The 226,802-nt window shown below is 26.3% G+C and overlaps 11 protein-coding genes across 17 annotated transcripts; 7 read left to right on the top strand and 4 right to left on the bottom strand.

Annotated features, from left to right (window-relative positions):
* The first annotated feature begins 42,376 nt into the window (after positions 1-42,376).
* Positions 42,377-105,139, top strand: LOC113556591. Of its 2 annotated transcripts, XM_026961636.2 has the most exons (15): positions 42,377-42,531; positions 42,835-42,943; positions 51,632-52,000; positions 82,579-82,846; positions 84,027-84,331; positions 85,794-85,919; positions 87,770-88,027; positions 88,627-88,883; positions 89,126-89,267; positions 89,828-89,973; positions 90,048-90,240; positions 91,522-91,944; positions 96,167-96,422; positions 99,904-100,259; positions 104,244-105,139. In XM_026961636.2, the coding sequence occupies exons 3-15, from the start codon at positions 51,712-51,714 to the stop codon at positions 104,699-104,701; spliced, it is 3,477 nt and encodes a 1,158-aa protein (XP_026817437.1). In that variant the 5' UTR covers positions 42,377-42,531; positions 42,835-42,943; positions 51,632-51,711; the 3' UTR covers positions 104,702-105,139. The 2 variants fall into 2 exon arrangements, with proteins under 2 accessions (XP_026817437.1, XP_026817438.1); XM_026961637.2 differs by lacking the exon at positions 42,377-42,531 and having other exon boundaries at positions 42,799-42,943.
* A 6,887-nt stretch (positions 105,140-112,026) lies between these two features.
* On the top strand, positions 112,027-118,205 carry LOC113556371 (protein O-mannosyl-transferase 2). 2 transcript variants are annotated; one of them, XM_026961263.1, is made up of 17 exons: positions 112,027-112,289; positions 113,261-113,350; positions 113,408-113,492; positions 113,556-113,660; positions 113,736-113,844; positions 113,933-114,041; positions 114,106-114,265; positions 114,341-114,530; positions 114,601-114,710; positions 116,088-116,300; positions 116,445-116,596; positions 117,019-117,107; positions 117,187-117,335; positions 117,405-117,558; positions 117,617-117,763; positions 117,819-117,930; positions 117,992-118,205. In XM_026961263.1, the coding sequence occupies exons 1-17, from the start codon at positions 112,231-112,233 to the stop codon at positions 118,095-118,097; spliced, it is 2,139 nt and encodes a 712-aa protein (XP_026817064.1). In that variant the 5' UTR covers positions 112,027-112,230; the 3' UTR covers positions 118,098-118,205. The 2 variants fall into 2 exon arrangements, with proteins under 2 accessions (XP_026817064.1, XP_026817065.1); XM_026961264.1 differs by having other exon boundaries at positions 117,623-117,763.
* Positions 118,206-120,427: 2,222 nt separating this feature from the next.
* Positions 120,428-129,916, bottom strand: LOC113555621 (glycosaminoglycan xylosylkinase). Its single transcript, XM_026960085.1, has 8 exons — positions 129,212-129,916; positions 128,527-128,724; positions 127,446-127,618; positions 126,597-126,790; positions 125,155-125,332; positions 123,802-123,978; positions 122,854-122,913; positions 120,428-122,701 (listed from the first exon to the last, which is right to left on the bottom strand). Exons 1-8 carry the CDS (start codon positions 129,329-129,331, stop codon positions 122,500-122,502), a joined length of 1,302 nt encoding a protein of 433 aa, XP_026815886.1. The 5' UTR covers positions 129,332-129,916; the 3' UTR covers positions 120,428-122,499.
* Positions 129,917-136,678: 6,762 nt separating this feature from the next.
* Positions 136,679-138,182, bottom strand: LOC113555622. The gene is made up of 2 exons (XM_026960086.1): positions 137,055-138,182; positions 136,679-136,978 (listed from the first exon to the last, which is right to left on the bottom strand). Exon 1 carries the CDS (start codon positions 138,041-138,043, stop codon positions 137,102-137,104), a length of 942 nt encoding a protein of 313 aa, XP_026815887.1. The 5' UTR covers positions 138,044-138,182; the 3' UTR covers positions 136,679-136,978; positions 137,055-137,101.
* Positions 138,183-139,110: 928 nt separating this feature from the next.
* Positions 139,111-142,319, bottom strand: LOC113558695 (protein TRC8 homolog). Its single transcript, XM_026964205.1, has 8 exons — positions 142,136-142,319; positions 141,739-142,055; positions 141,487-141,677; positions 141,105-141,357; positions 140,811-141,040; positions 140,507-140,753; positions 140,126-140,446; positions 139,111-139,262 (listed from the first exon to the last, which is right to left on the bottom strand). Exons 1-8 carry the CDS (start codon positions 142,317-142,319, stop codon positions 139,212-139,214), a joined length of 1,794 nt encoding a protein of 597 aa, XP_026820006.1. The 3' UTR covers positions 139,111-139,211.
* A 10,131-nt stretch (positions 142,320-152,450) lies between these two features.
* LOC113557158 (dehydrogenase/reductase SDR family member 4) lies at positions 152,451-158,231 on the bottom strand. Of its 5 annotated transcripts, none has more exons than XM_026962501.2 (8): positions 158,062-158,231; positions 157,725-157,834; positions 157,469-157,652; positions 153,811-153,888; positions 153,575-153,721; positions 153,340-153,474; positions 152,947-153,002; positions 152,451-152,885 (listed from the first exon to the last, which is right to left on the bottom strand). In XM_026962501.2, the coding sequence occupies exons 2-8, from the start codon at positions 157,787-157,789 to the stop codon at positions 152,771-152,773; spliced, it is 780 nt and encodes a 259-aa protein (XP_026818302.1). In that variant the 5' UTR covers positions 157,790-157,834; positions 158,062-158,231; the 3' UTR covers positions 152,451-152,770. The 5 variants fall into 5 exon arrangements, with proteins under 5 accessions (XP_026818302.1, XP_026818301.1, XP_026818299.1 ...); XM_026962500.2 differs by having other exon boundaries at positions 157,725-157,829; positions 158,062-158,213; XM_026962498.2 differs by having other exon boundaries at positions 157,725-157,829; positions 157,948-158,183.
* Positions 158,232-158,562: 331 nt separating this feature from the next.
* LOC113557157 (putative inositol monophosphatase 3) lies at positions 158,563-161,187 on the top strand. The gene is made up of 4 exons (XM_026962495.2): positions 158,563-159,982; positions 160,201-160,363; positions 160,434-160,579; positions 160,739-161,187. The coding sequence occupies exons 1-4, from the start codon at positions 159,632-159,634 to the stop codon at positions 161,093-161,095; spliced, it is 1,017 nt and encodes a 338-aa protein (XP_026818296.1). The 5' UTR covers positions 158,563-159,631; the 3' UTR covers positions 161,096-161,187.
* Positions 161,188-164,831: 3,644 nt separating this feature from the next.
* Positions 164,832-166,058, top strand: LOC113557159 (enkurin-like). Its single transcript, XM_026962502.1, has 4 exons — positions 164,832-165,070; positions 165,287-165,507; positions 165,643-165,783; positions 165,879-166,058. The coding sequence occupies exons 1-4, from the start codon at positions 164,851-164,853 to the stop codon at positions 166,056-166,058; spliced, it is 762 nt and encodes a 253-aa protein (XP_026818303.1). The 5' UTR covers positions 164,832-164,850.
* Positions 166,059-169,107: 3,049 nt separating this feature from the next.
* Positions 169,108-184,009, top strand: LOC113555961 (putative serine protease K12H4.7). Its single transcript, XM_026960616.2, has 10 exons — positions 169,108-169,393; positions 170,940-171,162; positions 171,241-171,422; positions 172,009-172,244; positions 172,878-173,013; positions 173,094-173,280; positions 174,514-174,643; positions 176,025-176,157; positions 183,447-183,616; positions 183,758-184,009. The coding sequence occupies exons 2-10, from the start codon at positions 170,971-170,973 to the stop codon at positions 183,913-183,915; spliced, it is 1,524 nt and encodes a 507-aa protein (XP_026816417.1). The 5' UTR covers positions 169,108-169,393; positions 170,940-170,970; the 3' UTR covers positions 183,916-184,009.
* Positions 184,010-186,516: 2,507 nt separating this feature from the next.
* On the top strand, positions 186,517-210,816 carry LOC113558127 (dihydroxyacetone phosphate acyltransferase). The gene is made up of 15 exons (XM_026963636.1): positions 186,517-186,648; positions 186,826-187,021; positions 188,615-188,791; positions 189,188-189,317; positions 191,192-191,398; positions 191,715-191,866; positions 193,141-193,304; positions 193,378-193,544; positions 194,093-194,224; positions 194,845-194,988; positions 195,591-195,676; positions 195,787-195,909; positions 195,974-196,128; positions 198,257-198,318; positions 210,686-210,816. Coding segments are annotated over exons 1-15 (2,028 nt in total). The 5' UTR covers positions 186,517-186,646.
* Positions 210,817-213,519: 2,703 nt separating this feature from the next.
* Positions 213,520-224,620, top strand: LOC113559433 (structural maintenance of chromosomes protein 3-like). The gene is made up of 26 exons (XM_026965258.1): positions 213,520-213,679; positions 215,996-216,071; positions 216,293-216,331; positions 216,393-216,532; positions 216,607-216,765; positions 216,832-216,943; positions 217,005-217,186; positions 217,260-217,505; positions 217,596-217,717; positions 217,802-217,909; positions 218,042-218,147; positions 218,725-218,828; positions 218,943-219,042; positions 219,119-219,282; positions 220,172-220,313; positions 220,391-220,549; positions 220,659-220,870; positions 221,071-221,233; positions 221,562-221,747; positions 221,813-221,956; positions 222,411-222,626; positions 222,713-222,849; positions 222,923-223,109; positions 223,843-224,025; positions 224,220-224,360; positions 224,478-224,620. The coding sequence occupies exons 1-26, from the start codon at positions 213,665-213,667 to the stop codon at positions 224,547-224,549; spliced, it is 3,615 nt and encodes a 1,204-aa protein (XP_026821059.1). The 5' UTR covers positions 213,520-213,664; the 3' UTR covers positions 224,550-224,620.
* Positions 224,621-226,802: the final 2,182 nt, after the last annotated feature.

Below are 226,802 nucleotides of genomic sequence, written 5' to 3' on the forward strand. Positions count from 1 at the left end.
CATTACTATCAAATAACAATAAAATAGTAATGGTATCAACGAGGTTTATATTATTCCCGACTAACACTATATAATACCTATTTATTGTTACCTATATTGAATGGTTAAATCCGTGAATGTAATTCATTATTTACGTACGTTTAAGTTGACGATGTGAGTTGCATGTTTTGGATATCTGGCCCAGCTGAAAGTTATTAAAGTTAGAAACTAATTTTACTGTCCACTTATTAATATCATAGATAAGTTTTAAGTTGGACTTTTATTAATACCGCCTCTAAAAGGAATAAACGTTTTATTATGTAGAGTAGGATTATTTTCGGCTCGAAGGCCGAAGGGGAATCGTCTGGAATAAAATATGTGACGGGCGTGTGCTTATATGTATAGAGTCAAGCGCATACGTTATAATATATAATATATTATACAACGTTATCACTGGATATGTATATACTACGCGTCGTATCGCTCACGCGCGTTGTCGGTGCGGTGCGTTCGTCGCCGTGCCGATAACCCTCCGCGCGCGCGGCAGAATATCGCGATACCGTTTATATAATATTATATCACATTATTATTATTATTATTATTATTATTATATATATACGGAACTAGCACGACAATCGTCGGTCCGCGGCATTATATTATTATATATATATTATAATATATACTTAAAGACGTACATAAAGAGTAAGTAAGTGAGTATACACACACACACACACACACACACACACACACACACACATGTATATATATATATGCGGGTCATAACCGCGGTGGTGACGGTAATTAATTTAGACAACAATCGTGGAGCGCGCGTGCCACGGCAACACTTAACCGCGTTTCCCAATAAGCTCCCCCGCGCGACGCTATTATAACGGCGGCGCGGTTGTGTGGGTGTGTGTTTGTCGCGGTGATGGGGGGCGGAGGATTGCTGAGAAGACGGACGGGGGCGGCCGCGAATCGGCTCTACCTTAACCCGCCGGAGAATCGTCACCACCGCCGCCGCCGCTGACTGAGAAGAACGATAACGAATATTATACATCGTAAAGTAATTAATTCAACGCCGTCGTCGGCCAATTACGCACGGCCAGCCTTATAACCTGTGCGACGACAAAAAGGCTCTCGTTCTCGCGACGAAACAACGGCGTGGGCGTGGGAAGGTGGTTTTCGTCGCCCCCACACCCCCTCACCACCCACCGCAGCCGTCAACACGACCTGTCCGTCGGGCCGCACCGCGCTATCATCGGAACGTGTCTGTCGTGTTGTATGTTTGTGTGTGCTCGTCGTTACCGCCACGCCGCGGTTCCCGTTGTAATCTCCGTCGGTTCTCCGCCTAAGTACGCATAATCACGCGGAATAATTTCCCGTAATTATAATTTTCTCGAAAAACGCTCGTCTCGCCTCGTCACGCGGACGGAAACTGCAGAGTGACCCAGCTATAGCCCTCCCCCCACTTTTCCACTCATATATATATATACATAGTACCTATGTGTGTGTGTGTGTGTTTATTATGTATATAAGTTCAGCGTGTTCACCCAATCTATGTATTGTTTGTACTGCTTGTTGTGTTTTATGCGTGCGCCGTGCATATAGATAACGTTAGGAAACAAACTACGTGATTGTACAATAAATTTGTTTCACTTTTCCGGTACAGACGCAAACGGCGGCCATCATACTAGTTCACGCGTAAGACCTTTACAGAAACGTATTGTTCGGAGTCCAGAACATTATTATAATATTATGAGCATGTATAAATATATTTACCGCTTTATTAGAATTTAGAATTGTCTAGTCGCGATGCTACATTAAATGATTTCGATGTGTCTTTTTAAGATGTGCGATTTAAGATCGACTTTTTCGTGTCATCGGCGCGCTTTCGCGTACCCACTACCAACGACATATAGGTACATAGAAAGCTCTAAAACTACTGAAACTTACTACTATATTACTATTGAATTTTACAATAATATATAGATTTTACAGATTTTACCTACTTGATGTAGGCGTATACCTACGACAAAACGACTAATATTTTTTCCTATTTGTAAAGCATTGTCCCAAATGTTCAAATTTAAATTTTGAATTTTATAATATAATCACATTGAAAACGAATCCGATGCCATCGTGTTAAGTATACCGTAGTAGAACCTAATGTAGCTTGTAAGGAAGTACAGTAGTGTACTTTATAGGCGATTGATTATGAATGATATCTGATTGCTGTAAGAAGAATATTATGTATGTGAACTGAGCAGTAAACACCAAATACATACTCGTATATATACATATTTACACATCGGCGTATCACACACCTTTGCCCAAAACTAGTTTTGAAATCAATAACGTATTTCGATATTTTTATGCACTGTAAAGCAAAATATTCCTGACTTATAAACCATAATCTGTATACGTCAATAACACAGGCATATCCGGCGTATAGTTATAATTTGCTCTCCCGGGCTCCGTTAATGTCAGTGCTGTATAATATAATGTCAGTTGGTCGAGTGGTGCAAACCTTTAAATTATTGTAGCTTTTATTAAATTTCATGAATTTATAAGCATTTAGCTAACAATAACAACAACAACAACAATAATAATAATAATAATAATAAATAAAGAAAAATTATTTCGTCTACCCCGCGACTGTGAAAAGAAACGAATAACGTCTCGACGCGCGCACTTAAACCTCGTCGAGGGCTTCCGGCAAACATTCGCTCGCGCGCGCGTGTGCGTGAACTCAAAAGTATTATAATATCAGTATATATCGCGTCATAATAATATTCGCATTATTATCAAGTCGCGCGCGCCGTACCGTTTTTCCGTGGTCACCGAGCGTTTATTATGTCGTATACTTATATATTTCTCACCGTTTCCGCGCGCGCCACGTCGTTTGTGCATCGCGCGCGCAACTCTATACTATTATACAGTGACAGTCGCAGTCGCTATTCCGGTGTAAAATAGTTTTGTAAACGGCGGTGCTTATACAACACAAAAGACGACAACTTTTGTACGACGGCGTCTATAGTGCGCGCGCTATAGACGACGACGTACGTAAAGTTTTCGCCATTGACGACGACGACGACGACGACGACGACGACGACTACCACTACTTCTACCACTACCAACTATACACCATTACTCCTCCGACGGTCCTCTACGCATCCCCGCCACCACGCGCCGCCGGTGTATCGCCGCATAGTTTCGCGAGAGCGTTACGCTATGTACGGCGGCGGTGGTCCAACTTTTCGCGCTGCCTTTGTCCACCGTGTGTATATTATACACACCACGCGCGAGCGCGTGTGTGCGTCTGAGTACAACAATAAGCGTAGGCGGCGTTTGGAAATATTACTCTCCGTCATATTATTATATAGTAACGCAGGAAAGCGATCGGCGCGGCGCGGCGCGGGGCGGTGGTCAACATCCGCAGGTCGCGTCGTGCGGTGTCGTTTTCGGGGGAATTTAAGCAGTAAGCACACGCGTTCCTGCAGAGGAGGGGTTCGGACGGGCCGAGTTTGTGGAACGGAGAGGATCGAAACGGGGAGGGGAGGTCTACCCTCACCTCTTGCGTACGTTACATATTTACGTCACGAAATAACTATTATCTATATTATGATTTTTATCAGTTATAATAGTTATATATTGTAATTTAAACGATTATCTGCTAATCGGCTGCTGCTCATATTTGTGATTATGTCACGCGCGATCGTTGTTTTTTTTTTTTATCAATTTTATTATTTAAATTGGCAGTTAAGAAGCACAATAAGTGAGCATATATTATATTGTATACAGAAGAACTGGATTGACACTTTTATATGTATACAATGTGTTCCGGGAGGGGAGGTGACTGGCCGACGTCATATGAAAGTATACCTAAAATGACGAAGAAATGCCATTTAAAGAGAGGGTCTAACATTTTTATTTTTTAAGTTATGGGCTAATCAACTTTTTTAAAATAAAACCAAACCTACCACACATTTTTTTATGTTTTTCCAAAACTTTTCAACATTTTAACATAATTCTTTTTTTAATTTAAAGCTATTTAATTATTCTATCAACCAACACACGAAATTTATTTTTAAAAATTCTAACTTATTAAAAATATGTTTACTTTTTCAAGTTAATAATAATAATTTGCATAATTCTAGTTTAATTGCGTATGTTGGTTGACAGAATAATTAAATAGCTTTAAATTTAAAAAAGAATTATGTTAAAATGTTGAAAAGTTTTGGAAAAACATAAAAAAATGTGTGGTAGGTTTGGTTTTATTTTAAAAAAGTTGATTAGCCCAAAACTTAAAAAATAAAAATGTTAGACCCCTCTTTAAAGGGCATTTCTTCATCATTTTAGGTATACTTTCATATGACGTCGGCCAGTCACCCCTCCTCCCGGAACACATTGTATATACGTACACCGTAATATACATTATATTGATAGTGTAATTATTGTTTGCTCTGCTGCTCTTAAAAGATGAATCTTGAACATTGTTATTTAGTCTTTGATTCATTTACGATAAAGTTTTAAATTATTCATACGGTCAACATTCCCCCTTTGTTTGTCATTTAAAAATAACTTTCAATTATAAAATAAAAGTATGTTTTAGGCATATATTATTTTTAATACATATTTTATAAACTTATAATATTGTAAACGCTAATATACTCAGAAACGAATATTAAAGAAACAAAACATTATTACTATTAATCTTAAATTTTTTCTATTTGCCTAGCTAGATCATTGAATATATTCTGTGATATGGCTAACCTTATGTAAGTTTAATTCTCTTCCTACACACAAAAAATAAAAAAACAAATAATATCTTATTTTGTTGTATATCATCGCTACGACTATTTCTATAAAAATTGGAATAACCAATAATGCAATAATAGTTACATCATATACATCCAAAATAAATAATAAATAGTAAATATGCATAAAACATTTTATTTGGCAACAATTTGGTTTAAAATCCAAGGTTTGTAGTCCTCCTTTCCATGTAATGCTTATGGACATATACTGCCAAGTGCCATATCGGTGAGTCTCTGTGGTTATTATTATAATATGATGTTTACTGTTTTATTTATAATACCATGATAGGTATACGAACAGTCGAAAACGGCTGGCGTAATTATTATATTATATACGTTGTTGTATTCCGGTATCGTATTATAATAATTATTTGTGGTTGCCAAAACGTCACTGTCGCTACCGTTTATTTTGTGTATTCATTGTTTTGAAGGCAGGTGTGATATGTGTGAAGTGCGGTGACTATATTATACATGTATACACGTGAGTGGTGGACACCATTGCCACTGCCATCGTTGGATAGGATTCGGTCATATCACGTGCATAATATATACTTACTACAATATATTGCCATTTACAGTCACAAATATTGAAGAGGTATTCGAGTTGTTAAGTATCGTTATATACGTAGGTATTTCAAGGAATAGGAAACGTCAAATTTGTACCTATTTTCTTTTTTTCTTTTTGAAGTATTCTAGTTATTACTGACGGAGCGTATACGTGGTTTTCCGACGATACATAATAGCAATGACAAGTGACGACCATAATAGACGTAGTTTTCTAGTTGTGCGAACGCTCTAAAAGCATTCATAAAAGTAAAAGTTGTTGTCTGGCCGCCATAAAGCCATAACTAGAATCTATAATAATTACAGATAAAAAAGTAAAAAAAAAAATTTTAATTAGTCTTCTTCCCTAAATGTGGTTTTAAAAATTTGTATTACAATTTTTTTAACAAAATTAATTCAAGGTAAAATAGACAACTCTAGTGTACACCAAAACATAAAATTTAAAGTCTGTAACAGATCTACCAGATCAAATGATATTTTCTATATACCTACCTACCTAACAAACTAATTTTTGTATAAACGATTCATTAATAAGAGTTTTGAAAATCCAGAATACCCATCTTTTTAATTGTTTCTAATAATTACTACACATTTTCTCTTGTATTTATAATATTTATTTTTAATTTGTTAAATCTTTTAACTTGTTATGATATATTATGCCTAATTATTTTACATTTTATTATATTTTTATGTTAATACTTAATACATAATAATAATTGTACTATATAATTTACAAAAACTGTCAGGCGTACATTTATAAAACAAATAAATAAATAATTAATATGTCATTTGTATGCTTCAAGAAACTTTTTTGTCTTATAATTAATGTTGTAACTGTTACATATTTAATAAATATTAATTATTTGCTACTATATTTTTATTATTATTTAAATAATCTGCGTTTAGTTTAAATAAGTAATAGTAGTTTTTGACAATGTACATAAAACATTTTTCTGTTGAATTTATTTTATTGAAATAAACTAATTAAATACTGAATCTAATAAATTGAAAATTTTTAGTGATAATGTACAGGGAAAAAGTTGCATCGAATAAAATAAACTGTTCTAGAAGAATTCTTTTATCATAATATTAAACCCAAAAAAATATCAGGTCACATCGTGCGTGAATATTTGTACGTCAATAATTCATAATTTTATCACGGTCGTTAATCGTTTCCCCACGCCCATCAACTTATATTACATTTATGTGAACGCGCAAACGATGCTGTATAATAATCTTCTCATCATTATATATAATATAAACTGTAAATAATAATAATAATAACCAGTCGACGACGCCGGTGTCCTGAGTAGGTGAAAACGAACGTCGTCATCGCCGTCGTTGCAGACTCCGCGGGCCAGAACGCCAGAACATTCATTATACCTACACGACGCATAAACATTTTAGTTACAGCCAAATTCCTCCCCCTGTCCAATGTATTGAAATTATCGTTGTGTTTCCGCTGTCTCATCGCTCGGCTTTATTATCTTACTTTCGAATGATTTTTTCTCGTGTACACATTTTTTATACGTGAAACCGTCGTAACCTGTACCGCCGAGTCAGCTTTATGTATATTGTATATAGACGTGTGTGTATATGATCCTTTTACCAGCGTATCTACTCGGTCGATTAGTCGGCGGCAGCCGTAATTTGCTTACAAAATATATAACATTGCCGCCAATGAATGCGAGGTTTATAATATTATGATATATATAATATATTTATATACATAAACCCACACCGGGTGCCATTGAATCGTTATCCTCTCTAACCGTCCCTACCACTTATTCTAAATGTATTCCTACAGTAAACTATTATACATATATCATCCACTTGTCTTCTGCGGAGCTAGAGATTTTTGGTATTGTGGTGAAGAATTGGTCACGGTGGTAAAGAATTATATTGTGTATTCTGTAAATAAACATGTTTAATAGATAAATGAATTGGAGTGATGGAGTATTTTAGTTTTGGAGCACCAAATTTTTTAGGTTATAACCTGATTTAAATCAACAAAATAGGCTGATTTTGTGACCAGGCCCGTATTTAGTGGCGGGGGAGGGGCGGGTAGGCATATGCCCGGGAGCTGCATGTCTCAGGGGCGGAAAAATACTTTTGCAAAATTAATTTTAAAAATGTAATGAAAAAAAATAGTCATATTTTATTGAATTATAAAATTGCGCTAAATTTTTAAATACGGCTCTGGCTGTGACAGTATACGATGAACATGTGTGGAGGCCGTCTAAAAATCCATGGGGATGAAATTTTCTATATTTATAAAAAATAATATTACTGTTAAAACTGAATTAATTGATTCTGAAAGCTACTGTAGTATCTATATTGATATAAATGTAGAACATATCATACCGCGTTAACATAAATATACGCTTATCGAAAACAGTTTCAGAACAATATAGTATATACTTGATAATTAAAGTCAAAAATACTCCTATATTGAAATACTGTTAACGATCGATTTTCAAAAAAAACTTTTTTCGTTTGTGCGAATGTCTCCCCGCTTCCTGCTTTGATTCAGCGGTGCGTTGTAGACCTACGTGTGTGATATGTGCAGTGTGTAGGATGGTAGTGTGATATCGTTGTGTGTTCAATGAAGATTCTAAATAATATATATTATATGGGGCAATAATACGACTAGAGCTGTTCAGTCGTGCTATTAGAAAAATCGCAAGCTTGCGCGTGCCTTGGTTTGTAGCGGGCGATGAGAAAGTGGTGAGAGGAGGTTACACGACATCGCCGGCGATATCATATATATATATAAATAAACAGGGTGTTGTTGATGACGACCGAGGTAGTATTGGATATTGTATCGACTACGGAGATGGGTCTGTGTGTGTACATTCGGGTATTATATTCGTAGAAGTCAGTTATTATTAGCCGATCTGGCGTGCATGCACACACACACACACACACGCACGCACGCACGCACGCGCGCACGCCCGCACAAATTAACCAAAAAATTAACCATTATTGTTTGTTATTTTTACAGTAGTTTGGTAATTAAAAAAATAAAAAGACAATATAGACTTACTTAAAATTTGTAAACGACATTTTGAAGAAAATGCTAAGCTTGCAAACGTTGTCTCTGTATTGTTAAAACGTAGATAATATAATATATAACATAAACAATATACGTATTATTACATTAAAAGATGAGAATATTATTTAAGGTCTCTAGTAATTGCATTTTACTAATATTAATATTTTAAAGCAAGTTATTAAGATTTTCTTTTTTTTTACCCAGGACTCTCCTATATAAAAAAATATTAAAATTGTACTTAAGTATATAAATGTATATAATATGTACTCTTTTTTTTTTATTCCCGTGATAAACACGATATTTAACTATAAGACATCAAAATAAATAATGTATTAGGTATTATAGTTTTAAGAAATTTAATTGCTCAATGATTTTTTTTTATTTTTTTTTATTATTTTTATAATTATGTGGTTTTATACTACAGTTTGCAGCTCATTTATAATTTTATCATCTACTTTGTATAATGCTCACATTACTGATTTTGATAATTCAGTTATATATTGTAATTATACGATGTACACGTAGGTATAAACTAGTAAGTAATAACTAATAAGTAATACTATATTAATGTACTTAAATATTAGCTAGTACATACTTGATATTTTTATCATGTTCTTAAATTTTTTATTTTTATATACCTATTTACAATAAGGTTCATTATAGAAATATAGTTATTGATAATTTGTTAATTTAAATACATTCACATGTTTAAATAGTTAAAAATCATTTTGATCCCCTTAGATGTTGGTAGGGTTTATTTTTAGTTGTTTAATCAAATTCTATATAATATATTTAGATTCTAGCTAACAACACGGGAATTCATGTTATGTTAATCGTAAATATAAACAACGAAAAGTTGTTCTAATACGTACAAGAGTGTATAACGGTGCAAATATTGACATATGGCTATAATAAGGTTCTCAGATTTTAAAAATTAACTAATACAAGACACATTTTTTACATATAACTTCAACTTACTGACGTATTTGCTGTAAAATATTTGGATCATCATTATGCAGTGACGGTTATATACAATTTTTGATGTAGTCAAAATTATATCACTACCTCAGAAACAATAAAATGTATTTACGTTATGACAATAGGATATTATAATACATAATAACCATAAATAAATCATTAGGAGAAATTAACCTATCTTTGAACACACTACTTATATTATCATTATGATACGATTCATAAAGAAATTATTTAATTGAAATGTTGAATAAAAATTTAACAAATACTATATAAAAGCGAGAAATTCAGTTTCATTACTTTAATTTATAAACACACATCTTAAGATTATAAATAGAAGAATTAAATTATTAAAATATTCTCTTAGACCTTTGTTAATACTTTTTTTGGAAAAACATTCTTGTTCAAATAATACAATAAATTTGTGAAAAACTTATATATTATAATTTATAAATTACGCATATATAGTTTTGTTAATACTCTTTTTCCATAACACTACAGGTGACTCTTATTTTTAAATGTTAAAAATTACTGAAAATACAAAATTTATAGAGAAAGAAGATAACTTGACAGCAAAAGCCATCTCAATTTGGTAAGGGACGGGCTAGTGGACCGGGTTCTGGTAATTCCTATGACGACCGAAAAGTGCAGGTTGTCTTGGTTTGTGCATTTGAACCTCTACGTATAATATATCTCGTAACTAGCATTAAGTACTAATAAATGATATATAGTTGTAGCTGAAAGGCATATTATAATGAATTCATTGGGTATACGTCAATAGATAGCGGACAATTATTGATAGCGCGTAAATTGATCGCGAGCGACTATTCATAGTAGGACAATTTGTAGCGCCGAATAGAATTCAATAACCAAACAATTATTTTAAAAAAATATTATAGTAATAAATATTACGATTAAAGTTTAGCTAATAAAAGTTATATAAACAATTTGACAATATTAATGGATATTATAATATAATATTTATGTTAAAAATAATAATAAAATAAATTATTTAAAAAAATATATTATTGTAATAAATATTACAAGTCACAATTAAAATGTAGGTACCTCATAAGAGTATAATATAAAAATTTGAAAATAATAATGGATATTATAATAAAATGACTATGATAAGATTATACCTATAGCTGGAAATTACGTGCTATACCTCTGAGATAATCTTCAATTGTTCTATTATCATAATCTCAACAATTTTTTTTTATGGTGGTTTCATCCCCGCAACATATTTTCATCCTAATTACTTGCTCCTCTTTTTGTAACGCATTTATAAACTTCCATATTATTGGGCCAATTATTTCAGATAGTAGAACCTATTGTTTTTTTTTCAGTAAGACGCTACAAATTGTCCTGCTATGAATAGTCACTGACGATCAATTTACGTGCTATAAATTTTCCATTATCAATTGTCGCGCTATCAAATTGTCCGCTATCTATTGACGGGACACCGAATTCATTATGTAATCTTTAATTAATTATAGGTATAGTAGGAATAAATAGTTTGGTTACGTTAAAAAAAATCTAAGGATAGACGAATATACGTTAGTTAGTTTATTTTATTAACATTTTACTAAAAATAATAAATATAACTTTTTGAAATTTGATTTCAAATAGCCAATTGGATTTAAGGGCGCTGAAGCAGGTCGAAGAAAACGTGTAAAACAACCAATATGCTAAAAAGCGTTAAGCTTGTGTTTGATGGATTTTAATTAGGAAAACAAATATGTAGTTTTATTCTAGTCTTCTAGGTTTCAATTGAGGCAATTTTTGATATTTGAAAAATTGAATACATACTTAAGTCTTAAAATAAATTAAATATAAAGTTCTTTTAATTATTAATATTTTAATAATTAATTTCAAAATTGCTTTGATCGAAACCTAAAAGACTAGATGATAAATTCAAATCTGTTTTCAAAAATAAAATCCACCAACCCCAAGCCTCGTAATATTGTCTGGCTTATTGGTGTTTTAGATATTTAAAACACGGTGTGTCGATTTTGACCATACCAACATTTCACATGTTCCTGCGCGTGCTAAAATATGTTAACGTCCCGTGAATTACCAATATCCTACTGGGCTACCTACTTAAATTTCACGAAATTATAAGTTATTAAAAATTAATCTTATTAACCTCATTACACGTACCGTTGGTAATACGGTGAATTTAATATTTATTACTATATAATATTTATAATCATTTATTACATTAATAGGGATACATATTGACTAGATATTAGATTATTATTATTTAACTGCGATGATAATATTATTGTAATATCGTTGTCATTTGAATACCACGCATACTCGGGTACTACAAACAGTACAGCGAGCTTTGAAATTATTAATACTCAAATATTACGTACCCTGCTACAACTACGAAACACAAAAGAACTAGCGTTATGTAAATAAAAAAAGATCTTTTTCAACGAAAAAATATTCAGTTTTTATTTTTTTTATTATTGTTTGTTAAATGACTTGTTATCAAAAATACAGCAAAATAATATAATTATCAATAGTTATTATTTTTATTTATACAAATTAATTTTTAATTTATTATTTATTTTTCTATGATGCGGGTTTGACGCGACTATATTATGAATGAATATTTCTAGTAGTTCTACAGAAATATAATAATATAAGTACCTTATTCAGATGAATTTTCATACGGTATGGTTTCTTTGGATTATTATCGTGAATCTGGGTATTCAAATTTCGTCGCAAAAAATGCGTTGACATACCTAGCCAAAATACACAATACAATATGTAATATGAAATGCCTAAATACTAATCCTTAAAATATAGTATGCTTCAGCCCCCTTATACTATAGAAAGGACAAGATTAAAAATTATCGATATTTTTTTATTATAATTGGGAAGAAAAAAACAAAAAATAGTAATTTTTATACAAATCTGGTTTATGACAAAATTGATTTTTTTTTTTTTTTTTTTTTGGCGTAATTTAAAAATGAATTACCGCAGAAATTTGAAATTCCAAATTAATTATATTACTTATATTATATTTCCATTAAAAATTACTAGCTAGTTAAAAATGTAATACAACTAATACAAGATTTCCCATAAGTTGTTTATATTATGTTAGTTAAAAATATTGAAAATACTGGTCTCAATAATTTTTTATAAGTAATTAAATTTAGAATTTACACAAAATTCATAGCCTTAAAAATGTTTTTTGTTGTATCAAAGACTTGGAAATTTAATACAAGTTTCTTCATAATTTTTTCAATCTATGATTTAAAATTTTCAGCCAGAAAGTTAAATTTATTTTTATGAGCTTTTGAAATTCAAATTTGGATGAAATTACATATTAATCTATGAATAATTGAAATCATGAAATATTGAAATATCCATTATTTTGTTTCTAATTAAACATTATTAGTTTAAAATATATTAAAAAATATTTCAATCTTATTAAATTAATAATATATATTAAATATATTTAATAATATAGGTTGATAGACTCGTTCAGAATTTTTATCCCTAACAATAAAATATCTTTGAATTCAAATTTAATATATCCATAACAGTAACCCACTCTACATTTACCCTATAGCAGAACAGCATCCACTTGTCCACCTACCTTTTGATTTATGTATGATAAAATATTTGTTTGCGAATAAAAATCTTTAAAACTTTGTATCTATTTAATGTAATAATCCTCATAAATAAAACTTAAAAAGGGTGGACAAGTCGGTATCGCTTTGCTGTATTGTAGAGGTGGAGGGTAGGTCACTATTATAATGCATGTGTCAAATTTGAATGCAATGACAGGTATCATTGTATACGAAAAACGATTTTGAACGGAGATGATTTGTCAGTCTAGATATATTATATTATTAGTTATTACCTATATTTAAATTATAATTTATTTTTCTCAACTACTGGTGAAAGTTTCAAGTTTCTACGACTTATAATTTTTGAATAACAATACATTTTAAATTATTTTAGGATATATCGTTATTTTACGCGATTTCGTAAAAAATTGAATTTCATGGGCCTATAAAATTTTTTCTATATTGACGCTGTAGTTGTTTTTACAGTTATTTGAAGAAAAAGTTATGGGGAACCTTGTATTGGGTTTTTAATCTTAAGTATGAATCACAAAATGTTTTATTAATTTTCAACTTCAAAATTACTTGCACATTTTCACGATTTTGACATATTTTTTTAAAACATTTGAACTTTAAGTGCTTATAAACAAAAATCGTGACTAAAGATATTTGATTTTTTTTACTACGATAATTAAAACTTATAATAAACCTTGTATTCAATTTTAAAGATTGTTTGAAATGCAAAATTTTTTTTATCGGCATTTCAAAACAAAAAAAACTTAAAAAAATTGAAAATTTCAATTATCTATTAATAGCTTAAAAAGAGTCAAAATATTTTTAAAATTTAATTATAAATAGATAAAGCTAATATAAACATTTGGTGAATATTTCAAGTATGTAGATGATTCGTTTTTGAATTACAGCAAAGATTGTCGAAAACTAATTATGCGTAAAAATTCCCGTTTTTCCGTTACTTTTTTAGGGGTTTTCCAGACGCTTTTGAAAATTACTGGACATTTTTTAATATTGACCCACCAAAATACCAACTATATTCATTTTCCTTTTCAAAGAAGGGCTGAAGTCAAAAATTAAAGCACAATTAATACTCTAAATCGTAATGACAGACACAAAAATAAAAAATAAAATAAAATAAAAACACAAATTATTGTAAAATTAATACATTCATCAGAGTGTTCAGAATTTAAAATTATAACGATAGATGTATAATATTTAAAAAGTATGTTGTTTTATTTTGACTGGAAATTATGTAAGAAAAATATTTTCAAAAATATTAATATATTTTGAAATAATTAGTGATTAACAATAAGAATTGCCCTATAGAATAGCGTCACCCAACCAATTCATAAATGCTAAATCAACAATAAAAATTTGAAGGAAAATAAAATTATCAAATAAATGAATAATGTGTAAACAAACTATGGAATTAAAAAAAATTCACACACTCATATCACGTTTTATGTATATTATGTATTAGTCTGCGTGCAAGGCGTCATTAAAATTAACCAGTCAATTACTAGTAATTTCTATATTGCTAATATTTTATTAACATCCACGTTAATGGTTTTAAAAATAAAGTGTATTCATATTTTTCAATGTGTCATCTTTAGGTTAAGTTAAACACTAGACTAGGCATAAGTTGCATAAGTTGCTACTCCCCTTGATGATACACTGTTTTGAGGTAAATAGAAACGTGAACGTCGAAAACGTTTTAAATTCTTTTTTTATGACGATTTTTGAGTTGAAAAATATTATATCAAAAAATTATAAAACAATTTTATTTATAAAATTAACGAAAATGTATATATTTTAGCTATCATAGATGTCACTTACCTGTAAATGGTTTTAAAAATGACAATCATTTCTCCGCGTTACCTTATACTAGATCTGAAGGCCGCGGCAATGTCGTACGATATGTCATCATATCGTAGCCAACAACTACATGATACAATATAACATATAATTGGATGATTTGGACGAAGTGCACGTCATGTTTGTCGGAGTGTTGTACGCTGCTTCGACATCGGTATAAACATGCCGCGTTGACCGCTATCGAAGGTATATCATAATATACAAACTTTCTGCGTGTATACGCGCAAATGTCTTGCAATACGACAACATTCCGACCGCAAATCTTGATTTTTTTTATTGCTCCATGATTGGCCCGATGACTACAACAACACTGTGACTTTTGGAGCGAAATTCGCGGTCGGCGGTTAGCCGATATTACCTCTATCTATACCCCCCGTGGATATCCGGTGACCGCCCGACAACTAACAAATACCACTGTATACTCTCTTGAGACTAACCGCGTTATTTTTTGTTGGACATAGTTGTCGCCTGCCATTTTATCCGTGCCTTCTAAGCTTCCACACGATCTTCAATATGATTTTCTATCTAACTGTTTTCGCATTAAAAACGGCTAGCGTGTAGTTGACATTCTGACAAATTGGGACTTTCATATTAAGGTAAGACGTACATGATTTATCTACTATATAATATTTAAAAGTGTTTTGTAGGAAAATAAAATTTTATTTGTCTTTATAACCATTTGTTACAATTTATTGTACTTGTCTTAAATGTGTTTAGTTATAGGTATATAATATTATAACAGTATTTAAGTTATCTATACTATCTAAAATACATATAAAAATCTGTGTTAAATAATATTTAAAAAGTAAATTTTTAATAGTATAAAATATGAAGTATTTTTGTGCATTATTGTAGTATCATTTACATATATTTATAATTTATATATATTTTATACCAGCAAGTTTATGGTGTACTAGATATTTATAATAGTATTAAATATTGTAGCCAATAACGGAACAATATTGAGTATAATATGAATTCGGCAGGGTGAAAGACAAAAGGACCGCGTTATAGTTAGCTCGGAAAACTTAGCATTTACGAGCTTAATGTCAAATATGGTGTCTATATGACGCAGTTAGGTAGAAATGGTAAAACATACTTTACATACCAACTATAGAAGTTTAGTATTTACCACGATAAACGGATAAATTTGAATTCTAATAGTATATTCATTATAATGTTAATAATTTATTAAATAATACCTATTACATTTTTCAAAGTTCAATTTTTATATTTCATCAAATTGATTACCTGTAACTATACTACATATTCAATAATAATAATATATTTGTAAAAGTTGTACAATTTTCAAAATGTTGACCTAAAAATATACACATACCTATAATTAATTTAAATAATTGTTAATTTACTAATTGTCAAAATTATAAGTAAATTAACAATATAGTACTTAAAACTAGATAAAAAAAATTAATTTTTTCAAACATTTTCATAGTTTAGAACAGTGTTTCTCAAACTGTGGTACGCGTATCTCTTGGAGGTACTCGAAATTTTTTAAGGGGTACAAGTCCAGCTAACATGTATGTAAGTCTTTAAATTTTTTAATATATATTTTAGTTTAGCAACTAAGAAGGGATATCCAAAAAATTTTTTTATAAAAAGAGGTACAGTGTTTATAAAAGTTTGAGAATCCCTGGTTTAGAACAATGAGTGTCTTATGTTGAAAAACTCACACTGTGTGTATATACAGGTTGATTCACCAATAATGTCCACCCCTATTATTTCATTTAATAATCAAAATTTTCAAAATCTGATTTATAGAATTTTTAAATATAATTAATGAACATATTTTCAAATTCTATTTTTCAAACGTGAACTTCCTTTTTCTACTGTTAATTATTTAGTGGACATTTTTCCTGAAAATGTGTATGAAGGGCAATTATGTTTCATTCAGTTAAACAAATGTGTAATTAATATCAATCAATCAAAATTTATTGTTCGTTAAAATGGTACAAGTATAATAAATACTATAAAATAAATATTGAATTTGTTCTATAGTTTTATAAAACTATTTTTAAGGACTATACTGATAACTGAAACACTACCTGTCAAAATCTTGAATTTGGTATATTTTAATTTTACAAAAAAATGTGTCACTAATGGGGGTTCTAATATGAAAAATAGAAGTTTGTATTGTTGCAGAACAATCCTTAAGTAATACAAAATAAATTTCAAGAATTAGGTTTTTAAGTATATTTCAAAATTTAAAAAATCAGAATTAATTTATTTTTAAGTGAAAAATTGCAAAGAAACATGGTTGATGAATCATCTTTTAGTATATAGCACTGCAGTATATCTAATGCTATTATCTATAAAACTTTTGCTTAATTGAAATGGTAAAAAAAATTAAATGGCTAAACATGTGTTTTTAAATTACCTATTTAAATTATAATTAAGTAAACTATTAGTTCATTATTGACTGATTAAGTGTAAAGTGATAACCAATGCAATATACAACATAAGTTTGTTAGCAAAATGTCTATAAACTATATTATTAAAACACTGATTACCGAGTTTTGTTTTACTGGTCACAACCATTTCACTAATAATTATTCGTTTTTGGTTTACAATTTGTAAAAAACTAATTATATGTGTGCCGGTGTAGCGTAAAATATTATAATATGTTGCGACTTCCAATTTATGATGACTACGCGGTTTAGGGTTACATGTAATATATACAGTCACATAAACTATACAGTATATTTTAATGGATATACAAATGCATTGTGTTTCATCTTTTAAAGTTAAAAAACATTTTAATTTGTAATATAGAATATTTCTATTCAACATTTTTTTATATTCATTCTTTTATAATAATTAAATAACAGGAAGATAGTTGTACAATAAAATAAGGTTAAACTTTATCTTACTAAGAAACTAATTAACACCTGAATATAAGACTATTAATCTATTATTACCTGCAGACACCTATTTAATTATATTTTTATCATATTTGTGTTTGATAGAATAGATAAAAGATAAAAAGCAAACGTATTTCATTGACAGTCGGAAATAACTTGATTCTATGTTTTATGATGTATTTGTTTAAAATGAAATATGTATAACTACAAATTAATTTTATATTATTTATTATAACTAAATAATGTACTGTACTAATACTAGTGTATTCAATTATAATTTTTGAGAATGTAGAGAAATTCAATATTAATATATCAGCATTCAAGAAATACAAAATCCGAAAATTATCTTATTTAGCTAAATAAAATGCATACACATAAAAATTAATTTACTATACGCTCTATTTTTATTTGGAACACATACACTGAGAGGCATCTAAAATTCACATTATTACAGTATTACTTATTTTAGTAGGTAAATGCAATATATTTTTTTTAAGTTGCTAGTAATTGGTAGCTTTCTCTAACGGCTGAATAATAGTTGTATTTCAAAGATATATGCGAAAAAAGGTCTAATCCGAATTTCGTCCACAGTTTTTTTGGGGTGTACATAAGTTAGTTGTGACCCAATTAATATTTGCTATATCTATTATTCCTATATAACATTATCATTTTCACTGACGGATTTCTTTTCTAATTTTGTATGTTTTACTTCTTTTTTTTCATAATGGCGAATAAAAAAAAAAAAACTATGTTATGTGAAAAAAAACGTAGTTAATTTGTAATTGATGAATAAAAATGTTGTTTCCAAAAATGTTTGAAAAATAAAACTGATCAAAATTGTTGTACTAAAAAGATTTGTAAAGCACATATTTAATTAAGTATAAATAATGCAATTATATAAACTATAACTATGAAACAAGAATTGATGAAACACTAAACAGATTGGAAAGAATCAAGTAAAATAAAAATATAATGGTGTTATTAATGATAAGTCAAGTAAAATTATTTCTAGTCATCTTTCATAATACGTAGATACTCTGAAAAATCAAAACACTAAAAAAAAACTCAGCCAAATTTCGTTGGTATTTTGAAAAAAACTTGGCAGCAATTCGGAAAAAATGTTGACCACAGGACGCAACTAGTAGCCACCCCCTATAATCCATCTAATCTATATCCATATATGTATAATTTATTATATTTAATTTCTGTTAATTATTATTCTAAATATTTCTTTTATATAATAACAATAATAATAATAAAAAAAAAACATTTTGGTATCCTACACAGTACACACTGTTATTTTCTATCTGTATTGTCTTAAAAAAAATATAATATATATTATGTCGTTTAATATTTGTTGTACGATTTTTATTAATATATATTTTATACTTGTCTATTGCTATTCTATTTGTGCTGTTGATGGAGTAGTTTGATGCAATGTTGAGTATCTTTTGGTAGTTTCTTGCGCACCTTAGCATATAGACATATAGTAGCTGTAGTTACGCGAAACATTTACCATTTTAAGATAATGGTTTTTGATTTTTAAATATGAATTTAGAAAGATTTTCATCTGTATTTTTGAGATTTAAATCAGTGTAGTGAGACAAATATTTATAGATTTGTGTTATTGGTTTTTTTTTACAATTTGGTCAAAATATAAACATTTATAAATTTGTGTTCGTCTTAGTGTTGTTACGTTTCAATGTTCTTATTATAAAAAGTTATATTTGCCTTTATTAGAATAGAACTTATTGTTTGATTTATATTTAAAGGTGACATTTTAAAAATGTTATCCTATGGCGGCATGGCAAAATGTATTGATTTTGTAATTAGGTAATATCTACACAAATCATAATTCAACGAATTTGTGTGTATATTAAATTAACTATTCTAATTAATAAGCTATAATATAATATCATAGTAACCAGTGGATATAACTAATTCATGTGATAGCGAATGTGTAGAGCGACGGAAACTAAGATATGGAATTTTATTGTATAATCTTGTGATACAAGTATGCAATACTATATATTAATTAAATAAATAAATATTACAGTTATTTAGTATATGTCATTTGTTATTAACTATTAAGAATTATGTTTATATTATTTATATATCATAAACTCATAAAAAGTAATATATATTATTGTTAATAATAGGTTACATAATAAGCCCTAAAATGACCAGGAAGGTTGAATACTTGTACTTCGCGGAAACTTGATTTTATCACCTTGTACTTAATAACAATTCCTATTACCTATATTATATTACTAGTATTAATACAAAATAAAGTAGTTATTTATTTTAATTGTTTATTTAATATATTATAGGTATACTTATATTTACTCAAATAAGCATGAGAATTATAAACCTACTATATTATGATAAAAATTGAAAAAAAAATGTTTTGAACGTGAATCATGGGCGAATTTAAATAATTATTAATCATGCTTATTGGTGTACGAGTACCATGGCAGTATTATTTAATATTTAGTGCCTAAACTTACCTCATCATAGATCTTATATTTATATAATGTGATTTACCAAGTATTCATACTCCCATTGTTCCTTTAGTAAAAAACTAGTTTCAAAATATCAAATTTAGATTTTTTTAACCATAGGTTATAATATAAAGATCAAATTATCAGATATTTAGATTTTTATGCCTTTTGACAAGGTGTCTATCCTGTGCTAATATCAACTTCTTCTTCTAAATGATAACAAACTTATTTCCTGTAAATTGTTATACAGTCACTGAATATTTTATATTGATTTGAAAATTGTTGTGGTTAATATTAACTTATCTACATTAGTAAAATTTGTAAAATTTGTTGGAGTATAATAAACGCTACAATTTAATGGACAAATATATTATATTTTTCTAAAAAACTTTCCAAGGTTTATTATCTTTTTAATTAACTTAGAAATAAATTTGTTGAAATGCTTTGTCTTATAATATTTTGTAGTTCTTATTTAAGAAATAGAAGTTAGTATCTCCATAAACACTTCTTAAATAGTATAAAAAAATTAAATTAATGAAAATATAATCTTTAAATACCTAGGTATTCTTAAAAATTCCAAAATATCATAATTTTAATCATTATGCGACTCAAAGTTAATTGACTGTAATTGACTGTTCGTGTGTTTGCGACACTACACTTACGTTACGATGTTTTGTCTTTTTTACACCACGTGTGAAATTTTACTTTCAGCAGCTTTTAGATAGTTAATAATGTGTGAAACCGACGTGCTTGTGGCGCATGTTTTGACACAGAACTCTTATTTCGTCCATCCCTCATCACCACCGCATGCTCAAGGTTGGTCGGTGCACGGTCATCATCAAAAGCATCACCGCAGATTCGAAATTACCTGCAGCACCATCGTCGCTGTTCACCCCAACAACGTACCAACCATCCCTTAATCGTACATAGCGGTTACCGCCGATTAAACGCTGATACACGTGCTCGCTCGCACGCGCGTACACCATCCGTTCCCGCCTGCTTAACACATATACACAAAAACATTTAAGCACCATTGACTGCGGTTACGGCGGCGGTAGCAGGACTGCCACAATCAGCATCGGTGGAATGGAATCAGCAATTCTCTCTCTGTATCTCTACATCCCCATTCCCATCTATTCACTTACCCGCACGTTCGTTTGAGCTATACATAATAATATAATACAATCCAAAAACGCATTCTTGTATATGTCTGTACATACGCGATGCAGTCCGTGCTGCCACCGCTGTAGTCATTTCGCGTATAATATCGCGCAGTAATATACATATTCCTGTATAATATGTTATTATAATTACACGTATTCAAGAATTGCATCGGTCACTCTACACTCATTCTAATCTTTTAACTCACTTGAATTGTTAGTGAACAAATGAATGTAGTTCCATTGCAGTAACAATACAATTATTATACATTATACTATATAAATAAAAGATCATAATAAAATTTTATCGCGTCATCTAAACCTACTTATATATTTATATCTATCGCTGAAAATCTAGTGTGGTAAAACCACATTGTGTGTAACTATACTGATTGAACGAAGACATTGTGTTTGTATAGATCTAGGTTTTATTATAACTTAAAAATTCTATATTATATGTACAATTCATTAAGAATTGTTTACAATAATCTATTGGGGTCGTTGGGAATCGATCTAACGAAGTGCGGATAATTACGAGAACTTGGTTCCTGACACATTTTTACTTAACGACTATAGGGTGCATTTATAGAAACTGGGAGATTTAAAATATTATTTACTTTTAATTTACAATTGTCAATTGCTTGAAATTATTATAAAAAATTGCTTCTATTTGAAACGATAACTTCATGAATGAAGGCATTGTGTCACAATATGTATGTATGGAATATAAATATGTTATTTATTGCCAAGACTATGGAATTAAATTTGCATAAGTTTTTCATTAGATTAGCTAGAAGGAATTAAATCTAGTACAAATTTTTTTTAATAATTAATATAGAGCACGGTGTTCAGAAACGTTTTATGGATAGGTAGCTATTTTATTAAATATTCTTTATATAAGAATATATCTTGATAAGGATAATAATATGATAATCTTATTTATAATAATTTATAGTATTTTTGCATAATCTGTCGATTGCAATCACCATTAACTTTTTTGGTTTTTTATAAATGTTGATTTCAATTATAATTTTACTTTTATATTTACGAATACAAATTATTTTTAAATTGTAGTTTTAAATTATTTGGTCAATTGTTAAGCTATCGGGCTATCGATGAATACAAATTCTAATAGAAAATATTAGGTTCCGCTTTTTATTATTATCTTTATACGTACATCACCTATCTACCATAAAAAGTCATAAATAATAAAACTGTATAAACAAGAAATGCAATCTTAAGAGAGATTTATTTAAATTTTAAAATATGTTTTTTTTTATCCTTTAATATTTCTTAATACCATTCAATAAGAATTAATTTAGCATATTTTTATATTTTAGATTCTAAATGGAGCGATAAATGTATTGATTTTACATTAATGCGTAGTGTTTTTATAATCATAATTTTATTATTTTGATTTTATAGAATTTTTTTAGTAGAAAAATGCTTTAATTACATAATTTGATGGAGGTTACTGGTAGCATTGGATCTAATTTGTATTTTTGAGAAGAAAAAATGAAAAATTTTCAATACCTTTTAATATAATCAGTGGTGGAGGGGGGCTTAAATTATATTATAATCAAAATAATTAATTTAAATTTAATACAATATTAAACTTTACAATGGAGAGGTATACTTGAAACCTATTGTACAGTTATTTTTTCAGTTATTTACTTTTCCGCTTTTAAGAACTTTTAAGACTACCTACGCTTTTCCAAGTTTTAGAATATTGGTGTTTATTTTTATATTTTGATCAGTCATTAATTGTTTTACAATTAGGTGCTGATAAGTAGACCAAATTTTCAAACTAAATTTTTAGATAAGGGACAATAAAAAAAAAAAAAAAAACGATATTAATATTATTTTAATTTATTTATGCTGCTGTAATTTTCTATCTTAAATCTATTAATAACATTTTCATCATAACTTCAGATAACTAAATTTTTAATACTTTTTGAGGGGTTACTATAATAATTTTGTTTTAAAAATACAAAATAAATAATTTTTTTAATTAAAATAATAAAATTTATAATTAAGTGCATATAATTAAATGTTAAATATTTTTGAAGATTTACCAATTTTTTTAAAAATAAAAACATCTGTAATTTTCTATTTTCTTGCTTATTGAAATACATTGATATTATACGTCCAAATTTAAGTTTTTAGTCTGTTTGAACTCAGACGTCTTTTCAAAAAATACCAGAAAAAAAATGAATTTAAATGTAAATTTACATTAAATCATATATTATTTTTCAAAATTCTTTTTGAATTAATGAAATAAATAAATATTAAAATTCACTAAATACATATTGTATAGGTATCCTATGTTTATATATAAAAAAAATAAGTAAAAACTTATATTTGATTAATTACATTTTTATTTCACTACATATACTTATGTTTATATTCAATGAAGTCAAATTTTTTAGTACAAGAAATAGGTAAAAAATGTCCTAAAAAATTAAAAATGTTTTAAAAACGTCATAAATACACCAAAAAATATAAAATCAGCTAAGAACGAAAAAAATAAACCAAAATAATTTTGTAGTTACAACATGGAATACTTGAAACACAATAGTAGCTTGGAAAGTATTGTGTAAGACATTCCGAAAAAAAATGTAAATGTATTAAAATTCGAGCAGTAATTATAATTATCATAAATAAAATAAATTAAGAATAAAAATTAGCTCATTCAGTTTGCCTTAAATTTAATAAAACTGAATCAATTTATTAATAATATTATGACAATTATTTATTATCTTGTTTTTAAATGACAATGAAGTATTTCTTTTATTAAATTAAAATTCATTAAATGAAAAAATGAATTAAATTAAGGTATAAAGTACTCATGTATTGGTAGAGAAGTATTGAGCAATCACTTTCCCTCTGGTCATCGGTTCAGAAATAATAAAAAGTATACTAATAATAATAATCGATAATAGTAATGCAGTCGAATGATGTATGGTTTACTATCAGATATTATCGTCTTTTCCGGATAAAATGTTTCAATACTACTAAAAATAACTAAAAACAGTGATTATGCTACAGATTAAATTATTAAGCAATTAAATGTAAAACTATTTAACCATAACACACTACTACCTACACATATTATATATTTGTTGGAGAGAGGCAAAAATTAGCAATTGGCAAAGTCCGTCCTTGCCTCGCCTACGTTGTTACGGACCTATATTTTTGTAGCAAATAAGATTTAGTAGTTAGTGAAGTAAAAATTAAAAAAATCTTTAACATTTTTCAGAATAATTTCAGGAATATTTTTGAAACACCAGTTTTTAATAAAAACAATTTTATTTTTTTATTGCAATTTAAAAATAAATAACTGCAGGGATTTGAAATGGTTACCAAGTATTCATATTAGTATATTATTTTAGGCCTGGTAATATACATTTTACAAATATTTTGGATTTTTTTGAGTGATTATTTGATATTTGGTATAGTTAAATATTTTTAGTCATTTTTTCAGTCTTATTAAAGGTGTGATAAAAAAAAAATTGAAAATTAAATTAATTTTTTTTTGAATGTTCATAGTTTGACAAAATTAGGTATTTTAAAGTAAATAACATAAATAAAGATTTTTTTTTTTTTTAACAATATTAGTTTATGTATAAATCACTCATGATTTGAAACCCATTTGAGCTTAATGCCTCCAACTTTGAGAAAATGGTAAAAAAATAAATATAAATCGAATTCAGGTCTTTCAAAATATTGCAATTAAGGAAATTAACAAACTCCCCTCATATGTATCAAATCATACCCTTCATACGGAAAAAATTATTGGTTGGTATTACTAAATTTAGAATTACTTCAATGGATTTGAAAATTACAATTGTAATAGAATAATCAATATTATATTATAAATGATTCTAAAATTGCGTGACTAGCTTCTCATTCCAGCCCCCTAATTTAAGTTCTTTCAACAAAATGTTATTTTTGGTAATCCTTCAAGGTGCTTTAAACGCAAACGCAAACGCAATTGATTATTAGGATATTTTTACTTAATCCGAGAAAAAAAATATGTATAAATTAATTTAAAATATTCACCTAAAAGTGTCGTCACTATGGCTAAGATTTGTATGTACTAATAAATTGTAAAATATGCATTTTATTTGCCAAAATATGCAAAAATAATTTTTTTTTTTAAATATTAATAAATATTAATATACGCTTTTATTAAATTATGTTTTTTAAATTTTCCAATGTGAACGACCGGCGATTAAATCGAAGATTTATATTGGTTGAAATTCTTTTCCACATTACACAATGTTGTTGGAACATATTTAAATGACGTGATTTGTCCCGGATTTAAAGTAATATTAACATATTTTTCTTCCGTTTTATATTCACCGTTTATAATGTTTCACATTTTTAGAAATATTTTAAATCTCTTATTCTTCTTTAGTATTAAGTTCATTTTAGTTTAGATAGGTAGTATATCTACCAATAATTATAGACGTTCATTAAATAAATATGATTTAAAATTAACAAGATTCTCAAAAATGTATATATATGCAATTATATGCATTATGTTTAAAATATGCAAAAATATGCAAAAAAAAAAAAAACTGTACTGTTTAATTAAGAATATAAGCCAAATCATGGACATATCTGACAACCAATCAATTTGGATTTAAAGAAAAAAACATATAAATGCATAGAAATCCTAGCCCTAGTAATCACTGAGTAGTGAGTGGCTACTTTTATCAAGATTATTTACGTAATTAGTTTTTTGTATTTTAGCTAATACTTTTATTGTAACTATGAGGCACTGATGGTGTACTATGTATAATAATAATAATAAAACAATATTAGTTATTTTAATAATAGAAACATTTACTATTGCATTTAAAATATCAGAATAATTGTAGACTGTTTATATCACAAATCTATATTCATTCCATTCTAAAGTTTGTTTATATTGTCATATTGGCATATAAGTTAGTAACATTAATGTATGGTATAATATTATAATAATTAATAATTACATAGAAAAATTAATTACTAATACATAGTAGTAAAAATAAATTATAAAATTTTCTTAAATATAGGGCTGAGTCTATTCAGAATTAAATTCTGCATGTTATGATTTATCAATAAATTCAATTTAATTTATCCATTTCAATTATCAATATCTAATCTATTAATAGGTATACTCGACAAATAATATACAGCAGAGTTACTTCTCTAGTTTTCTAATTTGCCATATCTTTTAATGCATACATGTTTAAACAATCTTCTAAACCATTGAATCCACGACCTTTAAAACTTTAAACTCATGGTTATAAAAAATAAAAACTTAATATTTTAGATTTAAATTTTAAAATCATTGTTTTTTTATTATTGAATACTAATTAGTGATTTATATTATTTTAACTAGTATATTTTAAAATATATAGTATTCTCTAAACATTCAAGCTATTAGTAGGAAAAAATATTTGTGTTACATTTTAAATAGTGCTACAATCATTTGGGAGGTGAATACAATAATATAGTGTATACACGATAGTATAACACATCCCGTCAAAGAGAATCACGAAATACGATACATTTATGAGCACAATTTAAAGCTTACCGTCTTGATTTGACAATTGTAATCTCTGTTGCCTTGGGGTCTGAAAATTATATATAGTCACGGTACTAAACTTATAAATATATATAAAAAGTATGTATATATTATATATACATATATATATATGTTATGTATATACATACATAACACGATACGTTCCTATTGTGTGTTCCGTGTGTATGTTGTACACTATACACTCATTTTATGTTTTGCACTAAAACGTAAATAACAAATTAATTAAAAATGAATCCCTCGTCACTTCATCCCACCACACAGCTTTTGTATTGGTTTCACCCAGCATTGAACAGCATTTGACGCCTGTGGGGCACACTCGGGTTCCCTCCCGAATTACCTACAATACACCATGGATTTCCTCATCCTTCCACAGCTAGTTCGAATGCAAAAAAAAATCCCTGTGTAAAATTGAATTTCTCACTTGTCAAATTTTCTACCGCTGATTTAGTTGTAGTGCTCACGTTCAACCTGTGAAATAAATTACTAGGTTTTTCATTTTTCAGGACAACCCAAATCGTTACGTGAATTTCAATTATAATGTAAATAATTTCCATTTTATATATTCTATGTAGGTACATATTATAATTTTATATTTTACGTATATGCACCTTATATTATATTTTGATAGTTTATATTACATTTATAGGCATAAATTATACATATAATATGTAATTAAATTTATCACAAATAAATTGATTGTGTTTTTTTCCATTGAATATTAATACTCGGACTTAATGAAATAACAGTAATTCTTGTAAAATACTGTGCGTTACGACTCACGGGACTGCTAATGGTTTAAATAAATTTGTTTGTTGATAAGTTTAAGAAGAGTTTAAGAAGTGTATTTAATAAGAATGTATGAAAAGTGATGTTCGGGATATTCTATAAAAAGTTAAAGTTAGTTTTTAAGTATTCTAAAAACTATTATTTTTGAAATATTTTATAAATTACTAATATTTTATAGTAATAATTTGAATGGTTCTTCGTTAAAAACGTATTTGCTGAAGGATTAAAATTTTTCATGAACTGTAACCAATTATTATAATATACGTAGTATTAGGTCAAGATGAAGTTAAAAAAGTTTTAGACTAATGGAAAATATATAAAATTTTTGCAAATAAGTAATAATTAATTATTTTTTCCACAGGCTTTGAATCGTCAATGAATAAGTATTTTATATAATAAGTAATTTTTAGACACATTGTAAAAATATAGTTATATAGAATTATTAATTTTGCTTATTGTATACATTATAAATGTATAATTGTAATATCACTAACAGTTTCAAAAATTCTGTTTGGGTTACATGAATATAATTTTTATGATTTGATTATTTTACATTTTTTCAAATTAAATATATACATTTCTCGTAGTATAATTAAATTCATCGGGGATTTTAAGTACAAACGTGCGTAAATACGCTATATTTTTATAACCTAATTGATTTAAACAAGTAAATAAATTTTAATATAGTAGGCTGTTAAAATTTCTATTCACAAAATTTTCTATTCTTCGTCATTTTTTAAGAGTAATCAATTTCTAAAAAACTTTGAAGCATATTGGTTTTGGTCTTCCTAGTAATATTTTATCTTATTTATCCATTCTAATTTTAATTGAATGCTTTAATTCTTAGCTATTCTTTATAAATCTTCATAAATGTAACCATCCTTTGTTATATTAATATCTCAAACATGTATGTTTACCAAAAATTCCTTCAATTCAGTATTTGATCATATTTTGTATTGTCCTGCCTGTTAATTTTTTTTTTTTTTAGATCGATGACGCATATTTTCATAATTTTATTTATACATCTAATACAGAGATCGGCAATTAAATTCTATGATGGTTCAGATAATTTGAAATAAAATTTTCAAGGGTCATAAATAACTTAAATTTTAGTTAATAATTGTTGTGTTATCATGGCTATTATTGTAAACGGCGATAAATGATGAACGCTATCAAAATCTCCAAAATATAAATCATAAAAATAATCAAATATCTATATTATTATGTGCGAAAAACCAGCATTAAAAAAAAAAGTATTTTTGGTGGTCCAGATATTTTTTCTCTATGAGTCGTATTTGGCCCACTGGTCGCCTATCGTGTTAGATCTTATAAATTCAATACAAATTAAATACATTATGTGTTCATAAAGTGGTAATACGAAACCTTCAATAGTTGATTGCAATTTAGAGTCTCATTATTTATTTTTCTTGTTGGTTAAAAATATAATCATCAAAATATACCTACATATAATTATGTTATGTTATAATCAGTTTTGATGTTGAATATTAATAATTATTATACACTATATATTAGATTCTAAGAAAATGTCAATTTGTCGTCATTGCATACAAATTATGTTATTTATATTTTTATTGTTTGATTCTAATAAACGATTAATTTTAAAGATATGTGATATTAACTGTATTGGAATACAGGAATATATTGGAATTTATACTATCCAGTGAGGATATGATTAACTGTGACAGGAGTGGACCTCCAGTCATGAGGTACTATTGTGTTAAATTAGTGTGTCCGATTTGGAATCTATTGATGATAATTTGAATACATCTGGAAAGAAAAAAAAATCATGATTTATAGATAGGCGGGGATCTTAATTTTCTTGATTTGTTGTTTATGATATTTTTTGTCACATATTTTTTTTTAATTGTCGTGGGTTAGTTTTTATTTTATCATTGATAGTTTCAAATTTCTAAGGTTATATATACTGGGTTTTTTGCGAATTTGTAAGATTTTTTTTGTTGATATTGATATTGTTGTGTCAAGGAATCCATGTGAATGAGATAGAGTTCTTAGTGATATATAGAATATTGTATTGTTAATATTAATATTTAATACCAATAGAGTTTCTATCTTTGTAATTATGTAAATTTAATCATTTACTTAATGAGTCAGAATATATTTATATATATATTTATAGAGATTTGTCTCTCATATTTGAATTAACTTGGGTATTTTTAAGAGTATTTGAACACTATAATGTTCTAAGACTGATCATTAAGTAGAAAAATATCTCTTGCTCTACATTGCACACTATGAAAATAATTAAATGACAAATATTCCTTTTTCATCATTTTTTAAGTATATACTATTTTCTATTGTTTTTATAAATAATAAATTGATAACTAATACTGTAAGTACATGAAGATTAATTGTAACTTTTCTTATACTATTTCTGGTTTATTTTCATCTTCCTGTCTCTCTAAAAAAAATATCTTGGATTATTGTCATTATTTATGATGGGCTATATATGAAGGTAAATCAATCATTTCAATATATACTACTACGGTGTAATAATGTGAAGTGTATAAATTTATTATTGCCAATTGAAATGTTAGGGATATAGACAGATTTTTACATAAAAAATATAATATATATATAATCGATTAATAAAACGTGGACACCGCACGTGGTTAGTACGTATATGGCATATGCCACTAACTTGCAATAGGTAGTATAATGGTATTATTGTAATTAATGAGGATGGTGGTTAGTTAAATTGGCAATGACGAGCTTTGTATCGATTGATTGAACATTGTATGCAATATTATGTCATAAAATATCAGTATGTATATGAATAAATACGTGCCAAACATTATGACATACATGTAAACTAAATTATTAGAGTATTTGACCGAACAGTTTGGTATCTATATTTATTTTTCTCACTAATTTCAATATTCAAAAAGAAATTGTATTTAAAATATATTTTAATATATTATAATAAAAGATTACAATAGCTTTAGAGTCAAGAAAATAGATATTATATAATGATTCAAGACCATTGCATTATATAATGTAATACAATATGAGAAGTACATTTCCATAAAATTTCTATTCTAATCATAAATTAATAGATACTATAAATAATTTATAAAAATAAAACAACATAATTTGTAATGTTTTATAACCTGCAATTAAGTAATTAACGATATTCTAATAAATGAGAACTGTTTCCTAATTATTACCCAAATATTTGAATACATAATATAATAATTAAAAAATAAAACACATTAAGTAAGTAATTCATTAAAAAAATATTAATTAATACATTAAACTCTTTAAATATGAAAATAAATAATAAAATAGTATATAAATAAAAAAAGAATAATATATTTTATTTTAAATCGAAAAATCATAGTCCTAAAATAGTTACTGATTTGTTACCAAATAATATTATTATCTCATATGAAAAAACTTATAAAAATGATTTTCATGATATTTTTACAGATGCTTTCAATTTTAATAAGTAATAAAATTACATATTAGTTACATTTTGTAGAGATCTGTAAGATAAGTGTCATACACGGCGTGATATATATGCAATATAGGTACATTACCGTGTTGTTTATAATTTTAGAAGAATTTTAATAGTGGTATATTATGCTAATTTATTGTTGAATCATTTTTATCAAAATTTAAAAAAAATTAAATGAAATGGAAAATTAACTCTGGAACTTAATTGTTATTTTTATAAAAATAATAAAAACTATAAATTAGCATAATATACCACAATTAAAATTTTTCAAAAATTATTTTCAGCACGGTAATGTACCTATATAGCATGTATATCACGCCGTGTATGACATTTATCTTACAGATCTCTACAAAGTGTAACTAAATGTAATGTTATTAGTTATTGTTAATACCAATTAAAATTGAAAGCATCTGTAAAAACTATCATGAAAATCATTCTTCTAGGTTTTTTCCCTTGAATTTAAATAGAATATAATACGTGTATGATTAAGAATGATTCTTAAAAATTGTAATTTAACATTTCTATACATTTTTTATTCAACACAATAATTATCCATAAAAATAAATTGATTAATAAATAACTAAATTTAATAATTTATTTACATTAAAATTCATCATTAAATATTGAATTTACCAACATTTTTAAACATTCTTAAATCAATTATATAATGCGCAACTCAATTTGTATTTAAAACAAATATAAATGATTTAAAACATAATCCGTAACGTAACTATGAAATATTTTTTTGATTATAATATTTAGTTATAATATTGTATAGTTAATTTTTAACTAAATATTTACCAATGAATTAAATTAAGTTCCACAGTTAGAATTATATTTTAAATAATTTCATTTTTTTTTCACTCGTAGTTCGGTATCTTTATCGATATACTACGTAGTAGCCTTAAAAATATAATACTCTTCTATTTTACGATTCGCTAAAATAGATAACTGCAACGTCATAGTAAAAAAAATATAGTAATATATATATGATCTGTGGTGTTTGATAAGGGATTCGTGAAGTTTCTGGTATTGAAGGGAGGTGTTGGTGGTGATTGTGGCATCAACAATATTGAAAGCCCGACTTAACCCCTGAAATCTGTCACTGGCAACACCAATACGACGACAGACCGGTTGACTAACCGTTTCTTGTTCGTGTGATTATTTTGCTGTCCTCCATCTCTCACAATTTTCCGATAAAAACAACCGTATCCGTCTAGTCCTTATTCAGAGCTGGTTTAAGGTATTCAAAAGCAGAATGATGTTATAGATTTCTGCAAAAACCAGGAACTATAAATAAAAAGAATTATTCATTTAGGTTTTACTACTAAGTTTAAAATTCATATCCTTTATAACACAACGATAAAATTGTACAAATAACCTTTAAACAATTTGAAAATTATTTTACAGCTATCAGTAATTGAAAAATATTTTAAAATTAAAGTTATAATTAATTTGGTGTAAACAACTTAAAATCAAAAATATATGTATATATTATACGATATAATAATGTTTATATCTATAATAATATTATAACTTAAATCTAATTTATAAAATAAAAAAGTATATATATATTTATTTTAGATTCTGAGCGAAGTGATGAATATATTGATTTTACATAATGTGTTTTTTTTCTATGAGCACCTGCACGATAAGTTGATGATAAAATGCTTAGATTTTCAAAAATGGAGGTTGTTTTAGATGTCAAATTGGATCTAGTTTTTATTATAAAGAGGTCAAATTTAAAAATTCTATATATTACTTATTTTTATAATTAAAAAAAAAAATTAAGGAAAAAAGAGAATTTTATACAAATTCTATTTTGGACAAAATCGATTTTTTCTTTTAGATATAATTCGAAAATGAATAACCACATTACTTTAAATTTTTAACAAATGTTTGAAATACAATTTTCAAAATATTTTAATTATTTTTGAGCTATTTATAGGCATAAGGTATTTTTGATTTTTTTTTTTATAAAATATGTTGATTAAAAATTATTTGTTGAATAAAAATATATCATATATATATATATATATATAATGTATCTATATAAAAATATTAAAAATATGTAGGCACAATTTTTTGTTGTATGTATTTGATGTTAGTATTTTGTCGAAATTATAAACTATTTTATAGTTAAAAATTAATTATAACTTTTCTTTTTGTATCTAAGTTTTGATAATGTAATACAAAATTTCTCATATGTAAGTAATTCATATTGAAACCATAAAATTTAAAAAAATATATAAAGTCAGTTATTTTTTGTATATATTGTAAGTTCCAATTTAGACGAAATTACTTATATTAAGGATAAATAACGATATGTTAATTACTTTGTTATATTTTAAAAACATTATTCACGGGAAATTGGGAACTTAAAACCATTATGTACTTTATATTATTATGAATTTTATTATATGCAATATAATTTTCTATTTATTTTTAAATATTATATCTAATTACAATATATATATTTATATCATTTTATTTAACAAGCATGTTTTTTCATTAGCTTTTAAAATTGTATATTTTATTTGTTTATTGTTTAAGTAAGATATTTATACATTATGACTAATTATTTAACTTTTGGACTGAATCATCAATACATTTTAAATACAAAACTTGTACCTATATTACGTGTGTTTATTTTCTGAATATGTTATGATTAGCTTTAAAAATTTTAAAATACAATAAAATACTATCGCCTATTATCTATATTAATGTTTCTATGCATTTATATAAAAAATAAAAATGTCTTTTATATATGATTGGTTTCATAAAGGGTTTATAAATTATTAACTACAAATACAAATACTTAAATGATGAAATTAATCTTATTTATTATATTAAAAAATATGTTATTTAAATAATTCAACTCAAATAAACTCCATTTTTTGAAGAATCATATAAATTAATGAACACCAAGTGCAATTAATTACTAAAGATGATGACTATTATTATTATCTTTATTTTCAAAATGTGTTTGTTTTCATGTAATAAAATCACATTGTTATGTTGAAAGTAAATAATTATTAGGACAATATTATTATTATGCGACTTAAATACAAAACATGTAATCACGTTGATGTTCAAAATGTGAGTGTGTGTATATGCGTGTAGTATACAATATGTTAATATATTATGTGCGTTGTTATTCGATTATAATTATATAGGGACATAGGGTAGATGTGGATGGTGATAAAAGTTTAGCGTCGCCGGCAGGTCGTTTCTGGCGGCGTCGGTGTGTCGCCCGCGATCCTGCTGTTGCCTCTAAAGGATGATGAATCGCATAACTTCCCCTTCCATCGATATCGTCGTATCGTTGTATTTCTTTATTTTTTTACATCGTAAATATACATTTTTTCTTATCGTTATTTCTATAGTATGGAATTACAAAATAAGAACTAGAGGTCTATATTATATGCTTCGCATAAGACACAACTGTGTATCAAAGAATACACTTGTATATAATAATATATGATATGTGTCATAGTGGCAATGGTGTCTATTTTTTTTTACCCAATCATAGAACTATAATATTATAATGTTATGACACTATGTGTATTATCTCTCTGAATTATAATATTATAATATGCACATTTTTAGAAAAATCAATATTGAAATTTCCGATTGTCAGCGCGTATAGTAAAAATCGAGACGCTATGTTATATTACATTTACTATGAAATACGAAATAATAAACGTCACCTTTCTGTCTTTTGCGCTGACATCGATTACACTATATAACGACAAAAAAATCAAATAAAATAAATAAATACCACCAGTACAGAAAATACTACTGTATACACGCTACGTTTGCGTTCTCGATTTGAGTGTCGCTTCCTAAGTTTTTTCTCCGACATTTCATTACTAAAAGTTTTTTTTATTTTCCGAAAATCTATACGCATACAATGCATAGCGTACACATAGTATTGTTCATTCGTCCCGAGCGTTTTGGTATTTTCCAATTTTCTGATACATTTAACGTTCCGTCCGCGTGTACGTGTGTGTGTGTGTGTGTGTGTGTGTGTGTGTGTGTGTGTGTGTCACACACTATAAAGGCATCGAGCAATTTGTTTCACCTCCAACGCTTTATAGTCTCAGGATCGCGTACATGTATATATGTTATTTGAACATACATATTATACGCCTAGATAGTTTAGTGTGCAACGTATAATAACTAATGTGAGTGTAAAAGCATGTCCAGGACCGGTGCGCGGGGCATGTGCAATTGCAGCACAGGACTTTGTGATGAAAATGCATTAAAAACCTTATAAATTTAAAATTAAAATTGGATAAGCCTCACGATATACGTGTACCCATTGTATAAACGATGAGTATACGTGTAATATAACATAATTTAGCACCTACACGCTCGAACCACGTCGAAACGTTTTATTTGCATCTTTAATATAAAAACGTTTTTGTAAAAGCAGGGCAGTGGCGTAACTATATAAGAGGGATCAGGGTTAGAGGTCACATCGGGGCTTGGACACTTAGGGGACTTAGTTGTGCACAATATTTTTTCATTACAATAATATATTATTATATCTTTTAAATAATTCGATATTACACACTTATTAAAGTTTTATTTGTTAATTTTAAAAATGTTGTCAACAGTATGTATTGTATTATAAATCGTATGAGTGTAAATATTAAATTATCAACGAAATGTTTGTATGGTAGGTCGCAGTGGGTGATAAAATTCTTATGATTACTGACATTTATGAAACGTTAGTTTGTATTTCTAGGATTTATTTATTTATAGATCGGCCCTTACACAAGTCTGTATAATGACGTAATAATATATATTTTAATAAAATAAATTTATACAATTATACGAGTATAATACATAGGTATACAATTATTATGTTATTATAAAAATTATAGGTACCTACGTAAATAATATGTATTTAATATAATTTCAGCAAGGGGAAATACACCCTATATAGATTTCCTGGATACTACCCTTCTTGAGGGAGTGTTCCCGGTGAAGGCCCGTTAAAACTGTTTTTTTCTGATCCGAAATTCTTAAGTTACATTACTAGAATGGTCATATGCGTAATCTGGATGTCAATTGGTTTTCCTCTCACATCCGCTTTAAGCTAAAACTTAAATCATTGAATATTTAACATTTATAGATTCTCAGCGGAGCGATGGATGTATTGATTTTACAATGATGTATGTTATTTTGTATATACACAGTATAAGTATTCTAAATTAACTTCAATTTTTAACTTGGAGTGTAATTTTAGACATTAAATTAGATCTAGTTTGTACTTTAAAGAAGTTAAAATTAAAAATTCTCTCAGACTAATAAAAAAAAAAAATTAAAGATAAATGAAAATTTTTACGCAAATCCAATTTTTGATAAACTCGATTTTGTTTTTTAGTGTAAGATGAAAAGAAATTATTGTAGATACTTCAAATTTTAACTATATACTTATATAATCATTTTTTATACCTACATGATAATTTTTTGATTCTTTTTAAGTTATTTATGTATGTTTAAAATTTTTTATTTTTTTTATGTATATATATATAGAAATAAAAAAATATTTTCTAAGTCAAATAAATTGAATATTCTTCGTAAGTTAAGTTTCTTTATAAATTAAATAATATTGAAAATATATAGTCAATATTTTTTTATAAGCATTTAAACTTAGAATTTCGAAAAAATTCATCAAAATCTCATTATATTGTACAAATAGTACAATTAGGTGTAAGAAATTCATAAATATTTTTCTTTTCAGTAATTAAAATATAAATATTTTATACAAGATTTTTTATAAGTTTTCAACTTATTTAAAAAATTACCTTTAAGTTATATTAATTTTTTATGAGCGTCTGAAGTTGTTCATATTTTTATTTTTTATGACATTGCATAATTTTCCGTAAAACAACTATATATTCTTCTAGCTATATTTGTTTTTTTGGTGTAAGGACTGTAACACGAATATAAATAACTATGGATTAGGTATCTTGCTATTTTTATCAAATATTTATAATATTTTCTGTACACGAATTTTTTTTTAAAACATTTTTATTTTTCTTGAGTTATTTATAGACGTTTGAAATTTTTTTTAATTTGATTTTTATTAATGATGATTACAGTTTTTGCTTAGTCAAAAAAATTTACAATTTAAAATAAAATCACACATAATTTGTATTTATAGATATTATAAAAATATTTTAAACAATATGACTAATTTATTTTTATAAGCATTTCAAGTTTAAATATCGATAAAATTTCTCAAAATCGCTAAAATTTGTAAATTTTTTTTCGGTTGAATACAAATGCATAAAAATTTACCACTAAATTCCACATAATCATTTTATTTTAATAAACTAAATAATCTAAAAACGTATTTAAGCATAATGTTTTTTTTATAGACATTTCAAGTTAAAAATTGGATGGGATTATATATATTAACCATGAATATATTCACGATATTCATATTTTTGTTTAAGTTAATGTCGTTGAAAAATAAAACTTTTACATAATATATTATTTTATTTTAAAATGCAATGTTTTCAAAAAAAAATTAATTTAATTTGTTGTAATATTGATAGTAAAATAAATCTAAATAATATAAATTATTAATTCATTTAAAATTAAATATACTAATACAAGCTGATAGATTGTCTCTTCTCAAAATCATTTTTCATAATATATTTAATAATATATCATTGAATTCATTTTTAAAGCACCCATCACAGTGACTTATATGACACCTACCGTACAGCAAAATGGTAAGCAACTTTTCTTCAGCATTATGCATTACTGCCTGAATCTATATTATTTTTCTGTTTATGGTTTAAGTAATGTTTTAGTAGTTTCACTTTAAGTTTTGCTCGTTGTAATAAGAATAGCAGTGATAGAAATAATTTGATGTATTTTTACAAATTTTAAAATTGTTCAATAGCAATTTCAAGGGAATATACTTCATATTTAATGTTTACATAAATAGATTTATTATTAATACATTGTTTGATGATAAGAATGGAGTATCATCTCTTTCACCACAATATTTTTAGATACATAGACAAAAAAAAATGTATTCAAGTTACACCACTAAATACCATTTGTCAATAGTTGTGGTCTTGTATAATTAATAATTTCCATAATGCCTCTTCATGGAACCGGGAACACCTCATCACATCAACAGATGTTAAATTTTCTTTCGAAGCTGAAAAATATTGGCATTTTATATATTGTACGCATCCTAATATGTTTATACTATACAGTAGTCTTTTTTAGCTAACATACATAGAGCGCTTTGTTTCTTCCTATTATATAATAAAGTATTGTGTTGTTTTTTTGTATTTCGGTGTTGTATAATTTCCGCGGAAATCAAAAAATCTATATAGGATATTATACACTATATAGGCAAATACATGATTGTTTCTTCTTTTGTCTACGTATATTTAAAAACAACTGGACAGTTTTCATTAAAAGTTATATCAATAGATTCCTTGGGAATAGGGGTTTGTGGCTTCATTATCTAACATATTATATGGTTCGCTATACAGTGACTCATATATTAACATTGTTTCAACTTACACGAAAATCGAATATTTTTTTGTCTATATATAGAGTTGCTATTGGTTATATACTTATAATATATAATAAAATAGTTATTATGATTGGATATAATTTTCTGTATAGTATTATATTTTGTCATTTAGGCTAAGAAAAGTATACTATAAAAATGTAAAATTGAGTAACAGTTATTATTTATAAGAAGTAAATTGTATGATTAAAGTTTAAAATAGGAATGGGACAGTTCTTAAAAAATCATCGATTCTGGTTCTTGTTCGGTTCCATAAATTTAACTACGGTAAAATTTTATTAAAAGTAAGAATAATATATTTTTAAATTTTTATTAAATTTTTAACATAATTAATTAATAATAATTAACAATATAAAAATATACATTAAAAAATCAATTGACAATAATTTTGATAAGAAGAATTTTATAATATTTCAACTGAAGCAAAAAGTAAACGATAATGGTCTGGTTACATCTTATTAACGTATAAGCAAAATCCATAGTTTTTAACCAATTTACACCAAATTTAAATTTGGTACATATATTATTCGGGATTTCAGATGGGTCGTAAGAGTACTATACTTAGTATAGTACTTAGATATGTGTAGCAGCTATTATGCATAATATTCTGTATGCCTGGCTGAGATCTTTAGAACCAAAAAATGCTCGACCGATTTTGACGATCCTAGGAAGGTTGAACCAATTCTTTTGCAGGCATGGCTTACCAGATATTAATAATATTAAAATCATAATTGTATATTTATTTATTTCTGTTTGCGATTGATTAAATGTAAGAAAATGAAATTAAGAATATACTGTAGGTGTAGGATTCCCTATCTTAAAATAATAAATAATTAAAAAAATACAGTAAATTATGAACATTGAAATATAAAAATATTTTTTGATAAAACATCCTAGTGGGTGTATTTAAAACAAAAAAAATACTGAGGAGTTACCTAGGCGAAGCAAACAGGAGCAAGACGCGTGAAGTTCTTTCTCCCCTAATATAAATATATATGATATATCATTTAGTTGTTTTGGGCAAAATCGTTTTTTATTTCGTACTGTTTTATCAAATTTAGGTTGGCCCTTAGCCACGCCACAAATACCACCCACCCTACAATAATAATAATAATAGGCACGAGTGACGATGCCGGATGACTGCAGTATTATAATGAAAATATTGTAGTAAAACAATATAGATAGAATTATATAGTGCACGGTATTATATTTTAAACGGCGTATATAAAGGCGGCTGATTGTTGTTCGCCGTCTGCAGCAATAACGGGGGCCTGATTTGATTCCGGTTCACTAGATTATAATATTGTGGACGAGCACTACACCACACTGCTCTCGCACGCACGACGCGTAGCAGTATTATTAACAAACAAAACAAACAATAAACACATAATTCACAAACGACTCGTGATGCGATGACGATAACGCCACGCGTCGCGTCTCCTCGGTCGACAATAATGAGCACCACCGCCGACATCGGCGCTAATTGTTTTTTAATTACCTAACGTGTGCTGCGCCGTATCTCTGTGTAAAATATACGCTAGCGACGCAGTTCGACACGCCGCCAATATTATTATAATATACAGCGTGCGTAGGCGCGAATTGCCTAAGTGTTTTGGGTGGACTCGATTACCCTCCCCCACCCGATAATATTGATTAAAAAAAGTGGTAAAAATAATATTATCGATGACATTCAAGTAATTGTGTTTTACATATTTATTGTACAATAGGCTATTGTATGCAAACTTCGGATCATATATTATAATTATTATCTTACAAAATTTTCTACAAGAATATAAACAACAATTCTTATCGTCGGTTATGTATACGAGTATATATTACATGTGCGTTTTTCATCTATATCATAAATACTGCACCGTCTACATCTACCAAAAGAAACAGCAACAAAATCTTAAATCATTTTTTTCTTATTAATTTACTGAGTTTAATTTAAAAATTTTAGAAAAAAAAATCATATATTTACCTACTATTATTAGTACACTTACTTGATTTGAAAAGAATCGAAGTAGTTGTTTTTATACCTCCCTCCCTTATTCATGCCAATGTGTATAGCTGTAAATACTTATCATATTTTATCGTATTATTGTATGTAATACGTTATGTGTATAATGCATTATATACCTATCGTATTATACGTATATAGTATACTGTATACATATACATATATATATATATATATATATATATATATATATATATATATATATATATATATATATTAACGTATACAGTGTATACAATAGTGGAAAAGTAGTTATATTATTTATCGATTTGATTACATTAACAATTAACGGTGGCCGTATATAGTTAATGTATGACATGTCCACGAAATCGAGTGCGAGAGTTTAAAACGGTTTAACCGAGTTAAATTTATGATACATTCGTTTAATATGTATAACGTTAAACGACGAAACGGCACACACACACACACACACGCGCGCGCGTATACACGCACACACACGCACACACAAACACACACATAGCACTAACGTGCGTATATATGCATAATTATTTACGGTTTATGCAAAGTAATTTATATAAGTAACGGTCATTTATAATACGGTGCAGTTACGGGGAATAATACCGTTTATTATGGTATCGGTGAAGTGTACGGCAACAACAACAACAGCAGCAGCAGCAGCGGCGGCGGCGGCGGCGGCAGTTGTAGCAGTAGTAGTGTAATATAGTATATTATAATATTATTATGTAGTTTATTTCTCGACTATAATAATATAATATAATATTGTAGCGGTTGAGGTTTCGGGCCGGAGGAGCTATATAATATTATTATCGCACACGCGCGGCAGTAAGTAATAATATTCTGTCCGAAAGCCAAGAATCGGTCCGCCGCCACCGCCACCGCCGCCGCCGCCGCGCACCGCGTTAGGCCTCGACCGTCGCCACCTATATACATAACAATATTATATTGTATACATATAACATTTATTCGTCTCTCAGGTATAACAACGCGCCGCGGATATCGCATAAGGCGTAAACGGCTATCGTTTGCCGATTAATCTCGGATCGGTGTCGTTGCATATAGCTGCGGTGGCGGGGAAGGGAGTAGCGGGAGGGATGTGGTCGTCGTGTACACGCGGCAATCTATCGTCGTTATTATATCGTTATTATTTGTTGTTGATCGCGGCCCGCGATCGTTCTTCGGCGGAGATTAACTCGCGACGGACGTTGCACCTGCACCGGTGGCAAGACCGGACCGGACCGCGGGCCAGCGATCGGCACCGGAAGAGCGTCGCGCCGACGACCACGGCGACCGTTACGTTTCCACCGCCGGCAGCCAAAGCGCCCCCGTTCGCGGCGCTGGGTACACCGACGACTGGTGGCGGTGCACGCGTGTTGCCGTCGCCGGGCGGGCGGGCGGGTAGGCGGCAACATCGGTTCGGTTGTGTGCGTCCGTCGTGGTGTCGTCGTCAGTTCCCTCCAATCGTCGGTCCGCAGAGTCGTCCTGCACGGGGTGCTCGCTGCTGCTCCGGCCCTGCGGCGCACGCCGGTCTCGTCTCCACGACTATAATATTAATACGTTTATCGCTGCCACACGTTATTGTAGTGTACGATAACGTATTATTATATGACCGTCTCTCGGCGCACAATATCGTCATCGTCGTAATGTCTTGCGCAATATTGTAATGTAATAATATATATTATTTTAATTATTTGCATAATTATTATTGTTGTTAGTGCTATCAAATCATCACGCGCGAGATCAATTGAGATCTTTTTTTTATTCTCTGCAAAATTTAACGGCTCAACACAAAAGTATAATATACATCGCACGTGATGTTTAAAATTTAAATTGTAACGTATTATTATTATAAGTGTATAATATTATTACGCTGTATACGGTGTACCACTGCGATTGAAAATTAATCGAACTATTTTGTCGTTTCACGACGTTTTGATAAAAAAAAAAAAAAGTCCGATGTCGTTTTAGATTTTCCCGCGGAACGCGGCAATGACGACGACCGAGCTGGCGGATGACAGTGTCGAGAGATCGTGCAAGCTGGACGTCGATGATGGATCGCACGCCAGTCGCGGTTAAAGTGAGTAATATATTTTTAATCTATATTCTATAGTATAGTATACCTACTCGTAATAAAATATCATAATAATATCCATACAAGTCATACAACTATATTATTATTGTGTTTACCATATGTATAATTAAGATATTATTATTATTTATTTATAATTAAGTCGTATACAATACTAATGTATGCAATTGATTATCTACACGTGTATATAATATATAAGCAAAATGAAGTTTCTCTGCTTTTAATATTTTTAAATTTAGTAATGTGTGTAAACCGTTACATCGTTGACGACGACGTTTACTACCGGCCCGCAAAGACTTTCTTAGCCGGCTAACTATCGCTACGTGTTGTACCTTATATTATATACTTACACGTAAAAAAATAATAATAATAAAAACTTTTTTTTTTATTATTATTTTTCTTTTAAACTTTTTTTCCTCTTTTATTTCTTTACTATTACTATTATCGTTGCAAAGACGGAAACACGCAGTAGAGATTCGCACTTGTTATTATTACTACTGTATTTCCCGCTGCATCTCCTACCGTTTATATATACGTGTACGCGCGCGCGCGTGTGTGTGTATAAATAGATATATATATAATATAAGCACACGCTCCCACAAAAAGAAAAAAGAGAGAAAGAAATAAAAATCAAAAGTTAAATAAATAAAAGGAGGCTAGCGACGTATTCGTATTACAGCTACTATATTATTCTCTTTTGTAGTATTCCCGGTCTCGACATCGCAACGTCCGGGACGTGGCTATTACTAGCTACCTTATAATAAAATAACGGTGGAGGAGGTCAATATAATATTTTATTTGTGATAGTATAAATAAATACCTAGTAACAACGTCAGCCCCCATAGACAATATAATAGTTATAAATTTATAATATTTGAATACCATAATTTAACTCTCCATGTTCCGTCTCTTGAACATTTTAACGGGGTCTGTTATAATATAATGATATAGTATAATATTTTTATTATTATTATCAATGTCAATCGCTATTATACATGTGTGGGACGAGCTAGATTTAATACGTTAATTTTTTTTCCTCCGAGTTATATATACTATATAAATGCAAAACTTGACAACACAAGTAAAATATTAAATTGCTTGAGATAATAATTCTTTATACTTTTTGAGGGAATAAAGTTTTTAATGAAATAAGTATAATTGTATTGTTCAGTATACAAATTCATGAAGTCGGTTAATAAGAAACAAATTGTTTGGATATTAGGAGTTAAATTACATTTTTTTATTACAATAACAATGTTTTAAATTTTGTTTGATAATAATGTTATTAATTTATTAAACAATGTGATCATACACATAAATTAAAATATATTTTGTTAAAGCGATTATTTTATGTAAAATAAATGTAAATCTTCATTGAAATGTATTAAAAGTTATAACTCGTGATGATTTTTTATAGTAGTAGTTAATATTTAATTTTGTTATTCTTTTTTTTTTTTTTAGTGTATACAATAATATAAAATCAGATGAAATATATATTAAGGAATGAATATGTACATAATAAGCTGGTAAAGTAGTAAAATAAAAATTTGTTTAGAAATAAGAATAAATAAAAGTTTTTAGAACACATATACATTCAAACATTTCAATTTTTACAACATATGAGTCCCCTTTTTGGTAAAAAAATCTACGACCTGATTTTATTTTCCATTATTCCGTTTAATTTTCAATTTTCTTGTTTTGTTGTAAAATAATTTATAGTACGATTTATGTACATATTTATGTTGTGTTGTATATTTTGAATTATTTTTATTACTTATATATTATATTATTATGCATATTATGTAGTTGACTATGGATTTACCTATATTAGTAGTTAAAATAATTAGTACTCATACATATTACAAAACACATTAGTTTTTTTTAAAACTCGGATTTATTACGTTCTGGACCTGGAGTTCAATAATCGTTAATATTATAGCAGTAGAGTTGAAAAATAGCTGTTACAGTAAAATGGTTATTATTATATTAACCTTTTTTAAATTATATATTAGAATTGCATTGCATTTTACATTCTAAGCAAATGAGAGATGAACATACTCATTTAATAATAACGTGTATTAAAATAAGTATTACATTTTTGTTTTTAATTTCCTATTTCGAGGTTGGTTTTAGATAGAAAATTGGATCTAGTTTGAATTTAAAAGAAATCAATATTTAAAATTCCCATAATTTGTTCTTATATATTGGTATAAAATATAAAATATACATATGCAAATTTTTTTTATATATATTTAAAGTTAGAATTTTGGCGGGATTTATCAAAATCGCAAAAATGTGCAAACTATTTCGTAGTTAGAAATTCATAAAAATAATTTTTATATTTAAGATATTAAAGTTTACTAAATAAATATTTAAATTTAAAAATTTAAAAAATATGTATACACAATTATTTTTATATGAATTTAAGGTTAAAATTTAGAAATAGTACATGTTTCAATTAAAAATAACAATGTTAGATATTTTGTTATAATTTAAAAACATTATTCGAAGGGAACATTTACGTATGTAATGAATGTTTGTATACGGCATACGCAATAGCATATTCAAAATAAGTAATTTAATTTTAAGATATCACCTATTTATACCATAAAACTATTCACACTTTTTTACGATACGATGTTATTGATTCAACAATTTATGACAATAATATAATAATATGATATAAATTATATTTATTATTATTATAATAATTAGAAAATAAAAAACATGCAATATTTTTAACAAAAATAAAAACAATATACTGTAATACTAATTGTAAAATGAATTACTTATATAGCAATGTTAAAAAACATATCATGAAATGTTTTTAGTGATACAGATTGACAGGCTGTCTCCGCTCAGAATCGTTTCTCTTATACAATGGTATATCATTGAATTAAAATTTAATACGTCCATTATATTGACCTTCTGGACACCTACTATACTATTAAATATATTAAAATAAAATCTCACATTAAAATGTAACCTGCTATTACCGTGTAATAATACGAGTACGTTTGTATAAAAATATCTATTTTGTTCAAAGTTTATAAGGTATAATATATATTTATCATAAATGGATAATATTTTCATTATTATTAGATATTCACTGAATTTAAATATATTATCTAGTAATACATAATTAATTTATCGGACCTCGCAATCACCTGATTTATGTATATATATATACATAATAAAGGTACGTATAGAAGTGTTTGTTTAGTAAGAAACAAGTTCTACAATTAATATAATTAATATCAATTATATATCGTCATGCACTAACTTACATCACAATCTGAGGACATTAAACGCTTATTTTGTATAAATGCTAATTTTTATTTTAAATTTGAACCGAAATTATTAGAATAAAAGATTGATTATACAGTTCATAATTTATTTTACACTAAAAAGTGGTTAATTTCTTGTTTAAAGAGGAGCTCGATTATATTTATTAACTGTTCATTTGTTTATATTTATTTGATATTTCTACCAGTACTAATTTAAAATTAAAAAATAAGCATTAAATACAATTTGTAATCAATAGTCATGGTGCTGCATTAAAATGGATATTTTTTATTTTTCTGAAAAAAATGAATAAAAACATATATTATTACAAAATCAATACTTGCGATCATAGTTTATAACGATTTAATGTAAATTTATAACCAATAAGGAAATAACTAATAAGTAATGACATAAATTATTTCTGTCTTCGTTTTAATAAATTTTATATTGAACATTGTTATGTTTTATTCTTCTGTAATACTTAGTGTAACCTAAATAATACGAATTATTTTGATCATATAATATAATCATTAATAGGGTGGTGCGTCTAAAATGTTAATTGAATTGGTTAAAATAATTTATTACAAAGCATAGAAGTTATAACACATCACCTTATTGTATATTGTCGCATTGAGCTCCCAATTTTCAATTTTTATATCTTAATAATAACACTGTATCTTGATATAAATATCTATGTATATTAACTTTATGTAAGACTATCAATTTTTATAACACAGGTTGCGGGTACTAGATACTAGTATTAACTATTTTTCTCAAAAATCGAAAAATATAACAATGCCATGTGTCCGGACTTAGGCACGAGAAGGAAAACTTTTCACTCGAATAACTGTTATTCGGTGTTAATGTTACCTTCACGGTCCCATTGCTTGTATTCCTCTTTCAGTTTTACTTTTCACCACACCCTCTGACTATATAAGACCCACTATGCTACTGCTACTATGTTTACGATTATTATTTTACTGCCGTCGCTGTACTGTTGTTAGTACTTTTTTTTACTACTGCCGTCATTGTTATTATTATATTATGGCTTTTTGCTTTGCCACCGTTAACTCTCCCTCCAATCCAGTTTTGGTAAACGTGCAAAGAAATTTATACATTTAATATTTATACGTATATATAGAGTATCAACAGATTACCTTTATACTAAAACTTCTATTATTAATTTTATTTTTTTAACTAAATCTATTATTGTTACCATTTTAATTATTAATGTTTAATTAATTATTATAACTGAAAAAATACCATACTTATTCATACGTTTATATTGACGTATACGTAACATGGTGATGTCGGTATAAGGTTATATGGATTTAGTATACTCGTAATATGTCTGTTACATAGTAGCATAATATAACGATAATAATTACGAGTATCAACCGCATAATCCACGACGCGCGCATACATTCTCAAGGGACTATCACTAATATTATTTACCTTATTTTATAGTTGTTGTTATTATATACATTAATACATTAAATACAATAGCAGACTCAGCAGATGGAGAGAAAACCAACTCGCGCGGTAGTAGAATTTTGGTAGTATACATAGTGCCTATATATACGAGGTAGCGACCGCAGCAACGAATATAATAATAAAAGTAATCCTATGCAGCGCTGTCCTGAAGATAAAATTTGGGAATGTGAAAACGCACAAAATAATGTTGGAGTGTATAACACACGTTAGCTGAATAAAGTTATAATCAGTCACGCTCAATCAAACGACGTGTTAAATAAACGTGTTACCATTACCATAGTTTAATTTTATTATTATAATAAACTCAGGGTGTATAGACAACTTTTACCGGTTAGGTCTTTGGTGTAATTTATTTGTTTACTAATGATAGAATCATTTACAAATAATTTGAAAGAATAAACTATATTGTATTTGTATTTGTACATTTTATTTAAACATTTAAAAGAAAATATAAATATAATTACTCGTCGTAGAAGACGCGTAGATATAAAACATTACAAATATTTCTAAATTTCGGATAGTTATTGATAAACATCACAATTTCAAAAAAAAAAAAGAACTTGATGTAATAACACAGTTGATTAATGGGAACTATATAGTATATATATATACCATGATTGTTCTATGCCTATGTATATTATTGTATATTTATGAATATAGAGTTTGGACGTGGGGACATTTGGACGTAAAAAAATATATAAAGAAAATAAATAATATTTTAATAGATTATCAACAAAATGTATTAATCTAACCTAAAAATTGTTCAAAAGTATGGCACTAGAACTAAAATATCATTTTTACGCGGAATCGCTCAAAATATTTCTCTACATTAAAATAAAATGTTGATCATTTTTTAATATTTATTACATAAGATAATAACTATAACTATTAATAATAAGCTATAAATAACTATAAATAACTATTTATGTTTGAAATTCATAAAGTTTTTAGATATTTTAATCAATAAACAATTTTTTTATATATTTTATATATATTTTTAATAAAAATATAAATATAAATATAAATATAATTAATACAAATAACTTTTTTTGATATTGTACTTTAATTGTTGGTGTACCTATTATAAATTATAATAAAACATTTGATTTATATATATTTTTGATTTAAATATTTTATATTCATTTTTGACTTATTATAATAAATACAAATATTATAAATGGTTTATTATTAATTTTATTTACTGATTTATATATATATATATATATATTTTTTTTTTTTGATGTCCAATTGTCCTAGATCGTTTTATATAATATACAAAATATTTATAAAAGTAATGTTACCTATAGTAATGGGATGTGATGTGATATTAAAAATTAGATAATTCAGTAATTGCTATTTGTATGACGATTATTATCACTACTATTTGTCATACTTGTGATATTCTGTATTTCTGTAGTACTTATAGTAAGTTATTAATTGTTTTATTGTTATACACAGAGTATCTGTAGTATATACAAGTTTATAATAATATATGTTAAAAGCATATTTATTTGGTTGAGTATATTTTACATCTATATACTTGATTTAAAAAATTATAATAATCGAAGGTTAGGTAAAATCTTTTTGTAAATATTGTTGTATTATATTGCATATGGTTTTAGGTCTTCGTGAGATGACTTCAGTACCTAAATCACATTAATGGGAGTGAATAATAATTATCATATTAACTACGATTAATTTATATTGTATTCTAACAAAGATAATGAGAGGAGTTTTTAGTATTCTTTTTCTATTTTAATAAATATACTTCAAATTTACAATTCATTTTTGTTATTAAATTATTACATTTTTAAGTTTATAAAGATAGATTGTATATTATAAATAAAAATTTTAAGCCTCCGTAACTTTGTTTTAGTTGGCATGTATTTTAATATACAATAAACATCTACGATAATTTCATAATATATAATAACTATTTCTCAGTAAGTTTGGTTAGTTTTTACAAAACAATGTATAGTTTACTATTTTATAACTTTCAGAATAGTATCTATTAGCGATTTTTAATGAAAAATTACGGTATAAAACAATTTGAGAACAATTTTATATTCTTCAATAAAATGTGTTTAAAAATACGGAACATTTTTTAACGACCTGATGGAAAATTTATAAAAAAAGTGCATACATAGTATTTTTCGTAAGTTTTTACGATTTTATGCCACGATTTTATCAAAAGTCAAAGAAATGTAATAAAGACGACATTATGTTTCTAGAACATTCGTCTACGTAGGTATTTTTAGAAAAAACAAAAAAACCATTATAGAATCAATGTATTAATAATGGAATAGAATATAGAATATAATAAATTTTATATTATTTATTTAAACGTGCAATGTAATTTAATTCAATAATTCTAGTTCAGTTCTGTCGGGGTAAAAATAAAAATAATTGTATATCGTGCATTCTATATTATATTCATATGAACATAGGTAATCGTATATATTATTATTAAAGTCATCACCCTACGCCTCCGCCTTGTATTTCGAAATGGGGTAACATATCTGACAAGTATAACAATAATGACGTGATGATCATAATATATAACACATACCCTTACACACATACTTATATATACTTACAGGATGATTCACCAAGTATGTCACTTCAATTTTTCCTTTAATAATGAACATTTTTCATCCTCTATTTTATAGTAAATCTTAAAGTAGATCAATTTTTTGAAAATTTTGATGTCCCTAGTTCAGAATATGAATGAATAATTTTTCAGTTGTTTAGATATTAATACTAGGATAAAATTCTTTAAAAAAAAAAATTACAAGAACATAAAACCGATGTATTACTGATGACTACTGTCTCTAGTATTTATTATACTTAGACTATTTCTACAAATTAAAAATGTTAACAGATTAATATTATTTACTAAAATGTTCACATCGCCTAGCCTCCATATCTTGCATACCCATTACCATAGACTTATTATTCTTAGTACTCAAAATAAAATAGCATAACAAATATTCATTTGAATTTGAATTTTGGACGTCAAATTTTTCAGAAAAATAATCTGTTTATTAGAAAAGCAGAAGTTTTTATTTTCACGGGACACTTCCTAAATACAACAAAAAATCTTAAGATTTTTAAAATACAGTCTTTTAGACGTATACCTACTAACAAACTGTTTAAAAATTTCAAAAATCACTATACATTACAGAAGAAAAAACGGGGGGTAAGCGCTCTCGGTGAATCATCCTGTATATATTATTATAGTACAACGACATGATAAATATATTTATATCATATCGTATATATTTGTGATGTACATGCCATGTCGCTGCGGCCGTATCTATATATTTTTCGTCCGCAAACATAAACAAACAGAGTAATGCATTATACAGGCGCTCGTGTATGTGTTTATGTGTATGCGTGTGCACGCGTACAACGAGAGCCCGATAGCGTCAACGTGAGCGGTTTAATACGGAAGTGTTGCGCATACGTCGCTCCATTCTCATATCCTTTGCGAGCAGCAGCAGCGGCAATGTCCGGTCTAAACGTTCGTATGCGTCGACCGTGCACCGTCGAGCCGCTAATGACCTGCCTGCCGGCGCGCGCGACAATCGCATCTACCTAGTATTATATACAGTGGAAGACCCGGGTATGGACAGGGGTGGGGCGGGATTCATGGGGTCGAGAGGACGAGTCCTATATATCGTAATGACGGCGGCGACGGCGACGCGGACGACGGCAGTTGGCGAGTAGCCAAAAAACGGTTGTTTAGCCGATAAAAATCAGGTTATTATTGCGTTATAAACAATTTTTTTTCTTCTTATTTTTCCACCCATACGAACACCGCACACCCCCATGTATATAATATGTATATATAATACACATCATCTCACCCCATCCTATATTTGTTATTGATTATAGATTCACGCATCGACGAGTACACGCCGAAATATAACGATATATCTCCATCCGATACATTTAATTCTATATTATTCATTATTATGACGACAAATGCGGCGATTGGTTTCTGCACCATGGTACTGATCACGTCCATCGCGCTTTGGAGTCTGGGATTGGCGTATGCTGGTAGAGAGGGACCGCCGCAGATACAGTCACCGTTTTTGTCTGTGATGCAGGATCGTCAGACGTATCTGGGTGACAATCCGTCGGAACCGAGTTATGATTCCGTGGGTGACGATGGTGATGACGACGACGACGACGACGATTTAGCTTATTCTGAAGACAACAGTAAAGAGGAACGTGAAGATCAGCTAGACCAGGATGATCCAGGTAATTTTAGAGATTTGATTTACGATAGTTTTCAAACACGCGATTGCATATGGTACCATGTTGTGTGCTAGTGTATTATACGACGTTTTGTATATACGACGGACCTACGGATACCGTTAGAGCGTGCCAAATTTTAAATGACTTTTATAATATGATACAAAAATAAAACGATATACCTATTACACTATGAAGATAATATTATAACAGATAAAAGTATTTAGAGAAACTTAATAACTGAATTCATACTATTTTATTTACTGTCTTGTAGAGATGAGCGCTAACAGTATCCTTAATGTATCCTTTACATCCATAAGGCACAGACGTTCGACTGATATTATATTAAGAATATATAATATATACCAATATATATTTATTATAATATTATATATTAAAATTTAAATCTAGATCTAATAATACCTACTCTCTTTTAAATTAAATTAAAGATATTTTATTTTGTAATGTATAAATGACAAAGAGATTCACAATGGTTCTTCAGTAATTTAAACTTGAACATAGTAGGAAAATATATTTTTCCGATACTATGAGATAAACTATGTTTTGTTACAGTAATAACTATTATTATTATTATTATTATTATTTATAAGTCATGTTTGGACGCGTAAAGCTTATAGTATGTGGATATTATCTATTGAACTAATTTAAAAATGTGTTTACTGCAATGTCGTTATTCTATATTACCGTTTAATCATATTATTAAATTTTTTGCTCTTAAATAAGGTTTAAAGTTTCACTAAACTTTTTCAAATAATGCTGAAAATGACATAAAATGCAGTTAACTGTTAAATTTTGACATTATCACTGAGATGATACCACATATTCACTTGCTTAAAAAAAAATCTCCCAGCCTAATTTCACATAGTTTTATATTCAAGATAAGATAAATGTATAAATAAATATCGCACACTTTTATTTCAGAAATGCGAATTTTTTTTTTGATTTTCTTTGAAGTTTCAAATGGAAATTTCATCTGGTTTATATTAAGTTTGTCCGTATTTTAAGTATATATTTTCCATCACTTTTTTCAGAAATATACAATAAATGTATTTACTAATAATAAAGTTGCACAGTCAATAAAAAGAATGAAATAATATATGTATACACATTACCTACACTCCAATATTTCCGTGATTTTTCATTTCAGTGATCTTAACTGGAAACATGGATTTTTTGAGTAATATTTCTTGATATCGTTGATTAGTTAATAATCAAAATAAATCATGCACAATTAATAATAGTAGTTGTGTGAACTTCATAATGTATCAATTGAGATAATAATATACATTTTAAAAATTTATTATTAAGTAAATTAAATTTATAATAACAATTGTTCTTAAAAAAAATTATTTATTTTTATTTTCATCTTTTCAAGATTTACTATGAACTAATGTTGTACTGATATGCTTTATTGTGTGTATGTGAGTGCTATAGTGCTGTATTCAAACATAAATTACCTTTGAAATTAATTGGTTTTCACATATTTGGTCTTCTGAATTGGTGTGTATATTATACACTCAGATGTTTTTATATACGTACCATTCCCGTTTCCTGTACTATATACTTTTACTACCTACGCGTATATTTGCACTAAATTAGTGAACTGACGCATGTAACCGCATATATCCCTTTAAACCACTCTGTAGGTACGTGTATTATATAATAAAATATAATTACATAGGTCCATATCATATATTATGATGTTGTATTAGTTTTATTTTCCTTACTATATTCATGCCCACATATCTACACAAAACGTATGGATATTTTTTTTACCTACTCAAAGGGATTGAAGTGGTGTAAATGGACAGGAGAGCATCTATATTAATTGTGTTTTCCAGACCTCTTCTCTATAGCTTATTTTAAAATGTTAACCTTTGTCGTTAAATTGTATTCCTTTATGCGTGCGCTGCAGATATACTTTCGTGTATTACTATAATGTCTTATAAAACCTAATGTCTATTGTAAAACTGTGGGTGAGCGATTCACGTGGTTGCCGAGAACGAAAGTTACGTGCAAAACTTTAAAACAGTAAATAGTGCCTATAATCTGTTTCACTATATACACTATATAGTATACAGATTCGATTTTATAGTACCGTGATTCCAGTCTATCTAAGATTATAAGCGCACCATACTCAACCAAATCGCGTTAAAATAAAGAACAGGAGTTATTATCGGCAAATATGTATTACATATAGGTATCTCGTCTCGTTTAGCCTTTTCGTATAACAGTATGACGGAAATTCCGCGTGGTAGCGCTTAGTATATAGACATAATAAAGTATACGACGAATCCAATACCATACGCGGCATGGGCGCGATAAAAATAAACGGATTATTGTTTGTTAAACGAACCGCTGTCGTACGCGTCGTAAACTACTAGAATAATGATAAAACTACTGTATGGTGGGTGGCGGCGCAGTGGTTGTGACGAACCGAATGGAGTAAATACGTTTAGCGTTTTCATAAATATATATGTAATATGTATATATATATATACACAGACACACATGCGTATATATATACACAGATATATACAGATATATACATAAACGCTAGAGAGTGGAGGTGTAGGAATCAAATGGAGGCGACAACTTACGTATAGGTAGGTACTATAGGTACGTAACGCCACCACGACGATATATGTACGAGTTGTTGGTATGGTGTGAGGGCGATGGGTGGTGGTGAAGGTTAGTTTATGTCGATCTACATCATCGTCGGCAGCCGTTTGATTGCAGAGTCACTCTCCCGCCCATCGCCGATTTCATCCCCCCCACCATGTGACAGAATACCGAAAAGCACCGGTGCGTACGTCAAAATATATATGTATATATATAACAATATACGGTTGTGGTGTATGCTTTACATACCCCCGGCTAACCCCTTGCCACACATATGTACAAATAAATAAGACGAGGAACGATTGAGGACACAGCAGTATATAAAATAATATATGAAAAAACGTAAAATCTACCGCGGCGTGGCAGCATTTGTTGTCTGAAGTAAAAAATAGCAAAAAGAAAAAAATAAAAACTAAAAAATAAGAATATTATAATATTATGTATATGCGCACGTAGAGTACATTATTATTATTATTTCGATATAGTGGCAACAGCAGCAGCAGTCGTCATCGCCTGGGGTAAATTAAAAGCCGACAGTCGACGCGTCGTTTAAATGATCACTACGGTTTTTAGTCAACAACGTCCGGCGGCGAGAAGAGTATATAGTGCATATAAAGAGAGGAGGCCGCCCCGCTGATGTCGTATTTACTCGGTTATTGTTTGTGTTACACGCGCGCGTAGGGTAGTAACGCGTTATTCGTATTCATATATTTCACATACAAATATTATATATATATATATTTATTTGTACACGCGGCGGTGGAAGTGTTGATGATGGATGCGCTTTAGTATTCATGAGGCTTGAACGGACGAGATGAAGGCCGGGCGGAGAGAAAACGGCAAAGAAAACTTTCCGCGTTGCTTGTGGCGCGCGCGCGGGGGACCGGCAGCAAAAACGCCACCGTCGCCACTGTACGTGTACATGTTATTATATTATTATACTACGAGGACCGCGTTATTATTAGGAACACCGGTACTGGTTTGTCAGACCACGATGATCGTTTCGACAGTCAGACCGCGGGCGCAGTCAGTGGGTAAGTAATTTAATAGTGTACATAAACATAATAATATGGCGTATAATAATATAATATATGAACTGTATACGCAGGAAGGTTGGTTGTTATAGCGTGGTTCGGGACGTGGCGGAACCGACAAAAAATAAATATCTAAACTTCGCGATTATCGCCGCCGAAACCGAGAGTTCCACAATATTATCAGAGTATCCGGTCGCAAAAAAATACCCACCCCATCGCATTTTCTGGTATTACTATACACGTTTAATACAGGTAGATTCCCACAGTGTATGGCGTCGATCCGGGACCGCGATTCTGCTAAAACTTCGTTCGTCCACTGCCGCCACCACCACCACCACCACCACCACCGTCGAGGCGACGACTCCTGCGGGGCGTTGATTGTAATACGTTTTTTTATTCGCCGCGCCGTCACTAACAGACGCAAACCTCGCAAGATATTTACGACGTCGCGGTGGTGTTGCGCTGCGAAACGTACACTGTATGTCTGTATATATAATATTATACCTATGTATAAAACCGTTATATCGTAATAGTAATATGCAATTACAATATCGAATATTATAATATAATGTAATATAGCAACGGTGTCGACGAATTTTAGTTTTTTATCACGTTTTGAGTCCCGCAAACGAAACCACCGCCGACCACTATAGGGATTTATACCGCACAGTTTGTGTACTATACAACGCCCGGTGAATTAGCGCAAATGTCGTTTGAGGAGGAAAATTATTTCACGAGTGCCCGCATATCTACCTACCTGTCTATACCTTCATACATATATACATATATACATACATACATACATTCATACATACATACATACATACATACATACATACATACATACATACATACATACATACATACATACATACATACGCACATACATTAAACATACATATAAATTTATATAGGTATTCATTCTATCGTCAGTGGTGGTTGTTTAGTGGTGCGTGGAAGTAACCCGCATATTGTGTGTGTAATAACGTATGAGGGACGAACAAGAGAGAAGCTAGACGAAAATCAACACAGGGACATAGCAGCGGCGGTAGTTGATGATTAGTCACCAATAGTGGAGTAATACGTATAGTACGACGACCGTTATATTATTTATTTTTTAAACGAATTATAGCGGTGTGCGGTCTGGTGAGTGATACAACCGATATTATATATATGGTTTATATTATATATCTCTTATACTATCATCGTTGCTCGTCCCGATCATTCAAGGTTTGTTCGAGTAAACGAGTCGTCTTGGGCAGTGTGTGAACGGAATATTTGTTTGTCTACGCCGATGAATAAATAAGCTTATTTTTTCCTGTTTTAATATATTATATATATAAATATATATATTGCACTATCACGTTACTGTAGCTCGAACATCTGTATACGAATATTATATTATGAAATATAATCGTATGTTAAATTGTATTATATAAATATATAATGTAACTGATGAACTATATAAATGCGTTCACCTCGAATTGTGCATAAAAACAAAACAATATATTTTAGTAAAATTTGTATAATACTTTACTGCATATTTTTGTTCGGTGTATATTCGGTGTACCTACATGTGTTTGGTAATAATTAAAACAAATTCAGACGGGTCATTGCTACAAATGAGTGGTTATATTGATCATCACGCTTTTCACAAATTCGTGTAGGTATTATTGTAGGCCACATACCGATATTATACAATACTGGTGCGGCGCGGTGGGTATTAAAGGCTAGGATTATTTTGTTATAATTAAATTTTTAGACTATATTGAATGTGTGATGAATTATCAGTTTTGTAACAAAAATCTGATATTTTAAATTCTGAACGGGGCAATGATTGTATGTTTGTATAAAAATAAACTATTTAGTTCTTTTTGTTGTTAACTTTTATTTTTTTTTCTCGTTGCCTTTTGGAGTGATAAAAGTGTTTTAATCTTCAACTTTAAGGGTTTATTCTAATAGTAAATCGAATTTAATTAGTACATCAGAGTATTAAGAATGTTTTAGACATAATATGCATTTAAAAAATATTGTTACCCTTTTTAATCTATTTATGTATATTAAATTGAATTGTTCTCTTTTTTTGATCTAAAAATATAAAAATATAATAAAAAATCTTTAGTAAATTATTTTGAATCACTTATTCATATAGATATTGGAAAATACTGAAAAAACATATGCACAATTGTCTTTTTTTTTATATTTAAAATTAAAATGTTGATAAAATCACATTTGTGTAGTTATAAATTCAAAAAATTTTAATTTTAATAGCTAAAGTTTGTAAATTAAATGCAAGATCTCTCATAAGTTGTTCTTATAGAAAATAGTAAACGAAAAATATCAAATATAATATATATATATATTAATATTTTATTTTTTAGACATATAAAGTTTAAATATTGAAGATATTTGTTTATTTAAAATAAAATATAATATTAAAATTTTAGTTATTTTGTTGCATTTAAAAAAATATTATTCACGGGTATTTTTTTTTATTGCATATCTTATTATTTACTATACAGTATACACAATTATATTTCCAAAATATTTAGATTAATTTTAAGCTACAGAACATTGATATTGACTTATAACTTATAAGTAATAACAGTTATTAATATTATATATGAAATAATATTATAATATGTGGAGTTTGGTTTTGGGAAAAAATAGTTTAACTTACTGCATTACTAAAAAAAAAAAAAGAACTACTAATAGCAATATAAATATGTAATATAAAATAACTTTAGAAATTTAGGACTATCAGATTAATTTTTTTGTATGCAATTATTTATTATTTAATTAAAATTTACCACAATATTAAGAAACACTCAACACTTAACGAACGAATTCCACCTTCCTTTTTTTTCTTAAGTTCAACCAAGTATAACTCTAACAAACAACTACAGTAAGAACTCTAGTAGTAACTACAGAATTTTCAGTATTTTTAACTGATATTTAATAATAGTTGTCAATGCTGTCACAATGATTAATTCTGAAAAACAGTAAATATAAAATTACTATGAAAAAAAAAAAAAACAAATATACTTCAAGAAGATTACGTATGTATACAATTTGCTGCTAACCTGATCATATTATGTGTATAACACATTGTATTTATTGGAATTAAAACGAGTTAAAACCTTGATGTCCCAATAATAATTAGTTGTATATTTATATGTAATAATATTAGTATATAATTTTAATTTTTTCTTACGCAGAGGATAAACCTCCTAACCTTGGATAGGGTTCAGTTTAAAGTACATCACAAAATAAATTATATTAATTTTTTATAAGTTTTTGATAAAAAATTAACCATATTGTCGCTTAGTCGTTTTATTCTAAGTTTCATTCTTTTGACAAAATCTTATGTCACCCAATATACTGTATCAATTTTAAATCATTTAAATTATAATTCAGTATTATTTGTAATTATTTTGTATTACATTACTAATAACTAATATATTATTTATAAAACGAGACGATAATAATTAATAATTATCTATCTTAATTGATACATTTTAATTGTTTCCTATTATTATGTCCAATAATAGTAAGCATTACGTATAATTTAGAAAACATAAAAATAAATTTTGCTTATTTATGATACAAAGAAAATATATTTTTAAATTTTTGTTCTATTTTTGTACTTTTTGACATTATTTAACAGATTTATAATTTAATATGTATGAATATATTGGTCATATTTTATTCTATTTATCATTCAAAAATATAATTATTGTACAATTTAAATATAGTTAAATAATTCTTGATTTTTTTTAACATATTTTAATTTATCCTATATGTAGATTTATAAACATTTTTCAAATGTAAATTGTTATTCATAAACAAGCATTGTTGGTAAAGATACCTACATATAGTAGTCAACTAATATTAAATGTGAAGTAAAAAATATGCAACACGCGCTGACCACTGTTTTCATTTAGGTATACGCAAATAAATGGGATGGGTCGATTAATATTGTTTTTTTTCGAAACTTATATTTCAACCGATACAAAAAAATATAATAACCATATAATCAATATAGTATCACAAATGCACAAGTACAATCAAATGCTATATATTAGTAATCGGTGATATTATTTGTATATTGTATCACGACTATTGTTGTTATCACATTATATGTGATTTACATGTATATATTTATTAGAATAGACGTCAGCTGGTGTATGGGTTATATTTTAATATCGGCTCAAATTTTTTTTATACTATTTATTATTAACGTTATTTTAATAGTTTAATATATTATTGCTTATTGTTTTTACATAGGAGTATCACTAGTATCAGATATTGGTAATAGGTGGTATTGGCCCATTCCTAGCACTGAAATAATGACGGAGGTAACAACAAATAACTTACTTATATTTTAAAACCATTGGAGTATTTAAAATTTCCCCATAAAAAAAGTCACCATTGTACAATACATTTTTTCTTTCCTATTTCCTATTTTCTATTTTTTAAATATGTTTTGTAACTAAAGAATACATGTTTAAACACATTTTTAATTTAATTTTTTGAGATTTTCAAAGTAATTAAGACATTAAAATTCCAGCCCTATAAATTGAAAATATATTTTATAATTATAAATTACAGATGTGAATAATATGTAATCTTTTATCTTTACAAGCTTTATTAGTTTAATCATAGTCTTTTTTTCAATTTTTTGATGATAAATAACTACTGTTTCTTATAATGTGTTTTAGTTAGAGCGTAAAATAATATAATTTTAATTTCTATGTTCTTTTAAAATAATTAGCTTCCGCGGCCAATTGACTGTAAAACAAATATGTACGCAGTATTTGCAATAATTATTTTCTTATATATTTTAGTACATCCTTTATTAATTACTATTATATAATTTTGGAAATTTGTACATTGTTGGTTACTGCAGCTGCCCCAATACCTATGCCATAAAGTATGTAATACGTAAATATTGTTAATATTAAATTTTATTTTATTTTTGCGGCTTGTATCGTGCGACGCGCTTAACATATACATATATTCAACATAATAATACGTCACACACTATTAATAACAACACATACAACATAATAATAATAATAATATGTTTGGGATTGTGCGGTGAGATTCGATCGATTTAAAGCCTCTGTGTGTTTACTCGCATCGCGACAACCGCCCGGAGACTTTAACAAGCTCCGGAGACGATAAGCGCAATAAACAGACGATCGACTTTATACACAAGTGAGAAGGGGGGTTATTCTGTCGATAAACACTATGGTGGTGATGACGACCGACATTGTGCGCCAATGATGAGATCGTCGATTATTGTAGTCACGTGTCGCTGAAACAACAGTGTTGATAATAATAAAAAAAAAAAAAACTAAAAAAAACCGTTCTGTTATCGGCCAAGATGCACCATATATTTATACACAAACTCACTCACACACTCTCTCACACACACACACACACACTGCAGCATGCTTGTATATATTTTTAGTATGTATTATAACAGCATGTAATAATTATACAGTCGACGATGGCGGGGAGGATGGTCGTCGTCAATCATAAAAGTGGTTTTTTGTTAATGCGAATGTCTACCATGACGGTGTACAAACATTATATCGACAACGAGATATCACCGAAAACGTTGTTCGTTGGTCTGCGCGTAGAGTTTAAAATATATGTATCTACTATACATCGGTTGTCCGTAAAACAATATGCTAGTATTCGTGACAGAATTTTAAAATAAAAAAAAAATGAAATAATTTTTAAATAAATAGAAAAAGAAAGAGAAAGACAGAGACAGAGCGTGCAAATAAGATAAATATAGGTAAACATGTATTATATTCGTAATATGTATAAATAATATACCGTGTTTTAGAACATTAAATATGTATAAGTTTTTCCTTGACTGGGTAGTGAGTGATGCCTTTTTATATACCGGACCTTATATGATTACATCGAGTTAATTAGTTTAGGGCGACCGTATTTAAAGAAGTAAAAAACGGCACTGACTTTTTCTGACATCATACCCAGCTCTTATTCCATCAACTAAACGACCGTGGTTACGCACAAAACCAAACCGAGAAGTCTAATTTCACGTACTTTATAAATTTGTTTATGTGTATCATGGCGATGAATATAATGTAGTTAACGTACATAAAAGTATTTCACTACTTTCACTTTAAGTGAGTAATAAAATAAACTAATAATGTAATAATTATTGTTAATGTATTTTTTTATTATAATCTTTGTATCTCATTTATTTTATAATAATTTTATCATAAAGCCCTGTCGAAAACACGTAGTTTTAATTTAATTTTTGAAATTGTATCACTATAATCAGTTTGATCATTTTGATTTGTTTCATAATTCATTATATAATACCTATGTATACTACTATACTTGTATACATGCAAACACCCGTGAACATCGCGCGGGTGACGGGTTAACGAAAATTATATTACGGTTGTAACAAATTTATGATAATAATATTAAAATAAGTTTAATAGAATTAACATTTGATTATTTTTATTCAATAGTAATCGATTGCTCTATTTTAATTATATATGTTAATTTTACGATTCTCGAATGAGTATGGCATATAATGCTGATATGGTGTCGTCGCGCATCAGTGGGTCATACCGTTCCATGCAATCATATATTCCCAATCCGTTAAAATAACCTTATAGGATAAATTAATTATCGCTGTAAATAAAATATTAGTTGGAATAAAATAAAAACAATTAAACATGCAAGTAAAAAAGAAAAGTTAACATTATTAAATTTATATTTAAAAAACAAAAGAAATATATATTCAAATACATTATACGAAAACAAAATAAACAGTCAGCTATCAAACTAAAACTTAAAAAAGGTCAACCTAGTATACGATACGTTATAGTATTTGTATACATAAATTGAATACATAATAACATAAATTCAACTCAAATTGATTAGAAAAACAAAAGATATTTTTAATTAAATAATAAGTAATAATATAACATTAGGGGTCAGTGAGGCGGAAGTGATTTAAAAAATTATGAAACTTTCTCGTTATCGCTACCAGTGTTGGTAACATTTAGATGAAATTTGTATACGATAAACGCATACAGATATATTATAGTGCATATAGGTGATAGCGTACATACGTGTATATTATATTAAATATAATACAATTTAATATTGTTATACAGTGCGATAGGTGACAGCAATGGAACGTGGCTTATAAAAAGTATACTTATATAGCTAGTGTTATATGTGAGGAAGAATCAGCGTTTAAATTATTGTGTATAATATGATGATGGACACTGCCGGCGTACGGTAAACCGGCGGGCTGAGAGCGATTATTTCGGCAATATTAGCTGCAGTCTGCCGTGAGGTCTATCAGGATGAAGTGGCGGCAACTAGGGATATTCGTACTTATGCGTGTGTGTGTGTATGAAAGAGAGAGGGAGCACGTATGATATGCTTCAGCTGCGAATTACTCGTATTGGCTCATACTTATAACAATATAGATATATAATATGTATGTTTATAAATGCGTATATAATGAGTATATATATGTAGAGAGAGAGAGAGAGAGTAGAGTAGACGTAGCACACAATGAGTGTGTATATAAAAGGGTTAGGGTATTAGGTATTATATGTACGAGAGTTGGTTGGAGTTTGATGGTATTATAAATATTATATAATACAGTTTAACGTTGAAAAAAAAAACAATTAAAGACAGATTTAGATACGACCATTTTTAAATCACCTACTCATGCATAATATTACAACACGTATGAGATAGTGTATTACATATTGCTCGTACAATATAATGTATTGCTTTTTATTAGAGCTATATAATTATTATTAAATATTATATAATATACTCGTATAATGCATAAACAGTTACAACTTACAATATAATGTTATGTTCTTAATGTTCATATTTTTAAACTATAAAAGTTATGGTATTAGTCTTTCCGTCAAAACTTTCAACCCATATCATATTAACGGCCTATAGTAAGTCGTATCACACGTAGACGAAAATCAAAGGAAGATGATTTGATGAAAAGCCAATATGATAATCCTCAATAATAACCTGCAATATACATAATATTATATAATAAAAGTTTCATCAATCACCCCCTCCCCCCACCTAAAAAATTGTATTATGTTAATCATTGTTATTTCAAATCATTTTTTTTTTAGTTAAGCTATAGGTGTTAAAAATTATTATACTACTTTTTCCCTCAAGACGTTTTAATGGATTTCCGCCTATGGCTATTACAGCGTAGGTATATATGTAGTATTATTATTTTTTATATTCTTCATTAAATAGGTAATTAGTTTTATTTTATTTACATTTTATGTTTTAAAACCACGAAAATAATATTTATGTGCGGTCCAACTTTAACGATGCCGAGGTTGCGTTGCCCTCCCATGCAGGCCACCGACCATAAAATGTGAACTTATACGACTATATGAGTAGTAATAATAGGTACCTACCCCTGCGTCATAGATATTATATAAATTGATGAGAATAATAACATAAGAAAATTATAATGTATCATATTAAATCTACATATTGTGGGTATACACTTGTATCTATATCATACTATCGGCGAGTACACGCGTTATCATACATATTATTACATAGTACTATTAAAGTATACTATTGTTATTCGGTACACATTAGTGGTCGTTTTTGTCGAGCACTTTTACTATATTATATACATGTAAGTACAATAAGCTCGTCGTAGCAGTGACGGTGTACGGCGGTGGCAGCGATAGTGGAGGGGTGGTGAGGTGTAGTGGTGGTGGCGGTGGCGCAATTAATCTCTTAAAAAATCATTTTCCCCACGCAATACTATCAGCGGCGCGGCAGTGGTAAATTATCATCATCTACCCGGGATTACACACGAGAAAAAAGATACCGCTACCATTATTATCAAGTTTTAACATAAAGCCAACAACAAACAACAAGAGTGTTTAACTTGTGTGTACACCTTACACAACGGCCCGTCGTCGTTTAATAACTAGTAGTGGCGGCGATGGATGTGGATGTGTGTGTGTGATGAAGCGGAGGAGTTACACGTCGTTGAGTTTACAACAACAACAACAACTACTACTACTACTACTACTACTACTACTACTACTACTACTACTACTACTACGACTACTACTACTACTACTACTACGATGACGACGACAACAACAACAACAACAACAGTTTAGCACCACCGCAGCATCCACCGGTATATAGCAACAGCGGCGTGCAAATTATTATAATTAACGACTTGTGGAAACTTTTCATCGCCGCCTTAGCCGCACTCGAAATAACAATGTAGCTCCGTTGTGTTTTTGCCGGTGGTCGGTGTGCGAAGCACCAAACACGACAATAGGTGTGCGAGTGTGTATATGTGTAATATTATTTGCAACCATAAGAAGAAAGGCTCACTTGCGCGTGCGTGTGGGAGCTTACGTTGGAAAAGGTGTACGCTAGCTGTACAACGACGAGACAACAGTTTATATAATATAGTGCCTAGGTGAGACGGTATATTCGTTTCTGTAGATATAGTGTTTGTAATATTTGTGGTCGTGTATAGGAGCGAGGGGCGGAAACGGCATGGGAGATGATGACCGGGGGACGGCAGGAAGAGCGGCACCGACGCCGGAAAAGCAGAAACCGCGGAGCGGATGACGCGTCCGCGAGTACAATAAAATAATTGTTAGAGCATTATTATAGTGTACAATAGTGTGAGTGTAGGTATGCTGTACGATATATTTATATAGCTATGTAATCTGTCACGTATATAATAATATAACTCGTACCGGAAGATGACGGCAGTGGACCGTTTGACACCGAACTACAGTTTGTCGCGTCTACGTTACGATGATGATAAACACGTGCATTATATAATATTATTATGCATGTAAGATAATAATGTATATGTTTGTCATGCCTAAACGTGATCTAAGATTCTTGCTAGCTGGTCAGGTGGGTAAAACTTACTGACGAGTACTCACACTCATAAGTAGAATACACACAAGTTTACAGAGTATTATCATAGTAACGCACATAGTAGTCACATTGTTTCAGTATCAAAGACATAGAGCGGTGTCACGCTCATTTGAAAAACAGAGACAGTTTTAATTATTTCGTGTGCTGCATGCCTTATACTATGATAAATATTTCAACGTTCGTACATAATATTATTATTATTATTATTGTCGTAATTGACGTGCTTGTCTTTTTTGAAATACATTTTTGGACTATTTTCAAATCACGTTATAACAAAAATACAATATATATTTATGTATTTAACCACAGATGCGAGATGCTTGTTAATTATAATAGTATATTATTTATCGTATGTAAAAGGAATTTGTATATTATGTATTTTATTTTTTGTAAGGTAGAACTTAATTGTAATAATTACATCTTGGCATTAATCAGAAAGTGATGGAAACAAATATGCTTTCATTACTTTATCATATATTTTATTCTTATCATTCGACTTCAAGTATATGAACAATTATGAGCTACATAGGAAAAATTATTGAAAACGTCAATTTTTATTCTAATAATGAATAGATTGTGAATTGAAGGTAAATGATGATAAATCAATTGAAAAAAAACCAATGTGGAGGGGGATAAGGCATCTCCACAAGTATTCCCTTGATTGTCATTTGTTGTTTTTTATTAATATTCAATTAATATATAATAAATCCTTATAGCCTTATCGTTTTTGGAGAAAGTTTGGCGTACAACGTCGCGAGATCCCGTTCTGGTATAATTGTGTATAATATTATGAGAATCGCAATCGCTGTGTCAATCCACTCACGACTTCGACCCCCGACCCACCACCCACTTACAGACGTCCACAGTCCCGAATAAACGATATGTAAACTCCTCCGAGAAGCGCATATATTATAATACGTGTATACACAAATGTGTGTGTATGGGTTGGGGAGTGGTAGGTTGTACGAGCGTAACGAGTTTGCCAACAAATGGGGCGATGGCGACGACGGCATCGGAGAAAAGTTGCGCGCCGGCGGCAACGACGAAAAACAAATACGCGGATATAATATAATATATATATATATATATACCTAAGTTATATAGGTAAACGCGCGCGTGGTTGCAGTGGCAGAAGAGTCGGAAGCGGTGGCGGCTTCGGTACAATTAACGCGGTCGTTACGGCGGTGGTGTTATAATTATTATTATAATAATTTATAATATATTATGCGAATTTGCGTAGGATGCGTAATGATTATAATGGCGTATGACTGACGCAAGGCGATGATGACCGTTGTTGATTTTGTGTGTACTTACGATGTAGTTATACGTGATCGTGCTATACATATAATATACTCGCATTATTGTTGATGTTGTTGTATGTGATATTGATCAACAGTTTTTGTTGTGTACATTTGTACCTCTATACCTACACTGTGGTATAATATGGTTACTCACGTCTTACGCGCTGATGATGTATAGTATAAATATATGTGCTGTACTTAGGTATATACTGATTATATCTACAACTGCTGCGCAGCAGGCACAATTATAAGTTCCTTAATTTATACTCAATGTATATATAAATATATATATTGCGTGAACCATGAACTTCGTGTTGTTTTATAATTGTGAAATAACAACTATAATAGATTCATCTCGTTGAGGTATACCACATGCCCGTGATTCTCGCCCAGGATATAATGAATACCTTTTGTCATGAACACCGATTGCTACCAATGTATATTAATGAAATAAATCGCGAACAATTAAAAAATAATAACTTCATTATTAGTAGATTAATAATGACCGTATTGTATGCGTATAAACATAACAGTGTCCGTCTTCTCTTATCTCTTATGTATCATAACTGAGATATTCTATATTGGTATATACTTAATTATTTTTAGTCTTATAAAATTTACTGTGGCTATAATACCATAAGTAATTAAATTACATATTACATAAATATTTTTTGAACCAGATTTAAATATTCTAATAATTATTGTATATAATACTAAGATACTTGTTCCTTAACTAAATATTTAAAATTAAGAAATGCTTAATACAACACACATGGTAGACAAAATAGTCCTCTGCAGGGTAATTCAAAATCATTATTCTTATAATAAAAACAATTTTAGTTAATAATTCTGACCTTTTAGGTGCATTTCATATGGACCAATCTTCATTGTAAAATTTTATCTTATTTCATTATTGATTCATATTAAACTAAGAAATCTATTCGGTATGGGGAGGATGATCGCATTAATAAGGAAAATCGAGGTGATTACTCCTCAATAACTTGTCATCTTTTTTTTTTTTTAATTATTACCCATCAGTCTAACATAGTGCACGTGAAACGTAATCAATAATGTGATATCAATATTATTATTAGGACAAAATTTATAGGCAATATACAATACTAAAATATATATTTAATGTTGTTAAAATACGATAAAATATGCGATTTAAGTGTAATTAAATAACAGTACAATTCACAAATAATTTACAAACCGTCATTATTCAAGAAAAACATCTTATAATTTTAAAACGAGTGAGTAAAGTTAATTTTTATGTGAGTTAAATTATTTTTGTTAATCATTTTTTAAATAAACCCTAAATAATTTAAAAATATTTTTACATTTTATTTCATCCAAGACGATATCACTGATTAAATGATATTGAAATTAAGAGCTTTATATGATAGAGTACCTATCTATTCTTTTACACCACTTTAGTTTGAATAAACCATAAAATATACATTTTACTTGGATATTGTTAAGATATCCAATAACATGCATTAAACTTAAAATATGACGAATACCTAGATAAAAAAAAAATTGATTATATTTTGTGTTAATAAGAAGCAATTTGTGAATATTAAACTAACCAAATCTTAATTAAACTGCAAAAAAATATACCAGTACATATAAATTTTAGCTTTAATTATCAGTATAATATTATTGTTAAAAAAAGATAGTTTTCCATCATTTTTCGTACCTGATTATAAGTGATATTTCTCTCGTTCTCTCTCACTCCTGCCTTTCAATTTTCCATTTGTAAATTATTATAAATTCAGGATCCATCACTGGACTTATATAAATATATGGTTTTATATATATACGACATTTTGCAATTACGAATGTGTGTAGAAGGTATATTATCGGAGTTGTTCGTTTTGTTTGTTCTGTTTATTTAGTCATTCCTCCGCGGAAACAAGTGACAACCAATCCAATATGCACGCGTGTGTGTAAAATCTGGAAATTGTATTATTTGCACGTACCTGTCTGTATGTACCTTTATGGCATAAAATCTACGCACTGTGTGCATATTATACACGGATACACGCGCATCCAATTATATATACGAAAAAAAAAAGAAACATTTTTTTTTTATTTTAACTTCATATTTATACCCTAACGAGTGAAGTATATTTATTCTCTTTAAATATGTACCATAACGAACGGTGGCGACGCAGTGATGATTACGTACCGACTACTAAATAAAATAATACGGGTACGATTTTTTTCACCCTTCGACTACCTCTTCGTCCCATAACCACCATCACAGTTAGTTTTCGTCGATGCATTTTAAGCATTATATTTTTTCTTCTTTAATAATAAATGCCATCACATTACAAATGTCATGAACTGCGGGTGTTAGGGGGTGGCTGTGGGGATACGCTGCCTGCGAGTGAAAGTCGTAGAGGATAGATGATTACCAACGGGAGAGGAGGCATAAGCCACTACCCTCGACTTTTTCCCCTAAGACCGCTGCTGAGCCCAGGGTTTGTGACTAATACGCGTTGTATTATTATTGTAGAAATGCGCCATGACGGCGTCATTATTATAATAACTACTCAGTGTATTTGAGTTATTATTATAGTAATATTTATTGTATATAGTCGTGGTGGACGGTGGGCCGAAGAGTCAGGGAGCAGTAGGTCTACAGGACGGTGTATTATTATAATAATATTATTATTAGTAGAAGTAGTAGTAGTAGTCAGCGCGCATTATAAATGAATTTTCGTAAATAAAATCCGTATGTCCAAAACAGAACAGCCACCATCGCCGAACGGCTGTCCGCCGATCATAAAAAAGAGTAAAAGGCTAAAAAAATATTAATAATAAAAACACAGAACATAAAACACGAAGAAAATAATAATTTCTTTAAACGAGTTTTGGACTGGAGTATACGAGTATAAACTCTAAAAATGTAATGATTTATACTTATTTATTATCATATTAAATGATATATTTTATTACCATGGCTACTGGGTAAATGCTCGATAGAAGTATTATGCAATAAGTATGATTTGGTTGGATCTATAAGACGTAAGGGATATATCTCGTACATATAAATAGGTTACCAATTTGAGATTTCGTGGGCGTTCGCGCGTACATATAGAATATATTTTCCGACAAAGAGAATTCGCGGTATAAAAACTATAGTGGTCGTTGTTTTTTATTATAGCGACGATGATGATAATAAGAAGAAGAACAACAAAAACAACAACACAATGCTTGCAGCGTTATAACTATACAACGCTATATATAACATATATATTATATATATATATATATTTACAAATACTGTATACATATATAATTTATATGTAACGTGAGAGTGGTAATGATAAAAGGACAATATTTTTCGGTGTTATTGAATACGGTGAGGGATCGTAACACGGAAAAGGGTGGGTTACGGTATTCGGATACATCGAAAACTGGCATGTTATGTATATATATTATTATGTGAACATAGCAAACCGGCTATTTGGACGACCATCGCGGGATAAAAATGATGTTATTACACGATAAGGAGACGGCGTGTAGGTTTTACATGCATGTAATATGATACCGATGTAGCCGTTCAATAATATTGCAAGGAAATAACGGATTTAATTTCGCTCACCGATCGTTTAAAAAATAATAAAATGCTATATTATATCACGATAACACGCCCCTCAAACTAACTGCAGTGGTCGGGCACAAGGCGATAATATTATAAAATAATGATAATAATAATAACAATGCACGTAAAAAATATATAAATATATAGCACTGTTATATGTGGGTAGTTTGTATACTATCATTATTATATATCCATAAGTATATATTATAATACTATAACGCAACACCCCTGATGGCCACTGGCCACGCCATACGCATATGCGCCCCCGCGAACGATCCGCATTTCTTACGACGTTAACAGCATATTCTCGGTCAATTATCGTTATTATATCCGCTTGTTTATGACCCGTATACTCGGGTGGGCCTATTTACAGAGCTTCCGATAGAACGACCTCTTTGCAGTAATCGCCTAATACCTGCAATAAACGTAGATCCTAGCCCCTAGGTACTCCTCCATTTGACCACGACAAAGACTGCGGAAATATCACACCGACGACGACGGCAATAATGATGATTATGACGATAATACTAAAACATAAGAAGTGTACCTACATTGACACTCGCTATTATTATACGTATACGATGTATATAGAATTATTATTATAGATACGTTATTCGCGTAGACGCGTAGTGTATATATTATTTGCTGAAGAGTACCTATATATATATACGCGTGTTTGACTATAAATAATACGCCTCAAAACTTGTCTGTTTCCGTGTAAGCTCTACAAACGTTAAAGTTTACTACTCAGCCAAGTATACACAATGCGTTGTATATGTATATTGTATACACATAACACAATGTGGATATGATTATAATTGGAGGTAATGAAGTAATCGACGACCGCCGACGCCGAGGTATTTGCGTTGTGTGTATAACAATAATATATAACCGTATAACGGTACGATGACAGTGTTTATCAACGTCCACATATATTATATTATTATAATATGTGCTGCGGCTGCAACACTAAAATCGAGATACCTAATATATTATATCATATATGTATTTATAGCATCGTTTTTGACCCAGTAAAAAGAGTAAAATTGTGTGACGTGAGATACGCTATTTTGAAAACAATTTAATACACTTTATACCTAAATCGTGAAGGTATGAAAAAAAACACCAAGTAAGTCAGAATAGCTTTTTCAGTTTTTATTTTAAAATAACGCTGCTGTGTTATAAATCAAATAAATTAAAATGTATGTAGGGAAGTATCACAATAGATTATTAATTTGTATAAACTGATTATTTATATTGGGTCATCATATTATTTTGTCGTAAGGGTGTGATCTAAAATAAAAGATGTTTGAGGTAAACTTTTATTCAAATAATATGAAATGAACAAAATGTATATTTTATGCTATCCCGAAACTAAATTCGCTTATGTCTATGATTGTATCTATGTCGATGAAAATCAAAAATATACTCTTCGGGTTTTTATTATACGAGTAACATCAAATCATAAAAAAAGTATTATTTAAAAATAAAACTTTTAAAATCATCATAATTTAGAATTTAATACATCATTGAGAAACTTATGTTTTATGTTTTTATTATTACAGATATTTAGTTAATATTTGAATATTAAGTCTATGACTTGTTTTTAATTCCAATAAATACAATGTGTACATTTTTAATATATACATGTAATAAATAACAGAAAATACATACATATGGATGCTGTTTTGTGTATGACAATTTATAAAAAGTCTAGAAGCATATTTTTTACGTATTTTAATAGTTTTATATTTTTTAATGTACCATTAAGAAATAACCATCGTACGAACTATTATTAAATTACAACAAAATTACAGAAAGTTCTGTAACCGTCTAGAGTTCCACGTAAACGTAATTGAACATAAAAAAGGAGAAGTCGTTCTACTGTATAGCGTGGTTTTGAGTGTAGGTACCGTTATTGAGGTCACTGTAATGAATGTGTTAAAATTGAATTTAATGATAAATCATTGTAACAATAAAATACAATTTTGTGGGAGATAGTCTATTTTTAAAATATTTTATTATATATTTAATTTTATATTATTAGTAGTTTAATTTCCAAAAAAAAAAATTACGTCTATTATAAAAAAATAACTATAAGTTTATTTCATAAAATATTACTAACTGTTATTAACATATAAACTAATACTGTAAAACGGAATAAATATTAGTTCATGGTGTTAAATTGGTCTAAATATTTTAACAATTAACTGTGTATAGAAAATAATAATATAAGTTAAGCTGAATATTTTCATGTATCTATGATTAATATTTTTTCATGTCTCAATTATGTAATAAAAATCATTTGATGGGTAATATTTATTTTACTTTTGAATATTCAATTTCACCAAAATTTGAATTTCAAATACTAATAAAAAATTAATTTTGTTCTATGATCAACTTTTTAGTACAATTTATAGCGAATATTGTACCAAAATATCAAAATTTATTAGTATTAAAATTAAAATTTTATCATTTTTACTAAATGCATAATAATATGTTAATATGAAATAAAATATTTCGTATATTTAAAATACGAAACCACTAAGATATTTTGAAAATGCAATACTCTACAGGAAATTCTTATATACATTTTTCGTTTTTCTGTATTTTTTTTCCTGGTTATTGTGAAAAGTACCAAAAACTAAGCACCATAGTGGTTACCCTCGTGTATTGAAAATTGAATCATTTTTTCTGTTATAAAAAGTTTCTTCGGATATAAAAAAACACACATCATTGTAAAGCCAAATATTAATACTTACATTTATCGCTTGGCGCAAAATTTAAAAACTAACATTTTTATTTTATTTGAACAACAACGTTTTATCATTCAGTTCATATTAATGTATAGTAGAAAACCTAATCTTTATTTTATGTATGTTAATACCAAATGTTCAATAAATATATTATGTTAATTAATAGAATTTAAAATTCAGATTAACTGTAAGTAAAATCTATAAAATAGTAAAATAGCAAAAATATTTGTTTTTTAAAAAACACAAGACATGGCCGACAATATGAGTTAGTCGTTAAAAAATAATTCGTGTTTTTCCATGACATATTGTATAATACTCTATGAAAGTATGCTAAAGAATATAGTATATATATAGTTTCTCAGTATTTCCTCATATACGGTCATTTTCTCCGATGGTGCCTACCTCATTTACTCAAACAACGAACTAATAATACACGGCCACTGAATTGACAGTGACAAATCGATGCTATATTTCAGTTGAAAATTGTTTTAAACTTATTATACTTTTAACTTATATTACACTATATCGATTATTAATTGTAAAGTGGCTATAGGTAATACTATAAGTATTGTAACATAAATGTTTTCTGAAACGTGATTGGTTGTTGTTGATTTTGTTGTTTTTTTTTTTTTACTTAACGGTTATACTAATAAATGTTAGAACTATAGTCTCTCAACTCTCCAAATAACAAAACATTTGGCCCCAAGTTTGAAATTGTTCGAGGTTAGTGGTACTTTCTTGTACAATATATGTACAAAATTGTTTTAATTTAAACAATCATAAATGTGAACGTCAATTTGGTCATAAGTCTATAGAGAAAAATCTCAGTGTATTATGTATTAACATACATAATTATCTGCGTAATATCCTTAGAACATATAAAATAAACGTTTTTCCATTTATTCAAAATAATAATAAATATTATGTCACTTTTAAATAGCTTTTTGAGTTAATTTTTATTTTATCATGAATATACCTTGTAATAATAAATATAAACACGTTATTAATAAAACTGTAGTTAAATCATAGTTATATACCCTTTACGCTTCATATTATTACATCGATGACACCCTTTGATAGTTTGATCAGTATAAATACAAGTAAACAAAATAAATAGTCACGTAATTAAAAACCTATTTTAAAATTAAAATCCTATAAAAGGTCATTAAGTGTTTTTGAAATTTAACTGATCAAGTTCCATTAAAACGTTTTATTTTTTGGGGCTTATATAAAACAGATTTTTAATGGTTTTAAAATATTTATGTACTGCAACAGCGCAAATAAATATTTATTTATTCACAAATCTAATATTTTTAACAGTACCACAATGAAATTATGTCAGTACAGCGACAAAGCGTATTATTATTGAACATATTTACTAAAATGCATTTTTAAACTCGTACAGATTACTGATTTATCGTATTCTACTATTTCTTTACCTATATGCGTACGGAAACTCAGTCGATTGGAAATCATACGCGTGAATAATGTACACGCCGTTTTCGTCAGAAATGAAAAAATTATCATTACATTTTCAAGAAAACCTCAATATTCCGTAACGTTAAAACAAAATTTATTTTAAAATAATATTCATGTATAACTCGGTGTCTATTTTTTCCGTGATTTTATTATAATATTAAATCGAGTATGAAATAACATGTAAATACTAAAAAATAAAATTGAATCAAGTGTTTATTATTGTCTTGTAGTAATTGTAAGATCGAATTAATTTTAGCCAGAATTTTTTTTTATTTAACTATAGAGGCGCTACGTGGACCATTTTGATATTAACCTAACCTAACCCCATCAAACTATAAACGTTTTTCACTCAAAATTGTTTTTAGAACGCATTTTATTTATATAATAACTTTACATATATTATGTAAAGATATCTTAACAATATTTTTTTATCAAATTAACCTAAGCAGCTATACTATGTCCAAAACACGGTAAGTTTAATTTGTACATGTATCGTCACATTGATAAAATACAAACATTCCATGTACTTGGAGATCTTAACAATGCTTTTATAAGTGTGTGTTTAACCAAACGAGTGCTGAGTTGTGTATAGAGACTCGAGTGTATTCGCCTCTTTTTGTGACTCTCTAAATAAGTACCGGGACCCTTCTAAAGTTCAACACCAACCTTTGAACATATTATAATCCTACTTATACCACGCATTTTGATGGTATTAAATAAAGTAATAACGAATAACAAGATTCAAATTGAGTTTTAAATTAACTTAATTATGAGGTAATATTTCTACAAATATATATTACATACATAATTTTTTTTTATACATTTATACATTGTGATAATAAAATAATATAAGTACCACGTTCTTCATACGGTCAGGTACTTAATTTGTGTTTACATCTGTAATGGTTATTCAACTCTCTACATCAGAAATACACACTAGTTAAATTATAAATACCCATCTTCAAACTTATTATAACCATATTAAATTTATATTATATAGTATCGAATTTATTATTCGAGTTTTATTATGCAGACTCACATTCATAATTGTGTGAATATTATAAAATAATATAATTAAGTATAATTAAATTAAAAAATCTTTTGAATTGATTTCTTATTTTGTTTTATTTAATTTCAATTGCATGTAATTTTATTAGATTTCATTATTTATTGGTTAAAGACATATTATGCATAGTTTGCATTATATTAAGCTTAAAAAAATCAGTTGGGATTTGACACAAATAATTGTATACATGTGCTTGTAAATTCATGTATTCAATGACGAATGTGATATAAAAACGAATCCTTTTTTATGCAATAGTTTTTTTTTTATATTTTAAAAATAACACATTTAAGTACATTTACATGTTAAAGGCATAGGTAGGTACAATTTTAAATGATTTTTTAAAATATGATTTGTAAAATTGTATTTGCAGATAGTTAGTACAAAAAATTACATTTATTGCCTGTAATTGAGTACAACAAATTTTACATTTTTAAATTGTTCGGAAATCTATCAAAATAATATGTGTATCTGCGATGGTATTTAAAATTCAACATTTCATTTATTTTTTATGATTATTTAATATTATTGTAACGCGGTGATTTATATAGGCAATTTCACTACATTAATGACAATAAATAATGATTTTGCCTACCTCGTACATTTATTATAATAATTATGTTATTAATTATTAGTGTTATATTGTACATATTACAATACTCGTATTTTTATATTTTTATTCTAACCATACAGTTTTTCAGTTTTTCGTCAAAGTGAATTAATATAATTGCATTTACATATTATATCATATCATATGTATTTAGAAATGGTTTCTAAATGTCTTGTATACTACTAAGTATATTATACCTTATGCATACTATGTAGTTACATTAAAAGAAAAATATTCTAGGTAAATTGAACTGCACTCATTTTCTTCGTACTTACCGAAATAATATAATTTAAAATATATGATCAGTTATTTGTTATTATAAATTTCAGTCAAATCTCTCTGTTTTCGAGAAACCATCAATTTAGATTTTTCAATAGAAGAATAATAGATACATTTCAATAGATGACTCATTATTAGTTTTATATAACCTCTGTTAAGTTCTTCTTCTTTCACTTGGATACTAGCATATGGATTGTGAGAAATTATATAATTAATTAATATAATTTTAATTTTTTAAATAATAAAACTTCGTTTTTATGGTTTTGTAAGTTACAGAAAATATGACGTCATATTTGTATATTGAAATCGTATAGGAAAATTATAGTTTTTTTATCGATCGGTTAAATACTTGTACTGTATATTATATTTTGTCGTTTAAATTTAAATTACTCGAAGAAATCAATAATGTACTGCCTACAAAATGTATTCAGTCGACGAATTTATTAGATTTCCCTTTTTATACTTTATTCCATAGCATTTCTCCTTTTAATTCGCTCCGTTAATAAATATAAGACTTAAAAACCTACACAACGTTTTAAAATAATTTTTTTTGTCTTCTGTTTTTTGACGTAATAAGTAATTATTATAAAAAATAAAAACTACTATATTATAATTTATAACTCTACAAACCACAAATGGATTATACTTAAAAATTTTTATCGGTTTTATTATTATTATGATGACTATTGATACTTTTGAATTAAAATTCCAAAAAATAAGAAGTTAAAAATAATTTAAAGTTTCTATGCATTTATAAATATATATAAATCTATTGAAAGTATATGTCCATCCCTACATTCAAATATTTAAAAATTTACATTATAATATACTTGTTTAGGTAATGCCTATTGTATATAGGTACTAGATACCTATAATACGTATTAACGATTAATAAAATTACTCTATGAATATTCATAGAATATCTAACAGTATTAATGGAATTAGTCGACAGAAATATACAAAGTGCAAGAACAAAAAATGTTTTTATTTTATTTTTCATATTAACATAGCTTACACATCGTAGTGTGTGTTAAATTTTATGTATTAAACCTTTTTTCGCATAATATTAGCTTCCATATTACCACTAATCAATCGAAATTATTTTGCAAAAAGTTAATAAATATAATTTAAATGATACATTTTCTAATTGACATTATATTGAAAATACAAATATAATTTTAATATCAATTTCATCCCAAATTACTTTATTAAATATTATAATATTAAAGTATCAACAGTTTTTTATTTTAATTTTATTATTTTAACTTTTTTTTTAACTGTCGTGTCAAATGTCCATAAGTTTCTCAGAACTTTGAGATCTTGAACAGCCACAGTCTGTTCCTGTTCGTCGGCATATCGTCATAACATTCACCGCAATCACGAAGTATACCTTTTTTCAACCCCATCCAATTCACTCCTACTTCGTCCACAATCCCCGTGCCGTGTTTCGCAGCCATATTTATCGTTATTATTTCGGTTATCCTCGAGCAAAGTCTCTTCCCACCCCTGTCCACTCACCCGTTATTTTTCGATTACAGGTGCGGCTGTATATGATGCATATATATATATATATATTTATATAATGTATACATTTATGCATAAAAATATAAAATACATATTCACGCACATATATATTATAATATATATGTGCATAATATATATATATATATTATATATTATTGTATATAAAATATAAAATATAAACGTCAACGACCAACAACAACGATTGTTATCACGGTTCGCCGCTATTTCTTCCCGGCCGTCGACATAGCCTTCACACCGCCACTTTCTCAAGCTTGGCACTACTATACCCACCCGCGAAACCCGCTAACTATAGTTGCCACCCCTTCGCCACACCAACACACTCCCTACGTATATATACTACTATTATTATCGTAATCGCCGTCGTCGTCATCTCCACAAACTCGCACACACACGAGCGAACACTCACATACATATATGCACCTATATTGTATAATATATACCTATATGTTTGAACACCTTTTTCCAATCCTTCCCCTAACCTACGACATCGCACCGAAGAAAAACGAGACAATGTCAAATCACACACGCATTACCCGCACAGCGGCACAAAGTCGTCGTGGCCGAGAGACACGTGGGGGGAGGCACGGGGTAATCTAGGAGCATACCACCCTCATCTACTATATACATCCACCACCCATGGCTACCCTATTATCGCCGTACTGCCGCCACCGCGTATATGTAAAATACGAGTAGTTTTGTACTATTTATTTTACGCCGCCGCCACTACCGCTCGGTAACACTTTTTTTTTCTACTCTCGCCGGAGGTAATGTCCAATTTAAATACGACAGCGCGCCGCCCGCCCACTGTTTTTCACCGACCGACGTTATTTATTGCTTTTTCTATAGGCTATTTTGCCCAGTAAGCGAGCGGCGCACCACACACGCAGTGTAGGTACGTATTATACTTCGTTGTCGTCGTCGTATAGTCGCATAGTTCGCCGCCGCACTCCGTCATCACATACCGGGCCTAAAATAACAATTTGATCAAAGCGATCGCAAGTATGGTGGCGGGTGCTAAATCGTTTACGCTACGCCGACGATATCGACCACACACACACCCATTCGTGTATGTATGTACTATGTATTTATTATATGTGTGTGCGTTTTCGACGACGTGTCCATTTTCTTTCATTTTCGTTGTCACCATAGCCTACGTGACGTTCACTCGAGATTAATAATAATAATAATAATAACTTCGCCTTAATTTTAACAAAATAATGGGATCGTCGTCATCTGCTACCGTAATAATTATAATAGAATTATTATTAATATTTGTACACACGCACACAATTCGTTGACGAAAATCAAATTATTAAAATGTTTGTGAGGCGAGGTGAACAGCTTCCAGATAATAATAATATTATTATGTATTATTATTGTTATTACTATTATGCAACCCGCCTCTGCGCGTTATATACTATTATATATACACTGATGGCATACAATGACGAATGATTACGCACACACAGTCTTTTATAATATATTCGTAATTTTCATTATATTAATGATGATTATGTTTTCATCCAAAGATGCGGTGTTGGTAATATAATTTGACTGATTTGTTAGGTTGGGCATCCTCGCAGCATATTTTAAGTCCTGACTAAAATAAATATAATATTATGTAAAACGCAGCGCGTAGGTACCTATGTCTCTTGTCCACTTATATATATATATATTATACACAATATACATATAATAATATATTTTTTCATGTATAACGGCATTGTTTAGCGATATTTAAGATAATTATCTATTACAGACGATTAAAATCTATATTTGTGAATAACCGCAGTTGGTGAATAGTGAATACTGACAGTCGCCAATGAATATTGACATATACAAAAATAATTTGTGAGTCTTGACGTACCTACTGTTTAATTTGCTGTACGTAAGCATTCACTAGTAAATATAATTTGCAATGCATATTACTAGGGAATGTTAGCAATGTTAATCTCGGAATTACAGGAAAGTCGTTTTATAATACCATACTCATCGTACAATATTTGCTCATCGATCATTTTTTAAATTGTATTATCTTACTCAACAACTTATGTTCTACTATAAGTATCAATAATATTTATAAATTAACCGCCTTAGATGGTGTTATGATTCAATTATATATCAGAAATTAGTTTTTAATCTGCAAAGAAAATTTAATAACAATCGATGAAATTTTAACTAATTATCAAGTTTTATTGACACTAGATTTTAAATACATCTAAATAAAATAAAATAAAATAGTAGACAAGGATATGATATAAGTGTTATAACGCGATGAAATCGCTAAACAAATAGTGTACCACGACAATTTTAGTTGTATAAATATTGACATACTATACAATTAAAAAAGTAATGGTTTTTTTTTTTTATTATTACAATAAATAAAATTAAATATTATAACAGCTATACAAACTTTTAAATAACACTTTCTATACAAATATATTATAGCTAATAATAATAGTTCAATTATTCAGTTAAACAAATTGTATTTAATATATTTTATCCTTAAAAAACATTTAAATATATTTTCTTGTGAATTAGAATTTAAGAATTACCTTGTATATAGATAGAAGTAATGAAACGAGTAATTTTAAGAGCGGAGAGCGAAAGATATTAAATCTCGTCTCATTCGATTTCTATCTCAAAATAACTCCATCGAATATTTATTTATTAGTCTTCGCATAAATAATATTAATGATATCATTTATTGCATTTATTTTCTTTATACTATACCTCCCTTGAGTTATTATTTTTACAAATCACACATGAAAACTATCGAATCTCTAGTTGTCATGTTGGTATTCCAAATATACATTTATCTTTAATAGAGATAACAATTAACCTGGTCTCTTATGGTATAATGACTGCAATATGTTAGTATATTTTTCTATAGTTTCAATGTATCTATATCTATTTTCTATCACCCTGGTACATTTATCTTGCATAATTTGTATCAATTAAACTTTGTTTTTAATTCAACTTGGTGATAACTTGACCTAATATTATTTTTTAATGTTAATATATTGTCGTTGAAAGAAGCTATCGAGAAAAATTAGTCAGATTGTACCAGTAAACAATCTTTTTTAAATTCTTTTAATTGACCTGAAATGATATAAAATCTGGAAATCAACACGGCCACATGCTATTTTAATGACGTATTGTATTTTCCCATTATTATAATTTTGTTTCTGAAGTATCTTACAATCAGTCAAAGTCATCGTCTATGATTCATGAAGGAACTTTAACCTATAATTTTCTTCATATGTATCTATATACAACGTAATATTTTATTATTTTATGTAATTGTATTTTCTTTTTAAACAACTATACCTTTAGCAGTTACCTATAATATATTTAAAACAAAATATAATACATATCATCAATATTTTTTAAAACCATACGTATGGTAACATTAACCAAAATCATTATGTAAATATCAACATTAACTGGGTACTGTTAACATGTGCACCAAACTGGGGAGATCCCCAATAACGTATTATAATATATATATACAAACCATCATAACTCATCTATAATGTATAATCCAATTTAATATACTTCTTATTATAAAATGGACCTTTTTTTCTAAAAACTGAATATGTGTCATCGTTTCTATTCAGTTTCTATTCAGCTTGTACGATTCTATCATTTAAACGATATAATTGATTTTAATAATATAAATATATGTTATTATGTACCCTAATAAATTTCTATTTTATTAATTCACCTATAATTTTGTAAGGAGTTGTGTTGTTAGAGAGAATAAAGTTGTTACTCCAAACTCGTTCAGCGTCCTATACTTACATACTATTTTATTGTATCGATGTATATATGTGTATGTATAAATATATAGTGGCTATATTCAATAGTAGCAGTTACTTGAGCTTGTGAAAACCTTTTCAATGGGGACTGTATATGCTGTATGGCCGTTTCAAATAATAAAATTCCTGTCAGTAGTTAAGAAAAAAAATTTCCTTATTGAAACGTGCAACAGCCGGTTCGATTATCAAATACACTGCAAAAATGTCATTTTTCGCATTTAATACGGAATACAATACCTAGCGACCTATTTATATAATAATATAAGTTCATAGCTCTATAGCGTCCAGCATGTTTATATATTTAATTTTATTATTTCGCTATAGGCTATATAAAAAAAACCTTACTAACCGTAAGAAAAATTTGAAAATTTTTAACTTCATTCTAGATTTTATATTAATTATATATACATGATCTTATATTATATTATGTCATATACATGTTTATTACAGTAAGCACAGTAACAGTGACTGCCGTTCGTGGTTCGATGGCTTGGCTACCTTGTGACATAGGTGGTGGTAATAATGACGGTTTGCCGAAACAACCGATAAGAGTCGCGTCGAACGGTGGTGGAGAGGGAAAGACCAAGGACTTGACCAACACGATCGAAGACCGAGCGTACATGGTGTTGTGGTTCAAACACCATTCAACAACAATCCGTCATCGGAATAGTAAATCGAAAAATAAAAAGATATGGTCCGGAGGAAAACCTTTGTACAGGTAATATAACGGCTGTTTGATAAATGCAATATATTTTATGAAACTTTGATAGGTTTAAATAATATTTGAAAAACAACGAAAAACAGTGCATTTAATTTTATTAAAGCTGTGACCTTCTGAAAATAAGGGTAGATTTCGTTTCAATGAACTCTACTGAATCGTCGAAATCCCTTTTGTACGTAGTAAGTACCTACATTTTGAGAGCGTTTTGATGATCTTACACGATTCAGAGTTTGTGACCCATGCTGTTATATTTAATACAGGTCTGCAGTGATCCTCAACCTGTAGGTTGCAAATGTTGTTAGTAATTGTAGCTAAAGGGGTGTAATTAGTTAATGATAGATTTTGAATAAATTAGTACTTATATTTGTATCTATTTAAATATGTTCTAATGCGTTGTGATATAATTCAGAACCAACTGCCATAAAAACTTGAAAATAAAGTATTCTTATATTATTACTGTTTAGTCAAACCGTTTTATTCTCAACTCATAAAAGGTGTATTAGAATAAAACGTTAAAGATTAAAATTATACTTATTGCAGTCTTCCCTTAATAAATGCAGTGTAGGTGTATAGCGAGATGTAATCTTTTTTATGATACTAATAATAAATTTAAGATCAAAATGATTTAAACGCTAAGTTATTATTTCACCAAAAAGTACTGCATTTATATCGTAAATTGTGTATCAAAATCTTTTTGGTAGACCATCAAAATTACAATGATTTAATCAAACTATAAACTACAATAATTGCATACAAAAATGGATCAATTAATTTTGATTTATTTTAAAAGCACGACATTTTTAATAACACTACGAAAAGCATTTATCTCATGTTATAAGTGTTATAACATATTCATTGAACTTAAAAAAATTAAATAATCATCTCAATAGTCAATAATATGATAAGATTCTTGTGAACCGTAAATTCTTTATCAGTTGTCATATTACATAAGTTTTGCATACACAATTTGTATAATATAATTTCGTTAACACGGGAAACGGCTGATATAGAATGCGTTCGAAATGGTATCTAGTTGGAATAGAAATAAAACATCGTCTCCGAATACTTGAAGAAGTCCCGCGCGTATAATAAATAATCTCACTGCATACCGAACCCACTAACGTTTTGCTCTCCAACCACTAATTAAAATGTTTAATTAAATTAACCGCGGTTATAGTTTTGACGTGCGTGGAAGACCGTTAGCTCACGCGTTGAAATGGTCTTCGGACGAAGAGAGCGGAGGATTTGGGCCCAGGGCGTCGTTTGTGGTGTTTGGTGGCAATAACGGTATTGGACGGGGAAAGTGGTCGAAACAACATACTTTACTGTTGGACGATTACAACAGTGGCCTCTACGACAACAGTAGCAGAGCAGCGCTCAAAGTCATCAACGTGACTGAACAGGATGCTGGGGCCTACAGGTGCCGAGTGGATTTTCGCGATTCACCTACGCGGAACTATCGGATAATCCTACGAGTTATAGGTTAGTAAAGTATATTTTATGTATATCTAGTATCTACACATATTAAATTAGGTCAGTTTTTTAAATATTTATACGGAACAATAGCTCTTAAACAATACTTTACCCGAAATATAATTTCACTTTGATCAAATATCACGATGATAATATAATATACTTATACATAACCGTAATATTCGATGAATAAGAATATCGTTTATAATTAAAATCATCAATTAATTCAATTAAATTAATGCGAAATCATATTAAACAATTCGTGGTAATTAAATTAAACAACTTACTTACAAAACCTAATTAATAGTAGTAATATAATTAAAGGTTATACGAGGTATTTAATTTTCATATTTTTCTACTAATAAAAACTCATATAGTTATATAACAAAACTACACTGTTTAAAAACAACACGATTATATTGACTCGAGACACTCATTATTTTATTCGAACGACTTTTGTGCTATCCATATTATATAACAAAAATATATTTATGAATGATTTTAAGGTAGGTTATATTTCAGTACAATGCCCGTCTAATGTATTTTGGGACCCAGTGGAATTCTATAGAAGCCTAAGTTATTTTATACATTTATTGAAATTTATATAAGATATGTTATTATTTAGAGAAATGTGTACACAGTTTACATTAGAAAAGCTAATAGATAAATATAATATAAGGTAGATAATATAACCGAAACGATTTAAATATTTTTATGTGTTGATTTTAATACAATCAAATAAGAATAACAATCAATTAAAATTTAAAAATATTTAAAAAAAAATACATGTGAATATGTATGTGAATTAATATTCTCGATTTATATCAATAAAATAAATATTTTTTTTTTATGTAAATTACGACAAAAATGTTTCACTGTCAATGATTTTTATTAAGAATTATATTGTACTTTAGGAAATTACACTGAATCGCAATTTGCTTAAGAAGAAAATTTAATAAATATATTTTTTTGTAATTTTAAATACGATTAACGGTCTGCGAGGTCCGAGTTAAGACCCCCTCCTTATAGAGCTTGTACTGTTTAAATATTTATAATAAAATACATTAATTATTTTTTCTGGTATTTTTAAATATAACATTATATATATATATATAAATATGATTTAATAATAGAAATGTTATTTTGAATTCCATTAAATGGAACAAAACGTTTTTACAAATTTCTGTTATTCACTCAATACTCAATGAATTATTATTTAAATTTTAGAAGAGGAGACTGTTTAGAGAGAAATGTATATGTATATAGTTAACATATATAGTTAACGTATATTTATTTTTACATTACTAATTCAAATTATGTATTGAATATACTGCCATTTAATTAATAAATAATAAATAATCATCGACATCATAATATAAAAACATCTGTATAACTATTTTTATATTGATTATCAGAGCTTTGCGACTAATAAATTATAATTGCATAATGTTGGTTCGTGTATAATTTATAGTGCCACCCGATAAAATGACAATCGCTTATAACGGAATAGGAACAGAAATCGACGATGGATTCCATCACACAATCGGCCCAGTACCAGAAGGCAGCCGATTGGTATTGGAGTGTCGAGTTCAAGGAGGTGAGCATTAAATGTTATTTTCATATAATAATGATAGGTACTTCTTTTAAACTTTTGAGAGAGTATAGCAATGATATTATACACAATTAGTATCGAGAATTTACGACTCTTTAAAAAATAATTAACAAGTATAAAATGTACATAATGAGTCTGATCTAACTAAGTAATGCTTTATCTAACAAAGATGTGATTTTTATTATTCTAAAATTGTAATGTATTTAGCCATAGTATTAAAAAGAATTATTATAGAATGGTATAAAATCTAATATTTTCAATTTTCCACGAAAATAAGGCTGAAATTACTAAACCCCCATTTTTATCAACATATTATTTTTGTTTTATTTTAATACAATAAATAATAATTATATAACATATATTTAATAATTTTAATATTGACCGATATTTATGTGTTATTGAAACCATACTTCACAAATTATTAGTCAAGTAAGAAATAGATGAAAATATGGCAATGAAAACTGTGGAGAAATGAAAAATCACTCCCGACTTTAATATAATGCAATAATTATAATTATTAACATTAGCTAGTAATAATATACTTTATAGCTAAATATAATATGTGATAAACTAATAACGAATAATCAAACTATATGAGACTTACAAATAATATTAATATATGTTCTTTTAAATAATTTCCGTGTAGTCATAATGCGTTAGACACAGATGCTTGAAAAATTATTGCTGTACAATTTTAAGAACACGATTTCTCAATGAATTATAACAGAAAATTATAGGTATTCTGATTTGTTGATGAATTATTATTAGGGTTCGGGACTTCTTTGCGTGTTTTTTTTTTTTGTAGTAGTAGTCGTAGATTATTCTAGGTGAGTTATAAATTTGTTTTATGAAATGGCGAAGCTAAATACTAAGTTTCAATTTACATATTTTTGCATATTTCGTAATATTTTTGGAAAAATGCATATTTTGCATTTTTTAAATGTGTATGTACGTAAAATTGTCGGGAAAAATCATACTTGGAAAACATTCAAAAATATTTTTTTTAGATAAATTATGGTTATAGTCTGTCGTATCTAACTCGTACGTCTGTTAATGATAGTTTCTTTGTCGCTTAAGAATCAACTTTTTTATTGGCAGTTATATTATAGTTGTAGTAAAATCTAATGACATCTAGATTATAAATTATACGACAAAATGAAAATCTGTATGTTTTTGTTCGTTAATCACGGTTATTTACCTACTTAATTGTTAAATTTTTATTTTTATAATTATAATATGCTTAATGCGTTTTCAATTAAAAATTTAGATGCAAATTCTTAAACATACTTTGATGATTTATTTGACTGTTTATTTGCATAAATATTTCGATAATTTTAAGTGCAACAAGTCCTGAACCCTAATTATTATTATACATTCTTTGTTCGTTTACCATGTTTACATCGATAATAAGTATGCTTATATTTCTCCTCCTCACCCATCCCTCCACAAATAAGATATCATGGTATTTACTATATTTAAATAGGTATGTTGTAATGTTGTATTATAGTTCGAACAGTATACTGTAGATGATTACGTGACAGTTTAATGATGAGACATATTATAAGCTCGATTTGTATACGCCTTAATGTCAGTTTATTGAATGTGATGTACAAACATTATATATAATAACGCATACATATTTAATCCAAATAAATAACAATTTATTTACGTTATTCGATTTCATTTGTACGGATAAGTATTCGGTATCTACACAATAAACGTTTATACGTACACCTCTTTTAATGTATCCAGAAATCAAAGTCAACGAAAATGTACATTTATCCCCTCCCCCACGTTGCACAATCCATAGTGACAAACTGACGTTTGTTGTACAGGGAAACCCAAGCCACGAGTGCAGTGGTATTCAGCGGATGGAATAGTCACCTCATCGCTCGGTACGGGAACAATAATGGATCTGACAGAGGATGTATCTTACGGAAACAAAAACGACGACGAAGAAACAACTACCAAAAGTCTCGTAATTCATCAATTGAATCGAACTCATGCTAATAGTACATACACGTGTCTGGCTGGAAATGACGACAACACCATGCAATCAAATCTCCGAATGACAGTGCTGATAAACATGTACTGTAAGTATTTTATAAACAGCTTATAGTAAACAACAGTTAGTAAATATAATAACAACAATTATAATAAAACCACAAAATGTATTGTATAAAATACACATCAAAACACAGAACTTATTGTTAGTCTAAAATATTACATTGAAAAAATTACTCTTGAATGATGTCAAATTATGTAGTTTACGATTATTATTTTTAATATACAATTTTAAGGTATTCACTTTTAAATTTAATACATTACGTTTTTGCAAAAATGAATATTTTTTTTATGTGTTACATTATTAAATTACAGTCCATTTAGAAGTTTTCCTCGTAAATAGGTATATACATTATATTATACATATACTTTTACATTGGTAATTAAACACTAAATTAACATTTAGTATATTTTTTACATATTTGGACTTTTAAAAATAAAAAAATATGGAAAATTGAAAATTTGTACGCAACATTATTTTTTAACAAAATCAATTTTGTTTTTTATTGTAACTCAAAAATAAATAACTGTTTTATTGAGACTTAAATTTTTTTAGCAAATATTCATAATAGTATTTACTAGATTTTTTTTAATACCTATTTTTTATTTTTATGGTTTTTGTAACTAGTGAATGTGAAAAGCGTACGTATTGTCGGCATACGTCCAATAGACGAAACAGAAAACATGGTTAATTATAACGAAGACAGTAATAATGACGGAGTAATACAAGCAACAAATCTTATATCCGGTAAGTGGTATACGGGCGAATGCTGGGCTGAGGGTGCGAGTCCTAAGGCAACGATAGAATGGTCTATTGATGGAAACGGTACATTAGCTGACGAAATACCCTCTTCTCCCACAACGACTCGTATAACAGTAATAGAAGTGAGTAATTATAACTAAATATCATGTAAAGTTATATATTTAATTAATTCAGTTATAATATTTTGTCGTGCATGTTATTTCATTGTTTCTATCTTATTGTTTTGTAGTTTTGTTTTATATTGAATGAGATTGAACTATAAGAAGATTGGTCAGGGTTAATTATCATTATACATCCGTATTTAAAAAATTCTACATGCACGTACACCTCGTCAACATTTTTATTTTATTTGTCTGTTATTCAGCAAACTGAACATAGCAGTAGGATACGATTGAGGCCTACACCAGGCGACGATGGTCGATATTTACGATGCCGAGCTTGGAACCCTGATATTAATACCACGAAAGATAATATTAAGAATAAAGCTTTATTACTTAATGTCCAATGTAAGTAAAAACTGACTTTACACATTTTTATCGAAGTCATAGTTGTAATCACTGTTATTGTGTTTTCATTCTTAGACCGCCCAATTCGTGTGCGAATTTATTAGAATTCGTAAATCACTATACCTATATCGTGTTTGATTAACTTTATATTATATTTTACGTTTTGACTTAAAAGTCTTAAATGTGTGAGCCATTTATATCAATATTCAGTTACGTTTTATTATGATTTGCATGAGTTAAATCACTGACAGTTCTTTGAGAAATATTTTCTGTATATTTTTGACGTATTGTAAATCGATATTAAAGTATTACTTAATATTTATACATACTCTGTAACATAATTACCGTGTAACAATATTTTAATCTTCTGATTTAGTTGAACTTTAGATAATATAACTTTAATTTAACTGGTTAGAACTTTCTCTCGAAATATAAAATACAAATTATTTACCCATGATTGACACTTATCTGAGTTGAGCAAACTTCGCTTAAGAAATCCAATAAAAGATAGTTGTAAGTTTGAAAAAAAAATGTAATAACAATAAAAATAAACTTCACAGATCCACCTATAGTTAAATTAAGTTTGGGCCATACGTTCGATCCGAGTAGAATCAAAACAGGAGACGATGTGTATTTTGAATGCAAGGTGTTGGATGGCAGCGGGAGCAAAGGAAAACAACGTAATCGCATCGAATGGTATCACAACGTGAGTACCAATCAGCAACGAATCGCGAAATGTCTATTAATAATATTTATCACATCTGTAATCATATACTGCAGGGCCACCCAATCTTGCAAAATGGCAGTAGTAACGGAAGCGTCAGCATCGACTCGGAAATCAAAGTCGTTCTTTTAAGCGCTGGCACTTTAGTCATAAGGAACGTGGGACGCCGCCATTCCGGCCGGTACACGTGTCAATGTAATAACGATCTGGGAATGGGACGGTCACGACCGGTCACCCTCCGAGTTCAATGTAAGTACCCGTACAACTCTGAATATGCGTGATTCGAATAATATTCAACTTGAAAACATTTGAGACTTTGTATTGAACAAAATTCTATTTGTATCTTGAATCATAAGTAGATATCACACGCCAGATTATATAACTAACTATTAAATACATATAATATGTGTGCTTGCAGTGTACTGTTGAAGTCTACGTTTACATTTGATTTTATTCCGAAATTTCACTGCGTGACTTAAAATTATCCGTATACATATTATATAATTATGGACTATATTTTCAAAATCATACGATTTAAAGTGAATTGATTTTTATCAAAAACATAATTAGTAGTTATTAATTATATTAAATAATTTCTGACATGTACTATTTTCGAATTTTCCATAACTGTACCCTGTATAATAAACGATAAGAACTCGATTATTTGACATAGGCAGTTTTTTACGTGAATAATTCTAAGTATTTATTTTAAACCTAAAAAATCGATCGTGAATTATGCATAGAAAAAAAACATCCTACTATTTAAAATTAATACAATATTATATTACACAGTATTAATTACGAGTATGTGTATAGTGTATGTTTTTAAAACGATTGATATGTTGAAAATAATTTAATACAAATTAATGCAATTCTAATAAAAAACAATTTTGTTTTCTTTCTGAAACCATTTCTTAACGGAGTTGAACATTTTTATTTAGAAGAAGGTCGTTTTTTAAAGCCGAAATTCTGTAATTTGTATGTTTTGAATACTAGTCACTTAAATTCAATGAAAAATTAAGTTCTCCTGCCATCTTATATAAACTCAACTTTGTGACATTGATCAGGGAAGCTATCCAGTGATAGGACTTTTCTGATAAGTTTCGCTAGGCGAACAAACGGAGATTTTAAACTAAAAGATCATGACACCATTGTCATTTAAAACGGCAAGGAGGGTTACTGGAAATTGTTAAAGTGTGCTGGTTTACGATTAAAGGGTTTGGGTGTTAAAGTGGAATTTTTTATAGTGGGTTTTAATTAAATTGACAACTGATTCAATATTTAAGTCTGGATGAAGAGTGAGATAAGAAACAGAACATGGGGCGGCTTCTACAATCTAAAAACATATTATACTACGAAGACATAGATGAAGTTGAATATAAAATAACCACATTTCATTATCTCAGTTCAAAACACCACCATCTCCTCTCTCTCCCTTTTGATAAATTCTGCACCTGGTAGGGTGGATTTAATATATGAGATGATCGAATAACAACGTACAAATTTATAATTATTGTTAATTCACTGCAGATGCTCCCGTGTGCGCGGACGACGGCGATCAACTGCAATTGGTGGGCGTCGAAGCCAACGAAAACAACGTACGTATCGTGTGCCGGGTAAGGGCCGACCCGGCCGACGACCGTGTACAATTCGAGTGGCTCGTGTGGCCGGGTGCAGCGGCCGCAGCCACAGGTGAGCTGCACCAGCAACAATCGCCGAGCGTAGTAGCCACCGGCAGCTATGTCACCACCGCCCTGCCCAACCAACGGAACGACACGGCTGTCGGCGAGCTTGTACTGCCGGCTATGACTGTAGGCGTCCCAGACGTGGTCCAGTATGTGGATAGAGCGCCTTACTTCAAGAAGCCCATTGTGCTGGACACGATCAGCTGTCGGGCCACGAATGCCGTCGGCCGTCAGCAAAACCCTTGTCTGTATCACATAATACCAGCATGTAAGTATACTAACGAAATTAAGTATAATTTCATATAAGTTAATTTTTTAAATTAAACAACTAGATCAAAATCACTATTTTGTAATTTCAATAAATTATTTTTTCTAAAATTTAAATTTTGGATGTTTTTAAATTTATATTATAATATTATACCAGAAGGATTTCATATTTAATTTTGAGGAAAAAATCCTTATAATATTCCTTTTATTTAGAAAAAAATGTAAATAATTCTATCTTGTTTAGTTCGGTTTATATAATCATAGAATAAATACAGTCGAGACAAGATAACTCGAAAAACTTGACAACTTTAATGTTTTTTTTATTCCCCTAGAAATAAAAATTATATACAAATTTGAGTTAGATAACTCGAATAATACATATATCGAAGCAAATTTTTATCTCTCTTCAACTTCGAGTTATCGCGACTCGACTGTATATAAATAGGTATGAACGGTATTATGTATGGTATACTGGGATTATAATATAAATTATACTGATAGGCATGATTTCAAATAAATTAATTTTGTAAAAAATTTGTTAAAGATTTTATTTTAGGGGATGTCGGAAAATTGGAAAATTTTAAAAATAATATGGACTTTGAAATTTGATTTTAAAAATACAACTATTTAAAATTTATCCCAGCTCTGAACCTTATCTGTTTATTATACTGATATCGTTTTTGTATAGATTAATTTCTAATGTGTTATAACACCATAGGGTTACCAATTTTTACAATTTCAAAAATTGGCCATAATAAATTACCTGGTGCAATTTCATGGCATCACAACGTTCAAATTCCACATTGTATTATAACTTTTACTATCAACTATAAGACTTTTCCAAAAAATAACGGGTTCCAGAGAAGCGTTTCTTTTACATCTATACAAACTTGATTTTTCAAATTTTCTTATCATAAATTTTTTTATACATATTTTAAAATTGCAATTGAAGACAGTAAGTTGTTCAAAAACATTTCATCAAACGATTTTAATTCATCAAATTTGTCAAATAAGTACTTACTTCTTTTTAATAATAATATTATTTTATGTACTTAATTTTGAATATGTTAAATTATACTGGTATTAATTATTTCAGCAAAACAAAAAAAACTTAAACTATTAATAATAATTGTTATTAAAATTATAGACTTATTCATATAGATGTATTTAGTATTTTAAAAGCAATTTTATTTAAATGTATATCAACATAATAGCATACTAAACAACATTTAGATTATAATATTTATTAAACATTTATTTAACACGACCGCTACAACTATATCTGTATTCTGTATACAAATTAAAAGATAAGTGAACAGTATAATATTAGTAGGTTTCTATTGAATGTGAACTCAAAATATGAAAACTCAAAAGAAACCTAAAATAAGTATAATTTGAACATTTTTTATGAACTGTGGATTGATTATATTAACTATTGCATTAGTATGAGTACATTTAAAACGCATATGACTAAATCATCATATCATAATAAATAAAAATATATTAAATAATATAAGTATAATTTACATATAAATCTAAAATCTTTATTATGTAAATAAATAAATAATTGTTATTTAAAGTTATAAATGTATCAGTAGCAATAGAAAAGCATATCTTTCAAAATTGAATCTAAGTAATATTTGTACATGTTAATAATGAATTTTAAAAACTAGTTGAAAATCCTAAAAAATATTTTCTGATAAGTTAATGTTAAAGTATTGCAAGACTTTTTCTATTTTTGTATTATTTTTAAATGCAAAAACAATGTATGCTATTCTATTTTATTGAATAGTGTTGAATATTTATTCCTCTTTTTTATGTTTTCCACTATTTTGCAGGTATTTATTTAAAGCGAAAGAAACCCTTCATATTTAATAATAAACATAACCCAACATAAAAAACTATAACAAAATTCATCTGATTCGCAGATTTACTGAAATACTTACGTAAAATGGTTACTTTCGAAAACATGACGAATAGAGGTCATCTCCTTTCAAACGATTACCTATCTAAAAATATACACTTACATCTTGGTTTATTTTCCAACGGCTTCAGTATTGATTCACTTTTAATTTAACTGCTACTCGACATTTTAAAATGTATCAGCATATTAAAAATGAAAAATGTATTTTTCTTCTGAACATAGATCAAACAGTACACAAAGTCACGAATGTCAAATACAGACTGACAACTATATTACTTTACTAAATTAGTTATCGTTGTACCCGTATGTGAACGATAATAAAAATGTATCTTACTATCATATTAATAATCATCATATACTCATATAACTGCAACTCTCACCAATATGCCACTATAGCAGTTTAGTGTTGGGAAAGAACACGGTCATATAAGAATGAAACTTGGAACGCATTCCTTTTCAATTATAGCAACGAGGAACAGGAAAGAGTTCCAATTTATAAGGAACGTAAACGCAGATTTCCATTCCACGTATAATAAAAAATAAAAATAAAACCACGTTATTTTTAATTACTATATTGTCTAGAAAATATTTAGTGTTGGTATTACAATAATTTTGTTATTTATTAATAAATTACTATTATAATATAAATAGTACCTATGTATATTGTATCCATATATTATAAACAATATTTATATTATATTAATTAATAATTATTATTAAACAATAAAATAATAAATAATAATAATAATAAAATAATTCTGAACGAAATAAATATAATTTAACTACAATCATTGGAGAAAATCGCTTTAACATAATTGTAATAATTTTACCTTATCAAAAATTGACAATTTAAGTATTCGATGAAAATTTCAAGTCCCTATGCTAAACATTTTTTTAATCATAGAAATAAATCAAATTAATTTTGTTAAAAATCGAGGCTCCCTACGAATTTTATTTTTTTGATAATTTAGTTTTTCTTACGCATTTTAACATTTATTTTAATTGTAAATATTCAAAAAATAAAGTTTGAACATCCAAAGTTCTATCTAAGGCGAATTATCTTTCAAAAAAGGTATTGAATTTAAAAATTAGACTATTATTTCTAATAAAAAAATTGTCCACTAAAAGACATCATTGACAACAGTTAATATAGAAAAAAATGGAAATATATCTAACAGAATATATTTGGTAAAGGCCATATGGGCTTTCGGGGCTTATCGCTTAAATTCCAAAAACTAGACATTAACCCCAAAATGGAATTTAGGATTTAGATGTACATCAGTAGATTTTGTAAATAATAATTGTCATGTGAGCCACTTTACTTGGGATAATTCCCCCCCCCCCACAAAAAAAATGAAATTACTACTTATACGCTAAACGTTTGGTTGAAATGAAATAAACGTTATCGTTATATTTTAAACTTTAATATAACCAAAAAATACTTTAATTTTATTATTTTAATATAATATGGTTCAGTGAATCAACAATAATTTTCGAAAAATATTAATTAGTAAAACAATGTAATTATTGGGTCAAACATGATGGGACACGTTGCTTATTTGTATATTGAAGTCCATAGTTGATAATTAAATCAACTATCGATGCGTAGAATTGCAAACCTATATATTCGCTATTTGCATTTTATTATTTTTTTTTAACAGTGAGCTTCGACAATAGTCCAACTATTATAATAGCTATAATTACTATCTATAATAACTGCATCCATAACATTTAAATTTCTGTGTGCGTTATTATATGAATTAAGTATAATTTTTTATTCGAACCAAATATTACTGTTATAATGTTATGGAATCAACGTAAATTCATAGAAATTACACTGTTATAATATAATATTATTCCGTTTCATGTTAAACAGTATAATAATAATAACATAATTTAAATGTTACTGAGTACTTACTCATTATAATAATAGAAAGTTTTAAAACAAGATGACAGATATTATGTTATTCAACTAACATATCTCATTATTTGTATTTTATTTTTCGCCTTAACAATATTCAACTAAAGCAGTTTTTGATACCATATTTAAATTTATAATGTGTTACATGTAATAACATAATAGCATACGTATAATCAATAGTTTTTTTTTTTTAATGTCCATTGTGAATTTTTTATTTTTGTGGTTTTTTCGTATTCCATTTTTACTGTACACACCACTTACGAGTGTAAAATGAACATTGATCATTTTATTAAAATGCAACAAATACTTTTAAATGAGTACTCATAACAAAATACATAATTAATATTATCGTTTGTCTATTTGTATATGCGTATACAGCACCCCCGGGTCCATTGACTGGCTGCGCGATACGATTGCCCAAAGATCAAGAACGGCCCACCGGTGCTGGTAGTAGACATCACCATCACCATCACCATCATCATCATCAAAGACGCACGTCACCCATCCAAGACAACGGGGAAGATAAAGACTTGGCAACAATAAGTTGCACTTTAGACAACGACGGTGGAGTTAGGCCGCTGACTTACTCATTGGAGATATATGAGAGCAATGATTTGACCACGACGTTTTCCAGGTTAGTTATTAAAATAAATATTAGCTTAGATCTACGCGATATAACAGGATTTAATAAAAATAACAGATGTAATTGATTGACTATGCTAAAACTTTGGTTCATAAATAAATAATTTATATATTTTTTTTAAGTATAATATCAATGATAAAATTCATAGAATAATTAAACTAAAAAAGTACATAGAAATATTGCTATACAATGTATTACATTGTAATAACACAGTTAATTGCAACTATCGTATAATTCCTGTTACACTCTGTATACATATGTCACGGTTGAAATGGGACAGCCGATCAAACAGCAGGTTTCATTAGTGTTAAAGGGTTAATCAAATCCATGCAAATTAAAATATTACATAACAGCGATAAGCGGTTGTTTGTTCTGGCCGGTCGTTGTCCTACCACTTTTCCGTAAGCATTACCAATATATATATATATATTATTCACGTAGTGCAAGCAATATAATATAAATCATATAATTAAATATTGACACCGTTTCAGTTTTTTTCTTTTTGCTATGGTGTACAAATACTTAAAAGGTTAAGCACACCTACTATCTATCAAGTCAATAATTAAAAAAAAATTATCATGTTAATTTACTTTTCAAACTAATTATAAAACTTAACTAAAGCAATACGTATACATTTTTATCCACGAAGCCTCGACGATTATAAATAAGTACATGATAGAATTATTTTAACTGCGAATAATTTATTATTAAAAAATTTAAGCAAAACATATCTATAGTAGTAGTATTGAGTAATATTTGTAATTGCAAATGCATATTATAATTTTAATTATTTCCGATATAGCTTTATCTTTCCTAGTTTCCTACGCAAATATTTTGCTTTTACTGTTAATAATATTGTCATTATATTATGTTACAGTTTTTAACTTAAATGTCTACAAAGCATAATTGTCTTTATATACTTTTTAGATTTAATGGGTTTCAATATACACTTCCTACTTGTAAGAAAACTTGTATTAAATTTTCAAAACTTAGATATAAAACGAAAAGTTTTTATAAGTTTGTAACTACAAATTAGTTTGTAATATTTTGTGATTTTAACTAATTTCGTCCAAATTCTTAATTAAAATGCATATAAACAAAATGTACCTATATATTTTTAATATTTGTATGCATATATAAGTGTAACTTATGTGGGGGCTTGTATTAAATTTTTAAGAATTTTAACTCGGCAAATAATTTTTATTCAACATTTATTATGCTTATTGTGCATTAATTTATATAGATTGTGTATTAACTTGTGAAAATTAAAAAAAAAAAACCAAAAAATAATGAAAATGTATCATGCCTTTAAATAGCTCAAAAACAGTCAAAATATTTTGAAAATTTTATCGTAAATATAAAAATATATAATATAAACATTTAGTGTAAATTTAAAGTATCTACAAATATTTTTTCTTTAGTCAGTTTTCAAAAATTTAAATTCCGTAAAAATTCCCGTTTTTCCTTAATTTTGTATTTTTGTTTTTACCGATTACAAAAATAATAACTGGGAATTTCTAATTTTGACCTTTTTAAAATACAAGCTAGATGCAAATTTCTATCTAAATTCAACCTCAAATTTAAAATCAAATATTTATTGTGTACACAGACACAAAGAACACACATCATTGTAAAATCAATACATTCATCCCTCCGCTCAGAATCTAAAATATGATAAAATTAAAACTAAATACGACCAAAATAATTATAAATAATGATAATAAATTATCAATAATAGTAAGTTATTAAAAAACGAATAATATATATTTCATCTAGAATGTAAAGTAAATATTTGATTCCCGTTCTTATGGTAACATGAAAATAAAATTAAGAAATAAAGAGACAGTCTATGAACTTTTATGAAGAATCATTTTGAAAAATTAAAAATCTTAATTTGAAGGCCAACGGATTGAAAATGCACAAGTCAATAAATATTAAAATTGGCAGGTTGCATATTTCTTTACCCGCACCAACCAAAAAAAAAAAAAAATGCATACAAATCGATTATTAGTGTTTGATACAAGATTCCAAAATTACTCAAAGGCCAAAGCACACGTATTATTCGACTGATATATAGTGACATTTTAAAACCACTTTGGCCATTTATACGGAATAGCATATAATCGTATTATATATATATATATATTTATATTATAGTAAACACGCATAGTATTGTTATGACTATAAAATTATACAAATCGAATTTGAATACTTACAAAACAATACAATATTTATTATAGTCATATACGTGTAACCTATATAGGTATCAGCTATACTACCATTGATTCCGTATATTATAAAACTAATGCTACTACCCATATTGTAAGTTTAAAAATCATGGTTAAAACTAAAAAATATATATAATTAGTACATGCGATAGTAAATCGATGGTCACATAATAATTAAGTCGCTGGCATTTCAACCAGAGTACCGATATATGTATGATGTAAATATGCTAATATGCATAACGATAACTCTGTCCGGACATCGGCACATAATAATAATTATATATTATCTATAGAATCGACCTACCGGTATATAGCGTCATGTTCCTGTATGTATCTAAAGTTTAAAGCTGAAGTAACGTTTTACAACAATTTAAAATCAAGACCCTCATCACCTAACCTCATGTATATGATCATGAATATCTTACATAATATATGAGTAGAGAATGTCTGAAAATTTCACCATATCATAGTCCGTACCTACTTTCTCATTAATAACTGAAGTACTAAAAACTAATGTTTTTGAAAACGATTAATTATACAGTAGAGTGTAGACATAAGTATGTACACGAAGTTGACCACCCAATATTGACCAATATTTTTTTTCAAAACAGTTTTTGGAATTTGCAATGTCTTTAAAATATTGGCACATTATTCGTATCAATCGGACAGCCGACTGAGGGAGGACAACATTACGTTCGCCAATACTGAAAACCAAAATATAAAAATATTTATTAACGTGTGTTACCTATAACCTGGAGCCGCAATTTATGTTTAGATCTTAAAAGTACCTGTTTACATTTGGTCGATTATTTTTTGAGTTTCTTCACATTTTCCAACAATTAAGAGACTTTGATATAATGAGTAGACAGATGTATAAAGGCTATGAGGGGGGAGCGAAGTTGATTATAATATAAGCCACAATCACAAAAATAACTGAAAAAAATATAGGTAGTAGTTTTTTTTCAATTAAAATTGCGCCTCTAAGTTAACAATTGCATACTGCTATATTTTTGTCATTTTCATCTAACAATCACGGAAATCTAAGACATTTAGTCATTAAAATCCGTTACAAAATCTCGATAATCAGCTGATTTTGTGTATTGATAACGAAATTTCCCGGCTAATGATGTCATTTCACCATTTTTGACCATAACATATTATTATAATATAATAATATAGGTAATGCGTAATGTAGTCAGTTTTTTAAATTTTAAATCCACGTGACAACTTACTCTGCTTTACAGATCATCCTACGCGACAGCAGACGATAGCAGCTATGACATTCGACGTAACAAGTACCGCTTAAGTGGTGAGTGGCTAGCGGACAACGTGACGGGCACCGCTGCCGGGTCGACGGCGGGCGGCGGTTCGATCGAATACCGCGTAAACCGCAAGAACCTACGACTGAGAAACGGCCCGAATGATGAACGAAAACATTTAACTCTATCAGCGTACGCAGCCAATCGCATGGGCCGAGGCCCGCTCACGAATTTCGGTAGCGATAACGTGATGCTGTTGAGGCACCCGTGGTGGTGGAGCGGCGAGTCAGCATACGAAAGCAGTACGAGAGCAGACGGTCCGGCCGGCACTTCGTCTACCGGTACGTTTTGTTTCTTTAAGCGCAGTTCTCGAATGACATTTATTTATGTCGGATTATCTGACTCACATATGGTTTTGGATAGAAAATCAAATTTGGTTTATATTTTAAAGAAATCAAAATTAAAGATTCCCAATTTTTTAATTTATAATCGGAAAAATCAAACATAAATTTTTACGCTAAACCACATTTTGATTAAATTGATTTTATTAATTTTGTTATAAAACAAAAACGAAGAACTTTCAAAATACTTTGACTTTTTCGAGTTATTTAAAGATTATTGAAATATTTTATTGTTTTTATTTTATAAATGCCACTACAAATGTATGAATGGGTAAAAAATTTAAAAAATGTAATATAAGATTCCTAATCAAAGATTAATTTCTAAAAAATGTATGAAACAGTTTCTGTTAATACCTTAGGTTTGAAAATTAAATAGGTACAAGGTCGTCATTTATAATTTTTAGAAAAATATAAATAAAGAAAAAAAATCTACTGGTCAAATTAATTTTATGAGCATTTGAAGTTCAAATTTTTACATGGGATATTCACTCGTATAATAACTATTTCATCCAAACGGTTTTTGCTTTTTTGTTGTAATTGAATACCGAATTACCAAATAGCCGTGCAAAATGTTTAATTAATCATTTTTATCATGTTTCAACTCTTTTTGAGCTATTTATAAGCATGAGAAAGTTTCAATATTTTTGGTTTTTTTTTTTATAAATATAGAATAAAGATTATTTATTGGATCAAAATTATCAAAAATTTAATACAAGATTGCACATAAGTTGTCCTAATATTGGCATAGAAATATATATGAATATATAATATATAAAAATATATATGCACAATATCTTATTATAAAGTGCATTTTAACGAAATTCATAAAACATTGTATGCTATTTTGTAATTAGAAATTCATAAGAACTGTATTTATTATAACTAAGTTTTGAAAGTCGAATACAAGATTCCTCATAATTAGTTCATACTGAAACCACAAAATCTAAAGAAATTATAAAAAAAAAAAAAACTTTTCACAGACATTTTATGCTTAAATATAACCGAAATTTCTTATTAAAACGATAAATAACAATGTTAATTATTTTGTTATAATTTAAAAGTATTATTCGTAGAAACTTAAAACTTTTACATATATTATATTATTATGAATTTTACTATACGCAATTACATATTTTTTAGTATATTTTAAGATAACATTTATATATACTTATACTATGAATCTATTTTTGCTGTTTTACGGTATTTACAAAAAGGTAAAATCGAATTTTACATAAAGTTGTATACAACACTTTTAATATGGTTAAAATATATAAGTATATTATTATAATAATTAAATACTACATTATCCAAAAAAAAAAATTTATCAACTTTCCGGGCCTATCATAATACTAAAAGTAAAATAAACAGTTTTAATAGTAATATTAAAAAAAGGGGGCAAGTAGACAGTGCTCTACTGTATAGTAGAGATGGAGAGTAGGTCACTATAATGGATGTGTTAAATTTGAATGCAATGATAAGTATCATTATATACATAAAACGATTCTGAACGGAGATGATTTGTCAGTCTAGGATATATTATATTATTATCTATATTTAAATTGTAATATATTGTTATTTTTCGTGATTTCGTATAAAATTAAATTTCATACGCTAATAAATTTTTTTCTATATTGACACTGGAGTCTTTTTCAAAATTATTTGAAGAAGAAGTTATGGAGAACCTTGTATTCAGTTTTCTAATCTTAGGCATAAATCACAAAAATTTTATGAATTTTCAACTTCAAAATTCCTTGCAAATTTTCGCAATTTTGATATATTTCGTAAACATTTGAACTCTAAATGCTTATAAACAAAAATTCTGACTAACGATTTTTGAATTTTTTTTTAACTGCAATAAGTACAACGTATAATAAACTTAGTATTAAATTTTAGATATTTTTTGGAATGCTAAATTTAATTATTAAATAAATTATCGGCATTTCAAAAAAAGAGAAACTCAAAAAAATCAAAAATTTAAATTGTCTATAAATAACTTAAAAAAAGTCAAAATATTTTGAAAATTTAATCGTAAATATATAACACTGATATTAAAATTTGGTGAAAATTTCAAGTATTTATACAATGATTCATTTTTGAGTTATAGCAAAATAAAAAAATTGATTTTGTCGAAAACTGGTTATAAAAATTTCCGTTTTTCCGTTAATTTTTTAGGGTTTTTCTTGACGCCTTTGAAAATTACCACTACAAAAACTTACATTTTTTACTTTGGATCTCCTCCCCCCCTAAAATACCTACTAGATTCATTTTCCTTTTCAATGAGGAGCTTAAGTCAAAAATCAAAGCACTATACCACTCCAAAACGTAATGACAGACACAAAAATACAAAAATAGAAATTAAAAACACACATCATTGGCAAAATCATCTAAAATCACTCCGTTCAGAATCAAATACATATGATACATTTAATGACATATATCCACTTAGTGATGTAGACTGTCAGACCGTTTCCGTTCAGCATCGTCTTTTGTATAGAACGATATCAGATATTGATATTAACTCATTGAATTCAAATTTAACATGCCCATAATAGTAACTTATTTGACACTTAATGTACAGCAAAGCGTACAAAAGTACCTTTTTATCTATAGTTTTTCATTTTTAATTAAGATATTTATAAAATATGTGATAGGTATACATTAAACACTTATAATTAGTGCCAACATTATATTATATTTTCATAAATTTTACTATTCTACAAAACTTCAAGGATTGCTAAATATTAATCTTTATATGTATAAACTCATTATTGGTAAATTATTTGTGGGGTACTGGGGAAGACTTGAGTGGCGGCTCATGTGGTTCACAGTAGGTGGGACACAAATAGTTTACTCCATCATATCATAACTATAATGAAAAAATAAATATTTGTTGTGCAATGTGCATTATTACAGACGACGACGAACGACAATAGAAACACAAAAATATAGAACTCTGATACAATTCGTTTGTGTCCGCATGTCACCATGTAATTGGTGCTGTCAAGTGCGGACAATTGTTATTTGTTTACAATAAACACGTAGATTTGTACGCGCTGTGACAAGCCGATAGTTTAATCTCTATATACCTAAACGAATAAACAATCGATTTAATATACGACTTATCGACCGTCTGAATCTCGGTCTTTATCCGACGGTATTTGTTTTTTCGATAATTATCAGTTCAATATACGTCAGACAAAATATCATCTTTTCATTTAATTTAAATTCATCATGAATAACTTTCTTTTTGTTTAATGTTTTGGATGAAGCACGTTCAATGCAACTATAGGTCAAGTAGAAATATATTTAGAGAAAGGCAATTCTCGGGGATAAAATGTAGCGGGAACGAGTAGAAATTCGCATGAATCATACAAAATTTACGGAAACAAATTATATAATTATATCATAAAACTAAATAATCGTATATTTATAATTTAAATATTTAATTATTTACTAATGGTTTTTCTCATGAAATAATTTATTGTTGAATTCAAATGTAAGACATAAATTGTACCTACTCTACTCTATGATGAGATACACTGAAAATTTAACATATAGTACTGTTACATCCCCTATTTTTTTAATTACAATTATAAAATAAAAAAAAGTATATTTTAACTGAAAGTTAACTAATCGTGGGTATATCATATGTATTCAATATTCATATATTGTAAGCATTTGTAGTAATAAATGAAATAAATATTGTTTTATACATATATAGATGTAATTCGATTATTTTTAATTTGTCATGATACGTGAATGCCCCCCTCCCCACTTCACAGAAGTGCTGCTAATTTTTTCCTCCAAAAAGGATCTATGTATAGATACTAAAAATACTACTAGAAACAAGTATAAATAAAGTGCATAACACACAAAATTTCAGAATTCTAGGTAAATACGTATAATATCTTGTTATGTTTGCAGAATGGTGGATAATGTTGAGTGGAGGCGGCGACAATGACGATAGGCGGAGCAACGCGTCAAATAGCCATGGGAAAAGCACTACAGCGACGAGCATGATAGTGTTCGTTTCAGTAGCGGTGATGTCGGCGATAGTCATTGCGGTGGCGTTCCTGTTGTGGAAACGACGGCAGAGCGACGACAGAACACCGACGATCGTGGAAACCGCGACGATAGCATCAAACGACCGGACGGCATGTGGCGACAAGATGATCGGTGAAAAATATTCGCTGCTTTCCCGGCGACCGCAGCAGCAACAACAGCGAAACGTCTACCCGAATCTGACCGGTTCGCATTGCGATCGCAATCCCGGCGAATCCGGAGATCCCTCGCCGGACATAATGATCCAAAAAAACTTTGGCAAACAGTTTTTAGTGTCGATCGTGAACCGCGGCATTCCCGGCCCCGAGAGTTGTGTGTGAGCAATAACCTGATGTTCATATCATAATATGATTACACCAACTACCTTGTTACCTTGTACAGTAATAATATAATAATTATTATTATTACCTATGTTGAGTTTACGGTATAATATGTGTGTATACTATTTAATAATATTATGTCATGTGTTTACGCTAAACACAATTTTTCACCTCGTCCCTAACTCAGGTCCTGCCCGAAAATAGCAAATCACTTATTATACCATTTTGTTATATCAAGGATCTGTGTTTTTGTGTAGATCATCATTATATAATTATTAATATAATAATTGAATGTTAAAAAAAAACTACAATCGTCAAAAATACCTACTATAATATAAGACCGATGATTTTACGGCCGTTCGTCTCTTCCTTTTTAAATTCTATAATAATTTTTTGAGTTTTTCTCTATAACAATAATGTCATTGTGTTATTATTTTATAAGCATAAAATCTAGGAATTATATCCATTTAGTTTTTATTGCAGTAGATATATAAAAAAAATAATAACCGTAATTAAACCAAGTTGAATATAATATTATATGTGTACCTATAATTAATTTAATTCATTTTTATCATATTTAACTAAATTTATTAAATTAACCATTAACTAATCATTAGAACATTTAACAATAATAATAATTGTTCAAAATTTAAAATAAGTTATATGCTGTCAAATATTCCTGAAATAAATATAATTAGAGTATTTTCTATAGTAATTCTAACTAATTAACACATTGAAACTTCATATAACTATGGTATCTATGTGCAATTTGGGAAGAGGGGTGTTGACCACTCACCACACTCGCACACACACATATACGACATTTCATGTATTCCCACGAAAATCAATCAAAACGGAAAAACCGTAGATTAAATAATTTATTAAACATATGATATGTTGAAATATAAACTCACAACATAGATTATTTTTCATCAATATTACTAAAATCCAACTTACTACAACCACTTCTGTTGTAAATCAGACATATTGTGGTTACCTATAAGTTATTTATTTAATGTATATATTTTTCGTTAAAAATAGCATCTGTTAACGGTATGATTTTAACTAGTACTCTATGCCCTCATCGTTACTCGTTAGTTGTTTGATATTTTAATATATTAAGTTGTTAATGGGTGTTTGGAGTGCATAACTTGTATCCATATTTTATACGTACAAAGGCGGGGTAACAACTAAAAAACACTCACCCTCCAAGTTAAGCTCGTGCAATGATAGCAATATATCAATAAAATGTGAAATAAAAATCTTGTAAGAATTAAACAATTATTTAAAGGAAGCTAAAGGGAAGTGTGTGTATGATCTCACCTTGCATAAATTTGTTCAACACCCAATAAAATTATTGAAATCGCATATGTATACCCACTATACTTTGCGTATTAAAATAACAATTTATTATTATGGTTACCAATTTTTTCCATGTCCTTTAAACATTAGAATTTACTCATATTGTTGACATTTTTTACTTTTAATCGTATTAATTAATATTAATATTAAACCTATTATTTGTAAGCGTTATAGTAAATACCTAATTAGTTTTATTTTAGATAATATATATACCTATATTAAATAATATTATACATAAATATTGTATGTGTGTGTTAAAATTGTGAATGTTAAATTTGTAATATTGAGTGTTTCATCAGTTATTTTATTTTATTTAATTCATAGGTCTAATATATTAAAATTCATTTTTAATAGATCAGTTCTGATACAATTGTACATATTTACATCAGCTATTGCTCTTTATAATGTGTACCAATATAGTATCTAACAAAATCTAAGACAAGTAGTTAATAAAAATTAGGTAAATAATTAAAACAGGTAATTGGTCAATTCTCTTGGATTTAAGGTTGATTATATATTTATAAAAATAAAAATATGTATCAAACGGAAATTTTACGTAGTTCAGAATATTGTTTCTAGATACTAATAAACATTTTAAAACTATACTATATTAATGTGTCCCCTACTTTATAATTATCAAATCGATCATGTTAAGAATCCATCGTTAAATACAATTTGTTGTCAAATAAATATACCAACTATAATATACAGCAATTATATTATTACCTATTACTTTAATATACACAAGTAAGGCATTTAAAATGTGTATTTATTATAAAAGTCTTCAATAAAAAATAGTAAAATTTAGTTGTGTCAACTTTTTATACTATAATTTATAGATATTACCAAAATATATTATTATGATGGAACACCACTTACACCATGTTCCAAAATAATATGTTATTTTACGTATACACTATATGTATACGCAATTATACCTATAAGCTATAAAATAGGTATTATATGAACATTTTATAATCATGACTTCTTAATATTTGCAAAAGAATTTTGCGAAAATCCTATTTGTAAGTAAACTGCTAAATATATGTGCATTATTTCAATACACAAGTGTGAAGTTGACATACGATTGCGTTAAAAAAAACATTGATACTTTGACATACCTAAAAATAGGCTACTTGCCTACTATAATATAACGAACAGCGACTTATATTGTAAAATATCATGTCGACTAATATTGTAATTATTTAGATATAGATTATAAATATTGATGCGTTAAGGTTATTGTTATACAATTAAATTATATAACTATAGATAACGAAATTATTATGTATACCAAACCCGTAGTGTTATAATAAGATTTAAAGCTGATGTATTAAATCATAATAATAATTATTTATTAAAATAAAATAATAAGAAATTGTGTGTATTTGTATTTATTAAAATAATTTTAAAAAAAAATACAATTATATAGGTAATAAAAAATTGAAGTAATGACATGTTGTTAATCTAACTATTTATTAGTTTTTTCAATATGGAAACTAGAAAACTTATCGTTGAAGGGGGAATAGGCGCTGAATATGATGACAAAATTAATATCCATATAACAATGTGAAATGAAGTGTTGAATTCGCCGTCATAACGATTTTCTCCATAGTGCATTGATTCAATATAATCGCGCTAATGTTTACTGTCACCTTTCGCCTTGTTACATTAAATGTAGGGAGGGTCAAGGGATTGCACTAAACAGCCATAAGATAACGCCAAATTCGCATACAGCCTGGTTCAAAACATAAAGCGATAAAATATAATACCTAACTGTTCTAACTGTCCCATCCCTACCTTCGCTTTAAGATCATAAAATAATTACAATCCTAGCCAAGCTGGCGATACAGCCTCCACATTACTCAAAAAATGTAAGTCTAGCCTTCTTCTATTATTATTAACAACATTATTAAATATATTCGTAATCTATCACAGTTTACTATTTCCATTCCATAATTATTGATCTTGTTATCATTACTATTTAATGTTTTAAAATAATATTTTATATATACTATAATTAATATTTATTCTATATTATTTTCCATTTATATGATTAATTGTCATAATTTCACAAAAATATAAAACAAAAAATTGTTATCTTTATCGTTGTTACTAGTATGCACATTACACTTACCTGCAGTGGCACTACTATACGAATATTATAGGTCTCAATGGTGCTATTAGTCTATTATAAAGTATACATCTGGTTTAAAATTACCACTCCAAGTCTCCGAGTTCAGACCACAAATTATAGTTAAAAAAAAAAAATGGGTACATGCAACTATGCTAATAAGGCTATTTGATCGGCATGGGCGTATAATGACTAATTGAGTTAAATCAATCGATCTATTACGTATAGGTATATATAATAATTATAATAGATGATTTTACGTTAACTATTTTACGATTCCGGGAAATGTAAGCGAGGTAAAGAAATTGAGGAAAGTGTTGAGATAAGAAAAAGAAGATGGAGAAGATATTTTTGAAACTGGAGCAAATTTTAATCGGTTAAGTATTTTGTCTTCTAAGCCGAAAACTGAAAAACATATCCATGATTCCGTTTTTCCGTGTAATCAAAATAATTTTTAATGTTATTGCTATAGATGTCGATAAATAAATTATGCTCAGTCAAAACCCTTTAAACTTAATACAAGGTTTCACATACATTTTTTATACAGGAAGCGTAAGCTACATTTTTATAAGTGATGATCAAATTTAAAATTTTGAATACATTGGATTATATTTAAACGTAATAATTAATGATTTCTAATAAAATGATTATAGTTTCATTGCTATAACTATAAAATAATTAATCGTAGAAACATAAAACATTCTTCTATTACTTATATCATTATTTTCTTAACACAATTAAATTTCAAAGTATTTAGACTTATTATAATCTATTTCCCAGTAATTTTTTTTCAACCATTTAAATATATTTGTATGTTTTTTTTACATAAGCATTTGAAGTTTAAAATTTTAACAAAATTCGTCAAAATCACTAAATTTTGCAAATTATTGTATACTTAAAAATGTATAAGATGATTAATTTTTATAACTAGCAGAACTTTAAATAATAAATGTGATACAAGTTGCCTTATTATATTATGTATTTCTTAATGAATTCCAAAAAGTAAATGCCCCTTTATATTTTATAAGAGCAATATAAAAATAAATAATATATAATATAGGTAATTAGTAATAAAGGCTGGCAGGCAGTCTACCTATTCACAATAATTTCTTTTTTATACTCCATGCAATAATTGAATTCAAATTAAACTTTAAACGGATGAGATAAGATGAGATAAGATTAAAATGATTAAATGGTTCAAAACTTTATCTTAAAAAAATATTCATAAAGTCTATATACAAAACATATTTCTGTCAAGAAGACAAAAACGTTAACAGTAACCTATTCAATTTGGATTTGAATAATAAAACGTTTCTAAAAAGTTTGTCACAACACGGTTTGAATTACTTTGTCCTGTTTTTGTAAATTACCATTATTTTGTGTAATTATCAGAAAATGACACTTTTTTTTTGAATATGTTAATTAAGATCTTAATTTTATTAAATTTTCAGGTATTGGTACCTACAATAATTCACACTTCACACTGGCTTAAATCGAACTAATGAATAATGGTCAACCGTCTATATACGCTTATATATACGATATTATAAAGCAATTATATTGCCTATTAAATTATTATCAACTACACGAATAACGGGTCATATATTATGTACATTGTACTCATGAAACATTTAGTCATGAATATTATTTAAAAATTATCATGTCGATCATGAAATTAAATATCTTTAAATATAAGTATCAATTATTCAGTTTAATACAAAATAATATTTCTATTTTGTAATTTGGGCTGTGAATTTATAAGAAAGTGCATTTTTTTTTTTTTTTTTGGTGGTTATGAAACATACCTTTATAAGTACATAATTTGAATTATGTAACAACAAATCCATTTACGAAACTTTTATTTTGCATTTTTTGACGCTATTAAATTTTTTAAGCCATATTTTCCTTTTTTAATTCATTTTTAGATATTTTTAATTAAATTCTATTAATTAATATTTTTGAAAACCTTTTAAAAAAATGTTTAAAAATGTTTCAGGCAAATAACATTATTAAAAAAATCAATCAACTTCAAAATTCAAATTAAATCAACTTTTTATTAAATAAATTGTTATGCATATAATATACTAATATTAGTATAAATATATAAATTAAAATAAAAACCATTTTATGTGCATTTTGTACTATAATTTTTGACAGTTCAAATACATTTTCTGCATTTTAAGTGCATTTTTCAAGGTCTTTTTATGCATTAAATTCGCAGCACTAGTTATAAAATATAATAATATTGTAGGTTAAACATGCAATTTTGATTAACATCCCGCATATTATACTATATTAATATAATATTTTTTTTTATTAATCTATATACATCGATTACAAAAGCCATTTATAGTTGTGTGTACGTTATTTAAAATATCTGGTTATCTACTATAGTTTGCTAAATTTGCTTTATTTAAGTTACAATTTTTTTATACGGTTATATACATTTTAACTTATAGTAACTCAATTTTTAAGTTTAATGACTGATGAGAATAAAAATTTTATCCACATAAATAAAAAAAAATTGTATAAAATATAATATATAATTAACTACCTATATAATTGATAACAAAAAAGATCCAAAATATTCTTACAGCTTTAGAAAAAAATTATTAAAAATATTAATATCTATTTATATGAAAATTCAAAGACTAGGTACAGTTATTACTTTCTAAATTACATATAAAAAATAGTGTAATAAGTACCTAAGACCAATATACAACGTATTAGGTAATTATTAACATCAACTGATTAATATGCTAATCTATGATAAATATAAATAACAATAAATAATTATAATGTTATAAACGACAATAACAATATCCAGTAAAAAGAAAATTATCTAAAAATAATAATATATTACCTATCTCATAAAGAAAACGGATTGGTAGCTGGATAACATTACATTCATACCTAATAGGTACTTATTATTGACTATAGTAGAAAAGTAAAAGCCTCAATTAACTTGGAAAAAATATAGTTGTGAAACTTTTAAGTCTCGAGTATGCAAATAGGTACCTCTGCTATTTTAATACAATATTATTCGTACAATCGTAGTCTAATATTATTTTTATAAAATAAAAAAAAGGTTGATTTTTATTCATATTAAATTCAATTTAATATATATATATCAACTAAAATAACACCATTGCTTAAAGCTTAAACAGTTTACAGCTTAATATTGAAAATTAATTTTGAAAAAAAATAACTCGTACTACCAAAGAAACGTAGGTTTCGAAGAATTAATTACGCGTAGGTATCTCAATAATATGTAACCAATAATACGGCGGAAGTCGGTATCTACTGCCTACCCGATGAATTTACATTTTTACAAAAATTGACTAATTTTTTCTATTTCAACACATGCCATTCCATTGCGGACTGTACGGCGACCTGCATTACCTACGTACTCAATAACAAGGTAGGCACTAGAAAATATACACCCGACGACTCGACTCTCGACACCCGCAATAACAATACAGCTCTCAGCAAAATATCGAATACCCGAGTTTTTTTTTATTTCATTAACTCGTCCAACTTTGTTTAATATCGCTCGCTTGTTTGACGTATACCTAATTTAATAAAATCGAAATAGGCAATAGTGTACCACACACACCGAGTCACCGAAGTCCAAAATAAATATATATATGAATCCGTTCAACAGTGCATTATAACGTCGTGCTGTAATGATAGACAGGTACTGCCTAGTCCATAATACTACTTTCGTGCTATTATATTTATTTCCACGGTGTTTGATGATACCTAGTGACGTTTCACAATATACCGTTATGTCGTTATCACGGGACGTGCGATAAGCGACGATTTTAAAACGTCGATAGGCAGGTGCTTACTGCTTGATTAGTTTAGGGTTCCGATCTACTTGTAAATTTTAATGTTAATCGTTTGAATACTATTTTATTTTATGTTACGATTGAGTATAATACGTATTGTTTAAAATGTTGACATTATTTAGAACTTTGGCGGTCTCGTAGCTAATCTTATATATTATAATATAGTTTGTGCATTATAAACCATGACACAGTCCACTACAAAAACGGCAGTCCATTCATCGCAAAATGATGAACCCAAAGGGTAGGTACCAACATTTTACTAATATTTGACACGAATGGTTGAATATCGTCCGATGTACAACGGATAAATGACTTGGCGTTCATTTTCCTCACCTATTTGTCGATGTTTCACTAATAAGTTAACTTACAATTGCTTAACCTAAACTTTAATAACATTAACATATAGCTGCGTGTAAGCATCTGAAAATTTTCAACAACATTTTTTTACTCAGAACGCATTGCTTAGTATAATAAATGTTTTACGCAGCAATAGATATATTCAAAGTTTTTGTTTACACAATATTGTAGTACCAATAATACCTTGACTGTGCATAATAATTGGAGTCAAAATTAATTTACAAAATATATAAATTTACATTTTAAATTAAACGTTTAATTATAAGCTGTTCTAGAATCTGGTGCACAACTTATTATATTATTGAAATAGAATTTTATCTATCAACAATATACCTACTGTTGATACATACATAATATCACATAATGACCTAATTTTTTTATAACAATAACAACTTTTAAAGTGCTTATTTTATAGCAAGTATTATTATTATTATGAAACATTAGACTTCATTTTGATAAATTTTAGATATTGTTGAAATTATTTAATATTAATGAATTATTACCATGTCGGAATAAGATATAATAGGTTAACGAAAATATAAGCATTTTATTGATAGTTATGCTTTTCCTTGTAGCTTCTGCACATCTTAATTAGTTCATATTTCATAAATACCTCATCATTTTAAAACTACCGTATTACTTATGTTCTTGATTAAAAATATTTTTATAATATTTTGAAAGATAAATATGGCTAAAATACCCATATATTATGTGTTTTGACCACATTCACATTTTAAAATTAAAAAAATATACAACCTATTATGTATAATTTATGTTATAATATTGTTATATTTATTTTCTTTACAATGTTACCAAAACTAAACAAAATTGTATTAATCAAAATATTAATCTTAGGAATTCAACATGGTGGATATTGTTTATAATACTAACAGTTCTTTCATTTGGGACTCGATTATATAAAGTGGACGAGCCTGATCATGTTTGGTATGTATTTATATTTTCTGTTAAACATTCTCATTGTTAATCATTTACATTATTTAGTTGGGATGAAACGCATTTTGGAAAAATGGGAAGTTGGTACATAAATAGAACTTTTTTTTTCGATGTGCATCCTCCGTTGGGAAAGGTAAGTGTCAATTTTATTTTAAAAATCATATACTATAATAATTGATAATCACAAAACTTATAGATGTTAATAGCTTTATCTGGAGTTTTAACTGGATATAATGGTAGTTTTCCATTTGAAAAACCAGGTGACAAGTATGAAGGAGTCAATTACGTTGGAATGCGAGAGGTTTATAAACATTCTTAGAAATAAAAAATAAACACTAATCATTTATATAATTTCAAATAATTACACTATTTTTAGTTTTGTACAATTTTAGGAGGAGCTTTAATTCCATTCACTTTTGTATCCATTTGGGAAATGACACATTCATTAAATGCGGCAACTTTATCAGCTTCTTTAGTATTATTTGGTATCTATAATTACTATTAACATATTTAAAATTGAATAAATTATAGAATGTATTGAGAACCATTATAAATTTTTATTTATTTTCCTAGACGTTGGGACATTAACATTAACTCAATATATTTTGCTCGATCCCATACTACTATTCTTTATGTTAGCATCATTTGTGGGGATTTGCAAATTTCGGTCCTATACTTCATAGTAAGCTATACTATTAAGAATTTTTATTTTTGACATCGTTAATCTTTATCTTATACAATTCTAGTGAATTTAGTGTTAATTGGTGGTTTTGGTTAATATTTACTGGTGTAACCATGGCCTGTTGTGTATGTGTCAAGTTTGTTGGATTATTTCAAGTGACATTCATTGGATTAATGACAATAGCTGATCTATGGTTTATACTTGGAAAACTTTCAAAACCAATAGTAATATAATATAAAAATATATTAAATGTAAAACATTTTACTTAACATTATTATTATTATTTGCTTATAATTTAGAGTTATACTGTGAAACATTTTGTAGCAAGGTTTATTTGTCTTATAATTTTACCAATATTAGTGTATGTTGGATTTTTTTACATACATTTATCTATACTCAATAAAAGTGGTAATGGCGATGGATTCTATAGTTCTGCTTTTCAATCAAAATTACAAGGCAATTCATTACACAATGCTAGCATGCCAAAAGGTTGTTGTGTACATTTGTATATTTATTTTTTAAACAAAATTAATATTTTGATTTTATAATATTATTTTAGATGTATCATTTGGGGCAATAATAACATTAAAAAATCATAGAACTGGTGGTGGATATTTACATTCGCATTGGCATCTTTATCCAGAGAATGTTGGGGCCAAACAACAACAGGTAAGAAAATTTTTTAAATATTGTCTTTGTAGACCCAATAAAAGAGTGAAATAAAGCTCTTCTATGTAGCCTAGAGCTTCTCTTGAGAGGTGAGAAATTAAAATATACATTTAAGTCAATGCATTTTGCAACATAATAGTTATTTTAGAATTTCTTTCATGTATTCAGGATTTAGAACTGGGACTGGAACTTGGACACTTGGAGTTTATCCATAGAGTAAAATAGTATGATATTCAGAAAACGATATGGTAGACAGACAATATGGTAGTTTATAGTAGTTAGAGTAGTTTATATCATAGTTCATATTAAAATACTAACCATACTCTATATACTTAATATTAGTCATTATCGTATGTAGAAAAACTTACAGATAATGTTTTGTGGTCACTGAATATTTTAAAGGATAATAATTATAAATTTATTTTTGACAGTAGTTTTTTGGACAAAAAAGTTTCCAAACTCATTTAGAGATAAAAAAAAAAATTAGAAATTTGTTTGGTGATAACATTAAAAACACGTTTAAAAAAAGAATACTTTTCAATAAAATTATTTTATTTTTAAATACTTTCTATTAACATGTCTCTTGTTTAAGGGTTAAAAAATAATTTGTATAATGAAAATAATGCAACATTTTTGATTTTCCTAGAAACACAAAATTAAAAGGTGAAAACTAACAAAGTGGCATATAAATCCTAAATACGCATTCAAACATTTCCATGTTCAATATATATAAACACAAAATTATAATTTTTTCTATCATAAACAATTACTTATAAATACTTGTTGATACAAATAAATAAACCTCAAAATCAGGACATAAGATCAGTAATGTTTTATAATCTGCCATAAGATATGTTAATTATCTTATGTTATTCCTCAAAAAGGCAACTTACCTTTTGGTTGACCCCCATAACATTATGATGTTAGTAGAAAATGTTGGACTACTAGAAATTTTGAGAAAAAATTTCATAATAACAATCATTAAATGATTGTTTATTTTTATATATTATATTTTATTAATTTATGATTAATTAAATAATAAGTTTATTTAACAAATTAAAATAGAATATATATATATTAATTATTAACTAATGAGATAAATGTATAAAGATAATTCAAGATTTAGAAGTCTGTTTTTAGATTTAGTCTAACTATTGAAATATATTTCTAAATTTAATTAAAAAATATTTTAAACTTAAAATACCAATAAAATAATTAAGATTGTAATTAAAATTAAAAATTAAATTTTTAAATTATATACTTACATTTCAAAATTTTCTCAAAAATAAAATAATTTTTGTGTATACTCTATATATACATATATATATTATATTATGACACACTTATACGCTTATATTTTTATTTTTCTTCAATTAGATTACTACCTATGCACACAAGGATGAAAATAATCGATGGTTGGTAAAATTTTACAATGATGATGAAAAAATAAGTATCAATGACACTGTAAGATTTTTAAAACATGGAGACATGATAAGACTGGAACATGTACCGACAAGGCGAAATTTACATTCACACCGCGAACCAGCTCCAATAACAAGGAAACATTATCAAGTCACTGGTTATGGAGAGGTAATAGTGCAATACTACCAAAAACAAAATTTTTACTATTTCAGTGAAAATAAGTAATGAATTAATTTAAGTTATATGGTTATTAATTTATTATGTTCATAAAAATGATCTGATTATTATTAATTCATAATAATATTCTTTTAGAATGGTACTGGTGATTACAATGATGTTTGGAAAGTATTTGTTGATGGTGGTTCAGATGGTAATGTTGTCTCTGCAGTAACAAGTAAAATAAAATTAGTTCATGTTCTTCAACATTGTGTGCTCACTACAAGCAACAAACAATTGCCAAAATGGTAATTTCTCTTTTTCATTTAAACAGAAACTTTATAAAAATCTTTTCTAACAATGGTATTTTCTAAATGAAAATCATGATAAGTTATTAAAAGGGTGCAAGTTCGAATACAAAATTAATTTTTCCTTTATAATGACGTTGATTTCATATCTAAGCGTTTAAAAATAAATTATTTTATATCTTAAGTTAATTCCTAAGTTTAGCAGATTGATAATAAAAATTAAATTAACATTTTAAAAATTGAATGAAGAGGTCGTGATATTTTTATTACAGTCCAAGTACTGAAATGCATTAAAATCTATATTGTAATAATTGTTATTATTATTATTTAATTCTATACTGGTACTTAATTTTTAAATATAAATTCATATGAGTATGTATTATGTTTTCTTAATACATTGTTTGAATTTTATATTATTTTAGGGCGTTTGAACAACATGAAGTCACGTGTAGCCCAAATCTAAGGGATACAAATTCATATTGGAATGTCGAAGATAACATAAATCCTAAATGTGAGATTAATTTAATATTTAATGAATGAGCCAAAAAAAAAAAAAAAAAAAAACAATTAAAATTTTATTTTTACTATAGTACCGAATGTCAGTTTTGAAGTATATTCCCCAAATTTCCTTGCCAGATTTATTGAATCACATGCTGTCATGTTCCAAGGGAATGCCGGTCTCAAACCAAAAGAAGGAGAAGTGACGTCTAAACCTTGGCAATGGCCAATAAACTATAAGGTTTGATTTTATTTTATACATTAAATTTCATATTAATGTTTGTTTATATATTACATTTTAATATTTCAGGGACAATTCTTTTCTGGCAACAATTATAAAATTTATTTACTTGGAAATCCAGTTATATGGTGGGGAAATATAGTGGTTATGTTATTGTACAATTTGATTTCAATTTGGAAAGCCATAATTAATAAACGCAAGAGTAATCAAAATAATGAAACTGGTGAGCATAAAACCAAATTCTATATTTCTATATAAATTAAGTATAATTTAAATTATAGTTGCAGATTCTAAGCAGCAGTTACTGACTACATGTAATTGGCTATTTATTGGATGGGGACTACACTATATACCATTTTACGCAATGGGAAGGGTTTTGTACTTCCATCACTATTTTTCAGCATTTTTATATAGCTCAATGTTAACAGGTTAGTACAAGATAAAAAATATAGTCCATTATAAATTATACATGATACAATTTAGGTGTAACAATCGGTTATTTATTGGAAATAATCAAGACATCAAAACCAACTCTTATTCGGAAAACAATTTATGATGGACTCATTGGATTCATATATGCATCAATCATCTTTAGGTAAGTATAATTTAGAAAATTTAAATATATAAATTTGAAGCTTGTATCATGTATTTTCCAGTTTTTATCTATACTCTCCTCTTGCTTATGGTATGTCGGGACCCATTTCAACAGAACAAAATAGTACAATGTTTGGATTACGCTGGCTTGATTCTTGGGAATTTTAAAATATTACTACTTAAAAAAAGACTGCAATTATTATTGTATTTAACTTATTTACTTATGAACAAATTTATGTTATAATTGCATATGATTTATTTTATTTAATCAGTCATTTCTACAGTATTATTTTTTATAAATATAAATTTATTTTGTTTATCAAGTGTGTTATGTAATCATTAAGTTGAATCTGGTTATTAATATCAAATTTAAAAAAAGTTTCAGAATGATATTGAGTTAAGAGTAACTATATGTTATATGTCATTTAACTCTTTCTGTACTTTGGAAACTTAAAATTATAAGATAATTCTTAAAAACTGAAACTAATACTTAAATTGATTAGAATATTTAGTGATAAATTACGTGAATCTACATAATATTATCATGGATGTAAATAAGAGGGGGCTTAGTCATCCATGGGCCATCTCAGACCCTCATTAAGGTATTTTAATATTAATATTTTATATTCTAAGCCAGAGGTTTCCATTGGTATGGATAATTAAAATAATAATAAAATAATTATAACAATTTATATAATTTTGGCCTAATAAAAACCTTTTAATTTTTTTATATAGCTCTCAAAAAAAAAGTCTACAGACCCTTAGTCTAGCAATAGCTCAAACTATAAATATTGTAATTTAATTATTTAACTAGTTGTTGGTTTATATTTTTTTATTTACATGATTTAATGTGATCATGTATAAAAGTTAGAAAATTAAGGAAAATTATTTATTCAAATCTTATTTATCTACAAAAATATTCCATTTAATTTAATACACGTTTTATAAGAATACTAGATGAATTGAGTAATATTACTTTGAACTAGTTTAACTCATTAGAACTATATTATGTCAATATTGAAAGCTTTTGTAGAATTGTAACATATTTTTATGGAAAATGTTGAATTTAAAACATAATAATATGTTGTTTGAATTGTAATGTACTGAATATTTTTTTGAAATCTTATTTGCTCAGAAACTTTTTTTATGGAAAATATTTCATTGGAAATAAATATTACTGGGTTATATAGTACATGATTATAATATTTGAAAATAATTTAATTTTCAAACAGCTTTTGTCCATGTCGAATTTCGACAGTGTTGTGATATTATAAACTATACTAATCAATTAATACAATAATTGAAGTTTGCGAATTTGATATTTACTGTGTGCACTATCTTATTTGAGAGTTAGTAATTTATATGAAAAAGGTGTTTACTCCTTTGTTATACCAACTCTATAATTACCAAAGTATAGGAATTTTATATTTTAATATTTAAAGAATTTTTCATATGGACCCTAAGAAAAACACATTAGTTTCAAAGTTGATAGGCATAGTATAGGAGCTTACAAATATCTAAAATCTAAATATTAACAATTAATACTTTACATGCATCATATCATTGAAGAGTGAAAGATCTACATTAGGTTAATAGAATAAAGGAATATTAGAATAATCATAAGGAATAATCATTATAGTATGGTGATGTTTTGACAAATTATTATATATTTTTTTTATGTAGTTATTATTTATTTAGTGATTAAATAACAACATGGGATGAGATTATTTCCTTTCTCGTCTTTCTAAAATACACCATCAGACCTTGTAATTTTCCATTTAAAAGCACATGTCTGTACTTGTTATTAATAACATAGATCAAAGCAACCAATTTGGACAACATATTATCTGCTATAGTTTATCTATATTTAGGTATATTTTGGACATACTAGTGTGAGTTTGAAAGATAATTGAATATTTAAATGAGCAATTATCTACATCATAGATATTTTTTTGTACCTTTGTTAAAATTTTCCTTTACCATTGATAAAATATAATTTATCAACATATTTTAATTTTTATGTTGCAAACATGAATACAAGTCAAATACTGAACCTTGGTCAAAATTTATCCAGTCGGCAAATAAAATACTACGCAATAACTATAAGATGTATTATTAGAAATGCAATTTATTTTTGACTTTTTTTAGTTATAAAAAAATGTATCAAGAAATAATACTACAATAATTAATACAATAAATAACAATAGATACAATTTGAATTCACTACAATACACATAGGTACTATTATACAATTAATAATATTTTAAAAAAACCATTAACAATAGATAATACTATAATCACATTAAAAGTAGATACTTTCAAACAGAATACATTTACAATAAAATATTTTTGGTGAACGTTGCTTTTATACAATAAAAAAAATACTTATATAATTAATAAATATACATCTAATTGTATAATATTATTGAATACAATATAATATATTTAATGATAAAATACAATTTATGGAAAATCATAATAATTTAGCAAGAGACCAGTTGAAAAAAACGTAGAAGCACATAAATATGTTTTACAGTTTTATCATATATTACATTTGCTTTATTTATTTGTGTATCTATCTAACTATTTTAGTACTAATACTAATTTAATACTAATTTAATAATAGTAGTTATTCTGAATTTTTGGAATTTTTAACTTAAATAAAACATTATCAGAGGAAGAAATATCTCCATACACTAACTTAATATAAGGTCAATGAATAACTCTCTTTTATAAAGAAATCATTAATAACCATTGGGTTTGTTTGATATTCGTAATGTGTCTTATAGTGACTACTGTGTTCAGTATAACACATCCCAAACCTTTTAAGATATTTTCAAGGAAATTGAGTTTTGAATTGTGTAGTATATTATTTATATTTTTTACTATTTATTTATTTTATGGAAGGATGTCCAAAATATGAAACACAATAAAAAATAAAGTACTTTGTATTCATTTGCAAAATATACATATGAAAATATATGAATATATAAACAAATTTATATTTTGGATATTATAATCCATTTAATTAAGAGTAGGAGGTGTTTAGATTAGCCTGAATAACAACTAACAAGTGAGAGTTTCTCATTATTTTGGTAATCTGTAATACAACAAACGGAACAGTGTTACAAGTAGGGCGCACATGAACTATGAAGCTACCGCGTTGAAGGAGAGAAGAAAAATCAGTTTTACCACAAATGAGTTTTTGAAGAAAGGTTGAAAATCACAAACATGACAATGATCAGTCAGAGATAGTAGATTTAAGTTAAGATGCACTGGGTCATAGTCATGAGCAGGGACAGATTTAACAGTTGTTTAGTCAACCTAAATTGTGCACTGAGGCCTATTTAAATCCTAAATTATAAAGTTGTTTTTGACTAAAAATAAAATGAATATTGCAAACTAGAATATAATTTACCATTGCTTTAATAATAAAATAATTTAAACATACAGAAATTCTCCAAAAATAGAAAGAATTAAACTAATAAAGTAATAATTTATATATGTAAATCCAAGTAATTCTACATTCTACCTACTACCATTATTCAAATAGGTATTATTATTTATAAGAAGAATCAGTTTTACCACAAAGGATTTTTTGAAGAAAAGTTAATTATCTTATAATATTTTGGCTGAACATCAACAGTAGAAGATACTTAAGTACGACACAGAACATAATGTAAGAAAACCACCTATCAGAGAGCCAACAAAACCAAAAAATAAATGTCAAAACCCAATGGTTATTAAAAAAGTTCTTTTGAGAAACTTCTATTTAATTTCATCACCAAAAGTGACAAGTGAACAATGAAACTTTAGCAATTGTATTTAGAGTCAACAAAACATTTTTATATGACTGCAAATTTACTAAACGGTATAATTTCAAACTGATTATAATTGGTGAAAGCTGGAAAGTATATTATTATTAATTGCGTTTTTACAAAACAAATATTTTGTGTAACTTAAAATATACAAATCATGACAGTAGAAGCTGATTGGCCAATAGCTGAACACTAATAAGACATTTTACTAAAAATTAAAAATGAATAACTAAATTTTAAATCAAGACATTAAATTAAATTATACATTTCTTTATTAACATACATAAATATTCTGATATTTATATATATTAAGTTAAAGTTACGTATTAAGAAATATTTAATAAAAAATTAGTCACAGTTTGTTCATCCTAGATTGAATAAAACCTTTTATATTAACTAATAGCTTAAGATTCTTAAAACTTTGGGCACCAACTATCAAATTCTGTTTTATCCCTGAAGTGAATAGTGCCAAGTAATGCATTACCTACCTACACATTTACATTTATTATCGTAAGCTATTATATTGATCAGTTTTCAAAAGATTATGTTATGTGCATTGTTCCACGAGAATCTCACAAAATTATTGACATCAGATATTATAAAATAATTTCATAATAATTTTGTAGATCTGAATTAAGACTTGAAGTACAATATCTTACAATCTATGCAATCACAGTTAGACAATAACAAATAAAAATACAGTAAAAAAATTAATTTAATATTGGGTCTTAACGATGCTATTGTTATTAAGATCATTTGAGAATCGATTTATCTGATTTTCTTTGACACATAACAACAGTAGCATAAATTATTTTTAGTCGTCGCTCAAGTGCGTGGTAATGTGGTAGAGTAAGAAGAGATAAGGTCTCGTGTATGTCCAACATACTTTGTAATATATTTGTGAATGTTCCGCCTTTAATCGATTTAAGTCTTTGCCAAGTTTTCAAACGGATTCTGGTTATAAAATTTAACAAACATAATGAACAGTATATATTTATGAGTAGAATGTATGTATAATAAATATTGCGAATTATATAGCTTAATTTTATCATCACAATAGATCTAAATACTTATACTAATAAGTTATATTATATAATTATACTTACATACAACATTGATAAAGTGGAGCCAGTATGTCAATGTGATCTTTATAAGGATTCCCAAAACTGTTTCAAACATTTTTTATTGTTATTAAATAATACCATAAAGGCCGTACCTGGGGGGGGGAATTTTTCGTGTTTTAATATGTGGTAGTAAAATAACTATTTTAATCAAAACACAATTTTTTTAGCTTAACCCCCCACCCCCCAAAAAAAAAATGAATTTCCAGTTACGGCCTTGAATACCATGCATGAGAATTAATACAAACAAAAAAGCTTTTAAGCTTTAAATCATTATACATAGAAATAGTCTCTAACACGAGATTTTGGATAAAAAAAAAATCTAAATCACTAATTGGGATTCTATATCTCAATGGCTATTTCTAAACTGTGAGAATCTAAAAAATATACATACTAATAGAACACAGCAATATATTAAATTTTAATTAATTTTTCTATTTTAAGCAAAACAAAGTATGAACTCACTCAAAAATATTTAATTCAATTAGGCGTTTATTTATTCAATTAATAATGATATTAATATAAAGATTTAGCATCAAACTGAACTATTGAAGCATCAATTGAAATAAAGATTTAAACATATTATGGTATAGTACTTTTGTTTTCTTCTAAAATAATTTAGTAAGCTGTATATAATAAACAAAAAGTTACATACACCATTGTAAAATATTACAGAACTCATACTTTGGAAAATTATTTTTGGAATTATTTTTATAGAAAATTATAAAGAAAAGTGTCACGTGTTTTTAATAAAATCTTAATCATTTTCAGCAACTAGAAATTGTTTTAAAACGATTGATAATCAAAATATAATGTTTAATAATTTAAATTGTGGTAAAAAAAAATATGTGCAGCTGATTTAGATATATTTTTTATGTTATAACAAATTAGGTTTCAAATAGATAAGATTTATTAATTATAAACCCTTCATACCTTTTTCCATTATCAATTAGAAGAATAGTATTATTGAATTGTTCCATAACTTCATATCTATGTCGATCTCCGTTTCCGATTATAAAATCAAAAATAGATACATCAATAAAATCTAAGACTCTTTCAGAATTATAGTTAGATTTAACACTATCACAGTAATCATTATCGTCTTCCCATCTAAAACAAATAATTAAATAAATTTATTATACAGACTTAAAAAGTATTCTATTAAAATGTATAGATAAATAATAATAAATAAATAAATAAATAATAATAAATTATACCATAATAGGCACATACAAGAAAGGTTTTATGGGTTATCCCCGAAATTAAAAAATGTACATAATATTGATTATTGTAAACTATTTAAAGAATCCCCCTTCTGATTTTTTTTTTTTGTACATGAGCAGTTATGACTAAAGAGTGGATTTTGCATTGTTTTACATAAAATTGCACATTTCGACTTTATTTTTATAAAAATGTACTAATTGGTACTTTTGTACAAATATTTTTATTTTAATCTAGTATAACATTTATTATTAACAGATATTATTTTGTAATTTATTAAGTTTTAGATTTATGCAAATTGAAAATGAAAAGGGACAAAAAATAAATAAAATTGTTTATGAAAAATTCAAATCAATATTTGATAAAAAAAAATCCCGAACATAATATTTTACAAATATACAATGATTCAATAAATGGAAATTACGTAGATTTAAAAGAAGATCCTGCTATTACAAGCTGCTACAAACAATGGCCGATAACAAATGTCGATGGAGCATGTGTGTTTTCACAATTAAAACACAAATCAAGTAACAGAATACATCGTTTTACAAAAAAAAACTTAGATATGTATATGATAATAAATGTTAATCAAATACTGTAAATCAGTTTAAATTTTGTATTCTAATAAACACTTAATGGTTAATGCCAACTAATAAATAATAATATTATAAATTATAAATAGCAAAAAAAAAATATAAATACCTATAATAAAAAATTTATTTCAACACAATTTTGCATATTTCAGCATTTTAATTGCACGATTTTTAAGTGTTAGCTACATAAAAAGCCAGTCTTTAGTTATAAACTTATAATACTATTAATTAATTATATCATGGAATAAATTAACTATAATACAAATGAATATAACATATTAAGTTGCTAATAACGGTCAATACTTGGTTAATAAATATTCTCTCTGGGCCAATTAAACATTGTCATTATTATTTATATATTTCATTTGATAAATGTATACTACTAATAATCTATACTTATATAGATATACGGTAGGTTTCTGGTTCACAGAAAAAAAAACAAATTAATAGTTTAATAAAATATTTTTTAAACCTGGCTTTTTTGTTTTCAATATATGTTCTTCTCCAAGGGTGCAAATGTTGTGTAAGCTTTATATTTGATGGCAGATGAAATATTGCTGCTCCTTCTAGACGTTCACTTTTTGTACATATTGGATCTTCACGTTTACAATAATAACATTTGCCATAAACACATGTCTCCTTGGTTGTTGCTTATCGACCCAAAAATTTAATATTATACAAGTTCAAATTAAAATAATACATTTCATTTATAATAAGTACGTACAAATTAGATAAAATAAAAAAAATTATTTACTTAGAATTATATTACATTTATTAAGTTATTTCAGTTCATATATAATGACAAAATAATCTTAGTGGATTTGGATTTTAATTATTACTACTAAATTAAATAATGTACATACAATATAGTTATTTAACTTGACAAAAAATAATAAAAGGCAAAGCTGGGCACTAACTAGTTAGTTTTAATGCATATTAGTTAGATTAGATTATTTTACACAATAAACTCAACTATACTCTGTTCAGCGAGAAAATGCACAAACCAACCAAAATCTGTTTTTTCTGCGTATTCCCCAATGATACCCAGCCATAAACAAACCAGTTTTGATAGCATGGTGATGCGAGGGGTTGCGCAAAATCGGTTCATTCCCTCGCTGGATAGACTATAGTTGAATTTAATGTGTAAAATAATCTAGTCTAACTCATTAAAACCAATAAGTAACTAGTTATTCTTGTAGGTTTTTTTTTCAGATACTAATGTATTAATATGATTATTATTGAATGTTTTGCGAGGTATTTTGAATTTTCAATTTTATGACAAAAATATTTATTTTTATATAAATAAAATATTAATAATACTATTATTTTACTTTTATAATAAAACTTTATAATATACTATATAGGCTATATTTCCTATATTATGTATGAATTTTTATATTCATAGTGTGTCAATATAGAGTAGGTATAGACAAATATGTTATGTTATACTGTTTGTATATTTATTATTTTGTTATAATTTCTATATTCTAATGAGTTATGATATTCTAAGAAATGAAAGTTAATACTTATTACCTACCTACCTATCTACTTGAAAATTTGATCAATATCAGCATTCAATTTCATTTTTCATTCATCTCCAATAGTTTAAGTTTGTTACCTACCTAAATTATAACTAAATTATGAAATGTATCAATTTTGAAAAAACGGGTTTTTTAATTTATATTTTAAACTAAAAAAACTAACTTCTAACTTAAGTTAGTATTTTCACCAAATCAACTTCTAACTTAAGTTAGTATTTTCACCAAATCAACTTTTAACTAACTAAGTTAGAAATTTGGTAAATTTCAGAAACCAACTTCTATTCTAATTTAGTTTGTTTTTGTATTAAAGTTACATAACTTTAACTAATTAAAAAAAATGACTAACTTTGAGCTTTAATAAAAGGTAACTTACAATTTATGTACATTGTTTTTTTTAATCCAATATTTGCTGTTTCGTGCAATTCTGATGCATCTAAGATTCGTTTCACCACAATTGGAACACGTGGAAACCCAAGAATAAGAGAAATATAAAATGCTATTATTTCACCATTATAACGATCTTTACCGGCATATACACTGCCTTCAATAATTTCAGACTCTAGGTACCTTAAAATATATATACTATTAATAAGGACTAACTTATTACATTTAAAAAATAATAATTGTTTCAATTACATGGCTATCTCACAATATGTGGTCTACCAATGTTTTGTGTTCTACTTATAGCTGGGAATCCTGCATCATTATTATTTAATACTTACCAATTTATATGTTTTATGTTAATTTTTTATAATGATGTATATTTTTATAACAACAGTTTAATTGGTTTAGTGTTGTTTATGGTAAAGCAACTTTTTTTTAATTTTGAGCCGAAAAAATAGTTTTTAAACTTTAAAGTTTTTAAGCTTTGTAACTCTTTTCTGCACACAAATTTCAATAAAAAAAAATACCATACATGCACAAAAATTGAAATTTTTAAAAATAACGTAATATTCATATTAAAATTAATATTTTTTTACAATTTAAAATATTAAAAAAACTACCAATTATTTTTTGTAAATTTTGTTTATATATTATGACAGGTAAGTACGATGACTTATGTCCCACTGTGCATTAAGAATAAATCATAGTTTAATTAATTAAAATTTTTTTATTTTTCCATTTTGGTAGACCGCATATTGGAAAATTTCCAATTACATAAATATACATTAGAAATTACATAAAAATCTATGCTAAAATAGTATTTTAATTTAAGTACTACCATTTTGGTTTAAATAGAACTTCTTGTTTATTTTCAAACATAAGTATTAACTTAAGCTGGGTTCCTTTAAATGCATTATATGTCTTGGTAATTTTTGATGTTTTTAATAAGTTAATAGTTGATCCCAGATATGGTGTACCATGAAGAGGCATAAGTCCATTTTGGTTCATTACCTAAATAATTTATTTAAAATATATAACACAAATTTACTTTTCCACAGTAAAATTATAACATTTTAGATAAAAATAAAAATTAGTCAAGATCAAAAAACATTGAGAGGACACTGTAATTATTTGAGTCATATCTATTATTATCTTCATACAAACATACAACATTGCCAATTTGAGTTCAGTATAAATGATTTTGTATTTTTAGCTTTAACATTAGAGTAGATTGACTTATTATCAAAATAAAGATAAGAACATTTTTTGTGCATACGTATTAGCTTAGGTTTTGTTATTTCATTTTTAACCAAAATGTAAACATTTTAAAAAGCCATTGCTTAAGCGTAGATAAATTTTCATACTTTTAATTTTGATAATTGGTCAATTTACCTTACTATTATAGCTAATAATACAAAATCAGTTGTACTGAATGCAAGATTAGGTGATATCTGTGATTAAATTCAAATTTAACATATACATTATAATGACCTACTCTTCATCTCTATTATACAGCAAAGCAGCAGAGCGATAAAACTTGCCAGCCCTTTTTTTTTTAGTTATGTATAACCTATTATAAATAATAAAAATAGTAAAATTCTTGTAAAAGCCATATCATAATAAAAATTCTTAACATGTATAAACTAAATACCAAATTTACTAAACTAGCATTAACAAGTAGATAAAATTTCAATAAAATAACATGATACTAGTATAAAAATAAATTTTAAAAAAAGAATTTCATTTGAAATGACCTAAGTGGTTGAATTGTATATTTCTATTATAAATATAAATTTCATTCACATTTGAAATCTATTTGATTCACCTAAGTGATGTTCACAAAGTACAAATGTGAACACAATAAATATATGCTTTTCAAAAACTAATAATAATATTTGGAAAAAAAAGTAAATACTTACTTTAATAGTAGCAGCAAATAAATCAATATCACCATTGATCTTTAATTTTAAATTACTTAAGAGTACATTAAGTTCTCTTAAAACATTTGACTGAAAAGTTGGTACTGGTACATCATACTCTTTGTCAAGTTTACTCAACGAATTCATAATATTTTGAGTAGCAGAGTATGTTGCATTGTATTTAATGATAGATGGGTTCTAAAAAGTAAAAATTCAGAAAATATTAATAATTGCTTTTTAGTAAGTATCTAAAATATAATTTAAAAAATATTCCATTTTGATTTAAAAATAAAAAACCCATTTTTTATATATTATTAAGAATTAACCTCGGAATTAACTTAGCATTATATTCCTGTGGGCTTTGTGTAAATAAATAATAATAATAATATATTTTGTCATAAAATATTAGCTTACAATAGTATATAAAATATACAGTATATATAATACCCCTCAAAAAGCAAAGCTTGTGCTCGGGATGGGTAATTTCCAGAAAAAAATAAAAATAAATTAATAACAATTTTACATTTTATTTTTCGATTACTTCATAAATTTTATCCTGTATCTATGTATAATTAAAGTATTGAAATTGATTTGCCCAACTCGTAATATATAAATTATTACAATATAATATATTGTAGGCCAATGATAATAATTTAAATTGATTAAATTTTAAAGGTTTACTTACTCCTATAGATGATTCATCTTTTGAAAAAAAGAACACTAAATAAACATTTAAACACAAAACGAGAAAAATGCTCAATAAAGTTATATAGTAATATTTATAGTAGCATTTAAGATATAACATAATTGTTTCTAAAAATGTGTTTTACTACTTAATAGTTCAATCAGAACTACATTTCTATAAGACTATGTGAAAACATTTTTATTCTATACAATAGTTTGTTTAACTTTTACAGTTATTCCTTATGAATTATACTAATACAGTTGATTTTATATATTTGTAAAAAATAAAAATATTGAATGAATGTAGTAACTAGTAGATTGGTCGATTTTGCACTTATCACTATTCACTTTCTGATAAGGTGATAACCGCAAAACTACATGTTAAATTGCCTAAGTATTTTATACAAGGGGTTATGGAGTTCTAAATTCTAGTTAACAAATTTGAGATGGATACTATGTAAATATCAATTATTATGAATTTGTAACTATTGAAAACAATTGATTGAGAATTATTAATATCTGCTTTGCATGCATTTAAGTATAATGTACTAACTACTCGTTTTCACGAGATTTATATAGTCAACATTCTTAAATCAAACACGGTTTATATTTTCCTCTAAACATTTGATAATATATAAATTTGATCTAATATTAATTGAATTGATGATTGCAGAAACGACATGAGTCAATTTTTTAAAACTTTTGGATAAAAAATGTATAATTTAAATAATTCTGAAAAAATTCTTATTTAAAAATGAATACTAATAGAAATATATAATAAAAACGTTATGACTGAAGACGTTTTTCCACTCAACACAAAAAACAGATAACTAGAATGTGTTTTTGCTAATATCTAAATTTCACAAAAAATGTAACTCGTGTCGTTTTTGCAATCATTGATTTAATTGTAAATAAACTGTGATAAGAACGCGGTAAGTAGATTAGCTGTGTTATGCGTATGTAAAAGAACATGTAACGCTGAAATATAAAGTTCCAATACATTTAATGAGCTTTTCGATATTATCATTTTAATTGAAACATTGATTATTAATGATTTAATTTTCAATTTAATAGGTATATTAATTTGAACTTTATTCATATTTTTTTATAAGCGATGCAATTTCTATTATATTAACAATACAATTAAATCGGGTGGAATAATTAATTATGAATTTAATAAATATTTTGTAAAAGTTGGTAAAAATACTGAAAACGAGTTTTTTTTTTTAAAAAAAGGACTTAGATAAAAACAAGGAAATATATGTGTTAGTTGTTACTTGTTAACAATAAAAAACAATATTACAGTTAAAAAATATGAATAAAAATTTTAATTAAATTATCTTATTTTTATTATATGTTCAATTAAAAAAAAAAAAATTTAAATAAAAGTATACGAAATATATTATACGAGTATTATAATTATTAAATATAAAGTAACAACTTTTTTTCTGTGTTAAAATTTAAGCATCAGCTAGGAAACACAACCTGAATGTTTAAACTAAAAGATCAAGAGCTTACGGTGAAAGGTGATCATTGTTTTGGAAAATACTACAAGATACTCCACGTATGGTATTTGGTAGTAAGGTAAATAATTATTATTCAGTATAAATTAATTACTAATATATAAATATATCTAATTGAGAAATTGCGATAAGAGGACGTAACACCCGCGTATGTTGTTGCCGTCTTACAAGTGTGCAACATAGCAAATTTACGCTCAGCAGATCACGTTTAGCTCCGTTATAGTTTAAAAAAATAAGAATGAATTGATCTATTGTGAAACTTTATGGTGAGAACATTATCTGTGTTTGTATGTTGGATTTTTTACGATTATTCAGTTTTTAAGTGAGTTATGAGCATTTTTAATTTACGCTTTATTATAAACGCATAACTTGTTGAAAAATTAAACTATCGTAAAAAACCCAACATACAAACACAGATAATGTTCTTATCATCAATTTTCATAATAGGTCGATTCACTCTAATTTTTAAACATGGAGCTAAACGTGATTTACCGAGCATAAATTTGCCATGTTACGTACTTGTAAGTCGGAGACACACATGCGGGTGTGACGCTCTCTTAAAATATAAATTATGGTTATTTGTATTGACTATCAATATTGATTTTTATCATAAAAAATGTTGTTAATAGTTTATTTTTAATTTATAATTCATATTCTTTAAAATATTAAAAAAAATAAAATGCCTAGTCTTAAAAATGGTATTGCAAAATGGTATAACACTAAATTATTTTTATAAAGTAAATAAAAAATCAAAAATCAATGGAGCCTTTATATTATATGGATACAACTACATGATTGAGGAGTATACAGTGTATACTCACTTCTTTAGATTTTTTTTTTTAGCGTATAATCTTTAAATTATCGACGATAAACGGGTATACGGCCGTATAGCTTCATATACCTATTAGAATTTTCAGTGATAAAAACAAAATGTTCTGTAGATTTGTAATTTTCATTTCTCAGATAGTATGTACTAATATTATTAGCTGATTATTAAAAATTATTTTGAGAACCAATTACTAGTATCAGATAGAAAAAATCGATATAATTATATATTATGTCTATTTTTAACTCGGCTATGGTTGTGATTTATAATTTCTATGGACAATATGTATGCGTGTATAAATGTATAATTGTATATGAGTGTGTAATTCTGAATCTAATTCTTGTATTTTTAATAAAATTATAATACACTAATCAGTAGTCAATAATATAAAATATTATGACATGATTTTTTCATGTTTTTTTTTTTTTGTTAAAAACTAAATAATTTCAACTTTTGAGAGTTAAAAAATACCAATAATTATACGAAGTGTGGCAATTAAATAACAAAAATTTTTAATTTTAAAACATTTATTTAGTATTTTATATTTACAATTATTTATGCACCCATGCCTTCACAGTACTCTCCTCCGAGTCTAATACACTTGATCCAGCGTTTTTTCCCATTTCTGGAAGCACTCCTGGAAGTCTCCAGAAGTTAAACTCTTCAACACCGCCGTTACAGCACGTTGAATGTCCTCCAAATTCTCATAGCGATGTCCTTTCATTGGTTCCTTAGAAATAGCCAGAAGTCCAATGAAGCCAGGGCTGTACAAGGGGTGGGGGAGCGTTGTTAAGTTACTACTGGTCAAAAACTATTGAACTTTTAATAATGTGTGTGCAGGTGCATTATCATGGTAAGGGACCCAACCATTTTTGGCTAATTCCAACCTCACACGAGACATTCTATGACACAATCGCTTAAGAACGTTCAATAGACATCATTCGGATTGCGAGACGTCGATCTGTCCGCACCAACACACTTAAACATTCGACGTTTTACCCAGTTTGCATAATTTTAGGGCCTTCTGACCTTGCATCGTCTAGCGTTGATTCTCGACCTGGTGCGAAACGTGATGCCCATTCATACACACATGGTTTTTATAAGCAATCATTACCGAACACACGTTGCAATTTACGAAAAATTTCGTCCGGTTTTTCATCAGAAACTTGATGACGAATCGTTGCCCCGTTTTTCACGTCACACATTTTTGTACGTCACGGCACTACACTACTAACTTCCAAAAATCGCAGAGCATAAAATCTAACATCGATTACTATCTAACTTGGCAGACTTGTGTATAATCTCGTGAACTTTAAGTTAAAATTTTTAAGGTATCAGCGTTAATACTATAGAAGCTAGACACAAATTCTCGTTATTTAATTGCCACACCTCGTATATATTTGTATGTAACTTAATTATAGTTGAATATCTATAACCTAGATAATTATTAATAATTTAAAAAATGTTCAATATAATTTTGAAGTGGCTTATAGTATGTTTTAATTTGTAATTAAAATAATTTATATGACAGTTGCAGTAGGAAATACTTAAATTATGTAGATAGCTATTTGAGTATTTAAGTATTTCATATTTTCATTCTTAATTATTATTGGTAAAAATTGGCATATTTTGTATGATTAATTTCATCTTGTGTGAGTAACAAAATCCAATTCACAACATTTGGGATTAAATACCTACTCAGCATTTTTAGAGCATATTTTGACTATTTTGGTGTTAAATGCCATAATATATTTTATTTTAAGACTATATTTAAAATATTTTATCATTATGTGGTTTCATTGAGTTACTTGATAAAAAATACTTGTCTAGGTAGTTGTAATGCGATAATAAATAATAAATAATAATTAATAAGGGTCATAACTAAGGCTTGGATTTATATGTAAATACATATTTTTACTGTGACTTAATAAATTAATTTAGGTGAGTGATAAATTTGTTTCAAGGGATTTCCAATGAAATTAACTACATTTTATTTTACATATTTTTACATCTTTTGCCATAAATTGTACTAATGTATTTGAGCGAAGCGAAAAAAAAGTTTTTTTGGTTTTATGTTAAGGTTAGGTATTATTGACATCTAAGATCTAACCGCATCAAGAAAGCATATACCCACGAATAATTTTAGCAATACACCACTCACTACATCTAGTAACTGTATTGAATCAATTATAGGCACCACAATATAATTATTTATTTCTAAGATAGATTGAATTGAATTATTTAATGCCTATATAAAAAATCCATTATTAATAAAGAAAAAAATGAAATATGTATAAATAGCTACTTCTAAAATAAAGTTAATTTATACATAGGTCAGTTGTTTAACAAGCAAATGTTTATAACCAAATAATTAGATAATTATGTCATAATTGCTATTATATAAGTATTGATTTTTAGTTATAAATTTGAATGAGCAACCAATTAATTAATTATAGTCATTGTAATAGTATTGGTATATTCTAGGGTATAATACTAAAAATATAACAACAGATAATTTATAATTGTATTTAATTGTATTAAAATAATCATATTACGTTCACAATTATTAGAAATTAAAAATATTGTCAACTAAATACTGATTTATTATCTAATGTGGTTAGGTAACTTTGTATACTGGGTGCATAGGTGTGTGCAGACTCTAAAAGTAGGTAGTGCCCATATATTATTATCTGCCCTTTATATTAATACTATAAGAATTTTTTAAACTAAATAATTACAATTAAATTATCATAATTTTGAATAATATATAATATAAATCACTGTAAGTTTATAGACTAAACGACTTAACTAAGTACAGACTTACTACAAAGTATACACAGTGAATAATAATTATTTTTAAAATTCATTTAAAGAATGTCATCTAAAATTGTCTGGTAATTTAGGTATATTTAATAAAATTAATATATGGGCAATTTGATTACAGTATTAAATACTTCAGCTCATGAAAAATCGCAGAGCGTGCCGAGCACATTGAACACACCCCTATGACCAAATAATTCATATAACATAACACTTATTATTTCAAAAACTATTAATCTTTTTTAGTATATTTTTGATACATAATTCTAAATTTATTTAATTTTACAAATTTCATTTCAATTTAGGAACTATAAATATATTATTAGATCCAGCTCTGGAATGTAAATACAACAAATTCAATAATTGTAGTAGATATAATGCATCCGACATGATATTAAAAATAACAAAATTATTAGAAAATAATGGAAAAAATTGTTCAATGTGATCAGAAATAAAAACCAATAAAGTACTGTTGTATGTGCCAATAAAGCATATATAAAACCAATTTTAATAATAGTCAAAGAAAATGTAGGTCATTGAAGCAAATGAGATGAGACAATAAAATGTATAATATATTTAAGACAGAGATTCTCTACCAGGATGCCGCAAAATTATTTAAAATATATTTTTAGTGTATAGGCCATAGTGCATAGGGTGCCTCTTGATTTATAGAAAACGACTAAGGGCGCTGCGAATCAAAAAAAGTTGGAAACCTCTGATTTAAGGCAACAAAAATTAGAAAACAGGGAATCTTTTCAAAATTGTGGTACAGGTTAGGTTAGGTTATACTAATATTATAAATACATTTATAAGTATTTTTATAAATAAAGTTGTGTTATTACAACTTAACATGTTTTTACTTTTTAAACATGTTATGAATTGTTTGTTTTTTCTAAGTATAACACCTTAGTATTATCAAAATAATTATTTTAGTTTACATATTATACATTTATATATATATATATATATGGAGTGACATTCATTTACCTTTAAACATTCATTATTTCAAATAATTTTAAGCCATACATACAACATTTTTAAGTTTTTTTACTCTTTTGAGTGATAATATACCTAGTTAAGTATACAGAGTGATTCTTTTTTCATAAATCACTCATCATTTCAAAAAGTATTCATATTTTTGAAAACATCTTTTTACAGTTTCAAGTTGTTATAAAAACAGTGTTTTTATTAAAAAATTATATTATATTTTATTTTATTTTTTACTTTTTTAAATGATAACATAGTTTTAATTTCATATTCCAAAGCAGAATATTTTTCCGAGTATTTAGATACATAAAAATTGAATTTAGGGCGAGTAGTTTATGAGTTATAAGTATTTAAAGTTTTGATGCGCCACGTGGAGTGGTACGAGGTAACTCCGCAAAATGTTTGACCTCTACTCCGCTTGTCTAAACTTTAAATACATATAACTCATAAATTACTCGCATTAAATTACATTTTTATGCATCAAAATACGCAGAAAAATATTCTGCTTTAGAATATTAAACTATATTGTCATTCAAAAAAGTAAAAAAACTTAAAAAAATATAACTTTTTAATAAAAACACTGTTTTTATAACAACTTGAAACTGTAAAAAGGTGTTTTCAAAAATATGAATACTTTTTGAAATGATGAGTGGTTTATGAAAAAAGTATCACCCTAATATAGTTTACTTAACTAGAGTTATATCATTTGTTTCCTTATCATATAAAAAATATGCCTATAAATGGCATTCAAGATTCAAAATTAGCAAAATAGCACTAGAAACCATAAATATGCAAATATTCATAAATAACAAATTTAAATGCAAAATGCATCTTTTTTTGTTAATTTTAGACAATGCTTTCCAAGTTTATAATTTGATTCATGTAACAGAGACTTCAAAGGTGACATTTTTTTTTTTCATTTTTAATGCAATTTGTACAATATATGAGTATATAATGTATACTATCACTCAAGAGTAAAAAACTTAAAAATGTTGTATAGTATGGCTTAAAATTATTTGAAATAATGAATGTTTAAAGGTAAATGAATCTCATCCCATATATATATATAAATCATAATTAATTGATTTAAGCAACAAAAGAAAATTAACTCATTCTGACTTTAGTATATAATATGTATCAGGTAAAAATTAAATATGTTAAAAGTAACCATAATAGTATGGTATCATAATTCTAATTTTAGTAAAATAATTTTAAAAAAACACTTAAAAGAGGGTATCAATACTTACTATGTATACCAATATAATTTTTACACAATTCAAATATAAATTTTATGCAGTTTTATTTTTTATTAATATCAAAAATAATTCTTTACCTTGTTTTCAAAAGTATTTTAACCAATTATTAGTTTGTCATTAAATTATCTATTACCTAAGTACATGTATTCTAAAACAAAATAACATAAAATACATTATTACAGTTCCTGTGTTTTGTTTCCGTTTGTTGATATCACTCAATAGTGGTTGTGATGCAATATAAAGTTTTATATCCAATATTAGTAAATATTAATGATTAAATATACTATTTTCAATTACCATACAATCAGCCTTACTGAAATTAGGAATATAATATGGTTTACCTTTATCCGTCTATGCTGAAATTGAAAAATAAAAATCTTTAATGTACATTTATAATAGATAAAAATTCAAAAATAAACTAAATTTACATACTACTTGAACACTGGTAGTCTATACTTCTCCAATATCACTAGAAATACTCAAAATGATGGTATACATTTACAATGTTTGAGGGTGTAGATATCATTGTCGTTCTTGCCATTATAGTTGCTGTACTGCCATGATAGAAAACGAGTTTGAGCTGCCTTGTAACCGTAGCCATATGGCGGTGCATATGTCTTATGTCTCCATAAATGTACATACTTAATGGCCAACAATTCACGACGCTTGCAGAACGTACAGTAAATGTAATCACAAAAAGACATAGCCACGTCTTGAGGCTTATATTTATTCATACTCTTGATCGGAAACAGCCGCATCGAATACTTGTTGACGCGGTCGATTTCAATTGACATTTTAAGTAAATAATCGTCACGATTGCGGGGTGAAACATCATAAACACGTTTCCGAAATTTCTGATATATAGGCTGTAGTCTTCGAAAAGTCCTTAGAGTGTCATCATCCTGTGAAGACGAATTGAACAAAAGCGGATATTGAACTTCGCCATGTTGCAAGCAACCGTTATTCGTTACAATGCACTTCCAGTAATCGCACAGGCAATCGTAAGTGAAAATTATGCCGGTGTCGAATAGATTTATAAAAACTGATACTACGGAAAAATCGAACCATGAAAATATTACCTGTATTGGAGGTTGGTAATCGGTACCATCGGTAAGGAAATTGATCACCGTGGTACAATCGGCCGTATAGTAGTTAGACTCCATGTAGACTGCATTGTTGTGGGGGAATTGAAAATCTGCGGGAAGATACGCCACGGCGAAAATATCAATTACATTGAATCTTTCCGTGCGACCGACCAGCCACGCCGCGCATTCTCCCGACACGTAAAACTGAGAATTTATCAGACTTTTCGACTTGCAACTACTACGCAGCAACGACTTGACACGATCCAAAGCAGGTTGTATGCGTTCCAGTCGTCGTTCATATTCTGCCCGATGACGTGTATGAATTTGGCACATCATGTTTTATTTATTTTCCAAACGTTCAATATAGCCCGATGTAATACAGTAATTTGAAATATTGTAAGTACCTACCTAACCTAACCAAGCACCTATAGTATATATAAAAATCACATGAGTTATAAATGGCCGAAAAAATTATACAAAATGGCTTCAAAAACGTGATAAAGTTAGGTTCATATCTTTATCATAGTTAGGTTAGCGTAAAACATGGGCAAAACGAATTAAATTTAGCCATGAAATTGAACATTATTATCATTTAGATATTGTAACAAACCAAATTTGAAAACCTTAAGTCGTTTTAAAAGTTTGTTGTACAGTAAATTTTAATTTTTAAAGTTTTGAATATAATTTAAAGAGCTGAACTAAAAAATTAAAATAGTCTGAATAGGCTATGATATAAACAGTTTAAAAATATTTTTACAATTTCAATATATAATATTTGAATCAATAATAATAATTTAAGCAATAGTAGTGTTTCAAGTTACTACTATTAGTATGTCTTTTATTAAAACAAATTAAAAAAAATAAATTTACCTATTAACTATTAAAAGTTAAAAATAATATTCATATTAATCAAGTTTAAGTATGTGGTAATAAGTATTTAGATATAATTAATTTGAATAACATTAGAATTTTTAGTTTTTGAATAAATTCAAATTATTTTTTAATATAAAATATTGTTTTAAAAAATAAATTTAATAAACTAATAAATAATATACAAAACATTATACTTAATTGTATATTTGAGTCTATATTATACAGTAATATTTGTTAACAATATAACAATAAAAAAAAAACAATATATCTACACTGATTAATTGAAATTTAAAGGAAATATTTCAATTTTGAAAATAATTCATATACTTGTGTGAATTTAGATAATATACTACAAAATATCATTGTTAAAATTCTAAAAATATTGAATAATTATCAAATTATTTATTATTGATAATTACACAAATTTTTGAGCAAGTAGTACAATAAATAAATATGAGGAAAATACAAAATCGCATATTTTTTTTTTATAAACCGTAAAGTTGTAGACATATTTTGTTAAAGTTAAGAATAAAATCTAATCAGTACAAAATAACTAATAATTATCACTATAAATATTGTTTTTAAGATCTTGAAAGTTGATTATGTTCTATGTCTAGATTTGTTTATATTTCTACTCTGTTGCTTGAAGTACCATGACACATTGACACATTGGACATTGATCCTAAGCCACAAAATAAAAAAACAATTATTTAATAAATCAAATTAAAATTATATACAATTTAAGTAAAACAACAATTGGTAAATACATTAAAACTGCTAATCAATTTATGTTAGGCAAAATTCGTGAGGCCTTGGCTACACATAATATATTTTTTTTTCAATAAATACATATACTATATACTTTTTATTTTATATACCAATTTGATTTTTACAGAAATCAATATGGTATGGCATAAACAATTACCTTTATTTACTTATAAAATACTAAGTGCTACTTAATTTAGTTTTAAGTTTAATAATAAATTTAATTACATAATAATTATAACAACATAAAAAAGAAAAAAAATGTTTGTTGTAATTTTTAACTTTTTAAGTATAATTGATAAAAATATTATTTGTGTATTTCGGTTAACAACAAAAAAAATAATCTAATACAGAGCTTGTTTATGCTGCAACAAATATCGGAAGATAACTAAAATAGTTTTCTAACTATTGGTATATATATCATAAAAAAAGGCTGGATTGGAAGAATAACTGAAAACAATTATGAACCAAAAATAGAACAAAATAAATGAAGTTTAGTATATAAAATAAATATACCAGCGTATACATTAAGGGTAAAGTACTTAAGTTAAAGTATTTAAAAACTTTTGAAAAAAGTACTTGAATGTAGTGTTAAAATACTTTCTGAATGTTTGTATTTAAAACCAATTATTAATATAAGTAATATTGTCCATTTGAATATAATTTTATTTGTATTAGATCGCATTAAATTTTTACTGCATTCAAATAATAATATAAGATTAACTTATTTCACGATTTATCAATTAATTTTAGTAAAAAGAAATATTAATATTTACTTACATTTACATAGAACCATTTACGCAGACATTCGCCATGGAAATAATGATTGCATTTAGTTATTCTTGCTGATCTCATATTTTCATGACATATGGCACAAACATCATTAAATTTAGACAATTGAATATTAGTTGCTTGTGATAATGATTCAATTTTTTTCATAACTGTACTGCGCTTAGTGAATTCTTCCCATTTTGTTCTGGCTTGACATGTGTTTGAATATGCTTGTACACAAATAATGAATGCACGAATTTTACCACCAGATACAAAACTCACATTATAAATACTATTCAGAAGAAGAAATATGGAAGAACAAAATTCTACCTAAAATAAAAATTTTAACTAAAAAATTATTAAATAAATGTTAAGCATTTCTAAAATTACTATGTTTCCAAATGAATTGATGTAGTACACATAATCATCCAATTTCTCCCAGGCTTTAGAGCAATAAGTATCAATTAATAATAATGAATAGACAGCCAATGATACCAATACTTTTATAATAGTTACAATATTCAAGGAAGAAACTGATAGTAGCCAAGGACTAACTGAATGGTTAGACCACAAATATATTAAAATAGTTACTGATAGCACTATAAGAAATCCGCAAACTAAGAGAGCTCTTAAATGCCTAAAAAATTCAAAAAAATTATTTTTAAAACATTCTTGATAATAATTAATATACTACCTTTTAAGTGAAATATTGTACGAAGCAGTTAAAAACATTAATAATTCATTAACCATATTAAGAATGTATTGTTGTAAGATAGCACAAATTAAAAAACTATTTTCAAAGAGTTTTATTAAACGATTTTCTGAATCTAATCCTGTTATACCAGTTTGTAAAGCTAGCATAACAAATAATATTGCAGAAATTATTCCACCACTTATGTCATCAAACTCATCAACCAACAGCACCTAATTAAATAAACTGTTAAAAACATTTGAAAATTTAAGCCTATTTATTATGTCTTCATTTTACCCAATGGAAGAATGCTCCTATATAATCACAAAAGTATGATACAAAACTTGTCATCCCCAAAACCGCTATAAATGTGTCGTTTCCTTTTATTAATAAATACTTTATAGCTTCAAACAAAGTTTCATTTTTTATTTCTATATATTGCATGTGTAGAATGTGAATTAGTACTCTAGTTGCCCAAAATATTCGTAAGACACTTGACATATTAAGCCGAGACCATTCGGTTTCAATCAAAAAAAATACTCCAAGATTACTGAAATAAAATACAAAATATATCAAGTATTAGGTATACAAACTCTACATAAAATATTAAGATTATACCTATTGGTTGGTGTTTATAAAAAACTAATATTAGCAATAATAATGTACAGAATAGCCTTACTTGATGATCTCTTGTGTATAGTTATATCCATCCCGAATTAAATCTGTCATCATAAATACAATAAACCAAAATGTTTTTATCAAAACAAACAATTGCAACAATGTTGATAACATAGTTACTGTATTTAAAATGTTACTCGTTTTGAGTATTAATGCAACTAAAGTAGGAATTAAAAAGCTATACTTGAAAAACTAAAACATTAAAAATATATTATTTCTTATTCGAGGTAAGTTAATTAAAATTGATGCTTACATTATGTATTGAATGATCAGTAGTGAAAACGTGAACAAATTCAAATACTAATGATAGAAAATATTGTAACATTATACTGCAGAATAACTGGTATAATTGTGAATGTGTAAAAAGATGTATTATTCCATCAACATTCCATGTTATAACTTCATTTACAATGTCTCCATTAAAATTTTCATATTTTCCTGATAAAACTTCTATTGTTTGAATGTTTGCCCAGTAAGAATAAAATACAACATAAACAGAAACTCCTTGAAGGTATAGTATGAATAAATACCTTACATTTAGAACCAATAAACTTAATGATGCACAAAACACTGAAAAATTTAAAAATTAAATTAAATAAACCAGTACCTCTTTTTATTATTATTTTTCTTCGACAAATTATTAAACTTACTTAAACATGGTATGATTTTGAAGAAAGCTTTGTAATATTGTTCAGACTCACTGATATCAACTTGACTGAGTGTGCTATTTACAGGAAATATTGCATCAGATAAATATGGAAACTCAAAACTACTATAAAATAGTTGGTCTATAATAAAAATGAGAGGAACCCTCAACAAATTGCAGAAACTCATAACGGTTATAATTTTATATACTTCAACTCAAACAATAGGTAGTATAACCTGAAAATATAATTTTAAAAAATAGTTATAAAAACTATGAATACATATTTTAGTAAAATTTTCATATCAAATCAGTCTTGGAAGACACTGAATCTACAATCACAAATACAGCTAAAACACTGTCACAAAATTATTTTATGAAAACACGTGAACATTTTTTAACATCCCGTCTATGGTACATGTGAATTAATCAAGATGATTTTTTTTCGTTAGCAAATACATGGAAATAGTAATAGGTATAAAAGACCAAGGAAAAAAGAACAATTTTTAAAAATTTTAAATATATAATTGATTATGAAAATTAAAAAATGATTACTTACATATATTTACACAACCCAAATGTACACACATAGAAATTATATAAAAATAATTATCCCCCAAAAAAATTTGAAGATATCAAATTATTATTAATTATTTATCAATTAATGATAATATCATGTTATTATTTTACAAGCATTATAAATGTATAATATATATAACTTAAAAACATTTAGCATGTTGCTGGTAACATTAATTGTTCAATGGGTCATAAAAAAACCTCAAAATAATTATATTATTATGTACATTGTTGTAATAAAAATGTATTTCACTCTATAGTCTATAATCTATATTATACTAAGTTAATATATAAAAATATACTAGGTAGGTATAAAGATAAAGAATGAAAGATACATTTTTTATACTTTTCCACATAATTGTATACAATAGGATTATAGGAAACAACGTTTTTCAAAAGAAATATATTTTTTATATTTCAAAATTTTTAAAAATTACCCATTATCTTAAATATTTTTATGTATATGTATACAAGTTATGTAAATGTATGTGTACTGTGTAGTAAGTGATCATTTTTTAATTTTGATTTAAATTAATATTCAATTAATATATTGAATATTTTTAAAAGTAGTTCTCTTTTCCGTGCTCTGTTTTACCTTAATCTTTTTTTTCGGGAATTCCATAGAAATATTATTTTATTGCTGACATCGATTTTCTCGAAAACACACGTTATCAAAGTCAAACATATTTAAAACACATACTATATAATATAATAATTGATTGACATCAACGGCTATAGAAACGTTTTCAGTGAACCTTAAATACTTTTGTACGACTAAAAACATTCGAGTATCAGCACGTCTTCCATTTTAAATAAAGAAAAAACAATATTATTATCATTATAGTCGTTATATTTTATTCGTTACAGCGAGTACTGCATTCAACAAGTCATGACAAATGCGAATTCACAGGTGGTGGTTTTTCTAAAATCAGGGGTACCTAGTACCTACATACTAAATAGTGCTAACAAACGTATAAATTAATAATAACTACGATAAAATTACATTAAACCAACTTACTTATTGCAGGCCGATCAGAATTTTGTATCCAGTGTGTCCCAGGGATATGATGTAGACTAGGTATCAAAGTTCGGAACGTATTCTAATAGAACGTTGGCAACGAATCCCAATAAATTACGAATCTTATGAAATAATCAAAACAAATTACTATTTATTTTCTTGGTTAGGTAGTTCATTAAACGAGGTAAGGTAATAGGCGTATTTTTATAAGGAATAATTTTTCGTTTGAAAATTTGATTGAAAATATAACAACAGAACACAATAAATAATAATAATTATTATTATCTATATCTGTGCTACAGAATTAGTACAGATCACCATCGCCACTGGGAGTCTGGGAGCGCTATATATGACCTTTGAAGGTTGATAAATAGATATCAAAACCATACAAAATACATATGGGTATTATGATGCAACTGATACAAGAAATAAAATTATAAATTGTATTAATATTTTAGTTATTTGTATGTAAATACTATATAATCATTTATTTAAATTTTAAATACTTGTTTCAAATATCTACTATTTACATTATTGAACTCTAATGTTTTTAAATTTTGTATTTCAAAAAAATATATCAAAAATGTATGAGTTAATTCACTCAGTTATAATATAAAATGCTTTCAAGTTTCAATGTGTAGCAATTAATAAATAATTTTATATTTATTTATTATTTTATTAAATATAATATGTATATGTATGTGCTACACGTTGTCTACTTATCATTTTATGATCGGGGGGAGGGCTGTTTTAAGGAAATTAATGAGTAGACAAATTTTAAAGTACTTAATTAGTAATTACTATTTATATAGTTAACATTGAAGGTTCATGGTGTCATCTGAAGCCTTCTACAGATGAGAATAAGAATAACTTAAGTCAGAATAGGTGACTGAAACATGCATCTACTCAAGATATATTCTGATGACATCCAATTATGTTATCATTAAAGTGAAATTTTATGAAATTAATATTTTTTCCCAAATATGAACGTTTATAACATGGCGGTCCACAAGCTAAACAGTTTTTGTTATGTTTTACATTTGTAAGACGGAGACAATACATGTGGATATCGCGTCCTCTTAAGATACTGGCCTTTAAATGAGAAATAATAATGTAGTCGCTCATTTTTATAAAATGTTTTAAATACCGATGACCGATCTATCGTTTTTCAACAAATAACAATCATGGGTGATTTTCCAAAACGTGCTTCAGCCATCTAGAGCCTTTTCAAAGACTAGTGTAAGAGGGGTGTTACTTGCATAATTTGTTATGTTATTTCATTATTAAGATAACACGATAAAAAGTATTTTAAGACCGGGTGTTGCAAGCAGCTAGAGATATAAAAAGAGAAACGACTTAAGTAATCTGGAAAATCATCAATATTATCGTTAAGAAGCTTGTATGAGAAATATAAATCTAATAGTAAACGACGCTGCTCAAATGTTTCACGGGACAGATACGTTAGAGTATGGATATACGAAGAATGCGACTCTCTAGGTATGGAACATTTAAAGAATAGGAAATGTAAAAATTTTTGTTGAATATTCTCAATTTTATAAATATTAACAGATGTGTATGAAGACAAAATAATCGAGCCATATTCACAGATAAAACGTAGCAAACAACAATAAATGGGCTTTTAAGCAAAAGTGACATCGAAGTCAAAACAATTTTGACGAATAAGACCAAGAATTTTATTTGATCTATTCACAATGTTGAATGTCGTTGATATGACAATCAAATTTCAGTTTAGGATCAAAAAATATTCTTAGGTCTTTAATAGGTCCCATAATACGACGAAGCGATACACCATTTAGGTTGTAATCAAAAGTATTGAGACAACTCGAGCTCTTGAAACGTCATTATTTAGCATTCGCTAATATTTAAAGTGAAATTATTGTTAATGAACCAATCGTAGAAAGCATCTAAATCCAATTGAAGTAGATCAACGTCAACTTGATCGTTGACTAAATGGAAAATTATTTTTATATCATCACTCATCAGCAAACATTAATTTGGTTTTGAAAAAAAAAAGTAATTTATTAAAATAAAAAATAAAATTGGCACTAAATGAAATCTCTGTGGAACTCCAGAAATAGCATGTATTGGAATAGACCAAAACGCTTTGTATGCTACTATTTTCTGACGATCTACAATAAAAGAAATAATCCAAGATAAAAAAGATCCACAAATACAAATTTGTTTTGATTTTATAATTAAAATCTGGCGATTAATTTTATCGAAAGCCTTTGCGAAATCCGTGTAAATGACATCAACATTAGGTCCATGTGAGATGACGTTTGATACAAAAAATTGAAAGTTTGTGATCGTATTTTTATTTCGTCGGAAACAGTGTTGATCATCTACAATTAAATTATTTAAAATAGATAAAACTTTATTGGCAACTATTGATTCAAATACTTTAGGTATAAAAGAAAGCAAAGAGATTGGTCGGTAATTTGAAATATTTGATAAATCAGAGGAAGACTTAGGAAAAAACTGCTGGTCAAATAAAATTTGTTTTTCAAGTTATAGGGAAAATACCGGTATAGTGAAATAAATTAAACAATCAAAGTAAAGGTGAGGAAGTAATATACTAACAGTTATTCTTTAGGAATATGCTGGGTAATAAATCGATAATAAGATAAAAAGCGATTCGAATACCTCAATTGATTCGATCGAAACAGAGTGGAGTGGAGAAAAGAAAACATTGGGAGGTTTATGTGACTTAAAGTTAAAATTCACATAATTATATTTTCAGTGGCGGCTATCTTATAGTAGAGATGTACCGCCCGCTACACCTTTAATTAAAGGTGGATGAGGTGGGTCGTCTATGTCATTTTTCGTAAGCGAATAATACAATAATACTTTGGAATATTTTAATAGTATAATAGTAAATATTTTTTTTCAACATGTTGAATAAATTATTCAGTAGATGAGATGTTATATGGATAAATATTATTGAGGGCGGGTGGTTACTTCTTGTGTTTCGTTACACCTATATTTTTAAGGATAGCCGCCAATGTTTACTTTTCATAAACACTAGGAAAATGATTTAACAAAAACATTAACAACATCATTCGGAGCGTTACAATTATCAATGTTGTTTAGATGCATAATACTATTTGGTAAAAAAAATTTGTTTTGCATTTACTGTGAATTTATATGAATTTGATACCTATCCTTTATTTGAAAAAAAATTACATTTTGTACGAAGATTCGTAATAGTAATCATAATCATACACCAAACCTTAAGTCTTAAATAATTTATTTATGAGCAATTTTCTTTATAAAAATCAATTCTTTTAGATTTTTACTATATCACAAAGGATAGTTATACTGACGTGTGGATATTTTAGGTACAAATATATCAATAATAGAATATAACAAATCAACAGCTTCATTTATACTATGATTTTTAAATTGTTTATCGCTGCAAGACGTTATAGGTATTAGGTATACGTTATAGGTATCTGAGTAAAGACTAGTCTGCGTCGTGATACACCTATGAATAAGGCGTATCTATGGTTACATTTGGTTACCTATGTTTAGCAACCCAGCAGCTTACGTAGATTGGTCGGCGATTTAACCATGTATCTAATCCTTTTTAATTGCATTACAAAGATTTTGAGATGAACGAGAATTGTGTACCGACATTTATTCAAACAACGCTATCAATTTTGTTAAATAAAAATTAAAAATATTATTTTTTATTTAATAAGCATTTAACTCAGGTCACCGATGCGATGACAAAGTGTAGCATACAATAGCAATTTATTCTATAGGACATAGGTTACATGTTACATTCACCTTTGAGGAGATAAATACACTGTTAGTAGGAATTGATGTAACACTGAATTCCCATCTTTTGACATCTCTTTCCACAATGAACTAACATATCTTTGTTCATGCTTTTCACTAGGCACTATTGCACTAATCTTTATGATATGTCTGTCTTAACACCCAGGCATTTCCTTGTTGGCGGTTCTCTACGTGTACTACCTGATAAGGGTTAGCGCCTCTAAATAAGTTATTAAGATGGAGAAAACAGAAAAGTTACTCAACTATTTCAATATCTAGTAGTTTGATCACGATAGAGTCGAGATACTTGAGATCACCTTGGGCAATTACAGTCACATAATAAATGGTTTAATTCTCAAGGGCCCAAAATTAAAATAAGAACAGTGATCCGTATTTACGAAGAAAATCTCCCACTACTTCAATCTGATATGGTAATATACTGATACGATTCTACTGTATTTTTTTAAAAGTATAGAATATGTTCAAACAATTATAGTACACGCAATTCAACCATGGCAATAGTATCATAGGTATCTCATTTTAATGCATTTTCATACCTCCAATTTTGAGTAAGAAATTAATATTTTAATTTAGTTATCTCATATCCTATATTTCTATATATTCGAAATTATATTATTTATTTTTAGGTAATGATAATATTGTTAACACGTTTATGGTTTATAGTCATATATTTACCATGTATGATATTGATTCATTAGATGTATTATATCCAGTACAAGATTACTTAAAGAAATTATAAATAAACAATAATAAATATTTATTTTTTCATTATGTCGTTTTTATGTACCTAGGTATTGTTTCATTTTATTGTAGTCAAGTACTTTTTAAATACATTTTTCAAAACTTAAATTAATTTTTAATATTTAAATGTAGGTATCATACTATTCAGACTGCTATCTAAATGTAATAACAATTTATTTTTTTAGATTCTGAGTAGAGTGATGATTGTGTTTTTTACAATGATGTATATTTATTATTTTCGTTTTAGTGTCATCAATTTTTGGAGAAAAAAAATAATTTCTGTAGTAGGTTGGCACATTGGTATGTGCCCATAGTATAATTGGATGTAGTTGGTACTTTGGGGAGTCATCATTAAAATTCCCCAGTATTTTAAGAGTTAAATACTAATTGCTAACCATTCGTTTATTGGACGAATACGGAAAATGTTATTGTTGCTATTTTTAGGCATTTTTCAACAACATTATACCCCCTTCTGTCCCTCATATATTATGTGTTCTGTATACATTCCGATGTTTAATAAAAAAAAAAAAAAAAATCGAGGAAAAATATTTTTCTTACCAATTTTATTGATATTAAAATTACCTAAGAGTTTAATTATTGTATTTTTATTAATTATATTTTTGATTTATTGAATTGAACCAATTCAAAAAAGGTTAGTTATTCATAATATTTATAATGTTCGTCATATTGATGTATTGTTAAAGAAAAAGTCGGATAAATAAAGTTAGTTAACTAGGGTTAAAATAAGTAAGAAAAACAAAAAAAATATCAAGGAAAAACGGAAATGTGTATGCATACAACTGGTAAAGCCAATTTTTGACAAAATTTAATTAGTTTTAATTAGTTTTTTTGGTGTAAGTAGGTACTCTAAAACGAATTACTGTAGGTACTTAAAATTTATACCAAATGGTTTTTGTTTGTATAGGTAGTTATTCAAAAATATTTAAGATACATAGATAAGATTTGTATTAATAATATTTAAAATTTTACAAAATTGTATTAAAATTACAAAAATTTGAAAATTATTTTGTATTTAAAATGTTTTAAGATATTTAATTTTTATAGCTAAATATTGATAATTAAAAACACAGTTATTATACAGTTAAATCCTGTTCAACCAACTCCAGGGGACCGAATTTTTTTTCGTTTTAACGGAAATTTCGTTGTAACGAAAATTCGAATAAGCTCTTTATAAGCCCTGCTTTTCGGCAGGGGACTTTTATGACTTTCATTATAACGGGATTTTTCGTTGTATTGGTATTTGCTGTAACGGGAATTTACTGTATAAGTATCAACATATATATGTTAATAAGTATACCTACTTATTATATAAGTACTTATAAGCAATGTAAGTATACAAGCAGTTTATATTGTAACCAAAAAATGTTATTAAGTCCGGGTACCTACTTGAAACTTTTAATGTATCTATATTATTATATACTTTTTTATACACAATAACAATAACATTTTGAAGTGCAATGTTCTTTCCTTTTAGGAAAAATTTAATTTAACCTATTTCATTACTAATAGTTAAATAGATTATTTTAATAGAAATATATTGTATAAATATGTCACAAAATATGCTTAGTAATATAGAGTAACCGTCTTCAATCAAGATCATTTTTCGTACTTATTACTTACTGTCTATGCCAGAGATGGCGAACATATGACACACGCAACTGTGTAAAAGTTTGTTATCAAAAACCACTGGTCGTAAACTAAAATATATTTAGATTACAAAAAATTAAATTATGTGCATGGTGTTACACGAATTGAATTGAATATCTACACTACTCAACAATTATTAATTTTTAATAAGATTTATTAGGTATATATTTATATAACAGGTATTATGTGTAAAACTGGCCTACGGCTAGCGTTAGTCATTACTTATTTGTCGAGTCGAATGTATTTCGTGTGTTAAATTGTATCATTACCTTTGATTGCACTAAATGGATCGTTTTGGCAGTTTTCATTATTGGTGAGTGTTATTTTTATAATAATTCGAAGGTTATATTTTTAACGATGTCAAAATTTAAAGTGGGAGATCATTTCACGAACAATGGTCCGTAGATTTTGGGGTAGTTCAAAAAATAATAAAGCGTTATGTTGTTTATGTAATGAAACAGTAGTTACTAGTTAGTCGCAGTTTTAATGTAAAAAGACATTTTAAAACAATTCATACGAACATATTTTCTTTATTGACTGAAGAAAAGTTGGAATTAATTTCACGAAAAGTGAAACGTTTTAAAAATTAATCAAATAATTTCAAAGCTGCGTTTAAACCAAATAATAATTTAACAGCTGCTAGTTTTTCTGTATCCCACTGTATTGCACTGCATGGTAAATCAATTTCTTATGGAGAATACATAAAATACGTTTTTTTAGTAACATTAAATACTTTATTTCAAGATTTTGCGAATACAAATTAAATAATAAAACGTATTCAAGATTTACCTATTAGTAGAAATATTGTTAAAGAACGAATTTTATGTATGAGTGGTGATTTATCTAATCAGCTTCTAACTGATTTAGCTTCAGTAGACTTTTTTTCGATATGTCTTGATGAAAGTACAGATGTTACTTCTCAGACTCGTTTAGCAGATTTTGTTCGATTTAATAGTTTTAATATTATAAAAGAAGAATTAATAAAATTAATAACAATTTCTACTAAAACTACTGGTCGTGATATTATGAATGAAGTACATAAAGAATATAATTTAAAAATCAATATTCAAAATATTGTTTCAATAACTATTGACGGGGCTCCAAATAGGGTTGGTAAACATAATGGATTTATTCAACTTTTTTCAAATGAAATTTCTCATCCTATAATCAACTTTCACTGTATTATACACCAAGAAGCGTTTTGCGCAAAAGATAGTATGAAATCGCTTCAAAAAGAAATGGAAACTGTTACTAAAATTGTCAATTTCATAACATCTCGAGCTCTAAACAACCGACAGTTTGCCAAATTATTAGAAGAGGTCGAGTTTCAATACTTTGGCTTTCTTATATATAATAGTGTTTGATGGTTGAGTCGCGGGCAAGTTCATCGATTTTTTGAATTACAGGAAAAGTACGTTTATTTTTGTCGGACAAATCTCAACATTATCCAGAGTTTAACGATTTAAATTGGTTGAATGATTTATCATTGAGTTCAAATTTAACACTAACATTATGGGGATTGGAAGCGATAATTTCCTGTCTTTATCTAACACACACGCAATATAGGATTATAGACGTGTTCTATTTCCAACGTACCGATTGATATAATAAAGCGATAAGCATTCTGAATACAGATTTGAATTTGACATAAAGTCTACTTGAGATCGACTTTCCCAAATTTTGCTTTTATCCTCCCAAAATCCGAAAAACATTATATTATAAAATTGACATATTTCAATTTTTGGAGTAATAAAAATCAAAAAATTAAAAATGTGGGAAAGTTGATCTCAAGAAGACTTGATGACGAATTCAAATCTGTAATCAGAATTCTTATCGCTTCATTATATCAATCGGTACGTTGGAAATAGAATACGTCTATAATCCTATGTTGCGTGTGTTAGACAAAGACAAAAAATCATCGCTTCCAATCCCCTTAAAGGGCCGCTACATCAGCATTTGTTTTCTCTGTCTATCTCCCACATAATATAGAAACAAAGATACTCCGTATTTCTACGATTACGACTCTCTGGTTCAAATTAGAGCAAAAGCCCCTATTATAAATTTTATAAAGAAGAGTATTTCTTAAGCATTGACCGGATAGATTTTTAATATTTATAATTTTTAATAAATTATTAATGGTTAAAAATAATCGAAATTATTTTAAACTAAAACATTATATTTTTTTATATTGTAGGCAAAAATATAGTTAATACTAATATGTTTATAAGCACATACCACATATATTCTGAGAAGAGGCTGAAGCCCCCTAGAGGCTAAGTTCCCCCTAGTTATGCCTATGTGTATGGTGTATCTTGTACAATAGGAACTCTTAAAAATATATAATAACTTATAAAAATAAAAAGGAGTAAAAAAATATATCTTATTAAATGTCAGTATTCAATATTATTTTAAATAAAATAAATAAATAAAAATATAAAATATAAAAACAAAAAAAATAAAACAATAAATAAAAAAAATAATATATTTTAATCAGCCACCAAATAATATAATTTCAAAAGTAATTAGCAACTATAAATTTATGTATAAACAGGTTGCATAAATATTAACTAAAGATTTAATAATTTAATAGAGAATTATTAGACCCTAATCATGATTAAGTTACCCACAATTGACCAATCAAATTTTAGTAAACCATTAAATTTAAAAATTGAATTATATGAATCAATTGTTTATGGAACTTTGCTTAAGACTATTAAGATATAAATAATAATCATAACAATTTTTGATTATTTTAGAATATTGTTGTTTCAATAATTTTATCTTGATTGTTTCAATTCAATAATTTAAATTACATTACTAAAGCCTGGATGTCATTCCACCGGATGCCACGATTACTTCACCTGTTATAAAGGAAGAAGCAGGTGAACAAAGAAATGATATAATAGAACCAATTTCTTCGGGACGACCAAACCTAACAAAAAAAAACATACAAATTACAATTGGTATTTTATAATAAAAGAAAAAAATATTACCTTTTAATAGGTATCGCTTGTAATAAATGATCACTAAGCGATTCATTTTCCGTAAGCTAAAAACCATAAACTTCTTATTATACAACTGTTTATTTTATATCGGTTTTAAGTAATAAATTAAAATTAAAATGAATGTAATTAATAAGGCAATTAATTGCTTGAATTGTGTTTGGTTATATTTATTTATTTATTTTTTTGTAAAAATGTATCATTAATAAATGTAAATAATATTAATTTAAATAAAAAATAATAATAAATGCTAACCAGAGCTGTACTACATGCAACTCGACATTCCACTTAACATTTATGTACACAACTATTGAGAGGTCAATGAATAGGTAAATAAATTGTTTACAATTATATACATTTATTTTAAGAACAAATCCTACATACCGCTGATGCAAATTTTGTTTTAACAATACCAGGAGCTATACAATTGACTCTTATGTTATTCTCTGCCAAATCCATAGCCACTACTTTTGTCAAACCAAGAAGCGCTGTTTTACTAACAGAATATGCTCCCAGCATCTATTACAACATGTATTTACATTTATTAGAGTGACGAAACATTTTAAAATGTACATATTTAGTTAAATTTTAATAAATACATTAGTTTAAATATTTTTACCGGCATTGGATTGACACCAACTATTGAAGAGACATAGACAATTGAACCTCCACCTCTAGAAATCAGATGAGGTGCTACTTCTTTTGTTAACAAAAACGCACTTTTAACATTAACATCAAATATTTTATCCCATACTTCTTCATCACACTAATTCACAAACATAAATTATTATTTTTGCATTATTATTCTATCAATACAAATAATTTAAAAGGTATTAAAGGTAAAAAAAATCTTACATCTAATACTGGACCTGATGTAGGATTTGTTGCAGCATTTGATACAAGAATATCAATTCCACCAAAGATTTTAATAGTCTAAAAAATCATTATATTATATTATTTTATAATATATTATGTAATATTATAACTTATAAGTATATATATAATGCCGGTTCTAGCATAGCACCTTTCTTTCTATTTTTTAGTACCTTTATTCTTTACTCTGTATTTTATGCTCAATGAAGGTTACAAAAATAAAATTTAGAAAACAAATAACAAAAAGATCATATTAAAATAAAATAATTACAAAACATCACACTGATTTAGAAATATAAACAATTGCGGATAGTTCATGCAAAACTCACTTAATAAACAATAATTTGATTAATCATTAATTTGATATAATAATAATTATTTAAATAAAAATATTAATTTAAATATTATAAACTAACAATTTTAATCTTTTTTATTTTATTTTTTTGATATATTTAATAACATTATTTCTATCAATATGTTTTATGTTCCCAAGCTATTGTATCAATACCCAAATAAATCTCTTTGCATCATAAATACTTAAAACTTTTTTTATTTTATTTTACTGTAAAAATATCATGTTTTTTATTCTACATAAATTTTGTATATACTGGTTTTTTAATTAATAAACAATTTGTAAAACCATTGAAACAGATTATTTTTATTCAATTTATAAAAACACCTTTAACTTTTTTTAATTTCTTTTTCACTAAGATTCATTATGAATATAATTTTGATCTTAAATCTACAAATTCTGTTATTATTTTACCATTCAACTCATCTTTAAATTTCCCTAAAACTATTTGGTTAACTGAATGTTGTCCATAAATATTATCTTTTGGATAATCAGATATGTCAAACTGATCTAAATTAATCTTTGTATTTTGATAAAAATTGTTAGTTTTTATTTTTATATTAATGAATTTGTATCAGCATGCAACAATTTATTTCAACTTTATTTCCACATTTTTTCTTAATTACATTATAATAAAAGTCATACTTAACATTTTAAATAAATCTATAATACACATTCCTATATGAATTAGTTATTTGAATTGTATTTGTATTTTATTTAAATAGATTGCTACTAAAATTGAAAAAATTATCTTTCTATAAGAATTTAGTTTTGTAATTAATTTATCTACTTGTTTTTAATTAGAACATAATTTGATAATAACATGATTTTGATCATTCATCATTGTATGTTCATGAATATTTTTTTAATGCATATTATTAATTTAAAATACTCTTTTTAAAAATCTTTCTTAGCTTTTGTTCTAAGATTAGTATTAAAAAAACAAAAACTTTCAACCAAGGACATTGACTAAATTCAAAAAATCTATGAATTTTATCTTATTTTAAATCTAATTTAATACATAGTTTTTAAGTTTCATAAAATAAAAGTGAGTTTACATGAACTATTTGCAATGGTCTATGGTATTAAATGATTGTGATTAATTTATTTTATGATCTTATTATTTGTTTTCTTAATGTTATTTTTAAACTCTTCTGTAAAGCATAAAGATGCTCCGTTTTTATAAAGGTACTATGCTAGAACCGGCGTTATATATCTACAGAGTGGTTCTTTTATCATTATACATTCATTATTTCGTCGACTTTGTTTCATTTTTTTCACCCTTTAATTTAATAGTGTAACCACTATCAACTTTTAATTTTAAAATGACAACATACATTTATTTTATGAATTTTAATGTTCAAATTATTATTTTTCGTTAATTTTTTTAGCAGGATATAGCTTTTCAATGTTGGACGGTTTTTAGTTATTATAATACTTCTTGTTTCTGAAGACCAGTAGTCACATAGGTAATAGGTAATAAAAGGTACATATTTTCATATGTAATAAATTTGTTATCGACTATTGAAACAGTGATGAACTTTGTACCTGTAGTTATAACAACGTCTCACAGCCGTAATAACCTGTAATATGAACACCTAGAAAACTCAAACCACCCAACTTTGAGCATCTATAACTCACTAACAGTTAAATGAAAAATAATGATTTTAACATTAAAATTTATTAAAAAAAAAGTCCTACTATTTTATGACATTTTAAATACAGGTTACCATTTAAAAATCAAAAGTTGATAGTGCTTTCACTATTAAATGAAAGGGTGAAAAAATAAAAATTTCATACAGTTTAAGAAGGTACATGGTATTTTGAAAAAAAAAAATGAAAAAAAGCCAATACTTGACAAAATAATGAGTGTATAATGATAAAAGAATCGTCCTGTATATATATAAATGTACACAATATGAACAATTTAATTGAAAGAAAAATGTTATTTATTTACCTATTTTATAAGCAAAAAAAAATAAATAATACTAAATAGGTATATATAGTTATTTAATAGCTATATATTTAAGTTTACTTTATCGTTAAAGACTTTAAAGTATTTAGTATTTATATTTATTTATTTATAGCTGGGTGTTATTTAAAATTATCTTTTAACTTTAAACATTAAACACACAATATTCAAAAGAAACCCTATAGTTTTATTAGTTTAAATAAATATATTATAGGCAGAGCCGTAGTTAGGGCTTGGCGAAACTGGCCCAGGCCAGGGGCGCAACGAAAAAAGGGCGCAAAATCCAGAATAAAATATATCAATTATTAATAACATACATTTTATTTATAATATGGGCAATATAATTATACTAGAATAGCTATGCTATAGTACTTTATTATGCGTATTGTGTACAAAATATTACAATTTACAAGTGTTTACAAAATAATAAACATAATGATTTTCAAAATCAATTATTATTATTAACTCATAGCTGCATGTTTAATTTAAAATAAGGATTCTAAATGTTTTATTTTTATATTTTAAAGACCATCATCAATTTATTAATATTTATGAGTGATAGATAACTACTCCTATTTTAGTATTTAGTTTTTTTGTATCAGTCATGAAGGAAACACTTGTGAAAGAAGTTATAGTAAACTGAAAATTATTAAGAACTATCTAAGGTCTATAATGTCACAAGAAAAATTGATGAATATGAGTATTATATCAATTGAAAGTGAATTGGCTTCAAACATTAATTTTGAATATGTTATAGATGCATTTGCTACTAAAAAGCATAGTGAAAAGTGAAATTTTGAAATGTATAAAAGTACAATTATTTTTTAAATTATTATAAAAGGTTATAATAAGTTTGGCAGTATTTTTTTTTTTATTAAACATAATAATTATTATGATAGTTAAAAAAAATAAAATAAAATAATAAACGTCTTTATATGTATAAGTATGTGGGGGAGGAGGAGGGGGTAAACAATTTTTAAAAGGGCAGAAATATGTTAAATGGCCAGAAGCGCAAATGAACATTGCTACGGCTCTGATTATAGGTGGTTTATTATACTCGTATACATATTAAAACACTTCCTTATTTGATAAAATGATAAAATAATATAGGAATAATTTTAACTTAAAAACTGTAACCTTTAATAAATTAATACTATTATAATTTCCATACTTAAGTTTGTTTAATAATATTGATATAGTCTTAGAAAAAAGTAGCTAAAAAAATAGATTGGTAAATTTTAAGTATTAATTGTGTAATATAGATATTTGTATAAACTGTATATTCCATTAAGAATTAATGAAAAATTATAAAATACCTCTTGGATTAAATTAGTTCTATCATCGTTTTTTGATACATGGCACACAAGTCCTTTAACTTTGTTAACACCAAATTCTTTTTGAAGTTGTTCTAATGCATTTTTTACATTATTTATCTTACGACTGCAAATCATGATAGATGCTCCATCACTGACCAATTGTTTAGCAGCAGCAAAACCAATCCTAAAAAATTTTAATTTAATGTTAAACATTTTATGATCAAAATACTACAATTAATCATAATTCAATTTTTACCCATCAGTAGATGCAGTGACAATCGCTACTTTTCCTTCTAGCGGTTTGGCAATATTTGATAACATTTTCTTAAATTGTATTCCAAATAAAGTTCTGATTGGAATGCTAAACTTATGAACAGAATTCATGAAGAAGCGTTTTATAAGTATATACAATTTATAATCTAAAAAATAATGTAATTTATGCAAATAAATTCTATATTTTAAATTCTGTACTACTTTACCAGTTTGGTAGTTTTTGAATTCACCGAAAGAAAAAGATTTATATGTGATGTAGTGAATTGTTGGCAAAGACAAATAAAAAAAAAAAAAAAAATAAGTCACGATCTCAAACCTACCTATACGGTTCTTAGATAATCATTCGAAAGTGTGGCGAAATGCCATTTACTCATTTAGATATTTTATTTTTTATATACCTATTACCAGTATTATCCAATTACTTTTACGATTACTATTAACAGTACTAAGCTCGAGTATAAATTAATCATAATATACAGGAGCTACGGCGTAATTTTTTGTTGCCAATAGTCGATCCGATACCTATAAGCGACAGGTCTCTTTAATAAGTATTCTATGGGCGCATGCGCAAAGTTACTTGTTACATGTTTATCATCTGGGTAATCACTAATTAATGACACTGTTGTAGTTATTCAGTTCAACGACCTAAGATCATAACATACTATTTTTTTATAGTCATTATTTATTTTATTCCATCCGCGTTGTATGTGTACCGTAAAGTAATAATAATTAACTACTATAATAATATGTCGTGTATCAATAATAAAAACATAATTTTATCAATTCCAAAGATTCTGATAAGATAGTTGGAGAAGGAGAAAGTTAACATCGAACTATACAATATTATAGTTCAATGAAAGTTAACAGCACGGCGCACCAAGGTTTATAGATAATATTATAGTTAGATATCTTAGATATCTATAATCTTTAAACCTTGACGGCGCACGGCCAATGGCCATACATCATATTATACTATGGATAAAATCAATGCAAGTTATTGCCGATATTAGCGACGGGTCAGTTTATTGGGTACTCGATGTGCGACTATATTATATAATATAGAAATTTGTGACATACAACGTAGACAGATCATTGACCTTATAAATACAAGAAATAGGTATATCTATGACACAAATCCTATCTGACTAATTTTTTTCTATCTACTCAATGGACTCAATTCTGTGTGATAAATGTATTATGTAGATTTTTTTTTAAATACAATTTTTATCTGCATAATTTTAAACTGTGGCATTGCATACGCTTATATAAGTTGCTTGATAACCTACTTATACTTTTATATCTATGGATAAAATAATTATAATGATAATCTATGTAATAATTATAATTATAATTATAATTTTTATAATCTATGTAGATTATCGATATTCTTAACTATGATCGAGTCAACCGTAGACATTTATATGAGTGAAGGAATATAGTGTCGTAGTGGACGTTAAACATTAGGAGTTTTAAATCGAAAAATATTATACGAATAAACTATTTTAATTTATATTTTGTTCCATCAGCAGTCGTTTAAAGTTAAAATAGTCACTACACCGATGTATGTGACAAATCAAAAAAGATAAGGATATCAGTTTCCAAAACATAAACAGACTCGGCTATCTTTTTTTGCAAATCAACTATAATGATAACAATCTCGTATTATAAAATAAATCGCGAACTAGTTTCTGTGTAGCTTCTTCGCCTTTCACATTAGATTTTTAGAACATGAAACGAAAAGCGATAGAGTAATAATCTTAAAGAAAACTATCTAAAATCGTGTATCCACTGTTATCAAACCTTAACTGAAACGATGGTTTTCGGAAAAATTAATTACTTTATTAATAAAAATAATGCTAATTTATAATTTATGTAGTCGTGATTTTAGTCATGATTGACGTTCATATCAACAAATTAAAATTGAAAAAAATGATTATCCGAAATAAAACTCTAATTAAATTATTTGCTCTTTTGGTTTTGTGTACAATCATTCTGTACGTGAGCAAATATAGTTTTAATAATAGATATGAATTTGTGAGAGGTAAAGACCTTTTAGAACAAGCAATCCGAGCAGCACAATTTGGTGGTATTCAAGTTAAAGCTATCCACAATGAACATTTAATTAATTCCCAATCAAAGGGGAAAACTATGGAAGGTGCAAATGATCCAGTTACTAATGCTGATTATACATCTCATTGTGCTATGTATTATTTGTTGAAAAAAAATATACCGAACGTAAAAGTATGTATAAACTATACTTCTCAAGTAAATTTAAATATATTTACTAGACTCATTATTTTATATAGACATAGGTAATACATTTTATCATGTGCTTAATATTGAATACAATATAAGGTCACAAAAGTTTGTGCATAGAGGATTTATAAGTTATCTATAAATTTGATTCATTCACTAATTTGGCAAGTTATGAGTATTGATAAAGTTTAAATATTTTATAGGTGATATCAGAGGAAGAATTATCTGAGAAAGAATGCAAAAAGTTAAATCTAAGAAAATTAAAAGATTATGATATCGGACATATAACAAATATTGAAGAAGAATTTGAGAGGAAATACATAACCATATGGATTGATCCATTAGATGCAACTCAAGAATTTACTGGTAATAAATGTTTTAAAATCTTAAGATTAGTTTTTAATTTAATGCATTAAATTTGTTTTTTTTTTTTTAGAAAGTTTGACTCAATATGTAACTACCATGGTCTGTGTTGCATATAAAGGAAAACCTATAATGGGTGTTATACATGAACCATTTTCATCTAAAACAACATGGGCTTGGCTCTCAAAATCAAGATCAAACAATTTCAACAATATTAAAGTAAATTAATAATTATAACTATAATAGAATGTTGAATTGAGTATTAAGAAATAATTATAACTTATTTTAATTATTATATGCATAATATTCTTTTATCTTATTGTAAAATAAATAATCTTCTACGTTGTGTACTTAAAGATATTTTATTATTTCAATTAGGTTCCTAACAAAAAGTCAATTATTATTTCAAGATCACACAAAGGTGATGTAATGGGTCTATTAAATCAACGGTTATATGGTCTACCAGTGGTAACAGCCGGAGGTGCAGGATTCAAAGTTTTACAAGTTTTATTTGGAAACTCATCGGCTTATATTCATACAACTAACATTAAAAAATGGGATATATGTGCTGGGCATGCTATACTAAAAAGTATAGGAGGTGAAATGACATCGTTGGAAAATGAAGATATTACATATGAAAAATATACAAGTATGGTGCATGTTGGAGGAATATTAGCTACTGCACGTGATCATTTATACTATATAAATGCACTAAAAAATGGGAGAAGTGATTGAAGTATTAAATAATAGGTTTGTACATTTATTTGTTTTAATTGTAAAACGTAAAGACAATAAAGTTGTAATTTCCATTGAAATGTATCGTTTAAATTAGATTTGTTTTTATTTGTGTTTAAAAGTTCATTTTAGTTATTTGAATAAAAATCATTATTTAGCTTTCTGCGTCCTCGATTGTACGCAGCTCAAGTCCTTTTAAAATTCAATGCAATGAAACAGAGAATAAAAACCAGTTCATCACGAATTAATGATAAGTGAAGTATTTGTATCTTCAACCATAAAAACTAAGTTTTTAAAATTTTTAACTTAGTTTATATGGTCAAAGATTTATACCGTACTTTTTTATCACAATATATTTATTATATGCTAAAGTATAAACAAGCGTACAACTATTTATATAGTCGTTAAATTTTTTAACTATTTTATCCTTTTACAATGCAAATAAGTGGAAAAAGTATACTTATTAAATATTATATTATTAAAAATAATATACAATCTGTGACTAAAAAAAAATAAGTAAATTTTTAGAGAGATTAAAATAAACTGAATGATGTGATAAAAGGGGATATCCAAATAGTCTAATAGAAAATATGGATTAAAAATATATTGACATTTATTATAGGTTTTAAAATACTTCATTTTAGCCAAAAATAAAATGATAATTTCAATATATTACTACATTAAGTTACATTCTTGCTCAATTAGTCAATATAATACTATTGTATGAAATAAAATCTATTAATATATTATTTTTAGTGTTAATATAATTAATCAAAATATATTAGTATATTACCCATCACTATACTTACTTTTTATTATGCGCAAGCATAATTAGTTTTGTATTTTAGTAGGTATACAATTTATAAATGTCAACAACGATAATGATATCTAACTAGAACTAATTTTTATAAGACTGTTATTTTAATACGATAGTATTCACAGTATACACTGTAAAATTGACAAAACTATAAAAACATCATTTTTTTAACATACTTAAAATATGGCTTACGTCACTATGATTTTATACTTTATATGGCTGTATATAATATTTATAAAATAACCATACCTACTCCGTTAGTTAAATATTAATAGGTTAAACGGCAATGCTAAATTGCTAAATATGTAACTTTAATAATCGTTCCATGTATCTAGAGATTTTGGACTTTAACGTAGAACTTGGTTTTTTCGCCAATAGGATCTTCAAAACTTTCATAGTACAAGTAATTTTATGGAAATAAAATAGTGCATAGTCTATAGAACAAGTTTATAAACTGGTTTATTGAAATTCGTTATCGTACTCTACAACAATTTTTAGAGCAAGCAATACGATCGTTTTTTATTATTCATATTAATATTAATTAAAACGAAGAAACAAAAATCTTACGATTAGTAATGTTTAGTAATTATTTAGGTAAAACTGTACATGTGTTTATAAAATAGTGAGCCCCTCGTGACATATTCAAATCCTTGCGCCTCTGCACTCAGTAGTCTGTAGTGCACTATTGTATGTCCTGTGCGAAAAATGTGTGACTTTGTTTTTTATTTATTAATATTTTATTATCAATAGTAATAGTACGTATTATTTTAAAATGTATAAATATGGCCAGTATGAGCAGAACAAATATAAATCCTGTACAATGAATGTACTTTGTATACAGTTATAAATACCTATATAATATAATAATAATTATAAATAATATGTGAAATTATTGTCATATATAATTGAAACAGATAGATTAAAATTAAAATTATAATTAGGTATAATATATTTTACAGTAAACATAAAAATAAACGACAAAACTTCAATAACATTAAACTTAAAGTTGTTTAACGTTTAAATTCTATATAACATTTTAACATAAGAATTGAATAACCTTTTTCGCGATTAAAAAAGAGCTTAAATTTAACCATGGCGGTTATAATTATAAATTACTTAATTTTTTATCATATTAATTAGATATTTTAATTTTGTTTCGTTATTATATGTGAATGTGTAATATGCTATACAGTGGATAATAATTAATAGTTAGTACGTTATACAATATTATATATAATTCATAATATTGTTTACAAGTTGTTTTTTTTAATATATTATCAATCTTAAATACAAATAAATGCTCCATTATATTTTATCTTATTTTAGATATACTATTTTTTCTTTTATTATGATTGTTGTTGTAATTTATGAACTTCAAAAAGTTAATTGGTATAATTTACTTATTTCATAAGTGTTGTAACTAGGTAATGTATATTTTAGGGGTGGCCAGCGAGAAGTGACTCGCGAGCCACTCAATTTACATAAGGTTACATAACCTAACCTAACGTGGAGGTAGGCTGAGTAGTCTCCCAAAAATGTGTGTGATTGCTTACATTGTTTTTAATAATAATAATAATAATGTTTTTAAAATAATAATTATTATGTCTAATATAATAATGTGAATAATTAAAAACTGGCTGGTAAAATTTTAAATGATAAAAAAAATTAAAAAAATCTGCAAATTTGCTCATTTATATATTTAACGCTCCCGTAAATATCTAGATAAACGAAATATTCAATGTCTTTAGCTTCTCATATCTCAATATATTATACTCAAATATAGAAACGTGTACGATTATTCTTTCGATAGTACCAATCTTATAATAATCGATTTTGATTTTGGTGCAAATTAAATTTCCTATTTCTTACTACCTGAGATGGTGCAAATTACAAACACAGTTTAAAAATTTTGGCGAAAATTACACATGTTGTAAATATTTAGGATCAATTTTGGTGCAAATTGACTACACCCAAAATTTAGATTTCTAAAATATAGAATTTAGATCGTAGGTATATAAAAACTACAAATTACAATTTATAATACAAAATCTAATTTTCAATTTTTTGTCGGTCGTCAGTCGTCTACTCACCTTAAATCGCTTTGCTAAAATAATGCACAGCTTAAAAACAATATTACTCTGAACGTCTGAACACGACAGCCGTAATTTTGTCAAACATATTACCGACGAGAAATCAACCAAATTAAAATTATAAATAGAGAAACTAATAGTTCCTATCGGAAAATCACGTACGTACTACGAGTCTGCGAACTGGAGTAATACACAAAAATATAAGATAAAGAGTAAAGACTACCTAACGAGAATTTACTATTAAACAATTTATTTACTATTTAGTATAGGTACTAATATAATATTACATGTACTGTAAAAATGAAAGTGTATATTATATTAAATCCGCCTATTTTTTTTTTTTTTTTTTTGAGGAGAGCATGGCACCCTGAGCCCCAAGAGCCGCCACTGAGTAGTTATATATAATAATTTTGTATATAAAAACAACATAATATTAGCTTTATGTTTTCCAATATTGCTAACTCTTTCGCGGCTTATATAATAATACAAATTATACAAATTTTCCTATTCAACTCGAGTAACTAAACTAGATATAATATAATCTTAGTCAAAAATTATAAGACAGAGGCAAAGTGGTAGTTTATGATATCAATTAATCAAAAATGTACAAAAAAAAAATTGCTGGTTTTAACACAGCATTGCATTTGTATATTATATTTTTACCAGTAGGTATGTCGCTAAGTAATATTTATTTTACTTATTATACTTAACTATAATATATTCGTCGTTGTTGATTTAATACCAAATATTTGCGATCTCCATTTTTACATTGCACGAAGGACAAAAATACAAAATATTAAGTTGTTAATAAAAGTTTATATTCAGTTAGGTATATATGAAAACTTAACATGAGTAACTACCAGGAAAACATAAAATACTTGATTCAAAGACCGAAAACACCAGTGATCAAACCTCCGATTCATCGTTCAATGTTTAATAATTCTATACGAAGGGAATTCCAATTAAACAAGAGATGTCACCAAACGATGGGCTATGCTGAAGTCAAAGTCAATGAACCATCTGAGTTTTTAAAAAAAAAATCCAGAAAAGTTATTAGACCATTTGTCGGTAAGATACTAAGATATATAAATCATGGTAATATACTAATATTATAAACCAACCTATCAATAACCTTATGGTATCATAGTATTGTCGAAATCCATAACACCTATTGTTTTTATATTTTTTTCTTCATACTTATCTCGGAGATTTATTCTTCAAACACTTTGAAACTTATCCACTTAACGTAGGTGGTTCACTAATGTTTTATTGGGTAATTTATAGAAAAAACTAAAACAAGTGACAAAAATCCAGTTCAGTGTCTACGTTACCCTAATAAACCGTCACCGAAAAAAAAAATCTCGAGAAATTTTTTGCATAAAAACGTTGTTGACGTAGTAAGAAAGGCACCACCATTACCAAAACATCGGGTACAAGACAGTAGGAACGGGCACATAATAGTTTTGGATGAAGCCGGCTTAGAGCCTTTGTACGTGTTAAAGAAGGTGAGTCGATTAAGTAAAAAAATAATTTAAAAAAAACATTGTTTATTATTATTATTATTAAAATGTTTTCTATATTTACTGTGGAGGCCGTATTAAAATATTACTTTTTTAAATGTAAATTTTGTGTGATTGGAGGATTTCGGAAAATTGCCTTTCTATATTGAGAAAATTTACAAAAAAAACGAAACCATTAGGCAGGAAGAGATCGAACGAATAAGGGCGATCAAACCGCCATTGCGCCGTTTGCCTGAAGAAGAGCGTTACGTGTTATTAACAGTAAGTGGGTTAAAATGGTAAAATTCAATTATTTGTAACCTTTCTCTCAGAGTACTTATTCTTCGCCAATCATTTCTGGCCACGTTCTTGACTAGGGACTAAAGATCAATTGGGCTGAATTGCACAAACAATTTTTGTTGTTGCCGATGCTCACAGATTCAGTGACAAAAATCAATCGGAAAACCAATTTGGAAAATCAATTAAAAAGCTTGGAAAAAGATATCGACCTTTTAGAAAAGTACCCGAACTTATATGTGTGTGATGAAGACTTGTAGGCTTAGTCGTTTTCTCAAGTACCTACCTTTCATACATTACATTATAGGTCCCTAACTGTTTACAAATTGTCATGTTCGTTTTGTCGTCAGTAGTAAATATTCATTGCAATACACGTACTGCACTTTCTGTTGTTGTACTTATCTCAGAAAAATAATTTGTACTACTTAACTTGAATAAAAAAATTCAACACAAGAAATAAAGATTTTACCTTATGTATGTAATTAAATATTAATGTTTTAATCATTTATTAACATTATTGTTTGTTAGAATTAAAATAGTCTTAATAACTAAAGTAATGCTTTATATTTAATAATAATTAAAAACTATGATAATAAATAAAACATTTCATAAAAAATGTATACAATACGTCAATACACATATAACAAAACTTAAAAATAACCAAACTTGGTTTTAATCTTTATGCGTAATACTATGTATAACTTATAAAACGCCTATAAAGCTATAGTTCAGCTATTTTATGGTAGGTATATAATTAAATAATATGATTTATTTAATACATATTGGATTAATATAAGCCATATTTTAAAAAGAATAGTAAAACGTTGACGATTGTGTTCCTACAGAAGTTAAAGATAACTAAACAACTAACAAGTCTTGTTAATTAGTCTTACTACAAAAACACACAAAACTGCTACAAATTGGATCAAAGATCAAACTAGTAGCATTTAAAACTGTAAAAGTATAATATATATTACGTTTATATCAATATTTATATACACATAATAGATAGGTACAATTGGATATGTACAACTAAAAATATTATACATTATTTAATATTATCTACCTTTTCAGTTTTCACTCAGCTTTTATATATTGATTAGAATTATTTGAACAATTTGTTGTAATAATACGTGTATTATTCATATTATATAATATAGGAACAAAAAATATTTATAAGTTTATTAATAACTGAACGACAGATGCAAGTAGTTAAAAAACCAGAAAAGTCACTCTGAAAAATTATAACGGAATATTACTACTAACTAGTAACTACCTACTATACTTATTAGGTAAATATACTCGTTGTTATGTAGGTTTCTTCCGTAATAGATTTTTTAAATTTAAATTCAATGGAAAATCTTTATACATGAAAAACGATACTGAGTGGAAACAACCTATCAGCCTATTTTCTAAGGATATTTTCTTATTTGGCTATAATATATTTATATTGTTATAAATAATTTGTTTTTCTATTACTAGTTACTTAATACACCACTAATGGCTTCAATTAATTTTTGATAAAAACAAATTTCATACATATTCTATTCTATAAATACCTTCTGTAGTTCTGTGGTTCTGTCCTTCTATAAGACTATACTCTAGAACCTAGTCTATAATATTTATTATTTGATATAATATTTACTATTTGATATACTAATATTTACTATTTATTATTATCATAGTGTTGTTAAGCTAATATAATGATAGGCTTTTTAATGATATGATTAATATTCTTTAAATAATATCAAACAAAAAAAAATTATTCATGATTTGGTTAAAATTGTTATTAATATGTAATTACACGTAAATATTTCAAATTTGAATTACACAAAAAAAACAATAAAATCGATTTTGTTAAAAACTGATTTTGTGTAAAAATTCTTGTTTTTCCTTAATTTTTTGTTTGTTTTTCCCGATTATTTAAAAAAATACTTATTAAATATTTCTAATTGATTAAAACAATATTCATTTAGTTTTGAGAAAATTATGTAGGTACCTACCTATCGCTTCGTTGTCAGCAAGTAAGCAAGTAACATTAATAACCTAAAGTTAGTCACTCGGTCACATATATAAGGTGTAACTAGACTATTTGACAAATTTCTATTACAAATGTTACTATATTTGTTAAATAGTCCTGTTACACTTTGTATATTAATATATTATCTTGCAAAAACTAAGCCTATTTATAAAAAATTACTTTTTAAAGGGACAAAAATTTAATACTTGAATACTATAAAGCAATAATGTCGAAATTTCTTATAACGTATATCAATCCAATCCCACGTTGTAACTATAATATTATTATAATAATTAACATATATTTTATTTGCCACAAATTTTGATTAATAATAAAAAATATTTTTTCTCACAAGGTCAATCAATGAACATTTTTTTTACTATATCGTCTTAACACTCCAAACAAACAATGATCAACAAAAGTCTACCTAATGTAGATGCGGACACCAATTATATATATTATATATTATTAATTGCGATAAGACTATTTAATACCTTTATAATTATTTTTATATCCTACAAAGAATTTTTACTTTTATTTATTTTTTTATGTCCATCAATATTCAATAGAAAAGCCAGAAAAGACGCAACAATCAATACATTTTATAATTTATATGTTATACATAGCAAAAGTCTGAACTGAATAAAATTTTTCTATTCTTATGATAATAGTTCTTTATTATCAAAATATTTAATTACTATAAAAAGAGAAAAACCACAATAATTATTCTGGAGTCTTGAAAAAAGAGTAATATGTGAACCCGTAATTATCAAAAGTCACCTTCAACTTAACAACAATATCTCATTTTTCTTAGAAATAAAAATTGAAAGTCATTAATTAATTTGTTGTGTTGATTTTTTTATTTCATTAATAAATAAAAATGCTATTATCTATTATCAAAATAATTATTGAAATTACCTCCCGAAAAATGTTTACTAGCATTCAAATTGTGAAACAAATGAGTAATTTAGGTAAGTTCTATACCTATGTATAGATTACATTATATTATAACATGGTACATATTATAAAAGATATTATATTGTTAAAATGAATCCGTAACATAATAATGTTAAACATAATATAATGGGTACCTATTATATATTTCAATATTTGATCTACATAAAAAATATATAAACATATTTTTATATATTTAATATGTATATAGTTATTGGACTGTGTTCGAGCGATAACAAAACGACAAACAATATATATATAATGAGTGGCAATTGATTTAAGTATTGGAGAAGGGGAAATCGCTTTAATTTTGTTAGTCAATCAGCATTCTGTCATTTCGATTGCGGCATTGCAATGAACACTTTACCAGTTGTTGTATGAATACCTACCTACACGAGGTTGTTGTATTTTTACAATTGCTTTAGCGCTTCGAAAAAGACAATCAAAAATCAAACAATATTATTTAAAACTAAATAACGTAATAACAAATTAGTTATTAAATCAAACAGTATTTATTTTCCGTAACAATTATTTATGTGAATCGTTCTCATATTGTATTTCCGAACAATTCTGTGACGCACGATCTATTCAATACCTGCTATTATATAATACGAATTACGAGTAAGTAATCAGTTATACCATATACTTATTATACTTTTAAACATAAATAAGATATAGTTTCTTTAAAAATGATTTAATAATCTAATAAAGTATTATATTACAATAGTAATTCTATATAATTCAATATATATAGTATACACTAAACGCGTTTATACCTAAATATCAAATCAGTTAGGTACCATAATTATTTCATCATAATGTAATATGCATTATATATAGGTATATAGATTATAACTACCTACTATCAACAAGATGATATATATCTAATTATGAATGAACTATACCTATGTAATTATAAATATACACTCGGAATGTAATTTAATCATTAAGTATTAGATTTCCACATATTTTAAATACCTATAATACTATACATTTTAATGACAAATTGACAACAAATTATTACTAACGTATATACTGTCCAATATAGCAATTATAATATATTATAAAATCAATGGTAATATTCATACATCACCGATAGTAAGTTATAAGAAGGTTTATACAAAATTTAACGAATTATTATAAATTATAATGTAATGGGTACTCTAACGATTTGTAATTTTATTTTGAACTGTTTATATTTATAATTTTGTAATATGTAGATAATTATGTATACAATTTTATATATTATATCTTATTCACTGTAAGCTACTTTGAATAATTCAATAATATTTCTAGTAAATTTAACTTTAAATATTGTTAGTACATGTACTGCAGTCTGCAGAGTACTGACCTCTGGTTCTTTATTCGGTACTTAATTTCCATTAAATTATTCTAGTTCCAGTTCTGGTTGTTGAAAAATGTAAGTTATTAGGGTTAATATACATTAACGTTAGAGTTCCACTGGTTCTGGTTAAAAGTTTAAACCAGTACAAAAAGCAGTTCCAATAATTGTAGATTTTTTTTATTTACACGGTCCATATTTATAACTAATTGTAAAATGGTTATCCTTACCTATCTAAATGACAGTGAGAATACGACCGTAAGATAAAATGGATCCTCGGGGAATATCAAAATGGTTATTCTAGAAATATTTTATAAGCTATATAGACATATTATAGACTATAGATTATTTTACTGTTATAATTAGTGAGATCTTATATATATCACATATGTACAGAAATAAAGTTTTAATAAAATCATATGGTGGCATATGGTCCTTTTGGTACCATTCTAAAGACGTCCATGAAAAAAAAAATAGTACCCGTATTAACATATTATAATATCTTCCCTAAAAAACGCTTACATAAATAATTGGTAAAAATAGTCCCTCTTGTTAATTAATATTAAAACTGTTTTAAACTACAAAAACAAAATATCGATTTTGTCAAAATCCGCTGTTACCTATATAGTATTACTATATAGATATCTACTATTTTTTTAAATTTATTTCCACGATTATTTTTTTGATTTTTACTTCTGGCATTCCAAATGACAAAACTATATATCTTAATTAATACCAGAACCTATCCTCAAAATTATTGTATATAAAATGAATACAATCATTGAACCAATAAAAATCTTAAACCTATTTTGTTTTTTTTTTCAGATTCTTATTATTAATTTTTTTTTTTTGAACAATGAAATTCATATATTGTGTATTTTTGTGTGGTGTATTATGGAGTTCACCATCACATTGTTTAAAAAAAATACGCGTGGGTTTAGGTGAACCAAATTCACCGTTAACTAAAAATGTGATCGACGTTGAAGACAAATGGTTTATACAAAAACTAGATCACTTTAATCCTACTGATAATAGAACATGGAAACAGGTATAATAATATAATTTAAAAAGTTTATATTTCTTCATATTATATACGTGAATTTAAATTCAATGTAATGTTTTTAAGAGATATCAAGTAAACCAGAAATATTACAAAAAAGATGGCCCTGTGTTTTTGATGATAGGAGGAGAAGGTCCTATTTCAGCCAAATGGATGTACAGTGGAGCTTGGATTAATTATGCTGAAGAATTTAATGCTTTATGTTTTCAATTGGAACATCGGTATTATGGAAAAAGCCATCCTACTGAGTAAGAATTTTTGTAAATATTATTTCAAAGAATTTGCTATTATTACATAGTACATTAGTATACACTATAAAATATATTTAATAGTATTTGGTTTTAGTCATAAACTCAGACTCAAATTCACAAATAATAGTATATATAAAACATATTATTTTTAGATAACAATTAATTTAATATATAAATATAATAGTACTTATCTACCGTGTTTTTACTGTTTATAATATACTGAAAAAAAAATACTAATGAAAACTGGTTTCAGAGATTATGTCAAAATTTAAACTTTTATTACATTCTATTTTTTTTTTTTTTTTTTGTTCTAGTAACCAGTTGTTAATTTAAGTCATATGTATGTATGATATATATACTCGTATAAAGGCGAGATCTAGGGATGGGGCGGACCGAGGCACTTTCCCGGAAGTCTTAGTCGGGCGGGGGGGCATCAATTTACCAAATAACAGTGACATAATAAAGGGGTCTGAATTATGAGAGGGCGCTAATTTTATACTTTGCCCCTGGTAAAAAATAGGCTAAATATGACCCTGCTCGTATATTTAAAACTGTATAATAATTAATAATATTTATGTTTTAGAGATATGAGTACCAAAAATTTAGTATACTTGAGTAGTGAACAAGCATTAACGGATTTGGCGGAATTTATAGTCAATATTCGAACAAAGTATGACATTCCAGCTACTACTAAATGGATAGCATTTGGAGGATCTTACCCAGGATCTTTGGCTGCATGGTTGAGAATGAAATTTCCACATCTAGTGCATGCTGCAGTATCTTCAAGTGGTCCTTTATTAGCAAAAATAGATTTTAAAGGTATGTTATAACTTATAAGATTATAATAGATGATACTGGATATAAAAATGGATAAATTAATTTAATTTTTAATTTTTTTTTTTTAACTAAATTTTAAAATCAAGTTTTAATCTCGTTCAAGTTTATTTTGAATTTAAAAAAGTTATTAAAATTAAATACATTTTAAAATTAATAAACATCGATGGACTAAAATTGCCTGCCAATTGGAAATAAATAAATAATATTTGCAAGTTGCGCCTACACAAAAACAAATAATTATCCTCTAAATATCGAACATGATTTTCCTCATACTATTCGTATAGTAGACAAACGAAAATTTGTTCGAGATATTTAAATAAAAATTTTTAACTTACGAGTAGGTACATATTTCTCAAATTAGTGTTTATCTATAATAATAACTATAGCGCTGTCTAATAAAATTACGAAAAATACAAATTAAAAACACAATTTGAAACATCTAAATATTACGAATAACTAATAGGTTTACCTATTGTACTTCGGTAAAATTTAATAAATAATAATTATTATTTGTTAAATCACTTAAAAAATTATGAATCTAGAAAAATCAATACTCATACTTGTTTTATGACAATATTTAATTATTTTACCCTGTACCTACTTTTATTTTTGTAGAATATTTTAAGGTGGTTGAAAATGCATTAGCAACGTATTCACCGGAATGTGTATTACAAATCAAACAAGCAAATCAAATGATCGATAGCCAAATCAAAACAAGTAAAGGAGCAAAAATAATTGAAAACAAATTTAAGTAGGTACATAATATGTATATTATAAATTAACTTAATTTTAACACATATCTAAAAATTAAACTTTATTGTTATTTTTCAGATTATGCGATCCCTTAAATATAAACACAAAAAATGACGTGGAAAACTTGTTTGAGACTTTAGCTGGAAATTTTGCTGATATTGTACAATATAATAAGGATAATAGACTTTATGAAAATCCTGAACGGTCATTAGTAACATTGGAAACTTTATGTGATATTATGGTTAACAAAACAATAATAACAGCAGTAAGTATTTTATTTATAAGCTAAAATAATGCAGTATAGTTACCTGACACAAAGTTTTGGATTCTACACAGAGCAATATGAAGACAATAAACATAATTGTATTTGTATACAATGTAGCCTGTATGGTAATACTGCGTGAATTTGTATTAACTTACAAGTATACATTATACAATTACAATACAATTGTATACGTTTCTAATAAATTATAAAATATTGCTTTATTATATATCTATATTGACCATATTATTTAATATAGGTAGTAGGTATGCATTTTTGTTGGATTTATACATTTCACATAATACTAAAATACATAACCATTAAATATATTATATAGATTATACACTATTATATACTATACTCAGGGGTGTTCCCATAGGGTATACTCTACATATACGCCGTATACTCTCAAGATTTTTTTTCAATATTATGGGTATACTGCGTATGCTCTCAATCTAAATTTTTTTTCATATTATTGACACGCTCTTTACCGGCTTAACTTCTATAGACCATAAGAAAAATATTCTTATTGTATTAAATGTTTATATTTGCTGATATAATATACACTCAAAAAAATAAATGGGAACACCACTGACTATATTAGTTACCAGGAGTTGTAACTTTTAACCTAAAGTACCGAATCATTATGATAGTACCAGTTTGAATAATAAAAAATGCATGTAAAATGCATATACCAGAATTGGAACCAAAACCTTTAATTTTTAAAATCTCTACACTCTACAGAAACCTAAACCTTTATTATACAAAATAAAAGAATATGTATTTTTTGAGTTTTAATGTTTTATATACAAAATACAATTTTAATATCACATAACATATTTTTAATGCCGGTTTTCGACGTAATACATTGATTGTATTTCCCATCATATTTCATTAAACACAACGCCTGGTAAAAGTTTTCTATTATTAAACATTTTTTTTAAACCAGAACCAGAGCCCAAAATTATTATTATTATTGAACCGAATTCAGAACTAAAATCTTAAAATATTATTTCTGTCAAACCAGAAAAAGTACTGAACTTAATATAATTAGCCTAAAAATCCAAACTCCTGTATATCCTAAGTATAGATATCCTGTCTATACTCAATGGTATAACTTATAATAATAATGGTAAAGTACCACTATACCGTAGTATAGGTAGATTGTAGATACTTTAAATAATATATACCAAAAGTCATTTACAAGATTACTATGTTATTATTTTTTTTTATAAGTTAGACAGGTATGCAGAAGTTAATAACAAACTGTTATCCATTAATAATTTAACTTGTACAGAACACGTCTATAAAAAGATGATTGATTCTTATTTGAATACAAGCTGGAACAGTGATTCAGCAGCAGGAGGTTAGTTATTACTAATTAGTATTTAATTTAAACAAATCCGTAGAATATATAATATTATGTACTAATTTTATGTCGTTATATATTATGCCAGAGTTGTTGGTATTTTTAAAATATATTTAGTTTTATTTGACTGAAGTTTTTCATTTACCAACTAAAAAGTATTGAAAATGTATGGTCACAGTATATTTTTATAAGCGTTCAAATTTAAAATGTTGACCAAATTCCTAAAATCTCGAATATTTTGAAATTATTTTGTAATTTATAAAAATATATCTATATAATATCTGAAAATTAAATATACAAGGTTCTTTGTAAGTTCATCAATCTATACTAAAATACATTTTTACCGGTCAAAATATGATCAAATTAATTTTCGCGATTTTTGACATATTTTGTAAACATTTATGCCCGTATGCATAGTCATTTTATGTGTCACATAAGACATAGTTATGTAAAACATAATTTTTTTTAACAATTTTGTCTTGCACAGTGATATTTATGTGTTGCATAGGCCATAAACAAACACATAAAGTTATGCGCTCCAATTCCGCCACATAAGTCTTAGGTGATACATAAATTTGTTATTTTTTATGTACTATCAATATTTTTCGTGCTCAAAATTTAAATTTTAAAGAGTTGCATACTTGTAGTACTAAAAAATATAGTAGTAGATATGGACGATTTATATAACTTTATTAATTATGTAGAAATGGTTGATGAATATTTCGACGAATTTCATGTTGAACAAATTCCAAGAAAGTATATTCGTAATATGGAAGATCCGTTTGAAAAATACAACAACAATACATTTTTGAAACGTTATCGATTTCCAAAACTGATTGTTATGGACCAGTTAGTAGATTTATTAGGTATTAATTATGTCAATAATCGAGGATTGCGTATACATCCCATTCTGCAGTTATTGACAACATTACGATTTTATGCAACAGCAAACTTTTTTGTGACTAACGATTTTTAATTTTTTTTTACTACGATAAGTACAACTTATAATAAGCATTTTTTAAAGGCATTTAAAAAAAAAGCTTAGAAATATCGAACATTTCAACTGTCTATAAATAGGTAGCTTAAAAAAAGTCAAAATATTTTGAAAATTTAATCATAGATAACGCCAATTTTTTACTTTTGACCCTTTTACCAGTTTTATTTAATTGGAAAAAGGTATTTATTTAAATACACAAGTTTAATTCATACAATTAATAGTGATGTAATTTTGTAGTTTTGTATATTCAGAATTATAGATTTAATATTGTGTTATTTGACTCGTAACAGTTATAAGCTGTTATCACTTTATTATCAAAATAAACATGTTCTTAGTCAAAGAATATTTGATCATTATAATGTATAAAGTATATTTATACAGGTCGACAATGGACATATCAAACTTGTACAGAGTTTGGCTTTTTTCAAACATCCAATCAAGATGATCATGTGTTTGGTAATCAGTTTCCAGCTTCATTTTTTATTGATATGTGCTCTGATATTTTTGGAAAGTTGTAAGTGTTTATTAATATTATTATTATATATATATATATATACATATATTAAAATACCTATACAAATATCTAAATAGAAGGAAAGTAGTTGATGTACCTTTAAGCAATCCGAATTAAATACAAATTACTCAATAAATCAACTAAAAAAATTAAAAATAAACGATTCATAAAAATACGTGCTTTCTTGAAATTGATTACAATTTATTAAGTATTTAAATACCAAAATGTGGTAGCTAGGTATTCAAAATTCACAATTTAAAAGAAATCAAAATAACGGATTGATTGATTGATTATAAGTTGTATATTATTATTTGACTTAAATAGACGTGGGAATGTTCTCAATAATTTACACTTGGAAGATAGGGGCTGGGGTCATTACAACTTATAGATAAATTAAATTAAATTATAGGGGTGATGATGTATATCAATTTAATACTATATGATTATATGACAAACTGCATTACAGAAATAACTGTCATCTAATCATCTAACAAATAAACATACATAATTCATTTATAAAAGGTAAATACGTGGTTGTTGTTTATTGACTCGAAATATAATTTTTAAGTAGTACAAGTACTTGTCCAGCGATATCTGATAAACATTTTAAATTTTGGATATTGTACCACACTCAGAGAAAAATGTCATTTAATTAATGAAAAACGCATGTTAAATCAATGAAAAACAGGTATGATTTTGATCCAATGAAGTCAACTCATTATATTCAAGTTATTGATTTCGTTTAATTAATGAAGTTGATAATTCTTGAAAAATAATAAAATTTCCATTAAATTAATTATGAATATAAACAATTTAAAGAAATTATTTCTTTCATAGTAAGAAATCATATAATAGAAACAAATATTAATTGTAATAAGATTAATACTACCACCTTTAAATTGTAACCTTAATATCTTTAAACTAAAGATTTAATGTACTAGATAAAAGTAAATTTTCCTTCAATATAATGATTTTTTTTTAAAAAAATGCAAAAAATTCGAACACCATGTTAATCAAAGCGTCGCCCGAATCCGCCAGAGCGGGATTTGTTCTTGTTACTGTTGTTCCTACCTATGCTTAGAAACTTAATACTAACACCTATCAACTACAGTTTGAATTTTCATTGATGCCAAATCCTGAGCATTTAAGCCGTTATTTCTGAGCTGTTTTTTTTATTTTACGTTAAACATTGTTTAGTTATGCGATTAGTATAATTCATGTGTAATTAAACTTGGATATTCTTATTAATTATCTTTTTAATTTATTTACTATTTATCAACAATATCTGTTTATATTTTCATGTTTTTTATGTATATTATATTACCCTTAGCATAGAAAAATACAGAACATACAATATTTTAATACAACAAATTTATTTAAAGAATTAAATATTAATGTTTATACCTGTTCTATATAATTTTAATAAATACATTATAGCACCGTATAAACACTATAGCTTGATAAAAAAAATTGGAGGGGGAATAATAGAGTACTATAATAATAGAGTCCAAGTACTCTTTTTAAAAATAGAACATAAGATTTAAATAACTGCTTTCCATTTGTTTCAGTCCTAAAAGAATACAGAATAAATAAATTTACTAAACAGATTTAGTTTAAAATGTTTTAATATTAGACACTTCTTATACAAATAAAAGCTATAATAGTTTGCGCAGTAGTAATGTACGCGTTTGCTGCGATCTTACATAATATACCTATGTCATAAAGCGACGCCAAAACTTTTCTACTAATTGACTGATATTTTTTTATCTTAAACTATAAAAATATATTTTCGTCAATATAACGAAAAATACTATTAATTCAATACCATTTTACAGTTGTTAAATTGAGAAAAAACGAAATATTGATAATATTCCATTAACATTAAGATGTTTTCCTTAAAACTAATACTATTTTAGAAAACTTGAATTATGATATCCGATAACATTGATTACAGGAAAAGTAACATTGATGTAAAGATTGATAGTAAATGTATTTAATGTAATAAGCTATTGGTTTTAAACCATTTTGTTAACAAATTAAGTAGGTACTATTTTTCATTAGTACAACATCATAATTATGCGTAAAAAAGAAGATATCTTTTATTGTTTCTAAGTCAGTTGAACATAAAACAAAATATTTTTTTTTTCTTTATTTTAAAGAAAACTGAATAATATAATCAATGGATTTGCCAAAATGTAATTGTATATTTTTATTCTTAAATTAAAGAAAATATTTTTGAATTGATTATGTTATCTTTGAAATGATGAAATTTGTCATACATTTTAAGAAAACAATAAAATAGTAAATCAATGGAATGAAATCATAGAAATTAGAACTATATTTTCTCCGAGTGCAGTAGGGTTTAGAGAATAATTCAAACAACGTCTAATAAGTGGTGAACAATTTTTTTTTAAATTATTGTATGTTAATTATATTACGAATGCTGGAATGCCATATTTTAATTAAACTATTATACTTTAATTGTTGAGGTCCCTGTTTGCTACAAAACTTGATACTTATAAAAATAAATTGAAATTATAAATATGCTTACTGATTCAATATTAAATTATTTTTTATATTACATAGGTAGTTATGTAGATAATAATATATAATAGTATTTAAATATTATAATAATAACACAAATATCTAAGTATAATAATACAAAATACATTTAATCGTTTAAGAAAATTATTTTTCCTCATTTTAATATTAGCAAAATCAATTATAATTTATCAAATGTCTAATTCCAGTATTTGTTGTTTTTCGATGTTGAGTAGTGCGATATTTTGTAATCGGTCTTGACTGGTAGAATTCCTCAAATATATTTTTATTAGCTTCAATTTAGATAATTGACGTTCGGCATATGCTACAGTTACTGATTAACTCAAAAAAGTGTTACAATCACTAAATGACACTATATATTGACAAAAGCTCATTTTCCAAAAAAAACTCACCAAGTTCTTTTATTGTTTTCTTTTTTTTAGTTTTCAAACATTCCTTAAGTGATAGCAGTTGTTAAGTAAAATCGAAACTAATCTAATAATTTTGATAAAACCGAATAAAGTCAAGTGTGGATTTTATTAACTATAATTCTTCAGTTTTTTAATCATTTAAGGAAAAAGGAATTAAAAATTAATTCCATCAAACTTGTTTTGTAGTTACAATCATATTAATTATTTGAAATAAATGTCTGTGACAACCATGTTATTGAATTAGATAGGTACATACATCACGCAATAAATTGTGCTATTTTATTTTATTTTATAGCTTGAAAGGAAAGTTTAATTACATGGAAAATAAACTTGAAATCCTAACTGGTTAATAGCTATATCCACAATAGTATATCATTCACGTGTTAGTTATTTGTTCGTTTTCTGTTGTACATAATTATATTGTACCATATTCTTACGTATTTATACTCAGTATTATTTCATTTGAGTAGCACAACATCAAACTTATCGTGTTTAAATTTATTTTAAAATATCAGTTAATCATTTAATAATTTTAAAATAATTTGATAAAATCCAATCTTTTCTAGAAAGTATCTCTCTGATACAAAAAAACGAAAATTAAAACAACACAAAGAGAATGAACTTATTAATAATCATGTCAATCGAAAATTACATTAGTAAAAAACTCTTATTTTACTGAGTCTTAGATATTTTTGCATCAAGAAAATCTAGGAAAAAATATTTTAAACAATCATTTGTTTGTATTTTTGTATTATTACCATAAATTTTAAATTTTAACTATTATACTTAAATTGTATTTTTTAATAAATTAACTATTTAATGTAAATTTTCTCTCTGAGGAAAATATTTTTCTTATTTAACTACCTAATAAAAATTAATTAATAAATTATTATAAAAATTCTTTTTTTGTAAAATTATGGTCCCAAAAATAAATTCACCCCTGGCCATTAATTTCATTAATTTGTCTCCGACAGTGACTTAACTATTAAAAATTCTAAGAGACCACCAGACACCTATATTTATTTACCTAATATTACTAGTATAAGCTCTCGACATTTAAATCAAAATGTTCTACTTAACTTATATAATATATACCCATAATTCAGCACTTAAAGTGTATTTTTGTTTTCATTTAAGAGAATGCAACTTAAACTATAGTCTATAACTAGTATAAATGCAATTATGCTATAATAAATAGGTAGGTACCAGATGTCCAGACGATGGTTAGTAATTATTTTTCTGAAATGTTAAACTCCGCAACCTACCTTTTGTTTTTTTAGCTATTCAAATAATGGTAATTGTTTTATTTATAATATAATTTTTTTATAACAAACATGATTTATATGTATTTACTTGGATTAGTTGAATTTAAAATAACTGTATGGTAAGTGATAAATTGATAACCTTTTAAGAACGCATTGATTAAAGTGGATAGCGATTACTTACTGTTTTCATCTTCCGGTCATAAAATCTATTATAATATGACGCACCTATTTTGTTATTTTTATTTCGTTATAACTTAAAAATTTTAATATCATTTCTATATACATTTTTTTCGTAAAAAGTAATTAATAATAATTTATTGTTTGTTTTAATCTCGGTTGAAATTATACGTTGTTCTGTCGATTTTAATTAACGTAGTAAAATGGCGTTGATTATAATATTGTTTTTTTTTTTTAATTATATAATTGTACATGAAGATGTAATGTATACTCATGTAGGTAATATAATTTATCTTTCTCTGACCCAGAGCTAGGCAGCTATAAGAACGCAAGATAGGTCCCAATTGGGAAGGTTGTTGCCTGTATTCAATTCTTAATTGTATTATCGATTAGAAAGTAATGATTAGTTCCCTATTGGATTTACACTTATAGGTACAACTCTTCTATTAAAAACTTATTTGTTATGATAAATTTTTTATTGTTATAAAATCTATGATAATATATGTATAATGTATATAATATGTTCACATAAATTTCCGTTTAAAATAGACTCCTAGTACCTAAAAGTTACCTACTAATAAATAATAAATTAGGTTAAAAGAAAAATGAAAAAAGTTCTAAAAGTTAATTTTTGTACAGATGTATATGAATAATTAGCACGCTATAATTATTATATGTATGTATAAACTAACAATTTATATAAGAATACTCATGGATATAATTAGTGTTATTTGCATCTCGATGACACGAGTACAACTCGGGTGTTGGGAGTAGGAAAATGCCCCCAAAACCACAACATATTTATAACAAATACATTTTTTTATTATTTCAAAACAATTATTTTAAACATTATAAATTATACTATCATAATTTAATAAAATTTTTGAATGAGTCAATTATATTTGATACTACAATACTATGCATATTGCATAGTTCAAATATCAATCTGTGATTCTGGTTTTATTTTTAAACAAAAAAAGTGGGCAAGTGGGTATCGCTCTGCTGTATATAGTATGGCCATCGTAAGAACGCTATTGGGCGGCGACCAAAATTCGTCCGATCTCGCGTATTCCCACCACTAAACCTTCCCGAACGCTAGCTGCCGTCAACTCTGACCGCCTCCGCTACTTGGGTGCGCGAACGAGTAGCGTTCTTAGAGTGGCATTATTATAGTAGAGATGGAGAGTAGGTTACTGGTCACTATAATGAATGTGTTAAATTTGAATGCAATATACGAAAAACGATTTTGAACGGACATGATTTGTCAGTTAATGATAATTAGTTGGATATATTATATTATTACCTATATTTCAGTTGTAATACCTATATCGTTATTTTACGCGATTTCGTAAAAAATTAAATTTCATACGCTCATAAAATGTTTTATATATTGATGCTGAAATTTTTTTTTACAATTAATTGAAGGAAATCTTATGGATAACCTTGTATTGGATTTTTGAACCTTAAGTATAAATCACAAAAATTTTATGAATTTTTAATTTCAAAATTTCTAGCAATTTTTCGCGATTTTGATATATTTTGTAAACATTTGAACTTTAAATGCTTATAAACAAAAATTGTGACTAACGATTTTTGATTTTTTTTTTAACTACGATAAGTACGACTTATAATAAACCTTGTATTAAATTTTAAAGATTTTTTGGATAGCCAAATTTTTTTTATCGGCATTTTAAGAAAAACTTAGAAAAGTCGAAAATTTCAATTGTCTATAAGTAGCTTAAAAAGGTCAAAATATTTTGAAAATTTAATCGTAAATAGATAACCATAATATAAACATTTGGTGAAAAATTCAAGTATTTACGATGATTCATTTTTAAGTTACAGCAAAATCAAAAAATCGATTTTGTCAAAAAGTGGTTATGCGTAAAAATTCCTGTTTTTCCGTTTTTTTTTCAGGTTTTTTCCCGACGCTTTTGAAAACTACTGAAAATTTTTTACTTAGATACTAGAGTACCAACTAGCTGAATTTTCATATTCAAAGAGGGGTTGTAGTCAAAAATTGAAGCATTATTACTACTCCAAAACGTGATAACAGATACAAAAATAAAAAAAACACACATCTTTGTAAAATCAATAGATTCATCACTCCGTTCAGAATCTAAAAAAAAAATAGAAAAAAATTTTATTTACCAAACATTTCAAATTGGATTGTTTTGTATGCAATAAAATAAAACACATTAAAAAAAAAAAACCTTCAAATAGGTACTTAAATAATTTTTTCAATATGTATATAATCTATGCCAAAAGCCTCTAAACTACGGCACACGGGCCACATTCAGACCACTCATATGCTTTTACTGGCACTGGCATCTGAAAATAATTAAAAATTAACTAAGTAATTCATATTATTTTGTTCTATTATATATATATATATTTTATAAAAAACGACAAACATAATACTATATATATATATTCAATATATACATAAATACATTCAATAATTTATTAATAAATATTTAAATATATTTTTTTAAGAACGAGGAAAAAACATTATACTTACACTAATTTTAAAGGTATCTTTATCTTTTAAATATAGGTGTTCCGTAACAGCTGTTAATAATTTACACTTTTTTATCATTATATTATGTCCATTGCATTTTTGTTTTGACCTGCAGGGCTGAAGTTTTAAATTTTATTTGACCATTGAGTTTACAAGTTAGGAAACCCCATGTCTATGTATGTATGTGTTGCAATACAAAAAAATAGTAAATACGTTTAGGAATAACAATTAATAAGTCATTATATTACACTTATAATAAACTTGCAATAATAACTATAAATTATTGCATGTCTGCGTCTGCAATCTGCACGCTATATTTAATATTGTCACTTTATAAATTATTCTTTTCTTTAGGTATAATTTTGATATTTTGTCCAATGGAATTAAAAGAAGTAATATTATGTACGGTGAATTGAACATAAAAGAAAACCGAGTAATTTATGTTCATGGATCTGTTGATCCATGGCATGCATTAGGCATAACTCGGACAAAATCAAAAAATAACGTTGCAATTTATATTGAAGGTAATCATTAAAACTATGTATATATATTATGTACTTATTTTTTGATAATATAATTTAATTTAATTTTCATTTACCTAAATAATACAAGAATAACATAATCCTCATATCTAATATTAAATTGATTTACGTTTTTTTCTACAGGGACAGCTCATTGTGCAAACATGTATCCTCCATCTCCTACAGATCTTCCGCAGCTGAAACATGCTCGTGAGATGATTAGAGCATTTTTGAATGAATGGTTGACAGAAAATGACAACTCATCTGAAGTCGACAATATAGAATTTAAATACAAAGTTTAAAATCCAATATTTTTGTTAATTTCAAAATTGAATTTCGATAAGTTAGTATTAGGTAATAAGAATAATAAATAATAATATTATATCATACGTGAGAACGTAGATAGATATAGAATTTTTTAAATGAATAAGTACATTTCTTTTTTTTAATAACAACTGTTTAATGTTTATATTTGTATTAAACACTTATAAAATTACATTTATATTAATATTTATAAAGATGTAAAACCATTTTTATTTAATTTTATTTTTTTGGAGGGAGATAACCCCTAAACTTTCTCTTCTGGTTGTGCTGCTGTTAATACCTAGTAAATAAATTACGTATTATAATAATGAATATCAATATAAATATATGATAATCGAAAATTAATAATATACCTAAACTGACAAATCATCCTCACTCTAAATCGTTTATCGTATAGGTATGCAATGATTTATCATTGAATTAAAAATTAATATATTAATCATTCTACAGAATTCCTATACTAGCTATTCTTAATGACAAGATACTCCTACTGTACCTACACTTTTTGTAGAAAATATCTACTAGAAATAGTTATTAGTTACCCATCTTGTCACTTTTTTTTATTCCAAATTTTTTAGATTCTGAGTGGAACACTGAAGTAATGATTGTTTTGATTTTACAATTATGTGTGTGCGTGTGTGTTTTGTACGCATATACCAGTGGAGTATTTATGGTGGTGGGTCCCCTGCACCCTACCGAAAAACAATAATTTAGTACCAAAAATTAAACATGATGTCATTATATGATAATTAAATTATTACAAATTTTGTTTATTCTTAAAAATTATTTCACTGACACTCTCCTCCATCTACCAAAAAAAGAAATAAGTTTGTAAATATGCCACTGGTGTATAGGTACTGTATATAAGTTATAAACAAGATATTTTATAAGTCTTACATTTATAAATTAAAAAATATCCAATATGCATAATCACAACACTTTTTTATAAGCGTTTGAATCTAGAATTCTTTTCAAAAATTGAAAAATGTTGGAATTATGTTAGAAATTTATAAAAGATATTCTTTCTCTATTTATAAGATTAAGAAATTTAATACAAGATTTTTCAAAAATTTTTCTACCTATGATACAAAAAAAAAAAAATTAGCAAAACATCTGATTAAATGTTAATGATTTTTACGAAATAAACTCAATATTTCCTCTTATCAAATGATTTTTGTTAATTTGTAATAATTCATTAATTCAATAACAATCGTTATTCGAATAAATGCATATAATAATTACTTGAATTTTTACCAAATGTTTAAAGAAATAATAATTTTCTAAAGGTATATGATAACATTTTTAAAATATTTGATCTTTTTTTAATTATTTATAGACAAATAAAAAATGCCGATAAAAATTATTTTGCTACTGTGTCGAAAAATTTGAAAAATTAATACAAAATCTGACATAAATTTTTTTTATGGATATAAATATTTAAAATACATAACTACATAGGTAGGCATTACTTATTTTATGAGCATTTGAAGTATAAATGTTAAAATTAATAAGAATCACGAAAAATTGTCTTGCAGTTGAAAATGTATTACATGTCCAATTTTTAAAGCTAAGGTTTGAAAATATATTATAAAGTTCCTTATAAGTAAGTAGTAGTTCATATAGTAGTTCATACTGAAACTAAAAAATTTAAAAAATATACAAGTATATATTTTTTTTTATAAGTTTAAATAAATAAATTCCTTTATCTGATAGCAATATAAAAAACAGAACATGAAATATATTTAGGTACCAAATTATGATAAATATTAATATTAATGATTGTCAGCACTCAGAATCGTTTTTCGTTCACAAAGATATGTCATTTAATTCAAATTTAACTCATCCACCACAGTGACCAATTACTTATTAGGGATTATTGTACAGCAGAGCATTTACCCACTCGTTTTTATTTTTTATTGCCTTTTTACTTTGGGTAAATTAAAAAACGTGAAAATTAAAAAAGTATTTTTTAATGGAGTTTTTGTCCGCATGACTACCAGACTACAAATATATAAAAAAAGATAAATCAATAGCAGAAATAGCTATTTAGGTACTCACATAAATAAAATTAATATTAAGAATGGGTAATAACCAAAAATGTACCTACCTATAGTATTTGAAAATTATTTGAAGTACTTTTTTAATGTATTGATATGAGTAAGTATTTACCACGGTTTAAGATATAGGTACATAAGTATATAATATATATTGTACGATATATCTCTAATCGTGATTATTAGGTAGGTACCCAAGTATTACTTACCTACCGGACCTATTGTCCATACAATAAATACAATATTTTTTTATATATTTCTGTAAAATATCTCAAATTATGGGCTTAAATACATTTTAAATGTCATCACTCACCATAGAACCCAGGAAAACCGATTATCTATTCAATATTTCAATATCATGGAATCACGTCCGTAGATTTGACATTCAAATTTGATTGTGTTATCAGTGTGTACAATGAAAGATAACATTGTATAATCAATAATTTTTACACGCCGGTAAATGGATTAGTCTTTCTTATAGAGTATATTATATTAATTTTTTTCTATAATTTGTACACCAACGAACAACAACTGACTAACCAATAAGCATAAATAAATGTTCATTAATACACATATTCAAATTACCTATAGTTCATCATTAATAAATAGGAAAATTTAGATATATTAATTATAACATAACAAAACTACTTTAAAAATGTAAGTTTGTTAATATTTTACCTAAAACACTGTAGTTTTGATACCTTAAATTTAAATTTATTTATTCTTACTATTTTATTTAGGTAGATAAAATCTTTTAATATAGGACTGTATTAATACCAAGTTGACATTTATATTTATAATTTTATATTTTATTAAACTATGCTTTATTTTTAGGACCAATTTAATGGATGGTTTAGATTATAATTTATTTGTAAATATTTTGACGTCATTAAAGAATAAAAGTGACTTGAGATGGACATTAAAAACTTTAAATACAGGACAATGTGCATTGAATTCTCAAGGAACACATTTATCAAATTATGAAAAAAAAAAGATACTAGAACAAAATATAAAATTAACAATTCTAACGGTTTGTAGTATTATAAATTATTTTTATTGTTAATTTTCCAACATGATTTTAAGTATAAATTATATTATCTAAATTCTAAAGATTTACTCATTTTACTATACATATTTATCTTATTTTTATTGAGTAAACATGATGTATTTGTACATATTGATAAAGAAAATTCAAATTTATTTTTTGTAAATTTGAACAGTTAAGTTACTTATATTTACGCTTACCATAGATCAATCTATTATAAGTAAAGCGCAGAATTTTATGCACTAAAAAGTATCAATATATGCCATGTAATATGCAGTCAAAATCTTAAAAATATGCAAGAAAATTTTAATTGTTTATATGACAGTTGCTTACAATATTAATAGAAATATTAATATTGTTACTTATATTTAAATGTTGTAAAAAAGGTATTATGAATTTAAAAATTAATATATTTTTTTTACATTTTATTTATTATTAAAATGAATAAACATATGTATTTCTAATTTTTCTTCAGTAAAGCTTTGACTTTTTCTGTTAATATATTTTTAAATACAGATGACAACAATCGTTCGATGTCCAACCAAGTGGTTTGGGCATATTTGAAACTATACATAGTTTAATAATAATATAACTTAACATTTTTCTTTTATTTCATTAATTATTGAAATGCTTTCATGTAATGTCACATTTTAAGTTTCTATATACCTAATTTATTTACTGCTGACATTAAAAATTGCAAATGAGTGTACATAACATATTAATCCATTCACAACATTATCATCTTCAAATTATATCTAGAACTTTGTAAATTTTTCTACTTGATACAATTTTATTTTGTACCTTTATTTATAATGTTATTTAAATCCAATGCAATACATTTTGAATTTTGTAAAAATAAAAAAGTTGGCCAGTAACTTCAAACTATAATAATTTAAAAAGATTACTGACAAAAGTCCAAAAATATGAAAAGGAAAAAAATATGAAATTGCATAAAAATCTCTAATTATAAGACATGTTCTGAATAACCATATATTAATGTAGATGAAAAATATATAATGGAATTAACTATTAAGTATTAATTATTGGTTAGTTTATAATGTACTGCAATAGACTTTTGAACGTTGCACATAATCATTTATCTTGGTCAGGAACATCATTTAAAGGGGGGAGGGTTGGTTTTGTAAAAAGTATACCCTTATTATTTCTGCATTTTACTGGCCTGCTATAAAATTTACAAACATAATGCATACAATTTGAAATATAATAATATAATGTAAAATAAATATAAATATAATGTATAATATAATATATATGGAGATAATGTATATTTATTATTTATTGATGTAGATAAAGATATTGTTATTTATGATAAAAACTATTAAAAACTTTCAACTTCCCAATTTTTTTAACTCATTAATATCTTAAATATACCTAACCTTATCAAACTCTTGCATGCGTTATACATAAACTACATATTTGCTATAATGAAAAAAAAATGGGCTACTTAAATGTTGGCATTCACAAAAATTAAAATTGTTTTACTGAATATGATCCCTGGCTTAGTTTGTTTAATAAAAATTTGGTCTGTTTATATCTACATATGTTATTAATTTGTAGGTAATACCAATAAACAGTATTGGTTTAGACTATGCTACAAGCAAAGCAATGGAAGTACTCGAAGACCTTCAGAGTATTAAAAAAAATACTACTATTAGAATGATGGGATATATTTTAATTAAAATTCTGAAATCAAAACTCCAAGGTTTATATATAAACGAACAAAAATTATTAATGGTAATGTTGTTTATTTTAAATAGTATTTATTATGTATTATAGTTGAAGTTTTATAAATAAATCATATGTTATATTTAATCTTAATGAAAATCAAACTTTTAATTTAGTTAAATATAATTAAATATTAATTAAGTTTAACATAATAGAAGTATGCACTCATTGTATATTTAACATTCTTAAAATATTAGCTAATTTATTCATTAAAACTAAGGTGTGCAAACCATAAAATAATAATAATAATACAAATTTAACTTATTTAAAAATTAAAGTGTAACTGACGTATAAGATATTAAAAATAATTAGTAAATATTTAATTATGAATTATGAATTATTAAGTTTTAAAGAAAGTAACGTAAGTATTTAATTTTGTGATAACTTATTTTGAAAACATAATAGATGAAATCAAACTTTAACAAAACTCCAGTGATATTTGTTCCAAGTCATAGAAGTTACCAAGATTTTATATTAATGGCATTCATATGTTTCAATTATAATATTGATATTCCATATGTTGCTGCAGCAATGGGTATTTTTACAATATTTATGCAATAGAAATAAAAGTAGAATAGTTGATTATAATATAATTTTTATAAGCTTTTTTTCCATAATATGTTTGAATATATTTTACATGGTTGTGAAATATGCCTATAACAGGGATTGGCAACTTGGGGTAACTATAAAGTGAAAATTTGAAACATAATTTTTTATTTTTTAGTATGGAAAATTAATAAAATTATATAGATATTAAACACAATTAATTTACAAAAAAGAACACCATAACATTTTAAAAACGATTAAATATTATTATAAAAATTTGATATCTACTTAAAAATTATATTTTTTAAATTCAATTAATAACAATAAACAAAAACAAGTATAACTTAATAATAATAATAATAATAATAATCTTTATTACAGACATAAATACTATAATTATCAATATACAATGTAACAGTTTTAATCGTGGGTAATTGAGAATGCAATATAATTATACAAATTTAAATTGATAAGTTTTAAAACTTAAAAAAAACTATTTTATGTGTACTTACATTTTACATCTTAAAACAACAAATTAAATAATACAATACAAATAAAATGTAGATAATTTTTAATTGTTAATACATTTTCTAAACTAAAACTTACTATGCTTATTTTATTTTTAGTATGTCATATGTAAGTACTTTTAGTCATTAAGTTGTAACAATGTCATTTGAAAGTTGCCTATCCTTGTTATAAAATACTAGAAAGAAGCTAATGTATGAATTATAAATAGTTTATACTAGTGATATATTTTGAGTTATTTTTCTGGAATGTCCAAAATATACCTCAAAACATGTCGCCAGATCTAAAAACTATTGAGCTATTATTTTTTTAAGTGAGGAAGGTTGTTCAGACATGAAGTACACCTTGTCAAAATATGTCACTGGTATTATATATAAGTATTTGAAAATTATATAATTTATATGTCAACGGTGTTATATAATTTTGTATGAATAACAATTATTACTTTATAGTTTATATAGATAAATAATATTTTATTGATTAAAATATTATAACTATTAATTTTCTACATGAGTATTTATAAAGAAAGCTAATTTTTATTTTTTATTTTTAGTTATTTATATTATTATAAATTGTTTTTTAGTATTTTGATTTGTTATAGAGTATGTCTCAAAAGTCATAATCACTCTTAGTATTTCTGTGGAAAATCAATATATTTAAATGCAGGTTTAATTTTTTTTTAAATACTATGAATAGATATGTAAAATACCAGTTATTCAAAATTGAAATTTTTAATCCTAACTGAAAGCTTCACTAATAATTAAATATTCACAGATTGACATAAAACAAATTAGCGTTCCAATTGAAATTGATTAAATAATGTAATTCGTTTTTGCTAGGTAACATAACTATTATTCTTAGAAGTTCAAAAACATAATTGGCTCTAACTTGATTAATTTTCATTAAATTTTAATATTCTTATTAATTTAAACTTTTAAAATAATATAATCAACAAAATGGCTATCTTGAAAATATGAAAAACTAATTTACATAAAAAAGTTTAATGTTGTGTCATTCAATCAAAATTTTTATACTTATTGCTATAAAAAAATCCGTATTTAATTATGTTGATTTTCCACGGAGATAATAAGGGTGATACAGGACTTTTTGACACACTGTTTAATCAAAATTTTATGATCAAATAAAAATTATTATACATTTTTATTTTGCATGTATGCTTTATTGTTATATTTGCAGTAGATAAATTATTTTTACACCTATTTTTGTTATTTATTTTATCACCTTAATTCATACTAAAAATCATTACTAAACATCATTTGAATCACCAAAAAATATATTAAATGCCTGAAAACTAAGTAAATTAATTTTTTTTTATAGATTTTAAAAACATGAAAATAATGGGGAATGTATTAAAACAATGTGGCGCTTTTTTCCTACATCGAGGGAAAAATGCACAAGATGTTATATACCGCTCAGTATTATATACTTATGTTAAACACTTAATAACTTATGAAAGTTCGCCCTTGCAATTTTTTATTGAAGGTACACGCAGTCGGTCTAATAAGTCTATTCATCCAAAGCTAGGTAAGAATAAAATAGAATAGAATAAAATTTATATTTTAGTATTTTACAAGCAAAAGATAATACAATACTTTAGTCATATAACATTAATCTTAATTGTTTGTACACTTTTCTTAAACTATTAATACATTATTTTCAAGTATGTATGTAGCTAATGTATACATTTATTATTGCATTTAGTTGCTTTTATATGAGTTCTGTGATTTTAGAAACAATTTGATTTGATAAAGATAAATAGCTCAAATTAAAATTTAAGTTTTAAATATATTTTTAAAGGTTTATAATATATTATTATTATTTATAATTGTATTAATTTCAGGGATACTTAAGTGTATTGTTAATGTTTTATTAAAAAATGAAGTCCAAGATATCATAATTGTTCCAATATCTATTAATTATGATCGCCTTCTTGAGGATAAATTATTTAGTTATGAACTTCTAGGAATTCCTAAGCCAAAAGAAACAACATTGGTATGTATCATAAAAATGTATTTATTTATTAACTTATTTAGAATTTTATTTTTACTTGTATTTTTGATTCAGAATTCAAGTTTTTTTTTTTATAATTTTATTTAAAAATTCAATGATTTTTATTGAGTTTTTTTATTTAGATTTTTATTTTACTAATTTAAGTCTATAAGCACTAAAATTTAGTAAATTTAACAAAATTGATCATTACTATTTAAATGAGTTAAAAGCTATGACGTTTACTTAGTTTTTTTGTTTTATTTTTAAATTGTAATTTAGCTATATTATATTGCTAGTACTAAAGACTAAGTTAATCAGACAGTTTAAAAAAAATATATTTTAATAAACAATAATGCAGAAATATTGATGTTTTTTAGGATTACTTATTTGGATTTTAATAATATTATAATCCGTTTCTTACCATTTAATAAATTTAATAAATTTAAGTTGTACAACATATATTTATATACATTTTACTATTGCATACTATAATTTAATTAAAATGGAATATATATTAAGTTTTCTATTACTATATCACAATTTTGGAAGCTCAATAATTAATACATCAAAGCAAAGCTTTTTCAAAGGAGTAGTTTACTAAAATTACTAATATATTATAATTTAAAGCCAATTAATAATAGCTTGTATAATGTATTTATATAAAAAATAAATATGTATATTTGTTTATGCCATAATCACTTGATTCTTAATATTTCCCCAATCAATTGTTAGGTAGGTGTAATTAATTATTTTTATTATAATTGGTAGTGGTGCTACAGATAATACCTGAACCATATGATTAATTAACGTATAATAAATGTAATTGATTATTTACTTTACATAGTCCTGCAAAAATTTCAATGGCATAATTTGCACAATTATAGGATTTTTTTATTTTGGTTTTTTCTGTATATCAGTTTATATATAATAAAATAGAAAAATGTATTCAGCAGTAATTTACATTTTTTATATAGATCTACATAAAAAAAAAGAATACATGTATATTATTTTACTAGACGTGTAGGAAATAGTAATTGAAGATTAATGATTAAAATATATATTTTGGAACTACAAAGAATGAAAACTAATCTTATAGTTCCTGATCAAAGAACATAATACATATGAGTATAGTTTTTATACTTTTGTAGATATCAATATTCATAAGTTGTTTTAATTTACTTATTTAAAAATTGAAAAAATAATGATTAAAATTTAATTTGATATTATAAATATATTATGTTTAACTAAAAAAATTAATATTAATAATTATTTTTTAGGGATTAATTAATAGCATTAAAAATATGGATGACCAATATGGTAACATTTATATTAATTTTGCTTCTCCTTTTTCACTTCAACAATATATTAAAGATATTAATGTAAATGGAAAAAGTAACGAAAATAATATTGTATTAACCCTTGCTCATGAAATTATTTATAGGTAAATTGTACACATTGTTGATTATATGCATACTATAAATAATATAATATAATTGTATTATTTATATTTATAGGCAACAACATAATATGATTTTATCATACTTTAACATTATAGCAGTTGCGTTAATTTATAATTTATCTAAAAATAAGACTGAAGATATTCATTTAGATATAATAATAAATCAAATTAGATGGATAAGTACACTTTTTAAAAAATGTGGGGCTCAAATTGAAGTGCAAGGTAAATCACAACAACATTATTAAATATTTAGTAACATATACTAAGTAACACTTCATAAAATATTATAATTAATTAATAATTTTGTATAATTGCAATATATTAAATAATCTTTGACTTTATATACTTAGAATAGTATACTACTGATAGATAAAAACAAATATAAATGTCAAAGGCTTAAAATAAAAAAAATTAAATTTCATTTTTTAAAACTGACTTAGTAGTTAGTACTAAAAGTTTCACAAAGCTGAAATTAATTATTTTTAAGATAAAATGTAATTTATAGTTAAGTACTTCTCAATATAAACATAGTAATTTAATCAAAAAAATGTTTATTAAAGCTAACATAAATTTGTTCTGCTGAACACAAATTTTCTATATTGTGATGCACAGGCATTCTTTTAAAACATGTTTGAATAAATTTAATTATTTTTATACTTATTAACTAAAATTACGTGATTTTTATTAAAAATATTATATTGTATAGTTAATAGTGCAATATATTTTTTAAATTATATTAAAATACAAATTACAAATTACACATGTTTCAGATGTTGATATTACTAGTAGAATTATTGATACTATTCAACTGCATCAACACTTTGTAACATTGAAAGATAATATTATACATTTTCGAAAGAACTATTCAAAGTACAATAACATTTATCCAATTAATTTATCAGGTAAAAATAATTTTTATTAACATAAATAAATATTGTTTAATATTGTAAAAATTATGTTTCCTATCATTTCTATTATAATTATTACATATCTGATTACAGTTATTTAAAAAATAACTAGTTTAAAAATGTGTGTGTGTGTTAATAATAATGATAATATCTGTTAATTATTTTTGGATTTTGAATAAAGAAAATTATTAATAGGATTAGTTTTACAACAAAATAATATTGGTTAGAATAAATCTCTTAAAGTTACATAAGTTGTATCACATAGATTATAGATATTATTATTAGTCAAGTTATTCTATAATTGCACATTTGTTTATGAAAAATTCATGACCATTTTTAGTCCAATACTACTGATTTTTTGTTGATTTAATATAGCTCCAAATCTAAATAAATACATTTTTCAAAGTTTAAAAATTTTTTACATGCCTAAAACTATACTTAGGTATTACATTGAAAATATTGTTTTAAGTTGAAAACAAAAATTATAATAATTATATGACTAGCATACAACAAGCCATGATGTGTTTTAATATTATCTATTGTATATTTGTATTTTCTGTAAAATATATATTTTTCATAACTTAATAAAATGTCAATTTATTTTTATTTCATAGGGAATTTAAATTTTAAAAATGAATTGTTTGATAATGCATTCCCATTGATTTTAAATCAACTTTATGTCAATCCTTCATTACACTTTATTATAAATATTGCATTTATAATTATAATTTCAAAATGTCAAATAATTTGGAAAAATGGTAAGTAAAGGGTCAATATTATATTATTATATTTAATCTATTTAAGTTTATACCTTTGTTATTAAATAACTTAAATATTTTTAAAAAAATCTAGAAAATAATTGAAAAAATGTAATTTGTTTATGTCCATTTAATTTAATTTAAGTCTATTTTACTTAGCCTAATAATTATGCAAGCATCAAATGTGTCAGGTTGTCACATTTACTAGCTCTGTTATCAATGTACTTGCCTTTTTTCGTCTTTAAATGCACAATCAAAAATGCTTTGCTCTTTTATAACAAAAAATTTTAATGATTATTATGTTCACTTGTACAATGTACATAATATGTTAATAACCAAAACAGTTAATGCTTAATAAATATACTCATATAATACAGTTTCACTTAAAGTAAAAATTAATAAATTGTTATAGAATTATACACTAACCCCATCAAATGCTATAACTAAATCTACCTTGTCTGTATACTATACAATTTAGTATTGTAATTTTTATACACATTTATAGTAAAGGTAATTAATTATTTAAATTTAATTTATATTCATATTATTTGGATGTTTATTGTATGATAATAGAATTTTAGTGTAATATTTAATTGTTTTAGACATCTTGGACTTAGAAGAAAAGTTTATTTTACTAAGAAGATTATTTGAGTTTGAATTTGTATTTTTTTATGGCTGTCAAAAAGAAGTGAGTGTGATAATTTTGCATATGTATATATATTAATATTTAATTTTATAATCTTATAAAATAGACTTTATACTCATAACAATACATATAAAATACATTTTTTTTTATAGGATTTTAAACATAGTATTTCAGTTTATCTTCATATACATGAAAAAGAAAAAGAACTGCTTCGTTATTTAACTATCAATCCATACGTAATATGTTATCGGCTAATATATAGTTGTTTGATAAACGTAATTAATTTTATAATACTTTTAATATTCAACTAAATTGTATTAAATGTAATATAATTTTCAGGCTCCTCAAAAAATAATTTCAGAAGAATTTATTTATAATTCAATTCACACGAAAGTTAATGAATTACATACACATCCTTATGGTTTGAGTAAAGATGTAATCAAATCTGCCTTAGATGGACTTCATAAAATGGAAATAATTGAAAAATATAAAAAGTAAAAATTATAAGATTGTATTAGCATACGGTTATATTATATTCTTATTTTAAGACAAATATTATATGTATAATACGACATATAAATCATTATTTGTACAGTTATATACTTATGACTTGAAGTAAGTTATTGAGTTCAGGATTTTATATACATTCTTTTTGGATCTATAATAACTTTATAATGATGTTTTATTTTTATTGATTCGTTTTTTTATTAGAAGACTGAAAAATACTTCAAAAGTAGTATTTAGTACTTCAATTAGTAATTTTAACTACAATTAAATTGTAAAAAACAGGAATTAATACTTACGCTCCAATTTTCAAATATATGATGTTTAAAATGAATAACTGTAAATAATTTAAAATTTCACCAAGTATTCATATAAACATTTCCTAGATGTTTTATAATTTTAAAAATATTTTGGTTCTTTGAGAAACATTTTTGTGGTTTGGAGGGTGGAAATATTAAACAAACATGTATGTAACTTCATTAGCAATCTTAGCAACTCGACATTAAATAATAAAACTAGAATAAAACACTATAACTTATAGTTAGGAAACGGATTTAAATGCTCTAAAAAACAAGAAAAATGCCTTAAAAAATACAATTTAATGCACTCATAACAGACATTTTTTTAAATGCTCTAAAAAAAGTTCTTATTCTTTTTAATTATTCATTTAATTGCATGTATGTATATATATACCTAATTGTTTATATATACGTGTCAACAATAATTTCGTTTGACAAACTGTATTATACCTGGTGATGGTATCATATTTATTTGATTGATAAAAACATAACAAACAATAAAAATAGAAGTATGACAAGGCAAAATAAATAATATTTTATTTTATTCTTTAGAATGAATTTTAACTAAATTTTTATAAAATTGTATCCATTCTTATATGAAAATAACTTAAAAACATAAGAATGCATTAAGAATGTAAAAAAAAAAATGCAAAATTAAAGTTACATTTTTTAATTCTTTGATGTATGAAATTAATTTTATGCTTGAAAAGTAATATTTTCGGGAAAAAAAGCAATTTGCATTCAAATTCGTTCCTTATAGTATATACACTTGTGGCCTGTGGTGTATTTAGGATTAATTTGAGGAGAGATATGTGTATACTACTGCTTGTGTATCCTTTAAATATTATAGTCATACATCAATGTTTTAATATTTTTATATACTTATTATAAAAATATAATGTACACGTAAGGTGTATATCGTTTATACAGTAAATATTGACAAATACTAACAATTTTGGCAAAAGTTGCTATTTTCATAATATTTATAAAAATGCAAATATTCAGTGTTTGTTAACATGCACTACAGCTTAAAAATATTTGGTGAATGTTAAATATCCTATAAAAATAAAAATGCAAATTTTTGGCATACTGTGGAGTGAGATAAATGTAGCTATTAATAATTGTATAATGAAGTATGTTTCTTTATATGTAATTTTTTAAAATCTTAAAAATTATGCCATATCTATGTTTATATCAAAATTTAAGTTAACATAGTGGTTTGTAGTTAGAATTCTTATTTTATAAAATACCTTGTATTTATACATGCATTTTGGCAAGAAATACCAAATAATTATGATTTATGACAATTATAATGAACAATATCATCTGTTTTTTATAAGAATATTTATTTAACATTTTGATTTTTAATTATTGATTTAATTTAATTTTGATTAAAAATGTCTTTTTAATAAATAAATAAAAAAAAAAAAAATACTGAATAAAATTTTGGATAAGACACAGATAAGAATTATTTTTATAGTTATTATAATAAGTTATAAATTTATAATATCTTATAATTTCAGCCATAAATAAAAAACAGTGAGAGATTACAAAATATATATTACATGTGTGTAAAAAGGAGAAAAAAATTATTGTTTTACCCTTTTAAGCACGCAATTTAAATAATCATAAACATTTTAATGAAATAGATATAATATTATACCTGTTAACTACTCAATATATGTTAGGAATTAGCAACATTATCCTTTTATTTATAATCAGTTAAAATGTTTTTCTTGTATCTTATGTTTCAATGTAACATATTCAATCTTGTTATAAATGTAAATAAATTAGTTGATATATTTTTTTTTTATTTCAGAAACGATATAATATTGTATGAAATAAATAGAACTTCAATAATGGTGTTGATTCAAATATTTGGTAAGATTTTTAAGAAAACTATTATTAATTATTTTGTTTTGTTTTATATTATACAAATATTAATAGTATTCTCTACCTATATTCAAATATTCAATATATATGCAATACTAAACTTGTAATATTTTAAATCATGTGAACAAAAATTATATAACATATTATAGCCTAATCAAATTAGACAAAATTGGGAACTAATTCCCTGAAAGCTGGATTTTGGTATATAAATAGTTTATACTTTCACTTATAGACATACTAAAAGTCCTGACATCTTAGCCTTGTACGTAGTCCCCCAATATTTTCATATTTAGTTATTTATATATTTAATTATTAACATTATACTGTATTTAATTAATTAAATTATGTGGATCTCATTTTCTTTAATGACGGTATATGGTTTTCTTCTTGCTTATACTCAAATAAATAATTGTTCTCGTCTATGTCATCAATGATTGGTTGCTGATTCAAACATGTTCCCCCTTGACAGTGTTCACATACATAGCAATCCTGTTTTCCAACAGCTGCAATTTTGTTTACAGTTTTGGTGCTGGCACAACTACCTAATTACTTTTAAAAGAGTATTCGGTGCTGGTGATTTTTTGTGAAAACTGAACTTCAATTTCCATTGTACACTTTCCAGCTATTATGGTTTTTGGTTTTTATATTTGCAAAATTTTTGATATATTTTTTACCTACCTACCTATATGATGTACTTCTATATAGAAAACAAACATAAAAAAAATGTAATGATAAAATATTTATTTTATATTAAAAAAGTAACCTAGGGAATTGGTAAAATAAGATTCCATTCTAATAAATAAATTATATTACATATTTCAATAGAAATATTTGGAAGGATATCATATTTTAACCACTATTTATAATATAACTATATTTTTAATGACATCAAAATATAATATAAAAGGTCAAATTGAACCTTGTTTTAATAAATATTATATTCTATCTTAATTATAATTTTTTTTTTTATTTTTTTTTTTTTTAGATAATATCATATCAAATGGGAACAATTTATTGAAATCAAATATTTAAATCTAAGATTTATTCAAAAATGAAAATGAATTATTTTTTTCAGTTATGCTTATTAGCTATTATTTATAACTACTTTTTTTCTTAGACATTTTCATTTTTAAGCATTTATATGACTTTATATGACTTTATGTCTATATTATTATATTATAATTATTTGACTATATTAACATTTATTTTTGTAGCTGCTAACAAAACATATTATGACTACAAATATGTTTAACTAGGTATAAATTTATGTCATCAATGAAATAGAACATTAAGTATTTTAAATATGCTGACCTAACAAAATATAATAAATAGTAAATTAATTATTTGCTTTGTTTTTTTTTAATTTAATAACTAAATACTTCTATAAAGTTTTCCTGTGAAATAATTTATAATGATTTAAATTCATTATCAGTTGTTATATTGTGCAGAAAGCAACGAAAAACTGCACTAGTGTACTCATCAGTCGTCAGTCATCCCTATAGTCTCTTAGATTCTAGTAATATAAAGTTCAATTTATTTTAGAGTTTAATTTTTGTCAAATCAATTTGATAATTGTAAGAAAAAAGGTATTATTCGTATAACACACAACTTAGAAATAATATTCTTAGATAAATAAAAATGTTTAAATTGAGTTAAAGTTATATAATTTAAATATTGTAGTAATATATTTTCTTTATGATCTTAACCTTTAATTTTCTTGTTGTCTCCGTAACTTTGTTGTCCGTAAAAAATACCACCTTTTATATGATTCAAATTCTGTTCAATTCGTTAATATCCAGCATGGTAGTGGACCTGTCAGTGTCTGCGGCACTGTCAAAGTAATTGTAACACTTTCGAAGTAAATGCACAAGCAATCCCGGCGGTGTTGTCAATAGTGTCAATACCACCAAAAAAAAAGTGGACACTGTCAGTGTACAAACATCTATGACGGACGAATAAAACTTTACCAACTAGGCATTTAAAACTTATTTCATAATTATCTGTCACTGTGAACATTGTTAGTTCACTACGTCAAATTCCCCACCAATGCTAGTCTTTAAGACTTTTTTTCTTAACGCGATTAAACAACCACATCTTTATTCATTTTCATTTATCATTAACCGTTTATAGAATTGAACATACCAATAATAATATAATAATATAGGTACATTCTATATTATTTTAACATACCTACCTACTACTTCTTATGTCACCCGTCACCTACTTTGTATATTCTATTATTATTAGAATTCTATTTCTTCTAACAACGCGCAACGAGTAATATTGATTGTGTATTCACGCGAATAATAAATAAATATAATTAGGCAATTAAAACGACACTTTGCAATATATTAATTAATTTATAAAAGATAATAAATTAAAATAATTAAATATTAAATTACATACATTTTAAAATAATACAAAATACAAAAATTAATAACATAACAACAAATGTACGACACGGATATTCAATTTTTCGTAACGCCTCGAATCTTGATGGCCATGTACTAATGATACAATTGAAGGGAAATTCTATTATTATCAGCGTCGCGTTTCGTTCAAGCTCCATCACCGCTGGATTTCGTTACCAATTTATCATAATCTCATTTTGATGTTCTACATAGCAGTGATGAACCTTAAATCATATAAAGGCAATAGGGCAACCCAATGCTACTAAAGGCCTTTAGTTATCTTTTTTAAATGAAAATCTAGTGGGCCATAAAAAGCAAAACAAAAAAGTTATATCTACGTTTTACGATAAACATTATCGATTTTATAAATATAATAAATTTAAATACAGAAAAATTCTAACATTTTATATTTTTATAAAGTAATTTGAAATGTAGCATATTGTCAGTTAAAAATGGTACGTGGGCCACCAGTTGTCCATCTCTGCTCTACAGCTATGCCATTGAATTATTTAAAAACTGTTAATCTAATGTTTTTATATTGGTTCATATTTTTATAAATGCTCGTAAGAAAATGAACTTAGGATAAGATGATTAAGCCAGAAACACTCGCGGGAGTGTACAGTGTACTCAACAACAGTGGCGTGTTAAGGGGGTGGCTATGGGGGCATTAGTCCCCCCCCCCCTTGGGACTAAGCTATCTTTTTTTCTAAGGCGAGTATTATGATGTATCAATCAGTGACGGATCCAAGGAAAAGGTAAAAGGGTAAATATCCTTTAATATTAGCTTGAGCTTATTATATTTAAATTTTATAAATTTATAAAAGTATAAAAATGTTGTTATTGATACCAGTTTGTAAAAATAAATTCTAAATGGTGAATATTATAAAAAGTAAATAATATAAGTAATTAATGTATTAATGATATAGGTATATTGCATACTAAAATTACTTAAACCATATTTTAATGTTTAACAAAATAAAGTATTTTCTTTTAATTAGCTATTGTTTAAAATAATTACTGAACAATCTTTGTAAATTTGTAATATATCAATACTTTAAAAAAATTGATCTTAACTCCCACCAATAATTCTAATTTTAATACCTATAAGATTTAATAAACAATATAGTAGGTATAGTAAAAAATTATAACTTCATTAGAAGTGTGACATTAAATTATAACATATCTAAGTCAATTTTTAAATATTTAGGTATTATAAATTATTAAGCTAACATACCCAATAGGTAATTTAATCTAAATTTTGTTTTCAAAGATGTTTGTATTTTCTTAATTTATAATAGGATATAATTAAACAAGATTTAATTCATAATTTTATTAAATATGCGCAGAGGTTGAATTATTTAAATTTTCAATAAATGTATCTAAATGAATACGTTTAACTTGTACAATGTTGTTCAATATATGTATATTGATGGTGTATTGGTGTATACTTGTTCAATATAGTAGTTATCAAATATTTCTTTATGGTTAACGTATTAATTTCAAATATTTGAAAATCTGGAACAATAAATAAAAAGTTTTGTTTAATGAATTTGTCAAAATTATTATTATGCAATCATTATTTTTTTTTAGTAAAATCATAAAAAACCCTGTAATGGTTGTACTTAGCCTTATAAAAATACTTCGAAAATACAAATACAAAATAATAATAATATAATTACAAATTAAGTATTTAGAAAAAAATGTTTTGGTATGTACTATGAACCAACATTTTAAAAATGTTTTAGTATATAAATTAAATTTCTCCTGCAGTATAGGTATTTAATCCTAATTATACACTTATATATACTCGTAGAAGATAATATAAATAAGCTTATTGTGTTCTATACATAAATGTATTTTAATTAAATTCCAACATACGATATTTTGAATGTTGGCTAATTTATTTACTTAGGTATTTAAAAAACAGTATACATTTGATTTTTGATTTTTGATTTTACACGTTTATTTTTAATTAAATATCTATTATTTATTTTTTTAATTTTGTCACATTTATTGCACTATGGTTGTCTTGATCTCTTGGTGATTGACAATGTCGCAGTTATCTAAAATCATCATTTTCGATAAACGGCTATAAAAATATGTTCACAATTTCATCAAAATTAATTAGATATATTATGGCAATTTAATAATTGCGCCTAAAATTACATTTTTATATACTTACCAATAATTGCGCTCTAAACATTTTAGGATTGATAGACCAATTTTGCTCAAAACATTTTACAATACCGAAGGAAAATGTATTAGTTATAATTATTATATAATAAATGAAAACACTGACCTATTTTTTGTGAGTATTAATACAGAATATAATATAAATAAATAATTTTTTTTCGCATTTTACAAGTTATTTTTTGATCGTCAATTATTCAAAATTAAATACCAGTTCATTACCTTATAATACGTTTTATAAAATTCTCGATACTGTTATAAAATATGAATACCCAGTCACTTTAATCAGTAATCAATTGATCAATAAATAAATTTTAATTTGCAAGCATTTTAGTACATATTATACAAGCGCGATTGGAATACTTATCCTAAAATATAAGGCGCGCAATTGTAGTGCCGGATAAACCGCCGGTGCAAGTGGTGCATTGTACCGGTCACTGGGGCCCTGACTTTAAAATATTAGGGGGGCTTGGAGCTCCAATATTAAGTACATTAAACATCAAAGTACCATAAAATAAAATAGATATACTTGGTGAAATTTGTTTTGTTTTTTTCAAATAGTGTATTGGATTTTGGTTTGAAAGTATTTTTAATTTATTCCTATCGGTGTGAACTTTACCCAAGACGTTTTAATGAAACTAGGTTTAGATACTAAAAAATGTCGAGGCCATGGATACGACGGAGCTTCTGTGATGAGTGGAGCACATTCAGGAGTGCAAACAAGGATAAAATATATTGTTCTATCAGCCAAGTATTTATTTTTCCATGGCATTTCTATCTGTATAGTTTCTACAGATATTTTAAAATAAAGATAAATTATTTTATCATAATACAAATATTATAGTTCTTACTTAGAGTAAATTAAACAAATATAAGTTAAGAATTTAAAATTAGTTGTCATATCCCTTGTTATTTACTGCATCAATCAAATATCCCATGTTAAATTGTAGGTCTATTAAGGGGATCGAAGCCGGTCGAAAAAAACTTGTAATATGTGTTTGGTAGATTTTGATTTAGAAAACAAATTTGAACTTAAATTATAGTTTTTTATGTTTCGATCAAGGTGATTTTAGATATTTAAAAAAATGAACATGTACTTAAGTCTTCATCAACAAAGGAAATTAATTGTGCCTATTGTTATTAATTTATTTTAATGATTAATTTGAGTATGTATTATTATTTGACATAAGCATTATGCTACGTCAACAGTTAAAGGGACGATTAAATATCGTGAGCAATAAATACGTACCAATGAATTATTTTAATTAAAAATAAAATTATTCGTATCTTTTCAAATTCATAACACTTAAGATGAAAAAAAAACTGAATCCATCCTAGTCCATATAGACTAGAGCAGGGTGGCTCGATCGCGACATGCTTTCAACTTAAATAGACTTGTGATCGACCTCTAAGTGTATATTTGTGTTACTTTGTTTAGCCCATGAATATAAAATTTAGATTCAGAAAAAAAGCAATAAATAACTATAAAAAACGACACTACATACAATATACACCCAGATGTCTTTATTAGGCATAAGCTTACGCCCCGCCAGCATTAAAGGAATGATTAAATATCGTGAGCAATAGAGCAATAAGTATGTACCGATGAATTATTTTAATTATTTCTACCTATCTTTTCACTTTTATTACATCCATATACATTTATACAGAGGACTGTGGGCTAAGATTGAATCCATCCTTAATCCTTATCCATAGGTTAGGTTAGATATTAAAGAACAAATTATACAGATAGGTACTCCAAATTTTTTATAACCATTTGAAGTTTATTATTTTTACGATTTTACGAGCCTAAGTAGATTTTTTATTTTAAAAAATCGAGGTTTTATTATAATTAAATCTAAACTAATTAATTAAATTTTTAAACATTAATTTGTTAAATGACTAGATAAGTTTTAAATATTTATCCTAGGAATTATAACTGTTCGAATTTGACTATACTATCCTTTATAATATTTGAATTGCTCTTAAACTCATAACTAAATGAATAATAATAATAATTTTAGATTAAAGCTGGAGCTAATTATAATTCGAAGAACGTCGGTAAATACAGCGAATTATTGCAAATCGAAGTATATTGGGAGAAAATGGCATATCGTATACCCTAGACCAAATTTTTATAAACCATGAAATGTTTGGTAATATTTTAAAAATTATTATACAGAGTGTTCCGAATTTCATGTGACAACAGATTTTAGCATAATATACTTAATTAGAAAAAAATAACCTATGTGAAAATTTTTTTGAATCATATAATCTAAATTAATTTGATATTAAATTTTTATTTATCAATTAGGATAGGATTTAGGGAGGTTCGAGGGGTAACTTTAAAAATTCAAATGGGAACCTATATTTTTTAAATATAGCACAGTTTAGTTTTAAATGAATTTTAACTGGTCGTTAACATTAATGTGTTAATAACTGAAGGAGTTATCGACATCTGAATATTGGTGTTAATTTATAAAATTCTACGGTGAATAATACTAAAAGTGCTTCCGTTCTACGACCTTAATAATCTGAGTATCAAATTACTAAATTCCCAAGTCTAGCTATAACCTTAAGTCTTTAATAACTTTTAATCATTGCAACAACATCCAAGCCCTAGTTATTATTAATTAATATTGGATAAATCATATCTTTATGTTGTGTGAAGGTGATGTTCTTTCAAAAACTGTTTGATTTTTATCCAAAATTTAACTATTTGTTGAACGCGAAGTTTAATACAAGTTTTTAAAATCAATGTTGTCATTTTGCAGTATTTAGAAATAGTATATTTAGTATTAAGTTTATCAAACAAAATATGAAAGTAGATATGTAGTATGTTATTACCTATTATTTAAATCAAAAAATATATTTAGGTACCTAAATTGGTCGAAATACAGGTACCTAATTGTATAAATTTTAAATAATTGTATGCTGTATATTATAGGGTGACCGTTATAAGAAAATAAAAAGCAGTTGTAATACCCCCTCTCCCATCAAAAAATTATTATTATTACTTTACCCTTTTTGAAATAACTAACCTAACCTAAATAATAAAAATGTTCAAATGTTTAGGAATATATTTTTTTTATTGTCATTAATCAACACAATTTTGCATTTTAAAACTAATACAATTTTTTTAAACAATTAGGAAAATTGCTTTTTTATTATTAAACACTAATTTAATTGTTCATTAGCATTGGCGCTTGATTTTTGTTTCACGGAAACTTTTATCTGTTATTTATAACTTTGGTTATAAAACTGTTTCATACTTTCTTAACTTTATTTTAGTTAAATGTTTATAAATTGGTAGGATTAAAAGTTAATATTTTCAATGATGCTATGCAAATAAGGTACCTATATATTTTATTACAAACTTGAGAAAATTATTACTGATAAATTTGAATTGGATATACATAGATCGACAATAGTGCATTCAATCTAAATATATGGTTGAGCCCAAAGAAACATTAAATTTAATTAAAACAACTATTGAAGAATCAGTATACAAAGGATCTATAAAAATAGGAATTAATTTGTCTGCTTTCAAGTTACGCGTGCAAGGCATTCATTTTCCTATCAATAAGGAATTCAATTTTTTTTTTTTTTTTATAAAAGCTTGATATTTTTTTTTTACACAAATGTTTTTTTGCATATTTTAGTATTTTTAGTGCATATTTAAGCGCTTATGTGAATATTTTTTAGAGCATATTATTGCGCCCGTAGCTTATAACCTAAACTTTTTTAGAGCTATAAGTTATGAGCCTTGAATTTATTATGTTACGTCTGTCGTCTTAAACACGCTAAAAGTTATTTTTCATATTGTAAATAACTAGTTAACTTTAAGTTGGATAAATAAAATTTATTCTTACGATATTATATTTTTATTGAGTATGTATATATTATGCACAGGGCCGGTGCTAGGTTTTGTGAGGCCCTAGGCAAAATATTCCCGAGGGCCTCGAAAAAAGTTTTTACAAATCAACAATGAAAAACAAAAAGATACATTTTATAGTATTTTACTATTTTACTATAAATTCATAAAATGATCTTTGTTGTTGATGTTGAAAGTTTTTTTTTTGCTCATCACTAGTCATCACCATACACATTATAATGTTATTATAACCATGTAACTAATATACGAATACGAATTTTGTTTTTTTAATATAATATAATTTATAATTATTTATAAGTAGATACATAAATAAATAAAAATAATTTGCTACACTGAAAGTTTAATTATTGGAATAAACAGTGACTATTTATTAAGTAGGTACACTACAACATTTTGTGCACTACAAAATCACAAATGGGTACTACGGAAAATAAAAATGTGCGCCTATGTCTATAATAATCAAGCTGTAATATTTTTCCTAATAATTTATAAAGCTGTTGCCTATTAATAAGATTAATAAAAATGTAATTTAACTATACTAAATAAACTAGTAAAAATTATTTTGTTAAGAGGCCAACAATAGGACACAATCGACCGTAAAAAAATGTTAAATGAACATGTAAAAACGGTAAAAAAAACGTTTAAATAAAATATTTACAGATGTATAATAACTATAATAATATTATATATCTACCTATATTTATTATAATTTATGACGTAATGGTGTATAATAATTCATTATAGTAGGTATAATGACCGCTACTTAAGTAATTTTGATAAGCAATCTATAAGGAAATGAAATCGTGTATTTTTATTCACTCGTGTGTTTATCGATAGAGGCAAATATTGGGCAAAACCCATGATATTCATATATCGAACAATTTGAAATTATTCCTTATCAAGATTGGACTATACTATTATTATACTTGTACATATTTAATGATTCTGTTGGATAAGTAATTTAGATACAAAAAAAAACCTCACATATCATTATTCATAGTAAAACTCATATAAAAACGCAAGGCCCCATAAACCGTGAGGCCTTTGACGAGTTTGCCATATGCATAATACATAATATAGTAGGTTGTAGGTACATAGATATAACTTATAAGTACAATGGACGCCGCTTGTAAGACTCACTTTGGGACCAACACAAAGTGAGTCTTATAAAGTTATATACAACCAAATGATTCTTATAATATGTGAAGTGGGGAAAAAAACAAAAATTTTAATTACATATTTATGAATTTTATTTGAATTTACTTTAATACATATTACTTATTAATGAATTAATGAAAAAATAAGATTACTAAATTAAAATGTTATTATACAAATTATTACATATATTAATAAAAAATTATAAATTATATATGTACTATGTACATACTTATAATTGATTTATTTCAAATTATGTTACTTTTTTTATTTTTTATTTGTTGTACATACACACATTATATAGCACGAATCGAAACCAGTAATAACCAACAAAAAAATGTAATTTTTTAAAACCAATTTATTTTTAAATTTTAACCAAAAATGTTTATTTTCTACCATTTTTTTTTACAAAACTTGAGTCTTATAACCGAATATTTTATAATGTTTTTTACGTCCTAGACCGTTCCAGACGATTTTGAATCTAATAAACGATTGAAGTTTATAACCGTGAGTCTTATTAAGCGGCGCGCGGCGTCTACTGTATGACCAATTTATGTTTTATGGGGGTTACAAAATATCTAATGCTTGGAGGTATCGCCGGTTTTTGCCAATACCTTTTCCCGACAGTTAAACATTTTTTAATTTTAAAGTTTGGGTATTGTTACGTAAAGATTTAATAATATTTTATATTTTAATAACTATACTACTATAGGTAATAGTATGACATCTACGTATAAATAATTGTTAATATTGAAATATAAAATAATATTAATGTTAAGATATATAGGTATAACGTACAAGCAAATAATTTTCGCTTAGCTCTTGTAAGCATTTCCAAGACATTGAGTTCCAAGAAAACCAGCTCCAAAAAGAACACCCTCTAAAAATAGTAATTAAGAATTATTATATACTCTCCAGATATTTGTTTTATGTTAAATTTATTTATATTCTATAAAGATAATAAAGTAGTATCTCACCTATATATTTATGAAGGCCCAGAGTTGTTTACTTCAGTCATGATTGAAATATTTGAATTCGTTATTGATATATATTTGAAAATTATTCGATGTTTGTTTTAAAAAATAATGAACATGCATTTAAATTGCACTGTATATTATATGATATATGAACAGAATATTACACAGTAGTGCAATACTAATTTACAGACTACAGCAGTCGACTGTTTTTATATCAATAATTAATTTTGGAAAATAATTTATACATAGTAATAAGTAAAAATAATTTAAGCTGTAATATACTTCTATATTACTATATTATCTATCTTGGAGTTAAGACGTTGTGGGGGAAACTTATGTATATAACGTACTGTAATGTCTGTAAGTGTTGAATAAAAAATTACTATTGATAATCATAAAGTTTACCCCAAAAATCGGAGTACAAGTCATCTATATAATTCCATGTCAGTTAAAAATAATATATACAATATCGTTATAAATATATAAATTATATATTATACACTGACCATCAGACATGATGTTACATTTGTTTTTTTTTTTAATTGATTTTAGTTTTATTCGTATTTTTTTTATCTATGATTCTAATTGTTTTTCTATATTTATTTCTGTATATTATCTCCTGCCCATATTTCCTCCTGTTTTCACTGGCAAACCAAAAAAATGTATTGTCTCTCCTTATTTTTTGTTACCTTTATAAATAAAGTTTTTATAATTTGTTTTTTTTATTTTGAGCTATTTTGTGTATTGTCATTATTGTAATATTCTTTGTTATATTCTCAAATGTAGTTTAACTACCTATCAATTCTTTCTCATACATTCTATTATTATTGTAATAGATTTTTTTATACATGTTATGAAATACAATGTTATACAATTATTATAACCAGTGAATTAACCACAATTTTTTTTATATTATTATAATATTTATTTTTGTACTTTTCCACATTATATGTATGAATACAAAATTTTTAAAATCTGTCTCATTTTTGTATTATTTTTTTTTATGATTTATTTGAATGTTGTATATATTTTTGTACTTTTGCTCATTATATTATGTATTAATATCAATTTTTTGAAAATCTTGTATTTTTCATATATATATACATACTTTTATTTTCATGCCGTGTTGTTATTTATTGTTGCATTATGTTTTTTATTTTGTATAATTGATACTACTTTGTTAAAATATTGTAAATTAATAAAATAATAAAAATCTAATTTTTGGTAAAAATGTAGTTGTTTATTTAGAATAATTATGATTAGTTATATATACACGAGGTCCGTTAGAAAAAACGCTTTTTTCAAAGTGATGTGATACAAAAAGTAATTGAAATGAATATATTTTTTTTCTACAAAAAATGCAGAATCATACGCAGTTTTTTTAATACATTACAAAATTTAGATTCTAAAACTAATGTCAGTAGTATGGTGCATTTGAGGCGCAAATCGCAATACAGGAATCCAGGCGCTCGTAAAACGAACCTATCGCAGCGGTCAGCATCTGTCCTGGAACTTTTCTTAACATTCGTGTGATCTTTTACTTCAATTAATTAATAGGGTTCGTGGCTTGTGTTTAAACTTTTGATATTAAGAGATCTACAAGAAACACATGTACTTAAAATCGTCATACAATACTTACAAGCTACAACACTTCCACATAATACTAACATCACCAAGTCTCTCCATATCTTAATTCAATCCTAATTAATTTTTTTTTATGTAAATAGCGCATAAAACAACGATAGGTGAAGATGATTTTAAAGTTTTGAATGAACATTTACAACAGCAAACTTACTATGGAACAATTATATCGGAATCTATAAATAGTGGAACTCCTTCAATAACTGGCTCAATTTAAGTTTTCGCAAAACTAAAAAAGTCAAGAAAAAAATTATAAAATTAAGTTTTTTTTACCCATGGGAAATATTTTAACTTTTCGGTCAAAATGATGAGTTTCATCTAAAAAATTAATATTCGGAAGAAAAAAATGAAACAATTGCGATTATGCTATTCGTCCAACCACGGGTGTCACTTGTTTCTGCCAAAAATAAACTTTCATTTTTCCGCCAAATTACAAAAAACGTCATTCCTTTTTCCGTCAATTATTTATTTTTATTTTTTATTGTTATTAAAAACGTCATAACTTACAAAAATTAAATTATAAAAATTATACATAATTATCTATGTCTTTTAAGCTGTAATAAGCTTGTGTTAGAGATAGAGGGTAATAAAATTTTAATTAAAATGTTTATGCATATATAGCAAATTAACAACAGAAAAACAAACAAATATAAACAAATAGTAAACAATTTAGATACAGTAATAGAAGCTAAAATTAAATTATTTTTAAATTATTAGAGAGACAATCAATATTACATACTAATTTTTTAACATTATTTTGCGACAGCTAAATATTTTTTTTATACTCACATAGTAACATGAGTACATGACATAGAGTTAAAAAATACAGGTCCTAAATAGTTAACAAAATATCGACCAAAAGATTTTCACGGGTAATCAATAGGTATATAAACCGTCTATTTTCCCTTTTGTCAACAAAATCTTGACCGTCAAGGTCTTTATTGAAATTTTCAAAGGTGAACAGAATGGTAAATTTTTTATATAGAAATTTTACAAGTAGGACACCCAACTCTTTATAGTTATGCGAGGTAGAACCTGATAAAGAATATTTATTTAAGGGAATTCTAACTATGTTATTCTGATTTGTTTGAAGATGATTTAAAAAACAATCAGCCGATCCTCCTCAAATTAATAAATCATATTGAAAAATGGATTGGTATATCGCAAAATAAACTACACGCATTGTGTGTTTTGGTGCCAAATTTTTAAATTAATAGAATTTATAAATAAGCTGACGTAACTTTCCTACCAAATTATTTATGTAGATTCCAATGTAAATTATTATAAAATATGATACCTAAATATAGTTATACATTATAGAATTTTAACGTTCTAAACTTCTAACTACTAACACTAATGCGTCTTATTTATGTACGTAGAAAATATTTTATTATGATATTATATCTAATCTGTATCTGATGCCGCATATACTGAAACTTGTTCGATTTATCGAAAGTTATAGTGTTTATTGAGAATTGAGTAGGTATAGTGATCAATGAATAGTGAATTAGTGTGTGATGTGATTTTAAGTAAGATAAGCTCACGTGTGTTAAAATAATTAGTAGTAAACGTGAAATAATACATTAATTATAATAAATAATTTTAAGTTTAGTAAAGCGCGCAAAAGTAAAAATAAAATACATACATCGGAAATGTATTAACAAATATCAAATTATGTAAGGACAAAGTATTCACAAAAATAAATTTTGATAGTGAGTATTTTTTAATAGTTTAAGTAATAGATTTATAATATTATTGTACTTATATAATAACTTGAAAAAAATGTGCGTAATGATTTAAATATAGTTGTAGCCTTGTAGGTATACAAATTATACAATAATTATTGTTTGACTGTTTAGTGTGTATCTATACAAATAACTGGGGGAAAACGGAAAGTTCATTTTTGCAGACACCGGTGACACCCAAACCTATATTAGTATGACTACCCGCTTATTATTATTAACTAATATTATTTTTGTAATTCAATCAATACATTCAAAAATTACAAAAACTGTGCTATACATTATTATAACTTTGCATTTTTTTCGATATTGAACTTCCATTGCGATAATTAAATACTTATACGACTATACCGACTATACCTACCTATGTATACGTACTCAGAAACCGCGAAAATTGAGTAATCTATAATTTGTATAATATCGAATTGCCGTTTTGCCATGTAGACACGGATGACCAAGAGAAGAAATAATAATATATATATAGGTATAGTGTAGACAGTACTGCCAGTACTGCAGTCGCAACTTGTAGGGACGTACACAGTGAGGTGTTTTGGGTGTTCAAACACCTCCCCCCCCCGAAATATTTAGTTTTGTATGGTTATTTACTTATTCTATTTTAATGTTAATTGTCATATTATACTTTGATAGACAGGTATGATATTACATTGTGTTGTGAAAAACTGGTTAAAGCAAAGTGAAATTTTAATACTAACAAATTAAAATAATTAATATAATTTGAATAAAAATAAAAATACTTAACAGGATTTATAAATAAAATAAAATTATACCTATTGTGCATTGGCGTGGGTACGTATTTTCGTAACAAAACTGGCGACGAAAGATTAAATGAATTAATATTGTTAAGTGTGGGTAGGTACATAGAGATATAGGTGTACTAAGTAGCTAACCTTCTACTTTTCAATAACTGATTTTCAAAAACACCCCCCAAAAATAAATTCTGCATACGTCTCTGCGGAAACTTGCAATAGACAAAATAATATAGTATTTTAATAAATTGATTTAATATTTAAATACCGATGTAGATTTTGAATTGTTGGACATACGACGATTATGACGATTGTCGTTGTTTGCATGGAGGTTCATACCCATCTCCTCCATCACTGTACCGCGTCATTTTTATCACTAATAATAGTAATAGTATCTACAAGGGTCCCATTTTGATTTTTGTTTACTCGATTATGTTTCATCATAATAATTTTTTTTAAATAAAATAAACGGGAAGTGAACTTATTATGTTTTTTTCGGGAACTAAGCTAGCCCAAAAGAACTAAACGTTTCAGCGTTACGCATTAATATAAAACAATGCATATCAAACAGGTCAGTGCACGTTACAATAATGTTATTTTGTTTACTCTCGCGTATTACACACTATCGCGTTTACACAATATCCATTGGCTTTTTTTATATTATAAACAATTGATACGGTTCCTAGAATGTTGAAGTTACTTTAAAGTATTATTCTAAGTAAAGAATAATATATAATGATATCGAATACATCGTGATTTCTTGTATGTTTCATCTTAGCTTTAGCATACGGTTCTTTGTAGAATAATATCTACTTATGTACATTTAGAATCAAAGAACAAACTTAAAATTTTCTGAAAAATCTTGCAAATGGTTTCCCATTTGATATCTATTAAATAGTTTTACTTCAACATATTTTAATCAACAACACAATTTTATTTTATTTTTCTTCATTATCTATCATTTCTTTAGTGTTTACAAACTAATGAATGTGTGTATGTTAAAGATTTTGTAGTATTGTAACCTAACCTATAGGGTTTGATATAATTTTACCTACAACATATTAAGTTAAATTTTATGTTGTACAACAATTATTGAACATACGCTCATTTTTAAAAATAATGGTATTTTATATACAGGATACTGTATTATACAGTCGATTAACTTAAAAATATTGATGTTTCAATTCTTTTTTTTGGCTTCTTTGGGTTATATTTTGTTATATTTATGTTACTCGAAAATACATAAGCTGAATTAATGTTTATCCCCATTGCGATTTGAATAAGACTGTATTTAAAATTCTTATTGTTTTTATTCCACTAACATTGCTTTTAATCAACTATATTTGAGATTATTTGTTAATTAATGAAATTTTGTAGATTATACTCTGCTTAAGCTTAAATAAATATATGCACTGAGTATATTGAATTAATTTGTTAATGAGTATGAAAGGTTTAATATTTTTAATTCTAAAATATTAACACTTTCAACGCCGCAAATGGTTTTGTGGGTTATTCTGTGTTTATACCGCGACGCCGCGTTGTTCATACCGGATGCAATGATTCGATAACTCGAATCTAAAAATAATGAAAACCCACCCAATTATAGATTAAAATTTAGAGTTTATTGTTTACAACCAGTGTACATATCAAAGTTTATTAAAATAAAATCGTTTAAATTATGGCAGATACAAATGTACATGTTACTGATGCATAAACGCGTCACTGGCCCAATGGAATAAACTTGACGCGTATACGCGTCAGCGGCGTTGAAAGTGTTAATCAATTGTTATCGATTAAAATTTTGGAAATACCTAGTTGTTCTAATATTTAGTATTGTTACAAATAATTATTTTATAAATCCAGTATAGTTGTCTTGCTGATCTGATATAAAGGATCATGAACTGAGTAATTAAAAAACTAAATAATTAAACAGAAATTGTGTAAGAATTCAAATTTATTTATTTTCAGTACACTTTTATTATATTATGCAGATACATATAATTATTATATCTAACAAGTTTAAAATTTTTATTGAAATTCCAACAATATTATTGGAAGATTTAAACATGTTGAATTATTAAAGCAATAATCTAAAAATAAAATTATAGCTGGATGTGGTAAAAATATGATGGATTACTAAGGGTCAGGGTCGGCCTGGGTACCCGAAGGCCCAGGCAGGAATTATTTTCTGAGGCCCAATAATTGTATACTGTATTTTTGAGTAGCACAGTACAAGGGCCCAGGAACTATAATACCGCAAGGGCCCAAGCAGGAATCCTGACCCTGTCCAGTTTGACCCTGCTAAAGGTGCTAGGCTAATGCATTGCACGAGACCCAACTTTAATAAATTTCAAAATAGATATTCCAAAAATACAATTTTAGCATATTTTATCAATATTAAAAGAAAATATTTTTTTAAATGCTTTAATTAAAGATAAAATGAAGGTTATAACATAGTTTCTGTTTAAAAATCCAGTATCAAACAGGGTATTTTTATCTAAGTTATAATTTTATTTCATTATTTACCAAAATGTTTGAAAATACTGTTTGCAATAACTATTTTATTATTGTAATATTATTAAACTTATTAGATTTTAGATTTTTATAATATTATGAATGAAATTGATTAGGTTTATAAAATTTAATTAATTAAAATTGTATATATTATAAATTTACTAAGAAGTTTACTTTTCATGTTTAAATACTTATATGTAGTTTATAAAATAAGATACATAATATAGATTATTTATTACATGTAAATATTTATTTATTTATAATCTTATATTTATTTATTTATAATAATAGTTACTCAAATTATTTAAAAAAAATTATTTATTTATATTAATCATAAATTTATTTTACATTTTTAATTTTTTTATAATTTTAGGTTATAATACATGGTTTTAAAAGCTACAGAGAGCAGACTGTAGTTGAACCATTTGACAAAAGACATAATGTCGTTGGTATGTAAAAAACATGTATTATTATTTGTGAATTTTTCTTAAGATTAATTGTGTTCATTAATGCTAAAATGTATTAAAGAAAGTACAATCTAAAATTATTTAGTCATTAGTTTTGTTATTGAATTTATAATAAATTTATGTAATATGTTGTCTTTAAAGTATCTTCTTTTAAGTATTTATTTCTTATTTTTAAAAATAAATATGTTTTTTTAATTTTTTAGTTGGCCGTAATGGATCTGGAAAAAGCAATTTCTTTTATGGTAAATTATTTGCCTAGCATTGATAAGTCGATTATTATTTAATATATTTTGTTAATTTTAGCTATACAATTCGTACTTAGTGATGAGTTTTCACATCTTCGCCCTGAGCAAAGACAGGCATTACTTCATGAAGGCACCGGTCCAAGAGTTGTTACAGCTTATGTAGAAATTATCTTTGATAATACAGATAATCGTTTACCAGTATGCTGAAAATGTTATCATTTTATTTAAATATAATTTAAATAATTTATTATTGTTTTTATAAAATATTTTAGATTGAAAAAGAAGAAGTTATTTTAAGAAGAGTAATTGGTGCGAAAAAAGACCAGTACTTTCTAAATAAAAAAATGGTGCCTAGGTCAGACGTTACTAATTTATTAGAATCTGCTGGATTTTCTCACTCAAATCCATATTATATTGTTAAACAAGGAAAGGTATTATCACTATTATTTTTATATTTAAACTAAATACAATATTAGTAATTCTTATATTTATTACAGATTAACCAAATGGCTACAGCGCCAGATTCTCATAGATTAAAACTTTTGAGAGAGGTTGCTGGTACCAGAGTTTATGATGAACGAAAAGAAGAATCAATTGATATACTAAAAGGTAATAAAAATTTATTTTATCAATTATTTTTTTTTTAATAATTTATTAAATTACATTTTAGATACTCAAACTAAACTGGAAAAAATTGTTGAGTTTATTAAAACAATTGAAGAGCGATTACAAACTCTCGAAGAAGAAAAAGAAGAACTAAAAGAATATCAAGTGTGGGATAAAAAAAGAAGGACATTAGAATTTTGTATTCATGATCGTGAATTAAAAGACACTAAACGAAAATTGGAAGAAGTAAATATTTAATTTAAATGTCATATTACATTAATAAAAAAAAATAATATTAAAAAAAAAATTATTTGTGTAGTTGGATGGAAAAATCAATAATTTTGATGAAGAACAAAAACGACTTGCGTCTAAAGTTAAAGATGCTACTGATCAAGCAAAGAAAGCAGCCAAACAGTTACGTGATGCTAAACGAGAAGTACATGCAGCTAAAGAAGAAAAAGAAACTTTAAGCTTGGAACAACAAGAGTTAATTAAACAAAAAACAAAATTAGATTTTACTATAAAAGATTTAACAGATGAAGTAGATGGAGATAATAATTCTAAAGTAAGATTTTGAAAAAGAAGTTAGAACCTTAACTATTATTTAAATACTTTTATATATTTGAATATATTAAAATTGTTGTATATGTTTTAGGAAAGAGCAGAAAAAGAATTGAAAAAACTTCAGGATACCATTAAAGCCAAAGAATCAGAACTTCAAGAGTTAAAACCAAAATATGAAGCTCAAAAAAAAAAGGAAGAAGATTGTACTCGGGAGTAAGATGATTTTAATTATTAATATATTCATATAAGTTCACACGTTATACTTGATGTATTACAAATATAATTGAATTATTTCAGGCTTGCTTTAAAAGAACAAAAAAGAAAAGAACTGTATGCTAAACAAGGAAGAGGAAGTCAATTCACATCTAAAGAAGATCGTGATAAATGGATTCAAAAAGAACTTAAGTAATACATTTTTGTGAACATTAATTTTTATCCCAAAAGTCAATACAGTTTATAAGTTATAAACAAAAAATTCTGTTAAATTTATTTATTTTTTTTTTTTAATTTTAAAGTTTTTCTATTTTAATTTTGTAGATCTTTAAACAAACAAATAAAAGATAAAAATGAACACAAAGATAAATTAACTGATGATTTAAAACGCGATGGAGAACGGCAGCGTGAATTAGAACATCAAATACAGGTATTTTGAGAGTTGTTTAATATAATTGATATAATTAAGTATCAGTATATTGTTTATTTTCTCTATTTCACCCATACATATTGTAACAGATAAAACTTATTCACAAAAATCATTTTTTATGTTTTTAAGTTATTTGAAGCTAAAATCTCTCATTACAAAACTTATGAGAATATTATTTTTGAGGGTATACATATACCATTTTTTTTACGTATTATAATTTTTTCAACTAATTTTTATAGTTAGTATCTTGAGCTTATTACATTACCACCCCTATTGTTATCCTTTAATGCACCACTAATTATAGTTTGAATAATCCAATTTACAACTTATGTGTCTTACTAATGTTCACCCCTCATTTTCACCTTTATCATTCCTAGTTCCATTTCACTGCTATTAACTTGTTTGCACATTTTATATTACTTACATATTACTGTACTATAGGCCTAGCTCTTATTTTATAAAATAAAAATAAAATATAAAAATTTATGATACCACCAATAGTATCATATTATCATAAATATCTTTTTGAACTTATAAACAAATTATATCTTAATATAAAAACAATAACATTGTTTAGATGAACTCTATTGAACTAGAAAAACAAAGAGTTGCTATTGATGAGTACAATAAAAAATATTATGAATTGAAAAAAGCAAAAGATCAACATCAAAGTCAAAGAAAGTAAGTTTAATCTTTTATCAAAAACACATTATTATTAAGCTTATAAGAAAAGAAATATACTGTTTGAATTAATTTAAGTATAGAAATAATTTATTAAAATTAATTTGTAATTAGTGAGTTGTGGCGTAAAGAAAATACTATACAGCATAGTTTGTCATCACTTAAAGAAGAGTTGGCAAAGTCTGATCAAGCACTCCGCAGTATGGCTGGAAAAGTAATTTTATATTTTTTCACAATATAAAATAATGTATATAATATGTATGTACAAACTCATTTGTAATTTTTTTCAGGCTATTTTAAACGGAAGAGATAGTGTTCGTAAAGTATTAGATGTATTTAAAGAAAAAGGTGGAGCTCATCTTGATCTTGCTTCTCAATACTATGGACAAGTTATTGAAAATTTTGGATGCGACCAGAGTATTCAAACAGCAGTAGAAGTTACTGCAGGTGGAAGGTAATTAAAATATAAACTGTTTTTTAAAAACAGTTAAAACAGTTTTTTTTTCGCAAAATTTCAGATATTTAATATCTTATTTATGTCTACATCTTCTGCTCATTTCTCATGTTTGAATGATGTTCCTTAATTTATTTTGGAAGCCAGCTTTAATTTTAATTACATTTAGCTGGCAGACCATCTTATGAATAAGATTTACTTACACTTATGATTCATGGATAGTTAAATAAATAGATATTTAAATCGAACAAAGTTTTAAATTGCACATGTTATAATATAAAAAAAAATAATAAATATACATCAGTGAGACTTATGAAAAGATTTATTAATAAATAATTTTTCAATATTTAGTGATAAATCTGATGTTGATAATAAGAACATTAAATCTAAAATATGAGGCGTGGATAACAAACTGCAATATTTATTTTCTACATAAGTTAGAGTAAAAAAAGCTTTTTTGCAAATATAAGTTGAGCTAAATGTGCTTTAAATCTGCCAGGCAAAATTGTATGTTACAGGGAAGTCTTCCTTTATTACTAATTTCCAAAATTTTATTAAATTCTATAAATATAAAAATAATAGCAATAAGTCCATGACAAATGAACGTATATAATAAGCATACCCAATGCTAACTGGTTGGTATTATAAAATAAAATACACAACAAAATTTAAAGAAATAGTAATAATCAAAAACATAATATAATGTTGGAAGGAAAATTCAAATGTATTAATGGGCCTGGGTTTGGGCAGCCTTAACATAAATGATTAAATACATTTTAATTTAGATTAAGGCGGGAGTTTGCAAGGAAAGTGTGCCTCACAGTTTGAGAACCACTATATTTGACTTAATATTATTCAGTTATTTGATATGAATATATTTTCTTTTTAGAATGTTCTTCCATATTGTGGAATCTGATAAAATTGGTACACAAATCTTGAAAGAAATAAATAATCAAAATTTACCTGGTGAAGTTACATTCATGCCTTTAAATAGATTGACTGTAAGAGATATAAGATATCCACAATCCAAGGTTAATAAAACAATATCTTATATTATTCATATTTTAAAAAAAAAACAAATTTATAATTTTGGTTTTAATTTTTCTAGGATGCACTTCCAATGGTCAGTAAGCTAAAATATGAACCTCACTTAGATAAAGCAATGCGCTTTATATTTGGCAAAACATTAATTTGTCGAAATCTAGAAATTGCTACTACAATATCTAAACAGAGTATGCTTGATTGTATTACAATTGATGGTGATCAGGTGAATATATTTTTTATGTGTTAATATGCAATCAATTTTTATTATTTTTATTGAATTAAAAATTATTTCAAGTATGTTTCATTAACCATTTGTTTTTTTTTTTGTGAAGGTTTCTTCAAGTGGAACATTAACAGGAGGGTATTTTAAAAATATGCGTTCTAAGTTGGAAATCCAAAAACAACGGAATGATTCAATGAGCCAAATAAAAGAAGCCGAAGAAGTACTTGCTGTGTTAAAAACACAATTGAACGAAGTTGAGGTCAATGTGAATGTAGTAATGTCTGACATGCAAAAGACTGAAACAAAAAATAGTAAATCTAAGTATGTATTTAGTCATTAGTAAAAATATTTCAGTAATAAGTGTTCAGTAAATAAAATTGATTCAGTTTTTCTTTTAGATGAAATCTTTTTTTTTTTTTTTATACAAGTTTCTTTAAATTTTTGTTTGTCCTTTAGCTGGTTAAAATATTTACATTTTATTGAATTAACTGATAACATATTTGTGGTATTTATTTTTCTAGGGGTAATTTTGACAAATTAAAAGGAGACATAAGACTAATGAAAGAAGAACTTGTTGGAATTGAGAGATATCGAGCTACTAAAGAAAGGTTGTTAATACAAGCGGCATCAAATTTAGAAGCCATGCAAACTACACGCAGTGGATTAGAATCAGAACTTCATCAGGTATTCATTTTTTTTTTTTTTAAATATTATTTAGTTTACCATTACTGTAAAATAATGTACACTATTCTTAGCTTTATATTGTTTATCCATTGTATGATATTTTTATTTGTAAATACCATTGAATAAGTATAATTTATTCAGTTTTTAGCTAAAAGTTCTGTGGATTTATTAATTCTACTTTATTCTTTTAATCTACAATTTTTTTTTTTACATTTAGAAATAATCTTAAGGTTTTTAATTTAATACTCATATATATATATATATATATTTAATAAACAAATTATTATTTTCATATGTATTTTAAATTTTACTTGTTTTAATTTATTAGGAACTTATGGCTCAACTTTCTGTTACTGATCAAAGAGAAATGGATAAATTAAATGATGATATTCGTTCATTAACTATGGAAAATAAAACTGCCTTTTCTACTCGTATGAAATTGGAAGCTGACAAAAACAAACTTGAAAATTTGTTAACAAACAATTTGATTCGTCGTAGAGATGAGCTTATGCAGGTTTGTTAAAGAATAATTATGTCGTGATTCATTATTTTTTTTAAAATAACACATTGTTTTTAAAGGCGTTACAAGAAATATCTGTTGAAGAACGTAAACGAACATTAGAAAATAATAAAATGGAAGTACAGACAGTCAAAAAAAAATTAGAGGCGTTGAATGCTGATATTAAAATTGATGATAAAAGAGTACAAGAAGCCGTAAAAAAGGTACTGAGTAGTAGTTAATTTTAATTTTATACTCTCTTATTTATTCTAAAATAAAAAATGTATACAAATTGGAAGATATTATCTAGTTGAGTTGCATAAATCATGATTTAGTGATCCGAGATCAGTCTATTTAACTTTAAATTAAATTATTTGATATTATATGCAACAAGCATTAGAATTATCATAATAATGTGTAACTTTTATAACCATTTAATTGAAAGAACTTAAATCATAATTATTGTAACTTAAATTTTTAAACAACTTAGTCAATCTAAATCATCTATAATTCCTTGAGTATATATACCGCATAATTAAAATTTATTCATACAAATGTTATATCTAAGTCTATTTATGTATTGTACTTTATATATTTGAGAGCCTGCTTGTTAAATATTAAATAAATAAATAATATTCTTAGTTAGCTTATTAACTTAAGTAATCTGTTATGATCTAGCAAAAACTTTGTCAAGAAGAATTGGAAAAGTGGAAAGCATTAGAAAAAGAAGCTCAGGAAAAATTAGATAATGAGTCCAAAGATCTTACTAAAGTATCAACCAAGCAAAATATGTTAAGGCAAAAATTGGATGAATGTCAAGCCAAAATTAGTGATCTAGGTGCACTTCCTAACACTGAACTCATTACAAAATATATGTCTTATTCATCTAAAAACGTGAATATTATTATATTACAATCTATGTCTTTTAATGTTTTTACGTTTTAATAGATAACCGCTCATTATTTTATTTTATTTTTCAGTTGTTTAAAGAACTTGAAAAAGCTAACAGTAATATTAAGCGTTATGGTCATGTTAACAAGAAAGCTTTAGACCAATTTATTAGTTTTTCAGAACAAAAAGAAAAATTGGTATCCAGAAAACAAGAATTAGATCGAGGGTAATTTATATTAATTTAATATTACTTTTAATAGTAAATACATATTACATTATATTTATTTTTAATTAATTAGACATCAAAAAATTGAAGAATTAATGAATGTTTTGGAACAAAGAAAATGTGATGCTATCCTGTTTACATTTAAACAAGTATCAATGTATTTCACCCAAGTATTTAGCAAACTTGTACCAGGTGGATTTGCTCAATTAGTAATGAAATCAGCTGGTGGCGAAGAGTCTGCTACACCTATTGTTGGCGATGTAGGAATTATAAATGTATTATATATGTATATATGTATGTTACTGTGAATATTTGCTGTTGAAAAATGTAATGAATAAGTGCATGGCGTACGCCAAAATTATTAGCAAGTGGTATAGTATTGTACCCTAACCATTGACTTATAAATGATGAAATTTATTGAGTGATATTGGTAAATATTAGTAGTGGTAATTGTAAAATTACAGAAAGCTTACAATTATAATATTGTAAAATTGAACATTTGATAAAAGTCTTGATCTTTTTATAATTTGATTGCCTAAGATAGTGTTGAATCAATTATACACTAGAAACAAATCCTAACCTAATCTTTAGTATGCAAAAATAATTTTATCAATACATTTTGTTGTACAAACTCTTGCTTCTAATTAAAAAAAAGTAGAAGACAAGGGTTTACATGATGTAACTGCAAAATAAAGTTTATTGAAAAAATGTGTAACTATCAAAATATTGTTAATTTTTACAATAAAATATGACTTAAGGTTAGGTTAGTTGATATTGTTGCAATAAATAAAATTACTTTAATCTAAATCTTATTAATTATCATTCCTTTGATTTTTTTTAAATCATAATTTTTGTATAAATATAATAAATCTATCTAATAATTGAATATTTTTTTAGAAATTTCTCTATACTGCAAACATTATAGTAACATATATATAGTTGTAGTTTGTATTTGATAATATATTATAAAGTGTTCTTTGTTTTTATATTTAGGAAGATAATATAGATAACTATTCCGGAGTAATGATTAAAGTGTCGTTTGCTGGCCAAGGAAGTGAAATGCGTGAAATGAATCAATTATCTGGTGGTCAAAAATCATTAGTCGCACTTGGACTTATATTTGCTATTCAAAAATGTGATCCAGCTCCATTTTATCTTTTTGATGAAATTGATCAGGTATAGAATTATTAATTTTTACAAGAAGTATAACATTAATATTTAAATGTCTATTATTACATTGTTATGATAGAATATATACATTTATAAATAATATTATTTATACTATTATTATTTTTTTTCTTTACAACATTTAAATTTATGGATTTTTAACATAGTATATTATCTACTAATTAGTATTTTAACTGATTTAGGCACTAGATCCTCAACATAGAAAAGCCGTTGCAGACATGATACATGAAATGTCTGATCATGCCCAATTCATTACAACCACATTCAGACCTGAATTATTATTCAATGCTCATAAGTTCTATGGAGTTAAATTTCGTAATAAGGTATAATAATAAATAATTTAATAATTAATATTATATTTATATTTATTTATATTTTATTTAATTCAATAATTTTCAAATTTGCTGTTATTTAATCTTATAAATTGTTAAACTTTTCAGGTGAGTCATGTGGAATGTGTTACAAGAGATGTTGCGTATGATTTTGTTGAAGATGATACAACTCATGGATAATCATTTTGGTTATGATTGTTTAAATATTGAACGTCAGACTGTAAATAGCTATTAAGTTTACGTATTCAATAAGTTAGCAGAATTATGTTTGGCTTTATATTTAATCACTATTTTCCTATCAATGAGATCACAAATAAGATATCTATTCTGTAAAACCTTTTTTTTCTTCAATAACTTAATCAACTAATATTTATATATGTGTATATATAAAATATATATATACATATATATCTACTATATATGATATTTATTTATATATTTAAATTTATTTAAGATATCATAAGTTATTTTTTAAAAATAACAGTAAATTATTAAGTGTATACTTAAAAAATAGAGATAAGTTTATTTAGTATTTTTAAGTATGAATATTTACATTCCACAATACTCATTTATTTCATCTCTAACGTGAATTATATTTAAATATCTGTTTTTGTATATTGTAAAAGATGTCTTTTCACCAAAAATTAGTTTATAAATATGTTTAACTAACACTTATATTTTATAATACTTTTAAAAAAATAATGAGTATAATTTATTATTTTAAACATTTTTGATTTATTTGATTATATTTAATCAGCATGTATAAAATTTTAATGTATATTTGAGGAATGGTCAATATCATACACTTTATATAACTATTCAACAATGTATTAATTTGTATTTTGAACATAATATTGCAAAATATTTAACTAAATTGAGGAAACATCTGGAAAGAAAATTATTTAGGTCTTTTAATATTTATTAAAAATAGATATCTCTACATTTTACTATGGTAAAATATTTAGTTACAGTTAATTAATTATTTTGTTGTAGCTTTAAAATAACAAATGATGGTACTTTGACAATGCACATTATGATTTACAATGAAAATAATGACTATAATTTTTTTTATTTTGACAAAATATATTAAATATCAGCTGAGCACTATTTATACAACTATTTTATATTTATATTTATAATTATGTTTTTTTATATCAATAATAAGCATTATTCAAATGTGTTTAATATTTAATTTGTTCATTTTTATTTTTTGTCTGTGTTAAATAATGAAGTAAAAAAAATTCAAAATTTGTTTTTATTACAATGTTATAATAGATTCTTGTTAATAGAATTCACTTCTAACTAATTTATACAACTGTCATAATATGTCTTATACTTTATTTATGATCTAGCCAATATATATAAGTTGGTGTATTATATTTAATTAAGATTATTAGACCCTGTTTAAAAACAAAAAAATTATAACATTTGATTTAATTGTTAGATTAGGTTAATAGTTATGTTTTTTAAAATATTTAAAAAATTTGTAATCGCATAGTTAAACAATTTTTTAAATCAGCTATTTTTGTTTCTATAATATGATACCATAAACTTTATTTTTACTTTACAAAATTGTTTTAAAATTTTTAACTATTTTATTTTGTTATGTATGCACATTTACATAATTTATAAAATGGACTTAAATTGATAAACTATGCATAATTTGGTTATTTATTTTCATTCTGAGTGAATTACAATTTTTTTTTTTTTTTTTTTTACTGGTTATCTAATGTATTTCATTAACAAAATGAAAGTAATAAATAGTATTCAACTGGTTCATATTGGTTAAGTAAGTAAGTAGCTTAGTTCCCAAGTAGCCTACTTACTGCAAGTTACTTTTGTATTAGTGTGACTTTTTCTTTTATTCATATTTGGACTGTGTTAAATTGGGAAATAAGTTTTTACTGTTCTATTTAGTTGGCTACTTATCTTCACCTATCAGTGGCTACTATGAAAAATTTCATGAATAAGTTAGAATGGTATTAATCATACTTTTAATTTATTTGCGTCAAGTGTAGATAACCAACTATTTTAACAATTTAACCTGCTTATTTATTGGTATTTTGTGGACCTGGCTTTATTTCAGTTAAATTATTTAATTTCTTTAACACATCTCCTGTAATGTATAAAAAGAACATTTTTAATTGAAATTTTTTTTTTTTTTAATATTGAATTTTGAATTTCTGATGAATATACCAGTCATAATTTACCAATAAGGCAATAAAATATTATAATAAATATTCATGCAACGATACTGATGCATTCAGTGCAAGTTCTGTTGGCCGAATTTTCTCCCACCATGGTGCTATTTGGTATGTACTATAACGCCAAGGTTTATACTATTTATAGATTATACACAAGATTCCCAACCAGGGTGCCGTGAAATTATTTGAAATATATTTTTTAATATAAAACCTATTGTATTTCATATAT

Source organism: Rhopalosiphum maidis, chromosome 3, assembly GCF_003676215.2.
Source record: "Rhopalosiphum maidis isolate BTI-1 chromosome 3, ASM367621v3, whole genome shotgun sequence".
Classification (NCBI taxonomy): domain Eukaryota; kingdom Metazoa; phylum Arthropoda; class Insecta; order Hemiptera; family Aphididae; genus Rhopalosiphum; species Rhopalosiphum maidis.

Coding starts and splice junctions, on each gene's coding strand:
- LOC113556591 (XM_026961636.2), top strand. CDS start 51,712: ATGACGACAAATGCGGCGATTGGTTTCTGCACCATGGTACTGATCACG. Junction 82,847..84,026: donor GGAGGAAAACCTTTGTACAG/GTAATATAACGG, acceptor CCGCGGTTATAG/TTTTGACGTGCGTGGAAGAC. Junction 84,332..85,793: donor GATAATCCTACGAGTTATAG/GTTAGTAAAGTA, acceptor TATAATTTATAG/TGCCACCCGATAAAATGACA.
- LOC113556371 (XM_026961263.1), top strand. CDS start 112,231: ATGACACAGTCCACTACAAAAACGGCAGTCCATTCATCGCAAAATGAT. Junction 113,493..113,555: donor TGCATCCTCCGTTGGGAAAG/GTAAGTGTCAAT, acceptor CAAAACTTATAG/ATGTTAATAGCTTTATCTGG. Junction 116,597..117,018: donor AACAAACAATTGCCAAAATG/GTAATTTCTCTT, acceptor ATATTATTTTAG/GGCGTTTGAACAACATGAAG.
- LOC113555621 (XM_026960085.1), bottom strand. CDS start 129,331: ATGTTATATCTTAAATGCTACTATAAATATTACTATATAACTTTATTG. Junction 127,619..128,526: donor TATTTGCTGCTACTATTAAA/GTAAGTATTTAC, acceptor TAAATTATTTAG/GTAATGAACCAAAATGGACT. Junction 126,791..127,445: donor GTTCTATTTAAACCAAAATG/GTAGTACTTAAA, acceptor ATATATTTTAAG/GTACCTAGAGTCTGAAATTA.
- LOC113555622 (XM_026960086.1), bottom strand. CDS start 138,043: ATGATGTGCCAAATTCATACACGTCATCGGGCAGAATATGAACGACGA.
- LOC113558695 (XM_026964205.1), bottom strand. CDS start 142,319: ATGAGTTTCTGCAATTTGTTGAGGGTTCCTCTCATTTTTATTATAGAC. Junction 140,754..140,810: donor TACAATATTTCACTTAAAAG/GTAGTATATTAA, acceptor TGAATTTTTTAG/GCATTTAAGAGCTCTCTTAG. Junction 139,263..140,125: donor GTAAATGGTTCTATGTAAAT/GTAAGTAAATAT, acceptor TTTGTGGCTTAG/GATCAATGTCCAATGTGTCA.
- LOC113557158 (XM_026962496.2), bottom strand. CDS start 157,852: ATGAATTCTGTTCATAAGTTTAGCATTCCAATCAGAACTTTATTTGGA. Junction 153,722..153,810: donor CATCAGGTCCAGTATTAGAT/GTAAGATTTTTT, acceptor TTTGTGAATTAG/TGTGATGAAGAAGTATGGGA. Junction 153,475..153,574: donor TTGGTGTCAATCCAATGCCG/GTAAAAATATTT, acceptor ATGTTGTAATAG/ATGCTGGGAGCATATTCTGT.
- LOC113557157 (XM_026962495.2), top strand. CDS start 159,632: ATGATTGACGTTCATATCAACAAATTAAAATTGAAAAAAATGATTATC. Junction 160,364..160,433: donor TGCAACTCAAGAATTTACTG/GTAATAAATGTT, acceptor TTTTTTTTTTAG/AAAGTTTGACTCAATATGTA. Junction 160,580..160,738: donor ACAATTTCAACAATATTAAA/GTAAATTAATAA, acceptor TATTTCAATTAG/GTTCCTAACAAAAAGTCAAT.
- LOC113557159 (XM_026962502.1), top strand. CDS start 164,851: ATGAGTAACTACCAGGAAAACATAAAATACTTGATTCAAAGACCGAAA. Junction 165,071..165,286: donor AGTTATTAGACCATTTGTCG/GTAAGATACTAA, acceptor GGTAATTTATAG/AAAAAACTAAAACAAGTGAC. Junction 165,508..165,642: donor CTTTGTACGTGTTAAAGAAG/GTGAGTCGATTA, acceptor GTGTGATTGGAG/GATTTCGGAAAATTGCCTTT.
- LOC113555961 (XM_026960616.2), top strand. CDS start 170,971: ATGAAATTCATATATTGTGTATTTTTGTGTGGTGTATTATGGAGTTCA. Junction 171,423..172,008: donor GGAAAAAGCCATCCTACTGA/GTAAGAATTTTT, acceptor TTTATGTTTTAG/AGATATGAGTACCAAAAATT. Junction 173,014..173,093: donor ATAATTGAAAACAAATTTAA/GTAGGTACATAA, acceptor GTTATTTTTCAG/ATTATGCGATCCCTTAAATA.
- LOC113558127 (XM_026963636.1), top strand. Junction 188,792..189,187: donor ACGAACAAAAATTATTAATG/GTAATGTTGTTT, acceptor AAAACATAATAG/ATGAAATCAAACTTTAACAA. Junction 196,129..198,256: donor ATAATTGAAAAATATAAAAA/GTAAAAATTATA, acceptor TTTTTATTTCAG/AAACGATATAATATTGTATG.
- LOC113559433 (XM_026965258.1), top strand. Junction 217,910..218,041: donor TGGATTCAAAAAGAACTTAA/GTAATACATTTT, acceptor TTAATTTTGTAG/ATCTTTAAACAAACAAATAA. Junction 221,748..221,812: donor GTAGAGATGAGCTTATGCAG/GTTTGTTAAAGA, acceptor TTGTTTTTAAAG/GCGTTACAAGAAATATCTGT.